Genomic DNA, 282,520 nt, shown 5'->3' on the forward strand with positions numbered 1-282,520 from the left:
CAGGGTGCCGACTGATGGCTGCATTCGAGTCTGAGCATTCTCCTCCTCAAGGCACGGCTCCTTGGTGCTGTGGTGGATTCGAGTCTGTCTGTTCTGCAGAGGTGCAACAGATATTATTAAACAGTAGGAAAAGATTCTATCAGAAGTACTTACCTTCCAAAGTGGAGACGACTCAGTCATTGGTGTGAACTCCAGAATGCTGTCCCTGAATCTGCCTCACTTCCATTAGTTCAGGAGTAGTGGCTGCAACTAAAGAACTAAAGAAAAGTGGCTGCAACTAAAGAAAACTGGTTCTCTCCAGGTTCATTTGGCTGCCTTGTCAGCTTGACACACAGCTGTTTCTCGCTATTTGCTCACCCTGCAACCGTCCAGTTCATGAAGGGTCTGGGTAGTCTGTTCTCACTGCTGAAAGTCCCCACCCCACTTTGGGATTGTAATTTTGGTTCTTAAAAGTCTCTTGAAATCTCCTTCTGAACCGATGGCAACCTGCTCCTTACTGAACTTGTCCATGGAAACACCCTCCTTGGTGGCTATTCCATTGGCCCGCAGAGTCAGAGAGACAGGCCTTGATGGCAGCCCATCCTTACACAGTCTACAAGGACAGTGTTTCATTATGACCACACCCCGGGTTTCTTCCTAAGGTGTCTTCTGAGTTTCATCTAAATCCAATCATTTACCTACCCATTTTCTTTCCCACCCCACACAATTACAACCTCGTGACCACCTTCCATACTCTAGATGTCAGGAGGGTGCAGTCCTTCTATCTAGATCGAACTAAATCATTTCGTAAATCTCCTAGACTGTTCGTTTTGTTTGCAGGCAGATCTAAAGGTTGTGCTATTTCTACCCAAAGACTCTCGCAGTGGATTTGGGGGTGTATTATAGCTTGTTACGGTGCTGCCGGCATTCCACCCCTGCTGGCGTGTCAGCTCACTCGACGAGGTTGCAATCTACAGCTTTACTCTAAAATGTCCCCGTATCTGAGATCTGCAGAGCTGCTACATGGTCTTCGGCACATCTGTTCTCCAGGCAGTACGCCTTAGTCAGTGCCGCTAGTCCTGAGGCACCCGTTGGTAATGCTGGTCTTTCTTCTGCGCTGGACTCCGTTCCAAAGCTCCCTTCTCCTTACCCAGTGGTCCCCAAACTGTGGGGTGCACCCCCCCTTGGGGGGGCATGGAGGAACATTCGGGAGGTGCAGTGGGGCCTGGGTCAACCCCCACAGTGGGCGGGGAGGGAGCGTCCTCCACCCCCAGACCGCGCCTTGGCCCTCGGCTACAGCTATGCCTCCGGCCCCGGCTCCATTCCCAGCCTCGCCCGCAGTTGTGACCCCAGCCTAAGCCCCTTTACCTCTCTCCGTGCCCACCCTGCCCTTCTCTGGAGCTATGGCCCCAGGCCTGGCCCTGGCTCTGGGGGGGGGGTGCAGACAAGGGCAAGGGAGGGTGATACCCTGAAAAGTTTGGGGACCACTGCCTTACAGGGATGTTTCTCGGGACTCACTGAAGAGAAGCACCCAGAGGGACTCTACTTGGAGAAGAGAGAGAGGTTAGTCACCCTGTGCAGTAACTGTAGCTCTTTGAGATGTGCTCCACGGCCCACCCTCCTTCCCCTCTGCTTCGGAGTTTCCTTCTGAGACTCAGCAGTGGAGCAGGAACGGAGGGTGGTTTTCCCGCGCAGCCTGATATGCCCCATGCTGAGGCTATGAGGGTACCAACGGTGCATGTGCAGGCCGAACAGACGCGGCGAATGAAAATCTCCAATCAAAGGCATATGGGGCACTGCACAGCTGAAGCGGGGCATCTATAGGACACACGTCTCAAAGAACTACCATTACTACGCTGGGTGAAGAATCTCTTTCTTCCTCTCGAACCTATGAAGAGAAGGGTTTCAGTGACTAGGCAGCAGTTATGCCAAAAATGCTCTTAGATGACAGCGCTTCAGACTCATTTCTGTGTTTAAATTCCTGTAGCTACAAGTGAAGGCCAGGGGATGGAGATGGTAAATGCTCTACCTTCTAGTAGCTCTTCTTTTAGAAACACAACAAAACCCCGACCACACTCACCTTTCAGGAAACAATGAGAGTGTCAGATCGGGAGAAAAATAGGCAAGAAACTTTTTTTTTTTTTTGCCACTATCGATTTTTAGTGCTTTGTGGCTTTAGTTCTCCATTATGTGTGAGAGCAGAGGGGCAGGTGCCAGGATCCTGTTGCAGTTCCCAGATCCTTGGCCATCCAGTCCTGGCAAAAGTTAGAGGAATAGGGGGTCTGCTGTGAATTCCACCCAGTCATGCGATTGGGTGTAGTGAAGCTCCGTTCCACCACTCCTGCCCATGCCCCACCCATGGAATACCCCTTTGCTTCCCTTCGGCTGGGAGCGAAGGATGTAGCTGGCATGGGAAAAGGCAGAGAGATTCCCTGCCATGCTCTCCATTCTGAAGAGTCCAGCCTTGCAACTATTCATCTAATCGATGGGCTAGATCCTCAGCTGGGGTAAATCACTGGAGCTTTATTAGGGGCCTGCCAATTTATACCAGCTGAGGGTCTGGTTCTGCATTAGAGCTGGTCTAAATCTGTTCAGAAATATACATGAAAAGGGCTTTTCTTAAAACCAAAAAACTTTTTCAAAGGTTTGTTTAGGAGCTTTCTCCCCCCCCCACCCCCATCCCTTTTTCTTGAGCATCTTCTTCCTTTCTGCCACTGAATGCAATGGAGCGTTTTTTTCCTTGTTTCCATTTTCCTTTTGCTGCTCTGTAACTTTTCGGAAGGCAAGACAGCTTTGAAAAGTCATAGAGTAGCCCGAGGGAAAATGAAACAAGCTAACTATGCAGCTTGGATGTGAATTTGGACATGAAACTGTTTTAAAAAATTCTTTGAAAAAATGAGAAACTTCCATTTTAAACCCAGCAAAATGGAAAGAACTTCAAAAATGTTTGCAAAACTCTTTCCCCTCCCATTTTTGCAGCACTCTGTTTGATGTTTACACCTGAATTTGGAGGGGGGGAATCCCTGGGAAGAAGCCTATGATAAAATAGCATTTCCCTTCATTATTTTTAGCTTGTCATGATCCCTTCCCAATTAAAAAAAACCCCACAATGTATTGACACTGCCCAACTGTCAGTGATTCTGTAGCATTGCTCATCCTGGGATCCCAAAGCACTTACTGGCATCATTATCCCCACTTTACAGATGGGCAAAACTGAGACACAGAGGGAATGAATCAGTTGATGGCAGAGTTGGGAATAGAACCCAGGAGTCCTGTTTCCCACTCCACTGGACCATGACCCTTTGTATCGCCAGGCCTGTAGGGCACCTGTTCTGCAAAGTGGATCAGACCTCTTTTTCCCGCATCGTCGCTTATTAAAAGAGTCACCTAAATGTGGATCCAAGTCTATCATCAGAAATGGGTTTGTTAATTTCCTCCCCCTCCTCCTGTCCCTAATTAGATGTAGAGTGAGGAGCTAATGGAGTATCACTACGAGTGACTTCATACGCTTCCCAAAGTGCTTACCTAAGGGGAAAACGCTTGGTGACAAATAGATACGCTTCAAGACAATATGTCCTTTTGATCCTTCAATTGCTAACGCTGTCGCTTGAGCCCAAACCAGAACTCCAAACCTCAGTATCCCTGAACCTTTGGGGTGGATCAGAACTCTGTGGCTTGGGCCCATGCCCGGGTGGTGGCTGAAGCTAAGCACTGCGGGGTAGGCTGACTTTCGGCTCCCGCTGGGACTTGGGAGAGGTGTAGCTTGGTGGGCGAGGCTAGGAGGCTGATTTAGGTTGGCTCTTGCCTGTTCTTGCATCGCAGGGAGGCTTGAAAATGGCATAGTGGGTGGGGAGTGACCAGAACTCTTCCAGAAGAGCTCAGGTGATGAGGCGGCTGATGGCTCATAGTTTATCCAGATCTTTCCTCCCGCCCCGGCTCTGCTCTCTGCATAAGGGGTGGTCTTGGCTTCTGCTGGTACCCTGAGCAAGCTAGAAAAACATTGGGACAAATGGTCTTGTAGTGTCCTGAGTATATCCATCCTAGGACTGATCACAATAAACCGCTCCTGCCAATGGTCAGAGGGAGACATGGAATCACCGGCTACAAGGGTCTCTGTGGGATGAGCTCCTACTTCCAATGTTCCTCTGCCCTGGTGCTTTAGCAGGATGGGTCTTTGTTCCTTACAAGCCCATCAGCTCCTCCTGCTTATCCCCTCGCTGGGAGTCAGAGTCCTCTGGTGGTGACCGACTTATGGCATCGCAGCAGGCAAGACTACTTGGGATGGAGAATAAGCAGCCAAAGCGGATGAGCTCCTAATACTTAGCATACCAGCCCCCTTTGTGAGTTGTCAAGGTTCCTCCCTCACTCTGAACTCTAGGGTACAGATGTGGGGACCTGCATGAAAACCTCCTAAGCTTACTTTTATCAGCTTAGGTTAAAACTTCCCCAAGGTACAAATTAATTTTATCCTTTGTCCTTGGAATAACCACTGCCACCACCAAACTCTAACTGGGTTTACTGGGAAACGTAGTTTGGACACGTCTTTCCCCCCAAAATTCTCCCAACCCTTGCACCCCACTTCCTGGGAAAGGTTTGGTAAAAATCCTCACCAATTTGCATAGGTGACCACAGACCCAAACCCTTGGATCTGAGAACAATGAAAAAGCATTCAGTTTTCTTACAAGAAGACTTTTAATAGAAATAGAAGTAAATATAAGTAAAGGAATCACCCCTGTAAAATCAGGATGGTAGGTACCTTACAGGGTAATTAGATTCAAAACATAGAGAATCCCTCTAGGCAAAACCTTAAGTTACAAAAAAGACACACAGACAGAAATAGTTATTCTATTCAGCACAATTCTTTTCTCAGCCATTTAAAGAAATCATAATCTAACGCATACCTAGCTAGATTACTTACTAAAAGTTCTAAGACTCCATTCCTGTTCTATCCCCGGCAAAAGCAGCATATACTCAGACACAGACCCTTTGTTTCTCTCCCTCCTCCCAGCTTTTGAAAGTATCTTGTCTCCTCATTGGTCATTTTGGTCAGGTGCCAGCGAGGTTACCTTTAGCTTCTTTACCCTTTACAGGTGAGAGGATTTTTCCTCTGGCCAGGAGGGATTTTAAGGGGTTTACCATTCCCTTTGTATTTATGACATGAGTCATTAGTGGGCTTTGTACCTGGGAATCCTGGCACCCAATCTTGGACCTTTACCACTTGTGCTAAGGGAGTAGCTCCATTAGCTTGTTATGGCAGTAGGCTTTTATCCTCTGGTGCAGACTGCCCCTACTGGAGAAGGGTGTAACAATCAGCATTTTATATTCGCTCTTGCATATATTTATTTTATATTCGCTTTTCATCTGTCAGTCCTTCTTTGTCACTAGTGATAAAGGACAAAAGGCGAGGGGAAAGGCAGCGGGTACATGACTGAGACGCTGAGTGCCGTGGAGGATACTAACAAAGTATCTGCACCTACACTTCCCTGGGATGAATCCAACAGTGAGCGAGAGCTTTGCCTCTCTGGCTCTTTGGGAGCATGGATTCTAGTCTCGGTACTTAGCAAAGCCGGACACCATCCTGAACAAGTGACCTGCTGGAGGAAACTGGCTCTTCTCAAGGGCCCCTCTTTGCTGATGAGAGCGTGGCCGGGAGATGAGCCTTGCGGGTGCTGCTCTGTGATGTCCTACCTGAAGCTGAATATCTTCAGGGGGAACCTGGGTAAGCTGTTCTGTGACCAGTAGAGGTATGTACCCCCAGCCAGCCCCCTCAGGCTGCCATCCTGCAAGCAGTGGTGGTTCAGGATAATTTTAACGTGTCACTCTTACACAGCGTTCTTCCCGACAAGGGGATGTCCTCTTAGCCTGGGAGTTTGGCACCTGGATGAGCCTAGACGGGGTGCGAGCAGTCCCACTGCAAAGCCCTGCCCAAGTTACTGCATCCTCATGGGTGCTGTGCTTTCCTACGTGTGTCGCTAGGATGTCTGTGGGCACAAACCATGGGTCACTTCAGTGAGCTGAGCTGCTCGGCTACTTTCCCACTGAACTGTGGGAGAACTTGTGGGCACGTGGGGGGAGTTATGGGAAGGCATTGGAGGACGGTCAGCACTCAAGTGGTTTAGCCTGTGTCCTCACGGCAAAGTGGGTGGGTTACCAGACCCAGTGAAAGTGGTACCTGGGCTCTTTCCCACATCCCCAGCTGGGCCAGCTAGCCTGGGGTGAAAGCACCAAACTCAGGTGAGAAGCTTTTGCATGTGAACGGGAGGGGGTCTGGGATGTCAGCGTAGCGAGAGCCTGAGCTAATTCCGCAGTGAAGACTAAGAGTCATCAAAGGAGAACCGAGGTGTGGTGGGACGTGGGATTGGGGGTTTCCTGCTTTGCAGGGTTACTTCCTTTGGATATCGCTGAGTTCCTGCAGAATTACGCCCTTCCTCTCCGGCAGGGCAGACGGAATTCCAAGACACCAGGGACCAGATCCTCAGCCGGGGAGTCAGCTGGGGCAGTTCCATTGAAGTCAGTGGCAGGCCTGGCCACAAGATTGGAGCAAAGGGGCAAAAGTGTTTCTTACACCCCTCTGGTTTTCACATGCTGGTGTAACCCCTTTGGGGTTTAGAGAGCATGGCCCCTTTAAATCTTTTTCCTAGGGGAGAGGGGGAGCAGTGAGAGAAAGGAGGGAAACTTGGGGGTGGCTCTGGAGCTGCGGGGGAGAGAAGGGCTGCAGCCTGGAGGCCCTGACGAAGTGAGGCAGAGAGAACCTGCCTGAAGCCTGGGAAGGACAGGGCGGCCGATCGGGGACACCCCAGGCCAGGAGCCAGGAGGAGCAGTGTGCCAGGGAGGAATTGCCCGATACTGGACCCAGTATCACTACTGCCCAGAGGTGCATGGGGCTGTGAGTCCTGGGGCTTGTGACTCTGCATTGGGAAGAAGGAGGGAGGCTGCTAGGTAGGTAAGTGGGGAGGTGGTCACTCTGTGTGGCTTTGCAGAGAGCGGCAGAAGAGGGCACCAGAGGGGTTTGTTGGGGAAAGTTGACTGGCTCCGAAGATGACCAGGAGCACCCAAGACTCACTGCCAAATTGGAACTTTGCTCAGGACTCCTGAACTCTGTCTGCAGACACATTGCTCGGTGTCTGCCCTTTCAGACTGTGCTACCACTGGGCCTTGGGGCCTTGGTTTGGATGCAACCCTGTTCTACTGCTCCCCCTGTACTTCCCCTGATTGTTTTTCTCCTCTCGTCCCTCTGTAAATTAATATCTCCCTTTGTTATATCCATTGTACTTTTCCTAGGGGGAGGGAGGGGGTTCACTCTGGGAGGTTTGGAACAGATGGCCCTGGGGTGGAAGGGATTTTTCCTGCTGCGTTCCTGTGCGTGCCGTCTCTTGGCCAGAGCTGCCTGCAGAGCAGACTCCATCTTGGCCACGAGGACGCGAAAGTTACACTGGTAAGTGTCCTGCTATCATAATCTTCTAGCAGTGACTTTTGCCATCACTTCCACAGCAACTGGCTGTGATGTCCCAAACACGATCAGCACATCAGGTGGGAAGTAAGAGGATTTATAAGCGGCTGCATATCTTGTTTTCATGCTACTCTCTCTAAGTGACTTTTTCTTTTTAAATACTCGGGGATGCCAAAGGGGCTACACGATCTGATCCGGGTAGAATTAGTGGGGGAAGCAAAAGTGGATGGGAATCTGGGAGGCAGTGACCATGAGTTGGTTGAGTTCAGGATCCTGACGCAGGGAAGAAAGGTAAGCAGCAGGATACAGACCCTGGACTTCAGGAAAGCAGACTTCAACTCCCTCAGGGAACGGATGGCCAGGATCCCCTGGGGGACTAACTTGAAGGGGAAAAGAGTCCAGGAGAGCTGGCTGTATTTCAAGGAATCCCTGTTGAGGTTACAGGGACAAACCATCCCAATGAGTCGAAAGAATAGTAAATATGGCAGGCGACCAACTTGGCTTAACGGTGAAATCCTAGCGGATCTTAAACATAAAAAAGAAGCTTACAAGAAGTGGAAGGTTGGACATATGACCAGGGAAGAGTATAAAAATATTGCTCGGGCATGTAGGAATATCAGGAGGGCCAAATTGCACCTGGAGCTGCAGCTAGCAAGAGATGTCAAGAGTAACAAGAAGGGTTTCTTCAGGTATGTTGGCAACAAGAAGAAAGCCAAGGAAAGTGTGGGCCCCTTACTGAATGAGGGAGGCAACCTAGTGACAGGATGTGGAAAAAGCTAATGTACTCAATGCTTTTTTTGCCTCTGTCTTCACTAACAAGGTCAGCTCCCAGACTGCTGCGCTGGGCATCACAAAATGGGGAAGAGATGGCCAGCCCTCTGTGGAGATAGAGGTGGTTAGGGACTATTTAGAAAAGCTGGACGTGCACAAGTCCATGGGGCCGGATGAGTTGCATCCGAGAGTGCTGAAGGAATTGGCGGCTGTGATTGCAGAGCCATTGGCCATTATCTTTGAAAACTCGTGGCGAACGGGGGAAGTCCCGGAGACTGGAAAAAGGCTAATGTAGTGCCAATCTTTAAAAAAGGGAAGAAGGAGGATCCAGGGAACTACAGGCCAGTCAGCCTCACCTCAGTCCCTGGAAAAATCATGGAGCAGGTCCTCAAAGAATCAATCCTGATGTACTTGCATGAGAGGAAAGTGATCAGGAACAGCCAGCATGGATTCACCAAGGGAAGGTCATGCCTGACTAATCTAATCGCCTTTTATGATGAGATTATTGGTTCTGTGGATGAAGGGAAAGCAGTGGATGTATTGTTTCTTGACTTTAGCAAAGCTTTTGACACGGTCTCCCACAGTATTCTTGTCAGCAAGTTAAGGAAGTATGGGCTGGATGAATGCACTATAAGGTGAGTAGAAAGCTGGCTAGATTGTCGGGCTCAACGGGTAGTGATCAATGGCTCCATGTCTAGTTGGCAGCCGGTGTCAAGTGGAGTGCCCCAGGGGTCGGTCCTGGGGCCGGTTTTGTTCAATATCTTCATAAATGATCTGGAGGATGGTGTGGATTGCACTCTCAGCAAATTTGCGGATGATACTAAACTGGGAGGAGTGGTAGATACGCTGGAGGGCAGGGATAGGATACAGAAGGACCTAGACAAATTGGAGGATTGGGCCAAAAGAAATCTGATGAGGTTCAATAAGGATAAGTGCAGGGTCCTGCACTTAGGATGGAAGAATCCAATGCACCGCTACAGACTAGGGACCGAATGGCTAGGCAGCAGTTCTGCGGAAAAGGACCTAGGGGTGACAGTGGACGAGAAGCTGGATATGATCCAGCAGTGTGCCCTTGTTGCCAAGAAGGCCAATGGCATTTTGGGATGTATAAGTAGGGGCATAGCGAGCAGATCGAGGGACGTGATCGTTCCCCTCTATTCAACATTGGTGAGGCCTCATCTGGAGTACTGTGTCCAGTTTTGGGCCCCACACTACAAGAAGGATGTGGATAAATTGGAGAGAGTCCAGCGAAGGGCAACAAAAATGATTAGGGGTCTAGAACACATGACTTATGAGGAGAGGCTGAGGGAGCTGGGATTGTTTAGCCTGCAGAAGAGAAGAATGAGGCGGGATTTGATAGCTGCTTTCAACTACCTGAAAGGGGGTTCCAAAGAGGATGGCTCTAGACTGTTCTCAATGGTAGCAGATGACAGAACGAGGAGTAATGGTCTCAAGTTGCAGTGGGGGAGGTTTAGATTGGATATTAGGAAAAACTTTTTCACTAAGAGGGTGGTGAAACACTGGAATGCGTTACCTAGGGAGGTGGTAGAATCTCCTTCCTTAGATGTTTTTAAGGTCAGGCTTGACAAAGCCCTGGCTGGGATGATTTAACTGGGAATTGGTCCTGCTTCGAGCAGGGGGTTGGACTAGATGACCTTCAGGGGTCCCTTCCAACCCTGATATTCTATGATTCTATGTTTCTATGATCTGTGCTGGACTTCGCTTCTCCTCAGATTTCCTGCCGTTGTGGCCACAGTTTCAGTTGCACTGGTGATGAACGTGGGGCAGAGGGGAGCAGTAACACTTCCTAATATCCCAGATCAATGGTGGCATTAAACCAGATTTTGGCCCCAGTTAGAACACTCAGCTTCTGACTAAGACTAGGGGCGAAACTTTGCCTCCAGTACTTGGTAAATGATCACTTTACCAGCTGTCAGTCCTTATTGCGAGCTCTTTTGGGCAGGGATCATCTTTTGTTAGGTGTTTGTACAGCTCCTAGCACAGTGGGGCTCAGATCCCTGATTATGCTGCTAGCCATTACTGCAATACAGATGTAAGCAGTGTCAGGATGAGCTCCACCATGACATCTGGTGGTGAGGTGTGGCAAGTTGTGGAAAAGAACTTCAGGGGCCGATCTCATTTGCATAGGCACACCCACCACGCCTAGAATGAGACCATAGCTGCCCAAATGTTCACTTTGGCTGCTGTGGGATCCCCAGTGTCTCTGTTATTGGGGCAGGAAGAATAAATTGTTATTACCCTGATTATGGGAACTGTGCTTGGAACTGTACTTGGCCTTTTGTTATGATGGAGGGATTCACCATCAACTAAGTAGCACTCGCTAGGCAAGGGTCATGGGTTCCAAAACTGTGTGAAGGGAGAGAGGCTGGGGACAAGTATTAATACTTGGTGGCATGGGCCCCTTGGTGAGGGCCTTACATGCTAATTGCACTTCCTCCTCTCTCCACTGTGGAATATCAGAGCTAATTTTGATTTCATTAGAAGTCTAGTTATAGGCTGCTGAGCTCATTTTGGGCTGACAGTGCACCAGCACTGGGGCTCCCCTACTACAAGCTGAATTCACCTAAGAGCTGAAATCACTGAGTGTTGTGTTAAGTAGTGGGGGAGCCTGAAGATATATTGTGGCGCAGTTTGCGGGACGGCTGGTGAAGCAGTTCGACGCGGAGCAGTTTGTGGATGGCAGGAGCTGCTTGTGGGCCGTGGAGCTGAGTGAAGGAGTTCGTGGGGCGGATGGCAGAGCGGAGAGCAGCTGAGCGAAGGAGTTCGTGGGGCGGCTGGCAGAGCAGAGCACAGCTGAGCGAAGGAGTTTGTGGGGCGGCTGGCGGAGCGGAGCGCCGCTATGGAGCTATGGGGCGGTCAGCTTCAGATCATGTAAGGTGCCTCTTACCCCCGTCCCATTTCCACCCAGGTTGGGAGGTAAAGCTCCGCAGATAAACTTTCGAACTCTGGGGCTGCCCTGACCAGGGACAGAGACTTTTGGGGCATTGGACTTTTGGGACTTTGGGTGATTTGGGGTTGCTGGACTCAAGAACCAAAGGGAAAAGGGCATGCCCCAATTTGCTTGGGGTGGGTTTTTTTTTGCTCATGGGTTGTGTTATGAATCCTGTTGGTGTTTCCCCAACATAATGCCACATTGTTTCTCTCTGTTATTAAAAGGCTTTTGCTACACTCAGACTATGTGCTTGTGAGAGGGGAAGTATTGCCTCTTGGAGGCGCCCAGCGGGGGTGGTATATATTTGTCCCAGGTCACTGGGGGGGGGCTCGAGCCGGTTTGCATTGTGTTATTGGAATGGATCCCCTAGATAGTGAACCCAGCCCTTGTTGCTGCCAACTCTGACGGGCAGAAGGGTTACACAGATAATAAATAGTAATGTAGAGACATCATGGTGTTTTAACCACTGGGTTGTCATAAGAACATAAGAACAGCCATATTGAGTCAGACCAAAGGTCTATCTAGCCCAGTATCCTGTCTCCTGACAGTGGCCAATGCCAGGTGCCCCAGAGGGAATGAACAGAACAGGGAATCATCTAGTGATCCGTCCCGTCACCCATTCCCAACTTCTGGCAAACAGAGGGTAGGGACACCATCCCTGCACATCCTGGCTAATAGCCATTGATGGACCTATCTTCCATGAACTTATCTAGTTCTTCTCTGAACCCTGTTATAATCTTGGCCTTCACAACATCCTCTGGCAAAGAGTTCCACAGGTTGACTGTGTGTTGTGTGAAGAAATACTTCCTTTTGTTTGTTTTAAACCTGCTGCCTGTTAATTTCATTTGGTGACCCCTAGTTCTTGTGGTATGAGAAGACATAAATAACACTTCCTTATTTACTTTCTCTACACCCGTCATGATTTTATAGACCTCTATTATACCCCCCCCTTAGTTGTCTCTTTTCCAAGCTGAAAAGTCCCAGTCTTATTAATCTCTCCTCATATGGCAGCCGTTCCAGACCCCTAATCATTTTTGTTGCCCTTTTCTGAACCTTTTCCAATTCCAATGTTATTTTTTTGAAATGGGTCTACCACATCTGCACGCAGTATTCAAGCTGTGGGCGTACCATGGATTTATATAGAGGCAATGTGATATTTTCTGTCTGGTTATCTATCCCTTTCCTAATGATTCCCAACATTCCATTTGCTTTTTTGACGGCCGCTGCACACTGAGTGGATGTTTTCAGAGAACTACCCACAATGACTCCAAGATCTTTCTTGAGTGGTAACAGCTAATTTAGACCCCATCATTCTATATGTATAGTTGGGATGATGTTTTCCAGCGGGCATTGCTTTGCGTTTATCAACATTGAATTTCATCTGCCATTTTGTTGCCCAGTCACCCAGTTTTGTGAGATCCTTTTGTAGATCTTTGCAGTCTCTTTGGACTTAGTTATCTTGAGTAGTTTTGTGTCATCTGCAAATTTTGCCACCTCACTGTTTACCCCTTTTCCCCAGATCATTTATGAATATGTTGAATAGGACTGAGCCCAATACAAACCCTGGGGGACACCACTATTTACCTCTCTCCAGTTTGAAAACTGACCATTTATTCCTACCCTTTGTTTCCTATCATTTAACCAGTCACTGAGCTATGAGCAGATCTTCCCTCTTATCCCGTGACAGCTTACTTCGCTTAAGAGCCTTTATCCAGACTTGCTTTGGGCATGGTTAGATATCAGAGTGGTTGAAATGCCAGTGCCAGATCTAGGCTAGAGCTCCCATCACGGGCGTGCTTCACCAGTGGTAGCAATGGGGGAGGCCTAGTGTGGGGACAACCTAAATTAGATGCTTTCCATGAAGCTTCAGAGGCTGTTCTGTCCCTGCAGACTCCTTCCTGGGGGTAGGTTTTCCCAGCCCCTTCCGCTTTTCCTTTGAAAGTCTCTTGGGTATATCATATGGAGGCTGCAACTAAAAGTGTGGGGTGGCAACAGGAGCTGGTGCCCCAAACTGCATTCTCCCCTCTCTAATTCAGCTGGCGCGACACAGCCCCGTCTCGTCAGCTTTCAGAATATGCCAGCAAAAGAGGTGGAGATTTTTTTTAAATGATTGCTAAAATGCAGCATCACTATCACAAACATCATCCGTAACCTTCAGCTTCATCTCCTCTGCTTCCCTGTGGGCAGCTCGCTGACATTTTAAACCCTGCCCATGACAGCAGTGCTCGGCGCGCTCTGGGAAGATGTGAATTCACTCTGACCTGAGCATGCGTATTCACAGACGTGGGGATGTGTGTGGGACCCATAAGTGCATGCCGACGTGCAGATGTGAGCACGTAATTTAGCCCTTCTTTCTGCCCCTGAATCATTCCCCAATGGGCCTTCTTTTTACACAGCAGCTTGATATTCGTAACCACTCGACTGTCTTTAAACCAGCAAATTTTGGCTGCTGGGTTGTTCTGGGGCTGTTCCCATGATATTGTTCCTGCTCTGGATTGGAAGATTGGAATGTCAGACAGGAGCACAGCGACTAGCCACTAATGAATAACAAATAATGATCAGTGCATGCCCTTTGTCTTACACGCAGACTGGACAGTTCAGGCAAAGGACAGTCATTCAGCTAAGAGTCATGGGAACAAACCTTTCTGGGTATGAATGTTAGCCCATTTCAAAAGGGCACAAACCCGTTTGAACCAAGCAGGTGCTCAGAACTTGAGTATAGGTGTAACCTACTGGGGCATGTGTGTAACCAGTGGGTTTTCTGGCTAAGATACTGATCTGGCCCCTATCCCCACAGCATCTGAGCACCTCACGCTCTTTATTGTAGGTTGCCTCACAGCCACCCTGTGAGGAACAGAGGCAGTTTGATGAGGGGGAACTGAGGCACAGTAAGACTAAGGTCCCACAGAAAGTCTGTGGCAGAGCAGGCCCCTGGTCTCCCACACACTCACAAACATGGCTTTGGTGGGCTTCTCCATCTCTAGATGCACTGGAAATCTGACACAGAGAACAGGAGTGATGAACCACATGGTTTCTGGAGGCTGGCCTGAACCAAACCCCAGCTCCAGCCATCCTCGAGTGAGGCTTGGATCCCCACTCACGGGCTGACCATGGCTCTGTAAAAGTCCAGATGGAAGGCCTCGCTCCCTGCCCCTGAGCTCTTGGGGAGTTCAGGTCCAGGCTCGTGCTCAGCTCTGTTGTGGTACAAGGCTCTGAGGTGCCAGACAGTTTGGATCAATTGCTTTGGGAAAAGAACAGAAGAGGCCAAAATCTCTCTCTCTCTCTCTCTCTCCCCATTGTTAGGCTTTCCCTAGGAGGCTTTTCACTGCTGCCTCCGCCATTCCATCCCCTGCTGGAGAACAGACATGCCCTGTGCCTCCAGGGAGGCCATGCACATTCTCTCTTCCTGCCCCACCACAAGCAGGTGGGTCGCAGGGGGGACCTGCCTTCGGAGAACGTCAGCCCAGATTTGCAGACACAGGCTGTTTGGATAAGCGAACTTCTGGGAGCTCATCCGCACTGACCCGCCAGCTCCACGCCGTTGGGGATGGCCCAGCGCTAGTGTGCGTGTGGAGTGAGGGTGGTGGGCACACGCTGAGGGGGCCGCAGAAGACATTTTATTATTCTTTTGGAGCGACAACCATGCAAGGGGCATGGCAGGGAATGCCCTGCAGTTGGGTCTCTGCTCCAAAGAGCTTGCAATGTAAATGGCGGGTCTGAGAACGGGATGAGGCTACAGCAGACTCCAGGAAGAGGGTGGAAGGAATGACCTGGGTCACAGGAAGAAGCGAGTGAGTAGCCTGTTCAGAAACCCAGAGGGGTGCCTGGGTGGCTCAAATGTGGCAGGATTTGGTTTAACGCTGCCGTTGCCTGGCAATAGCGAAACAGTGCAAGCAGCAGCGTGACTGCCAGTTTTGCCATTGCTTTGCTGACCATGGGCCTTTTCAGGACATTCGGTCGCCAATTTGACGACATCCGTGGTGCATCCACACGGAGCGGAGGCAGGGTGACCAGATGTCCCGATTTTACAGGGACAGTCCCAATTTTGGGGTCTTTTTCTTATATAAGTTCCTATTACCCCCTACCCCCTTCCCGATTTTTCCCAGTTGCTGTCTGGTCACCCTAAGCGGAGGAGACCGTGAGCAGGTTGTCATCTCCTCCCCCTCTGCAATAACAATCCAGACACTGATGTCCCGGGGCTGCAGGATCTGGGTGATCAGAAGGCGGCGAGGGGCCGATATGGGAGGGTCCGGCAGGGTTAGAGGGCAGTCGGGGTGCAGCAGACACACTTGGTGCAGAGCGATCAGTGGGCGCGCAGCGGATGTGGCTGGTGGGCGCAGGGCACGTGGCAGACGTGGCTGGCGCAGGAGAGCGGGTGGGCATGGCGGCGCCCCATTGCTAGCTGAGGAAGGGCAGACCACTCGAGAGGGCGGTTTTGGGGCAAGGTGTAAACAAGGAAAAGCAAGAGCTACCAGAGCCAGGGCTGCAAACTCGCGGCCAGCGAGAGTAGCACGGCCAAGCGTCCCTGCAAGTGAGGGGAACAATTACAGACGTGCTGCCCTTCCCCTACAGGGAGCAGTTACTGCTGCCCTGACCCTCTCTCTGCCACGGTCCCCTTTCATCTTACTTTATGCTGCAGCTGGGGAGGGGTAGATCAAACCTCCACCTGGCCAGTTGCCACATCCCCCTGCCCCTCGAAAAGGTGCAGAGCAATCAGCGGAGCGGCTGGTGAGCCAGGGTCACTCCATAGCGTTCCCACCAGGGTGGAATCCTTTCAGCTCTCCAGCAAACCCCTAGTGAAAGACAATCAGGCTCGCTGTCACCAAGCTAATTCCGACCGTATAAAAGCAGTAATGAAATTCACGGCAGGATTAGCCTCTCCATCCAATGGGCCGGTGCGGCGGTGACATATCTCGCTTATTGCCCGAATGTAACACACCATCTAATTTACGTCGTGTAGCGAGCGGGAATGAAATGTTCATAAAGAATTGCTGCATCTCGTCACCTTAACTGCGGCCCCGGGCTCTGAGGCATCTGTCAGAGAGAGGCGAGCAGAGAAGGAGACGCCTGCCTCGCAGAGCTGAGACCGGGGCTCTAGGAGTGTGAAGATGAGTGTATTAATCTTCTGGGGCCATGTGCGTCTAGCTGCATGTGTGCTACTAGGAGCGCAGAGGGCCGGGTGGATGGGGCATTAGGAAGCCGCGTGTGGACTGCGGGGTCGGGTGTGCGGGAACGGGGCTGGTGTGAGTGCGTGCGTGTGTCAGGGACTGCATGGATGTGTGTGTAAGAGATGAGAGTGTGAGTGAACATCGGTACGGTCACAGGTGTATACGTGTTTCCGTGCATCTGTCTGGCTGTGGGGCATATGTACGGCTGGGGGTTACCATGCATACGCCTTGGCATGCGTGTGTCTGGTATGCACGCGTGTCTGCGTGTGCAATCCCCTGGATTGCACATACACGTGTGGCTGGAGGATGCTGCGTGTTCAAGGCCCGGTGTGCGTGTGCAGTCCCCTTCTGCCCTCCGCTTTTGGCTCTGCAGTCTCCGGCGTGTTGATTTGCAATTAATTTTCCTGGATTGTAATGGCTCGGATCCTGCCAGGGGTTTCTCTTCCTTGACTCTTCAGCAAGAAAGTTTGCAACAGAAAAATAGCCCTTCCCGTTGTGTTTGGAGTAATAGCATTTTGGTGTCCGGAGGGGAGATGGCAAGACAACAATAAACTTTATTAAGGGGAAGAGATTGAATTTCACTGAGCTTAATTGAAACTGCACGGGTAGGCGGGGAGGGTCCTCGGCTTGGCCAGGCCTGCAAGGGGCTGCTCAGGAGGCATCTGGCATCTCCCAGGCTGGGGCCTGTGGTGTCCTCACAGCAGGATCTCATTGGCTGATTGTGCTCCGAGGGGGTGGCTCACAAATTAACCCTTTCAGGTGTGTCTTGTACGCTGCCATTTCCCATCTGTGCCTGTCTCTGAACTCCTTGGTAGTTGTGATCTCCCACGCCTCAAGCTTTGAACCCAGCACCTGCGGCTTCCCCACGCTCCCTCCGCCTCTCTGAGTGGAAGCGAGGGTCCAGGGCCATCATGCAGTCTGCCTTTCCCTCCAAGAGCTCCACTTGCCTGCTTGTAGATCCCCTGGGCTGCCTCTGAGGTTTTTGCCTATCGGTGCCTAAAACCCAGTGCAGCTAGTCTGGCTTCCTATCCAAAACGGACCAAGCCAGAAATGAGGTGCAGCTGGTGGGCTGACGGCATGCGGGGAAGGCAGAGTCTGGAGTGGATCTAAAGTTGCAAGAGCGTATAGCACAGGACAGCGGCAGATCCGTCTCCTGATCCGGCATTTTGGAAATACAGGGCCGTTTGACACACTCCCCCATTTACGACGAGTGCGCAGCACCCATGCATGGGAGATGCAGAAGGTCAGATTCTGCCCCCGCTAAGCCGCTGCCATGGCAGGAAGAGGTCCACAGGCGTTTCCTCAATGCGCGCCCCGTTGCGGGCTCAATGGGGGAGTAAACGTAGCGCTAGGTGCTGTGCTTATTATGGGCTGTGGTGCAGCTGTTTGGAGGGGGAGGGCTGCCGTAAATTGAAGTAGCCCCTAGAAATGCTGGGGGCCACACTGGAGGCAATATAGATTGAAACCACCTTTGTGTCCCATTTCCCACCCCTTCCTGGGCTGTGTCGCTGAGGCACCGAACACAAGCTAGCCTCGAGAGTGCAAATTGTACCTGGTGAAGCTGTTCACTCGGCCTGGAAGAACGCTCCACAGAGTGAGCAGAAGAGCCTGTCTCCGCAGGTACAGCGTTCAGATAGATGCAAAACAATATGTGAATGCAGCTTTGTGGCTGAGAAATTAACTAGAGCCCGAAAGGTGAACATTCATATAGTGAACCCCTCGCTGCCTCCAGAGATACCCTTACCACTAATGACACTTCGGGATGAAAGCAACAAATTTTAAACAACTCACTCTTTTTGCCGGCTTGCTGTATCACACTCATCTTAGAGAATGGAAACCGATGAGGCTAGCTGGTTTCACTTTTCAAACTCCCTGACACTGGCAAAAGGCTGCAGTGTTTGGGGGGTTGCAAACGCTACTGGGGAATATTTAAATCTAAAGCGCACACAAACCTGCTTTAACCGAAATGCTCCAGGGCTTTTGGGTTTTGTGAAACCCGGCTTTTTCTAAAAACCTCCGTTTCAGGCTTAGACTGACCTGATGGCTGACTAACTGGGGGTCTGTGTGCCCCACTGAACACCCAAAAGTCAGGAAATTCATATTTGCTTCCCAACAGCGACCCTAACTCGTCCCACTCACAAACAAGGTCAGCTCCCAGACTGCTGTGCTGGGCACCACAACATGGGGAGAAGGTGACCAGCCTTCTGTGGAGAAAGAGGTGGTTTGGGACTATTTAGAAAAGCTGGACGTGCACAAGTCCATGGGGCCGGATGAGTTGCATCCGAGAGTGCTAAAGGAACTGGCGGCTGTGATTGCGGAGCCATTGGCCATTATCTTTGAAAACTCGTGGCGAACGGGGGAAGTCCCGGATGACTGGAAAAAGGCTAATGTAGTGCCCATCTTTAAAAAAGGGAAGAAGGAGGATCCTGGGAACTACAGGCCAGTAAGCCTCACTTCAGTCCCCGGAAAAATCATGGAGCAGGTCCTCAAAGAATCAATCCTGAAGCACTTACATGAGAGGAAAGTGATCAGGAACAGTCAGCATGGATTCACCAAGGGAAGGTCATGCCTGACTAATCTAATCGCCCTCTATGATGAGATTACTGGTTCTGTGGATGAAGGGAAAGCAGTGGATGTATTGTATCTTGACTTTAGCAAAGCTTTTGACATGGTCTCCCACAGTATTCTTGTCAGCAAGTTAAGGAAGTATGGGCTGGATGAATGCACTATAAGGTGGGTAGAAAGTTGGCTAGATTGTCGGGCTCAGCGGGTAGTGATCAATGGCTCCATGTCTAGTTGGCAGCCGGTGTCAAGTGGAGTGCCCCAGGGGTCGGTCCTGGGGCCGGTTTCGTTCAATATCTTCATAAATGATCTGGAGGATGGTGTGGATTGCACTCTCAGCAAATTTGCGGATGATACTAAACTGGGAGGAGTGGTAGATACGCTGGAGGGCAGGGATAGAATACAGAGGGACCTAGACAAATTGGAGGATTGGGCCAAAAGAAATCTGATGAGGTTCAATAAGGATAAGTGCAGGGTCCTGCACTTAGGACGGAAGAACCCAATGCACAGCTACAGACTAGGGACCGAATGGCTAGGCAGCAGTTCTGCGGAAAAGGACCTAGGGGTGACAGTGGACGAGAAGCTGGATATGATCCAGCAGTGTGCCCTTGTTGCCAAGAAGGCCAATGGCATTTTGGGATGTATAAGTAGGGGCATAGCGAGCAGATCGAGGGACGTGATCGTCCCCCTCTATTCGACATTGGTGAAGCCTCATCTGGAGTACTGTGTCCAGTTTTGGGCCCCACACTACAAGAAGGATGTGGATAAATTGGAGAGAGTCCAGCGAAGGGCAACAAAAATGATTAGGGGTCTGGAACACATGACTTATGAGGAGAGGCTGAGGGAACTGGGATTGTTTAGTCTGCAGAAGAGAAGAATGAGGGGGGATTTGATAGCTGCTTTCAACTACCTGAGAGGTAGTTCCAGAGAGGATGGTTCTAGACTATTCTCAGTGGTGGAAGAGGACAGGAAAGGAGTAATGGTCTCAAGTTGCAGTGGGGGAGGTTTAGGCTGGATATTAGGAAAAACTTTTTCACTAGGAGGGTGGTGAAACACTGGAATGCGTTGCCTAGGGAGGTGGTGGAATCTCCTTCCTTAGAAGTTTTTAAGGTCAGGCTTGACAAAGCCCTGGCTGGGATGATTTAATTGGGTATGGGTCCTGCTTTGGAGCAGGGGGTTGAACTAGATGACCTCCTGAGGTCCCTTCCAACCCTGATATTCTATGATTCTATGATTCACTTATGTATATGCCGTGTCCTGGATTGCAATCTATGCTGTCACTCCAGTGCTTTAGTGCAATGTGGGAGAGTTAAGAATGCTGTGGGAACCTAATGTTGAATGTTCTGACATTTGGATATTTAAAATCACAACCTTCGTGTTGCATTAACACAGACTTTAAGGCCAGAAGGGACCATCCTGATCCTCTAGCCTGACCTCCTACACATCACAGGCCACAGAACCTCACCCGCCCACTCTTGTAATAGACCCCTAACCTCTGGCTGAGTTACTGAAGTCCTCAAATCACAATTTAAAGACTTCAAGGTACAAAGAATCCACCATTTATGCTGCTCATTTTAAAACCGCAAATATGGCCTGGATGCAAGACTTTTACCACACACTTCAGCGGGAGCAGGATAAACTCTCATAGGGTAGGATTTGGCATGAATAGTTTGAAGGAGTCTGGTATCTAAATAGTTCAAACCACCAAGTGACCCCGTGCCCCATGCTGCACAAGCTCTACCAGGGTCTCTGACAATCTGATTTGCAGGAAAGTTCCTTCCTGATCCAAAATACGGCGATCAGTTAGACCCTGAGCATGTGGGCAAGACCCACCAGCCAGACAGCTGGGAAAGAATTCTATAGTAACTCAGAGCCCTCCCCATTGAGTGTCTCGTGCCCCAGCCATTGGAAATATTTGCTAATAGCAGTCACGGATGGGCCATGTGCCATTGTAGGCAACCTTATCATGCCATCCCCTCCCTAAACTTATCAAACTCAGTCTTGACACCAGGTAGGGTTTTTTGCTCCCTCTGCTCCCCTTGATTTTTGTTTAGAAAGAAGAAAATTTTTGCTCTTGTGGCTAAGGCAGTGGGTTGGGACTCAGGAGATCTGGGTTCAGTTTAGGGGCTACCCTAAACTTCTGACTACCAGAAGCAGGGAGGGGAAGACAGGAGCAGATCACTCCATAATTGCCATGTTCCATGCACTTCCCCTGAACCTCTGGTATGGGCCACTGTTGAAGACAGGCTACTAGGCAAGATGGACCGTGGTCTGACCCAGTACAGCAGCTCTTATGTTCTTAATTCTTGGGTCTGCCACAGATGCCCTGTGTAACCGTGGCCACATCATGTATTCTCTCTCTGCCTCAGTTCTCCATCTGTAAAATGGAACTAATGATCCATCCTTTGTCTGCCTAGTCTATTGACATCCCAACCCTGCAAAGACCTTCACTTCAGCCATGTGAGCAGCCCCCCAGGAGTCAATGGAGCATAAAGTTAACCCTGTACATAAGTCTCTGCAGAATGAAGGCCTTCAATCGTAAGTTCTCTGAGGCAGGGACTGTCTCTCCTATGTATTTGTACTGCACGTGGCAGACTGGGGCCCCATGCTAGGTTGGGGCTCCGAGGCACATGTGCAAATCGACGTTTACTGTGTGCTACTTAAACGTCCAATCACTGCAGCTGCTTTAATTCACCGTGTAGCTATCTAGATAGACGCATGTCGGGGCACAGATACAGCTGAGGCATTGCACCTTGGCAACTTGTAAAAAAACCCCATATTTTTTCAAAATAGCGTAATGTGTAATGCAGCTTTATTTAGACACCCGATTCCTTCATACCGTTCATGCCAAATCCTACCCAATGAGAATGCATCCTGCTCCCGCTGAAGTGTGTGGTAAAAGTCTTGCATCCAGGCCATACTTGCAGTTTAAAAATGAGCAGCATAATTTTTAGTTGTCTGAAAGCCAAGGATGGGTCTGGGACTCTGAGCAAATGCAAGGGCCCACCTGCATGGAGCTGGGGATTGCAAGATTGGGGCCTAAATTGCACTTTTTTTGTTTTTTCACACTTAGCTAACTGGAATTCTGTCCACCTTTGCAAAATGAAAAAGTGAGCTTTGAGAGGAAAGCAAGAGAGATTTCAGCACAAACTATCTTGTGTGCATGAGTTGGGTTGTTATAACAGCCAGAAAATTCCAGCTTATAGTGGAAGTGCTGTCTTGGTCATAACCAGAGAGGTGTGTTGTTCTAACAGATGGGGTCAGTAAGAGGCTGTATGCTGGCATGGGAGGATGGTGGGATTAGCAATGGTGTTTGTCTTGAGGCATTTCCTCTCAGTGCCATTTGCTGAGATTCATCCCAAATCAGTGGTGGATGAAAATTGTTCCTGTTCTGTTCAGTCTAGATTCTTATACCGCCCTCCTCACCGTAGTCTCTGTGCGCCTGGTCTGTGGTCTGGCCTTTGTGTGAAATGAGGAGACGGTCTCAGTCTAGAACCTTCTAGACAACGATCCAGGCCACATTGCTACCAGCTCAGGTGGTAAAACCACCTCCTCACGGGCAGTCGCAGCGTAGAAGTAACGGATTGTCTGGGCCTTGGAGACTGAACTGCTCCCTTCCCTTGTGAATGGTCCTTCCTTGTGGAGGTTTGTTTCATCTCTGGCTCAGAGGTCTTGTCGATACATCCTCCAGTGGTGACCATAACAGCTGTGGGTGACCTTGTAAGGGCAGACCCATGATGGAGGTCATATTTAAAAGGCTGGTTTGAGGACCAGGCAGAGAAGGTTTCATCAGTGTGCTCAGTGTTGCTCAACACACAGAGGGAGACTTGGTGAAACGTGCTCCAAGGAATTCTGGTTCTAAACAGGGCAGATAGAAGAGTTAATACATGGATAAGCAGATGCAGCTCTAGACTGTGGGAAGTTTCCTCGGTTTTTAATTGTTGATAGCTGGTCCTTTTTTCAAAGAGAGATTGGACTTTTTCAACTGGGAACCCAGCTCTAGTTTGCAGGAGGATTTTGAATGAAGAGAGAAGGCAGTTAATGAAATGCACAAGAAAGGAAGACAGCAGAGGGTGGGTAACATAAAATCCCACAGGGCCCAGCCCTGAAGCTTCTTATTCAAGCATAGAAATTAACAGGAGTTTTGCCTGATTAAGGACTTTGGGATTGGGTCCACAACCTTGATCCCCTATAATGTCAAGTAACTAACTAATTCTTACTGTCCCAGTCATGCAGCAATTACTTTTGGACCTGAGAAGTATAACACACCTCCAAAGGATTCAGCAGAGATGTGATCACTGCATAGTGAGTGGGTATTCGCCAAGCAAACCCTCTCGTGTAGTTACGATGTAAGTCAAGAGTATTTACAGGAGATCTCACTGCCTGTAACTTAAAGCTTTAGCGAAACAAATTGGAATTGCCTTCTGGAGGCCATTGTTATAAATTACAGACCCAACATCTGCAATGTCTAGACAACCCGTCTCGGATACAAGAGTGAGTCTGGGGAGGGAGGGGTTGGAGTAACAAAGGGACTACACCAGTGCCACGTCAACCGCCTCCCCAACCTCCCCACTGAAACCTTCAGCTTCTGATCAAATCAGGGTCTGGCCCCCTTTGTGCCGAGTACGAGAACTCAGCACCTGCACCAGCCACGAATGGAAGCAATTTCACAGGGCTCAGAATGGGCGACATGGCCGGAGAACCCCCTCCATTAGCGTAAGATCCTTCCTCGTTGTGAGACCCACTGCAGTCGGTGCACCGAAACCAAGGATGGATTTGTCCTTTGTAGCCTCTGTTCACTTATTTATTACATGTTTGGCAGATGTCAAGGAAGCCAGTCCTTCAGGCCGGCTTGTTCTTTCCTTCCCCTGGCCCCTGGGCAGCGCTTGCGATGGGACCGTCAGCTAAGCGAGGGTTTTTTTTTTGTTTTTTATTTTTTACAGTTCCTAGCACAAACCTTCTCATTTATATGTAAAGCAGCCATTAGTCATAGCTCCGTTCCCTCACACTGCCTGATGTACAATCACATTTTGCAGTGGATGAATCTTTCCACACAGCTGCTCTGCTATGAATAATCCGTCGCTGGGTCCATAAATCAGAAAAAAATCATGCCCCTTCTTCGCCTGATCCTTACACAAAGTCATATATTTTACATGAGGACAAGCTAAATATTTATGAGGCTTTACAAGGCCTTTCTGACTCCTAGGTACTGGCTGTTAGGGTTGTTTTGTTCTGTTGGGTTTTGGGGGGGTTCTTTCTCCTTTGCACTCGTCTAAACTAGGGATGGTAACCCTGTGCCCTGCCCTTGTGACCTTCATTGAAGGATCTTGGATAATGCTTGAGCTAACCAGGGAAGTGGTGAAACTGACTCAGGGCTGAGGTATGTCAGCAGAACCACATGTGAAGGTGGCCTGGGACTGGAAAAGCGAAAGGTGCCGTAGATTGGGATGGAGGGGCGTTTACAGAGCTGCGTTTGGGAGACTCAAGCCTGGAAGACCAGGAAGGTCCTCGAGTCAGGATTGAGGTGCATCAGCAAACCTGTGTGTGTGTTTGTGGCTCCTAGGATCTGACTAGCAGAGGGCTGTGGGTCAGTACTGCAGCCCATTGGCCATGCTATGTGTGGGAAGCTTATAGCGCACCCAGCTCTCGCCAGCACTATGACCCGCGCCCTTTCAGGGGCATTAAATTCATTCTCAAATGTTAAAAATTACAGACAGTGCCAAGGAGAGGGAATTTTACACCCCTGTGGGATGGTCAAATTAATTCAGCCTGAAACAGTCCTGTGAGGTTGGTATTCTCAGCCTCCCTTTGTAAATGGGGAACGAGGAAGAGACATGGTCAAGGGTACGCAGCAAGGCAGTGGCAGAACTGGGACAAGAACGCAGACATCATCCCCAGAGTCCTGCCTGAATCCTCTGCTCCTTCTGTGGCTCTGCAGTCACATTCCCCAGGCTTTTTCCCTATCATTTCACACCCCAAGGAGTTAAATCTCCAAGGGGTGCAAGAGAGAGAGAGATCACAAGTAACTGGGAGACTGTCCGCCTGGCTCTCCCTAAAGATCTCAGCCAGCAAGTCTGCTGGCTGACTGCAAAGTAGGCAAAACCCCAAAGCAACCCTTTGTCACCTTCCTCCCTGCAGCATCCAATACAAATACATGGCTGCTACAGCGCTGTGCTGTGCATGCCAGCTTCCCGCTCGGACCCTGCATCTGCTGGGAGTTAGCAAGCGCAATCAACAGCCCTGACAATAAAATTTGGTGGTGAAGAGGGTTCTTGGGAGCCTCCCACCCGCAATGGAAGCACCACTAACCTTATGAGAAAGCTGATGCCTCTGCCAGCCCAGACAATTGTGCCAGTCCTGCAGTATCAAGGCACCTCTAGGACAGGGGGACCGCAGAGCTCAAAGACTGGTGTGCCACGTGCTGATGATTCTGCAGAGGGCAGGATATGCTGAAAGCTTTCTGCTGCTACCAGCTAAACCCCTGGTGAATCAGGACATCTCCCCTGTTATCACAGCCCTGCCTGAAGCATCTCACAGCTTCCCCCCTCTTTTCTTTAACTGCTACGAGTCTCCTGTAGACACGTGTGTTGTTCCGGACTTTCCCTTAGTGCCTCTCTGAGCCCAGCCCAGTGGGCAGGCAGAGCTCTTTGGAGCAGATGTCAGGCGGAGGAGAAGTCTGCCCATGTAACACCCGCTCCTACTCAAGTCCGTGGGAGCTCTTCTGCTGAATGGACGCACACACTGGCCCTGAGTCTTGAAGCTCAGGGTAGGGGATGTGGCTCGACTGAATGGCTTTGCGGGAAGCCCCCCGACATATTTGAATTGCCCCGGGAGATTTCCAGCTCAGTCTCACCGGGCCCAGATCCTCCAAGCTCTGAGAACTGTGCTAGGCACAGAGCTGGAAGGGGGAGGCCAGAAGGGACCCAGGCCCCCGCACTAAGAGGGCATCCTTCGTCCTTCATCCTGCTCTATCTTCCCCTGGCAGCCAACAGCCCTGTTCTGGCAGCTGGGGATCACTGTGGTGTAGGGATGCTTCGACTAATGCTCTTTTTCTCCTGGCAATGCACCCGGCAGCTGGTGGCAGGGGGCAGAGGGGCTACTATTGCAGGGCAATGACCCTGGAGATTTCTACTATACAGGCAGCATCCAACTGGGATTACCAGTGCTTTGGGCAGCAGGGGCAGTGGAAAGCACCCAGAGGTCCCTGCAGAAGCAGGCTGAAGAGGTTGAGCTGGAAGAGAGGGGACGTTTTGTTCACACTGCCCTTTTCAAGGGAGCGGGGGGCTGGACTTGATGACATCTCGAGGTCCCTTCCAGCCCTACATTTCTATGCTAATCCATTGAGGCTTCCCAGGCCCGGCTGTCCAAGTCTAACCTTGGCCTCTCCTCCACCAAGTGCTAGGGGGCAGAGCTGTATAATATGGAACATTGACAGTCCTCGCCCCAAAGATCTTGCACGCCAAAGGGAATAACAAGGCCTTCTCTTGCCAATTTTCTCCTTCCCCCTCAATTTCCTTTATTTTTATTTTACTATGGGAATAATTAAGGCCAGGGACTGCCAAATAAGTCCAAACACACACAGATGGCAAGCCCACAAATTTAATTTAAAATCATCCTTTATTATTCAAAATATGAAAATTCAGACACTAATGCCCAAAGGAACTGCTCTGATTAAAGCTCCCAATGTCTCATGGCTGGCTCCTGCTGCTTCCTCCGAGGGTCACTGGGACAAGAAATGAAAACCCTCTGGAATGCGGAGAGAGGTAGTGAAATACCTGCGGTAGATCGTTTAACCAAACGTTTATTTACTGACCCAATCATCTTCACTTAAAGCAAAGCACCAGCTGTTCCTTATCCAATTAATGATTGCCGCAGCAAATTAACATGGAGTTACACTGTGGATGTGGTCCACAGAGTCTGCAATGCACAGAGCAATGTGACAGCACAAAAATAATCCCAATGATAACTTTACAGTAAAGCAGCATCTTTCCTCTAGAATGATCCCAAACTCAGCACATGGCCATGTGGCCACCATAAAATGCAGCCACCCCTGCAGCGCTCAGGACAGAATATTTTATCCCCTTGAAAACTGAAGTTGTTAGAGTTTTGGCCAGGACAAACATGCTGTTGTAGAAAAAGCCATGGGCTCATTGATCACAAGTAGCAAGGACCTCACTAACGGTGATCCAAACAGTACGTTATAATGTACTTGTTTAAGATTTGCTGTGCTTTATCTTCTTGTGTAATGAGACAGGGTGAGAAAGGAGGGATGAATCCGTTTTCACTTCCCCTTCATAACTCTGGGTCCCTAAATCAGGTACTGAGATCACTGTCTATCATGTTGCCCAATATTAAGAAAATAAGAATGGCCATATGAGATCAGACCAAAGGTCCATCTAGCCCAGTATCCTGTCTTCTGACAGTGGCCAGTGCCAGGAAATGAACAGAACAGGGCAATTATCAAGTGATCCATCCCCTGTCATCCACTCCCAGCTTCTGGTTGCTAGAGGCTTAGGTCACCCAGAGCATCGGGTTGCATCCCTGATGGTTTTGGCTAATAGCCATTGATGGACCTATCCTCCAGGAACTTATCTAGTTCCTTTTTGAACCCAGGCCTTCACAACATCCTCCGGCAAGGAGTTCCACACGCTGACTGTGCGTTGTGTGAAGAAATACTTCCTTTTGTTTGTGCTGCCTGTTAATGTCATTGGATGACCCTCTGGTGCTTGGGTTATGTGAAGGGGTAAATAACACGTCCCTGTTCACTGTCTCCACCCCAGCCGTGATTTCACAGACCCCTGTCAGACCCGCCCCATAGTCACCTCTTTTTTTTTAAGCTGAACAGTCCCAGTCTTTTTAGTCTCTCCTCAGTGGAAGCTGCTCCATCCCCTAATCATAGGTGCCGACCCCATGGGGCTGGAGCACCCATGGGGAAAAATTAGTGGGTGCTCTGCACCCACCAGCAGCCAAGCTCCGCTCCTCCGCCTCCTCCCCTGAGCATGTCGCGTCCCTGCTTCTCCACCTACCTCACAGCAATTCCCGCCTGGCCGCCGCCAAACAGCTGTTTGGATGTTCTGGGGGCCGGGGGAGGAGCAGGAACGTGGCACACTCGGGGAGGAGGCGGGGAAGAGGTGGGGCCAGGGCAGGGATTTGGGGACGGAGTCAGAATAGGGACAGGGAGGGGGTGGGTTGGGGTGGGGACTTTGGGCAATGGGTTGGAATGGGGGTGGGGCAGGGGCGGGGCCTCATGGAAGGGGTGGGGGCGGGGCGGGGTTGGGGCAGAGGAAGGTCGAGCACGCACCGGTGGGAGCAGAAGTCGGCATCTATGCCCCTAATCATTTTTGTTGCCCTTCTCTGAACCTTTTCCAATTCTAATATACCTTTTTTGAGATATGCAGGCAGGATTCAAGGTGTGGGCGTATCATGGATTTATACAGTGCATTACGATATTGTCTCATTGTTTCCTTATATTCCCGCCTCTATCTGCATCCAGCTGTTGTCTCTTGTCTTATACTTAGATTGTAAACTCTTTAGGGCAGGGACTGTCTTTTTGTTCTGTGTTTGTACAGGGCCATGCACAAAGGCATGTTGGGCCATGCTTGGTGCTTCTAGGTGCTACAGTAATACAAGTAATTAATAGTTTTAATAACTCACTTCTCCTGTCCAGGCTAAATGAAGTATCTGAACTCTGACTGTGTCTGGCATAAGCCCCATGTTAGACTCTCTTTCTCCAGGTCTGTGCTTATGATGATCAAAAGAACTTGAGCTAGTGTAAATGACAGTGGCTACAATCCAGATAGATTAACCAGCCTTAAGGGCCTTGGGACAGTGGCATATGCTCCTGCAGTATTGCACTTTCCAATTTTCCTACAATTAGGCTTGCATCAAACAGCATTGTCACATAAACCACATGATCAAAATCATCGAGCCTTTCATGCTGTTACAGAAAGGTTCTAGTTACACAGTGGCCAACTGCATCCAAGTTTGCATCGCGGCTGGAGCACTGACCCAGAGCTTGGGGCATGAGGGCTCTAGGGCCTGATATGGTCGTGACCCCCTTGTATTACACCCTCATTCGTAATGATGATTGTTTGTATAATGCTGTAAGTGTACACAGTGCTATACAGAGCCAGGAAAATACCCAGCCCCTACTTCAGCTGCTGAGTCTTTGCCACTGACAAAGATTCCCAGGAGTGGGTTTAAGCAGTGCTTAATTTGTGTCGGGGCTTGCTGGGGCTGAGCTCCAGCCCCGCCAGGCTTGGTAGTTCATAGCTCTGGCACCTCTGGGCCCCCAGCCAGCAGCCCCGGCTCTCTGGCCACCCAGTTCTGAAGGCAGCACCAGCACCAACACAGAAGGGTAGCAATACACCAGACCAGGCCACCCTCACTTCTGCGCTGCTGCTGGCAGGGCTCTGCCTTCAGAGCTGGGCTCCCGGCCAGCAGCCGCCGCTCTAGTGCTAAGCTAGTGCTTAATTTGTGCTGGGGCCTGTCGGGGCTAAGCCCCAGCCTCTCTTTCATTACAAATGAAGCACCGGTTTTGAGAAGGGGTTCAAAGAAGAGGGAAGTGACTGGCACACAGGTTGTTTGAGGCTGTTCAGCTCATAAGGGGAGGCATGAAGGAAAGCATGAAACTAAGAGGGGGAGAAGGAGGCAAAGGGCGTAGTTAGAAAAGATGATCTGGAGAAGTTATAGGATGAAGTGGCAGCAGAGAGCGATGAGGAGCAACCAAGCAGAGCAGTGCAGAGTTTTGAGAGCCAGCCAGCGTTGCACTGTGACGTTCGGGCTGCTTGTGTTCTTAGAGCTGTTGCTTTTAGGTCTTGTTCAGCCGACCAGACGTACCTACGATCAGCTGACAAAATGGTAAACGCCATTTGTCCCTGTCTACACCGACTGCAAAGTCATGTTTAACATCCTGTTACTTCTACTGTAAGTTCTTTGGAGCACAGACTGACTTGTTCTGTATTTGTACCGAGTCGAGCACAATGGGGTCCTGGGCCATGACTGAGGTTCTCAGGTGCTACCTCAGTACAACTAGTAAGTCGTAGCTACCACAGCTCCTCAAAGTCATGTTCTAACAGGATGTAGTTTTCCAGTGAAGACAAGTCCTTACACAAGTAGTTAACAACCCCTTCTTCTTCCTTTGTTTTTTTAACTGGGGCCAGGGCAAACTTGATATGCTACTCCAGGAAACTGACCTTCTGCATCCTGAAGTTCTGGAGCTCTACTTCTCCTCCTCCACCGTCTCCATAACAATCTGGTCTCACCATTCAGTGCGTGTTGGCTGCTGCTGCTCTGAGAATTGATCGAACAGGAATACCTGACTGGCATCAAAGCAGGGTTTCTCCTCTGGTGACTTCCTCTGCTTGCGATTGTTCTAGCTGGTGCCTTGGGGCCAGTCCAATATAGCAGAATCTGACCTCATAATGAACAGGAATGGTTATTCCTCTGGGCCTCATCCATACTGGTGGGGAACAGTCTGGAAATGACAGGGGCAACAGTTCAGTCCTAGGATACTGGGAAAGAACAGGGATGATGAGTGTGTGATGTCTGCTCCCCAAATTCCCTTGCAAGTCAGCAGGTATCCCACAATATGCCAAGAAAATTGCCCAAAATCCAGGGAGCGTGGAGGCAGTGCAAGGGACTCTGGGATACCTACCTGCACTGCACCCTGCTTACACTGACGCAGCGTGGCACTGTGTGGACGCAAGTGACGTTGCTTGCATGGATGCAAACACAATGGTGTGAAATACTGAAACGAGGGTTTCATCAGTGTATTACAGGGGTAAGTCACAGCAGGACAAGCACAGTTTTCCACCAGCGCAGTCTGCCTGCATTAGCTACGTTGACAGAACTGCTCAGCTGTGTGTCATAGGCCCTATACTCTTCAGCGACCAATGGAGATTCCCTTTTAGCTCAGATGACAAGGCTCTGGTTCTAGCCATGCTGTTGCAGTGAAGTTCTTGGCAGCTGTGGGGTGCACCATACTGCCATTGAAATCCTCTGCGGCCTGGCACTAGGCTGCAGAACTCACCTGTAGGGCCTTAACCATCCCCCCCCACAGGGGCATCATTTCAGAAAAATTCAGGTCAAGGGGGGTTAGCGGGCTGGTCCCATCTCAGAGAGGGGCAGGGAGGAGGCAGCCTGGTCCTATCCCTGGGAGGTGGGGGGCATTCTGGGGAGTGTCTCACTCATGGCCAGCAAGGGGCAGAGGTCAGGGCTTAACTCACGCTGTGGTCAGCTCTGGCCCATGCTGCTGCTGCAGCTTCCTGCCTGCCCAGGGGGAAATGAGGGTGATGCTGACACTGTGGCACTGCAGCATGGGCTGGTGAGGAGCTATGAAAAAGCAACTGCCTCTCCCCACCCTCTAGCAAACGATGCTCCCAAGCACTCCACCCATTCAGCCATGGAGCAGGGAGGCCCTGGGCACGATGTCGTACCCCAGTGCCATGCTGGGTCACTTGCAGCCACATCCTCCTAGGCAGCGGCAGCTACTTGTTTTAGTTTGCAAGGCCCTTTGTGGTCGATCCCTACCCCACCTGTCAACTCCCACACGCGACTGAGAGATCAACTTCTGCCTCTGCTCTGCCAATGCCTTGAGCCTTCGCCACCCACTCAATGTTTTCAGATGAACACCTTCACGTTGTCTCCTATACCACCTCTTGCAGTCGGGAGGAGCACGTCATAAACCTCTACCAACCTACTCACCGCCCTCCTTTAAAATCCTCTTTTGCTGCAACAACTCGCTACATATCACACCTGCTGCCCTGCGAGACAGCTGCCCAGCGCTCCGACCAGCATCGTCTCATTGTTTCCTTCTGCTCCCCCTCAGTCTGTCTGTGGCCACCCGTTGGCTGTCGATTGCAAGCGGTTTGGGGCAGAGACCAGTTCTTTGTTCTATGTCTGTACAGCGCCTAGCGTAACTGGGGGGCTGGGCCCTGCCGAAGGTCCTAGGCTTTAGCACAGTGACGACAGTGAGGATAATGGGGAATTGCAAACTTGGGAGCATCAAAAATTCTCGAGTCAGACCTGGTAAAACCCAAAGACAAATGTTGGGCTGGCACATGAGCCACCAAGCTACACCTAAACCCGCTTCCAACCTCCCTCTGCAACCACCAGAGCTAGAAACTTCCTTTAAAAAAAAAAAAGAAGAAGAAGCCAAGGGCCGCCCTCATCACATGACTCCAGGAGACGAGCCTGTAAGAGAAAGATCAGCAGACTAATGGGACTCCTCGCAGTGATACTGCACAGGCTTGCCCACCTACAGCCCAAATAGACTACAACTCCCATCAGCCACCGCTGCCCGCCGTCCGGCCTGGCATGCGCAGAGCGGCTGCGGGGCGCGGATGGGCGGTCGCCGCGCGGCATGCCGGGAGCTGTAGTGCCTCTATGCCTCCCAGGCGCTTGCCTGTGCCGCCGCTGGGGACTACGTTTCCCGTGGGTCTGCGGGCGGCGCGTGCGCCCTGCCAGGGGAAGCGGCGGTTCCTGCTTGCGCTGGCTGCGGCCTGCCTGGCACTGAGGGAGGGGGCGGCCCAGGCCCCGGACCGGCGGCGGCGGCGGAGCAGCGGGGCGGGGCTATGGACCCGGCGGAGGCCGTGCTGCAGGAGAAGGCCCTGAAGTTCATGGTGAGGGGCAAAGGGCCGGGGCCCCTGGCGGGCTGGAGGACGGGTGTGGGGCCGACTAGGGGGAGGGGCAAGGGGGGGGCGTGCTGAGGTTGGGGGGCAAAGGGCTGGGGGAGGGGGGCGTGCTGAGGTTGGGGTGTGGGGCCGACTAGGGGGAGGGGCAAGTGGGGGGGCGTGCTGAGGTTGGGGGGCAAAGGGCTGGGAGAGGGGGGAGTTGTGGGGGCGGGCTGAGCTTGGGGCGGGGGGGCAAAGGGCGGGGCAAAGGGCGGGGGGAGTTGGGGGGCGGGCTGAGCTTGGGGCAGGGGGGCCTCCTGGGAGGGAGGGGTCAGTGTTTGGGGGAGCCAGGCGTTGGGGGACAGGTGAGCGCTAAGCTGTGGGATTCCCAGAGGGTGGGGGAGGGTAAAGGGCTGGGGAACAGGGCATGGGGGGGGCTGAGCGGCGGGAGGCAAAGGCCTGGGGAAGGTAGGCTTGGGGGAGGGGAAGGGATGGGTGGGCACCTGAGGGGGTAGGAGCAGGTGGTGATGGTGAAGGCAGTATTGGGAGTCTCAAAGGGTGAACACCAGAGTGTTGAAGCACGGGGGGCACTTGGGGCAGAACTGGGTGGGGAAATATGCCACGGTGCTGAGTCAGGAAGGGGGCAAGTTCTGGAATATGCGAGGCAGGCATCTTGGAGGAAGAGTGAGTGCTGGAATGGGGGGAAGGCACCTGAACATTTGTAAAGTTGGCCAGTGTTGGCAGTACATAGTGAGACAAGTAGTAGAGCTTGGGGTATCTTTTGGCTGGGTTGGGGGATGCTAGTGATGGGAATAGGGCTTACCTATAGGAGGTGGGGTTAAATGTTGGGCTTTGGGTGCAAGAGCATGTGGACAAGAGACATTGCACTGTGGGACAGGGGGGCACCTGCAGATGTGGCAGGAGGGCACCTGCAGTATGGTTGCAGTTCTCTGGTGGTCCTAGAGATTCTAAACAAGATTTCTAGCCTGATTTGGTGGTAAGAGGTGACCCATCAAGCACTGGTGCCTGAAAGAGGTGAAGATTTTGTTCTGCATGTAGTTTGTGGGGTGTATTAGTTTCATCTGCACATCCGCTCTCCATACTGGGGTTTCTCTTTAATTTTTCCCTTATGCCCCTTTTTATCTTGGGTGCGGAATTGTATATAATGATGTTTTAATCGGTTATGTTTTCCTGCTACATATCCTTGTTAATAGAGTGGATGTAAAGAGCCATTATACTGTCTTGGTTTATAAATGGGCCTGTGGCACAGAAAATAGCTTTGGGCATCAGTAGCCAAATCAGTTTTCAAATTTGACTGTTTAGATTTAAGATAATATACCAAATGAAGCAGTTATATTCCTTTTTTTACCATTGTTGATATTTCTAGATTTTTGGTTGGAAAATAGCATCAAGAAACTGAAGCAAACAGTGATGCCAGCTTAATTAAATGCTAATTTTAGATGCTCTAAGCTGTTCTGCTTCTAAGAATACATTTCAAGTGACTGGCAACATTTGCTGAAAGTTTATTTGTTGTGGATTAATGATTCAGTGGCACAGAATTAAATCTTTACTCATAAAGAGTCTAAAATACAGCTAACGTGGAAATATTGAAACACTAGATACAAATCTTGGCTTTCATTTGCACTTCAAAAGGTAGTAGAAAGTCTAAACTCTTAATTAGCTTCTATTTTTTGTCTTGTAGAATTGATATCGGTTTTTAAATCTCTTGTTTCTGTTCAGATCATTGAATTCTTTTGCCAGTTCCTTGTATTTTTGTCAGGTTTATGGAATGTCAGGTTGCAGAGGTGAAAAAGATATTGGATGTCAAAATATCTTTGGCAGCAAAAAATGCCCTCTCCATATGTGATTGACATGAGGAGTGTGCCATATCCCGTTGGATATATATCTGGCCATGGTAATCCACTCATTTGTGACCTACCTCTAGGCTTGATAATTACAACTTATTGTAACTAGGAGTCATGAAGTCTTGCACCTTGAAAAAATTCCAGCTGTCTACTTAGTAGTACAGAGCACCATGTTGATGCTCCTGATTCCACATCGGCTCCCAATTGAATAAAGAGTCCAGTTCAAGGTCTCTGACCTGATATTTGGAGCCCTCCATGGTATTGACCCTAGGTATCTGACGGAATACCTGACCTTCCATGACCACAGCCAGGCTATGTTCTGCTGGAACAATGAATCGTCAATGAATTGGGAGAGGCGAGTCAGTGTGGGAGAAAGAACTTTCACAGGAACAGGCCATAGACTGTTGAACTCACTCTGAGTGTTGAGTGACCAAGGACTTCACTGAATTGAGGAATAAATGACAGAGTGCTTTGCTTTTTAGTTTTCCCTAAAAGAGTTCTTTACACACAGACATGCAAAACACACAAAGAAACAAAAGCAATCAAATAAGAAAAACGATAAACTAAGCATTTTATTTTATAAACTGGAAGGGAAGAGAGAGAGACTTTTATTTGAAGATTTGTGAGTGGTGTGTAGCCTGTCACTTAAATCAGCTTCTGTACCAGTTGACTGGAGGATCACTAATGTGATGCTAGTTTTTAAAAAAGGTTCCAGAGGTGTTCCTGGCAATTGTAGGACAGTAAACCTAACTTCGGAAGCAGGCAAATTGGTTGAAACTATAGTAAAGAACAGAATTATTAGCCACATAGATTAACATGATTTGTTTGGGGAAGTCAACACAGCTTCTGCAAATCATGCCTTGCCAATCTATTAGAATTCTTTGAGGGGGTCAACAAACATGTGGACAAGGGTGATCCAGTGGATATAGTGTACTTGGACATTCAGAAAGCCTTTCACGGGGTCCCTCACCAAAGGCTCTTAGGCAAAATATCCTGTCATGGATAAGATGGAAGGTTCTCTCATGGATCAGTAATTGGTTAAAAGATAGGCAACAAAGGGTAAGAATAAATGGTCCATTTTCAGGGTGGGGAGAGGTAAATAACGGTGTCCCTCGGCGATCTGTACTGGGACCAGTGCTGTTCAACATATTCATAAATGATCTGGAAATAAGGGGTAAACAGGTGGCAAAATTTGCAGATGATACAAAATTACTTAAGATAGTTAAGTCCAAAGCTGACTGCGAAGAGTTGTGAGGGGACCTCACAAAACTGGGTGACGGGGTAACAAAATGGCAGATGAAATTCAATGCTGATAAATGCAAAGTAATGTGCATTGGAATACCTAATTCCAGCTATACATACAAAATGATGGGGTCTAAACTAGCTTTTGCCACTCAAGAAAGTGATCTTGGGGTCATCCTGGATAGTTCTCTGAAAACATCTGCTCAGTGTGCAGCGGTAGTCAAAAAAGCTAACAACGTTATGAACCATTAGGATTGGGATAGATGGTAAGGCAGAAAATAGCATAATGCCACTGTATAAATCCATCGTATGCCCATACCTTGAATACTTCCTGCAGTTCTGGTCACCCCATCTCAAAAAAGATATATTAGAATTGAAAAGGTACAGAGAAGGGCAACAAAAAAGTGTATAGAACAACTTTGATATGATGGGAGATTTAAAAGACTGGGAGTTTTCAGCTTGGAAGAGACAAATAAGAGGGGATACGACAGAAGTCTATAAAATCATGAATGGTGTGGAGAAAGAATAAGTGTTTTATACCCCTTCCCATAACAGAAGAACTGGAGGTCACCCAATTAAATTAATAGGCAGCAGGTTTAAAACAAACAAAAGGAAGTACTACTTCACACAACACAGTCAGTCTGTTGCCAGGGGATGTTGTGAAGGCCAAAAGTATAAGTGGGTTCAAAAAAGAATGAGATAAGTTCATGGACGATAAGTCCGTCAATGGCTATTAGCCAAGATCATCAGGGATGTGATCCTATGCCCTGGGTGTCCTAAACTTCTAACTACCAAAAGCTGGGAGTGGATGATGGGATGGATCACTTGATAATTGTCCTATTCTGTTCAATCCCTCTGAAGCATCTGGCCCTTGCCACTGTCAGAAGATAGGATACTGTGCTAGATGGGCTGTTGGTCTGACCCAGTATGGCCATTCTTAAGTTCTTATCTTATTTATATCTGTTTTTTGGGGGGGAGGGGGAGGATTTATATTGGCACCCTTCACTATAGTTTGAGCACTTCCCACTTTAATTAGATTGGCAAAGCAAGGTCCCTAATTGGACTTCTTGGGGTCTTCTGCTCTTCTCACATCCCTGATTATGGGGGCTCTGCATAGAGCAGATTTTTGGAGTAGGTACAAGGGGTAATTGTACATGCCAACCAGGTCATGTTGGAAAACTGGTTTGTTGATTTCTCTCTCTAAATGCTTGGGAGTTGCTTAGGTATCGTGGTGATAGCAGCCATATAAGTACCTACATAGATCTGGAAAGATGTATTGTAGTTCATCCAGTGGTGGATCATCCACAGTTTACTCTCCCATATGTCCACATGGATGATATGCTTGGTATACCATCACTCTGACTGACTAAGTGGGTCATAGATTGGGCCGAAGTGGGATATGCAATTAATTATTGATTTACGTGGCATCTTTCACAAGAGCCAAAGTGTGCCTTTCCATATCAGATATTGAGAAACTCTTCATATCGACCAGACCCATTATCTATCTGGCTTCTGGTATTTTCGTTTTTACTACAGAGTCACATGTAATGACTGTTTGAAAACAGTTCAGTAGGTGGTGGTATCTCTGCCTCTGTCTGTAAGATTGTTTTTCATTTTTAAAATGTTTTGTGACTAATCATCAGTAATGACATTGGATCAATTGCTAAGCCACTAGATGTCAAGAAGAAATGCATGCTAATTTTATTGTTGGTGTTTTCACACCTAGCCAGTGATGGAAAATGTTATATTGAAACCTCATCCAGTGACTTAATGGATGAAATGAATCCTTGTGTAAAAACAGGAGCTTATTCTTTTTCTGTGTGTAAGAAATCAGTTTATAGATTTGACATTTTGAAAAACGAAGTGGGCTCATATTGGGGTTGTTTTTTGAGCAGATGAGGATAGCAGAGGAAAGGAAGCCCTTGTCCCTGCTAGTTGGTAGTAGCTTGATTACCTGTCAATGATATATTTATGATGCATCCAACCTGTATCTCTCATCGATTTATTAGATAAGTCTGATCATATGTAATACATATTATCTAATTAATTTTAGGTAATGACATTCTACCTACCCAAATTACTCCTACAGTTTCAAGTAGACATAATATTCACTTACAATCCTAAATTATTGTTGTACTGTTAAGCAGCCCATCCCTCAGAGATATTTTAGTGGCGAGTTAAGTGATTCCCTCTGTGTAGTTTATGCATCAACCTAATCTTGTAAGGATTCTCTTGGATCCTTTTGGATGAAAACTACTGTATAAATGTAAGGTATAAGGCAGCATGAATTGTATAGGCCAGTGCTCTGTAGCAAGTGCAGGAGGGATTTTATAGCACTGCAATCTACCTGTGTTCCCATCATCCATTTTGTGGTGTTTCTTAAATACCCTGGATAAAACAGCAGTCATCAAAAGGTTTAAGTTATAAGAGATATGGTGCCCTATTAATGCATAAGCTTAAAGGAGAATTACATATGCTCCTTTAGTATTTGAAAAAACGTCTTGTTTTAAATAAAGCTCTGGTTTTTTTTGTTTTGTTAAAGAATATGGAATTTTATTGTCATAACCATTTTCAAAAGTACTAAGAATGAGGAGTTCAATAAGTAACTTCCCTATTTGAATAAACTGTTTAAAAATGTAGATACAGTGCTTAAAGAATAAATGTAATAGGCTCAGCTGAGACTTTGATTAAATGTCATATAAACTAAACTATGTACGCCTGCATAGAATAGTAGATATTTTTTTCAAAGTAGCTTCAAATGGTTCTTTTAAGTGTATGAATGTTCTGATGATTATCTTTTTAATTAAAATGAGAAATCTTTGTTTAAAGTGGCATTCTTTTTTTTACAGCCTGTTACAGTCTCTGTAACAATCATTTCTTAAGTCTGAACGTTTTTAATTCCAGGAATCCATTTATATGAAACTATGTTTAGACTTAATTAAGGAATGATTCTTACAAAGCTTGTAAATAGCCAGGAAAAAAGGGACAGAAAATAAAACTGACAGTCACACTTAACAAAATGATTGTTACAAGGTATGTAATATGCTATAAAAATACAATAAAGGCCTTTTTATAAGAGTTCATATTTTTGATCCTCATTCTGAAAGGTATTTAAGAAAAATATCAAGGCTCTGTGAAGCAACATCTGTTTTCCTGAATGGACTAGTGACAACTTCAATTGTATTTAATTAGCAGTGCATGGAGCTGTACCTGATCAATTTAGGATCCTGTTTAAAATGCCTCTGCAGGCAGTATTTTAATATAGATTTAAGTTTTACCTTCTGTTTTTCACTATATGTGAATGAGGCAATCTCTGCCCACCGGCATTCCTGCCGTGGTTCATGGATGGGAAGATGTTGATACTGGCATTCTTCACTGATATAGTCTGTCTTCCACATACAAATTTACATTTCCCTTCCCTGGAATGGAGAGATATAAGGCCTGATCCTGGGAGGTGCTGAATACCCTTTAGTGCCATAAGAATGTCAGGCCATTAGCTTTTTCAACAGCTTCTGCCTTTGTGAATCTTCCAGTACTGTTTAATAAATATACACATTTGTTTCATCCCCCATTGACTGTATTGGCATTGATCCTCCAGGACTCTAAAGACTTTGAGATCTATGGATGAACAATGCTATATAAGAGCTAGGTATATTTGTTGTTGTTGTTAAGGTGCTATGTAAATGCAAAGTGTGTTATATTCCCTTACCCATCGCGTATGGTTTACAGCAACTATGGGAACATGCTATCATTGCATTGCCAGAAAAACCCTGTGTTTCCTTAAATTTCATGATTACTAGATTTGTAGTGACTTTTGACCTCCTCCTAGTAAGCCAGCCAATAAGCTAAGCAGGATCCAACATGATTTGGATCTTAAAGGAAAAGTGAATCCTGAGTTAATTAACTGTTTTTCTCTGTCTGCTTTAGTAAAGGCATTTGCAGTGGAAACAGACATTCAAATTCTTAGCCTCTGTGGTGGTCCAGTTTGTATTGACTACTTCTAGCTTGGGTGTTGGTAAGAACGAACCTTTAATATCCCAGAACTTAATTGTTTTAATAGTTATTTTAGATAAATTGCTTTTTACAGGTAATAGTATGCTTGCATTGCTTTCATTTTGATAGAGAATACCAAGTATCCAAGACAAGGGAAACATAAGGAGACATGTATCTAAGGAATAAAGGAGTTCAGGAGAGCTAGCAGTTTCTCAAAGAGACTGTATTAAAGGCACAACTGCAAACTGTGCTGATGAAAAGAAAAGATAGGAAGAATAGTAAGAGGCCAATATGAGCTCTTTAATGACCTGAAAAACAAAAAGGAATCCTACAAAAAGTGGAAACATGGAGAGATTAATAAGGGGGAATACAAAAAGAATAGCACAATTGCTTGGGGACAAAATCAGAAAGGTGTAACTTATTTTGTGCTTTAGCCTAGCAAGGGACATAGAAGACAATAAGAAGAGATTTTTAAAATACATTAGGACCAAGAGAAAGATGAAGGAAAGGCCTCTACTTAGTGCAGAAGGGGAGCTAATAACAAATGACATCAAGGAGACTGGGATGGTTAATGCCTGTTTTGCTTCAGTCTTCACTAAAAAGGCTTATGCATTGAATATTTGGTCACCAGTCAATGTTAACTACAAGGGGGACGCAAACCAAAACTGGAAAATAACACATTAAAGAATATTTAGATAAGTTAGATTTATTCAAGTAGGCCAGGCCTCATGAAATACACCTGTGGTACTTAGGGAATTAACTGAAGCATTAGCAGTTACCTTCGAGAACTCATGGAGGACAAGTGAGGTACCAGAAGAATTGGAGAAGGGCAAACATAATACCTATCTTCCAAATGGGGGAAAAAAGGGCACCTGGGAATTTATAGACCAGTCAGCCTAACTTTGATACCTGGAAAGATACTGGAACAAATTATTAAACAATTTGTTTGTAAGCACTGGGAGGGTAATAGGGTTCTAAGGAATAGCCAACATGGATTTGTCAAGAAGAAATCTTGCCAAACCGACCTAATTGCCTTCTTTGACAGGGTTACTGGCTTGGTGGATGGGGGAAGCAGTAGACGTGATAGATCTTGATTTTAGTAAGGCTTTTGTCACAGTCCCACTGAACATTCTCACCAGCAAACTAGGGAAATGTGGTCTAGATGAAATTACTATAATGTAGGCGCACAACTTGGTACCACATGTCATTTTGATTAAAAAACTAGAACAATATAAAATGAATGTGGAGCACACTAAATGAATTAAAAACTGATCGGTCTTAATATAACTGTAAATGGGGAATGATCACTGAGCAGATCTCTTTCCAAGAGTCTCAATTCTTGGCCCCATGCTATCTAACATCTTTATCAATGACCTGGAAGAAAACATAAAATCATCACTGATAAAGTTTGCAGATGACCCCAAAATTGGGGGAGTGGTAAATAATGAAGAAGATGGGTCACTGATTCGGAGCAATCTAGTTTGCTTGTTAAACTGGGCACGAGCAAACTATGTGGTTTAGTACGACTAAATGTAAATGTGTTCATCTGGGAGCAAGAATATAGGACATACTTACAGGACGGGGGATGCTCCAGGATGGTGTGGATTGCACCCTCAGCAAGTTTGCAGATGACACTAAACTGGGAGCAGAGGTAGATACACTAGAGGGTAGGGATAGGATACAGAGGGACCTAGGCAAATTAGAGGATTGGGCCAAAAGAAATCTGATGAGGTTCAACAAGGACAAGTGCAGAGTCATGCACTTAGGATGGAAGAATCCCATGCATCGCTACAGACTGGGGACCGAATGGCTTGGCAGCAGTTCTGCAGAAAAGGACGTAGGGGTTACAATGGACGAGAAGCTGAATATGAGTCAACAGTGCGCCCTTGTTGCCAAGAAGGCCAATGGCATTTTAGGCTGTATACGTAGGGGCATTGCCAGCAGATCGAGGGACATGATTGTTCCACTCTATTTGACACTGGTGAGGCCTCATCTGGAGTCCTGTGTCCAGTTTTGGGCCCCACACTACAAAAAGGATGTGGAAAAATTGGAGAGAGTCCATCGGAGGGCAACAAAAATGATTAGGGGACTGGAACACATGACTTATGAGGAGAGGCTGAGGAACTGCGGATGTTTAGTCTGCGGAAGAGAAGAATGAGGGGGGATTTGATAGCTGTTTTCAGCTACCTGAAAGGGGGTTCCAAAGAGGATGGCTCTAGACTGTTCTCAGTGGTGGCAGATGACAGAACAAGGAGTAATGGTCTCAAGTTGCAGTGGGGGAAGTTTAGGTTGGATATTAGGAAAAATTTTTCCACTAGGAGGGCAGTGAAACACTGGAATGCATTACCTAGGGAGGTGGTGGAATCTCCTTCCTTCGAAGTTTTTAAGGTCAGGCTTGACAAAGCTCTGGCTGGGATGATTTAGTCGGGGATTGGTCCTGCTTTGAGCAGGGGGTTGGACTAGATGACCTCCTGAGGTCCCTTCCAACCCTGATATTCTATGGTTCTATGACACACGGACTCTGAAAGATTTGGGGTCGTGGTGGAGAATCCCAGTGGGACACTGTAGCCAAAAGAGCTAATGAGATCCTGGGATGCATAAACAGGGGACTCTGGAGTAAGTTATTTTACCTCTGGATTTGGCACTGGTGAGATCACCGATGGAATGCTGTGTCCTGTTCTGGTGTCCACAATTAAATAGAGATGTTGATAAACTGGAGGGGATTCAGAGAATGATTAAAAAATTAGAAAACATGCCTTATAGTGATAGACTCAAGGAGCTCAATTTAGTTAGTGTAATAGAGAGAAGGCTAAGGGGTGGCTTGATTATAATCTATAAATACCTACTTACAGTAAATCTACATTGCAGTGTAAGCCTGGGGTTAGTGGGACTTGAGTCAGCTGACCTGTGTTAGAGAACCCTGGGCTTGATCATCTACACTGATTCTTAACCCTATGTTAAGATTTTTCAAATCTGGGCTTGAACCTGGGGCTCTGGTGTCCACACTGCAGCTTGTTGACCGGAGTCAAACGAAACATATCCCAGAGCTTCTAGCACCTTCCTGAAATGTACCCACTCTAGCCCTTTGACCATGATGCACTGTGGGAAATCTTTACTGCCCACCCTGCATGTTACAGGAAGTGTGACCAGCCTGCCGAGCAGTCATTTTGGTCTGTGTTCTCCCAGATACTGGAGCCAGCCTTTTGAAGAACTTCTCTTGCTTGCACTTTCACTCCTGTGTCAGGAAACAGGCAGAACTTCCATGAGATGCTGGTGGACATTTCCATGGCACTTTCTGACCCACCAAAGGTGCCTGATGGATTTCATCATGGAGGAGGAGGCAGAGGAGGAACAGTACCCTGGCATGGCAGATTTGCACTGGCAGATGCTGCTCAGAACAACCAGTGCATCTGGTGCAGGACTGCAAGACCTAGGATGACCAGCAGTGGGTCTAGAACTTTCGCGTGAAGAAAGCTACATTTCTGGAGCTTTGTGAGCAGCTTTCCCTGACTCTCTAGTGTAAAGACACACACATGAGGCACTCTTGCCTGTCCATAAGCGGGCTGCTATGACCGCCTGGAAGCTGGCTACCCCAGACTGCTACAAGTCTGATGTCTACCAGTTTGATGTTGGAGAGTTGACTGTGGTTGAAGTGGTTGCCTCAGAAACCTCTGCTATCAGGCATGTGGTGTACCCCAAGGTGGCGGGCGTTCAAGATATTCTGGAGGCAATTGCTGACTTTGAGATAATGGGGTTTCCAAACTGCACTAGGGCCACTAATGGGACTCGTGTTCTTAGTTTGCCCTCCTTAAGGCGCATGTGAGGACATAGACCGCAAAGGGCACTACTCCATTGTCATGCAGGCCCTCATGGATCACAGAAGCTGATTTATGAATGTCACTGTGGGCTGCACTGGAAAAGTTCACAGTGTCAGTTATTCGCCATTCGGGAGTCTACATTTATGGACAGGCTGGCACGCTAGTCCCACTAAATGATACTATAAATGGAGTTGCGGTCCCCACTGTTATTCTGGGGGACCGTGCCCACCTCTTTTTGCCTTGTTTTATGAAACTACACCCTGATTTCAGAGGCTCTGGCAAAAGGAGGTTTGTTTACACTCTCTCAGCAGGTGAAGAGTGGTTGTTGCATGTGCTTTTGGCAGATTAAAATCCTGGTAGAGGTGTCCACAGAGCCATTTGGATGCCAGTGTCATCAACGCTGTCTGCATTACTATGGCTTGCTGTGCTCCTCGCAACCTTTGTGAAGCCAGAGGTGAGTCATTTCCTCCTGAATGGACCTATGACCGTGAGGGGCCGCTGAATCGTTATGCTCAGCCAAACAGTGCATCTGTCTCGAGCTGGCACCCAGGAAGCAGAGGTCGGGGATGTTTTGAGTTCTTACAGTATGGACTTGTACAGCCCAGTGGAAGAGGGGAATAGTACCTGTATGAATGTGCTTGTTGGGGGGAAAGGGGCTAATGGATTTTGGGGAATGTTTGCTTGATTGCTGTGCAATATACTTATGCATGACATGTTGAATAACGGATTGGGGGGTGGCAGTGTAGGTTCATAGAAGGAAGGTATTGAAGGGTGAATTGCTGTACCTAACCGCATAGAGGATTAGTGTTGCTTAGTCATGTATAATTGCCCCGATCATGTTTTTAGTTTTATCCCAAATCATGATTGTATGAGGTGATGCACTGATAGCAATAAACTTTCTTGATGATATAAAAGGCTTTATCTGTAGACAAGTTAAACCTGTACGACAGTCGCCTATTGCTACTCAGGCCAGCTGACATTACAACACCCAAAAACAACTACCAGAAGAACCTTTCCAAAACAAAAATATAAAAGAGCAGGAAATAGTGCAAACATGACATAAACCCTCTACTGCTACTTGTCTCTTGGCTCCATGTTCTCCATTCCCTTCTTTCCCCATTTTCTGCGTTCTTGGTGCCAGGCTGGGGGTGGAGGTATCCACAGGAGAGGGGTTCAAGAAGGAAGGCTACCGGGGGTTTCGTTGCTCTGCCCAGCCTTTTATGGGCTTGAACGCGTGGGCTGCCCCAACATGGAGTTGTCCAAGGTATTTTTAGACTGAGGGTACATTGCAGGGAGATCAGGTCATGGTGTGGGAAAGGCAGCAGGAGCCGGTGCTCCACCCGCCATGGTGGAGATGAGTCACTCAAACAGTTCTCTGGGCTCTGTCTTTCTCCCTTAGCCACCATTCCTGTTCTAGGAACTGTGTTGCAAGTGACTGCTCCACAGCTAAAACCCTGTCCTCCCCCCGAGCGGCAAGCCTTAGCTTTTCCACCTGCCTCTCAGCATGCTATTGTTCCAGTCTTTCATCTCTCTGCTGCTGGTATTGGACTGTTTATCAGCCCTCTCAAGAACTTTGACTGTAACTTCATCTCAGAAATGCTTCCGTCTGGAACGGTCCACAAAGGTTTATTGGGCCAAGCGTCAAATTCTGGATGTACAGCAACCAATGGAGATTAAGGGGCCTGAAATAGGACAAGAAATAGAGGGTTATTGTCTAAAGTAGCTCAGTGAAGGAGCATAGAGTTAATTCTTGTGGAATCTCAAGGACATAAAATGTTACATTTCAAAACTGAACCAAAATATATTGTGAAAGGGATGCTTCTGTCCACAGAATCTCTCTGGATACAGCCTGGTTAATCACAGTTCCAGAAGTGCAGAGACAATGGTAAGTTAAAATTTATAAGCTTTTTTGGTTTTGTAAAAATTTCATAAGTAATTGGATTGTTGGGGGGTGGCAACAAGTGCACTGGCAACAAAGGCTTTTTCTATCATTTCCAGCCTTTCATGTTTTGGAGGACATAACTGTTTGTGGTGCCCTCATCGAAAAAGGAGATGTTATTCCAAGCTATTGGTGGGAAATCTACACTATACGCAGCTGAAGTATTCAAACGTATGGTGACTGAACAGCACATCAATGAGTGTAGTGAGCTAGTCAGCTACCGAGGTGGCCCTGGAAAATATGCTTTTCCCGGCAATGTAACTACCTAGCTGGAGTTCCTGCTTCAAGAAGACTTTGCAGCTATCAGCAACCAGGCATGTGTCAGAATCCATGAAGGAATTAACAGGATGCTGCCTTAGCTTACCCGTGGCTTACCCTGTTATGGCTTCATGCAAATACACAGAACTCCACAGCCTTCCTCCTTCCCGCTCATGGCACATTTCTGGACAAAAATTGACACCCCAGTTGTACTTGGAATATTTTGTTACCCACGGACTGCATGGACAACCTCTAATTGAAATGGACTAGATTTGGAAATATAACAGTTTTACACACACACTCTTCACTGTTTCTGGGTTGCTCCATAGATCACTGAGCAGTTACAGTGTGGCAGACTTTAAGACCTGTCAATGTAAGGTTATTAACTGTAAGAACTAGAAATGGCCCTATCAAAAATTTGAGCTTTTCAATTAAAAATGCTCTTTAAATCTGTCCTTTATCGCAGTGATTCTCAACCTGCGGTCTGAGTCCATGGACTATGTCTTAAGGGGTCTGCAAAAGACTTTGGCAATGTTTACACTAGAGAGATTACAGTGGTGCAGCTGTGCTGCTGTAGGATCTCTTGTGTAGCCGCTCTATGCCGATGGGGGAGAGAGCTCTCCCGTTGACATAATCCACCCCCAACAAGCACACTAGTGCTCATGCTGACATAATTTGTCACTCGGGGCGTGTGTGTGTGTGTGTGTGTGTGTGTAATATTCACACCCCTGAGTGACATAAGTTTTGCTGACAGGGGAGGGATAGCTCAGTGGTTTGAGCATTGGCCTGGTTGTGAGTTCAATCCTTGAGGGGGCCATTTAGGGATCTGTCCATCCTCCCCCACACACCCCCCAAAAAAAGGAACGGTATTTGATCTGGTCCTGCTTTGAGCAGGGGGTTGGACTAGATGACCTCCTGAGGTCCCTTCCAACCCTGATCTTCTGTGATTCTATGACATAAGTGGTAGTGTAGACATAGCCTTAGCCTGAAAACTGACTGAACAGAATTCAGTTATATGCAGTACGCGCCCTCTCTATAACGAACCCCTTGGTTCGTTAATCTAATCTCAGAACTAATCTGAGACCTTCCTTTTCCTCTCTGTCTCATTCAGGCATCTCCCAGCAATGGAACCAACAGCCATTAGGTCTCACAACCACCCTAGGAGATACAATCTGTAAGAGAGATTTACTTTCCCCTCAATGGGATCCAAGCCATTTGTTTATTATAGCCAGGGGTTCATCATAGCAAAAGAGACCTGCTGCACCTGTGGCAGGGGCTGACAGTTCCTCCAGTCTCAGGACTGGAGGTGGGATCCAGGGACCAGGTCCATTATATCTAAAGGTTTGTTATTATGAAGGATGTTACAGTGAGGGTGCACTGTACACAGACAACAGGTTTCCAAAGGGGTCCACAAATTAAAAAAAAAAAAGGGCGAGAACCACTGCTTTACTGTTTGGAATTCCTGGTTGCTGGTTTGAGCTCAACATGGGTCAGGGAGGGGAGACACCAAGGTGCTATGTTACAATCTGCCATTTGCAGATACACACTGGTAGCCAGGGCGTTTCATAACTTTTGCATTAGTTCTTAGAGCTGAAATCCCTTCCATTACTGTAGTAATAAACTTTTCAATTGGAGTCAAACTTACTGGGCTCAGGGGCGGCTTCTGTCTCCTCTGGGTTTGCTCGGCCACGGGGTGGTCCTTGGTGGTTGCGGTGGGGAAGAGCCATCAAACAGCTGTTCCTGTTGATCCTGTCCCACAGCCTGATCTGGGACTGGTTTCAGAAACAGTCACTTCATGCTCCTCACTCGGAGCCTCTTGCTGACTCTCATCATTTACCAGCCTGGATTCAGGGAACAGCAGGGCACCAGCCTGGCTGACCAGGTTGTCATGCACTATGGTTGGCTCTGTGCTGGGCACAGTTCCCAGCACCAGGTCAAACCCCTCATAAAACGGGCATGTGGTTGGCAAGCTGTCAGGTACTGTTCTAGTCCCTGGTCTGCCCGTACCCGTCTTAAGCAACTTAATCCACTCCCTGCACTAGTCACCAGTCTGGAGAATTTGCAGAGCTGCCAGCTTTTTAGCTATTTGCTGGTATGCATGGTCATTCCTGGCACTTCACTAAAGTCCACAGTTTTACTGGCCTCGCACCAGAGATTCACCAAAATCTGGCTGTGCTCCCGTGACCATGAAGCAGCACGCTTTGCAGAAGGCTTATTCTGTTCGGTTTCCATTGCAAACACAGAAGGATCTCTGAGGGGTGTTTGCAACTCAGTGATCAGAAGACAAATAGAAGGGTTAATGCTGACTCACTGAGCTGCAGCTGTACATCAGAGGTGGGTAGCTTCTGTTTTGAGTTGAATCAATTGGAGACTGTTGGGATAGATTTCAGAGTAACAGCAGTGTTAGTCTGTATTTGCAAAAAGAAAAGGCGTACTTGTGGCACCTTAGAGACTAACCAATTTATTTGAGCATGAGCTTTCGTGAGCTACAGCTCACTTCATCGGATGCATACTGTGGAAAATACAAAAGATGTTTTTATACACACAGACCAAATTTGTGCTGGAAATGGCCTACCTTGATTATCATACACATTGTAAGGAGAGTGATCACTTTAGATAAGCTATTACCAGCAGGAGAGTGGGGTGTGGGGAGAGAAAACCTTTTGTAGTGATAAACACCCATTTTTTCATGGTCTCTGTGTATAAAAACATCTTCTGTATTTTCCACAGTATGCATCCGATGAAGTGAGCTGTAGCTCACGAAAGCTTATGCTCAAATTGGTTAGTCTCTAAGGTACCACAAGTCCTCCTTTTCTTGTTGGGATAGAGAGGACTAAGGAAGTTCGCTACTTCTGGCGGACTCCCAGGACACAAGTCAAGCGGTGTTGCACCAACACTGCAAAGCAACAGGGCTTGACCTTGGGTCCCAGCTTGACTCTGGCTCAGACCCTCTACTCCCGCAGGGTCGCAGGTCCAAGCTGAGGGTTAGTATGGTTCATCTGTAGATGTAAGGGGGGTTAGGCTTGAGCCTGAGTCTGAGCCCGAGTGCTTATTGCATTGTAGACATACCTTCAGGGAACAAATATTTAACAATGTGCTCTTCAGTCTAGCAGAGAAATGTCTAATATGATCCAATGGCTGGAAGCTAGACAAATATAGACTAGAAATAAGGCATACATTTAAAACAGCGTAATTAACCATTGGAACAATTTACGAAGGGCCATGGTGAATTCTCCATCACTAACCATTTTTAAATCAAGATTGGGGGTTTTTCTAACTGATCTGCTCTAAGAATTATTTTGGGGGAATTCTGTGGCCTGTGTTAGACAGGCAGTCAGAGCAGATAATCAGTGTCCCTTCTGGCCTTAGAATCTATGAAAGTGGTTGAAAGACTGTACTCGGAGTAGCTATCAATTGTCAATTTGCTGTCAAACTGGGAGGGTGTATCTAGTACCAGATTCAGGACTGACCCCTCTGGGACCCCACTAGTCAGTATTTTTAATGACTTGGATCATGACTTGCACATTTGCGGGTGACACCAAGCGGGGAGGTGTTACAAGCGCTTTGGAGAACAGTATTAGAATTCAAAATGACCTTGACAAATTGGAGAATTGATCTGAATTCAACAAGAATCAGGCAGCCCCTGGGCCAGCCGCATTGGCTGCTGCTGTGGGAGGGGGCTCAGAGGTAGGGAAGGGGGTTGGGGTGTGGGCTGCGGTTCCCAGCCAATGGGAGCTGCAGAGCTGGAGCTCATGGTGGGGGCAGCGCATGGAGCCCCCCATGGCCTGCCTTTTCCCGAGGAGCTGCAGGGACACGAGGAGCCGGGTAGGAAGCCTGCCAGCCCTGCCAAGCCTCCCCCCTCCAGCACCAGCAGGATTCCCGGGCCACACACCACTGCCCGCCTTCCCCCACCCCGCTGTCCTTCATCAGGCATCCCGGGCCATGACCCCCAGCACCTGTGGAGCCCCCAGATGGCCCACCCACCCCAGAGCACCCGCAGCCTCCCTGACCCAAGTTTTAGTCAGGGCCATATAGTACAAGTCATGGACAGGTCACGGGCCGTGAATTTTTGTTTACTGCCCGTGACCGGTCCACGACTGTTACTAAAAATAACCATGACTAAAACATAGCCTTAAATATGAGTCAGCAGTGTGATGCGATTGCAAAAAAGTCTAATATCATTCTGGGGTGTATTAACAGGAGTATCGTATGTAAGACATGGAAGGTAATTGTCTTGCTCTCCTCAGAACTGGTGGGGTCTGACCTGGGGTAATGTGTCCAATTCTGGGTGCCCCACTTTTGGAAAGATGTGGACAAATTGGAGACAGTCAAAAAATGATAAAAGGTTAAGAAAACCTGACCTATGACAAAAGGTTAAAGAAAAACTGGGCATGTTTAATTTTGAGAAATAAGACTGAGGGGGGGGACGACTTGATAACTCTCTTCAAATCTGGTAAGGGCTGTTATAAAGAGGTCTGTGATCAGTTGTTCTCTGAGTCCACTAAATGTAGGCCAAGAAGTAATTGGCTTAATCTGCAGTAAGGGAGATTTAGGTTAGATATTAGGAAAATTGTTGTAATTATCAATAGGTTTCGAAGGATTAGATTTTTGGTAAATGTCAATAAACGTCCATCCCCCCCGTACGCACGCAAAAGGTGGAAGGAAATACTTCCATCAGTAATGGAAGTTTACAGGTAGGCAGTAAGAAAAACGGTGCCTGAGAGAGTTTTAGGGTTTGATTTAAGGGTATGTACGTGGTGTATTTCAAAGCGATGCTGACAGTTTGTGTTTGAATGGTTAGCAGGTTTTAAGGTTTTGAATCTCAATGTCTGTCATTTAAATAATTGTCTGACTCCCCCCTCCCCCATAATTTAGTGCAACTGTGAACATTTACTTAAAAATAGAAAATAATCTTAAAACCCATAATTTTGTGCAACTGCAAAAATTACATTGATAAAAATCTTTTAAAAATGCCTAAAATAAACACTGATATCCTGCTGGGCCTAACAAAAAGGGTAGTTACATTCTGGTATAGGCTTGCAGGGGAGAATCCTCATCATTGGATGTTTTTAAGAACAGGCTAAGCAAACACCGATCAGAGATGGTCTGGAGTTACTTGGTACCTGCATCAGTTTAGGAAGCTGGACTAGATGATCTCTCCAGGTCCCTTCCAGCCCTACATTTGTACGATTCTGTGATAGGTATAATAGAAGCTGGTTGTTAAATACAGGGTTGCAGGGTTTTTTTGCATTTTAAATGACTACTTAGTGGTTTAAGTTAACTACACCGTAATCACTTTTTCCCTTCAGTTTGTGGGTTTTCTGGAATCAGTATATATGTGAATATAAACCTTGATTTCCTTTCTTTTACTCACACTGTCTGCTTTTGGCTGCAGTTTTTTCTATGGTATAGGCTTTAGGTACTTCACTAACTCACCCCTACACTTCTTTTAATTTTTCATTTTAGCCACTTTGCTCCATTAAATGTATGCAATTATAAAAGCAAATGGAATATTTGTTATTGCATCGCTGAAGTATTTTGTTTCACAGACTTAAAAGCAGAATTTGGTGCTCCATGCCTTCCCCCTTATTATATATACTATAAACATCAGAGAGAATAGACTGACCTTAATATTTGCCTCCCATATTAAATCACCGCCTTGCAGCAGTTATTTCCCACTGAATAAAAAGTTTAATTTCACGCCCTGATTAGTGCTAGAATGTGCAGGTGGATATTTGTTTTATGCAGATAAACTAATCTGCCTTGGCAAATGATTTGCCAGTCAGCAGAGCTATAATTCCTCATGAGTATTTGGTGCTAAATTATAGTTCTCTTTAGTAAGGTAAATCAAAGCATTCTAACCACAAAGCTTTGGTTAGGCCAGGGTGTTATATATAAGAGTGGGGATAAATTGAGTGACAAGGACACAACATAGGGTCAAACTGGCATGGGATACAGAAGCAGGTAAGGAAGGTTTCTAGGAAGAATAAAAGGAGTGAGTGTTGTGTAGTATCTCTGTGTATACCCCAGTGAGACCATGCAGATAATGTAAACCACTCTTAGGTTGCCTAGTTCAGTAGTTCTCACTGAATAAAACAACTTAACTGTGGTCTGTGGCGGACTTATTAGTGAGCCTCAAAGAGCTGGCTGGTTGCATAGTGCTGACTCCTTGTTTCCAGATGCTATTTCACATTAAAAGAAAATAAAAATACCCTACTCAACTGTCTTATTATTCCTTTTCCATGTAAACAGTTGTCACAGGGATGTTACTTGATTTCAGTAATTGTGAATGGCAAGAGAGGTGTGAGCTGATATTTCTATTAAGATGTGGTCCACATTATCAAAGAGTTTGAAAAGGTGATCAGAAAACACTTCAGGTTGCGAATATCTGTTGGCAGTTGGATGGGTCCCAACAGCAAGCTCTTATTCCAAGATGTTCCCATGTTAGCAGTTTGGTTTATGTCATCATGCTTTTTATTGAAAAAATACCTATTTCTGATCACAGTGGAGCCCATTTATAGTTAACTTGGAAATGATGAAACTTTGGTTACAGTGATGTGAGTGGTGGAGGAATTCCACTTTCTTTTCATTTGACAAGTGGCATTGTTGACTATATTAATTGGTTCATTAAAAATGTGTGTGTGTACAGCACATCTGTATTTGCAGTAAAATATCCATTTGGAAGGCCAGCAAAGTGTTCAGCAGCTTGATTTGGTAGTCTTAAAAATTTAATCCCAAATGAGAAGGGGAAAGGGGAGGAAAAAAAAAAAAGCTGGAACCAAGCTATTGCAATTTCCTTATTCACTTGTAATGGCTGCCATAATCTATGCCTGTGTGTGATGGTGGAATTTTACGTGTAAGGTGTATGTGGATAGCTGTATTCAACCAGTCTGGCTGCAACCCTCCTAGTATTTCCCCAACCCGACCTTTTTCTCTACAATAGTTTTTTCAGAGACTGCTCAGCCAGGTCACTTATTTATACAGAATTTTAGGTGCTCATACAGACTTGCTGAATGTAGTATTTGTGTGTCTAGGGAAACAGAAGAGTTAAAGGAAAACTATAGAGTTTCTAAGTGCTTCGTCTAAATATTAAGTGTTTAAAATATAATTAATAACAGTCAAACATGAAGTCGTTATCTTGACAGCCTCCTGTGGCAGATTAGGACTGAGAAAATTCTGGCCCCCGTAGAAACCACTGAAAATCAGACCTTTTCAGAGTTCGTGTTAAGATATGTTCTGTATCTTAAACAACAGTACTTTATAGTGCGTCTTTGAGGCTCTCAAAGCACTTTACAGGAGTGGGTATATATTATCTATGATTTGCAGAAGGGGAAACTGGGTCTCAGAAAGGTGAAGTAATTTTCTTAAAGTCACAAAGTAAATTGATAATGGAGAAGAGTGGAGAATCCAGATCTCCTAACATCCAGTCGTCTGCTTCTAACCATGTTTGGGTTAATTTTACAATTCGCTAACAACCTGTTAAGGTAACACATTTTATCCTTAAAATTAATTTTTAAAATGGTTTGAAACTGTCTGTTTCGAATGGGATCTGAATATTCTTAGTCCTAATCTGCCTCATGAAACTTGTCATTCTTCTAGGAAGTAGTGTTACATCATTAAAATATCACCCCCTCCCCCTCCACACACACTGAGACACATCAGTCCCATTCACTAAATGGGGATACTGAAACAATGACAGTACTTCTAAAACATGTATTACAAATTACTTTATTCTTTCTTCCACAAGACCCACAGATCTGAGAGCCCACTGGTTAACAATCTCTCAGTCACTGATACAGGGGGATGTGGCCAGCTACACTGAAGAGCTTGCCAGTTTTTTGTTCTGCTGCCATAGCTTCAGGATGGTCTACCAGACTGCCTGCTGCAGAGCAAAGAACCATCATTTAAAAAAAGATTGGCTATAAATTTGCTTTCTGTAACTGTTTCTGGTCTTCCCTCTCATTGCAAATTTAAGGGTCTGGTTTCTCTTTACTCCTGAGACACTAGGTATGCCCCCTATCACCACTCACTTCTGTGAGCGCAGCAGGGAGAAAGGCAAGAAGAAGGGGAAAGCAGGTATGTGTGTTCTTGGAATCACTCTACTTGTGGAGATCCTGGATGCGGATCTCTGCAAATTTGTGGCAGGTGCAGGCAAAGGAATCCATTATCTGCATCTGTTTCACAGCTTTCTGATGCTGATTCTCCAGAGAGGGACAGGTCTAAGAGAATGAAGCACAAATCCAGATCTTGCAGGCCCAGGAGTCCTTAGCGTTCTCCTAGGAGGAGGGATAACTTTTTTAGATTTGGAACAGGAACCGCAGGAGGAGGAAAATCAGGAAAAACGTTTCCAGTTAGACTTCTTCGAGTCCAGGGCAGTTTCCAGTTTAGCTCTACCCCTTGAGAAAAGTCTGTGAAAGATGAAGAGGAGGAACCAGCTCAGAAAAGCAGTGACAAAACTCAAAAGTATTCTGTCAGGATCCAGAACCAAACCTTCTGGCCTTGATAGATGTGATTGAGGAAGAATAGGGATCGCCCGAGAAACCTGCGAGACTAAGCAAGGTGGCTAAGAACTGTCAGTGTTACAATGTTTAAATCAGATTTTGTTTCTATTTCTAAGATTGGTGCCAGCCTGACATACCTACTCAAGGAAACTGCAACGCCTGCTGATTGAGAATTAGGATCTAAGGACCCCAAAAACAGGAGTTTGGGCACCACACTCAGGAGAAACACGAAGGCTGCCTTTGTATCCCAGGGAATATAAATCCTATTTAGAATTCAAGTAATCCTTTTGAGGCTTCCAAACTATCAAGTTTAGCAGATGAGACAATCCCAGCTATTTTGGAGAAAGTGATCTAGAACCGGAGTTGGCCAATCCAAGAATGATACATCCACAAGACCATCTGGTCCTTCCTACCAAAACTCATGATTCTCAGTCAAAGCAAACTGGGATGGAGTAGCGCATAGTGCATAGTCTATTTCAGTTTGTGGATATTAAGCCTCAGATCATCTCTGGCAAGTGGGTTCTGGAATTTGTCCTAAGAGGTTATGCATTAGATATACTTAACTCCCCTCCTCCCATTCCCAGGAACCCTCAAGAGTGGGGAAATGCAGCCAGCAAAACTTCATTTCCTGCAGATTAGAGCAACAGAATGAGTTGCAGCCCAGAAAATGGACCAACCTTGTACTCCATTCTGTGCCTGGTCAAGAAGAAATCAGGAATCAGCAGGGCAGTGCTTGACCTGAAACACCTCAATAGGTTCTTGAAAAAGTCCAGATTCAAAATGGAAATGTTAGTCCATAACAGTGACAGTCTGTTGTCAATAGATTTGAAAGATGCAAACCTCCACATCCCCATTCATCTGTCTCACTGCAAACGTATCCATTTTTCACCGTTGGAGTCCAACACTTCCAATATAGTTCATTACCACCTGGCCACACCACAACACCTGAGGTATTTATGAAGGTATTAGTTGTCTTGGTAGCTGCTCTTATGTTGGAAGAGATTTACCTCTGTCCATTCCTTAATGACCTGTTGATAAGAGCTCCATCCAGAGACAAATGGTACAAAGCGCTGAAGGTAGTCCAAGCAGTAATGGGCTTAATCTGCAGCAAGGAAGATTTAAATTAGATATCAGGAAAAACTTTCCAACTGTAAGGGCAGTTAAGATCTAGATTAGTCTTCCAAGAGAGGTTGTGGAATCCCCATCATTGGAAGTTGGACCAAGAGTGGTCCTGCCTCAGCACAGAGGGCTGGACTAGAGGACCTCTCAAGGTTCTTCCAGCCCTATGTTTCTATGATTCTGTAAAATAATCCTTTCTCTGAGTTACAAGATCCACAGATCCAACTCTCTCGTTTGGAGTATTTCTTTGGCCACTACAATAAGACGACCTGTTTGGGTCATTCAAATGGGGTCGTAATGTTATGCTTTACAGTAGGAGTTCACCTTATTACTGTAGTATATATAAACTCATTAAATCCCAGTCCACAGGGCTTATCGTTCTATGCTATGGAAGTGGTCTCAGCTGGAGGGCTCTTCAGTGCACTTGGGCATGCCCTTTCCGATCAGTGACGGATCGGTCTAATTCTGCCATGCAGACTGAGAGTCTGTTGGTTAAGGGATATGTGGACCTTGAAATTCTGAGGAAATTTTCAGAAAGTCAGTTTTCCTGTTCACCAGATGAGGTGGTACAACAAATTACTGCACAGAAATACTTAAGATACTATTTAAAAGGAATTAAAAGTATAACCAAACCAGCATTTGTTCTGTAGTGTCATGAAGGAGATGTAGGTTCAATTTCCAGCCTTCTTGATTTGAATTGCATGGAGTGAAGATGCTATAGAGGCTGCCATCTCCTCTTTCTATTACATGCTTTTAAAATATTATTTAATCAAACCCAGTAACTCATTCTGCGGTGTTAAATAATTAGCACATATAGATTCCATGCTGATACAAGAACGTTCTTTTTTTTCAATGCACTTCCCCTGCTTCTCATGTGATAAGATATACAGGTGTGGCAACAATCAGATTTTGTCTTTCATGTACCATTCATGTACCATTTCATTTTATAATGATCCCACTGTGGTATAGTTATCCTTTTTTTTTTTTTAATCGAAGTGGAGGTGCAGATATTTAAGAACCCTTCTTGCACAAGGATCACTGTACCTGCTGGGTACTTAATTAGCACTTGTTTATGACACGGTGTCTGATTTGATTTTTAAAACAAATTGCACTGTAAAGTGGTGGATATTTAAACTGTATCGTAACCACAGCTCCAGCTGTGACTCAAATATTGTAAGCCTTCGGGGGTTGTGGTAGGCTTAGAAAATAGGAACTCGGGCCCATAGTTTAATGTCCTCTAAAAACCAGCCTTTTGGAGGGTAAAGAAGCGGCTTCCATAGGACTTTAAAGTCTTGACTCATTCTGAGAAGTCAGCCATTCCAGATCTCACAAGGGACTGTTAAATCTATTAGGTTAAACCTGGAAAAGAGGACGAGGTAACTAAAGAAGAATACAGTCAGCTAATGCTTGTAGGGAAAAGACAAGGGCAGCAAAAAACAAAATGAGTTATTCTGGTCCATTGGGTTATGGCGAATAACAAGAGTTTTAATATAGCTGGGGGTTGGGGCAGGAAGAAGTGCTAGAGAGAACGAGGGCCTACTAATAAATATAAGTGGAGATTAAATTTGACTCAGAAAAAGGCTGAGATAGTGTGAACTCTTTTTAAAAATCAGTCTTTGGTGATAATGATAAGCCGCTTTCAAAGCAAGGAAGGCGTTACAGGTAAGGTACTGATACAGGGCAGATAACAGGTTTGTGACACTGCCATTAATGGAGTTAGCAGTTACTGTACCACCGGCAGCTGTTTTTTAAAGTACTGTAAGATTAGAGGAAAAGAAAAAGTAGCACCAGTCATCAAAGGAAGAGAGAGAAATTATTTTGGCAGGTACCACCCCGGTAAGACTATCTTCTGTCACATGTACAATAATGGAGCAAATATTAAGATAACTCATTTAGTGGAGAATAATGAAACCATGAGAAATAAGTAGTATATATTTGTAAAAAAAAAGAATAGATCTTACCAAGCGAATTGATTGCTTTTCTGATAGAATTGCAACATTATTGAAAAATAATACATCTGAAAGGTTTGAGTAATGATTGGTTTAAAGGGTGATTTTAGTGAGTGGTGCAGCTGTGTCTTGTAGACAAGGCCTCAGCCCATACTTAAGCAACTAAATAAGCTGCCTTTTTCCAGAAGTGCTAACCGCACAGCTCCCACTTGAGTCATTTGGAGCTGTAGTTCTATTATCGCTCATAGGTCTTTCAGAATTGCTGTTTTCCAGGCCTCTCTACTTAAACTGCTCATTTATGCTGAAAATGCTAAGTTTGGGGCCTCATTCTCATCTGTATTGTGACAACTCAAACACAAAATAGATAAACAAATAGCCCATCCTTTATTTTAGCACCCAACACCTCCTCCCAAATATATTAAATTTCCACAAGTCAGAGCTGAAATGCTTTGACCTAACTATACTCTTCCACCAGAGTTTGGACTTGGAAGTTAACAGGACTTGAGTGTAGACAAGCCCTTAGGAACACGAGTTGCACCAGTTTAGTTAAAGTGGTACAGAGCCCCTAGTGTGGATGCAGTTATACCACTATAAAGGTGTCTTTTACTGGCATAGCTTATTCCCATATAAGGTAGAGGAATAAGCCATATTGGTATGAGGCACCTTGATAAAACTATCCACAATAGGAGTTTTACCAGTATAACTGCTCTGGTAGAAGATCACACCCTGCCAAATGAGTTACACTCTTACAAAAGCTGTGTACGCTAGGCCTAAGTCATTTAGATGCTCTTCTGCCAAATATGGGCTAGGAACTGAAGTTTAGGTTCCTATTTTTGTAAATTTAGCCTGTGTCCATAAAAAAGTTTACAGTAACTTTGTTAATCCTCTGGAAGTCTAAATAACTTTCTATTAACACCTGACGTGACTTTGTCACCTCAAAATAAAGATTTTATGCTACTAAGAGATGTTAACAAAAATAAAATTTTAGCTTGGTGCTGCAGACACTTGTGTGCATGCGTAGTTAAGCATGAGTAGTCCCACTGAAATCAGTAAGACTGCTCATGTAAATAAAGTTAAATGCCTGAGTAAGGGCTTGTCTTCATGTAGAGTGGCACAGCTGCAGCACTTTGGAGAAGATTCTCCTGTGTCTCCGGGAGAGCTTCTCCTGTCGGTGTAGTTAATTCGCCTCCGTGAGAGGCAGTACCTGTGTGACTGGGAGAAGCTGTCCCGCCGACATTGTGCTGTCTACAAGGCGCGGGGTTAGGTCAGTGGATTTTTTACACTCCTGAGCAATGTCGTTATACCGCTGTAGGTATGCAGTGTAGACCCAACCAGGCCTCCGTGTTTGCAGGATTAGGCCTTTAATTTTCAGGGGTTTATTTTTTTTTTTTTTGCTTATAAGTTTTATAAAATTCCAATAAGACACTCTACCAGTGGCAGCATTTTGAGAACAGCATTTTTAATTTAGTTCATTTATATATTTTAATCAAAAGTTTCAATAGTGTGAATTTTCAAATTAGTTTTTACAAAGAGAGTCTTAGCCTGAGCTTTTTTTTTTAATCCAAGTAGTTTAAATAATAAATTTATATTGGTTATTTAAATTGTCCCATCCTGATGTGCTTTATAAACATGAAGCAGCATGCCACTCCTAAGTGGTAGATTAGTATTATCCCCCTTCTACAGATGGGGTGACTGAAGTATAGAGAGAAGTGAAGCCATTTGCCCACGTTCTCACTGGTCATGGTAAATCTGGACTGGTATCCAGGCCTGACTCCCAGCACTGTGCCTTAGGGCTTGTCTGCACTTACATTCTATAGCGCTCTAACTTGCTGGCTCAGGGGTTTGAAAAATCATCCCGCTGAGCGCAGCAAGTCTGAGCGCCTTGAAGTGCTAGTGTAGACCGGCTCCGAGCGCTCTGAGCTAATTCCCTCGCAGAGGTGGATTATCTGGAGCGCTGGGAGACCTCTCTCCCAGCGCTCGTGCACGACCACACTTGCACTTCAAATCGCTGCTGCGGGAGCTTTCCCACAACAGCACTTTGAAGTTTCCAGTGTATCATAGAATATCAGGGTTGGAAGGGACCTCAGGAGGTCATCTAGTCCAACCCCCTGCTCAAAACAGGACCAATCCCCAATTTTTGCCCCAGATCCCTAAATGGCCCCCTCAAGGATTGAACTCGTAACCCTGGGTTTAGCAGGTCAATGCTCAAACCATTGAGCTATGCCTCCCTCCCCCCGATGTAGCCATGCCTTTAGTCATAAAATCATTATTTTGGCTTAATTATGAGATTTTTTTGATTCTTTAAAGGAAAAAGTGACTATAGTACTTATATAAAACAAAATGTGGTCCTGTACAGCAGTGGTTCAACCAGGGGTCTGGGTCCCCCGGTGGGCCGCCAGCAGGTTTCAGGGAGTCCGTCAAGCAGGGCCAGCATCAGACTCACTGGGGCACAGGGCAGAAAGCTGAGGTCCCACAGCATGGGGCTGAAGCCCGAGGCCCTGAGCCCCACCACCTGGGGCTGAAGCTGACTCCTGAGTAGCTTAGCTGCATGGGGCTCCCTGTGGCATGGGGCCCCAGGCAGTTGCCTTATTTGCTACCCCCCTAACACCGGCCCTGGCTTTTATATGCAAAAAAATCAGTTGTTGTGACACAGGTGGGCCGTGGAGGTTTTATAGCATGCAGGGGGGGCCTCAGAAAGAAAAAGCTTGAGAACCCCTGCTGTACAGTGCTTTCTTCTTGATACTTAGCACTTACATTGAATAGGTCAATAGCTACGTGTATAGAAACATCAGCTAAATGTAACAGCCCTGTGAGATGGGTTAAATCGGTATTATCTTTGTTTTACAGAGACGAGCGAACCACCTGCCAAGCTGGTGGCAGAGCTAGAGTTAGGACTCAGGAGCACCCTGCTCCAAGCCATGCACTCAGTCCATTAAAGCAGGGGGTTCTCAAGCAGGGGTATGTGTACCCCTGGGAGTATGCAGAGGTCTTCCTGGGGGGACATCAACTCATCTGGATATTTGCCTACTTTTACAACAGGCTACATAAAAAGCACTAGCGAAGTCAATACAACTAAAATTCATACAGACAATGATTTGTTTATACTGCTCTATATACTATACATTGAAATGTAAGTACAATATTTATATTCCAGTTGATTTGGGTAAAAACGAGAAAGTCAGCAATTTGTCAGTAATCGTGTGCTGTGACACTTTTGTATTTTTATGTCTGATTTTGTAAGCAAGTTGTTTTTAAGTAAGGAGAAACTTGGCGTACGTAAGACAAATCACACTCCTGAAAGGGGTACAATTGTCTGGAAAGGATAAGAGACGCTGCACTAAATCATGTTGTGTTTCTGCTATCCAATTAGTGCATTAAATATTGCTAATGCAGAGACTCAGCTGCCACGTTTGCCAGCGATCTATGCTTGGCAATAGCTCACCAGCACAGTTTCGGTTATTAAAACTTGTGCTTGACAGGGATTGTTGGCCAGGACACTGGGGTTAGTCTCTCTACTGCTTTTGAAAGGTGTTTAATTTCCACCAGAGGTGAGCAAAAGGAACTTAGTATTAATAAATCTCTTTTGAACTGCTAATGTTCAGGCTTCTGTTCAGCGGTAGAACTGGAGCTGAGTATGTCCTACTCCCTAGGGTCTGAAACAAAAACAGGGATAACCACCTCCTCCCCATTTCGTTAAAGGTTTATTGGTCCACTGTGACTTCATTTTCTGCTTCACCCATTCTGTGTATATAATATTCTACACTCAAGGCAGAAACAATTTATGTAAGATACAGTTTTGTCAATTTCTTTACATCTCCCACATTGGGGGGCACTGTTGAGTCCATTAGATTGTAACGGTTCCTTTGGGTTGCAAAATAATGTGATGGCAGACTGTTTATAGCTGGCAAAAATACCAAAAAATTGCCATGTCCACCTGTAGTATATTGGGACCAACCTAATGACTTGTGTTTTCCTAGACTCGACAGGGGAGGAAACAATAGTTGTGTATAAAATGTGGTGGAGAGGGATTGTGTTCGTCTTTAACTTATAAATGTAACTTGTTTGGTGCTAATATTTACCATCACCACCGCCAGCCAGGCTGAGGCTGTCTCTACACTGGTGTTTTTGAAATGTCTCACCATTGTGCTATGGCTGGAGCAGCTCCACTAGGGGGGTAGCAATGGTGGAAGCACTAGTGTAGACTAGCTGCTGGCATTTTACCACTGCCCAGTGGGAAACGTGCCACCAGCTGGTCTATGCTAGTGCGCCTGCCATTAGAGCTGTGGTTGTAGTCATTTGGGGGGGATTTTAAGAGAAGTGCCAGTATGCACAAGGCCGTAATGTAAAATAGTGGAAAATGTTGGTTTTCTTTGCTAATGAGGAAAAGTATCAAGCCCTCAGGGAAGCTGAGGCTAGAATAGTGATTTTTAGCAGGAGCTTATCTGGGGACTGAAACTGCATGTGTGGCTAAAAACATTTACATTGCTTAAGATCATCCAGAAATTAGGTTAGGTTAGCCAGGTCCAAATGTAAAAGGAGGTCTCTCTTATGTTTGTTCTCTCCTAGCCCCGAATACATATGCCCAAAGATGGATTCCAACTTACATCTTCTGGATACCAAGCATGGCTAAAGCAGGTTGGATTGTATTCCTGTTTCTCATCTCTTGTGAGGGATTGTGCCAGACACTTGTGCTTGTCTCAGTAGTAAAGTACATGTAAAGGCCCTATTAAGTTACAGTGCTGTGTAAGCTAATATCTTGCATAGTCATATATTTGTGGGTTTTGTATATGTGCATGTTATGCATGCATCACCTTTTCTTCACAAATCTTAGGCATTTATACTTCTTATGAAGGAAAGTTCAAAACAGAATTGCCATAAGGGGGAATGGATTGGAGTCTGAAAAGAAATCTGCAGCAACAGCTCAAATTACAGAATTAAAATGAGTCTTCAAATGTAAGGGTGTATGGTGGTGGTAATAATGTGAAGGCCAGTGGGTTAATACACCTGAGACTCACAACATCTAGAGCCTAATTCAGATTTGATTGGGTGAAACAAGTGTGGACATTTGCTCACATCACATAACAATCCTGTAGTTTGACACAATCTGACACTATTGGGAGTCCCTGCTCAGAAGGCCTAATGCTATATTACTTGAGCTATTATTAAAGGCAAAGCTTTTGATGTCTCGGCAGCTGGGCTCTAGCGGTTGCTGTCAGCCTCTCACTTCGATGAGTGTAAAATTCCCTTCAAAAGAATCTTCTAATTTTAAAATTGTGTGTATAAAGCTAATCCTTGCCCATGTATTTTCATGGGAGAATCCAGTGTCCTTGAGAAGACGGAGTTAAAGTTGCTGTTTTTGTAGGAAGCCAGAATGATTGCGTTGTTATGGCAACGAAAACTGGAAAAATGAAAACAGCACAGATAAGCTGCATCCTGTTGTCGTGGCAACTAGAGTTGTGAAAATGATTAAGGGTGGTGTTGAAAGAATCTGTGGTACTGTGAGCCCAATAGAAACAGACAAAGAGACAAGTCACTTGTGGTGGATGGGAGAAAATAAAAACCAGAATAAACTTAATCTCACATGATCAATTTTATAACAGGTTTGAGTGGGGTTATTAATGGTCTTGGGTCTTTCAAGTCGTGTCTCACTATCTTATGAGTAATAACCGAGCACCTGATCCTTCAAAGTACATTATACTCTTAACTCCTATTGATTTCAGTGGAGTTAAGATTGCTTGAATGCTTAAGAGGCAGTGGAGATTGGGTCCTATATTATTAATCCAAAGCAGTGGTCTTTAATATAACAAATGCACCTTTGTAAATTTCTAATATTCCGAAAGAGTTCTCTGGGGCTTGAACCCTGACTGTCTGAGAAACCATCTCTTTCTCCATAGTCCTTCACACTAGCGAAGGTCAGCTAGGACACTGACGCTAATGTTTTCTTAATTTAAACATAACTGGGGAGGAGGCAGGTTATTTCAGTAGAGGGACCTCAGCTTTGCAGTTAATGTCTGTCTCCCAGCCCAAATTTGTTGTCCTACAGGGCACAACATCCTTTTTGGTCCGAGGTGGTGGCCTGGGAGGGTGTGGTAGGGAAAGGATTATCTAGATTGTGTCTGAGGTAGATTTTCATAAGTTTTTACCAAGTGCTCAGGTACATATGGAAGGGTGCATTTTATACATGCAAAATATAAATAAATGTATAAAAATTTACCATGTTCAGAAGTGAGCCTTTTATATGGAGTCTTTCACAGTGGAGCAAATTAAAAAAAAAAAAAAGAATCTTTCAAAAAATCAATGTCTGTGGCTGGTATCTTTTTGATTTCACTGTGCCGCTGTTGAGTATTAATAAACATCTTCCTCTGTTTTGCTTCTCCTTCTGCTTGATCCTTCAGTGAAATTACAGACCTATTCTTGTGCCCCCCCCCCCCCCCGATGGAAATAGCTGTCACAAATTCAGTGCTATGATTTCACAGTAGGAATTACAGGAGTAAAGTGGCTCGTGCATGTGTGTGTGTGGTGGTGTTGGGCAGGGGAGAAGCCTTTTTTTAAACACATAGTTCGGGTAAGTAGCAGAGATGGTAAGAGATTGAAGTGAAATGGATTTAGTTTTAGGTGACTTGTTATAATGGCCTTTTTAAAAATAGGATTTGAGTCAAAAAGCTACTTTAAAAATATGCACAAACCTAAATATTTATTCAAATAGAATGGCGCTATGGTTATGCATCAAGTTTATTCCTCTAAGTGTGCTTTTAACAGGATTCCGCGGTAATGGTTCGTTTCCTCAGTGTAGCCGGGTATTGATCTGCTGCCTTGCTTATACAGAATGAGAAGTATTCGAGTAACACAATGTATTAATGTGGGATAAAAGCAGTTTATATTACAAATGAGATGGAGGAAGATGGAGTTCTGCAAGACTGGACACATACTATAAATATCCATAAAACTGACAATTTTATCTAAAAACCGTGCTGGCAACACTTGCATATTTTCAGCCTACTTGAAGTGGAGTTAATAGTTGATCACTACCTGAGCATGGGTCGCCCACACTAATGCCATTACCCTCTGCCCTTTAATAGCAAGTTTTTATATTTAATGTTGCTGTGGTGTAGCAGAGAGCTGTGTTATATACATATGTGGTCTAGAGGAAGTACAATACAAATGACCAGAAATACATTTTGATTTAAAGAACAGACTTTTAAGTAATCTGTAAAGCTCCATTTTCTGTCTGGGTTCCTATAAGTTCATCCTTTGGTAAAAGACAAACACCTGCAGTTCTTTTGTTCAGCCCTGTTCTTGATTTAATCTTCTTTCTTCAAATGGCAGCATTGTGTTTTCCAACAGTGTGGAACATCCTATCCCCTTAAAGCTGAGCCTTTTGAAAACTAACTAAAATTGGCTTCCACAGGGAAAGGTTTTTTAGGTTTAATGTGTACATAAATAAGATCAATAGAAATATTTTGTTCCCATTCCTGTTTATATATAGAGAGATCCTATATGTTTTAAATTGAATTGTGAAGTCAGATAAATTAAAGCTGTTAATTAGCTTAAATGTCTTTGATTACATTAACAAGAAAACTAAATATTGTTTAGGTGACTGGTGAGAGCAAGGTAATTCAGAGTTAAAACTGATCCTTGCCCTTCATGTACCATTGTGCCTTAGTATTGTATCACATAAAGAGTTTAATATAATGAGCTCATCTGACCCTCCCTACCACCCACAGTATCCTGGAGTAGAATTTTTAGAGCCAAGTTATAAACCTGTACAAATATTTTATACTGGAAACTCCGGTGCTTACCTTAGCTAGATTGGCGCCAGGAAAGGCCACTATAATCAGAGAAGGCATTTGAGATATGAATCGGCTATACATCAGTCAAGTCAGCTGGAAAAATGGGTATAAAAATCATGACCTCAGTGAAATCTGGATCCGTCCTTTTAAGCTGAGCTTTCCTAGAAGAAATGTCCAGAGAGATTGTTTCTGTCCCTGTTTTGTAATACCGTCACTGACATACCTTCCTTACCTTCTGAAAGATATATTCTGTATTTCCAGTGAGTACCTAGAGACTTCAGATTATTTGAATTTAAAAATGCATACACTGGTTTTTTGGGGAGGAAAGTTTAAAATAAGTAGCTCATTAATATGTGGCACTCATACAGAATTTTGAAAATGTACAGTGCTGTGCACGTATTTAAGTAGTCCTCAAAACACTCCTGTGTGGTAGTTGCATAACATAACAGTCTCTCAGCATATGCTCAGTGTGCCCAACTGATTGTATAAAATTATACAAATTGGAAATAGAACAGACAAATTATCCAGTTCCTCTCCCTATCAGTAGAGGTTTGTTCCCTGTAGTACATATTTTTGGAGCTATAGAACTAGGGTAGATAAAAGTCCCAAGTGTGGGGTTCCCCTTAGAGCCTTGATATGTCTTCATAGTAGTTTAGAATCCAGTGTGGTTAGGCAGTTGATGTGTCAGGGCTTCTGCTGCTTATTCTAAATGTGATCATTTCCCTGTTTTCTTCTTCTCCTTCTTGGCCACTTGCATCTGTCTAGATTAGGTGCTTATCTGGCCCCCAGCACCATGGTATCTGAGCGCCTTACAATCCTGAATATATTTATCCTCAGTACACCCCGTGAAGTAGGGAAGTGCTGTTATCCCCATTTTGCAGAAGGGGGGACCGAGGCACAGAGAGACTTAAGTGACTGCTCAAGACCACAGAGGAAGTCTGACACAGAGCAGGGAATTGCATTTAGTTCTCCTGAGTCCCAGGATGACACCCTAACTGTTAGGCAATCCTTCCTTTCAATTCACTTACTGTCTCTTGTCATGTATTAACATTTTAAGCTTCTTGAGGCAGGGACTGTTTTTTGTTTTTAAATTACATGTGTGTATAGCACCTAATGCAACAGGTCCCGGAGTGGGGCCGATAGGTGCTACTGCGGAACAAATAACAAAATGGAGAGTAGTTGCACAATACTTGATAACGAATGGCTGGTACTTTACACATTCAGTTACCTGTGTAAATATTAATCAACTTCCAGGGTTAGTGTCCTGGGCATCAAGACATGGAAGAAAGTGTAAAAGTGTTGGGGAGAAGTGGACAAATGGAGGCTGGTGGGGAGGAGGAGGCACAAGGAGGGGAGACAGTAAGATTTGAGAGTGCAGAAATAAGCAAGTTGTGAAGGGTCAGCAGTTAAAAACTGGGACTTAGTCATAATCATGTGTTCACTTTTTGAAAAGTTTAATATTTTTAGCCTACTTAATACAGAATGTTGATCTAGGAACTTCAAATACCTCCATGCTTCAGACCTTCGTGAGAAATCGTCCATAGGCCTGCTTTTCATGAGCTGGAGCACAGAAGCTTTTTATTCATGTAAAAGTCATTTTGAACGTCTAGGTCCAGTCTGAAAGTCTCTACTTCTTCCAGTCTCAGGGGGTAGCCGTGTTAGTCTGTATCCACAAAAACAACAAAGAGTCCTGTGGCATCTTAAAGACTAACAGATTTATTTGAGCATAAGCTTTTGTGGGTAAAAAACCCACTTCTTCAGCTGCATCACAATGTTTCTTCAGTACCTCTAAAGAAGGGTATGGCATCTGCAGTCGTAAGAGCCACAGATGCACTTCATGGTATTTATAAGCTCTGTGGAACAAAAAGCAACAATTCATGGAAACATCAGTATCCACTGGCACAGACAGTAAAGCTTGTAAATTCCAGGAGAGTTATTTACTCAGTTTCCAACAATTAAATTGTAATATTCCTTAAGTAAGGTGTAGTCTCTGCTAGGTGTTTGAAGGAATTTGTAACCATCACTGGAAAATCTTGTGCATGTTTCAATTAGGACAAGCTAGCTCCTTTGGTTAAGAAACCTCTGCTCACCTTTAATCTCAGAGACTGAGGGCATGTCTACACTAGAAATGTAAGGTGACCTATGTTAGGTCGATTTAAAACCACTGCAAGTAATTACTGTAGTCGCTCATGTCCACACTATCCTCCTCCTGTCGGTGGTGCACGTCCTCACCAGGAGCACTTCCACTGACTTAAGAGGGGCAGTATAAGAGGCTGAGAGACTGGGCTCTCAGCTGCACATGCAGCTTCCTGCCGGGGGCCCGTTTGCTCTCTGGGCTCTTGGCTCCCCGCTGCCAGGGACCCGGCTGTGAGCTCATCACCTGGCATCTGGGCAGATCCTCGGAGCCTTGGTGCAGGGAGGAGCCGGACGCCTCTGGGCAGCTGCCACGCTGCGTCCGCCTGGCTCTCCACTCTGAGCCGGGCTGCATCCTGGTCTCCCAGTGGGGAGCCTGGAGGCTGTACTGAGGATCTCAGCTCCCTGCCAGGAGCCTGGGATCCGCCAAGACTCCGGGCACATGGAGATGCCCACCAGGAGCCCTGCGCTGGGGAGCTGAGAGCCATGGGGAGGGATGCAGCTAAGCTCCCGGCAATAGGGAGTAGGGAGCATCCGGGCGGCACCTGGGCTCCCCTTGGGGAGCAGGGAGATAGGCAGGCAACAGCCCAGCTGGGAGCGGGAAGCCACCCACTTGCCTTGGTGACAACCCAGCTTTCTTGTCAGTTTCATGGCTGGAGCCGTGAAATTGACAAGAATGACAGCCAACAGCCTATGTAAGTAGTGCAGTGTCTACACAGACACTGCGTCGCCCTAACTACGCTGACATAAACCCAACACCTCTCATGGAGGCGGAGTTATGATGTTGCTGTAGTAAGGCACTTACATCAGCAGGAGGAAGGCCGTAGAGTGTACACTAACATAATTAGGTTGACGTAAACTGCCTTATATCAGCCTAACTGTAGTGTAGACCAAGCCTGAGAAAGTCTCATAATGACTCTGGGTGGGGAGACACTCTCCTCCACCCCATCTAAAACTGACATTCTCCTCCTGGATCCCATGCAGGTAAAGAAATACTTGTATAATCTAAACATATACAAATCAGTCCATTCAGATTGCTATCAGCTTTGGTTATTAAGAGTATTACCTAATAAACTTGCTATAGCGCTGGAAACTCTTGAAAATGTATGGTAAACTGGGAAGGTATCAGGGCATTAGGCCTCGTCTACACTACACAGTTTTGTCGACAAAACAGTGGAAGTGTCTGCAATGCTCCTCCCGCCGGTTTAACTCTCCTGCTACGCAGACATAATAAAACCACCTCGATGACGGCATTGAGCATTTTGTGACAAAGGTAAAGCAACACAGTGTCAGTGTAGACACTGCATTTTCGTATGTCGCCCTAAGTCATCTCCAGGAGGTGTCACACAGTGCCTCTCATGACTGCTCTGGTAAGCAGTTTCTACTCTGCTGCCCTGCACTCAGGTAGACAGGCATGTGCCCCTCCCCTTTAAAGCCCTGGGGATTTTTGAAATTCCACTTCCTGTGGAATGGACATGCAGCAGTGCCATGCTCAGATCAAGGAGCTGAGGTAGGCGTACCAGAAGAGAAGGGAGGCCAACTGTCAGTGTGGTGCCAAAAACATGCTGCTTCTACAAGGAGCTGCATGCCATCCTCCACAGCGACTCCACCTCCACTGTTAAGAGCTCCATGGATATGTCATGGCAGCGGCCAGTGGAGTCAACCCTGAGGATGAAGTGATGGACGAGGAGGTCGAGTTCAAGGAGAATGTGGGACAGGCTCCTCTGGCAGCATGGTGAGTCAGGACCCCTTTTTTGACTCCAGAGGGGTCTAGCCAGTCCAAGCAGTCTGGTTCTGGTGTGCCTGAAGCAGGAGAGCGGAGTTCCGGTAAGTACTAATTTTTCTTTCATAGTGCAGGGTTATATGAGGAAGAGATGTCCTTATTTTGTTACATGGTGCACATGGGAGAAGGGATGGAGATTAACAACACTAGGTTCTGTTTCCATCTGCTTCTCTTTCCTCTGTGCAGCTACACAGTGGGGGCCCTGCAGAAAAGTTTGTTGATGAACACCAAGGTCTCCTGGGAACCGTCCATAGAGATCTCTAGCGAGCTTTTCTGCAGATACTCTGAAGTCCCTCTGCTGAAGGTTCCTTGGTAGAGCTCCTTTGTTTCTTAGAATCATAGAATCACAGAATATCAGGGTTGGAAGGGACCTCAGGAGGTCATCTAGTCCAACCCCCTGCTCAAAGCAGGACCCATACCCAATTAAATCATCCCAGCCAGGGCTTTGTCAAGCCTGACCTTAAAAACTTCTAAGGAAGGAGATTATACCACCTCCCTAGGTAACGCATTCCAGTGTTTCACCACCCTCCTAGTGAAAAAGTTTTTCCTAATATCCAACCTAAACCTCCCCCACTGCAACTTGAGACCATTACTCCTTGTCCTGTCCTCTTCTACCACTGAGAATAGTCTAGAACCATCCTCTCTGGAACCACCTCTCAGGTAGTTGAAAGCAGCTATCAAATCCCCCCTCATTCTTCTCTTCTGCAGACTAAACAATCCCAGTTCCCTCAGCCTCTCCTCATAAGTCATGTGTTCCAGACCCCTAATCATTTTTGTTGCCCTTCGCTGGACTCTCTCCAATTTATCCACATCCTTCTTGTAGTGTGGGGCCCAAAACTGGACACAGTACTCCAGATGAGGCCTCACCAATGTCGAATAGAGGGGGACGATCACGTCCCTCGATCTGCTCGCTATGCCCCTACTTATACATCCCAAAATGCCATTGGCCTTCTTGGCAACAAGGGCACACTGCTGACTCATATCCAGCTTCTCGTCCACTGTCACCCCAGGTCCTTTTCTGCAGAACTGCTGCCTAGCCATTCGGTCCCTCGTCTGTAGCTGTGCATTGGGTTCTTCCGTCCTAAGTACAGGACCCTGCACTTATCCTTTTTGAACCTCATCAGATTTCTTTTGGCCCAATCCTCCAACTTGTCTAGGTCCCTCTGTATCCTATCCCTACCCTCCAGCGTATCTACCACTCCTCCCAGTTTAGTATCATCCGCAAATTTGCTGAGAGTGCAATCCACACCATCCTCCAGATCATTTATGAAGATATTGAACAAGACCGGCCCCAGGACTGACCCCTGGGGCACTCCACTTGACACCGGCTGCCAACTAGACATGGAGCCATTGATCACTACCCGTTGAGCCCTACAATCTAGCCAACTTTCTACCCACCTTATAGTGCATTCATCCAGCCCATACGTCTTTAACTTGCTGACAAGAATACTGTGGGAGACCGTGTCAAAAGCTTTGCTAAAGTCAAGATACAATACATCCACTGCTTTCCCTTCATCCACAGAACCAGTAATCTCAACATAGAAGGCGATTAGATTAGTCAGGCATGACCTTCCCTTGGTGAATCCATGCTGACTGTTCCTGATCACTTTCCTCTCATGTAAGTGCTTCAGGATTGATTCTTTGAGGACCTGCTCCATGATTTTTCCGGGGACTGAGGTGAGGCTGACTGGCCTGTAGTTCCCAGGATCCTCCTCCTTCCCTTTTTTAAAGATTGGCACTACATTAGCCTTTTTCCAGTCATCCGGGACTTCCCCCCATTCGCCACGAGTTTTCAAAGATAATGGCCAATGGCTCTGCAATCACAGCCGCCAATTCCTTTAGCACTCTCGGATGCAACTCATCCGGCCCCATGGACTTGTGCACGTCCAGCTTTTCTAAATAGTCCCTAACCATCTCTTTCTCCACAGAGGGCTGGCCATCTATTCCCCATGTTGTGATGCCCAGCGCAGCAATCTGGGAGCTGACCTTGTTAGTGAAGACAGAGGCAAAAAAAGCATTGAGTATATTAGCTTTTTCCACATCCTCTGTCACTAGGTTGCCTCCCTCATTCATTAAGGGGCCCACACTTTCCTTGGCTTTCTTCTTGTTGCCAGCATACCTGAAGAAACCCTTCTTGTTACTCTTGACATCTCTTGCTAGCTGCAGCTCCAGGTGCGATTTGGCCCTCCTGATTTCATTCCTACATGCCCGAGCAATATTTTTAAACTCTTCCCTGGTCATATGTCCAACCTTCCACTTCTTGTAAGCTTCTTTTTTATGTTTAAGATCCGCTAGGATTTCACCGTTAAGCCAAGCTGGTCGCCTGCCATATTTACTATTCTTTCGACACATCGGGATGGTTTGTCCCTGTAACCTCAACAGGGATTCCTTGAAATACAGCCAGCTCTCCTGGACTCCTTTCCCCTTCATGTTAGTCCCCCAGGGGATCCTACCCATCCATTCCCTGAGGGAGTTGAAGTCTGCTTTCCTGAAGTCCAGGGTCCGTATCCTGCTGCTTACCTTTCTTCCCTGTGTCAGGATCCTGAACTCAACCAACTCATGGTCACTGCCTCCCAGATTCCCATCCACTTTTGCTTCCCCCACTAATTCTTTCCGGTTTGTGAGCAGCAGGTCAAGAAAAGCTCCCCCCCAGTTGGCTCCTCTAGCACTTGCACCATAGCACTTTCTTCTCCCATTGTAGGAAACTTTGCTGTGCCAATTGGCAATTGGTTCTGGAGGAACCAAAGCAGCACAAAGATGAGCAACGTACAGACCCAGTCTGAAGCCACACTCATGTAGGAGATGCAGCTTTGCATGTTTGTTTACCCTCAGTAGTGTGATTTTAGCATTGATTGACCCCGCCTGTGGAAAACAGTGCCAGTATTCCGAATAGTGGCCTTAGGCACTTGTACGGATCCCCTTCTGAAACCACCCAGATCCTTTGTCCCATCTTTCACCACCCCCTCCTTGGGCTGATCTCACCACGTTTAGTGCTCTGGCTGTGCTGCGTTTGCCAAGGGTAAGTGAGAAAGAGGTGTATGTAACTTTTACGGTTTAGGACTGTGACAATACTGACTTTTTTTTGTTTTTTTTCCTTCTGCAGATGTGCTCTTGAGGGGCAGCTCCTACGCATTGGTGGAGCGCCTCCGTCTGAGAAGGAGGCAAACAAGGAGGACATGCTTCACAAAATGCTGCAATCATCAGATCTGGCTGATAGCGAGCACAGAGCATGGAGAGACACAATAAACGAGAAACTGGAAGTGGGTAGCCAGGAGAGGAGACAAGGTCAGGAGTGGATAATAAAGCTCATGGAGGACCAAACAGAGACGCTAAGGTCCCGATTGCCCTGCAGGTGGAACACGTGTGCTCGACTCGCCCTGTAGCCCATACAGAACTTCCTTCCTTGCCCTCCCCAAACTCCCCACACACATTCCTCTCATATTCCCAGTACATTGCAGTACCTGTTGCGCCCCGCCCCAGGGATATTTTCCATAATGACATTTGAACTTACGTGCAACTGAGAGATCCTCACTTCGGAGAGAGTTGCTCACTGTCACTGTCCCTTGTGAGAAATGTTAAGCTGTGTATTGCTGTTTAATAAAAATTCTGTCTTAGAGAGACAGTGAGTCTTTATTTGTGACCTACAGAGGGTGTTTGCCACTGTGTGTGAATTTCTATTGCAATCAGCCCATTTGCAGACTACAATTAACGCTCAGGCAGGAATCATTATGGGGGTCATTCAAGGTGGCAAGTAAACAACGCCTGGCTCAATGCATTACAGAAAGACATGTTACTGGGGCTCATTGTCAAAATGCTGCTTCAAAGCCTCCCTTATTTGAATAGCGCCCCCTGCTGCATTGAACCCCTCAAATAGCCCTGGTGTCTGGCTTGAAATCAGCCACCAGGCGATCCACCTCAGTGCTTCATTCCTGGGGAAACTTTTCTCTCTTGGCTTCACAAATGTTATGCAGAGCACAGCAGACTGCTATGACCATGGGAACATCTTTCTCATTGAAGACTAACCTGTCAAAAAGGCAGTGCCAGTGACCCTTTAATCTGCCAAATGCACATTCTGCAGTCATTCTTCACCTGCCAAGCCTGTTGTTGAAGCATTCCTTGCTGCTGTTAAGGTTTCCGGTGGAAGGCTTCAGGAGCCACGGGACTAAGGGGTAGGCTTGGTCTCCCAGGATCACTTTGGGCATTTCCACATTCCCTGTTGGAATCTTCTGGCCTGGAAAGAGTCCCTGCATGTAGCTTTTCTATACAGGTCAGTGTTCCTGAAGATGCGTGCGTCATGCACCATCCCTGACAATCCTGCGTTGATGTCAGTGAAATGACACTGGTGATCCACCAGCATCTGCAGTACCACAGAGAAGTATCCCTTTCTGTTGATGTACTCTGACGCAAGATGGTCTGGAGCCAACATTGGGAAATGTATGCTACCTGTCGCAATTAGGGAATCCCATTGCTGCATAGCCATCCGCTATTTCCCACTCATTGCACAGAGTCACAGTCGTTCTTAGCAGGAGGCGATTTATGGCCCTGCATACTTGCATCACTGCTACCCCTAGGGTGTAATTACAGTGGTTTCTGATCGTTCACGTAACTGAAGTTGACTTAACTTTGTAGTGTAGACATGGCCTTAGAGAATATTCAGTATAATACAGGAGAAGGGAGAGTTAAGAGCAACTACAGCAATGAATAGGAGACCGGGGGAAATCACTTTGATGGATTGAGGTTCATAGGTATAGCAGGGAATGTAAAATTTACCAAACACCTACTAGTCAGAGGACTAAACCTACTAGCTATAGGTTGATCTGAAAGATGAATGGGGGGAACCCACCACTGACATCAATGATATCAGGCTGCGGTTTGTCACAGAGGTCACAGATTCTGTGACTTCTGTAGTGCCCGGTGTGTCTGGCTCAGGGACAGCTAAGGCAGCCCCTGCGCCAGGCGCACCGGCTGCTGCTGGGGCAGTCTCGGGCCCCTGTACTGTGCCCCCCCCCCACCCCCAGCAGCAGAGTTTGGGTGTGGGAGGGGGCAGGGGGTTTGGGAACAGGACAGGGTGAGACCGGCTCAGGGTGGCGCTTATCTGGGGGGCTCTGCAGAAGCAGCGATATCCCCCTTGCTCAGCTGCTTAGCAGAGGCAAGGCCAGGCAGCTCTGTGCCTCATGCTGCCACCCGCCCACCCTCTCCCAGGACCTGCGGGGTCCTGGGCAGCCCTCCCCCCAATTTTATTCACTGGTATTTTTAGTAAAAGTTATGGACGGGTCACAGGCTGTAAATTTGTGTTTACTGCCCGTGACTTTTACTAAAAATGCCCATGACGAAAATGTAGCCTTAATGATCAGTGCTGAGGTTGAGAAGTCCAGTACTCACTCCCAAGTTCTTGGAAGTGGGAAGGTCCTAATGAATGAGCTGTTACTGAACGTTGCTAGAGGGCTTCACTCTCTGGTTAATGGGAGCCAATCATTCTGAACCCTTCCAGTCTCCTAGGATCTGGCTCAGTGCTTTCATAAGTGAAATATACTGTTATCCTTTTGGCTTGAAGACTGTTTGTTTTGTGTTTTTTGCCTGGTGAATTGTGTTATTGCTTAAATGCCCTTAATTGTGGTGGCCCAAAGGGTTTCACTATAGTTGGTCAGTGAAGTAGAAGCATGGAACCAACTCTTTTCTAATTCCCATAGATGTTTGTGGGATGGAGCTCGGGTATGGAGGGTTAGAGGGGTTCTGGGTGTATGGGGTGAGGGTTGGCGGGGATGTCTTGGTGTGCAAGGTCCAGATGCACAGGAGTTTGGCAAATGGGGTAGCAGCTTCCCCTACAATGATCCCTCCCCCTGCAGCTGAGGAGTGATGGGGACAGGAAGCAGGGGAGGATGCTGAGCTTCCTGCAGCCAGGTGAGGTTTCTGGCCCCAGCCACTTCTTGCAGGGGAAAAGGAAGTTCTGTCCTCTCCTGCCTCCAGCCCAGCTGGGACTAGCAGCTGATTCCGGCTCAGGGCAGGAGCCACCTGCTGGGATGTCCCCAGCCCTGCGGTGATTTATCTCTCTGCCGGCTGCTCTGGGTGCCTGAAATGATGTACCTGCACAGCTACGGAACGTGCATGACTGCTCTTGCAGCTTCCCTTTGCTTCCCTGTCAGAGAATCATTTTTCTACAGGAAAGCAAAGAAATCTGCGGGGCACATGAATTCTGTGGACGTGCAGTAGTACAGAATTCCCCCAGGAGTAAAGGGCAGAGAAGTAGTACTATATTATCAGCCAGTGAGTTTGAGTACCTGTACTCGTGCACCACCACCACCCGCCTCTCCCCGGTTCCTGGTGGTGTCTGCCGCAAACAAGCGGGACAGATGGGGTAGTCGAGCATAACCCCCAAAAATAAAGAGGCTAAGAGATTGGACCTGTTCGGACACCATGTTTATTTAGTGGGTAGCCTCCAGTTACGTATCTCTAACCAGCATGGGTCATGGCTCCAGTGATTGGGCTTCTCTCACAAAGTGCAGCAGTCCGTTCAGGACCTCCCCTTCAAGTGTGTATCCATGTTCTCTGAACAAACAGACTCCAAGCTTCATGGCCTCAAAGACTTGAGGGCCACGCTTCGCTCTCTGGGCCTTTACATGCCCCCAGCCTCCAGGAAGCACTTAGGCCCCAGCAGCCTCCCAGATTCCCGGTGCCTCCTTACAAAAGAAAGGAAAAGGACTGTACATGTCTTCAACCCCTACCTTCTGTCTCATCTTCCCAGTTGGGCTCACACAGATGCCCCGGCGGGTCCAGACAGGCCTTTTGAAGGTGTGCCCAAAGATGACATACCAGTCTCGACTCTGGATCCATCCATCCTTTTGTTTTTGGACCGCCTGTCACACTTCCACCCATCATGGTCTTACATAACATTGGACCGTTGGGTGCTCAGCACTATAACCGTCGGTTACACCCTCTAGTTTTCATCCACCCTGCCATCCCTACCCAGTCCCTTTTCAGGGACCCTTCTCACAAGCAGCTTCTTGTCCAGGAAGTGCAGGCCCTCCTAGGTGTGGTGGCTGTAGAGGAGCTTCCTCAAGACTTGAGAGGGAAGAGGTTTTAATTCCAGTGTTTCCTAATCATGAAGGCCAAAGGCGGGGTGGGGGGTCTATGGCCCATCCTGGACCTGTATCACCTCAACAAATATCTAAAAAACCTGAGGTTCTACATGGTTTCTCTGGCCTCCATCATTCTCTCCCTGGATCTAAGAGACTGGTACGCCACTCTCAATTTCCACATCTCCATCTTCCGCGAACACAGGAGATTCATCAGTTTGTGGTGGGTCAACACCACTTACCAATTCACAGCATTTCCCTTCAGCCTGTCTGCAGACCTATGGGTTTTCACAAAGTGTATGGTGGTGGTTGCAGCCTTCCTCAGATGTTGAGGCATACGAGTCTACCCATACCTGATGACTGGCTGATCAAAGGCTTCTTGCAGGCTCAAGTCCAGCACAGCATTGGCATAGTATGGGCCACCTTTCAGGCTCTGGATCTGTTAATAAATGAGCAAAAGTCAACTTTGGTTCACTTCAGAGAATAAACTTCATTGAGGTGGTGCTCGATTCCACCCAGGCCAAGGCCTATTTACCGGAGACCAGATTCCGAACTATGCCAGACGTGATCTCCCCCAGGTCGCAGCCCACTCTCTTACAACCTCCTGGGTTTGCCTCAAACTGTTGGGTCACATGGGGGCATGTACCTATGTGGTGCAGTACATGTGGCTACACCTCCGAGCCCTACAGTTGTGGCTGGCATCAGTCTACTCCCCAGGCAGACATCACCTGGACTCAGTACTCACGATTCCATCGTCTGACGTAGCTTCACTGACTTGGTGGAGAGACCCAGGTTCCAAATGAGAGAGATACCTTTTGCCGTGCTGTATCAGTTGGTAAGCTTGGTTTAGGACGCCTCAGACCTGGGGTGAGGAGTCCACCCTGACAATCTGCGGACTCGGGGCCTCTGGCCCCAGGAAGAACTCTCCCAGCATATAAATGTCAGGGAACTGAGGGCAGTATACTTGACTTGTCAGGCGTTCCTTCCCCAGATCTCAGGCAAAATGGTGCAGGTCTTGATGGACAACTAGGCCTTAGTGTTTTACATCAACAAGCAGGGAGGAACTCAATCTTCAGCCCTGTGCCAAGAGGCCCTCCAGCTGTGGGACTTCTGTGTGAAACATGCCTTTCACGACGAAGCGTCACATCTCCCAGGAGCCTGGAACACATTGGCGGATCACCTCAGTAGGTCCTTTTCCTCATCATGAGTGGTTTCTCTACCTGGAGGTTGCCAATGTCATCTTCCAGAAGTGGGGGCATCCCCACGTGGACCTATTCGCCACCAAACAGAACAGGAAATGCCATCAGTTCTGTTTGCTGCCTGGGCTCAGCAGGGGTTCTGTCTTTGATGCCTTCCGGCTCTCATCGGCAGACCGCCTGCTGAACGCTTTCCCACCAATCCCCTGGGTTCACAAGATCTTGTAAAGATCAAGCAGGGCAAGGCGAGAGTTATTCTAATAACTCTGGCGTGGCCATGCCAGCATTGGTTCGGTACGCTTCTGGACCTCTCAGTGGCCATTCCACTCATGCTCCAATCCTGTCTGGACTTGATTTCACAAGACCATGGGCATTGGCCTTTGGCTTCACCCGTACCTCGTCTCCTTGCACTTGATGGGATGGTTGCTGCGTGGCTGAACCCTGAAGTCAAACCTGTTCCGAACAGGCCTGCTCAAGTCTTACTAGGTAGCAGAAAGCCTTCCACCAGGGCCACTTACTTGGCTAAGTGGAAACATTTCATGTGTTGGGCCTTTAAGCAGAATCTGTATCTATCCCGGTCTTCTCTGCTGTCTATCTTGGACTATTTGCTCCACCTTAAACATTAAGGTCTGACTCTGTCATCTATTAAGGTTCACTTGGCAGCCGTCTCAGCCTTCCACCCTCCAGTGCAGGGCCAAATCAGTGTTATCCCATGAGATGATGCTCCGGTTTCTCAAGGCCCTGGAAAGACACTCTACCCTCAGGTTTGTGACCTGATCCCCCCATGGGATTTAAACCTGGTCCTGTTGACGCTCACTGGGCCTCCCTTCAAGCCAGATGCTAGCATCTTGTTTCGTGCTACTTCTCTCTCAGAAGGTTGCCTTCCTTGTGGCGATCGCCTCAGCCAGAAGGGTCTCTGAGATCAAAGCCCTGACGATAGAACCCCATTATACAGTGTCTTCAAGGACTAGGTCCAGCTGTGCCCCCATCCGGCCTTCCTTCCAAAGGTGGTGTCGCAAGTCTAAAACAACCAGGATACTTTTCTTCTGGCCTTCTTTCCAAAACCTCAAAGACCACCAACAAGCGTTGGCTCCATACATTAGATGTTACGCAGGCCCTAGCCTTCTACACAGAGAGCACTAAGCCCTTCCTAAATCTATGCAACTCTGTGGCAGCAGCGGAAAGGATAAGAGAACTGCTTGTATCCAGGCCTGTTACATGTAGTTGAAGGTTCCACCTCCAGCCATCGTGACCGTTCATTCCATGAGAGCTTAGGCTTCATAAGCAGCATTCCTCACACAAGTACCAATCCAGAACATCTGTGGAGCCACACCATGGTTGTCAGTCTGTATCTTCACGTCCCACTGTGCCATCACCCAGCAGGTCCGTGATGATGCCAGTTTCGGAAGAGTGGTGTTGCAGTCAGCAGGTCCAAAAACCTTGATCCCACTTCCGAGGGTACTGCTTGTGAGTCACCTAGCATGGAATGGACATGAGCAAGCCATCAAAGAAGAAAAATGGTTACTAAACTTTCGTAACTGTTGTCTTTTGAGATGTGTTGTTGCTCATGTCCATTCCATGACCCTCCATCCTACCCCTCCATCAGAGTTATCAGCAAGAAGGAGCTGAGATGATGTGGAGCCAGCAGCGCCCCTTATACTGGCATATACATGCATGGCTCCAGGGGGCGCTAGAGCCAGTCCTAGGGATACCACTAAGGGAAAAATCTCCGACAACTGTGCACAGAGCGTGCACATCTAGCCTGGAACAGACATGAGCAATACATCTCGAAGAAAACAGGTACGAAAGGGTTGAAACCTTGCTTTCTCCATAGTTCTGAGGCAGTATCCTCAGTTGAGAGTTGTCAGCGTGAAAGCCAATTGATATGCTCCTAATCGTTACCTTTTGAGGAGGCGATTGTTCTCTTTTCATTTTAGAAGTTTGATCTTAAAATAATAAAAAAAGCTCCTCAAAAAAGGCATCAGCTAATCAAGTCTGAATTATTTGATTGTTTGTTTGTTTTAAATAACTTCCAGGCACAGCATCCTGCAATAGCAAGCGAACATCGGCACTAAATGTGAATTTTCTGTGTTTTCCTGTTGGCTTAATTAAGACCTCCAGTTATTTCTTACATTTTTTCTTATTTCCAAACAAAAACAAACAAAAAATAAAATAAACAACTTTCTCTACAAGTTATAAAAGTATTAATTTGCTCTGGGCCCTTTTAGTCTCTCTGGTAAACTCATAATTAGGCAGGTTTTTGGTTTTTTTTTTTTTTTAAGTGTATTCTCATCTCTAGGGTATATATAACTGTTCCACAACTAGTAAATCTATATTTATATATTAAGGTTTTTAAAGGCATATTATTTACACAATTCACCAGAATGGCTCCTGTGGAAGTTGGAGGTGCACTCATGTAATTATGTATTTAGAATGCCTGGTATCCACTGTTTCTGTGTGTATAATATATATTTATATTTATATATTTCAAAATTTAATGGAGAAGAATTTACTGTTCATTAATTGTTTTGCAGATATTTAAAAAGGACTGTGTTGGTTTTCTTTTTCCATAAATGATCAGTTGCTTGCCAAATGCAGTTAATTTTTAACAGGGCTATTTTTGGATTGTAACAGAGCAAAATATGCACTGGAAACTCCTTGTTTTTCTGTCTTCGAATATTCAGATTTTTTTCTTTGATCCAAAGGTGCAGGGATGTGTGTGTTGTTGTATGGGTATGAGAAAGGTTGAGGGGATGAAAACTGTTCTTGGGCTTGGAATTGGTACATCCAGTTTGAGCCGAAGTGAATATCTATGGCTGTTATAAATCCATGGGAATAGCAGTTTATAATGTAAACGCTAGCTGACATGTAACTGATATGTTGCCTAAAATGAGCTAAGTTCCATGGTTACATGAAAGGCGCACATTGGGTGCAGGTGGCAAAGTGATGGAACTTGTACCGTTTTGACATTGTTGTGATGGCAAAAAGGCACAGTTGAGCAGGAGTGAAGGGATATGGATATGTGTGTTCTCATGCTTTTATTGTGTATGATCCATAAAACAATAAAACAATAATTGGCAATGGCAAAAAATGCTTCTCTCTGCTGGTAGATCACAAGCGGGGCCACATGACATGTTTAGTCTATTATGTCGTCACTGGAATCTGTCAACTGATGGCCTTGTGACTGTTAACCTCAATGTGTGTGCTTGATATAACCTTAAGAGACACAAAGTGGGGAAGATAATATCTTTTATTGGATCAACTTCTGTTGGTGAAAGAGACAAGCTTTTCCAGCTTGCACAGAGCTCTTCAAATCCTGATCTTACACGGGTCAAGACTCCTAAGCCATGTTGCCTTCATTTTATTTTTAAAAAGGATACAAGCAGTAATACTCTAAAAAGAATATTATATTGGAAGAGCTTGCTTCCCTGCTGGCCAAAGGCCACACTATTCTGTTTACAAAGTGACATCTTCTCATAGAATCAGAAACTGGAGGTGTTTGGTTATATCTAGTCCAATCCCAGCCATTGCATGCATGATTGTTCTCCTGCAGCCAAGTCTCCAGGGTCTTGTTTCCTTAGTTTTAAATGATGGAGCTTTCACCGCTTCCTTTGGGACACAAGTGCAGCATCTACTTTAGATAGAACTCATTGTTAGATTTTTTTTTTTTTTTCCTGGTATTCTGCCTTAATTTCCCTCTGCTCAGTCTTATCTCATTCCCCTTACTTACTTTGCGCACTGGTCCAGTGGGAACAATTCCTTTCCTTAGTTAGCATTTACACTTTCCAGACCTTAGTAGGCTGTGATCATATTCTCTCTCCACACTTCCAGTATGTGTTTTGGGAGGTAGGAGGTAGGATTACACTTTCCCAAGAGAAGCAGAAGCCCTATTGCTTAATCATTTAAAACTGAACTGCACAAAGCACTGGACGCTACTACGGGAGAACAATCCTGCTGTGGCTGCAGACGGAACTCGATGTGGAGAAGCAGCTCCTGTCCCAACCTAATATAAGATTATACTGACCAAAAATCAGGACTTGGAATAAGGCGATCTGGGTTCTATTTTTGGCTGTGCCACTGACTTGCTAAGTGATGTTGAACATGTCCTGTAAAATGTAAGGCATTGTAGCTATACTAAAGGGTCACACCTACTATAGCAAGAGATGCTGCACTGTGAACTTGAAGTGTAGATTGTTGCACATTAATTGTTGTCTCTTTTAGGTTGCATCAACCTTCTTCTTTACACAAAAGCCATAATATTTCTTCCCTTGCCTCTCTTAATAGCTTTAATTCCCCAAAACTTGCTTTTTCAAAAATTTAATCTTTGAACTAGTATATCCTACTTTTTCTTACTATAGTGGATTCAGATTTCAGTTTTCACACACTTTGTGTGCACTATATTTGTAAAACACATTGTGTTTCTGGAAATTATCTGCTTTTTTCTCCAGGTAATAACCATTCGGTTTTGCAGGCAGGGATGCATTTCTGATCTCGAACAGAATTTAATAAAATAATATTTAGTAACCTCTGACATGACACACATGCTGAAAGGACCCCGAAGAGAACAAATCTGATAAAAACAGGTAGGATAGCTTTGTCAAGGTAAAGCATTGTTGCCATGGTTTAGAACCTGGCTAAGAGACGACAAAGAGCAGGAATAAATCATCAATTTTCAACATGGCAAAAGTTAACAATGAGATTTGTATTAGAACTGGTTTTGTTTTAATATGTTACATGATTTAGGAAGGTGGAGGGTGAACCGATGACAAAAATCTAGGTCAGTCTTCGACTGAGGATCTTCAGAGGGACCTACCAAAGGTAGGTGAATGGACAACCCACTAGAAAATGAAATGCATTACCTAGTATTTATTCAGAGATAGAAGACCAAAAAAAAAAAAAAAAAAGAAAGAAACCTAATGATTCCCTCTCTGAGGAGAAATTGAAAAGATTGTGACTGTTTCATTTAGACAGAAGATGAATAGGAAGGCACATGAGATGGGAGTATGTAAATAATGTATGGCCTAGGGAAACTGGGTGCTCTTGTTTAACCTTTCATAGAATACAAGGTCAAGGGGCTGTCCAATGAAATTGAAAGGCAGCCAATTTAAAACAAAGGAAATAGTTTTCTACACAATTTCTAATTAGTCTGTGGCTACCTTTACCACAAAATATAATTGAATCTAAGGTTTAGCAAGATTAAAATAAGAAAAGAATTAGACATTTATATTTAAAGGACGTTCAGAATTATAGTAGATGTGATATGTCAGATATAAAAAACCATCATGCTTCTGCATTTAAGCCAACCACTAAAGGTATGTCTACTGCATTGTAAACCCAGATTTGTGGGACCTGTGCTTGTGGACTCGGTGTTTCCAAACTCTCCCTTCGGTGTCCACACTGCATTGTAACCCTGGTTTTACAGTTGCTTGACCCAGGTCCCACAACTGTGCTAATTCATCCTTACTGCACTCGCAGACCTTCTGACTCAGGGCTGTGGCATGAGCTGCGTCCTCACTCCAAAATGACAGGGCTTAGACTGAAGTTTCAGCAGGACTTGGGCTCTGACCTTGACCCACCCTCTTAGGAGGAAGGGTCTAAGGACCTGGTCCTGAGTGTTTGCTGATCTGCGTCATACTGTTTTGTATGTGGACGGAAGTGGGGCTTGGGGTCAAACCTTAGTCAGAGCCCGGGCTTAGTGTGCAGTGTAGATATACCCTCAGTGTTGGGAATGAGGAAGAAAATTCCCTTATGGGAAAGTTGGTTTGTAACTGTCCATTTTGGGATGACTTACACCTTCCTCTGAAGCAGTTGGTACTGACTGCTGTGAGAAAGAGGATTGTGCAGTAGATGGACCACTGGTCTGATCTGATACTGCATTTCCTACATTCTGGAGTAGTGGAGCATGTTCCTGTGCTTAAAGCAGAGGACTGGGAATAAGGACTTAATTTCTATTTGTCTGTGTTGCGGATGTGCTTTGTGACCTTCTGCAAGTCTCCTTCCCCCCACCTCAGTTTCCCCTTCTATGAAATTGATATAACTGTCATGTGTTGAGGCTTATTAATTTTTGTAAAGCACTCTTGGGTCCAACAGGTATGCAGAAATCCAAAATATTAGTATAATTAAATGTTAGATGTGCAGAGAAACTACTGTGGGTTAGGACCAGTACCTTGTGGCAATACCAAGGTTCCCATCTGGCTACAGTCAAAATTCAGTGCTTCTTGCGCCTTTTAAAAATAAATAAATATAGATGTAGATTGACATGGGTTCAAGAGAGGGTTTTGTCAGTCAGCTTCAAATAGTAAATGCTGAGGCCAGCCCCTTGTTGGTGGAGCTGTCAATACAGAAGTGAGTATTTGACATCCAGCTTGGTTGGTGGCTGGGGATGGAGGATGTTGAGTTTTTCAGAGATCAGGCTGTAAATGAAGTTGTTCTATTGGGTCACTCATCTGATTTACACACAAGCTGTTTCTATTGAAACACCTGAGGCCTTTTGTTCAAGCTTGTGAATAAGCTTTTTTCAGTCCCCAATTGTAATTTAGAGGCTTCGTTTCTTTCAATGGGCAGAAAGCAAGTACAGGAATGACATTTCCCCCCAATGTGTGAACCTTTGCTCTTTTAAAGACAAATGCTGATTTAAAAAAAAAAAAAAAAGGAACAGAACTCCAGTGGTAATGTAAATCTTGTTACATACATGAGAAAAATCCTAGCTGACTGGCTCAAAAGTCACAAAAGGAGTTGGTTATTTTCTGTTGTGTACTTCCTCACAGATCAATAATAACTGAGGTCTGGATCAATATTAACGAACTAGTTTGCATATGTAAATAAGTACATCCTGATTAGCTGCAAGGAGTTCTGTGACACTGATCTCTTTAACTTTTCTGGACATGATAAGAGCTTTATAGATAATAAGAGTAAGTTTTGTTTTGTGTTTTTGTATTGGGATTTAGAATTCTTCCGTATGTTGGAATACTCAAGTATTGTCTGGTAGGTTAAAACAGCAGACTGAGAAATGTGACTTGGGTTTCTATTGCTTGCTGTGATATCTGGTCCGTAATTCCTGCTCTCTCTCGACTTAAGTTTGCCTGACAATAAAATAGGTGACACTTTACTATCACACAGGGGGGTTGTGTTTTTAAAGTATACAGATTCTTGAATTCTAGATTCTTTATCAAGTGTAGAATTTATTTATAAAATTGAGGTGAGATTATATTAGGGTAACCAAAACTTTTAAAAAGCACTTTTTCCTAGGTTAAATTCTCCAGTGAATTTGAAAAATATGTGTATATTTGGAGCGGAAGCATAAATTGGAGCAAAATATCCCAAGTGACATGATGTAAACTGGTGATAGGGTTAATTCCAGTGTGGTTTACTATATGGTAACAAATTATGAATTTAGGAGGCTGTCCTCTTTCTGCCCATTTCTGGATTGGTCACATGGCTCCCACATATTAAATTTAGTGCAGGACTTTCCACTCCTCCCAGAGCAGTGAGAAATAGCGGCTCAAAAGGCAGCTGCCATTTCACACCGTTACAGCTGTCCCTTCCACTCATATTTTCTCTCATCCCCCTGCTTCTTAAAAAAAAAAGGCTTAATATGGCATGGGGGTGTGGAGATGAAGAATATAATGGTGTGAGATTTCATGTAACTAATCTGTCATATCCTACTGTGTTTGTAACTAGCTGCCCATTTAAAATGCATTGGTGGTATACCACCATGCCAGTGATACAATAAACAGCAAGTTCAGGCTCAAAAGTTCTGTAACTGATCAGAACAAGGTTGCTGTCAAAAAGCCCGTAAAATTTTTAACCTGCCGTGCTAAAGATTTAAAAACTATGGATATCAGAACGAAATAGTTTTAAATATCAGGTTTCAGAGTAGCAGCCGTGTTGGTCTGTATTCGCAAAAAGAAAAGGAGGACTTGTGGACCTTAGAGACTAACAAATTTATTTGAGCATAAGCTTTCATGAGCTACAGCTCACATGCATGCGATGAAGTGAGCTGTAGCTCACGAAAGCTTATGCGCAAATAAATTTGTTAGTCTCTAAGGTGCCACAAGTCCTCCTTTTCTTTTTTTAAATATCAGTGACTACTATTTTCCTTTTTTTGATGGGCTGACCCCCTCTTTTTTATTTTTGTTTTTGATCCATTTGGAAAGGTGAATTATCAGTTTGCTATGGTAACTGTAGTTTAGTTAATGAATAGCAGAGCAAGTAGAAACAGAAAACCTTTGCAAACAGTAACTGAGTTATTATTGTCCTTGGGCATAGGATCTTCCCCACCCTTTTCCCACTCACTCTGGTGCAAGGGTGGGGTGGGAGTGCATGGAACAAAATCCACAAAAGCTTTTCTGTTTCCCTGACACTATCCGATGGAATTTGTCGTTCATTTTTCTGCTTACCTTGTAGAATCTTCCTCTCTGTGGTATATTTGAGAGGTGACTATGCATGGAGGGAGAGAGAACTGATTAATTGGAAAGAAATAACTTTGTTTAGTGCAGTACCACGAAAACTGATGCAAAAAGTCGATTAAATAATTAATTTGTTGGACCATAACCTCTTTTTTTCACCTTTTGCTACTGTGTCGTCTAAGAGTTTCTGAGGAGACAAATCAATCCGTAGTGTTTCTTGAAGCTCTTTCAGTCTTAGAGGCCAGCTGCAACTGTGTTGATGCAATTCAGCTAAGCCGTCAAAGTTCCTGTAATCTGTGCCATCCTGTCTCATACAGTCCCATCTCATAGTTGTCCTTTCTCTGCAGTGCTCTATGCCCAGATCTCTGTGGCTGGGCTGCTCCAGCCTGGCGGACAGCATGCCCTCGCTGCGATGCCTGTATAACCCAGGGACTGGCGCACTCACAGCTTTCCAGGTACTTTCTCTCTCTCTCTCTCTCTCTCTCTCTCTCTGTGTGCATGTCTGTTTCTTGCTTGCTTACATCCATTTATTCTGCTTCAAACTGTGTGCTTCCTTATGCCATTCAAAACTCCTACAGTCATAAACTCATCTCGTGTAGATTCTGAGTGTATCACTCTGGGGCATTTTCATTGCTTTGTTTTTAATATCATTTTGCCTGAAGTGGTCTGGTACCATCAACTTTTTGCCATTGTTTCTCAGGTCTATCAAAAGCATGCAGCTGAAGTTTAACAAGTGTAACTCGCACACAGTCTTCATCACACAGTCTCTGATCTGGGCCTATGTATAGCCAATTGCCTTAATTTTGCTATCAACATTTTTCTTAAAACTATTAGAAGAATTTGCAATGGGCTGGTGCAGTGGCACTGGTAACTGATGCCCTGTATTCGTATTTATTTTGTTAAATTTAATAATGGCAGCCCACGAGCTTCAGTTACAGAAAATTAGAACATAGAAAAGTTAATCAGATGCCACACAAAGCAAGTGGATTTTGCTCTGTACTCTGAAGTTTGGTAGATTTTGACTCTGAACTCTCAAGGGAAATAACTCCAAGGATGGGAAAGGGTCTACTGCTAGACATGGAGTATTCAAATCTTCAGTTCTGATAGCAAGCCTGTCCCATCCAATCTTAATTGTGTCAATTTGGAGTATAGAGTGAGAGGCAATTCTTGAATAACCACGTCCCAGACCATTCAGGGCTTCAAAATCATTGCCAACACCTTGAATTACAGCTAGACATGAACATGGAGGCAGTGCAGATTGAGCTACACAGGTGTTGTCTTTGTTCAGGGCACTACTGGAAGTTGATAACTGTTTCTGCACTAGCTGAGGCTTCTGCGGTACTTCAGGGGTAGAGCCTTGCAAATCAAGCCTTGGAGGCTCAATGGCATGAATAAAGAAAAGGAGTACTTGTGGCACCTTAGAGACTAACCAATTTATTTGAGCATGAATTGGTTAGTCTCTAAGGTGCCACAAGTACTCCTTTTCTTTTTGCGAATACAGACTAACACTGCTGTTACTCAGAAATGGCATGAATGATTGCTTCAAGGTGCATACTAGAGAGGAATAGCTGCAGTCTGTTATCCTAGGCAGATGTTGGCCACTGGGGCTTTTCCCCAGCAGCCTCTGGGAATCGAAGAGCAATCACTGATCCAGTATGCCCCTCAAGTTGTGAATCATTTTGACAAAAGTCAGTTACCTGCCTTCAAGAGATGGCGTGCAAGAAACCTGCATTTTCCTTTGGATCTGGTTTCCTGCTCCCAGGATTGGCAGGACGAGGGAGTGCTGTGGAGAGATGCTCTCAGTCCCAGGGGCGGCTTAAGTGTCTTACATCATTCTGCAGCAACCCTTCTAGCTGACCTAGCACTAGCATTGATGGACTCTGGAAGGTGTCTTGTCAGCCCTCCTTGGCTGAAACAAGCTTGTTGCAGATCTTTCAGTGGGGGAGGGGAAGAGAGCTTTTATATCCTTCTAAGAGGACTCTGGAGACACGGGCAGTATTTAGATTCCTACTTCTAATCCTGATTTGCATAATTTGACTGAATCAGATGGGCCTCTTTTTGGGTTTGTGTTGAGGAATAAATATCTGACATGTGTAAGCTCTGCTTTAAGGGCAAGCCCAGATAGTGTGTGCGGTGCAGTTTGCATACGGAAACCGGTACCCCTCTTTCTTCTTGATCTGTTTCCGATAGCACAATATATACTTCTGTTTTTAGAAAAATCATACATTTATATAGTACCTTTTATCTCAGGATACCTCAAAGCACTTTACAAACTACTGATATTCAAGAATCATTTCACCACTAACAAATTGTATCCCCATCTGAAGCTGAACAAATCAACTGTATAACAGGAACACGGCTGCTACTCTGAAAAGGAACACAACAGTTCAGGACTGGAAGTGATGATGAATACCGTATCCATTTGAAAGTACAGTGAGAATTTGGGATTTAGCTATACTCAACTCCTGTGAGAAATTTCTGAGGCTATTTAATGACCACGAGTGATGGGGAACTCTTCCTCACGTGCCATCCGAAACACCTCTCCACCAGCACAGTATCCATGCTGGGGCATTGATTCTGTACTAACTGAGGGGAGAAACTTTGAACATCCAGCACCAGTTTCTGCAGCATTTGCATTTGTCTTTAACCCAATCAGTTTCTGAATAGACTTTGACCTTTATTAGCTTGCAAGGTCTGATGAGGTTTCTTCCTTAGGTTGCTGTCTATTTTGTTGCAGTAATCTGAGTGGGTATGGGGTTGTGACATGTCAGTGACTAGGATATCGAGAGATATTTCCACCTTTTTTGGTGCTATAAGAATTTTCAATGTAGCATTTTAAGATCTGTTTTTGTAGCCCAGCAAATTTTCTCATATTAAGATACTTTTTTTTTCTTTCTTTCTTTTTTTTTTTTTTTTGTTTTAGCAAGCTTGAAGTAACTGGAGAAGAATATCAATTTTCTTTGCTTGTGGCAAGAAAGAAGATGCCATCTGGAATGCCACTTAGTCACTGCTGAATTTGTCTAGTTATTTACATGCTTTGCCATGAGATGCTCAGACAGAAATGGCAGAACAGGCACTTTCTGAATAGTTCAGCTAACAACCTGCTGACACCTCATGGGAAGCGTTGGCAAATATTCGAGTTAGAGAACTCTCTTGTTACGTCAGATGACATCCAAGTTTCTCTTCCTGTGTTTGTTTTACTATCAGAAACATTTGTTTGAGAACAGGCTCTTACAGGCCCTCGATTCAATTTGACAACGCTTTGTGACATCACAACAGGGAGCAGCAACGTCAAAACTGGAGTTCTGACTTTGCATGGGGGATTAAGCAGCAGGAGCGATATATTTCTCTAGTGCCTCTTGTCTCAGAAGATCCCAATGTGCTCACAAACCATGATTGACCATATAAGTGAAAAGCAACCAGCTCTTGATGGAGAGCAACAGCAAACTGGTACATGACATGCTGCACAGCAGTGTGGGTAGGAGATGAAGACGAAATTTTAGCATAGGATGACAAAATGACTGATCCCCTACTCTTAAGAGCAAAACTACCATCAGGCCTTTAATGTTCATGAAGAACATGCCATTCCAAACTGATGGCAAATTTTAGCCCACTGTGACCCTCCTAAGCAACAGAAATCCTCTTTACATGTAGATGTTCTTCATAATAAAAATAGTCACATGCAGAGTTGTCTCTGAAACTGAATATTTTTAAGTTTCCAGGACACACACCAGAAGGTGTATTTATATTCTAGTGAAATTTTTCACTTTGAATAAAATTGTTTACTTTCCCTATCATAAAATACTTGCCGGAAAAGGAAGGATGCAAATTCAGAAATCAGCATATGTCATATTTAAGAGCCCTACCTGACTGTGAACCATGACTTACAGTTAAAGTTGGTGTTAAAACACAAGAGTGCAGTGAAAATGGAATGTGTCTCAAGACATCCAAGGTTGCAAAGTCTGAATGTGTAAAAAGTTAAAGTAGTCTGGGTTTTCTGCCTTATTATTTGGGTAACAGACGTTTGGTGGTAATAGGATTTAGCACACATCTAGTGATGGTCATCTGTAGATCTCCAAGTGCTTCACAAAGGTGGGCAAGTGTGATTATTCCCACTGTACAGGTGAGGAAACTGAGCAGTGAGTTTAAATGACTTACCCAAGCTCACACAATAAGTCCGTGGCAGAAGATTTCCACACAAGTGCCACATCAGATATAGACTGTAAACTCTTTGGGGCAGGGACCATGTCTTTGTTGTAAGGTGCCTGGCAAAATTTTGGGTGCTCAAAAAGAAGACAAAACAAAATAAAGCCAGGAACAGCACTGTCAGTTGTAGGCTGCCAGTTCTGAGATCCAGTAGTATGGTGATGGGTAGCATAGAAAACAGAGAAGGGTTAGATTCCCCATGGTAGAGTCAGAAGCATCCTATTGGGTGAAGGGGAGGATTGAGACACTGTAGTCTTTCTAGACTGCTTTACAGAGTATTTCATATAAATTCCCACAATCTGCTATAGTTGTGGCAGGTTGAATCGAGTACTTGAGCATGAAGCAGTACACACAGAACGTCACTTCCACAGGCTGTAGCTCCTTATTAAAGATGATGGTGGTTGTGATCTGTGCAGTTTTGTGCAAATTAGTGTGACCACCTTATTGATGACAGAGGGTGCTGTCTTTTGATTGGGCAAAGCCCTTAGAATGAAGTATACGCGAGAGTAATTTTAACATTAGCAGATCGGACAGGGTTAAGTTGCTGATGGCATATGTGCACCTTGTCTTCTGATAGAGGCCATTTTTTGGAGAAGGGTGAGGGACAAAGATACGGGATGATTGAGATGCATGGGCCACAACCCAGTACACACAGGCAGCAAAGAGAAAGGGGCAGCTGGTTTTGTTTTGTTTTGTTTTTTTGCTTGCTTGCCACTTTTCACCATGGCTGATATTGGTATATATGAAGTGATTTTTTCTTAAGAGGGGCATTGTCAGTAATTTATATCCGATGTTCAGCTTTCTTTGTAAATTTCAAAGCAAGTTTCCTTCGGACTATTCACAGGTTTTGTTTAAAAAGTTGAGTTTTTCATTACTGAAAATTACTGTGTATATATAAATATGAGAGGGTATAATGACGATATTATTGATGGCCTTAAGGTAAGTAACCCCTACAAAGCAAGCTGTGCATGCTTTCCAGTCATTGTGTTGGGTGCAGATGTCTCTTACAATTTGTCTAAATGAATTATTCAGCCCTGAAAAGAGCAATTATTAGTATGATAGTTTTTGTGTCTAACTGGAGGTGAAATACACTGCCTGGTCAAGAGATTCCATCGGCACAGAGAAATAGCTGCACTTGACCGACTCCTGCTTTGCATTTCCTGCTCTGGTTCTGTTCCAGTGGCCCTGTGAAATGTGCCTGCCGGCTATTTACAGTGAGATTATAAAAGTGAATCATAATTTTGGTGACTAAGATCCAGAGCATGTGGCTCTGGCACCCCCCAGCTGGTGGCAGGCTCACCCCTGTTTATGAATGTAGTTAGGTGGCCCCCAACTGTTTACAAGACAGCAGAGGTGAGATTTTTGATTGACAAGTCAGAAATGCATTAGATCATTCCCTCTGCCAGTCTCTGGTTCATGCTGTTAAAAATGTCAGCCTCTCCAAGTTTGAATGGCAGCCCGAGGGCCTCAGAAGCTTTTTGTTTTCTGAGATGGAAACACAAATTGGATGTGTGCCTGAGCGCTTCATCCTGGGCTGTAATTTCATCTTTTAGCTAAGAACCACAAGGTACATGAGCAAAGCACCCTGTAAACAATAATACTGGGGAAAAAAATAAACAAGGTCGTGTTTCTGGTACGTTGATCCACCGGTGTCCTGACCTCTATCACGTTGAACATCTCCACTCTGATTGCTGTTCCCTTTGGCATTACAATGAGAGGGAGAGAGACTGACAGAGGAGGCAAAGATTTAAAGTTGCAGTGTTGCAGTTCCTTGTATTGGCTATGAAATATTGAACTGCCACAATGTGACGCTTGGATTTTTAAGCAAAGTTTCTTATATGAGATGTTCAGAGTCCACTCCTCCTGCTTCCTTCACCCCGGCTCATTGATAAGCAGGGCCCTACCAAATTCATGGCCATGAAGAATGCTTCACGAACCGTGAAATCTGGTTTTCCCCTGTGAAATCTGGTCTTTTGTGTGCTTTTACTTTATACTATACAGATTTCACAGGGGGAGACCAGTGTTTCTCAAATTTGGGGTCCTGACCCAAAAAGGAGTTTCGGGGCGGGGATTCAGGTTATTTTAGGGGGGTTGGGGTATTGCCACTCTTACTTCTGCACTGCCTTCAGAACTGGGCATCTGGAGAGCGGCGGCTGCTGACCGAGGGCCCAGCTCTACAGGCCGCAGCGCAGAAGTAAGGGTCGCAATACCAGACCAGGTCATCCTTAGTTCTGTGCTGCTGCGGGTGGTGGCTCTGCCTTTAGAGCTGGGCTCCCGGCCAGCAGCCGTAGCTCTCCAGCTGCCCAGCTCTGAAGGCAGCAGCACATAAGTAAGGGTAGCAGTACCACAAACCCCCCTACAATAACCTTGCGACCCCCGCCCCGACTCTTTTTTGGGACAGGACCCTTACAATTACAACACTGTGAAATTTCAGATTTAAATAGCTGAAATCATGAAATTTACGATTTTTAAATCCTATGACCATGAAATTGACCAAAATGGACCCTGAATTTGGTAGGGCCCTGTTGATAAGATTGAAAGCAATAGCAATTAAATGCATGAAAGGGAATAAGAGAAATGACAGAACTGCAACCAAATTACTTGCTTGATATTTAGTGGTGTGACAGAGTTAGAGGTTCAGGAGTCCAAAGTCCAGTGGAGTGAGATGCATGTGCACCCTAGTCTGTGATTTTTAAATGGAGGGATGCTGCAGCACTAGTCTAGCTGTGTGTGTCTGTGTGTTGTTGAGCTTTGGTAAACAGATACAGTGCTATAGGGCAGTGCACACAACAAAAAATATGAGAGAACCTACTTATCACCCTGTTGCTTTAGTGACCTTGCCATCTAGCCGGTTCTTTAGATCCTCAGAACCAGTGCTCCATGGTCTCTGTCATTCCATGGCTGGGGAATCTACTACAGAATCCGCTCTCTGCTGCAGAATTGTGCTCTAGGATCTAAGCTTCCATTTAAAAAAAATTGTTTCCGGTCTGTGTGATCGCAAAGGAAGCGTTCCAAACATGGCAGTGGATGAGTAAGTGGTGTGGCTTTTCCTGTTAAAAATGCTATTACGAGAGTGAATTACAATTTAATAACTGGAAAGCTGTTTCTTTTCCACCTAAATGTCTAACGTTTGTAACTGTTGAAAATATAAATATCTGTTTCAGCTCTCCAGCTGAAGGCCTGGTCTCCACTAGGGGCTTGTCCACACTGGCCATTTACAGCACTGCAGCTTTCTCGCTCAGGGATGTGAAAGAACCCTACCACCCCCCCCCCCCCCCCCCAGTGTCGACCAGCCCAAGGAAATCCGATCAGTAGAGCTGCATCGCTCGGAGCTGTGAAAAATCCGTACCCATGAGTGATGCAGCTACACTGACCTAACCCCTGGTGTAGACAGTGAGTGGAATCACAGAGTTTACTGGGGCACTTCCCGTGGCTTTAACGGTTTGATTTGGCCACACGCTCCAGCTCGTCCTTGATAACGTAGGAGTTAGAGGAGCCCTTGGCAGCGTTGATGAGTTTGTCGGCTAGGCACTCGGCGACGGTCTTGGTGTTGCAGAAGGCAGCCTCGCAGGCCCCAGCGCACAGCAGCCAGACGGCCTGGTTGAGATGGCACAGCGGGGACACGTCCACGGCCTGTCTCCGGACAGTGCTGGCGCGGCCGATGCGGGTCAAGTCCATCCTGGGCCCACTGTTGATGATGTCGTTGACCAGGACCTGCAGGGGGATGATCTCAAAGGCATGCTTGATGATGCGCACGGTCATGAGCTTCTTGCCATTGTTGCGGCCGTGCATCATCATGGAGTTGGTGAGGCACTCCACGATGGGGCACTGGGCCTTGCAGAAGCGCTTGGCTGCGTAGCTGTGGGGCAGGTACTTGGCCTACTTCTCCTTCACTGCTATGTAATCCTGAAGGGAGATGTCCTTGATCTGAATGTCATCCGTGCTCCATTTCCCAAAGAGCTTGATGTCAGGGGTCTCCGCCATAGCGGGCACAGTCTCCCATTCGGTCATTATGGCGGCAGCTCCAGTGGCATGCTGCCTCTTGGGGAGGTGGATTACCTATACCTGTGGGCGAACCCTCCCGTCAGCGTAGGCAGTGTCTTCACTGAAGCGCTGCAGCTGCAGCCATTTATGTGTAGACAAGCCCTAAGTAGCAAAAAAAGTGGTACATCAGAGCCTACACCATTCAACTGTTCGCCCCAGCATACAACAATCAATGTGATCATTAGCATAAAAATGCATTGTCACCACTAAGCTGCCACTGCTTCAACTCTGCATTAATGATCTCGTGTTACTGTGTCAAACCCGGTGCTGTTCCCGGTAAGCAGAGTGGTGAGGTCTAGTGAAGCAGCATTGGTTTGTTGATCAATTTAAAAAAAACCCAAAAACTGTTCTGCCAGCCAAGCCTGGATTTTCTTCCCTCCCCGTTAGAAGTCAGAAAGGTGTATAAAGCTGTTTTGACAAATGGCATACGTAGTGCCACACTGAAGGGATACAGGTATTTTTAAAGCTAGCTCCAGTTCTTGAGGATTGTGAACATCTGCTGAGAGGTAGTGTAGAGCTCCACAATGCACTAATTGAATTACTCTTTTCTGGAGTTGCAGACTGCACTAATTGAATTACAATCAGCTATTGTGTGTGTGTGTGTGTGTGTGTGTGTGTTGAAATGAGCAGAGCTGAAGCCTTGGGGAGCAGGAAGGTAGTGGGAGACATGACAGATCATATGTACTGTGCTGCTATCTAATGGCTACTTGTGGTACTGCATGGTCTCAAGGGAAGAGACAGTATTTCAGTCCTTTGCATAACCTAAGGCTAAACTCATCCAATTTAATTCTGGTGGTCCCAGGACATTTTTTTAAAGCTTTAAATAATGGCAAGAAGGAAGGAAGTTTCATTCACTAGAATTTCTAGTTAACAATTTGTTTTTTAAAAAGCTTTAAAATAACTTAATTTTAATAGATACATAAGATTGAGGTTCCAAATATTTTTAACATAGGTCTTATTTAATATCAGTCTTTTTGCAGTGCCTCTAATGGCAACTTTAGTGTCCCGTATTGGGGGAAAGAGTGGATTAAGTATGCTGCATCAAAATCCCTCTTTTAAACTTTAATGCCTGCCTGCATCTATATATTCCTGGTGAAGTTAGTACCAGGATAGACTATTGTAAATCACAGGGCTTTACTATAATTTTGTGTTTGAAGAACTCTATGGGAAGTGCTTAAAATGTAGCCAGTTCCACAAGAACAGGTTCTATAAATCTCTGCTGAACTGGCAAAAAGTTAAAGAATATAATTTTACCACAAACCTGGGAAAGTTTTGAAACAGTGAAAAATGCAATAAACCTTTCTCATCCAGTCTTGTAAGTCTCTGTTAGTCACAATTCAGTGATTCATGTAAAACAAATATCATGCATTCATAATCCCAAGGAAGAGGAACTTTAATGCAAACATGTAATGCAAACATGTAGGAGAACAGAACAAGGGCTGTCCTTTTATAAAGCAGGAATTTAACTAGGCACATACCAGTTTGAAAAAAAGCCCTAAAGAGAAATGTGCTTGCAGAATCCTAAAATACAGAGGTAGAAGGGAGACTTAAGTCACATTTTTGTCAATTTCTCTTCTATTGAAAAGTTGTTCTCCGCAGCATATGAAAACTTCCTGGTTTATGTACAAAAACAATTAAACGTTCTATTCTTCATGCTCTTTACTATTATGAGAACCCAGCAGCTAGATACAATACCTCACTAATAGATACCTGACTAATTTCCACTATTCTGTTTCCGCCTGTTCTCACAAAATAATTTCTCACGAGAGATCTAATAGCAGAGATAGCACTGTAGTGAGGTCTCGTTAGTAAGACTTCATTACTTTTCGAAAGATGCTAATGTAACTTGCTAGAATGCTATTTAGTGTAACTAAAACTAAACGACACTTGTCAGAATAAACAAACACCATATACAGCGATATGTGAGATCCTTTTCTATTGCATTTGTTCACTTACTTGCGATCTCTTAATATCTGGTCACCTAATGTGAATCAGCAGGGTTCCACTGTATGTGCAACTACTGTGATGTCCCCGGTTTCGTTGAGATCTGCAAAAAGACAAAAGAATTCTGCAGACTAATATTTTGTATTAAATGCCACTTTTTGAGGAGGTGTTAACCAAATCAGTCTGCAAAATTTATTTTGGTTTATAGTTGCTTCTCTTTAACATGGTATCAGATTGTCTACCTTCTTGGGTTCCTTTTGTGAAATAGTCAAGGAGACTGTTTCCAGGAGACATTGCCAATCAAATGTTCAAATAATTAATTGCAGTCCTAATGTTCTTGTCCAAATGTTACATTGGGTGGGGGTTATTTTTAAATGATTGTCAGTGTAATTTGGCACCATTGTCAAATGTTCTTTGACTCTGACTGTGAACACCGCAGTCATCAAGCCAGCCACATACATGCAGCTTTGTAGAATAGAACTTGAGATCTAGGTCTCCTGAAACACAGCTATATATCCAGTAACCAAAAGGAGGATATCTCTTAGTCCAGCCAATGAAAGGAACCAATAAACGTAGGAACATGTCTGGTATCTCACAAGTGTATGCTTTGCACTCCGATAGCACTTTAGAAGTGATGAATTAAGTCTACAGTGACCCCATGAAGTAGGCGATACATGTTTGTCCGTGCCATACTCTCACAATACCTTTCCTTGTCAAGTTTTAGAAAAATAACGCATTGCTGTTTTGGATTGTTCATAATAAAAATCCTTATGCTCAGCGAACCCTTCTTACAGTGCCTCCTGCTGGGAGAGCCTGGAATTGGAGGCTTTTTTACAGAGTGTGAGTCACCTTCACGTGGCGTAAGAGTGAGCTCAGTGCTGCTTTAGGAAGCTGTAAGTGGGAATGAATCCATTCCATACAGTGTATAAAGTGCTTTTTTAAAACAATCTATTTCTAGAACCTAAATTGTCCTGGGACCAGCTCTTGATATAAAAATTCATAGAAACCTGTTTTTCAGAGTGTGGTAACTTCTTGCCATAGTGCTGTAGTGTTAGAATTCACATTGGCCAGGTTGTTCTGTAAATTAAACACTGACAGCTCCCCTCAGGGGAACAGCCAATGTATTTATGATGATGTGCTGATTACACAAAATACACTGCAAGCAGAAAACAGCTGCAGAGAACAAACCTCTTAAAAGAATACAATTACAAATAGCACCCTCAGTATTTCTAGTGGTGAGAGTAAAATACAGCATGCTAATGGAGGTTTTCTAGTCTGCTTCAAAAGAAGAAAAGGGCTATATGAAGGAAAGAAGCTACATGCAGTGCCTATATAGAATGGTCTATAATCCTGTTCCTGAAAGCGAGGGTCAAGAAAATACCGCAGGGCCTTGTCTACTGTAGACCCCTCTTCTTAAAACGTCTTTCTATTGTAGCTCCACCAGCATTGGCAACAGTGGGAGCACTAGTGTAGGCCAGCTGCCAGCATTTTAACCACCACCACAACCCTGTTCCGAATGGCTCTAAGCAATGTGGTGGTTAAAATGCCAGCAGATGGTCCACTCTAGCACCTGACCATGGCTAACACCAGAAGAGCTGTGACTGTGGGAAACTTCATGGAAAAGAAAGTCTTAGTTCAAAAATAACTGACCCTGATTTTATGGCTAATTGTTTTTTATATGTTTTGGGAGACCAGTGGGAATGAAAGAGGTGTGTTCTCTTCTGTCTCTACGTTGCAGATTTAAATTGTTCTGTTCTAGATGGCTGGGGAGTTTGTGTTTTTATTTTTTCACCACTCAGAGATGTGGTAGGCACCTCCCCTGTAGGCAAGGCCTTTGGGCGGAGAGCTTACCATCCAATTTAGATATGACAGAATCAACGCTGCAACAAAACCATATGGGGAGGATGGTAGAGGAAGAACTTGGCATTATTCTGCTTAGAAAGCTGATGGGAGTTAGAAGAGGTTACTCTGAAGCGACTGTGGTGCATCGGCAGAGTTGTGTAGGGGGAACAAAGGATGAAGATAGCGGGGGTGCTGTGTCAGTACCTATGTGCAATAGAGAAGTTGTGGAACGGCTGATGCAGCCAGATTGTGTTAGGGTTTGTCCAAGTTAACAACATGGCTGTAGAATATATTTAGGACCTGCATCTATGAAACATGTTTCAAACACCAGGCACATGGTCTTCTGTTTACAGCCCTAGAAAATGTGTTGAACTTTCAGTGTATAAATCTGTTTGTACATCTAGCTAAGGAAACAACATTGGGATTCTGTGATGAGGAGCACTTCAGTTCACTTGCCTAAAACAAAGAATCAGTTCTTCCATCTGCAGATCCCTAGCATGTACTAATCAACTCTTATACATCTGTCCATCTCTTTTAACTCAGTTTTGAGCCTCCCTGCATTGTGCTGCTCTGCTGACATCTATCCCATGTGGCAAAAGGGAGTTTTGTATAATCACCCCACTTTAATCAATAGAATAATTGATAAACCAGATAAGATTTAAACTGATTACCTCCCGAGTAGAACTCCCCAGGGGCCTTGGACTCTCTTAATTTTGACGTGTGTTGTGTACCCTGCGGATGAAGTGCAGTTTGAATTATCTGTTTTTATTTGCTTAATGATGGGGAGGGTGTTAAAGTCAAATGTTTAATTAACCCAGCAATGGGCTGCCCTGTCACTTACACACACATCCAGCTGATTGAGATATCTCACCAAGAATACTGAATAGGAATGATAATGTGGCACTGAGACGGAAGATTGCTTTTTCAATCCATTTGCTGGGTCACTGCTTTGAATGTCTTATTGGATGAAAGGCATTCAGCCTGGAAAAAAATCAGCATTTAAGTACATTTTGTTTCCTGGCCCCCTCCCCACCAAGAAGTTAACTAAAACAGATATGTTGTAGGTTTAATAAGCCATTCAGGTCCTAGCAAAAGGCTGGGAAGAGTGGATCTCAATAGCCAGTGGCTTAGAGCTGTATAATTTCCTTTAAAAACTAGCCCCAAGGTATCTAAATATGAGCTATTATATACACACACCCTTACCCTTCATTCTTTGGTTGCTCGATTACTCACCTCATTTTATAGTTACTGCAGCCGTGGCATCTCTTCGTCCCCAGTCAGCGCATCTTTGAACGCCCCCTCCAGAGAGAGCTGTTTCAATGTTGGATTTTTTTATGGCCTAACCCAGTAGTAGGGTTTTAAATTTAAAAGTGTTCTATAGGGGTGTTTCATTATTTTGTGCATATTTTGTTACGTCAAAGCATCAGAATAGCCCATGGGCTTAGCTCCTTGTGTTGCAGCCATTGTTCCAGCACAATGATACGGGCCAGCCAGATTTATACAAACGATCTCTAGTCCCGCACCCTCATTTTCCATTGTTTCATTAGAAGGGGTACTTTAGTTGCTTGCTATTGCTCCGAAGACTGAGGCACATTTAGACACATGCATCCTTACAATGAGTTTGTCCTTGGTAGTGTGTAGAAATGAATACATAATAATGTACTAGAAGTTAGCTGAGTTTGACCCGTAGTCCAAAGTTAGATGGACCTCTTATGTCCATCTTAGCAAATATAACTTTGTTACTCTTGGTTATCACTGGGAAGGAAGTACATTTAGAGTAGAGAACCACTTTTACTTAATCAAATATTTCCAGGAAGGGATGTGGTCTAAGGGAGCAGAGCCAGGGGAGTCAGGTGTTCGGGGCTTTGTACCTTTCCCACCACTAGCTTGCATTTCAGCCTTGAGCAAGTCACTTCTCTCTTTCAAGGGACAACATGAATGAAGGTGTGAAGTTGAGCATAGGGGGAGAAAATCAGAGCAGAGACTAAAAAAGGGGTAAGATTATAGAGGGGTGTAAGGTGAGGGTGAGGAGCTTGAAGCTCCTGCTTTTGGATTTAAGGAACCAGTCAAAGGGTTTGAGGAGAAGAGATGACTAGTAGCATTTTTGGTCTCTATTTTGGGGAGAGCTGGGAGTGGGGAGACTAAAATCAAAATAAAAAAGGCCGGAGACAGTCATGGTGTGACAGGACTTTTAGTATTGGGACAAGTGAGGCTGTATTTTTTCCTTGCTGAGGGCTTTTGCTGTAAGAAGTTAGGGCTGGTCTACATTTGAAAAATAGATCAACCTAGCTACATCGCTCAAGGATGTGAAAAATCCACGACTCTGAGCAACGTCCTTAAGCCGACCTAAGTCCCCATTTAGACAGCACTAGGTGAACGGAAACTCCCGCCCCTCGTGGAGGTGGATTTACTACCGCAATGGGAGAACCCCTCCTATTGCTGTAGTAAGTGTCTACATGAAGCACTGCTGTCGTGTTTTAAGTGTAGACATACCCTTAGAAAGCAGTGCTTCAGCAAAGGACACAGAATCTACCGTGAAACTAGCCAACCTTATAGTCCATTTATCAAAGCACTTGCAGTTCCCATGCAGATGAAGCCATAATAAATATTGAGCGAAGAAAGTTAACCTGTGTCTAGAGAATTTTAATAAATAAAAAGTTCAAAAAAAAAACCTCTCCCCAGACCTGTTGGCTCTTGCTAACTCTTGTTAGTACTAGAAATATGTTTTTGACACCTCTTTGGGATGTTAGCTTATGTGCACAATCTTTAACGTCTGACTGTGATATTTTTCCCCCCATGTGGGGAAAATCAAGAAAGCAGCTGGTTCAAGAATAGATAAGCACTAGTAAAAGCTTTGATTCATATAAAAAAAAAAACAACCCAACAGAATGAAAGTGACTAATCCTAAAATTTGGTGTTTCACATGCTGAAATTCAGTGTTAAAAATGCATTTTTGTGTTCATCAAATGAAGGGATGCAGTAAAGCAAACCAGTGAGGAACAGGGCCAAATCATTTGATTCCCCCTCCCCTTTTGAAGTGCTTCTGTTTCTTGATAAATCTGCCTCCATGAATCGTGCGTGGCAATATTTTCCAATCTTAAAGACAGATTAACTAAAGCTGAAATCGATGGTGGGAGATATTAACAGAAATTTGAAAGATCAGGGAAATCGTTACGGTTGTCTTAGAGAGCGGGGACAAAGCCGATTTGTTGGGGGGTGGGAAGGGGAGGCAAGTGCACATAAGACACTGGAGTGAGACTGACCAAAGCAGAGGGTGACTGCATGGTACAAAAATACTCTCAAGGCCAGTCCTTGATAAGTTCACTTGTGTGGTCTTCAGAAGTTCACCCTATATTATTGCTAGCATGAGTTGAATTGGTGTGCGTGCATGTGTGTACACACACACACACACACACACACACACACACACACACACACTCGCACGCGCACTTTGGAAACATGGGCTTTTGGATCCTAAAAAGTTGTAGATTGTCTTGATATACCATAAAAAACTTGAAATATGAAATGCAAACTGTAAATACCACACTTACACCTGCCAAGGTGCTAATTGATTTTATCATTCAGGAAAGAGATTCTAAAGCAGACCCTGGCTGAGCAGGGGGTGTCAACATGAACCCTTAAGGTTTCTTTTGCTCTAACTTTGTTATGAAGAATGGGGAAGTAGCGCTGCCTAATGCAGATGTCTGGGAGTTACAAAAATAACCAGATGTCCTGATTAGCAGAAGCAAATGTTCTTTCCTTAATCCCTTAAAATTATATTCAAAGGCTGTCCGGATGTAATGCTTGTTTAAATAAGGCACCAACAAAAATTGGAATATAAAGCGCCTTTGGCCAACTGGCTTGAAGGCTTGAATATTAAAAACAAATTTACCACTGTTGACTCTCTTAAATTCATACAACAGAAATGTGAAGCTGCTTCCCAGGGAACATGGAAAGAGTGTTCTCATTAGCCATATTTTCACTCTCTGTTTTGAGAAATTTCTGGTTAAGCAAAGCTAGCTATTTAAATTCCCATGAATGGTGTGTTCCCACCACCTGGATCCCTGTTTATGTTAAAACAAACTTAATATTGTTGAAACTATTTCATTGTTTCATAATATCTTTGAATAATATTTGCACCGGCTTTTAAAGATCTATGTGTTACATCAAATTCTCTATTCTGCTGGTAGTGTTAAGACATCCCACAACTTTACCTTCATCTTTCTAATAAATTAATAACTGATTTAATTAAAATAATAACTTGGTCTGAAAATTCTCCTTCATTTCTCAAAGTTTTGATATGTCATGTTGCTGTGGGAAGACATTCATTCCAATCTGGCATTTATTGGGTTGAATACAAAGCAAGGAAAACCATAGTCCACTTCTGTGTATTTGAAGGGTAGAATTGTATCAAATTTTTCAACAATTTTTTGGGTAATTTTGTATGTGGAATGTATTCTAAGTGCAGGCTGAACTTTGTTTATACTTTCCTACCTTTAATTGCTAAATTGCTCAAACCTTTGATTGAAAAATTGTTTGTATTATGATAGCATCTAAGGGACCCTCCCCAGTCATGGATCAGGGCCCTGTTGTGCGAGGTGCTGTACAAATACACAAACTGTCCCTTGTCCTGAAGAGTTTACAGTCTGAGAAATCAAACACCTGACTCTGAGCCCGCTTGTGTGTGTGTGTGTGGGGGGGGGGGGGGGGGCGTGGAGGGTGAGAAAACCTGGATTTGTGCTGGAAATGGCCCAACTTGATGATCACTTTAGATAAGCTATTACCAGCAGGACAGTGAGGTGGGAGGAGGTATTGTTTTATGATCTCTGTGTGTATATAAAGTCTGCTGAAGTTTCCACAGTATGCATCCGATGAAGTGAGCTGTAGCTCACGAAAGCTCATGCTCAAATAAATTGGTTAGTCTCTAAGGTGCCACAAGTACTCCTTTTCTTTTTTCTTTTCGCTTAACTTGTGTCTTTCTCTCTGACATTAATGGCTGCAAAAGAGGGGAATGAAAGCATCAATTTGCCCCCACATCCTACTTCTCCTCCCTGTATCTCCTTCCTTCTAATAATTAAACCTAAGCCCCTTTCAAAAATACCACTTAACTTTAAACTTTCAAGAGCAAGGAAACTTAGTTCAGTCATTCCATGCTTAAGTCACCCCCTTGTGCCTACATACTGCAATACTGTGTTTTCAAAGAGGATCTCATAGCAATGAATGTTCAGAGCTGCAAGTGCCAAAGACGGCTGAGGTATAATCCGTACCTCTGCATTTTCATTGTTGTAGATCTCCCTGTGTGTTGCAGTTGTCATTTCTGTTTTATTTACTGACCATGTAGAGGGTATGACTTTCAACCTTGCCCTTTTCGTACTTGTTTTCCTCACAGTAACTTAGTTCACTTTAAGGACTTGCTTTACGTTGGTTAGTGACTAGTCAAATAAGTGTGAATCTGAGCATGTGTGCCACTCAGGAACAGCTCAAAATGTGTTAACTGGGTGTTCAGGCTATAATTTTAAAATGAAAATATTGCTTGAAGTCTGAGGATGCCTGTGCCAGGTTTCATCCTAGCACTGTTTGAAATGGCTAAGATGTTTATAAACTGACACACAGCATTTATAAAATCAGGATGCTGACAGTCCCTTAACAATAACCATGCTCTTGGACTCATCTATCACTTACAAAGGTTATTGGAAAGGGAATGTAGGGCCTTTGCTATCACTTATTCCTCTTCCTCCCTCTTTTTAAATCCATATTCTGGCTGGCAGAGGCACAAAATAATTCAGGCCAGTTTTTCCATCTCTTCCATCACTTCACCTATTCCCACAGGCTGATGCAAACTAGGAAAAATCCTATTTTCTGGCATCATGGGACAACCAAAAATCCAGATTGAACAAGTGAAACTTCCTGTCTGCCAGGCGAGCTGCTGGCCTGAATTTGAACAGAAAACAATATGCACTGACTGGCAAATATAACCTGGGGCTGGATGGGAAAATGGGTCGTCATCTTCATTTTCCTTGTAAATTACACCAATCAGCAGACAGAATGCTGATGTATTCACCTTGTTAAAGTGTTCCCTCTTGATTAACCCAAGTGCAGTGTGGGGTGATTGGATAAGAGTACTCATAGCTAAGTATGCACATTCCCCAAAGTGCATTATTGGGCTCAACTACTGTTTGATGACCTTTACAAGGAACCAGAAACAGGTGGTCAGCTTTCACTTTCAGTCTCTGGTCACTCAATTTAACTATGAGTAAGGATATGTTTTAATCATGGGTATTTTCGGTAAAAGTCATGGACAGGTCACGGACAGTAAACAAAAATTCACGGCCCTTGACCTGTCCATGATTTGTACGATATATCCCTGACTAGAACTTGGGCCGGGGGCGGGGGGTGAGGCCCGGGACCCCCGCAGGTGCTGGGGTGGGAGCCTGGGACCCCCACGGCTGCTGGGGGTGGGTCGGGGCAGGCAGGCAGGCTCTCTACCCAGCTCCGCATGTCCCTGGAGCTCCTAAGGAGAGGGAAGGCCAGGGGGGCTGCGTGCGCTGCCCCTGCCAGGAGCTCCACCTCCGCAGCTCCCATTGGCCAGGAACCATAGCCCATGAGAGCCGTGGGGGCGGTGCCTGCAAGCAGGGACAACACACAGAGCCCCCAGCCCCGCCTAGGTCAGGAGCTGCAGGGTCATGCCTGCTGCTTCCAGAGAGCTCCGTCCCAAGTGTTCGGGCAGCCCCTGAGCCAGCCACACCGGCCACTTCAAAAGTCATGGAAAGTCATGGAATCCGTTACTTCCATGACAGACATGCAGCCTTACCTATGACTTCAAAGTGGAGCCTCCTCTGAGGAGCTTGTTCTGGAGGGAGGGAAAATAAAACATCTCACTGCTTAATGTTAAAAATGTATAAAAATGGCTACAAAAATATCTGGACAGCTAAATTTGACATCCAGGTTGTTCTTGAACTGGCAACTAATCTCATCTCAAGTTGGGCACAGTGCTTCGATTCTTTACTAATGGAACTGATGTGCCCAGGAAGACTCAGGCCTTGTCTACACTACCACTTCAGTCGACGTAAGTTATGTTACTCAGGAGTGTAAAAAACCATCCCACTGAGCGACGTAACTTACGTTGACTTAACACGGTGTATAGCTCCCACCTCTCGTTGAGGCGGATTAATTATGTCGATGGGAGAGCGCTCTCCCATCGACTCATCTCGTCTTCACCAGACCCACTAAATTGATGCCGCGGCACCGATCACAATGGCACCAATTTAGCGCAGTGGTGAAGACAAGCCCTCACTCCCTTGCAGTGGATATGCTTATGTCACTAACAACCCACGCAGCTTTAGCTTTCCACTTCAACAAATGTGTACACTCACATTGGCTGGAACAAGGGTTAATTGATTGGAAGGGATCTATTTGTCTGAGAGCTCTATTAAAATATAGACTGGCACATAGCAATGCATTTATAATATTTTTTTGCAAAGCAAGCAAGTGCTTTCTGTATTGGATGCAGATGTTAAAGCAATAGTTTGTTTTAAGGGCCAGTGCTGCACAAATTCTGGCCTTTGGGATAATGACAAGTGTTTTGCCTGCATAAACAATACATTTTTTCCCCCCTGAGGTCCACGCACACCTAGTTTCCCTCAAGCACATCATCTCTGTCAGGTTAATCAATAGGCACCGTATGGCAGAGGGTCAGTAATCAGTGTCATCGTGCCTTTAAATCGTGTTGAAAATTTGCTTAAAGCCTGGGCCAATTAACATCGAGATGATGAATGGATGGGTAGATGGGAAGAGCCTGGCGCTCAGGGGCTTGTGAGAAGTAGATGCTCAGCTGTTGAGCAGCAGACACCAGCGAATAAAATCAGCCATTCATGTTAGCTCAGTCCACCCACTCTTAATGATAATGTCAATCTAGCAAAATATATACACATTGGAGTTGTCATGAGTTCATAAATCAAAGGAGTTTGTCAAAGGCATTCAGATTAACGAGGCAGCAGCAATAACAAGTCAAATTTGCATAGAGAATTGCCCGAATCTCAGTAAATTATGATCCTGTTTTTCATTTGATTATTTGCTAATGTCTCAAGAGGGAGAATGATTACATTAGCATGCAAAATCTACTCTAGAAGTAGAAATCTGAGGTATAGCAGACCAGCACACGATGACAATTAATCAGTTTCTGCATACTAGCATAAACGTGCAAGGCCCAGAAATGAACTCCGTTTTTTATTATTATTTCTCCTTGCTACTGATCCAAATGGTTCAGCTTGACAGAGACTTTATATTGCTTTAACAGTGTTCTGAATTGTGCCTGCAGGCAAGACATAGTTATGCAGCTATAACCAACCTATCCATCTGCCAACCAGATTGGAATTCTCCTATCCAAGGCTTCCATTAACCCCCACTGACGGCTCCAAACAGGATTAAGAATTTGAAAGCATAAAAAATAGTTGTACACAGTTCTCCCCCACCTCCTCACATGTGGAAGAAGACTGCATCTGTACTGTTTTATAATTAGTGTTGGGCAACCCATCATCAAAACAACTGCCCAGTTGGCAGGTTTCTGATTTCCACCATGAGGAGTAAGGCCGTGCTAAAGGTAGCCCTGTGCAGTTGGTAGCCCGAGTACATTCATCCATCTGAATCCCAGTATTGCTTTCATGTGTTATATACAGAAAATACTGCATGTCATCACACTTCAGATGCTTTAGCCTACAGACTCTGTGTGCTGTGTAACACAGGGCGTGTTTGAGATAGTGGGGACTTCATGTGGAGAGTCAAATAATGAAACAAGTTTGTGGTGGTTACTGGGACGATAACACACTGTGGAATTATATCCTGTTAGTTACAGGCTGAAGTTTTAAATCCAAATTGTATTTGGAAAGAGTCTCTTGTAAAAGACAGTTACCATTTTAGGGCAGATAAACTATGAAAGGCAAATGCCCTCCATGTGGGCCTCAGAGGGGAAGGCTAGAGAGGAGGGCTAAAGCAGAGATTTGGGAATCAGGATTCCCAGTTTCCATTCCCAGCATTGCCACTGACATTCTGTGTGACCTTGTGTAAAACCTGTGATCTCTATTTTATCAATCTAGGCAAATAGAGGTGATAATCTCAAGGGTGGGGGGATGGGAAACTTAACCACTTAATGCTTTGTGCGGCTTGAATGAAAGATGCAAAAGGCAGGCTAGTCCTAGTTTGTAGAAGATGCTCCGTGCACTCCAGAACAAGCACTCTCTTGCCCTATCTGGTTTTGGTAAGGATGGTGGCCAAGAAAGGCACTGCCACTTAGAGGAAATGGGATTTCAGAATTTGCCCCAATTCAAGAAGTTGTTTGGGATTTCAGCCTTATGGTTGCTGATTCTGTCCCCGCCCCTTCGTCCTAGCAGATTCCATCTTGTCTTTGCTACACATCAGTTGCAGTTCCTGCAAACCTTTGACATTTCTAATGCACCATCTTAATATATGAGCATTAAATGCCACATTCTAGAGCTATGATTGCAAAACACCTTTTTGATAGCCTTTTGTCATCCTCCCTCGTGGCTGGAAGCCATGCTGAAGCAAACTTAAAATTCTGCCCTCAAATAGGGGAGCAGACCTCCCTTGCATTGGTTCAGCAATGAGACACACGTACAGATGTTGTTTTCTGGTCACTGTTATAATAGACTAACTTTAACACTGGAAAGCTGAGTGGTGACTAATACTGGGCATTGTTCTATTAAGTGGAATTCACTTTAATGCAGGTCTGACTATTTCTGAACTATTTGGAGGCTTGTAGTACACCTGGAATGGTGATTTTTCCTGTTCCTGAGAAATAAGCGGGAGTTGGAAACATCTGGGCTTTGTTTCTTAAGTGTAATGCTTTCCAGTCATTCTGTCTTCACCAAGCGTAACTTACTTGCCAACAAAAGTGCATGAGCAGCGCTCCTGTTTAATAGTCTGCTATTGGAGCTGCTGTGTGGGTACTGTAGAATGGTGAGACACCAAGCTGTGAACCACCATATGCACTTGGCAGTCTTTGTCTGGTCTTTGTTCAGCCAACCTCGTAGCCTTGCCACCTATAAAGATAATGAATGCAAAAAGGTCTTCTGCTCGCTTTTAAAATTAGATCTTTAGTTTAAAGAAAAAGAAACTGGAAAACTTGTGACAGGTTGCGATAACAAGGAATTTCAGAATAAAGGCTGTTTTTTCACCTCAGCATTGAATTTCTTGGCTTTTGACATTGGTGTAACTGCAATGACATTGAAAGGCAGTTTGAGAGGCAAGGGGAAGATGAGATTTCACTTTTAATAACTGTTTTCTAAAACATACAACTTGAGGAAAAATAGGATTTTTGATGCTATTATGGGAGGGGGGATTGAATATTCAAAATGCATCTTTAAAATAGATAAAAGCAGTTCCTGGAATTACTTTGAAATTCTGTATCTCTAGCAATTAATCTGTTTTCAGAAGTATCAAAATTGAAATCCCTGCTTGCATTATTAAAGTGTGCAGATGAGTACAGAGCAGTTTGTGCAAAGATGCATCTTAATTTCCTTTTCACACTCGTACAGTTTAGCTCTCTCTAAACCAGACTTAGCAAATACCTTTCTCCTAGTTGAGGCCCTGTGTGAAAACTTCTCAAAGATTTGGGTTGTTTTACTGAGTTATCAGGCCTGTTTAGGATTGATTCACATTATAAAACCCTCGCTACAGCTGCTCAGACCTCATTGTGCCTCCTGAGTTCTGTGTCTTGTAAAGCTCACTAGCTGGTCTGCCGATCTTGATTTACTTAGAATCCTCAGGACCAGTTTACCTTGAGGGTTTTTTTCCTTCTCTTCCATCTCTCAGCAAACTTTGCTCATGTCCTTGCCATCTTCCCGCTCTCTTCTTTTCCTTCAATGAAACTAGAAGCTGTAACCTACCTAGACCCTTGCTGATCTCACAGCACCTGCTGCAGGCACCCAAACACACTGCTCCACTGATGGCTTATTGCAGTCTGCTTCCTCTCTACAGTCCCCACTCGACCACGCTGCTTGCAGTGTACCAGCTCTTCCTAGACTGACAGATGCTCCAGCCAGTGACTGAAATTTGGGGTTGGGAGCTAGCTCTAAGGGGGATCTGGATATGTTAGGAGCACTGATGGGTGAGGAGGAGTCTGGGAGGTGATGATCATAAAGGGGATGCAACTTCCACCTTAAAATCCTATCCTGATCCCATCTGCTATAGCCAGAAACTCTTCCTGTTACTGGCCTAGCACTCCCTAATGCCTCTCCCTTATGCCTTTATAAACTGAGTAGTCTTCCAGGTATTGAATGCATGGGTTTGTGACTTAAAGGCTATTACTACTATGGTGTTCAACACTGACTTTACATGTGTGTACAGAATTCCTCCAAACCTTTTTAAGCAACGCAGTCTATCCTTAGCCTATCAACATGGTTGTTGAAATTGTGATAGCAACCACCATGTTTTAGTATTGCTTCCCTGGCCAGTGTGGACAGGATTTTTTTTTTTTTCAGATAATTGTTTGCTGAATGTGTCCCAAAGAAAGCCTCTGTCCTTAGATAAACAATCGCACGCTTCCCAGACAAGTAATCCGTAGCTTAGGAGGACAGAAGAGGACAGCGTGAAGAGGACAGAAGTCTCCTGCCTAGTTTTCTGAGCCTGTCATCAGCTGAGGAGCATTTCTGGAGCAGCCTCTAATGGCTCATCCTTCCTCCTCAACACCCTATATTCCCAATATAAGATGTGGTATTAGTAGTGCAGGATACTAGTCAGCTTTTCTGGGGAGAGAGAGCACACACCAAAACCAGCCAGCCACACAAACAGACATTGGAAGACACAGCAGGAATGGTGCTGTCACTGATATCACAGAATCTGATGACGTGGTTCACCACAACTTAAAGGTGGGCCAGACAAAGCTGAGCGTTGGTAGTCCACTAAACTCCTGTGCAATCAGTCAGTAATCCTGTTAATATAAAGATACTGGAATATAGGGGGACAGTTGAATTTTATTAGCTACATTTACTCTTTATAAAATGGAATCTTTTGAAAACAAGTCACTGTAGGGAGTTCAGGGACATAAGCAGTGGTATATTAAATCAGGCCATCAAGTCACCTGCTTGGCATCCTACCTCCAACAGCGGTCAGTACTGGCTGTTTTAGAGGAAAGTCCTAAACAAACACAACTTCTCCACTATACCTATCGAATGGTGCATTATTTATTAAGAATGAGAAAAATTCTGTCTTAGTCCTAACAAGCCAGTTGGCTTACACCTGAGGCTAGCTTTTTCATGTATGTATAAAATCTAGCTTGTGTAGCTTGCAAATATTCAGTTTCCTTTCCTCCCACAGAATAACATTGGGGATAAGAACTGAATTAAAGCTTACTTTCTTTCGCAGAATTCCTCAGAGCGAGAAGACTGTAATAATGACGAGCCCCCTAGGAAGATCATTCCAGAGAAGAATTCACTTAGACAGGTATGCGACTAGTCTCTTAAAAATACAATAAAACTTCCTAACAGCTTGAATCTTAAAACACTTCAGGAAACTAGAGTTAGGTTCCTGACTTTTATCTGGAGCACTTGTCATGCTTGAGCCTGAAAGTTCTTTCTTACTCTCCTTAGTGGGAGAAGACAAGTAGCATTGTACCTGGGAAAATCAGATGAGTTGGGCTTTTGTGAATATGAACAGGGATATCCATTTCTGAGCAAGTATAGCGCCATCAGCTGGGACTTTGTATCTGAGTTTTGTTTACTTGCTAATCATTGGGAACTCTCCAGCCTTGCTCTGTAGTACTCCCTCTGTCTCATTTATGCCTTTCTACAATACCTAGAATCTCAAGGTGCTTTCAAAGAACTACTATACTTAGAAGGCAGGCTTTCTTAGAGCCATTGTCCAGACTGAAAACCTAAAAGTAGAGCTACTTTAATTTCCCTCAAAAAGTTTAAGATGGGTCCTTATAGATCTGCTCTGCCCCTGCACCCCGCAAAAGTTTTAACGTCTCTTTGATCCCTTCTCTGTATTAAAACAAATTCCTTACCATCTTAATTTAAATTAAGCTCTATGCAGCAGGGAGTAGATCTTCCTGTATGTATTGTACATCACTGAGCACCCTGGTATTCAACAAATAAATGTGTCAATATCCTTTAAAGAGAGCAGATTTTTCCTCCCGCCACACCACCCCACCCAAAAAAGTTAACTTGCCTAGCACCATCAAAAGGCCCATTTCAGCAGTTCCCCCATCCTGGCTGAGAAAAGAGGACAGAGATTTGTAAACTGGCTATGTGCGCTGTGGTCAATTTTATAATATGTGTTAGGTGCTTCAATACAACAGTAGTAGGTACAGCATAGATAACTAGGCATCAATCCCTTCAATAATACTGTCGAAGGAAAAATAAGATTTTATTGAAAAAGTACTTCTTTCCTCCCCCCCCTCCCCCCCCCCCCCAGTTCAGGGGAAAGGGATGCTTGTCTTATACCTCAAGATCCAGCCATACAGAGTGTTAATGATGTATTCTGTGGTGTACATGATGCACAGTCCTGCTGTGAGAAGCCTGTGATCTAAAAGATAGAGATAATACAAGGTATAGTGGGATCCCCAGAAGGGATGTTAGATTACACTGGTGCATGCCCCCTCCTCCCGCTTTCCTATCTTTCTCGTTCCCTAACCTGCTGTCCTTACATAATGTTAGACTACATATTTTCTATGAGGGAGAGCCACAGATCCTAGCAATTGATCTTCAGCCAGCTTGCAGCTTTGGGATCAGAGCCAGAACTGTCTGTTGTAGACAGAGTTGTGGGGCTTCACCAGAGAGCCTCCTGGTTTAATTCTGCTTCTTCAGCTGAGGATGGGCTTTTCTAGGCCTTCCTACTGCTTCCGCAAGGTGCACAAGCATGCTGAGCAAGCCCAGAAAGAAGAGAGAGGAAAAGATTCACTCATCTGGCAAATGTCCTATCGTTAAATATGTTAACGGGGTCTTCTGCATATTTTGTATCCTGCTGACTCATCAGAAAAGGGGAAGAAAACTGCAACCAAGCAATAATGATTGCAAAGCTTCCTACAAAGAATGTCACTCTCCTTGTGGTTCCTTGTCTTCTACATACAGCCGACAAGTCACTGGATACAACAGCAGAACATGGAATAACAGCATTGGGGGGGGGGGATGAATGCAATGATGATTTCTCTGCCTGGGCGTAAGCCAAGAAATCGGCATGATTCCAACTCAGACCAATCCAGCATGAAAGCGAGATTAGCTGTAAGCTTCTCCAGTTAGCACAGAACTGTCTTTCCTCCTTAAGACAAATGGGCCCTTGACTTTGTTTAGGAAGAATGGTTGTTAGAACTGATCAAGTGTCTCAAACACACATTGACGGTTCTCCTAACCTCCAGCAACACCAACAGGAGCCAGCATAAGAGCAGCCATCAAATACCTCCTGTAGATAAGGTCAGTAGAATAAGTCCCTCCATCAGAGAGAGGACTGGCTCTGACTCCATTGTTCTAGTTCCCAAAAGGATCAAGAAGGGATAAGGCTATTCGGAATCTAAAATTCCTGAAAAAATGCATCAGCAAACCAAAATTGCAAGTTGAGACATTGATATCTACCTAGAAGTCTGTCTCCAAAGGGGACTTCTTATCGTCTCTGTCTCAAGGCAGTGTGTCCACATATACTAATATGATTATCCAACTGCAGAGCCCTTCACTTCACTTTTGGAAGGCAGTATTTCCAAACTTCTTCCTTACTTCTTGGCCTGGCGGCAGCTTTTGCACCTGTTAGAAAAGTGCTGTAACGCCCTAGATGTGTGTAGGACTCTGTCATCCTGCAAGTTTGGGGAATTGAAATTCTCTGATCTTTCTCCTCTGTTAGAGAAGGGCAAGAAACTGTCAGAGATTTCCAAATCTAGGTGCAGCATGTCAGAGGCATGCACAGCCATATGTTTTATTCTGTCCTCCAGTATTAGGGCACACTGAATAAGGGCAATGATGGTTTGGTTTTGTGGGTGGAAACATCTTATGCCTTGCACAAGGAGAGAAGCAAGGTGGCCAGTTGGTCTTTCATCCCCCTTCATCTTCGCAAAACACTACAGATTGGGTCTGTAAATTAGCTAAAGCAACAATTAGCAAAAAGTGTGGCATACAGTAGTAGTACCCCAGTGAAAAGAAATTAACTCTGTCATTATTGTTTGTATATAGTTTTATTTTTTCTTTCCCTCCTTGGAGACACTGCTGATAAAATTCCGTTGTTGGGAACTGTGGACCTTCCTACATAGAAGACTAGGAAAAATTATCCAAGCTTGAGAATTTCATGTCTTCTGATAGGAATGTCTGCAAAACTAACCCGCTCAGGATTCACTGGTCAGTTTCAGTGGCGGTGTAGTCTTTACATGCCCTGCAGTAGATAAGTTTAAGTGAGTTGCTCCATTGCTTTACACTTGACTGCTCTGATTTTTTTTGTTGTACCGAAGCACAGCCTTTGCTTTGAAAGGTATCTCAGGCTGGTGGGCTCTTTTGGGGCTGGGGGCCTGTGATGGTTAGATTCATAGACTCCAATTCCAAAAGAGACCCTTGTGATCACCTCATCTGACACAGGCCAGAGAACTTCCCCAAAGTAATTCCTAGAGGAGGTCTTTCAGAAAAACATCCAATCTTGATTTGTCAAAATTTGTCAGTGATAGAGAATCGACCATGACCCTTGGTAAATTGTTCCAATGCCTAACTACTCTCACTGTTAAAAATTTACCCCTTATTTCCAGTCTGAATTTATCTGGCTTCATCTTCCAGCCACTGGAACGTCTTAGACCTTTCTCTGCTAGATTGGAGAGCCCATTAGTAAATATTTGTTCCCCATCTAGGTACTTATAGACTGTGATCAAGTCACCCCTTTGTTAAAATAAATAGATTAAGCTCTGTGAGTATCTCAGGATAAGGCAGGTTTTCCAATCCTTTAATCATTCTCGTGGCTCTTCTCTGAACCCACTCCAATTGATCAACTTCCTTCTTGAATTGTGGGCACCAGAACTTAGGACACTAATCCAGCATTGGTCTGACCAGGGCCAAATGTAGAGGCAAAAATAACCTCTCTGCTCCTACTCGAGATTCCCTTGTTTATGCAGCCCAGCATCTCATTAGCCCTTTTGGCCACAGCATGGCACTGGGAGCTCATGTTCTCTAACTATCCACCATGACACCCAAATCTTTTTCAGAGTCCTTGCTTCCCAGAATAGTCCCCTGCCCTATAAGCATGGCCTATATTCCTTGTTCCTAGATGTATATATTTACATTTAGCCATATTAAAACAAATATTGTTTGTGCCCAGTTTACTGAGCGATTCAGATCCCTTGGAATCCGGGACCTATCCTCTTCATTATTTAGCACTTCCTGAAATTTTGTGTCATGTACAAACTTTATCAAGGATGATTTTATGTTTTCTTCCAGACCAGACAGAAAAATGTTAAAGATCTTATTCTGCTTCCAGAGCTGTACGTAGGCTAAAGACCATTTGATTCAGTCCTGTGGACTTTCCTACTAGAAGAAATGACATTTTCCGGTTGACTGAAATGAACTTTGTGAGAAGTTAGGGAGTTGAATGAGTGTAGTTTGGACGCCTAACATACTGGGGCTGGGAGGGCTTTCCACCCATGGTGAGCACCATGGAAGAAGTTGTGGGGTTTGGAACAGAGGAGAAAACAAAGTTGGGGATCGAAGCTATTTTTGTTGGCAAGAACATGACCAAAAAAATGAGAGCTGTGCAGAGCTCTGAAGCAAGGATTTAAAGGTTCTATTCTTGACAGCTGTTTGATATGATCAAATAAAATTTGAGATGTAAAGTGAAAGTCATGGTAGAAAAACAGCCCTCAGAAAAACAATGACAAGTGGCAAAAGTTTTTGGCAACTTTATTTACGCTAACAAACGAATTTGCACACTGCAAAGTTATAAATTAATTTTAATAGGCTGATCCAGATGGTCCATTTGGAAAATGGATAGCTTGAGCTGTTGAAAATTAAACTAAATTTATCTCTCTCATACTTCAAACTGAAGCAAGCGTGAGAGGAGTGCCCAATAAGTCCAGCACATACAGATGGACCGGCAGGTCACACATGGGACTAATCTGATTCATTTTAAAAATAAATGCATGAGTTATTGAATCAGGTTCCTGTTTCAAGCCGTGTGCGTTTGTACGTGTGCGCGCGTGCAGCCTTTTCAAAAAGACTCACAAATGCTTCAGTGCCTTTTTAACCTGTGTGTTTCAATTTTAATTCAACCTCCTTGCCAAAAAACATAATTAGTTTTCGGGGCCTATCATTTAGTGTTAGACCCAAATGCTAGATTGATTAGGTCAGGCATTTGTTATTTTAAGGGCTACATCTCCATTCTTAATTTATGAAGAACATGAGCTCAATAGTCTTGGGGAGAGAACTGGCCTTTAGAAACTGTGAAGCTCTCTGGGGGCCCCTCAAGCCTTTTAGCTTCTGGGTGTTTTAAACAGAGCCATGAATGCAGATTTGTAAATTTATTGCTGTGCCATCTGGTTTTTTTGCAGGAACCGTATTATTGTTGGCTTGTATCTGTCTATTGTGGTGGTCACTCCCCGGGAGCTTGCCCTCATAGTCCTAAGGAAAGTGATGAATAGTGGGGGTCAACATGAGTAGGTCACAGGGCAGCTGTCCAGGGCTGCCCTGAACTTGATTACCCCACTGTTCTTTAAAAAAGACAGGCACAATGCAGGTTGTTTAAAAAACCTCCCCTCCCTCTCTTGAATGGAGTAATAATGAAGTGTCTTTTGCTGCCTTGATTCCTTCTGTGGGCGGGCTGCGTGCAGGGAAAGCTGTGTCAAAGGTGCCTTGTGGGGAAGTGCTGATGGCAGCGGGATTGCTGTCATGTATGTCGTGCTGCAAACCAGACTCCATCATCTTCCAGATGGAAGTCAAAGGAGAAAAAAAAACCCTTGCCTGCCAGCCCACTCCCCAAGTCCCTCCGCAGTTTCAAAAACTGCCCCCTTCGGCTTTGCAGCATAGAATATTACTGCAGTTTGGTCTCATGGATTTGAGATGATTTTTTTTTGTAAATGGGTGAAGCACCCCCTGAAGCATATTGTAGGCACTATTCAGAAGGTAAAACAGGAATGGTCCCTGACCTGAAGAGCTTGAAGTCGAAGGGTAGACAAAGCACAACAAGGGAAGACAAACAAAAGAAGAGCAAGGGAATGGGAAGACAGGGGACAGCAACAATCGGACACTTTTCTTTTTAGTCTGTAGCTTTCCTTTTTGGGACTTCTCGCCAAATGAATCTCTGATGTGCAATTCTTAGTCCCATGTCTCATCTACTTACTGACTGTTATAAAGGGAAGCATACAGGTGCTACTCACGATGCAACTTCCTCTCTCAATCTAGATCAGCTATGCTGTAGTTCAAATTTTCGTTTTTCTAGAGAGTGGATGGGGCAGGGGGAGGAGTGATGTTCATTTTATAGTATCATATTGAACTTCTCTCTCACTATTGCAAATGTTCGCTAGGAAAAGGTCGTGGGGTGAAAAGCTTTGTCAGAGTAATAGAAATACTTCATAGTCTATAAAAACTGCTTTTTTTATCCTGTAACTGTTGCAAAACTAAAATGACTTCTTGCCTTTAATTCGGATTAAGCATTATAAAGTGTTAGTGAAGACCATGTTTGTGCTGAAGTCCAAGTTAAAATGAAAAGGTTGCCTTATGGCATCAAAGCCACTTGGTTCTTCCAACATTAGTGCTAATAGGAGCTGTCAGCCTTGCTGCATTTCTGCATTCCTCTGTAATTGAGTAAATTGCAAGTGTTGTCTACTCCCCCTGCCCTTTGTGTTTGTGTCCACTTACCATCCGAAGAACGTGGGCAGTGATAAATAAAGCACTGAACAGGGCTCTCTCAGCTCTTTGAAAGCAGCATGTTGCCAGCCCCCTAGTTGTATTTCTTTAAGTGTTTACGTTTTTCTGTATTCTCTCTCTTGTGTGGCTGGAACCCTGGGGATCCAAAGCCATGAGAGAGGCCAAGGAGCTAACAAAGTAGCTGTCCCCTTGTTAGCTTGTTCCTTTCTTCTTTAAAAAACAGGATGAAAACCATCTGGCTCAGGGCATTACATTTTCCTCCCCCATGCACCTCTATAGATGAAGAGTTTCACCTGCAGCAAGGGTTTACATTGATTAGGGAGGGAACCGTAATTCAAGCCTCCATCCACTTCAGTGATACTTTGCAGTCTTTAAAGGTGCTGACCCACTGAGTTAAACTGTCACGGGAGGATAAAAAAGGAGCTTCGTCCCAGGAGGTAACAGCTGCCAGGTTTTCAACACCTTGCGCGCTGCTGGAGAAATGTCACAAATTGTCAATGGAAAGAAAAATCACTTGGCTGCCATCTTCTCTTAATGATGAGCCTGATAAAATGAAGGATTTAAACCTTTTAAGATCAGCAAGGAGTTGTCAGAATAATCACTATATAAATCCAGAGGGATTTTGAACAATGGCACGGAAAAACCTTACCCCGAGAGGCAGCAAACGAGCTATCCGAGTTAGAATAACCTGATGTGGTTGGGGGTGGGCATGTGGTTATCTTTGCACAGTTGGACAAGAGGGAATGAAAGCAGCAGCGCAGAAGTCCAACATTAGTTTGTCTATATTAAAAAAAAAAAAAAAAAAAAAAGCCTGATTCATAACCCAGTGAGCTGAGAGAAGATGTGCTGTATCTGTGCTCTTTTGAGGACAGTTTGTTTTCAAACAGCTACCAGATGGCTAAATAGCACGACATTTCTTTCTTTTTTTTTTTTTTCCACAAGACATCCCGTTTTCCTTGCTCTTTTGTTTTTGTTTTTTGTTTAAATGCTTTTACTCCGTTGAATAGCCCTGTGGTGCTTGGACATTGTGATGTACCCTTTTCTCCTACTTTGATAGATGAGGAAACCAGTGTAAGATTTAATGAAGATTCTGAGAACAGGCAGGGTGGGGTTTATTTATTTATGTGCTGTTTGTTATGGGTTAGTCATTTTAATTGTAGTGAGTAATTAGGAGGTACATGCAACCACAGGAGCTTTGTTATGGTAATTGCTCAAGAAAACCCATTCCCTGTCTACCATGTGTTGAGATACTTCTTCCCTCTAGTGGCAATATTAAGGACTCTGGCTTTGCAGTAGGCAAGGTGTAATTGCAATATGACAAACTATGCTTTAGGGACAGTCTTGCAAATGTTCTAGTTTTTTGTTTGGCTATCCTATGTTTTGTCTTATCACTTCCCACAGAGACCCCCTCCCCCAGCACAGTGGGCTTTTGGTAGCAAAAATGTAGTCTTAAATGTGCTTTAAAAAAAACCAAACACCTCCACAATGGATTCTGGGTAATGTTTTGCAGCTTGACTTAATTTTAGTCTTCTGTTTCTTTAATTACCTATTTATAAAAATGCATTTAAATTTGTAGACATTATTTAATACTTTCAGGAGGAGCACCTCATTTGAAATAAATAAATAAATTTGCGTTTATTTTAGATAGTCCATGTGAAAGACCTTAAGGATAATTAATGCAGGTCTCCGAAGACCCTGTAAGTGAGATGAAACTGATCTTTCCAAATCTTCTGGAGTGATTTGTTTACATAACTTCCCACTTCTGCTGAATCCTTCAGAGTCTAATAACCTTTTTTTTAACTGTTTGGCAATTTGTGCTTAGCTACAAAGCCCTTGTTTGAAAAGAAGCAGTTTAATAATCTGCGCTCTGAAAATGATTTGGAGGAAGGCTATGGGTTTTGTCTTTTTGTTGTGTTTTTATTAGTGTTAGCTTTCTCTGATAAATCATGTAATTATTAACTAGTGAAAAAAATCTTATTGAACTTCTGGGTTGTAGTGTCTATTAAAAAGTGGAGTTTCATTCAGAGACTGGGGATTCTCTGGATAAATGGCCAAAGAAATGACTTTTCTACTGGTTGAGATCCTTATGAACACAATTCCACTTTTGCGTTCAGTACTTCAGTCTGGCATTCCTTGCTCATCCAAAGCTCCATTGACATCTGCACTCCTTTACACTGGGGTCATGCTCTCTTTTTAAAAAGGCAGAAGTCTATCAGACCCAGTCATATAAGCATTAGAAAAATCTAATCTAAGATACTCATGGAGTGAGATTAGATATGTTTAGTGAACTATGGTCTAGCATCTGTGTGGCATTTTAAGCCCTTGGCTAAGAATGAATGCAGCTTTGTGGTTCCCGTTTTCTGCACCACATTCCTGCTCCTGACATGATTTGATGCTGCCATATATTTGTAGACTTTTTTTTTTTTTATTAGAGCTGTTTTGCTATAGGGCTGCTTAACGTTCTTCTTGAACGGCTTTTGCAAGGTTAAGGGAATGCAGCTTGGTAACAAGTTTGTGTCATTTTAAATATATACCTCCTAGTAAATAAGGAGGAGTCTGGCAATCAATCCCTTTTAGTGTGTTATATGTTTCACCTGACAACTAAACCCTCTATTGATTAGCCATTACTTTGTTAGATAATCCCATGTCAGTGAAGCCACTGTAAAAATTAAACTCTTTAAAATGTTTTACCCTAGCAGCAGTGTGAAAATTGAAAACTTGTTCAGAATTACAGCCGGCTTTCGCAAAGAGGGTAGCTTTCAGCAAACTGGTTTATGTTTGCATGCTTTATATGCAATATAAAAACATATTAAAGCACTCCAACGCAAAGCTATATGCCTCTGGCATAGAACCAGGCTACCGTTTCCAAGTGCTCACTGTGCAAAGAACCCTCTTCTAATGACTCAAAGTGAGGGGAGACTGGAACAGGGTGGGTTCAAACTAGAAAAGATTCTTACTAGGGTCCAATTTTAAAGGTGAACTGAAAAGGTTTTTATCTTTCAAGACCTGGGTTCAGGGTTTTGTTTCTCCTGGAACAGTAGCTGATCGCCAAGGCACCTCAAACAGTGAAGGGAGCTGTAATACTAGAGTCCCTCAAATTCAGATGTCATGGAATCATAGAAGATTAGGGTTGGAAGAGACCTCAGGAGGTCATCTAGTCCAACCCTCTGCTCAAAGCAGGACCAACCCCAACTAAGTCATCCCAGCCAGGGCTTTGACAAGCCGGGCCTTAAAAATCTCTAACGATGGAGATTCCACCACCTCCCTAGGTAACCCATTCTTAGGTTTACATGTGTTTCAGTTGAAACATAGCGCTCTGAACTTGGGCATGGGTAAATAAGTGAAGGAAGAATGAATGTCATACGGTGTCATAAACTGTCAACATAAATGCATGCATTGCTAGTGATTTAGTGTCTTAAACTCTTTGTATTGATTTAAAAGAATACATAGATCACTCCTAAAGTTTTAGCCTGAGACCTTGTTGAACGTGCTGCTGGCATGTATATACCTTCTCCAGGTTGCAGTATATTTGTTCATTGCACAAGATGAATGCATTTCCACATCCCTAACAAAGAAGTTATATACTCCTTGAAGTTTCATTTTCTTTCTCATCTTTTGTGGAAAGGTGAGGAATTATATGGCTGTTTTATAATTTAGCACTTACATAGTGCTTTATGCTGTCAAAGTGCCATGAAAACGGCCATTTGAGATACGTAGTACTATCCCTATTTTATAGATGAGGAAGCTGAGATTCAGAGAAATTGGATGACTTGTTGTCCAAGGCCACAGGGAGTCATTGGGACTAGAAACTTTTGAGTGTCCCTGTCCCTTGTGTGTGAATAAAAATAACGGGAGTTGTGCAATGCTTTGGAATAAGTGTTCTTCATTTATACACTGCCTTGCTCACTAGTGGTTCTGTGTGGTTATGATAGAGGTCACCCTTCCTACTGAGCCAGTTCTAGTTTTTAGATTCTGCTTCATGGACCCAAAATGGAATGTTGCTGATTTTGTATTCAAACAATCAGTTCTTTCCCATCCCTATAGTTATTAATGTGGTTATTGGGTAGAATATTATTCTAAGGCTGACTTCTGAAAAGTAGGCTCGTTCAGCAGGCTTGTATACTTTGCCTGGAAGAGAGATGATTGGACCAGGACTCAAGAGCAGGGTTCAAATCCTAGTTCTGCTACAGACTTCCTTTGCATCCTCGGCAAATTACTTAATCTCTCTCTTTCTTCTTTCCGATCTGTAAATGGGGAATAATGCTTTTTTTGGCACCTTAGAGACTAACCAATTTATTTGAGCATGAGCTTTCGTGAGCTACAGCTCACTTCATTGGTTAGTCTCTAAGGTGCCACAAGTACTCCTTTTCTTTTTGCGAATACAGACTAACACGGCTGTTACTCTGAATGCTTTTTTTGTTTGTTGTCTATTTAGATTGGGCCAGGGACTGTCTTTTAATATGTACCTAGCACTTAATCTATGCAGTGCCTAGTAATACATTCTATCATGTATTCCTATACATAATCATGGATTTATAAATTTGGGGGGAAGTCAGAATGGAGGAGATGTAAGTATAAAACACTGCAAATGCAAGATGCAACAGAAAATAGTGAAAAATCAGGTGGGTAAAAAAAATGCTCAATTATGAATGATGAGGAAACAAAGCATCTCTCTTTTTTTCCCCTCTCTCAAGTTTTGGACTGAATTTAGTGAATGTTGATGCTTGTAAAATGAGGTTCAGATAACAGTGGCTGGAGCAATACATAGAGCAAGAAAGTGCTGTGCAAATTTCCTCATGACAGTTAGGTCAGTGCATCTAAATCATGATTTATAATGTTTTTATTCATTCTGATCTCTCTCCTGAGTAGGAAGTACTAAACATGCCAAAGTGGTGGTTTTATGATGTGGGCAAATGTCTGCAAGGAATAGTTTGAGGCCATCAAATGCCTGTTTGCTTGTGACTTTGTCCCAGTTTGAATCTAGACATCCCACTCACTGCTGAAAGACCTAGTGCATTAGTCCACATAGCAGAGAGCCATTTGGAAGGATTTGTGTGTTTTGTTTTGTTTTTCAATTTCTCCTTCTTTTGGATCAAGTATCAGAAATTGCTGAATTCTGTCTATACGCTAACCCCAGCCACTCTCAACAGATATTGGTGTTATGACTTGTGAGGAGAGCGGGGTGAACCAGGCCATTCGGTATTCCTTTACTTTAAGCTTCTACTTAAAAATAAAAATATATCCAGGCAGGATTGGGGGGGAGGGATGTTTTGTGTCACCCCCCCCACACACACACACACACATATACTGCATAGATTTATTTTATAGACTAGTTTGAGTGGGTTTCGAAACTTCATTTCACCCTGTTTTCCTCTTTTGTTCAGGAAAGACAAGTGATTCCGAAATGTAGTAAAATGGTTTCACAGAGTTGTTAGAGTATCTTGCACCAAAAATCTGATGCCTTACAGCAAATTGTGTGCCTCCATTCAGAATTTTTTTAATCTTTCCACAGACCTACAACAGCTGTGCCAGACTGTGCTTAAACCAAGAAACAGTATGTCTAGCGAGCACTGCTATGAAGACTGAAAATTGTGTGGCCAAAGTAAGTAATGTTGTAGTTCTGTTATCTTTGTGTCAATTTTGTGAGCAGTACCTGTTTTTTTCAAAAACTAATTTTTAACATACTTTAAACAGAAAACAAGTAGTTTGCTCAGGCCTTCTGTCTTTCACAATTGTACCATACTGTGATAAATGGGAGTATGGGTCCCCAGCCACCCAGATCAACGGGCTGGATGTCCTGTAGAAGCAGTAACTGTTCCCATTGTGCCGTTGTCTCCAGTACCCTCTGCTGGTCAATACCCAGAGTTACATGAACATATGTGGATGGAGGCTCTTCGCAACATGGGGCCTTTTGTTGGTTGGTGAAGAGGAAATACAGAAAGAACATTGAAGGAAAACCTTGTAATTAAAAGAACAAACCTAACACGATATTTGGAGGGAAGGGGAAAAGAGAATTGGAAGAAAAAATGAATATGTTCATTTTCGCATCGCTACATGAGATAAGATACTTTTGTAGGGCAATATAATAACTGGGGTGGGGGAAATGTCAGTAACCACCCAGCTCTCGGTTTGCTTTTCCTGAAACTAAGTGTAACTAGCATAAAATAAGATGTATACATGCGGGATTGTCAGTGAGCAGAAAACATCCTAGCCATGACACTGTATGTATAAAAAGGGCTGCATAAAGGATCTGTTCAGCCTTGCATAAGCTCCATGTTTCCGCTGGAAAGAAGTTCGGTGGGCATGCAAGACAGATCAGAGCATGCAGCCACCTGTTACTGAAACCAGCTGGCATTTTGTTGCTCTTCCGTCACTATCAAGCGACCAGTAGAAATCTTGCTCCCTCTTCTGACTTATTCCTTGGATCTTCTTGAGATTCCCTTTTCTTGGAGTTAATTTTGAATGGCTGTTAAATCTGCCCTGTCTGTTCAGGACTCACGTTTCTGCTGGCCTTTGAAGGTGCTCCTGTCGCTCCATCTGTGAGCTGTTCCATTACACAAATGTTGGCTTCATGTTGCACACAAGTGACCCAAAGGGCAGCTTGCAGTGATCCAAAGGGCAGCTTGCAGTCACCCTCTGTTAGAGAGGGGCAGCCTTGTGCAAGCTACAGATCCTTGCTTGCCCCTTGCTGCCCAATGACCCTCTTTGATCAAGAGGTACAGTATTGCATTCTGCCACCTGCAGTCATGCCCGTTGTTATACAACAGGGGTCAGCAACCTTTCAGAAGTAGTGTACCGAGTCTTCATTTATTCACTCCAATTTAAGATTTCGCGTGCCAGTAATACATTTTAACGTTTTTAGAAGGTCTCTTTCTGTAAGTCTATAGTATATAACTAAACTATTGTTGTATGTAAAGTAAATAAGGTTTTTAAAATGTTTAAGAAGCTTCATTTAAAATTAAATTAAAATGCAGAGCCCCTGGACCGGTGGCCAGGACCTGGGCAATGTGAGTGCCACTGAAAATCAGCTCGTGTGCCATAGGTTGCCTACCCCTGTTCTACAAAATGGGTGAAACGCTCCTGACAAGGTACCAAAGTACACGATTTGTAGCCCTCAGCAAAATGCCCTTGGTATTTAGCATTTTTCATCCTGGGGTCATGATGCCGATCACAAGCATCCTACAAATGAGCCAGTGTCCAACTACTACCAAGATAGTCTAAGGCTTCCATTCAGGGCCCACCTACTTTGCGACAGCTCCTTTTGACCTGATCAGCTGGTTTTGAGGAGGGGGTGTGGTAGAATCACAACCATTAACTTCATTTGAGCCCCTCTGAATTGAAATTGCCCCTTCAAAATGGTAGGGACAAAAATGAAATCACTCCTTACAAAAATATGTTTAGCGGGCTACTGACAAGCCACGAAGCGAGAGTGCCAGAGATTGCAAGACTCATTTTATGTTGTAGAGATGGAGCTGAATTCTGGCCCCAGACATGGAAAAGCACATGTTCTTAATACTGCATCTCCAGGATATATGTACCCTGGAGATGGAGTATTTATATATATTTTGCATTGGTTTTGCATCAGCTTAACAGGGGCTTCTTTGAGCACGTTTCCCTACTACGTAGGGATAATTGCTTTCCCTTAGTAGTGGTTTCTGTCACTGACAGATTACTGATGCTGTTGTTTTGTGGTTACAAAACAAAGTGAACTTGGCTTTCTCAGGACCGCTTATGCTCCAGGTGTAGCAAAGGACTTTATAAATTCCCTGTTATAAATTCCCTGACCAAAAAAAAACAAAAAACTTCATTAATGCAGAATTAAGGTTGTCTGGTGGTATCTTGCAGCTTTCCAGAATGTCAAGTTCAGTAAAACTCAAAACTATGGAAATTGGGTAATAATACAGAGATAAGGTACACACCAATGCAATCTTAACTCTGCCCTCCTGGAGCTGACAGAGGCCACTGGGAATTATCTGCGTGCACTCTAGCTGCATTTTCTGTGTTAGGTGTAGTTGTACTGAATGGAGGAGGCATTAGTTGGAGCAGATTGGCAGAGCTGTGATTGTGATATGAGGGGATCTGGTCTGAGACCCCATGTGTGATGAAAGGAAGGAGGCACTTGTGTACCTTGAAGGATCCAGTATCCATCATTGCATTGCTGTTGTGTAGGTTGTCAGTAGCAGGACATAGAGGCCTTCTAACCATAGGTATTGTCAGCAGTGAGGTGGGATATGAGAGCTGTGTTGTTTAGTGATGGGAAAGTGAAAATCTAGTGTGTGTTGGAATCCTGTGTGTAAGGGCTAAAGGATTGTAAAAGGAGTGAAGAAGTTGTAAAGTTTAACACATGCCGGTTTGTTTCTGGGGAGGAGACTCAGTGTTTGAGTGTAGAACAAGTGTAGGTAGCTCTTGTTCTATGCAGCTCACCTAAAAACAAGTTTTGCTTGGCAAAGAGAAGGTGTTTAACTGTGCTACAGTTCTCATGTGCCCTGTTTCCTGCATGAGATGCACTATCTGCAAAGGCAGAATGGGAGTGTGTGCGCTATGAGTGTACTGTGTCATCACTCGGGGGCAGAGTTAAGGCTGCATTGACCTGTACCTTAACTCTATATTTCTTTGTTTTCAGAGGTTTAAGTTTTGCTGAACTTGACCCTCTGGAAGAGCACAAAATACCATCAGGCTGCCTTAGCTCTGGGTTAACAAAGGTTTTTCTCAATTAATTTGCTAGTTTTTTTTAAGAGAGAGAGAAATGTATGTTAGAGTTAGTGATCATTTAGGCAATTATAGTTCTCATTTAGAGTACCATTTGACACATACTGTAGCTAGGTAATAACAGAAAAAGCTAGCATTTACATAGCACTTTTCATCAGTAGATCCCCATTTTAGAGGTGAGAAACTTAGGCACAGAAAGCTGAAGTGACTTGCCCAAGGCCACTCAGGAGGCCAGTGGCAGAGCCCATAATAATCCTGGTGGTTTCTCCATTAGGCCCTATAGTTGCTATGGGATTCCTGAGTGCTCTTCCACACTCCTGTACATTTTGTTCGACTGGAATGGAGATAATGGTCGTGCTTTGAAATATTTGCACTGTGTGGTAGCTAACAGGGCCAGAGAGAGAAATCTCCCACACGGTCTGTGTCACAGAATCTTGACCGTTTTATTACAGGATTGCTACAGTAACTTTAGGCAGGAGACAGAAGACAAGTGTCTCTCTCTCCTTTTCCGCCCCCTGCCCCACCATCTCCTGCAACATGTAGCGACCCCACCAACATTTGCAGCTCCTGCTCGCTTTCCTGTCCCATTAAGCCATTAGTTAGCACTGTAGAAGCCATGCTGAGCAGTTGTTCCTTGCTGTCTCCTGCCTGGTGCTGCTGCGTACACGCATCACAGGCAGCAGCTTACTTGAGAGCTGTGCATTTCCTTGATTATGTCACCGAGTCCATGTTGCACATCAGGCCGGGCCCCTCACCCACACTACGCAACCCCAACTGGGCTTCCTGCCCCTGCTTCAGCCAGGTTTCGTGGGTCATGCCTTAGATCCACCCAGTTCACCCCCTTCCAAACTGGTCCACTCACACTCTGGCCAGCCACCCCACTGACACACTCCACAAAGAAGTGATATGTACCTTAATGATTCATTTCCTGGTTTTCAGTTGTTTACATTTATATTACCTTCCCCCCCATCCCCCAGCTCCCATGGAGAGGGGCTCAGACACTTCAAGAGGAGCAGGGTCCCCCAAATCCCAGCACATACAGAAGGGAAGATTTAGGACTGACAGGCTCCCACCTCTAAGCCCCCAACTTCCCCTGCCACCCTTCCCATTGTCCAGTCCTTCCTGTTCCCCCAATCCCCACCCCTTCCCCCTTGCCTGAGGCCCCAACCACTTTTCCTTCCCTTACCACTTTATTGCATTTATCTCCCTCCCCATAATACCCCCAACCCTCAATGCAGACCCTACCCCTATTCTCACCTACTCTTCCACCCCTAATCACCCTGCTCCACCCAGTGAACATTCACGTGTATAACATATTTTCTTTTCAGAATAGGTTGAGCACTTTCTGAATTAGTTATTCTACTCAGGTTACGTTTCTCACAAAAACAAACCTTGACAGAGGCTTGTTTTTCCCAAACATTAACAGTTCATTCTCAGCTTTCTGCTCAGGGTGGGTTTCAGAGGTCAAAGTTGCTAGAATCTGCAAACATTATGAAACGCTGTGGTGTTTTTTTTTCTAGAAGTATCTCGGCAACCTCTTGGTCAGCTGGGTCCAAAGTTGGGTCACTCACCCTACCCTCATTCCCATGAGACACACAAAATTTCAAGACAATCCAGGCATGTGGATTTTAGAGCACTTGGAAGAGTCACCCTTTAAACAGAAAAGTCTTCTCAAACTTAGTAGTAGAGCTGGCACTCAATAATATTGTATGAAATTAGTCATCTGCTGTATCCAGATCACCCACACCGGATAATACTGAAAGGATAGGAGGCTCTGCGAGGTGTGATGGTCTCAACCCCATGGAGAAAAATAAAGCCTGAAACAAATCACTCTGAGGTGTGTACTGCTCTGTTCATGTCCATGGGTGTTCCCCATCCTCCCTCCCCAGTGCTTGAGAAATCTGTGATGTGCATCAAGCATGCCCGTTCTTAGCTCCTCACTGCAGTCTCAGCAGTGTGTGGTGCATGCTTCCAGCTTGCCTGTTCTTGGCTTCCCCAGATGCTGACTCACATGCAGGGCTCAGGCCCCTTCAGAGGGAAGCAGCAGCCCCCCAGATCCTGGCTCACAAGGAGAAGGGCTTTGACCCCCTTTAGCATGACAGGGCTCCCCAAATCCCCTGATGCGGGGCAGGCAGGGGGCTCAGACACCCCCAGGGGGACAGGGCCCCATAGATCCCAGCTCATATGAAAAAGGGGGGGGGGAAGGGGGCATACTACCATATAGGGGCAGGGCCTACTCCCTGATCCCAGCACACACACATGGGAGATCAAGGAAAGAGGCAATGCTCCTGTCTTGTAGTTCATATGTAGAGGCAAGGAGGGAGGATCAGACCCTCCTAGAGGGACAGGTGGCCCCCACCAAATGCCAGCACACACCCGAAAGTGGAGAGAGACACTTGAACTCCACAAGAGAGGAAGGCCCCCTCCAGATCCTGGCGCACACAGGAGGGGAGAATGTGGGGCTGACAGGCACCCTGCTCCTGTTCTCCCCCAGTGCCCAGGCCATTCACATCCATGTCCCCCTTCCCAGTCTCCCAACCCCTCTCCCCTCCCCACCCCATTCTCATTTAACCCCCACTCTTCCACCCCCCAAACTCCCTTCCCTTCCAGCTAGCATTCACATGCCTATTTCTTCCAAAAATAGTTTAATTACGTTCCCCCAAATTTAAAAAAGAAAAAAAATAAGGCCGACAGAATGTAGCATTATGCCTTCAGACCTTTTCCAGATTTCTGTCCTAAGTGAGACTTGACGTGCCACTGGCTGAGCTCCTTGAGCTATCCAGCTGCGGCGAGACACTTCTAGATGCAACCTATAGGCTCCTCTGTCTGCATGCTCAGTGTAAGCCATTCACTCGTGAGCATTAGCTATGTGCCTACAAGGAGAGCTGAACTCTGGCTAGCGGGTGGCATGCTCTCTTTGCGGGTAACTTTCGAGCAATTGAGACCCTGGTGTGTTGATCCCTGTCTGCGAACAAAAATATTTTGGTAAAATCCAGGAAAACCATTGAGGTATGGGGTTGGGGGGGGGGGACCATGTCTCAGGAACCCCTGGGTCAAATTACCCAGGTACACCAAATTTCAAGACAATATGAGTAACTGCAGATTTCAGAGCACTTTGAGTCAAGCTTTAAACAGAAAGCTGATCTAAGCCTTTAACTATAGTAGACGTGTTGGTCCACTATAATCCAGTTAGCGCTATACCAATAGCTTAGTAACTGCATGGCAGTGATGCGACTGTTAAGTGCACTCAGGGTGAAGGACTTAAGTGGGACTTAAGGAGTTCATAGGCCATGTGCTAGCTCTCAGCACAGGAGTGGATTTCATCCTCCATGATTGATATGTCTCATAGCCTGGGGTGTTACAATGTGTTTTATGGAAAGGGGAATGTTGGCAAGGTTGAGTGGGGTTCCTGCATGTCAGCACTCTGTGCTTAAAGTCCCACAGGATTTTCAACTTCCGTTTAGCCATCCAGTGGTGAAAGACAGAAGGGATTAACATCTGATTCCGAGGACTGCACCTTTAACTGTCTGATTACCCTTTCCATTACTGCACTGTAATGTCAGCACTGGGTAAGAATCAAGTCCTAGGCTCCACGTCAGCATCATAATTCAGTCTCTCATAAGCTTTGTCATTCATTTTTTCTCTTGCTTCTGCGCTATTCAACAGGAAAGTGGTCTGTGCACCACTGCTGCTGAACTTGACCTTGTTTGCTGGGTTTGCACTTGATGTTTATCTGATCTGTGCGGTGGCTGATGTGCAGTTTCATCTAAGATTGCAGGTAGAGTGACTTCCACCTCCCAGAGAAGCTTTTGTTTGCCATTCTCCAGCAAAATCTGTCTCTAACTGGTATCTTCTGTGCAGCCTTTCCGCTGTAATTGACCTAGTCAGTGCTCTTCTTCCTAATTCAGAGAAAAACACAGGAATTTTTTTAAAAAGCTTTAGATCTTCTTTTTTTTTTTTTGGATGTGAGGCGCTGCGGCATGGGGATACCACCTCCAGGCTCACCCAGTGGGCTGTCTGGATCTATTTTAAGACCTTGGGTACTCAGTGTTCTGTATAGTGCAGAAGGTCTCAAACTTCATTGCACTGTGACCCCCTTCTGACAACAAAAATGACTACACGACCCCAGGAGGTGGAACCGAAGCCCAAGCCCACCCAAGCCCTGCCGCCGTGGATGGGGAGTGGGGCAAAATCGAAGCCCAGGTCAGGGGGCTAAAGCTGAAGCCTAGGGGCTTCAGCCCCATGTGGGCGGTATGTAACCTGAGTCCCGCCATCCAGGGCTGAAGCCAAAGCCTGAGCCCCACCGCCCAGGGTAGTGGGGCTCTGGCTTCGACTTTGGCCCTGGGCCCCAGCCAGTCTAACACCAGCTCAGGCAATCACATTAAAACGGGGTCGCGACTCACTTAGTGGTCCCCACCCACAGTTTGAGAACTGCTGGTATAGTGCTTTTCTCACTGTCTGTACTCAAATAATCCATAGGCTGATAAGGAGCAACGATTGTTTTTGACAATGAAATGCTCTGAATCTTATCTTGCATACGGGAGTTCATTCTACTCTTCAAACAAACAAGCCCTGGTGATTTTACTGCTGCTGAGATTCTGCTCCTGGCCTCTGTCCTGCTTTTTTGCTATGAGTTTGTTTTGAAACTCCACCATGTAGGAATTTGGCCATATTTGGATGCAGTGAATTAAATAAAGAGCAGACGTGGTCTTTTTTTAGACGCATTTGAAATTGAAGCACTACTAGTAATTGAAGCACTACATTTCAAGTTGCAGGGGGGGAGGTTTAGGTGGGATATTAGGAAAAACTTTTTCACTAGGAGGGTGGTGAAACACTGGAATGCGTTACCTAGGGAGGTGGTGGAATCTCCTTCCTTAGAAGTTTTTAAGGTCAGGCTTGACAAAGCCCTGGCTGGGATGATTTAATTGGGGATTGGTCCTGCTTTGAGCAGGGGGTTGGACTAGATGACCTCCTGAGGTCCCTTACAACCCTGATATTCTATGATTCTAGTGGAGTAAATCACAGTTTACTGTAAGGCGTTTTCAGTTTGTAGCTGTTACCTACAGTCCACTATTTGTTACTTTGGTTCTCAGGAGTAACTCCCATTGATCTTTGCCATCTAATCCTCTTCCGTTGGGTACATTACACAAAGGTGGTGTTGATTTAGATACATTTTTTGCAAAGGATATTTGTGTTAAAAATTATATGTGACACTTGCTTAGAGTTTAGTCCCCACACAGGCCATAACATGGTTGGGAAACAATTCCCCACCGCCAAACCTCTCACGCTGCTGCTACTGGTGTGCAGCTACAAGTGGACAACCTCCCCAGGAGTTGCTGATATATGGTTAAATAAGGTAAAGACCTAGCATGAGCTGCAGCTCCAAAGACAAGGTGTTGATTTATAATGAGGTTTATTGAAAGTTGACCAAATGAGCATCTGTTCCTATTGTTCATTCCATATTTTGTAAGCCAGCATCTCTGAGCCAGATAGCGATGCTGATGTGCGCTTCACCCTCTACTAGAGTGATGCATGTTAAAAATTCCCTGGCATCTGGTATGCCACCATGTTTTCTGTAATGCATTTGGATGTGCAAATAAGGTTTCTCATCGCTGTTCAGCATCCTTTCTCACTTGCTTTCTGCTGCTGACCTTCACCTCTTATTCACTACCTTTGTCCATTTTATTCTCCCTCTGCCCCAGAGGTGATCTGGTTTAGTTTGGCTCTTCAGGCTTTTACCAACTGCTGGCTAACTCGGAAGGGTCCACAATCTCCCTGGCTGCACCTTTACTGTAGATGGCGCGTTTCCCTTACTCAACAGGAAGGTCTTGTCTTTCTGCCTTCTCATAAACTGGATTGCACTAGACCCAGCTCTCAACCCCTTCCCTCCCCCGCACTGGTAGCTTCCCTTCTAATTTGAAGGGTTCTTTTAATAAAGGGTTTGCTTGTAAGTTGATACCACAAGGTCCCAATTCCACCATTAACCCATTTTTCTGTATTTAGTTGGCAATTCCTGGGCTTTAAATGATCGGCAGCTAGTTCAGCCTCGTACATGTGCTGTACGAAGTGTTCACTCTATTTCATATTCCATGGTACTTCTTCCTTCCTAGCTTTCTAGAACATTCTTTGCTACCCACATGGTATCACTCGTTCTTTTCAAGGTCGCTTTTCCAGCCCCATTCTGGCACAAAACAAGCTTGTATTTGCACTCTGGGTTTGGCCTGCTTATGATGGGGAAAACTCCAGTTTAGACAGTGCAGTAGAAGGAATGTGCTTTCTTTCCACCTTCCTGATGTCCAGAGTTCTGCTGTACTACATTAATTGTGGGTTCTTGATTTCATATACAGCCTATTAGGTTGTAGTCAGTGGTTTTATCCCAAAGCATGTTATCTGTTCTGGGCATTGTCCTTACAGGCTGACGGTCATTACTTTTTTCAGAACCTGAGTGAGTATAGTGGTTGATCAAGGGACTAGGTGTGAGGATTCCTGCATTCTGTGTCCAGCTCTGCCATTGTTTCTCTGAGACCTGGGGCAAATCACTTCACCACAATGTCTCAGTTTATCTCCCTCTAAAATGGGGCTAACTGCCTCATAGGAGTGATATGAGGTTTATTAATAAGATGCTTTTGAGATCCTTGGATGAAGACACCTACCTATGCACAGAGTAGTATTTGCCAGCTCAGCCAGCCTGTTTTCTGCATACGGAGACCTAGTTATCTGTTCTGGCTCTGGAATAATACAAGGCCGCTGGATGTTTTTATATGACAGTTTTCTTTTGGGAAGGCTTAGTTTTAACTAGTTAGTTTCACCTCCTGTGTTCTGAAATGACCCAAGAGGTGAATAAACAAAAGAAGCGAGGAATGGGGATAGACTCGCAAACCGCCATCTTTTTCAGGCTCTGTGTACCACCACCTATTTAGAAACCTTAAGCAAATAAGTGTTCTCCACTGCAATCTCCTAATGGTCAACTCTTAGGCCTGGTCTGCTCTAGAAAATTAGGACATTTAACTATGTCAGTCAGGGGTGTGAAAAATCCACACCTCGAGAAGTTGGAGTAACCACGCCGAAGTCTCTGGGCATGGCTACACTTCCAGATGTAGAGCGCTTTGAGTTAAACCAGCCTTTGTAGCGCGCAGTAGGGAAAGCGCTGCAGTCTGTCCACACTGACAGCTTCAAGCGCACTGGCGTGGTCACATTTGCGGCACTTGCAGCGGCATTGGGAGGGATGCATTATGGGCAGCTATCCCAGCATGCAGGTGGCTGCAACGTGCTTTTCAAATGGCCGCGGGGGGGCGGGGGGTGGGGTGGAGTGTTACAGGGAGTGTGTTGTGTGTATGTGGGGGGAGAGAGAGTGGGCTTTTTGGGGGGCTGAGACCATGTCAGCATGCTGTCTTGTAAGTTCAGACAGCAGCAGACCCCCCTCGCTCCCCCGCCTCGCTCTCTCTCTCTCACACAGCATTCCACAATAATAGTTGCTTTGTCTCGGAGGAGCTAAGCAGCTGGCTGTCAGAAATGGAGCTTTCAACGCAGCAGCCGTGTTAGTCTGTATCCGCAAAAAGAACAGGAGTACTTGTGGCACATTAGACTGTGTGTCTCTAAGGTGCCCCAAGTACTCCTGTTCTTTTTGGAGCTTTCAACGGGCATTTCCATTCCTACAGCCGATTCCAAACAATGACAAGAGTGGCCACTTGACTTAAGGGGATTATGGGAGGTTTCCAGAGGCTGATCAGAGCGCAGTAAAGCAACGCCTCGTTCACGCTGGTGCCTCAGCAAACGTTATTCCATTCACCGAGGTGGAGTACCAGCAGCGCTGTGGCCACGGAGTCAGAGCGCTCTACGTGCCTTGCCGCTGTGTACGGGTAGTGAGCTAGTGCACCCGGGGCTCCTTTCCTGCACTGTAACTCACAAGCGTCGCCAAGCCCTCTGTGTAGACAGCACTAGGTCAACGGAAGAATTCTCCCATCAGCATAGCTACTGTCTCTTGGGAATGGATTATCTACGCCGATGGGAGAACGCCTCCCATCTGCATAAGTAGTGTCTACACTGAAGCACTACAGCAGTGCAACTGTGCCACGGTAATTTTTTAAGTGTAGATAGGCCCTTAGGCCTGACCTACACTACAAGGTTAGGTCAACGTGAGCTGCCTTGTGTTGATCTAGCCGGGGAAGTGTCCTCACTCAAATTTGGCTCCCGCTGATGTAAGTGCCTCTCTACACCGATAGTAACACCTCCTCAAGTGGTACAGAGTCATGGTCAGTGTAGTTAGGTTAACACAGTGTCCGTGTGGACACCGAGTTGCTTACGTCAACTGTTACTGGCTTTCAGGAGCCATTCCACAATGCCCCACACTAAGAATACAATCAATATAAGTGCTCCTGGTGAGAGCACGCAGTGCCAACCCAAGGAGCCAAGTGTGCACACGCCCGCGATTTAATCACGGCAGCGGCTGCGTGCCGACATAAGTTAGGTCAGCATCATTTTGTAGCGTAGACAGGGCTTGAGGCACAGGCGTTTTTCTTGCATTCCAAGTTGAGCTGCAAGTACTCGTTAAAATGGGACATTTAGGGTTCCATGCTGAATGCCCCAGATAATGGCAGAAGGGCTTGGCCTTGTATATGTGAAATTGCCCTTTTGTATTGTTTCTGGTCCCTTTAAGTCACAGATGGATAACTCCTGTTCTTTGAGACTGTCCGAGCATTCATTATACTTGAGACATCACAACAACCACCACAGAATTCTGCTTCACCGTTCAGGGAGGTCTTCTGTTTTTCTTAAACAATGCAGTTTTGCAGTATTGTTAAATCTTAAAATACGTAAGAATCAGAGTAGAGAAGGTTATTCCTGGATGAATTCAACTTGAATAATTACATTTTTTCCCTAATATTCTCTTAGCAGTTTGAATCAGAAAGTATATTCTTCAGCTTCTTAAATTTCTGTCCTAAACCCCTGTGTAGTGTTGGGTGCTCAGCCCTGACTGTGGCTGTATTTACATGGTGATTAGTATTTCCTGTTTATAGTTTGGATACAAAGTGTTTTGGGATGAAAGATGATAAAATCATCACGTGAAAGAATGAGGATAGGGTTAGGAGTTGGGAACTGAGTTAATTCCACCTCTGCCATTGACTGATGTGATCCTGACCAAGTCACTTTGCCTCTCGGTGCTAGACTCCCCATCTGTAATGTGTATCAGAGTGGTAGCCGTGTTAGTCTGTATCAGCAAAAATAACGAGGCGTTCTTCTGGCAACCATGGGGATGACATGTGCTGCCTACTTTACAAGTATGTTGCTGAAGATTGATTAATGTTCAAACAGTGCTTTGAACACATAAAGAGCAACATAAAAATCTCAGTATTTTAGATCTTTGAATAGCAAAGAAATTCAGAGGTGCTTATAAAAGCTCTGATGTGATAGTGATCTTCCTTTCATGACCATGTGTCTGCCTGGATTTTTACCTTAATTTGGAGTTTCCTACCCTTTGTGAGGTCAAGGCAAGTTTTTTCCTTCAGCTTCCCCCCAGTCTAATAATCTCTTTGCAAACGACTGACAGAAATGTGTGATATTCTCCCTCCCGCCACATACCCATTCTCCAGTTTTTGATAGACTTGTTTTATTTATTTCCAAAATTATATCCGCAGGAAACAAGCTGTTTAAATTCAGATTATGCTGAAGCAAAATGGTCCTAGTATGAGAAGCGACGTGCTGTTTTATGAGCGCAGAGTCCCTTTTCTCATAACTGATTGATAGTAAATATTTTCCTGAAGAATTATTGCCAGCTATGAACAGTGCAACTGTTTCACTTTTTTTGCCCTGCTACTTGCTGTACCAGCCATTGTCTGTAATTAAGATCTACAATTCACAATGCAGACGTTTGCACTTCCTCTGGGTCTGAGCTATTTATAAGGCATTTCAGCTGTTCAGAGTTTCTTTTGAGTGTTAAACTACATGTTAACAGGCTTCTTTAGTCTCCAGTGATGCAAACACTGTCAGGCAGTTTCCTCTTCCCCCTCTCCCCCCCTCCCCCCGCCATTTTAGGTCAGCAAAGTTATATATCAAATAAGAGTTAGAAGTGCCTTTTTGAATAGTCTTTGAGAAACATTGAAGCAATATACTAATATAATACTTAGCACTCAAAAATCGTCTCTCAGCCAAGGATCTCTGAATGCCTTACAATTATGAATCCTCCTAAACTCTTCTGTGAGGGGGAACTAACTGTGTCTTTTGGGGGGAGGTTAATCTTGATATAATGCGTTCAGTCATCTCTTCGGGGATGGCTTACTGGTTTTAGCATCAAGTTTGAAACCTCTAGAACTAGAAGTTCAAAATGCATTACCATCAGCTCAGCCCATCTTTCTATTGCTCAGATGGAGAAAAACTGAGTGTTCTGCTATAAACTATTGAGTCTTCCTCATGAGGTCTTAGAAATTGAGCTTCTGTCTTCTCTGCCTGGGCACCAAAGATGCAATGGCAATTTTGTGAGAATAAGAATTTAACCCTGGTATCCTTGGCCATAATCTCTGTGTGTGCATATGGCTATGCAATATGATGTGCACTGGTGGTTTGAACCACTCCACCCCAGAAGTGACTGCATTAGACATGTAGTCACATTGAACTAGATAGGGCTACTCACCTGAATAAGAGCTGCAATCTTGGGCCTGTAGTTTTAAAGTGCTTTGGGATCCTTCAGGATAGAAATGTAAAATATTATGAGTACATTACCGAGCATTTTAAACCCTAGGTGGCTGTAGAAGCAGACAATACATGTCAGTTCAGGGGACCCGAGAAGCAGTGCCATTTCTGAAGTTCACTACAGGGGCCGTGCCAAGACTGGGATTGCCACCACAGATGGCAGTCAGGGTCTGTGCCAAGATGGCAGCATCGACCAGACTTTTCTTACTATGTTACCCAATTTAAGGCTACAGAGTAAAACGTGTTTGGAAAACATGAGAACTCCTTATGAATGTTTTCAGCATGAACATGTGACTGACCTGCTCTGATTGTAACCCAGTGCGGGAACACCACTAGATACATTTGAATGAGGTGCTTCAGAAGCTAAAATTACTTCTGATTTTAATCTAAACAAAGGAGCTAATCTATTTGAGCCAGTCTTTGTAGACTGGTCTAGATTAGTGTGGAGGAGGCTCTAGTGTCTTCTTTGCTGGGAGGGGACAGGGAGGAGAAATAGTCTAAAGCAAATTCATCATCAAGCATGTACTGCAGCATTGCCCACTGATGCATGCCGGATCACCCGCACACCGAGATCACATGGCTCCTCCAAAAGTCAAACGATCAATTCGCCTCGTTTTGGCTCTGTACTTAATGCACAAACAGTGCGATCTGCAGGGCTGTAATTGCATTGTTAGGGCCAAGGAACAAGCCTGTGCCTTTTCAGCAGACAGCTGGCAGGGAAAGAGGCATGTTGTTAGGAAAGAGAGAGGCAAGGCAAATAAAATTACTGCTAACGCTCAGAGATCGGCAGGAGTCCTACTTGCCTAATCTTACCGGTGGGAGCAAGCGGCTGTTGTAATCCAATTATAGCAGCATAAGCAATTTGTTAGACACTCCGCATAATGTAACAATTTCCCAATAAACTCTGACTTGTAATAACGTCGGCAAGAGCCCACATAAATCTGCCCGAATGGTGGGGGCTGGAGTGTTCGGCTGGGGGCTTGTAATTTGTGCCATCAGCACGTTTTGCAGAGAGTAGTATGGTGCAGGCTTTCAGTGCAGGAATTTTAAGGAGAAAAGCATGGCACGCCCCTCAAAGAGAGATCCATTAGAAGGGGGCCAATAAAAAAAAAAAAAAAAAAGCCAAGCAAAGCAGGGACTTAGCTCATAGAAAGGAGGAAAAATTAACCCAACAAGCTAAACTCTGTACCAATTCTAAAGAGTTTTTAAATATATATTAAAAAAATTAATGAAAATTATCATGTAAATTACAGTAAGAGAAGTGAGGAGAAACCAGATTTCCATCACTTTTGGAGGGGGAAATAATCCTTTTTTATATAAAATCTGCTTAATGATTGACAGGGGTCTTAGCACTGTGCAAGACACACAGGAGTTCAGTTCCTGACCAGAGCAATTCATAATTGTCAGAGGCAAACAATTAAACCTTACCTGGTAGCCAGTTACCTTTTTGTCCCCTTTCTTGCGATTTCTAGCTCGCCTCATGTATACTGGCACAGCATCTTGGCAATAAGCCTGAGGGATAAAATGTAGGTCTAGAACTAGTCACTTTGAATTTACCCCAGTGGATCTAATTTAGATATTTATTTAAATGTAGAAATCAGTTGTGTGAGCTCTGCCCATCACTCCGAGGGCATAGTGAGAGTTGCAGGATAGCAAGCACCAGTTTGGAGTTTATATTTAGCAGGGTTTAAGCTATCATATACTTGTTAATCCCCCATTTAGCATTTCCCTATACTAAGATACAATAAGCAGCAGCCAGAACAATACGAATCCTTTGCAAGCGTGAAGGCACTCTATATATACAATCTAGATGTCAAATGTTCTGAACTTGAGACCCCTCGGTATAAAAATAATGCCTGACTTACCACCACTAAAATACTTCATTTATTCATTTAGCTGCAGAGTCCTTGGAGGCTCAGTGTGAAATAACATTTTCTGCACTGACTGACTCATTCCCAAATTGTAGCAGCACGATACTTTTCTGTAGGAAAAGTAGTTCCTGGCTACTTTTGAGACCATGTCTCTGTATCATATCATCTGGAAATCCCACTAGCAGACCCTATGTTTTGACTCTGTTGACCTTCAGGGAACTGTTTAGGCTCCTCTGTTTACTGAAAGCCAAATCTTTGACCTTGTGTACTGCCCATATAATCATGGACCCACCAGCCTTGCCTCTGTGCACCCCTTTGAACTGGTAAATAGGATTTAAGTTGTAGTTGCGTATGTGTTCATAGTCTTAGTGATGGGCTTGTTTCTGTGTCAATTGTAGAGTAGCAGCTGAGATATTCAGACACCCTTGTGTAACAGATACACTGTATGTTCTGCCCTTCCTAATGTGTAACCTAGACTTCCATTGTTTCTAGTCTGCATTGCACACCAAGGTCCCAAGATAACTGCAACAGGACAGCAAGCATCCTATTGCAAAGAGTAGTATTCCAGTACATATTTCCTTTCTACATAAACGTTAAAAAAGCATGGTTAGAAAAGGACGATATTATCTTAGTTTCCAGAAGCTGCATCAATAAACTGCAGTATTCCTAATAAAGCCACTCAGTGTCTAGGTTTAACTAATGGCTGATTTTCATGGCTTTGACAGTGAGCTGTGTGAGTTATTTTCTCCTGATATTGTAAAAATAATGAGAGCAAATTAGAACAATCAGTTTACACAGATAGCTCCTGATTGGAGGTGATGGGCAATATGGCAGCGGGTAATCCATCTTCGGGCTCCTGTCACATTAACTTCAGCAGTGTGGAAAAGATCAGGCGGAGCAAACCGGAATCCTGCCCAATCAGAACACTGAAATTAATGAGAAGAGCATTGTTCTGTGATCAACCTTTTAATTAGCAAGACTGGCGACGAAGGGAGTGATGAAGCTGGCAGCACAGCTGCACAATGGCAGGCATGTTTTCTGTGAGGGGGGAGGAAAAACATGGGTTTTAAATTATCCCTTCTGTGCTCCCTGTACACCAGCAGTGTGTCTCCATTCAAACCCCTTTACAGATCTTAACAGACAAACAGCCGCATCCAGGGTAATATTGCAAAGCATGGCTGTTACTAATGAGTGGTTCAGTACCAGGTCCTAACTGGGGTCAGTCAGGAAAATGTTGATCACTGTTTTAAAAAAATAATAATTAAATTCAGTAGGTTACATGAGAGATTTCGAATTTCACTCTGTTTCTAATGAGGAGGGGTAGAGTAGATAAAGCACTAGCAAGGGTCTCCCTATTTTATCCCCTTCCTCTTCAGTTTCCCTTTAAAATTCGATTTCCCAGCCAAGAGTATTACTCTGATTCTGTCCCTTTCGGTAATCAAAAAGAGAGTAGGAATCAGATACTGCATTAATTTCCTAATGCTCTCTTGTTCTCTCTTGCACCTGCATGGTTTTGTTCAGCTGTTTTCACTTTTCAGTGTGAAATTATTATTAAAGGGTTTTGACTTCACTTCATATGTAAGCTGAGAAGATCAATTTGATATTTTATGTAGAGGGAAGAGAGAGAAACTCAAAATGGTTCTGAAGTGCACACTAAAAATCAAAACTAAAATTAATGATTGTTCCAACTGCAGGACCCACCTTTAGGATTGACTTTTCTAAAAAGGGGGAGAGTAGAATCTTGGTGAGAGAGTGAATTCAGAGAGGGGTATATTTCTGAGGAGGAAGATAGCAGGAAAATATTGGAAAATCGTATTAGCGTTGGCACCAAGGTGTGAAAACTGTGGCATGAAGCTGTAGATCTCGAGTACTGTGCCTGTCTTTCCCTAATATCTGCAAGATGTTTTCAGACACTATTTTACTCCTTACACCTCACCTCTGAAGAAGGCCGAATGATGGAAAAAGCAATGCTAAAGGTTTGTTTTCAGTGTCTGTGCTAATTCTCTTTTGATTTGCAATCCTTCTGTTATTTTGCCACATTTAAAGTAACTGAAATTATTTTTAAAGCAAGTGGAAGTTTGGATATTCTGTCACGGTATTGTCCATGATGTCATTTCCTGTTACATACTATATTATAACTTCACAACACAGTGCAAAAAGAAAATATTAAAGGCACCTGTGGTGTCAGGTTATTTGGGGCAATGATGCTGTATTTGCAATTTAATTATAGAGGGGCTCGGAATGACACCTGTTGTTAAGGTTTCCTGACACTTCCCTTTGTCTTCAGTTGCTTATAATTTTGCCAAATTTTCATATTTGGGCTGAAATGTTCCTTCTCATGCTGATTTTTTTTTTCCAGACTGAGACAGAGGTAAAATTCAGTGCGCAGGATGAAAGATGCTCACTTAATAAGCAGCTATTCAATATTTTGTTTCATCATCATTGTTTAGTATGTGGCCCCATGCTTTATTTACTGCACATTATTTCAAACCCTGCTCTGAAGACAGGATTATTAATTTCCTCATGGGTATTCTGCAAGGTTTATCACTTTAGTATTTGAATGCTTCACAAACGTCAATTAAAATTATCTTCACAGCACCACTCTGAGATGAGGGAGTGAATTATCCCCATTTTACAGATGGGAATTGAGGCACAGAGAAATTAAAATGAAAAGTTTCTACTGATTTTGGGTCCCCAATTTGAGACACCTAGAACCTGAGTTTTCAAATGACTTAGCATTATATGGCATTACATATACTCAAAGTACATCTCCCATTGACTTCAGTTACAGCTGTGAGTGCTCAGCACTTCTGCAAATCAGACCCAAGGGTTTTCAATCAGGTACTCAAAGTGGAGCACACCCATAGGTGATCATCTGTGAGAAGTTTGATTTAAGTGACTTGCCCAATATCCCTTAGGAACTCTGTTGCAGAGGCAGGGATAGAATTCATTTCTCCAGGGCAGCATTCAAATGCCTTAACTATGAGACTGTCCTTTCTCTTCTTGCAGTTTTCTGCTTTTTCACTACACACCTTCCAACTTCTGCAACAAATGAGGCAAGGGTCTAACAACAAAATCCTCAATCATTACACAAACCTAAGGCCATCCTATATACTGAATGAGATGGGGTCCTGTGGATAAAATAGTATGTTATCATGTAATTAAAGACTGAAACATAATACACACAAAGGGACTGAATTAAGGTTGCACAGGCAACCTTAATGCTGGTATTTCCTAACTTTGGAGTACTTGACTTTGCAACCTTAATAATAATCTTTTAACATAGTTTTGTGTCTATGTAATTTATAGATTCTGTGAAATTGAAGTTTAGAGTAAAAAATCATTGGCCCATAGGTTGAAAACTGACCTGTGGTCAGTTACAATTCTTGAAGTTATACAATAATAGGTTCAAAAGATTACCTGTACTGATCAACAAGTAAGTCAAAAGACGTTCATTTACTATTATGATGGACACTACAGACGTTCGTGTAAGTACAGTAATTGTTCCTCCTTTGCATGTAAAAATTCAACGTCCTTAACATAAAAAGGTGTGTTTGCCCTACACATATGACAGCTTCAGTTGCTCACAGAATCATGTGACCATGTTGGCCAATTGCAAAACTGCAGTGATAGTGGCCAGCATGTTGGATCCATATTTAGTCATTGTTCTCAAATTTTACATTCCTCTGTCCTTTCATATTCACACTGAAATTTCCTTTACACTAGCTTTGCTGGGTGCACACCATTTACTATTCCAGGAATGTTTAAAAGGCTGCATGTTTTATTTTTGTAGCCTGTTTTCACTTTTTCCCATCAGGACTTTTTATCCTACATGGTGTCTGAGAAGCCTAAAAAACAGCATGAGGGAGAAAGTATGCCCAATTGTTGCACTGAGTGCAGAATAAGTGTAAATATCTTTGTTCTCGATTACTGTCTAGAGCATCTACTTTAAAACAATCGTGTGACTCTGTGTCGGCCAATTACTGATTGGTTTGGCTTAGATTTGGATGCCAAAAACAGTTGACAAATTTAGGAAGGCAGCAATACAAAACTATTCTGGTGGACATGTCTCTCTCAATTAAAACCCAAGGATGTAATAGCGTATTTCTAATGAGAGGCAGTATAGTCCATGGGCACTGAACTGCGAATTAGGGGACCAAGGTTCCATCCCCAGCCCTGCCCAGTTTGATGCCTGTTGTGTCCTTGGCTAGTTGTTTCACTTCTCTGCCTCACTCATTTGTAAAATGGGGATAATGATTCTCAACATTTCTTTATAAAGTCTTTGGAGATCTAGGGGAAAAAAAATCTTACATAAGAAATAAGAAGTAATAGTATACTCTAGCATGGTCGTTGGTAGCGCAAACCTAAAGCGGCTTTCCACACACACCCCTTATGAAGAGTTATATGAAAAATGTGTAACTGAGAAACGAGTCCACCTGAAAAGGCTAAAGAATTTTGTTTGTTTCTTAACCTTACATGGCAGGCTAAGTCCAAGAAAAATTAGAATTTTTCAAAGCCTGCCATTTTTTTTAGCTGAAAGCACAAAATGGTGGGGAATTTTTTTTATAAAACACACAGCCTAGTAAATTGGCCCTTTAATTCAATTTAGAGAGTGACAAAGTGATTCAATTGCGGGCTAGAACTAAATGAGAAATTTTCTGCCCAAAAGTAATTTTTATTCAGAGAAGATGCTAACAGGCGGGGAGGAGATATGTCCTAGAATGTACTGGCTCCTGACACCATAAATGTGGAGTCACTACCGTGACTCCAGAATGGAATATGCTGGCATGGGGTATAATAATGTAAATAGCGTGAATATTTCACATGTGAATTAATAGGCAGCCTAAGGAGTGTTAATATTTACATATATGTGAAACTGCACATTTGCAATTCTTGCTCTTCTTTCTCTTATGGATCAAGTTTTCCTTGTCTGACTTCTGTTTAGCTTTAGCATCTGGCTGATCGGTCACTGTTCGATATTTTTGGTGGTTTTTTTGACCGGGTTTTCTATAATTTGTCTGAGATTGTGATATGTTTTGCATGTTTAATCTAGTTGGAACACTGGCTGTACTTCCAAGATAACTTTTTTTGGTGCTGTTTTCCCCCCAGGATTTGAATGTTGCTTTGAGACTTGTATATTTCTGCAGTGTTCCGTCCGGCTGAGGCAGGACGTTTCTCTGTGCTGTTTTGTGTTCTTTTCCTGGATAGTTCTGAAGTTTTTCTCTGCCTTACTTTCCCTTTTCTTAACTTCATTAATTTATTTTAAGGTATGTGGAGTTTTATAAACTAATGTCTTTCATCCCAGGATCATGCTTGCTTAACAACATGCTTAACAACAAAACCCTCATGAGGTAGGTATGTAGAATTCCAAGAGGGGAATGGTGACTTGACCAAGGTCACACATAAAAGTCTGTAGCATAATAATAATAATAACAACCTGTAGGTCTACAGATACCCCAGTCTTTTGCTTTAACACCTTCTTTTCCTTCTGGGTACATGTCAGCTTTCATTAGTACTATGCACCTCAGGTATCTGTAACTATTATCTAACTGATACAAGTCATTTTGCATAATATAAACAGTGTGGATATGGCCAAACTGGCTATTAAGCTACAAAAGGCCTGCCAAGATTTGACAGTGTTCTTGAGATTTTCCTGGTAAGATTGTTTTAGCAGTTGTGCTGGTTCTGGTTGATGCAATTAAGGTTTCAAAGCAGTGTTCATCATAAGCCTTTTCTTCACAAATTTTTAATACCTTTTTGAACAAGTCACTTGGTTAAATTTAATTTTTCCAGCATCTTTTGGAAGATGGAACAAAAAACAGTCTCATTTTTTTCAAGATGAGAAAGGGGAAAAAATATAAACCTAAAGTTAAACTGTCAGTCAGGAAATTCAAGAGTTACTGCTGAACATGCAAATCTTAACTCTGTCCCAGTACATAAACATTACAATAGTCTTTATACTTAAGCACTGTCTTAGATGATATATGTATTTAAGATTGCCAAAAAAATTAATTTGAGAAATAGCAAGGGATTACATAATTAGCCTATCAAAATGTGTATATTCAACCTTAACTTTCAGATTTCCTGACTTTTGAGGCTTAACTTGTGCAACTGTGATATTGAATAACATAGCTTTTTGCACTTCAAATATGTTGCATATTATTTGAACATGTGCTTGTTTTGACATTATTTGAATTTCCCCTTCAGTTGAAAGATTGCAACATTATTTTAAAACATAAAAACAAAAGTAAATTTAGAGTATGTTTCTAAAAAATGCTCCTTTGACTCTAACATAGAAGACTAGAAGATCACCACAAAAGCTGCTTTTCTCACCAGCCTTATAATGACAGGTTTCAGAGAAACAGCCATGTTAGTCTGTATTCGCAAAAAGAAAAGGAGTACTTGTGGCACCTTAGAGACTAACCAGTTTATTTGAGCATGAGCTTTCGTGAGCTACAGCTCACTTCATCGGATGCATACTGTGGAAAGTACGGAAGATCTTTTTATACACACAAACCATGAAAAAATGGGTGTTTACCACTACAAAAGGTTATAATGTCATGCATAGATGTTGCAATTGATAAGCTTTTCAAAGGCTTGACAATCACAGTAGTGGGGGAATCTTGTATCTCTTATTTATTTGAGCGTAAGCTTTCGTGAGCTGCAGCTCACTTCATCGGATGCATGAAGTGAGCTGTAGCTCACGAAAGCTCATGCTCAAATAAATTGGTTAGTCTCTAAGGTGCCACAGGTGGTACTCCTTTTCTTTTTGCGAATACAGACTAACACGGCTGTTACTCTGAAACCAGCAGGAGAGTGAGTTTGTGTGTGTGGTTTTTGGAGGGGGGTGAGGGAGTGAGAGAACCTGGATTTGTGCTGGAAATGACCCACCTTGATTATCATACACATTGTGAAGAGAGTTGTCACTTTGGATGGGCTATTACCAGCAGGAGAGTGAGTTTGTGTGTGGGGTGGGGGGGGGGGGCGGAGGGTGAGAAAACCTGGATTTGTGCTGGAAATGGCCCAACTTGATGATCACTTTAGATAAGCTATAACCAGCAGGACAGTGGGGTGGGAGGAGGTATTGTTTCATGGTCTCTGTGTGTATATAATGTCTACTGCAGTTTCCACGGTATGCATCCGATGAAGTGAGCTGTAGCTCACGAAAGCTCATGCTCAAATAAATTGGTTAGTCTCTAAGGTGCCACAAGTCCTCCTTTTCTTTTTGCAAATACAGACTAACACGGCTGTTACTCTGTCCTCTGAAACTTGTATCTCTTGAGAGCTTCAACACCATAAGATGGGTATAGCAGCTTCATTTCTTAAGTTCTTGCTTGTTGTAGATTTGAATGAGACCCATAATACATTAATGTTAAGAAGGGAAGAAGCTGTCCAATTTATATTGGTCCTTAAGGATCCCATGATGCCTATCGCAAGAGTTAGGGTTATTAACCCTGATGATGTGGCCAGAATCAATTCCGGTGATTTCATTCAGCAACCTAAATTACATATTTCACATGTTTCAGCAGGAGAAATTCACCTTCTCCGAACGCTAGTGTAGCTCCCGCTGCAGGTGCACACGCGTGAAACCGGAGCTGTTCTGTGTGGTAATGGCATCGGGGCTGCACGTGCACCCTATGCCACTTCACGTTTCCATGCGAAGGCGAAAAGAGTAGCCACACCATCTGATTTTCTTGTAAAACTATTTCCCCGTGTTTATTGGCCCCCCCCCAACCCCGTTCCTCAGAAGTTCTTGTCAACTGCTGGAAGTGGCCCACCTTGATTATCACTACAAAAGGTTCCCCCCCCCTTACCTGATCACTCTCTTGTTACAGTGTGTATGGTAATACCCATTGTTTCCTGTTCTCTGTGTATATACATCTCCCCACTGTATTTTCCACTGCATACATCCGATGAAGTGAGCTGTAGCTCACGAAAGCTTCTGCTCAAATAAATTGGTTAGTCTCTAAGGTGCCACAAGTCCTCCTTTTCTTTTTGTGGATACAGACTAACACGGCTGCTACTCTGAAACCTTTGATTACCTTCGTCTTCAACTATTGTGCTCATGTTGATCCATCTTGACCAAGTCTTGATGGCTAGACTCCTCCTATGTAGGCCTCATTAATATGGCAGACTCAAACCTGTAGGCTTCAAGCCCTGTCCATGGATGGATTAGTTCTCTCAAAGAGGGACGCAGTAGGTGCCTCTTTCCGTTTAGGGGAATCTTACACAGCTAGCAGACACTTACAGTGTCAAAGTCTAGCACTGACAGGGACCATTGTAAGCACAGAGGCAGAGACTCCAGGCAAACCTGGGTGTCCTCCCATAAAGACAGGCAGTGCAGAGCCTCCTGAAAGAAATCATAGAATCATAGAATATCAGGGTTGGAAGGGACCCCTGAAGGTCATCTAGTCCAACCCCCTGCTCGAAGCAGGACCAATTCCCAGTTAAATCATCCCAGCCAGGGCTTTGTCAAGCCTGACCTTAAAAACTTCCAAGGAAGGAGATTCCACCACCTCCCTAGGCAACGCATTCCAGTGTTTCACCACCCTCTTAGTGAAAAAGTTTTTCCTAATATCCAATCTAAACCTCCCCCACTGCAACTTGAGGCCATTACTCCTCGTTCTGTCATCTGCTACCATTGAGAACAGTCTAGAGCCATCCTCTTTGGAACCCCCTTTCAGGTAGTTGAAAGCAGCTATCAAATCCCCCCTCATTCTTCTCTTCTGCAGGCTAAACAATCCCAGCTCCCTCAGCCTCTCCTCATAAGTCATGTGTTCTAGACCCCTAATCATTTTTGTTGCCCTTCGCTGGACTCTCTCCAATTTATCCACATCCTTCTTGTAGTGTGGGGCCCAAAACTGGACACAGTACTCCAGATGAGGCCTCACCAATGTCGAATAGAGGGGGACGATCACGTCCCTCGATCTGCTCGCTATGCCCCTACTTATACATCCCAAAATGCCATTGGCCTTCTTGGCAACAAGGGCACACTGCTGACTCATATCCAGCTTCTCGTCCACTGTCACCCCTAGGTCCTTTTCCGCAGAACTGCTGCCTAGCCATTCGGTCCCTAGTCTGTAGCGGTGCATTGGATTCTTCCGTCCTAAGTGCAGGACCCTGCACTTATCCTTATTGAACCTCATCAGATTTCTTTTGGCCCAATCCTCCAATTTGTCTAGGTCCTTCTGTATCCTATCCCTCCCCTCCAGCGTATCTACCACTCCTCCCAGTTTAGTATCGTCCGCAAATTTGCTGAGAGTGCAATCCACACCATCCTCCAGATCATTTATGAAGATATTGAACAAAACCGGCCCCAGGACCGACCCCTGGGGCACTCCACTTGACACCGGCTGCCAACTAGACATGGAGCCATTGATCACTACCCGTTGAGCCCGACAATCTAGCCAGCTTTCTACCCACCCTATAGTGCATTCATCCAGCCCATACTTCCTTAACTTGCTGACAAGAATACTGTGGGAGACCGTGTCAAAAGCTTTGCTAAAGTCAAGAAACAATACATCCACTGCTTTCCCTTCATCCACAGAACCAGTAATCTCATGATAAAAGGCGATTAGATTAGTCAGGCATGACCTTCCCTTGGTGAATCCATGCTGGCTGTTCCTGATCACTCAGGAATCCATCAGGCCCTGTACAGAGTCAAGCGATGGGGAGAACATGCAGCCTACAGCATTCGACACTCCACCTGGCTGGCTCTGGGACTGCCCCTTTCAGCATCAGTGATGACTATGGAAGACTAGGAGAAAATGGGATCATCCACCAGTGCCAAAATATCTGCTGATACAGACCCTGGAACCAAGAGTGCCAGTCACATCAGCAGCACCTTTACAAGACATTTCCTCATCATCACCACCGGAGCATGGGTTCTCCCCATCTTCAAGCTCTGGAGTCCTCTGCTACCCCTGGTTTCGAATTGCAAGGGACCTGAGGGAGGGTTGTGGCTGCTCTGCCCTTTAAGCCCTCATATGGGATCACAAGGAGGCCCAGGGCACATGTGCAGCCCAGATGGATACAGCTAGAGAAGCATGGGATCTAAACAAACTAAATCATCTTGAAGAGCCATGGTTACTGGCATTATGATCTAGTGGGCAGAATACTGGACTGAGGCTCCGGCGGCTTACGTTCTATTCCCAGCCCTGCCACCTGCCTGCTGGGTGACCTTGGGTGAGTCTCTTCACTGCTCTGTGCCTGTTTCCCCCCTGTAAAATGGGAATAGTGATACTGCTCCCCTTTGAAAAGCGCATTGAGATCTAGTGATGAAAACCACTATCTAAGAACTGGTTGGTATTACTATTATTATTTATTAACCAGTCATTCTTCATCATGCTGTGGTCCGCAGATCAGCTACAGTGGGTACTTCAACCTGCTTGCAGGTAGGGCAGAACCAGACCTTGCTGCTGCTCCCCCAGCCCTTGCTGCTGCAAAGCTTTTCTGAGGGAAATTCTGCACTAGATTTCCAATTACTGAGCCAAAAAGAAGTGTCTGATCCCAGCCGTACCCCAGGGCTGCCTTTGCCTTTAGGTGGTTATGTCTCCTCTGCTCCTCTTCCCCTTCTGAGGTGTTTGTAGCAGCTGGTGCGCCTAGAGGCTTCAGAGAGGGAGTTAGGCCAAGAAAAGCCAGAGGTAAAAGGATGAATCTGTGTCCCCTGCTCCCCCACATAGAGTGCCTCACTGGGGAGCTTGGATGACTCTGTGAATTGAGCTCAGTTCTCCCTATCCCCCGTCCATATGGGGCCAGCTCAGCCATGCATAATCTCGTACAGAATTCATGAGTTCAGAAAGATTCCCCAAATTGTCATAGTGGGCACTGGACACTGGCATTGGCAGCATCCCCGCTGAGAGTACAGTAAGTTGCCTTTAGGCCCAGCTCTCTTTCACCGTTGCTACCTTTATAGCAGACTTCCCAGGGGATTCTGCCAAATGATATAGGGAAATGCAAATCCATCTCTGGTCCTTGTGAATCCCATGCAATAGAAAGGGGTAGAGTGGGGAGTTCCTTCCATGGATAACAGACTTGTTCTGGTTGTGATGGTCAACCTGTCTGTTGAGTTTTCATTTAGGAGAAAATAAAAATGAAAAATACCTCAATTAGCAGCAACGCCACAAAAAGTTAAATTGTTAATTGAGTGAGGCTTGTAATTTCTTAGCAGAGCTGTCTGATAAGCTTTCCTTGTAAGGCTTTGGTTGCAGGTAATAAAACTGTTGTTTAATTAATGCCAGTGTATTTTTCTAAACCTCTGCATTTTACAAAATTGAGTGGTGGAATGTGTGAACCGAAAAGTGGAATCAGATTGCTCTTTTATCATGTTAATTTAGGTCTGTCACTCCCATTCTAGATCATGATTTACTGTCCCAACAGTTATTAAGTGGGTTGCAAGAGAAGCACTTTACTACCATCTGAATTCTGACTTAGGAGAAACCAAACATGATTAGTTTCAGAGTAGCAGCCGTGTTAGTCTGTATCCGCAAAAAGAAAAGGAGTACTTGTGGCACCTTAGAGACTAACAAATTTATTTGAGCATAAGCTTTCGTGAGCTACAGCAAAGCTTATGCTCAGATAAATTTGTTAGTCTCTAAGGTGCCACAAGTACTCCTTTTCTTTTTGCAAACATGATTAGGCTCCACAGTAAGTTAATGTATCATTGTTTGAGATCTGGATTTCAAAATTGGCTTAGATCACAGATGGAGATGAGTTTGGAGTTTAATGTTTCATAGAAGACATTAGTCACAATACTGAATCCTCACATATAATTCAACACAATTAACAGATCTGAAGACTTGAATAGGAGGGGATGTTATAAGTCAAGACCCATTCATAGAGCTGCCTGGAGGTCCAGGTATGGGTCAGGAGAGGGTGTTTCTGGACAGGCCTGAAGTTCATTAGCAGAACAGGTTTCAGAGCAGCAGCCGTGTTTGTCTGTATTCACAAAAAGAAAAGGAGTACTTCTGGCACCTTAGAGACTAACCAATTTATAAATTTGTTAGTCTTTAAGGTGCCACAAGTACTCCTTTTCTTTTTATTAGCAGAACAGTTTGGAGTCGAATATAGGAATAGCAGGGCTGCTGCAAGGAAGGGTTGAGATGCATTGGTGGAGCTTTGTTCGGCCCAAATTGGAGTAGCCCAGTATCTTTTTTTCATGTATTATATAACGCACCTTTCAAACACAAACCTCCAAATTCACTTATTATGAATAAAATAAAAACATCATCATACAGCTGATAAGCCAGTTTCAGTCAAACAACCTAAATAACTTTTTGCAGCACTGTTGGTCCCAGGATATGAGAGAGACAAGGTAGGAGAGATAATATCTTTCGTTGGACCAACTTCCCTTGGCAGAAGGTACAAGCTAACAGTTTTTCAGGTCTGAAGAAAGGCTCTGTGTAGCTCGAAATCTTTGTACCTTCCAACAAAGGAAGTTGATCATAAAAGACATTACCTCCCCTACCTTGTCTCTCTCAACCTAAATAACAGTAAGGAGTCCCCCTTCCCTAAAACTTGGGTAAGCAGATGATCTTTGACCTTCAGGGCATGCTGCAACTAACTTGGGCTCTCTAGGGCCAAGAGAATAGTAAATTCCAGAGTTGAGTCCTTCATTGAGAATGATTTGTCCCTCCCAAACCAAGCACATCTTAGGAACTGTCAGCTCTCAGCTGACCTCAACTGCTAGGGGGAAAAAACACAGACAAACAGGTTTCTATATCACCTGCAGCTTTCAATTCATCTCTCCCTGTGTAGCCCCCAGCAAAGCACATTGCAGTAACTCAATCCAGAGGCAACAAAAAGTGGGGATAACTGTGTCAAAAGCCACATCCAGAAAGAAAGGCTATAACTTCCTTGCCAGGTATGGATGGGGAAATGCACTGTTGCTGTCCAGATATATAGAAGCAGTCAAGGATCCAACAAGATTCCACGTGAACATGAGTAATGAGAAAGGAATTCAGCCCTCCCAAGATAAAGACTATGCCACATCCTGCAGTTGTGCCTATCAGTATTATAAGAGCAGTGGCAGGACTGTATGAGGGGAGCCTGGATCTCGAATATCGGAGAACTCTCCGTCAGGCCTGAGGGGCATTGATTGACAGGGTAGTGTGAGAAAGTTTTAATGGTTTCTGTGCAGCACCCCATAGCACAGAGGTTCTCAAACTTTTTCTTTTGGAGGCACCTCCCCCCCCCCCCCCCCCCGATGCTATAAAACAAACTCCACGGCCCACCTGTGCCGCAATAACTGGTTTTCTGCATATAAAAGCCAGGGCCTGCATTAGGGCGTAGCAAGCAGGGCAATTGCCTGGGGCCCCATGCCACAGGGTCCCCTCTCAAAGCAGTATTGCTCAGGCTTCAGTTTCAGCCCCAGGGCTCAGGGACCTGGGCTTCAGTCCCATGCGGTGGGGCTTTGGCTTTCTGCCCTGGGCTCCAGCGTGTCTAGTGCTGGCCCTGCTTGGAGGCTCCCCTGAAACCTGCTTGAGTCCCGCTACGGGGCCCTGGACCCCTGGTTGAGAACTGCTGGCATAGTATACTTGGCTTTAGTTGTTATTTTCAATCAGTCTTTCTCACTCCATCAAATTCTTAGAAAAAAGAAAAGAAAAATGTAATTGTGGTTATCGTAATGCGTCCTGTTATATTTATCACCTTTGCTATCTCTCCAAATGGCAGTAATATTAATCACTAACTTCCAAAATTCAGCAAGTCCCCTTGTGGTTAAATATTGAACTTACTATGATAAGTAAGGTGACTTTACTGAAGTGAACCCTCTCGAGGGCACTTCTTTGGATTCAAGGAGAATTTGTTAGCTGGCTTCGTATTTGTATTGATTTTAAGGCGGTTGTCAGGATACAATGTGTCTTTCAGAAAAAGTCAGGAAACTTCAGCAGCAACAGTGTTGGGTTTTTTTACTTTGCGGTTTTGGTCCAAGCTTTAAAGGCTGCTTAAATGGTTGGCATGATTCAGCAGATTGACTGCAAAGTATAGTGGTAATTTAAATAAAATATTCAGATAGTCTAGGCCATGCCACTGGTTAGAGTTTGGAAGCCTTCATAGATGGTTCTTGGCGACAAAAATATCAATGTACCAGTTGGTTTATAGTGCTTGAGGGGAAGATGCGCACTTAGGGGTATGTGTGAAATGCTGTTTGGTGATGCATGCCCTTCTAGTGGGAGCACCTTTCACCTGAGTACTACTTATCTGCCTGTGAGATAAATGGTTTTATGTCATGGCTGTTTAACAAACGGACAGCTGAAGCAAGGAGAGGTGAAGTGATTGTCCCAGGCCATGCAGCGAGTCAGTGTAGTATAACTCGGGAGACCTGACTCCCAGGTCCCTGCTCCGGATTGCTACACCATATCATGAGCATGGAGCTTATCCGTGATCAATAAATAATAGCCTCTTACTAGAAAGATCTGCCTTTGTTTCTGTCGTTAGCTATCTCCGTGTACAGAATTAAACGTAATATGGTTGTACCTTTCTAGTCTCACTTACCCGAGGCTACTTAAAGCTCACTCACGAAAGCTCATGCTCAAATAAATTGGTTAGTCTCTAAGGTGCCACAAGTACTCCTTTTCTTTTAGTGTTGAAACAGAAGCACCTAATTTGGAAACCATTCCTGGACTGTAGGTGACCTGCCATCCATCTGTGGAGGACGATTGATAACCCGTGAGAGGAGAGTCGGTGATGACAACAAGTATGCTTTCCCAGTCGTGAAAATTAAAGTTTTTAATTGTCTGATATTTTTTAAAGTAACTAGATCTGCATGACGCACATGGCTGACGTGATCAAAACAGATCGTTGAGCAGCCCCTGAATCATGGGATTTGAAAATGCACTCCTGTACCTCTAATAGCAAGCTGAGTATTTTTAAGCTCTTTTACTTTTAGAAAGAATTCTCATCTGTCATTTGGTTTGCCTGAACTTCAGAGAAACTAGTGGGGCAGCTTATTAATTATTCATGTGCCAGCAACACTTAAAGCCAATTAAAATTAAAAACAGCAACATTGCAGCTAGCTGTAGGCATCACCAAATTGTCACAGCTGTGGCTGTGACTTTTCTATAGTGAGAGTGCTAGAGGGAGCTCTAACCTTGTTCAGAGGAACAGTATAGGAACCGTGCCTTCTATTTATCTAGCTGGCTCACTGTCAGCAAAAGCTGGATTCTCTTAATGTTTAATTTTGTTTTGTACCAGAAAGTTGTGTGCATCTTTCCCAAGACTGATCATTTAATGCTAGAGCCCTACCAAATTCACGGACCATGAAATCTGGTCTCCCCCCCGTGAAATTTGGTCTTTTGTGAGCACAGGAGGCTGGACTAGATGATCTCTCCAGGTCCCTTCCAGCCCTACATTTGTGTGATTGTGTGTGCTTTTTCCCTGTACTATAGAGATTTCATGGGGGAGACCAGCATTTCTCAAATTGGAGGTCCTGACCCAAAAGGGGTCGCAAGGTTATTTTAGGGGGGTCACGGTATTGCCACCCTTACTTCTGCACTGCTGCCTTAAGAGCTGGGTGGCCAGAGAGTAGCGGCTGCTGTCTGAGGCCTCAGCTCTGCAGGCAGCAGCGGAGAAGTAAGGGTGGCAATGCCAGCTCTGCCGTCAGAGCTGGGCTCCTGGCCAGCAGCCACCGCTCTCCAGTTGCCCAGCTCTGAAGGCAGCGCCACAACAGAAGTAAGGGTAGCAGTACCGCAACACACACCCCCAACTTCTTTTGGGTCAAGATCCCTCCAGTTACAACACTGTGAAGTTTCAGATTTAAATAGCAGAAATCATGAGATTTACGATTTTTAAAATCCTGTGACCATGAAATTGACCAAAATGGACTGTGAATTTGGCAGGGCCATACATATGCTCTTCCTAGCAAAGGAGAGTCAAACTGTGTGTTCTCCAATATGATGGTGCCAGGCGTAATGCATTAACTGCCACAAGACAGAGAAGAAACAAGGGAGAGATGATAGGATAGAGGAGGTATTTAAATGAATAGTGCAGAGAAGGTAAATTGAATGGTTCTGTTTACTCATTCTCACAATGCAAGAACAAGAGCACACCCAATGAAATTAAAAGGCAACAAATTTCATATTGATAAAAGGAAATGCTACCTTACTCAATACATAATGAATCTTTGGAATACGCTACCTTAAGATGTTTAGCCAAATACCATGATAGATTTTGAAAAAAAAGGATTAACAATTCTTGTGAATAACAACACGTGGAGTTGCACAAGACAGGATAAAAATGCATGAGCGATACCAGCCCTCTTGTTTTAGGGCATAAGGCACCACTTTACTGTCTGGGATGGATGAAACTTCTCATATGGATTTGATGAGCTGCATGACTTAATTTAATCTCATTACTCTTGGTACAAGAGAGTATAGCTAGGAGGAATGGGGTGAAATCAGGAAAAGAAAAGTGTAGGCTGAGTTAGAGACGACAAACTTCCAGACTGGAGACCATTGCACAGTCTAACAGATCTCCTGATCTAGGCTGAACGTAATCCTAGACAATAGAGTATGGTGAATAATCCTGCTCTGACTACCAGGGTAGGGACTGAGTGGAAGCTGAGAGGTCCCTCCCTGTCCAATTTGATTCTGTTACAGGCAGTTGCACTAAAGCTATCTCAGTTTGACTGACTCTCTTGAGGTGGGTATAATTCTGGAAGGGTGACTACCTCCTCTGCTTCGGAGTGTCTTGATTTATTTGCAGTGAAAAGATAGGAGTCAAGGAATATAGGGAAACGTGTGATTCTCTGGGCCGGAGATAGGAGAGATCTGTAAGATTTTCTGGTTGCGAGCAGAGGTTGCTTATTGTTTTAGCTATGTGAGGGGGACCCCAAAGACCCACTGGCTTCATCGCTTAAATTGTAAACTCTCTGAGGTAGGGGCCATCTTTTTGTTCTGTTGTACAGCACTTAGCACAATGGGTTCCTGGTCCGGGACCATGACCCTTAGGCCTACAGCAGTGCAAATAATGAATAAGGATGGTGATGGAGGGAGCCCTCTTTGGTCATGACGTTTGGTTATGTTTTAGGGAAGGAGTAGTCTGGAAAGAGATGCTTGCTGATGACTGGAAGCAATTCATCCCCAGCCTTTCTCAACCTCTACGCTTCTTCCTTGCTTACTGTAGAGCTACAGTCTACATGCTCTTCTTGTCTAGTCTTTAATTCTTTTGTGATCTGGCATATCCTGGACCAATGTATTCCTCTCTAAAGATATAGGGGAAATGGGAGAATTTCCTTTTGCCCACCCATTTGGAGGCCAGAACTCAGGCCATCTTCTATCAAGGAAAGGATGTGTCTAGTCCTAGGTAATCCTGAGAAATGAGTGGTAAAGCCAGCAGAATGACTGAACAAGCAAGATACCGTGTATGCTGGTGGATAGCAGGTAGGTGGCCTCATCTGGTGGATGAGCAAAGGCTGAGAGATGAACCCCTGCAGATTTTTGTCCATGGCCCGTTGACCAGCTTTAACCTGAAACAATACAATGGTTTGGTAGATGAGCAACCCAGCTCCATGCTCCCCGTGCAGTTGCCCCAGCACAGTTCACACCATCCCTCCTTTTCATCCCCGTTTCTCAGTTGTTCCTTTGCTTCTTCCCTCCCTGTTTGTCCAGCTCAAACAAGAGCTACATGCTGCTCACGGCAAGGTGGAGACATCACATGATGCCACCTATGACTAAACAAAGTGGGAATAACATGAACAGAGAAGAGATACTTAAGCTGGCTAAGGTGCAAAGTGAATGTTAGCTGTTCCTGCAGCTAACTGAATTAACTGGCCATTTCAGGAGCAGGGAAGGTGGTGAATTTCACTGAGCAACTTGTAGGAGCGTGTTTGCAGTGGGAGGAAGTGTGGATCAGGAGTCGTGCAGTTTTCTCCTAACCCCACTGCTGTTTTTGTTTGTTCTATGAAAGGAGGAAACCCTGGGATTATCTGGTGTTTAAAAGGCCTTGGAGTGTCGTGGCCTCTAATCCGAGATGGGGCACTAACTCTCATTGTGACCTTGGGCAAGTCACTTACATTCTTTTGGCCCCATCATTGCAAAAAGTGTTCAAAAGCAGGAAAGTCAGTGAAAAGTAATGCCACATCTGAGCTGTGCTCTCCTGAGTAAACTATGGGGAGAAATACCCAAGTATCTCAGAGAAAGCTGCAGTCTCTTAATGCTAAAAGTGTATTAAAGCTTTCCATTGACAAGACCAAGATGTTCCATGTATCTTGATCCTTTTATCCGCTGCACCCAGCCATGGACATTAGACCTATTAGGTCACCCCCTCTTTGAATGTGTTGTCTCGTCTCATTTAAAATTATTTATGTTGGCCTGCCCCCCAGTACACTGTTTCCTGGTGGCTTTCTGTCTGGGTTAAGGGAGTACACGAGGGAAAAAGGAAACTCTTCGGTAACACCCATAAAGGGAACTGCCACTCAGTCAGTAGTGTATGTGTTTACAAGTGGCTGTTTTAGAAAACTAGAAACCTGCTGCCTGGAGCATAGCCTACTCCTTGCCATCCCATTAATGAGCCCTTTGCTGCTACTGGTAAAGGCTGACTTCAGTAGATTGTTCTCCAAGTAATAATGTACATTTTGCTGCTTTCCCTTAACAGCAGTAATGTGTAGTAGTCCCAGCTGTCCAAAGCTGGGTCAGGTAACATATGCGAAAGGGGAAGTGTTTCTGTTTAACTAATTTAAGAGTCACTCTTTACCTGTCTAAGAGTGCCTCTAAAGTATGTGTAGGGTTTGGTTATTTCTAACATACCCCTCACCATGGATTCTCAGTGTTTATAGGGAAGAGAGGAGGGTTATTAATGCTACTGATTTGTTTTGCTCTCAGTAACTTGGTTTCTTTAACCTGGGGAAAGTGTGGCATATGCCAGCATTGTCCAGGTGCTGCCATCACAAGATGATTCCTCACCAGTCCCAGTTATTTTCAAAGGAATCCTACAGAGACTGATCAAACTTACAGTTAAGGTAGGGGGGAAACTCCCCCTTCGCTTCCATTTCTCCCAGCACAGAAATTTTATTTTGGTGGTTTTACCAACATTTAAAATCCAGATGTGAGACCTATATCAAAGGAAAGGTATACAGTCAGAGCCACCAGATTCCAGACAATTAAACTTTATCAGTCTGTCTGACACATTAAGTATTAGCTTAAAAGAACAGTTTTTCATCTGCTCTCCCTGTTGTGGTTTACTTTTTAGCAGTGTGGGAGAGGAGCTTCTTCTCTATCCAGCATTATTATTGCTGTTCTTTGTGTAGCAGGTGTGCAAGCATGCATGGCTCAGTCTTGCCCTCCCCAGTCCCTGGAGAGATTCAGCACATTACATCGGTGGTGCCTGCAGTTTTCTCTGGTCCCAGAAGAACACAACCTTTTCTCTAAATGTCACTCCTCTGATTTGGAGGTGAAGTCCTTAGCCAGGCACCCCTTAGCCCAACAAAGTATCGTATGTAGTTAGATGGTACCTCTGGGAACTTTTTTCAGAGAAACAGCCGTGTTAGTCTGTATTCGCAAAAAGAAAAGGAGTCCTTGTGGCACCTTAGAGACTAACCAATTTATTTGAGCATAAGCTTTCGTGAGCTACAGCTCACTCAAGTACTCCTTTTCTTTTTGCCCTCCGGGAACTGTTGCCCACACCAGCCCTCAAGAAGCACAGCAGCCTGAGCTTCTCATTCCACTGACCTTCCATCTAAATGTATCTTTTTTTCCTACCGAATTTGCCACTGTGAAATTAGAAGCCGGATGTGAGCAAGCAGCTAACAACCAAGTACAGGCAAAATTGTTACTTCTTTGGATATCCAGGGGGCTGTTCATTTCAGTTGGTGTTTTTTTAATTTCCTCCTGGAACTAAAATCCTGACTCCTTTGTGTGGGGCTTTCTTTTGACTCAGATGTGGTTGGTGGCGATCTGCTCCCGGGTTGTGTTGGGTTTTGAAAATGTTCCAGCGAGCTTTGCAGTGGAGAAACTGTAGTCCAGTACATGGCAAGTAAGCCCATGTATGTGCTAAACTAATGGTTAACTTTCCTGGAATCTGTTGTGCGAGATGGAGGCAGACGAAATGGGTAGCTTCTAAACTGAGCTTTTAAAATAAAAGTAAATGGACTGAGGTGTTTAATGACCTAGTGTTGTAGCTTTGAGTTCTATCAAGTCAAATATAGGAAAAACAAGTTCCAGCAAAAGAGGGCATCATGACAAATGGACTGCCCTTCTGGTGTAATTTCAGTTCTGTGGCTCATTGGCCCTTGGTTCTTTGTGCTAATCCCTCTTATGTGGGGATGGTCTTACAGTGTGGACGTTCATCCACTGGGAGCTGGACGGAGCCCTGCCTCTTCCAACCCCGCCCTTCAGAAAACCCCATTTTTTGTTTGAAGAAGTAGATTGTTAATTTCTGTCTGAGCCTTACAGGTCCCCATGGGGGGAGAACAGCTCAGTGGTTTGAGCATTGGCCTGCTAAACCCAAGTTGTGAGTTCAGCCCTTGAGGGGGCCATTTGGAATCTGGGGCAAAAATTGAGGATTGGTCCTGCTTTGAGCAGGGGGTTAGACTAGATGACCTCCTGAGGTCCCTTCCAACCCTGGTATTCTATGATTCTATGTTACACCCATGCTCCCAGGTCGATCTTGGGCATCCTCCTTCCAGCTTCTCAAAACAATGTAGTTAAAGAGATTACTGGTAAGTGACTTCAGAACATGTCCATCCTCTGTCCCAGCCCACTAGGGCTAAGCAATCTACCTCTGCAGCCCTTGGTAATTACAGGCCCAAGGAGGAAGACACAAGCCATGGGACTTGGGCCTCGGTGTCCTGCTGCCTCTGCTGTGTGCTGCTGTTAGGTCACCCAAGCAAACCCTTCCCAACTTGACTTTAAAGTACTAGTTCTTATTAGTTTAGGGGTCACATGAGGGGCATCGGGGCACATTCAGATGCTCCAGTACATCAGCATGCACTGAGTGGTATGTGGTTATGGGCAAATGATTTTGCGGCCACAAGGTGGCTTGAAAACCCAACAGTGCTGGAATTGTTCAGCTGACAGTGACTTCTCCAGATATAGAACCGTGAAGAGAGACACATCTTGCTGCTGTAGCTGCACCATTTAATTCCTCTGCCTTTGCCACCCAGCTTCTAAAGTGCACCAGAATATTTGAGCATGACTTGTACTGCTGTTTAATTCAGTTATTTGTCTGGATTCATTAGATTTTTTGTAATTGCTTAAACATGCACATTGGCCATGACTTTCCTTTCAATGTTGTTTGCTGCCCTCTCTCTGTTCCCCCCATCTGCCCCTCAACCCCCCACGTGGTACCACTGCTTTGACTTTCCCCAGTGTCTTTTATCTTGTGAGCAAAGTTTGAGCAGTACGCAGAAAGTTAACTGCCTGGAGTCTTTTAAATATAAGTAACACGCACCCAGTAATAAGCTGTCGGTTGTTTTTTTGCTGCCTGCAAAGAAACATAAACACAGCGCTCGTTTCTGGCAGGTTTTTACTGTCAGAGTTTCTCCTATTATATTTATCTTACAATTTGCCAGGGGGTGAAGTTATTAAGTTTTAGCAGCAGCCATCGATCAAGTTCACAAGTTAACACGATAAAGGCTTTGAGCCGCTCCGATCCAGGAAAATGATGATCCTCACTCGGTAATTAACTAAATGAGAAAGTTAAATCTTACTTGAGAGCTGGGAGAGATGGAAGAGAGGTGTTTGTCAGTTTCTCAGTGGAAATTAGAAGCAGTTTTCTGCAATTCCCTAAGCTGCTGCTCTGTCATATTTTACATAAGCACTGGGAAAACGTCTTGTAATTAGTGCTGTCAAGGAGGATTTTTTTTGCTGAAGGATGTTGGAATAATTCATTAGATTATCAAGAAAGGCTTGTGTCCTGAAATGATTAGCACAGTGAAATTTAAACCATTAACGATAACAAGTTTAGAGCTTGCTGCAGTGCAGAGGCACCCGGGGTATGTCTGTGCCTATTTCAATCATTTCTTATAATTAAACATTATGTCCTTTTTTTCCCACTCCCCTTCAGTAGGACCCATCCAAAAATGCTGTTAAGGTGGATCAGCGAGTTTACCAGCACTGGTGGTGCACATAGTTAGTAGTGAAAAGATGCAACTGCAAATAAGCAAGACAAAGTATTTGAGTTTGAGAACCAAAGAACACATGACCCCTGATGCTCTTTCGTGCCCACGTAAGTGACTAAGACATATTAGCGCTGGAATATCATGGAATGCCTTTCCCTCCCCTTTGGCTGTAGAGAAACTCAAGTGAGAAACTTGCAGCATTGTTTTATTTTCTCTGAACCATTTTAGAGCTTCACAGACATGTAGGTGCATTTCTTGTGGCACTAGCTGGGGTTTTTGAGCATCCACGCTTTGCAAGAGACAGGACAGTTCCTACCACAAGAAGCTTATGGTCGGAGTCAATATGTACACAAAAAGATCTCTAACATGGTTTTCTACAGTGAGTAGGGGACATCTGTGTTACAACCCTTTTCCCAAAAAATAAATAAATAAATAAAGATTGCTGGTGTGGCTGAAAAAATGGATTCTTGTAATAGTAGCGGAGAGCTGTGCCGGCATTTGGCTTTTCCCATACTGAAGAAGGACCCATAAGCCCCATCTATACAACAAAACAACCTCTGTTACTAAGTTGGTGGGCCAACCATGTTATACCATGGTTATTTTTGTTTTGTTCACACAAATTTAGACTGATCCAACCTTTGTTTATCCATACTAAAATGTTGCCCCTTCTTGTAGACGTAGGCTATCCTTTAGACTCAGGTCCTTCGTTATATTAGTTCTCTCCTACCTCCTCGTGCATACAAATAGGCTCTGTTAATTGTAGCCACTCAGAAAAATGGCCTTGTAATTGTTGTTTGCAGTGTTACTGTCGCTGTGTTTGTCGCAGAATACGAGAGAGACAAGGTGGGTGCGGTAGTATCTTTTATTGGACCAACTTCTGTTGGTAAAAGAGACAAGCTTTCAAGCTCCACCAAGCTCTTCTTTGGGCTTGACTGTCTGAGAGCTTCTTCAGGCCTGAAGAAAAGCTTGTAATTACGGACAGCTTACTAAACCAGTCTGTTCAGTGCCAGGATGTCTGACTAGAATTGATGGAATGCCTTCACTATCTTGAGTATTGTGTTCAGTGCTGGTCACCCCATCTCAAAAATGGTATCACTGAAATAGAATCACAGAATGTCAGGGTTGGAAGGGACCTCAGGAGGAAATAGACCTCTGCAAGTATAAAGGTGCCACTCACAGAAGCTACAGGTCCCAGCATGTCACGCTGCTCAGACCAAAATGAAGCACTGAATGGTGGCCCCTATCGTCTGCAGGGTCATGCCTCCACATTCAAACCTGGGAGGGAAGAAGAAAAAGGTGGCGGACTGTGATCTGCTCCACTTGGGCTACATTTGGGCGCTTTCCCATGCCGTACACAGATGCATCTTCTTTGGGTAACATGCAGTGATTGTTTGCGGTTCCTGTTGTCTGTGGTTATTTTTGATAGTGAGGCAGGTAATACATCTTCATCCCAACAAACAGTAGAAAGCTCTGGGCTGAAAACCTTTTGGGTGGTACATTTGTATGAATATTTAACTTCATTTTATTATCCATATGTCTGATAGCACTGTCTCTTCTGGAGGGGCTTCTTGATTGCAACAGATAAGAGGGCATTTAATGCTCTAGCAAATAGTGACTGTTCTCACTGAAAGGAGGACACAAAAGGCAGAAGGTACAGGTTTAAAAACCATGCTCTATTGAGATAGCCTGCTGTAAGATTGGCTGTGCAGCAAATGAAATGAGAAATGAAATGAGGTCAGGCTTGTAAAATACACCATTTGTCAACTATCTCCAGCATTTCATGGGTTTTTCTGTTTTGCAAACAGCTAAACTGCAGTAAAAACAGCCAGAGTCCCTCAAGGCTGATGTTCAATACAGCCCATCCTTAATCTTTGTATGCCATGCCATTGCCAGGAAAAATCCAACCTTTCACGCCATGGAGTTCATTCCCACAGTTGCCTCAGAGATGTCAGCGTTCTCTCTATATAAAGAGAGTGTCCAGAAGAAGAGTGTGTGTTTCTCCTCCCTCCAAATATCCCATTTATGGGACACTATTATCCACATGATGAGAGAATATAAAACCATTGTACAAGGATTTTATACTTTGCTGTTAGTTTGCAACTCTGCCACCAGCTATTAGCTATCTTTGATGATCCTTACTGAATGCTCCCAGAAACATTCCCCAGTGTTTGAGGACTCTCAGCTCCATTTTGAGGGGAATGAGAAAGGAAACAAAACAAGTGTTGCAGACCAGTTTGCTCGTGATGCAAAGTTGAACAATGATACAATCTGTTATCCTTGTACCGTACTATGGTCTCAGAAAGTCAGAGTTAATTCAAACCATAATACAAAGCCAGAATATACTTTTTGTTAAAATGGCTGCCACTTACCAGGGCAGTTTTGTAAGAAAATCTATCCAGCCATCTCTGTTAGATGAAAAATTAAGTAGATTTTAAAGCATTCTGTCACTTTTGGTAATCCAAGGTGTGGGTAACACAGGTAAGGATTTTAGGTGGACAGGGAGGTGTAATCTGGGGTACAAGCCTGGGAGCTAGAAATTCCTGAGTTCTTGTCCCTGCTTTGGCAGGCACTTTCTATAGCCTTTTAGCAAATCACTTAACATCTTTCCATTGATCCTTCCTCCCAGTAAATAGATTCTATGTATATTCCTCTTAGGTACAAATTACATGTAGAGCGTGTACAGTCTGGTTATTTTCTTTTAGATTGACTAAAATATCATGAATTTTGTTAATACACATTGTGGTATAGCAAGTCAGTGAAACTGAAATACTACATCACAAAATATAACTTGTATTTATCATGATAGGTGCAATTTGGTTTTAATTGATAATTCATAATGCAGTAGCAAATGTAGACTAGAGTGTTTTTGTAAAAGAAATGATCTAATAATGTGAACTGTCATTACAGTGCCGTCTGTTATTAAAGCTTTGCTGTGACGTAGGGCTAGACACCACCTTTTAGTAAGACTTACCAGGTTTGCAGATTACTAAAATGAGAATTATCAAGGTTCCATGGTACATGGATATATCTTGACAATGTCCCTTTAAAACTTGTCTTGGTTAAATGTAAGACCATTGTACTTGGTTTTATTTTTTATTTTTTTTAAGTTGGGGCAGTAGAATCCTAAAAATAAACAGACATTCCCTTAGTTTAGTATTTAATAAAAGCTATTTAGTAACCAGCATGGGAAAACATAATTTCCCAGTTGACAGCTAATTTGGCTTGGGATGTGCTCATGGTGCAATACGTGTGCTTTTCTTTCAGTTAAATCATTAAAAACAAAACTTCCGTGCATCTTGCTTTTAGGCGATAGAGTGAAGAGTCTGTTTTCTCCTGTCCCTGAGATCCCTTCTTCAAAATCAGACTATGTTGAGACCTTCTGGCAAAATATTAACAGTGACTATAAAGTTTAGTATTTGATTCTTTGCATGAAGTACAGATGAGCACCAGATGTTGGGGTGTTGATTTAACAGATTTTACTGTATACTATGTGTGTTATTAAAATGATCGTTGTGCAGTTTCTTATCCATTTCATGTATTTTCTATTAATTTTAGCAGCAGTCCATTGTAGCCCTGAAGCAAATACTTTAGAAGAGAAACAAAATACAAATGCAGTCTTCTGTGGTGCACTGAAGTAGCTGATAATGGCAAATTAGGAATCTGTCAGCATTTTACTGTGTGTAAAATGTAACTAAAATGTGTTTGTATTAAGCTGCCACTCTTGTTCTCCATCTAACCACAGTGCTTTGTGTACAGCTCCAGCATGAACTGTACTGTCCTCCAAGGTTACCAGTTTCTGGGGCCACTTGCGGACTGACAGCAGCAAATGGGATATGCAGACTCAGAATGTTAGCATCCCAAGCTTTATTTCATGTTTTCTTCTTTCCTTTCAAGACAAAACTTGCCAATGGCACTTCCAGCATGATTGTGCCCAAACAAAGGAAGCTGTCTGCAAGCTATGAGAAAGAGAAGGAGCTGTGCGTCAAGTATTTTGAACAGTGGTCCGAGTCCGACCAAGTGGAGTTTGTGGAACATCTCATCTCCCAGATGTGTCATTACCAGCACGGACATATAAACTCGTACCTCAAACCCATGTTACAGAGGGACTTCATCACTGCACTGCCAGGTATTTCCACCCGGTTGGGGGAAGGATCTTCCAGGTTGTCCTTGAAAGAGCTATGGTATTTGGCTTCCTCTGACAGTGGGCGTTCCCTGTGGGAGAGTGTTCTTCAGGGAGAAGTTTTGCGAAGTAGGTAGCAGCAGATTGTGAATGAAAGGCTTTATAGAAGTGCACAGTAGTAGTAACATTTCACTCAATATCACTACCCTTTTGATTGAAATAAATGGATGATTTTACCAAATGTCTAGGGCATGTGACACAGAAAACAGAGCATCTGATTGTCATTAAGACAGTAACAGTGTCTGAATAACAGAATTTTAAAAAATTGTAACTACCTTTTATTGTCTCTGGTTTTCCCTTGGGATTTTTTCATTCAGAATTTTGACCCCTTTTTATTAATAAAATATTTTCCTGTAGCTACGGATTTGAATATTAATTACCTACAGTGAACAACATGTCAGGATAAAGAGTGGACGTGATAACATATTCATATTTTGTACTTCTACAGTGCTTTTCATCTGAGGACATTGGCCCCAGGTAAATGTTTGGCTATTGTGATGAATGGGGGTCACAGAACTACCTAAGTAGAGGAAAGCACTGAGCAAACAATTCTGTCAGTACCCCTGTGAGGGAGGTACCATTATTTTCCCTGTTTTACAGATGGGGAAACTGAGGCACGGGATAGTAAGTGACTTGCCCAAGGTTGTGCAACAAGACAGTATCAGAACCAGCTTTAGAATTCTAGCTCTCAGTCCCATTCTCAAACCATTTGATCATACCTCCATAGATGATATTATAATTCAGATGGCTTGGTTCCTGAATCTCTGATGGAATTAAGTAAAATGTGTTGCCATCTTTGCTGAAGACTCTGAACACTTAGTTGAAGAGAAAATTGCTTGGAAGAATTTCTCACACATATTGTTTATCCTGTGCAGACCTTTGAAGAGCTGCTCAATTCCTACGTGCTCCTTCTTTCCAAACATTTGACTTCTAATGGGATTGTTCCACATGATACTTAAATTCTAGGGCTGAAGAAGGAGAAAACATGTTTGTTTTTTAATTGTGGATCTTATAAAGAATAACGCCATCATGGGAGTGTTGCTAGGAAATTAAATACACAGATTCCTGGGATTTTATAAATTATAACTGCCTCATAATCAAATGGCGCTGGTAGACCTTGAAAAAAATCTTTGTTGTGCTAAGTGTGTTATTGTGGTAGTTTTTAGAGGTCTAATGGCAATAATCTCATGTACCAGAGCAGCATTATAACGTGTGGAACTCTTCTGTTACGCAGACATAGGGAGCAATTTGAAGAGGCATTTGCCTTTCCATAGTTAAGACTGAAGCACGCTCACTTTCTGTTATAAACCCAATTTTTTTCAGTCCTTTTTCTGCCCAGCTTCATCAAAGACAAACGAATCCACCTCATATTTCACCCTTGGGGCCTTTTTCTGGAAAGTTTTGGCAAGTAGCAGAAGTCGTTTCAGAAGGGATTTAAAAAATTTTCTTTGGGTGGTTGCAGACATATTTTCCATTCAGGTGTGCGTGTGCCTGGTGCACCCAAGCCAGAGAACTTTGCCTAGTAGTACCCTGAGGGGCAGCACCCATGCCCTGTGTCTCTTAGCCCCTCCCCAGGCTATTTAAAGGTAGTGTTCCTCCGAACCCCCTCAGTTCCTTCTTGCCACTCCTGAGTAGACTCAGAGCACTTGGTGTGGTATTTTCTTCACACTGTTCCATCTCGGTCTCTCTTGGATTTTGTTGTCCATATAGTAAGTTAGTTTAACAGTATTTATGTTTTTAGTTTATAGGAGTTAGAATAAATATTCACTCACCAAGGTTTAACTGTTGTCCATTGTTTGGGGTGGCTGTTCCCAGCAGTGACCCCCCATATATGGTACTTGTTGCTCCTGGGAGAAGGACACATTAAGGAAAGGAGCTTCATCTGCAAATCATTCAAGAACAGAGGTGGTGAGGGACTTGCACCTCAAGCAGCACCTTGTGGAGCTGGCCATGAGGCCCGCTTGGCACTGGAGACCTGTGTGGATCGTTCATCCTCTCAGACAACTTTCAGAGTATCAGCCGTGTTAGTCTGTATTCGCAAAAAGAAAAGGAGGACTTGTGGCACCTTAGAGACTAACCAGTTAGTCTCTAAGGTGCCACAAGTCCTCCTTTTCTTTTTTCAGACAACTTTGGAACTAGAGCGAGCCAGTGTTCTGTGACCAGACTCTCATGCCTCCCCCAGGAGGTAGAGAGATCATTCTCCTTCCTCAGGTCCTCCGGACTGCAGAACCACTCCAGAGGTTGGGGAGATTCCACCTTCTCTTCCAGGTGGAGCGAAGACAATCACCATGATTCTTCTGATATGTGGGATGGAGCTGGGCCATCCACTCGCTCTCTGGTACCGAGGCGGCATCCGTTGAGCACTTTACCATTCATGCGATGCCCATTGAGTCCATTACCAACAACATTGGCACCAGCTATTTCCATGCCATTGGTATACCAGGCAGCATCAGACTTGCTTTGCCCCTCTGTTCTTGCTCCCCAGTTATTCAGGAGCATTCTGCTGCCAGGAGTACTTCTGTGTGGTCCTCTGTGCCACCTGAATTGACTGCAGACTTGTCTCAGTCAACAGCACTGTCTTCAGTACTGCCAAGACTCAGAGTAGGCACTCGAGGTCAACCTCCTTATGGGTACCGTGAGGCGTGTTACCACAGCTGCTATCTTCGGCACTGATGATGATTGCAGTGCAGACCACATCTATGGCATCGATACCAACGCTGACTGCAGCGCCATCTTGTTTTGCTGCCAAGTGGGAGTACAGTGCCCTTGCCTGTCCTCAAGGCATCAGCTTCTCTCTCTGCTTTGGTAACGATGCAGCCAGCATATTGGGCTTTGGACAATGCTGGATGTTTGCTTGCTGCACCTGGGGTGGATCCCCCATTGTCTTCAGATGATGGGGGGGGGGGCAAAGAGAGCAAGTTCGGAGGCACCATCTCCCTCATTACCAAGACATCATTCTCAAAGATTGTTGAGACCTCCTGTGGATCACAATCAGTACCAAGATCAGCACTGCTACTGCAATAGGGACCGTGGGTCTTGGCCCAGTGCCTACTGCCCACCTATGCCGTATCCCTATATTCAGTGTCTGCCTTGGAATCTCTGGACTGTTTCTCAATCTGTGAAGTCCCAATTGTCAGCCCACTCCAGGGCAAGGTCTCCTGGCCATCCCCGGTATTCTCTCTTCAGTCACCTACATTGCTGACTCAGAGGTGGCTTCCTCAACCCAGGTTCAGCCTGAGACACTCATACAGGGACCTCTGCTGCCACAGAAGGTTCCACAGGCTCCACTTCCTTCATCTTTATCACCAGCTGGTTCTGCAATACTAGACTCTTCCTCTCCAATGGCTGAGGATTTTAAATCAGATCAGGATCTCTTGCAATGAATGGCTTCAGCCTTGGGTATTCAGGCTGAGTTTGTGCAGGAAAATATACACAAGTTGGTGGAAATTCTTCAGTCCTCGGACCCAAGGAGAGTGGCTCTCCCTATAACTTGAAGCGTTGTTAGAACCTGATAAGACTTTGTGGTGTACCCCAGCTTCCTTGCCTCCTATGGCAAAGTGTACTGACAAACGATATTGCATTCCTATGCAGGATTTTGAGTGCTTCTATCCTCATATGGTCCCTAGCTCTCTTGTAACAGCAGCTCATGAGAGATGATGTCAAGGGCGGTACAAGTCCATGCCCAAGGACACAGAGTACTAAGAGATTGGCTCTCTGAATTTATTCGACCTCATCCTTATAAGTGGGCATTGCAAATCGGCAGGCACTGTTATTGAAATATGATTTTGGGAATTGGGAGTCTATAGCCAAACTCACAGACAAGTTGCCCGAACCCTCCACGGAAGAGTTCAGAATGTTTATTGCATAAGGTTGTCTGGCTGCCAAGACATCTTTGCAGTCGGCACCAGACATAACAGATGCAGCTTCCAGAGTTATGGCTTCAGCAATCACGCTGAGAAGGGCCTCATGCGTGCAGCACTCTGGCATAGCTTTGGAGGTCCAGCTGGAGTTGCCAACACTCCAGGATTGTCCTGGAGTCTCCAGGAATTAAAGATTAACCATTAATTAAAGATTATATCATGTGATGAAACTTCCAGGAATATGTCCTGCCAAAATTAGCAACCGTAGGTCCAGCAGAGAACAGAAGACCTAGTTTTCAATGATTGATTTTTTTTCTTCTCTGACAAAATGGATGAGACTTTACATTCATTTAAGAACTCAGGAGCAACTCTGCATTCATTGGGGGCTTTACCCCAGCCATAGAAAGGTGCCAATTTCTGGGTCAGCCATGGCAGCCACAGTACTGTCCGCAGTGGTCCTTCCAGCAGACATCTTACCTATCGAGGCAGCAGGACTACTCCAGGAAGGGGCACAAGTCTCACAGAGGAAGACCTCCTGGGTCTAACTTTAATGAGCCAGCCTGTCCTCCCCCAGCTTTGGGCAAGCAGCCATTTTGACTCGTTGATCGACACCAGTTGTGAACTTCCCACCATTCGGGGACAGGCTTCCTCACTTTCACAGTGCTTGGGAAGTGATAACCTCAGACAAATGGTCCTAAGCATGTGGGATCAAGTTATGCCATCCAATTTCCACTCCCCCACACTCTGTCCGTTTTCAAGGACCCCCCTCACGAGTCACTGCTCCTACAGCAGGTCCAGACTAAGTGAGCTTTGGGGGCATTAGAGGAAGACCCCCTGCAGCATTGGTGGGCTGGGGTGGGAGGAGAAGGATTCCACTCACAGTATTTCCTGATTCCCAAGTCCAAGGGGGACATGAGACCTGTTCTCAAACTCCAGGGTCTCAACAGGCACATCAAGCACATGAGATTCTGCATAGTTACCTTAGCTGCCATCCTCCCAGATTTGAATCACAACCACCAGTTTGCTGCCCTTGTTCTTCAAAACTCCTATTTCCATGTGTCGATTTTTCCCAAGCCATGTCTTTCCTTACCTGGATGATTGGTTAGTGAGGGGCAAGTCCCCAGATCAATTCCTCAACCATGTCCGGTTCAGACTGGGTCTCCTCAATGGGCTGGGTCTGATAGAAAACAAAGCAAAATCAACTTGAGTACCACCGCAAAAAATCGAGAGTATTGGGATTCTACCAGATTCTGTGAATTTGAGGGCATTTCTGCTGAACTGTGATTTCAGACAGTTCATTGTCTGGGACTATCCCTCCAGTCACTCACTTCCATTTGGATTCATGTGTGTCTGAAGTCGCTAAGTCATATGACCGCATGTACTTGCGTAGTTCAGCATGTGAGGTTGCACCTTTGTCTCTTCAGACCTGGCTCAAGTTGGTATATTGCCCAGATGGTCAGTTGTTGGAGTGCCTAGTGCGAGTGCTGCCCCCTGTCCTGTGGTGAATAGATTGAATCAGTTTTTGTAAAGGTATTCCCTTCACCCGTCCTCTGCTTTTCATAACAGTTATGACTGATGCCTCCACAAATGGGTTGGGGAAGCACATCTGGGGACTTTGAAAATTCGGGGACTGCGAACAGATCAGGAAGCCTCTCTTCGTGTGAAGGTCATAGAGCTTTGAGCCATTTACAGTGTGTACTGGAGATTTCTGATGCACATCAAAGGCATAGTGGTTCGTATACTCACCAGCACCACCACAGTGTATTATGTGAACAAACAGGGTGCAGCCCACTCCAACCAGCTTTGTCACAAGGCAGTAAAAAGTTTTGGCAATTTGGCTAAGCTATTTCACATCCCCAGTAGGTGAATGGCCATGTGAATGATGTTCTCCCGATGCAAATCACCTCAGCAGGGGTGTCTTTCAGCATCATGAATGGTCCCTGAAGAATAGGTTGTTGAGGCCCATCTTGAAAAATGGGGCATTTCAGCTGTCGACGTGCTTGCAACGAAAGACAAGAAGTGTAGTCAATTTTGTTCCTGAATGGGCCTCAGTCCAGGCTCCTTCCACCTGAGTGGGGATTGGTGATCTCGTAGGTCTTCCACCTGATCCCACTCATCCCGCAGGTCATTCTCAAACTGAAGTTGGATCTTGCCAGACTGATTTTCATTGCACTAGTGTGGTCAAGACAGTGTTGGTTTTCCAGTCTCCTCAATCTGTCGGTTTGACTGCCCATCTCTCTTCCTCTTTATCGTGACTTACTGAACCAGCCCCACAGTCAGATTTGGCATCCGGCGCTGAACAACCTGCACCTCACAGCATGGATTCTTCATGGCAAAATTAAGAGGAGGACTGGCGTTCAGAAGCTGTTTGACAAGTGTTACTTCATGGGAAACCCTCTGCTACAGCTTCTTATTTGACAAGAGGCAGCGCTTTTCAGTTTGGTGGCTAGCATGGGGAATTCAGCTCGTGCTGGCCTGCATTCAGGACATCTTGTAGTACCTGTTATATCTTCAGTCTTCCGGTCTGTCACTCAGCTCATTGAGGGTTCTCTTATGGCGATCTCAGAGTTTCATCTGCTCATCCAAAGGAGGTCAAGTTTCTCAAACTCCATGGTGGTGAGATTTCTAAGAGGAGTCATTTGTCTCTACCCACCTGTGAAAGAGCCAGTTCCTTTGTGGGACCTCATTATTGTCTTAGCTGCCCTTATGGGGTCTCCAGTCGAACCCCTGGCAACCTGTTCTCTGTCCCTCCTGTGCCAAAAGACAGCCTTCCTTTTAGCTATAACATCTGCAAGGAGAGTAAGCAAGCTGCAATCCTTAATGGCAGAGCCCCCACACACTCAGTTTGTCAGAGACTAAGTGACCCTATGGCCACATCAAAATTTTTTGTCTAAAGTGGTTTCACTGTTTGCCCTTAACCTCATGATTTACTTACTGGTGTTCTCTCCTAACAATGCACACTCCAACGTGGATGAGCAGAGACCTCACACATTGGATGTGAGACAGTGCTTGGCATTTTACCTAGAGAGAACCTAGCTTTTTGGGCCCTTTTGGGTCATCTTTTCATCTCCTATGCGGATCCAATGAAGGGTCAGGCGGTCTCTGTGCAGACGATTTCCAGGTGGATAACTTCCTGCATTACAACTGCATGTGAAGTAGCTCAGATGGGGCCTCTTCTGAGATTACAGGGTCATACAACGACGATAGCATTCCCCAGAGATGTTTCAATATTGGACACCTGCAGGGCCAATGCCTGGTCTTCTGTACGTACTTTTACAAAGCACTGCGCAATTACTACTGTGTCTAGGTCAGATGCCACCTCGGGGAAGGCAGTCGTTTTAGTAGACTCCAAGCTCCATCTCGTGTAAGTACTGCTTGTGAGTCACCTGATTGGAATACACATCTGCAACCACTCGAAGAAAAAGCAGTTACTTACCTGTACTGTAGATGTGAGTGCAGATTTATATTTCATGACCCATCCTCCATCCGCTCTGCATCGGAGTCTGTACTCTTGGTGTGAAGGATCTAAGGGGGTTGGGATGGCACTGATTTTGAGTAGCCAGAGGAGGGGAAGGGCCACAGGGCGTGAGCACCACTCCTATAAGTTGGTGAGCTGGACACACGCACACCTGAGTGGAATGCTTGTCTACGCTCACATCTCAAAGAACAACAGTTACAGTACAGGTAAATAACTGTTTCTACCTTGTCATTCACTGCTTGTATCCATGAAATAGAGCTACCTTCAAACTTTACTTTTTGTGTGGTACTGAACGGATGGGAGGGGCCTTTCTCTAGTTTGCCGCATGTAGACAGCAGTTATTCCGTGATTTAAATAAGCGCTCAGTGGTAAGTGGCATGTGTGTGCATCAATTTGCATGTTTCCAAAGTGTGTATATCGCAACACATGTGGCCTTAATGACAAGGAATCTCAGAGGGGCATGTAGTTGCAGGCTGTACAGTGCACATGCAGAAATGTCACATGCAGGGCAAGGATTCCAGTAAGGAGAATAGGAGGTGAGAAGCCATATGAGTAGGCAGAAGGTTGTCTGGAATGGAATTGTGTTAATCTGTGGGCAGCTTGCAAGGACTGCGGTGACTCTCCTGATCAGACAATTATTAAACATTTTTTAAAGCCTAAGGAAATTTTAGAAAAAAATGTGACTAACCTGGAATTATGAATATGTCACCTCAACTAAAAAGAACCCACAGGAAAGCTTTGTAGCTTTCTCACAAAAACACATGTTAAAAAGCCTGGAAGTTAAGTTCAAGCTCTACTTTATCGCTCTCATCCCCTTGCCCCCACCACACACACACACAAAATACACCCTAAAACCCTGAAAGTTGGCAAATTCTCATTCTGGTTCTCCAGACCACCTACTCTGCCCACATAGTACTGCCTCTTATGCATCAATCAGACACATTTATTAAACTTGGAGTAAAATTGTTTGATTTTTATCCTGGTGCTGTGGAGGTCAGAGTTAAGGTTGTTTGAGTAACTTTAACTGTGTATTTATTTGTGTACTTTGTTCAGATTTTGAAAAGCGAAGCCTCAACTTTGAACTTCCAGACTGTTTAGAATATGTGTGTGTGGTGTTTTGGGGAGGGAAAATGCATTTTTTGCATCAGGTTTTTGTGTGTGAAGTAAGTGAAAGATTCTTTCAACTTCAGGAAGACAAAGCTTTTCTGCCTAGGACTATGTTGTAAAACCAGTACTGTCCTGAAAGATAATTTGATATGGAAGAATAGACAGCTAATCACATTTCAAGTTAATTTACCATAATTTTTGGTGAAGGGAAATGTCCATTTTAAAGTGGCTTCTCTAAATAAGAAATTCCTTAAAATTTATACTATAAATTAATTGTACCGTTTCTTGGGAACAAATGATAACATTGGATTTGTAACCATGCCACTTGTTAAAATAGGTTCTGCCTCTTCTCCTCCTCCCCAGACCCCCCCCCCCCCATTAGTACTAGAGGCAAGGCAGGGGGGTTGTATGATGGTAGTTTTCTCTGACAATGGTCCGTTATCTCTCTATAAAAATGGTCTAAGATCAGTGATCTGAGTCAACTACTGTGATTGAAATACACCTATCACAGCAATGAAAATAAAAACCAACTAAAGATGGCTCCATTTGGAGACTGAGAGTCAGGGGGAGGTGGACAACTAGAGGGATGATCGGTGAGGATTGATTAGGAATCGGCAAGCAGAACTTCTACAGCGTGGGCCCATTTCTTGCCATCCTTTCTCCTTCCCTCCTCTTTTCCTCATACAGAATTCCTATGGAGCTCAGTATATTCACCTGAAACTACTGGTATCAACTCTAGGGGTGGGCGCACAGTGTCTAAGGTGTCAGTGAAAGCTTCAGGCCGTGGGAAAGCAAACTGACATCACCTTTCCCCACTAGATGAAGTTTGTGACACATAAATAAGGGGTGGCTAGAGGAAACACTCCCCATCCTGCACCTGCTCAACTGATAAACAGAGGACTTCAGCCTTCAGAACTATCAATCCAGCTTCTTTCACAGAGTTTGTAAAGCTATATGTGTAATATCTATGCGTATAAACTGAAACTGTACAATTGGGAACCCTGGTGGGTTAATACTGCAATATAGCACCCAACTCTGCATCGGTGTAGACACGTTTGGGTCTCTTTCTCCACCACCTGGTACCTTGTGTCGTCATCTGCATGCTCTTTTTTGCACAGTTGTAAATGATACAAGGCGTTGGGCGGTGGAGGATTGGGCCCAAAGCATCATAAAATTGTTTCTCTGCATGTGGCTACGTTTTAAACTGTTGCATTAGGAATAAGGGAAGGAATCAGGAGCCATGCTGTGTTATATCATTTTCATGCATGAGGAGCCAATTCTGAGATCTCTTTTAATTTATCAGTCTGACACAAAAGCTAGAATAGATAGTGTCCTGTGAACTCTGATAAGAATCAGCTGATACATGCTTCACTTTCCATCTGCTTAAGTATGGACATGTGACTCAACCAGTCACAATTCATTTACTGCTTCCTACTTCTGTGCTGCTGACAAATGGGGCTCAGTCTTTGAGGCTGTTGTAATAAGAGTAAGAAAAGAGGTATTTAATCCCACTCCGGATGTTTAGTGGATTTCGTTAGGGAGAGGAGGGAAGTTGCATGTAATACCGATCTGGCATGCTTGCTCTTTGTTGGGCAGAACTTTGTGCTTGGGGGAGGGCGGACTCCTCTGAACTACAGCTTCTGTGAAGCCTCTGAAATGTGATCTGTGAAGAGCAATAACCCCCTCACTGTTGCTGTCTCACTTGTGAATTAGAACAGCAGCCAAGAGAAGCTTTATTAGTGCAACCGTGTTATTTTATAGGCATCTTATTCCTCTGAGGCCTCTGTGCAGATTAGGTTTGAGGGGGTGGTAGAGAATTGTAATGGATAAACCCATCCACTTTAAACAACACAGGGTGAACCCCCCACTGTAGTCCAACATTTTATCCTATTATATATCCACTGGGGTGTTAACCAGGCTATTGGTCGAGTGCCCTTTTATTTTTTTGAGTCAATTGTCTTCCATTTGACTGCAGCACTATTGAAACACAAAGCAACCCTTCTGGTATTCACACTGGAAAATGTTTGCAAATGACAGTGTCAGCATACGCTTTCTTCCACCTACTGAAATAAACGATACCAGCAAACCTGCTTCACTCTCTCCTTAGACTGTCTCTCCTCCATGCATCTGCATATACTTCCCCCCTCCCATGTCTAAAGGTACCACTACCCTTCAGGGTACACACTGGGAATATATATTTTTTTCTTCATTACGTTCAAAAGCTACTACTTTAGCAAAAACAGCTTTTGAGACGTTGGAACATGAGAACAGCTGTAGCAGCAAGATGAGAAATGGTCCTAATATAGAGATATTTTGGGGGCTGCATCGCTGCGTTGGAAATGCCATCCATAGACTATCCCCCTAGTGCTAAAACCCATAGAAATAGATTGGAATGACTTCCTGGATTCTTTATTATTTTTAATGCCTTGTTGTGTTTGATCCAAAACAAGTTGGGAAAACACTGTTTGTTCCTGAACTTAGCAGCAAATACTCTTATGTGAACTTGGTCCAGCTCTGCATACAGGGGAATGGATGAGCAGTGATAGGAAAGAGACTGCATCTCCATAATAGACAAGGGGAGTTGTTTAAACTGTCTTACGATCTCCCCAATGACTAATGCTCTCTTTTTTTTTTTCCCCAGCTCGGGGTTTGGATCACATTGCCGAGAACATACTGTCGTACCTGGATGCCAAATCATTATGTGCTGCTGAGCTGGTGTGTAAGGAATGGTACCGGGTGACATCTGATGGCATGCTGTGGAAGAAACTTATTGAGAGAATGGTCAGGACAGACTCGTTGTGGAGAGGGTTGGCAGAGAGGAGAGGATGGTGAGGGAATTGCAAATTCAGCTTTCTTACCCATCTAGGACAGTGGATGGTGTGTGTGTAATGCTACATTTGTAGTCAGCCCCTGTTGTTTCTAGTTTGACATTTGTTTACAGCAAAATTCAGGGATTGGGGAGGTTGGTCGTTTTTGGTTCTACCACCAATTTTTCGCGTGTTTTTCCCTGCCCCTCTCACAGGTGCTCCAGTATCTCAGTAATGAGTGAGAGATAAAACCGTAGAATCTGTTCAGCCTCTCATTCAGTTTCATAGTAAGAAGCTGCATATGCCTAAGAAGGGCAATAAACTCACCAGCAGTTCAGAGCAGAAAAACATTTTTAGGATTAGGAGCTGGGGTGTGTGGTATGAATTAGTGTTTCCTCAGCAAACTTTCACTTTACGCTGTATCTGTGCAATCCTCAAACTGGAATCCGAGGGTAGGTACCCTGGAGAGTAGGGGACTCTAGAAATGCAGATAGATTAGTTAATAATCAGCTGGAATAGCCTTCCGAGGGTCTCCCTTGAGTTTGAAGCTGCTCTGTTAACACTTCATTAGAACTTTCCCTCTCTAGGGTAAGCCCTTTAATACATAATTTTCTTTTCCAAGGGTGTCCCCAGGATGTTAGCGGCAAAAAAGCTGGGTATGAATATTTCATAAACAAGATAAAAGTGACAGCTTAGGCATTTTAGTTGCTATTAAAAAGAAAAAAAAGATACAAAGTTGCAAACAAAAATTCTGTTGTGTGTTGAAGTTCATTTTGTTACACTGTTTGTCACAGATTACAAAGACAAGTAAATCATGATTATGAACTGTCCTCAATACTATGCAAATCTGCTTCCAGGAGCATAGTGATTATCAGAAGTGTTCAGTACTCCTTTCCATGACAGTATTAGCTGCAGACACAAGGGGAAATGTTAGAGAAGCCCCATGATTATCTTTCAGAGTAGCAGCCGTGTTAGTCCGATGAAGTGAGCTGTAGCTCACGAAAGCTTATGCTCAAATAAATTTGTTAGTCTCTAAGGTGCCACAAGTACTCCTTTTCTTTTTCCCATGATTATCTGTATTTCATTCTATATTTAGAGAAACCCCAGTCCTGTATTTCATTCTATATTCAGAATTTTACATTGATGCCCATTGCTGATCGTATGGGTATTTGAAGGTCAGCAGTATACCCCTCCACCCCCATCATTATGCTGCTCCCTCAGGATTGCACTGTGTCCTGTTTAAGTTGGTTGCAGGATGGAATTCCCCAAGCATGTATTCCCAGGGAGAATATCCTCTGATAGGGAGGAGGGGGTTAACCCTAGGAACAGTTGGGTGGGGAAAAGAGGCAGGCAATATCTAATTTAACTTGGGGACCTGCCATATAGCACTTTGTAGCTTGGAATCAGTGCTTTGGATGGCACAGGGAAGTGAATAGATGGACAGTTCAGAATGATAGATGACTGGTGTCATTCGCTTAAAGCTCTTCACTTAGCTCGGTGCATGGACCACTTGATTTCATCATTTGCTTCCTGGTACCTTACAACAGGAGAGCCCAAACTCTACAGCACAAAGGACCACACTGACAACTTGCCAGGAATGAGTGGGGTCATATGGATTGGCACAAGTATTTATAGAAAATTTACTATAAAAAAACAAACATACCTGGGCACTGTTTGTGTCTGTCTCGATAGTGACCAAAAGACATTCGGTTTTCTAGTCATCAAAACCTGCAGCTGATTGAGTTCCTTTTACCCTACAGTCATATATATAGAGAGAGAGAAAGTACATGGTTACATGTCCCTCAGGCTCTGTCCTTGGGGCACCCCGGCAGTGTCAGATTGTCCTCAGCTGGGGAGGGGACATGAAATAGTTACTTCTATATCATTCCAAGCACTTCTTTAGCTAAACCGCACTTGATTCTATTTGAAGACCAACCCAGATGTAACCTAAATGTTCCAGGGTCTGGGTCAAGCATTGTCCCCACCTCCAAAGCATGTGCAGTTTCCAAGAGCCTCCAGGACTCCCCAGGAAGTCTTCAAAACATTGCCCGTGATTAACCTTCACTCTTCTAAAAGCACTCCACATGTGCAAATACTGTATCAACTTCTCTCTGCAATGATTAGGACCTGGACCCACAATTGCCTGCTTGCATGCATGTGCCTATCTGGTCATGTGCACACATCCTGGAGAGTGAGACCGGAAACACAAACCTTTATTCCAGTGCTGTTAATGGCTGATACTTCTTGTAGTCTGAAAATCTGCAGGCTTCTAAGTATGGAGCTGAAAACTGCTCTGCCCCAAAACATGTGTTTAAACTAATTTCTTAGGGAATTTAAATATATGCCGTTCCCCTTGTGTGTCTTTCAGATGCTTGTTCAGCACTCTATTTTGTTGTCCTTATAAACTAAAAACTTCAGATCATTTTTGTAGCTTCTCTGATGCAGGTCTCATGCTATGTATAGCTGAGGCCCAAGCTGTCAAGGTGTACTGTAGTTTCAAGGTGTACTGTGAGGAAGGGACAGACAAGAAAGGCACATGGGGATCTGGAACAATTAATCATGCTGTAATGGAGTAGTGGAGGGGAGGAGCAGAGAGCTGGCCCAGTGTAAACGCCATGCCTCTGATGCCAGGATTACACTCCGAGGCATTTGTGCCTATCTCCACTTCGCAAGGCATGTTGCCAGGCAAAACAGCAGTTAGTACGCCCATGGTAGGGTTTACTAGCTTCCACACCGTGTTTGGTGACTTCTTAACTTCAGGATGAGGAATTAAAGTTCTTTACACAGCAGGAAGTGATTGCCGTTTACTGAATTTTTTTTGAAGCAAAAATCTAGCTTGGGATATGAGTATTCCAAATCTGTGTTGAAATGAGGAAGGAGCCACTAATGAAATGTTGCTTACCAGAATCTAGCAGCAGCCGTAAAATGTCCATGTGCCAAAGCAGATGTCACTCCTGCTAATGCAGCTTTCAAGCCTTGGGCACGTAACATATTTTTGGGGGGCCTGCCTTCCTTAGTTTTCTCCCATTGCTGGCCTTCCCTGCAGACCCTCCCCCACTTCACGGGCAGTTACGAAGGTTTGATCCCCTTCTTTTAAAAGTGACACACATAGTAACTACAGAAGCCAGGGGACGTATGAACCCCTGTTACTCACATACTGGGCAATAGTGGCTCATGCCCGATATGCATTACACGTTTGAAATTCCCTAGGTGTCTGCTAATACCTGTTTTGAATTTGTCACATATCCGAATTTGTCACGTATCCAAATACAACCCGGTCACAGAGCAGGTCAAACAGTGCTTACTGAGCCCACCATGCCTGAATGCTAATCAGTCCCCTGCCCCTACGGTCAGCAATGCATCTAGTAAAGTGCCTTAGAAACCTTTGCCCAACACTGCTGAAAAGTGGACTGTGTTGAATGGGAAATGTTTCTTGTGTTCCAGGGGACAGTATCTATTTAAAAATAAGCCACCTGATGGGACTGCCCCACCCAACTCCTTCTATAGAGCACTTTATCCAAAAATTATACAGGACATAGAGGTAAGAAACAAACGTTTCATTTTGTATGGTTTTTAACTTTCTGATTTGTTAAAATGTCAGCAAAACCCTCACACTGGTTTTGATAAATGTTGCACATGGCATACATATGTTTTGCCTCAAATTCACATGTTTTGGAGTTGTCAAATAAAGATCATAGGGCTTAGTGACTCCCTTCCCTGAATGTAATTGCATGAGCTGTCAGATGTATTTAAAGTAGCAGATTCTGGTGAATCTGCACAGCGTACACGGTGTCATAGCAGCAGCTGGACAGCATTCAGGCATCTCATGGCTCTTTCTATGAAAAAATAGTGAGGCCTAGTGAGAGGTTGTGGTGAGGTGCCAGAGCTGAGCCAGGGAGACCTGTGCATTGCCGGAGAGGACAGTCCGTGAAATTCAAAGAGAAGGGCATCAAACATGTGGCACCAGTTCTGTGCAAGGTACCAACTCTTGTCTATGCTTGAACTCTTAATTGCAGGAGAGGTGCTCAGCTGCTCTGATCACCAAGGCCATATAACCACCAGCTAGATCTAGATCTTTTTGCTTTTCTTTAGTCACTGAGCGTCCTCTTGTTGAACGCTCCACAGAGTCACAGAAGTTAGAGATGGAAAAAACCTTTTAGGTCAGCTTGTGGATCCCCAACATGGCCCATGCAACAACATTCACCATGCTATACTCTCCAGCACTTTGTCATTATAAATCACTCTAGCCTTAGTTCCCCCACCACCACTTCCCTGGGGAGCACGCTGTATCATCTAATGGGCTGCCTTGTTGGGAAATGTAACAGGACTTTCTCTAATTTGCTTCTCTTTCTTCTCTGCTCCCCGTCCCCAAGACAATAGAATCAAACTGGCGGTGTGGAAGGCACAGTTTACAGAGAATCCACTGCCGGAGTGAAACTAGCAAAGGGGTTTATTGTTTACAGTATGACGATCAGAAGATAGTAAGTGGCCTGCGAGACAACACTATCAAGGTGAGAACTCCCCAAGGTGGCCAAGCTAGGATGTGTAAAGCAGGCTTCATGAGCAATATTAGATGGGGTGGGATCTGAGTTATCCAGGAAAGAATTTTCTGTAGTATCTGTCTGGTGAATCTTGCCCATATGCTCAGGGTTTAGCTGATCGCCATATTTGGGGTCGGGAAGGAATTTTCCTCCAGGGCAGATTGGAAGAGGTCCTGGAGGTTTTTCGCCTTCCTCTGTAGCATGGGGCACGGGTCACTTGCTGGAGGATTCTCTGCTCCTTGAAGTCTTTAAACCACGATTTGAGGACTTCAATAGCTCAGACATAGGTGAGAGGTTTATTGCAGGAGTGGGTGGGTGACATTCTGTGGCCTGCGTTGTGCAGGAGGTCGGACTGAATGATCATAATGGTCCCTTCTGATCTAAATATCTATGAATCTATGAATATTGTGTCCTAATTTCAGTGTGGGAGGAAGCAGTTGGTAAGAGACTTTTTAGAAGGTGCCCTAGCCCAGCAGTTCTAAACAACGGGTCCGTGGACCAGCGCCAGTCCCTGCAATTTCCCTGACACCGTTCAGGAAGGCAGCAAGCTGGTCCCTGGTGTCACAAAGGTTGAGAAACACTGGACTAGCCCAGGCGAGTTTTTCTTTGGCGCACACAAGGTAGCCTTCCCCCAGAAACGTCTGTAAATCTGTCTCACCTGGCAAGAAATGCTCCGCTTCCTTATAGAACGGACTTTGCTAGCAGTGTTGTTGGTCCTCCCGTCATGACAGGCGACCCTGTTCCCTGATGAGAAGCGTAGAGCCTGTATTTATATTAAAACCAGAGATATTAAGAATGTTTTATATTGCACCAAAGCTCCCGTGGAATAACAAAGTGCATTCTGTGCTACTAAGGAAGCTCGATCCGCAAACAGTATGTAATAAAAACCGAAACAGCCAGCCCAGCAACAGACACCGTTTATACAGTGATGAACGTCTCACTTACCAGGCTGTTTGTGGCTGTTTGCCACCCTAGATCTGGGATAAGAATACATTGGAATGCAAGCGAATTCTGACTGGACACACAGGTTCCGTCTTGTGCCTGCAGTATGACGAGCGGGTGATCATTACTGGATCTTCTGATTCAACCGTCAGGTATGTACTTCTGAAACTGAGCTTTGTGCCCTCAGACGGTACTGAAAAGATTTTTTTTTAATTGTTCTCTGTTCAGCCTTTTTCACGGAGTCGTCCCAGTGAGCTCCTTTCTAGCAAGAAGCCCTACTTGTTTAAAAATCAATTTGCCACTCAAGTGTTGCTGCCTATTACAGGGAAATGGAAAATAAGCAAAGACTGGAGATTTCCAAGCTGGGTTAAGGAGACTTTTGTGAATTTTTACTAAGAATTTACTAAGAAACTGCCCTGGGGTAGAGATTTTTAAAGACCTTGGTTAGGTTTTCAAAGCCATGCAGGGGTTTTAGCCACACCTCTTCCATTAGATTTAATACAAGATGCCTGGCTAGATTCCCTGTGTGTCTTTATTAAATTTCAACTAAATGGTTTTTTACCACTCTATGACCTTGTTCTCTTCGCTCATCGCCAAACCCATGCTGCAAGGCTGGACAGTTCAAGTTAGAATCTACTCTCCAGATGGGAAGGTCACGGGACCTGGTTCAGGAGACTAGAGTGGGCAAAATTGTAATGAGATCACTTCACGAAATGAAAATATCTGGAAATACATGTTCAGCTGTTGAACTAGAGACTCACCAGCTCACTATTGTGTATAGCAGGAAGTGGGGAGGGACATTTCTCCCTTGGCTGGGGAAGAAGGATAGAGCTTGGCCAGAAGAATAGGTCTCCCTGTGCCAGTGTGAGTAGGAGGTCCCCTCTTTCTGCTTGAGTATGAACTATGCAGCTCCAAGCAGCACTGTTGAAAGCAGGCCAAAAGTTATGTCAGTTGCCTTTTCTGCAGCATTTGCTCTCATGCTCCTGTTCCCGTGGCTGCAGGCTCCTCCTCTCTGTTGTTGCCGAAACTCATTTTGAAGCCACCAGTCATAAGCAGGTGACCCTAAAATTCAACCCCTGCGTATTGCACACACAAGCTTGTGGCGCTGGGAGTTCTGTTGGTTCCTACTATTTGCATAAATCCAGAATTCATGCCAAATCTCTTACTGGGACATTTAACCAGCGCTGAGATCGGATGGGGCAGCATTATGTTTAACTCTGAGTACAAAAGAAAAGGCTGACCGATGTGAAAGACTCTGTTGTTTCCCAGTCCATGGTGGGAAGGTCAAACTGCAGACTGGGTACTGCCTAGAATACTTCATTTCCCGCTGTATCTATAAATATGTGCACTGACCCCAGAGGCTCAACGATGGAACACTTTTAGCCCTTGAGAAGGAGGGCTTCATCCAGTTGGCTGTACAGATGGACTTTAACATTTCTCCAATACAAAATCTCAGGGACCCACCTGACCAGGTAAGTCATTAGATCACTAGCTCCTGCTCAGTTTGACAGCCCTTTCTGTATACTGCTGATTTTCTAATGGCACATTTCTGTAGTCCACAGCCTTCGTTCCTTCACATACTGGAGTCAGCCGTCTTTGTGCTTTCCACCATAAACGGGTGTCTGTCTACACAGCCTGGGGCTCCATGATTTTCACTGAATTGGTTACTCAGAACTACTTACCAATCTCTCTATCTGTGCAGGGCTTTGGGATAGTGATTCTTGACCACCAGATGATGTGCTAGTAGGTGAACTTCAGGCTGAGTTCTTTAGATTCACTTGAGCCCTAGTGCATAGCTGCGATCCCCTACCATTTAGCTGTGTGCTTTCTACCGTGCAATAAAGTGTGGGCTGTTTATGGATGGACATAAAGGTGTACATATGCACACACATACACAGTGCAGTATGCCTGGCTCCCCACGAGTGCAAGAGAGAGGCCTCCCCTGAAGAATATACTTACTGCCTAGCTCTTCCTGGCATTTTTTGGATGTCTGCTGGATGGAGTGAGATTCTTATGTTGTTCTGCAATGTGAGGGTGTGATTTTCCCAGGAGGGTTTTGTAATGCCAATGCCTGGTGCTCAGATAACTCAGCGATGAGCACTGTAGACATGCCTTTAAATAAATGCAGTGGGAAGGCGTGTGGTTTCCATAACTTTGTGCGGAGATGGGAATGTTGTAAGTTGTGCTTTCAGATTGAAAAGAGTGGGCACAATGAATGTGAGACTCCAGCTGTGATGTGCGTTTTCACCAAATCGCATTTCCTTTGAGGTGCAGTGACTCAAAAGAATCATAGAATCATAGAATATCAGGGTTGGAAGGGACCCCTGAAGGTCATCTAGTCCAACCCCCTGCTCGAAGCAGGACCAATTCCCAGTTAAATCATCCCAGCCAGGGCTTTGTCAAGCCTGACCTTAAAAACTTCCAAGGAAGGAGATTCCACCACCTCCCTAGGCAACGCATTCCAGTGTTTCACCACCCTCTTAGTGAAAAAGTTTTTCCTAATATCCAATCTAAACCTCCCCCACTGCAACTTGAGGCCATTACTCCTCGTTCTGTCATCTGCTACCATTGAGAACAGTCTAGAGCCATCCTCTTTGGAACCCCCTTTCAGGTAGTTGAAAGCACCTATCAAATCCCCCCTCATTCTTCTCTTCTGCAGGCTAAACAATCCCAGCTCCCTCAGCCTCTCCTCATAAGTCATGTGTTCTAGACCCCTAATCATTTTTGTTGCCCTTCGCTGGACTCTCTCCAATTTATCCACATCCTTCTTGTAGTGTGGGGCCCAAAACTGGACACAGTACTCCAGATGAGGCCTCACCAATGTCGAATAGAGGGGGACGATCACGTCCCTCGATCTGCTCGCTATGCCCCTACTTATACATCCCAAAATGCCATTGGCCTTCTTGGCAACAAGGGCACACTGCTGACTCATATCCAGCTTCTCGTCCACTGTCACCCCTAGGTCCTTTTCTGCAGAACTGCTGCCTAGCCATTCGGTCCCTAGTCTGTAGCGGTGCATTGGATTCTTCCGTCCTAAGTGCAGGACCCTGCACTTATCCTTATTGAACCTCATCAGATTTGTTTTGGCCCAATCCTCCAATTTGTCTAGGTCCTTCTGTATCCTATCCCTCCCCTCTTTCTTTCTTACTGTTAAATTTTCCAAGCCAGCAATAACTCTTGCTAGCAAGAAGGTGGGAGTGAGTTCATCCCCTCTTTCTTTCTTACTGTTAAATTTTCCAAGCCAGCAATAACTCTTATCCTGGGCTCATGCAGAGCAAATTTTGCCTTTGGTAGGCACCAAAGGTATTCTGCCACAGCAGCTAGTATACTTCATGGCATGGCCACAGTGGTACAGTCAGCGCTTCAAACTACAAATATGTACCCTGGGAGTTGGGGGAGTTTGTACTCAGGTGGCTAGCCCAAGCTGCTGCCGAGGCCATTGTGGCCTCCCTCCTATTTTCAGTGTGCGAGCTCAAGGAGAGCTCGCGTGTCTGCCTGCCTGCACTAGGAAGCACCCTCCCAGAGCTGTGTGGACATATCCCAAATGACAGGTGTAACGCTGCCTGAAGTGGCTCAAGAGCATGGGTACCAACCTCTGGGTACCCTGTCAGGAAGCAGGGCACAAGCCCCAAATTGGCTGTGCGTCCTATACTTAGAATTCACCAACTAAATATCAGAGAGAAACTCTTCAGGTGCTATAACAGCCTAAACATGGAGTCACAGACAGTCCTCTTGGGTGCTCTGATCCAGCTCCCCACCCAATTGAGCCTGCCTTTGTTTTACACAACGGATCACAGCAATATTCAGATTACTCCATCCCAAAGGACCAGTCACTTACCCGAGGTCAGTCGCACCTTAGATCTCACTGACTATGCTAGTAGCCAATCCTACAATAAACTACCTACACATTTATTAAGTAGGAAAAGGAAACGAGTTATTTACATGGTTAAAGCAGGTAAATATAGATGCATAAATGTGTTACAAGCTTAAGTGTCAAAAAGTAATAGAAGCTTCTATAGTCAACAAGCTCTGTATGACCATTAGGGCTAACCCAGGCTGGGCACTGGGGACCTCTTGCTTATGTCTAAAAACCTTGCCACCAGAATCCAAGTAGCACAGAGATCCAGTTCCTTCTTGTTAGGGGTTTATTATTCCCTCCCCCACCATGTGTTCTGAGCTGCAAGCTCAGCTGATGGGAGGAATCCACTTGCATGGCTCATCTTCATGTAGGGTGGGGGGGATGCGATGGACAACAAACATCTTTTGTACTCTTTATAATCCCACAGAAGTCTGTCAGGTGTTGATGGACCTCCTAACACCTTCCTTGGAGATCAGCACTTCACACTAGTTAATGTCTCTCTCCTGTCTGGGATTTACAGAGTCACAGAGCCTCACAATACAACCACTCAAATATTACCTTACAATAAGGGATACAGATGCTATAAGTAAGATTAATTTCACTCACAAGCATTCAGTAAAGTCTAAATACATTCTTACAATTCTAATGCCTATTTGAAAAATACTAACACACAGGTGAGCCAGACTGATTCCAGGTATATGTTTCAGAGTAGCAGCTGTGTTAGTCTGTATCCGCAAAAAGAACAGGAGGACTTGTGGCACCTTAGAGACTAACAAATTTATTTAAGCATAAGCTTTCGTGCACTAAAGCCCACTTCATTGGATGCACGCAGTGGAAAATACAGTAGGAAGATTTTATATACACAGAGAATATGAAACAATGGGTATTACCATACACACTACAACGAGAGTGATCAGTTAAGGTGAGCTATTACCAGCAGAGGAGGGGGGGGGGAAAAAAAAAAAAACCTTTTGTAGTGATAATCAAGATGGGCCATTTCCAGCAGTTGACAAGAACGTGTGAGGAACAGTAGGGAGGGGGAATAAACATGGGGAAATAATTTACTTTAAGTAATGACAGATCCACTCCCAGTCTATTCAAGCCTAATGTAATGGTGTCCAGTTTGCAAATTAATTCCAATTCAGCAGTCTCTCGTTGGAGTCTGTTTTTGAAGTTTTTTTGTTGTAATATTGCGACTTTTAGGTCTGTAATGGTGTTTATTCGTTCACCTGCACATCTACCAAACACCATCATAGGGCCTAATCACATCAGCCACACTATCAGAGGCTTGTTCACCTGCACATCCACCAATGTGATCTATGCCATCATGTGCCAGCAATGCCCCTCTGCCATGTACATTGACCAAACCGGACAGTCTCTACGTAAAAGAATAAATGGACACAAATCAGACGTCAGGAATTATAGCATTCAAAAACCAGTCAGAGAACACATCAATCTCTCTGGTCACTCGATTACAGACCTAAAAGTTGCAATTCTTCAACAAAAAAACTTCAAAAACAGACTCCAACGAGAGACTGCTGAATTGGAATTAATTTGCAAACTGGACACCATTACGTTAGGCTTGAATAAAGACTGGGAGTGGATGTGTCATTACACAAAGTAAAACTATTTCCCCATGCTTGTTTTCCGCCCTTACTGTTCCTCACACGTTCTTGTCAACTGCTGGAAATGGTCCATCTTGATTATCATTACAAAAGGTTTTTTGTTTTGTTTTTCTCTCCTCTGCTGGTAATAGCTCACCTTAACTGATCACTCTTGCCGTAGTGTGTATGGTAACACCCATTGTTTCATGTTCTCTGTGTATATAAAATCTTCCTACTGCATTTTCCACTGCATGCATCTGATGAAGTGGGCTGTAGCTCACGAAAGCTTATGCTCTAATAAATTTGTTAGTCTCTAAGGTGCCACAAGTCCTCCTGTTTTTTTAGGTATATGTTTGTCAGTGTTCAGTTCACACATGGGGACCTTCACGTGAGCTGGCACCTTCTCTCCCAGCATCACAGTAGGTATCACTTTGCATTTTCAAATAAGCTTGCCCTGTGACAGGAGGGAGGCATCCAGAGCCTACTCGAAAAGCTGTCCCTTTGAGAGGGGTTAATGGGAGGTGACATGCACTCTTCAGAAACCCCTGGTTTTTAGGACTGAGAGTTGCTGCAGCCCAAGTTTCATGATGGGTTAGAGCACACAAAACAGAATTCAGAGTAGCAGCCATGTTAGTCTGTATCCACAAAAAGAACAGGAGGACTTGTGGCGCCTTAGAGACTCACAAATTTATTTGAGCATAAGCTTTCGTGAGCTACAGCTCACTTCATCGGATTCATAGAATGGAACGTGGGCATTGTTACTATAGCATATGAAACAACCATTTGTATTTCATAAACATGAGTGACGTTTTTCCTCTCCTTCACATCCCTGCCGTGTTTAATTGCAAGCTTCGTTAAGGGAGGAGGGATTCAATTTCCACAGCCTTTTGCTATTTGATAATACAGCCATTATGCTGCTGGAGTTTAGTGTAGCTGGGGTTCAGGGGATGATAGTGCTGCAGGAAGCTGCTGAACGGAATTTTGCCTTGAGGTAAAGACCTTCACAAACAATGCACCAAAAGGAACTGTGTCGCTTTTTAAACTTTAATATCCCTGACGCCTGTCCTAGAAGCTCTTTAAATTGAGCACGTTCCTGATTCTTTTAACCACAAGTTATCCTTTGTGTGTAATAGACTATACCTATTAATGGTCAATTGACATAAAAACTCTGTATTAATTTCTGCCTTGTCAACAAATTCCTGAAACGTAGTAGTGTTCCTTTGTGTGTTTTCAGGATAAATAATTTGCTGCTGTTAGAACCCCATCTAACCCAATAGTGTAATTTTTTTAATGATTCTTTTAGATTTGCTAACAAAGAAAAAGCACACTCTGGTCTTCTGCTACTACAGAAAATTGTCCCCTTTGTTGGCAGTCCCAGCAGCAAGGGTGAAGTTTGAATGGACCATTGGGGGTGAACTTGCCTCTAGCACTGGGTCTCCCCAGGTCAGGGTAGATAGGCATAACTTTGGGGGTGGAGAGAGCTGCCAGCACAGCTAACAGGGGACTTCAATCTCCAGGGCTGCCAGTCTGGTACCTTTCATCAGCACTACACAGTCACTTCATTACAAAACGCTTTGCTGTGTTGTTGTTATGGGGCTAATTGCATTGCAGGTTTTTTGGTTGCTGGACTTCTTTAATATTTTCGTAATCAGCTCGTTTATGTGATATATCTTGTCATGAACTATTCAGCAGATTCTAGGTTTAGTATGTGATGTTTGCTTGTAATAAAACCAAAGACTTGATTTTTCTTTTCCTGCAGAAAAATCAAACGTAATTTCTTTTTCACCCTCTTTCCCTTCCATTGGTTTGAAATATTGTGTGGATTTCAGGGTGTGGGATGTAAATACCGGCGAGATGCTAAACACGCTGATTCACCACTGCGAAGCAGTGCTTCACCTGCGCTTTAACAATGGCATGATGGTGACTTGTTCCAAAGACCGTTCCATTGCCGTCTGGGACATGGCTTCCCCGACAGACATTACCCTGCGGAGGGTCCTGGTAGGACACAGAGCTGCTGTCAACGTAGTGGACTTTGATGACAAGTACATTGTGTCAGCATCAGGTGACAGGACTATAAAGGTAAGAAATTTCAGAGGTTGCTTACTTACAGCACTTGTCATTGTTAACCAGAAAGAATGACCAGATTCCTGAGAACGTAAGAGTTGGCGATGTTAAAACTCAGAAAAAAGCCAATTCATACATAAACTATTAATCGGTTTCGAAAGTGCTATGGTTTAGTTTGGGAACAAGTCCTAATATAATACAATAAAAGCTCTGTGTATGAAGAGTCAGTCTGTTAACTGTAGAAGTCTGTAGCCATGTGTCACTGGTAAGGTAGTGTTCCCTACGTCAGAAACAATGTCTTGAATTTGACTTGTGACCTCGAGGTTGTGATGACTTTTTGAACATTCTGGACACACCTGTTTCTCCCACAGGTCCCTCCCCTCTGTTAGTTACCTCTTAATAATTAGGCCCTGTGTGTTTTCTCTCCCCATCTCAGGTCTGGAACACTAGTACCTGCGAGTTTGTGCGCACCTTAAATGGCCACAAACGAGGCATTGCGTGTCTGCAGTACAGAGATCGGCTAGTAGTGAGTGGCTCTTCAGATAACACTATCAGGTGAGAGGCAAGTTCCCATCAGGGAGTTTTGCGCACGGTGTTCTCGTTTCCTGCAAGGCCGTTGTCTCCAGTTCACTTGGGACATGCCGAAGTTAGATAACCGAAATGATCTGTGCCCATTTTCCCTGGAACTGGGCAGCCTTTGCTGTAGAGTGCTGTGAACTACTGAAGGGGGGTATAGAAAGCCATTTTTCTGCATTGCCTTGTAGCCTCCCTATCTCACGAGTGCCATACTAATCAGCAAGTCAGGCTGGTTAGACAGTTTTGGTGAGTGAAATAGCTGGCAAGCTGGGTCAGACATGCAATACAAAGCATTTAATCCTCTGCAGAAATCTCCTGGGCTCACACCAAACTCCTCTTGTGGTGCTTGGCATCTGGTATAGTTTGGAATAGCTGGTTGAGAGCATGAAGTTCAGTTTTCTCCCTCTTGCACTTTCCTGGCTGCCCTAATGGCAGCCTGAGATGTAACCCAGTTCATGCCGGGAGTCAGGATTTCTTGGTACATCATGCAGCTGCAACTAGAGGGATGTACCATTATCTCCTTAACTAGCGTTGTTCAGTAAACTTGAATCGACGTGAAACTGACTGTGGTAAGTGGCTGGATCATACAAATGAGTGGTTGGGTTGCCTCCCTTTTACCCGTCACCTGCTGGTTTAGAGGAGAACTTTTCCCTGCAGCTGAAACTTGGGAATGGACTGTCTGCTTTCTTGTTTTACCAGTCCTCTGTTGTCAGTGGTGAATACAGAGGCTCTTGTTTGCTGGGCGCCCTTCCCCACAAGCAGCCACCTTTTCCTCCTCTGAATTCCACAGGAAGCTGACACTCCTGTCTGTGACACCACAAGGTGATTGAACCAATTGTGCTGTGCCAAATTTTGCATGCTGTCTGCTTGATGACATGACCTAGTAAAAGGACCAGCCAGATTGAGAGAGCACTGACTCCTGCTTCCTTTTACACAGTGAAATGGGGGGAGATTACATTGTGCTATTTTTCTAAAACACCCTTAAGTGTGGCAAGAAGATTGTGCACTTGAATTTGAATAAATCCTTTTTTGTACGGTACTTTGAAACTCAGAGCCAAAAGAAATGGGAGTAGAAAATAGTTAAGTATCACAGCATTTAGAAAATCAGCTAAAATACCACTTGTAATAACCAACAAAAATTTCAGTACAGTAATCAACCTAAAGAGGAATACAGTTACTCTTATTCTTACACTGAATAAAATTCCTAGTTGATAGATAAATTGTGCTATAATTTCATGAAAGTTGTCAGTGAATCTTAGCTGAACCCAAGTCCAGTGGCCCTCAAGTCATGGTGAAAGGTTTACCTGCTCACTTACTCTGCCAGCCTTCCACAAGCATTGGTTGAGGGTGGGTATCTGTGGGAAGGTGATAAGAGTGCAGCTTACTAAGTAATCTATGTGGATGTCTTGATGTATGTTTGATTTTAATTTACATGAGATACAAGATGTTGGCCTTCAATTGGGTGAAGTATGATGTGAAATTTGAAGTTTGTAACTTCTGAAATTTGATGTCCTAGAGGCTGAAAACCTTTAGACTCCCTAAGAATTTTTTTTCAGAAGGGAGTGTTTTAAAAGATTTTCCAATTCTGTAAATAGAGTGTACAAAAGAGTAGGAAATTAAAGTTTGTCTTCCTTAGAGATATAGTCTATCTGAAAATTATTTGGGTGGGATTTCAGGTCAGTTCTGCTACTGATGCAAGTCAAATTTTCCAGCTGAGGAACGGGCCCATCATGTTTCAAGGCATTTAAACCCAAAAACTCAATACAGGGAGCCATTGAGGCCAGGGTGTTTCATTGTTCCAAATATAAACTATCAGTAGAGAAAAGAGAAGAAAGATCAAGTGGTGACTTGATCATGGTGTAGGAGTCCCTTCACAGGGAGAAAATAATGGATATTAAAGGACTCTTTCTTTAGTACTGAAAGGCATAACCAGAACCAATTGCTGGAAGTTCAAGCCTGAAAAATTCCAATTAAAAATAAGACACCAGTGTTTAACCGTGATTAACCATTGGGACAAGCTTCCAAAGGAAGCTGTGGATTCTCCATCTCTTGATGGCTTCAAATCCAGACTTGGATGCCTTTTTGGAACTTGCTTTAGTCAAAAACAAGTTATTATCCTCAATACAGGGTAACTGGGTGAAAGTCTCTGGCCTGTGTTATACAGGAGTTCAGGCTTGATGATCTGTTGGCCTCTCTGGCCTTAAAACGTGAATCATTCCCGCAGCGCCCCTATGCACTAAGGCTACACCTCTGCCTCTGTGTAAAACATCCCACCAAGCTGAGCCCTTCTCAGGCGGCAGCTGCTTCCGGGGCAGGGAGGCGCTTTGCAGCAGTGCTGCTGCGCGTCCTCCACCAGAACTGCAATGAGATTGCACAGGTTAGGAGCCAGGGCCGACTATTCAGAGTCACTGGTTTGCCATGTGTCAAGTCACTTGACCTCGTACCCACTAGAACCTGAACGTAACGTAGCAGGGTTTTCTTTGAAAAATATGCTCCAGCTGAGCTGCAGGAAAAAAGTGGTGGGGTTGTGGGGTGATGAATTCAATACCTTCCACATTTGCGCCATCTGGATCTTTATTTCCAGAGAACCCGTTGACCAATTATAATCTGAAACCAAATATTTCATTGCAGTAATGGATTGTCAGACTTTCTCTCCTCTTCTTCCTAATCTCTTCCAGGTTGTGGGATATCGAGTGTGGAGCGTGTTTACGAGTACTGGAAGGCCATGAGGAGTTGGTGAGATGCATACGCTTCGATAACAAGAGGATAGTCAGTGGGGCGTATGATGGGTGAGATGGTTAACGAGGTTCAGACACCTAGTATCCCTCTTCCTCCCCCTCAAAAAAATTAGACCTGTTGTCAGTTGTGCTATTCTCACATTTATGGCCAATATATGAGAAGTGTGTTACGTTCACCTGGCCTTTCCCTTTTCTGGATCGGGTCTTCTGTGGTGTGCGTTCTCCAGCAGTTTCACGTGGCAGATCCATGCAGAACTCCTCATGCTTAAATCACTGACAGCCAGATCAGCTAGTTCTCTGCCCAGGAATGTAGCAGATCAGAGCACCGAGGCCATAAGGTCAGTGTCTCTTGTCTAGCAGTGGCCAGACCTGAAGCTGCTTTTTCTACAGCTCCCACAATTCCTGCTGCTTGTTTTGTTCCACATAAGTGCGCGCACATCTACCTACTCCCTTCCCCCACGTAACTGAGTAGTATAGAGAAGTGAACGAGCAGAGACGCAGCCAGTCAGAGAAGGCAACAAAGTGCAACAGGCGGACTGAAAAGCACACAGTGAGTGTCGTGGCCTGGAAACTCCTGTCGATAATCTAGGGCAGGGTGCTTAACCAAGCGTTGCTGCTTGCACTGTGAAAGGGACTCCAAAGAGCAGGGTCCTTTTCCAGCACTCTCCACTGCAGCTAGCCAGATGTCCGTGGCACGAGGAAGAGGCTTACTTCACTCCGGAGGTTGTATTTGCTATGGTGGGCTAGCTTCCTGGTACATTGCTGGTGTCCAGGCTCCCTTGGGGAAGAGCTGACTTTCCTTTTCCAGGCTTGAATAACTCTGAGCTACACTGGGGTCTTGTGTAGCTAATTTGGATAGCATGTCCCCTGTGCTACCAAGTCAGCTTCCTGCTCCTGGGCAGGGAGTCCCTCTACTAGTGTATAGAATCCCACTCTCTTCCAGCCCTACACCTGCAGACTGATTTAAATGAGGGTGCGTGGGTTCCCACACTTCATTCTCCCCCATCCTGTTGTTAGCACCCTTCATACTACAAGATAGTCACTACATTGTACGAGGGAGGAGGGCATGTGACTGAACTCTAGGGGTGACCGTATGGCTTAAGGGTGAGGGAAATCTCCAGCCCAGCCCTGTTTGATTTTCTGTAATAAATCTGACATTGCGATCTGGTGCAGTCTAATGCTAAGACATGGGTGTCATCACCCCAGCTTTATAGCTAAACCCCAAACCTCTAGCAAGCTGGATACCAGTGCAGTGGCATGCCTGGGCTGTGGAGCAATGGAGATGCACCTTTTCCTCCCCACTGAATGTGTCCTGTTTTCTGAAATGCTTGAGCTCTCGTGGTTCTTGTGGAACCTGCCTGTGGCTGCCCATAGCAGTAGTTTGCCCTGGTAGAGCAATCCTAGCCTGCCTGCCTGCCTACATTCTAGGAGGAAGGGACGCGCTTGTACCAGTTGAAGGAGGGGATGAATCCACACTGTGGAGACTTAGACACGCTTTTCTTCTTGTCCAGCAAGAGGCTTTATATAATGTGTCACATTATCTGTGTATAAACCCAAATGCATTCTCACAGCTGTGATCACTCCGTTTCATTGCCTTTGGCCTGTTTGCCATTAAGGAGGAAGTGTCTACATTAACCTTCACCCAGGTTTCTACATTAGTTACTGTCACCTGCTTTTTTATGTAATTCATTTGTATGGTAACCATATACTTTCACCTGTAAGATCAGCAGGCTTTACCCAAGAGAGCATGTGAGAGCCAGGTGTCAAGAGCAAAAAGGTTTCTGTATGTTTCCATGAGCCGGATGTATTATCTAAGCTGTTAACTTTAATTGCTGATGAACCATTTAAACTTTTCTCTGTAACAAAGCTTTGGTGCTTGTCCCTCTTTCCTCTCCAGGAAAATTAAAGTGTGGGATCTTGTGGCTGCTCTGGACCCACGTGCTCCAGCTGGGACCCTCTGTCTGCGAACCCTCGTGGTAAGAGCTTTTGGTTGGGGGGGGGTTTCAAGGTGGGGGCGGACAGCCTTTGTCAAAGCTGTATTACGCCATGAAAGCTTGAGCTGTTGTAGACAAAGTTCAGATGAAGTAGATGATGATAGGCCCCAAAGGGCAGGCTTGTAGATGTGTCTGAATGTAAGGTATTATGGGATCTTTCACCCAGAAAGACTTTCAAACCAGAGCCTTGCAAAAAGTGCCATGGGACCTTTAACACAGTCAAGGAATCTGTTTTACAGCCTCTTCGGCAGCCCCTAACGATACACCAGGGCATCAGCTTAGTGCCAGTCCCAAGGGAGAATGTTCTGCTCCTGAACACCCCTGTCACCACTTCAAACATTGGAAGTCAGTGGAGCTGTGATACTTTGCACCAGCTGAGGGTCTGACCTCAAGGGCATGATACCCTCCGCTGAGCATACCTATGGAGTCTGCATAATCTATTAGAGACTAACAGATTTATTTGAGCATAAGCTTTGCTGTAGCTCACGAAAGCTTATGCTCAAATAAATTTGTTAGTCTCTAAGGTGCCACAAATCCTCCTTTTCTTTTTGCGGATACAGACTAACACGGCTGCTAGTCTGAAACCTGCATAATCTATGTGCTGCTGAGTGACCAGGACTTTTCCTGGACCTCTTTCTTCTCTCTGGCAGTTTTTTAATGTTGCCAGACTATTGTTGTTAAAAGGGGTAGTTAAAAGAAGTGCTTTCATCCCTTTTTAAAATTGATGTTAAGTTCATAACTAAAATCTATTTGTGACATTTTCTCTTCAGCACCCACATGCTGGGTTGTGTTTATTGTAGGGTTGCTTGTGAGGCCGAGTTGCTGGCATTGATTATTAGACACAGGACCAAAAACATCACAACTGGCACTAATTGGCTCCCTTCTTGGAAATCTAAGCAGAGGTGCCTCGGATGGAGTGGGCCACAGACGCTGAACCCGTCAGCCTTCAACCTTGTCTACACTAGCATTTTTCTTCTCTCCCACTGGTGCTCAGTATGGGTCTAAATGATGATGGTAAAAGTGCCATTGGCTATTGCTTTCAGCAGAGTCACACTAGTTGTAGAGTAATAGGGGAAGGTTTTCAAGAAAAATGCCAGTGCAGACAAGGTCTTAGGGGTGATCCCTCTAGGTCAGAGTTGAGATATATTAGCAAGAGGCCAGACGAAGCTTGGCCTACTGCTGTGCTTTTTCTGTGGCATTCAGCATCCAGTTCACTTTGAAAAGTCAGAGAAGAGGACATTAAAGCACTGGCTTTGGGGAGAGAAACACTCAGGCTTCAGTGGCGTTAGTGTATGTCAAACCTGGTCATATTTCTGGGGTTCTATGGCCATTTCCTTGGCTGTAAACCTTCCACGTATTGAAGCTCGCCAGTTCTCGAAGTTAGTGTTCAGAGGAATCTCCCGTGTGTTGCTGAATGGCATGTCTTCAAGCAATACATTGGAAGCCCCACTTGTTAGCACAGCAGAACTGCAAATAGTGCAATGGCTCGTACCCAAAAAACCCCTTTGTCATGTATCAGCTGCAAACCATGGAGCGGCCCTGTGCCTGTGAATATACAGACCCAGAGAGTCTGAGACTTCCATACATTAACAGTAAAAAGAAAAGGAGTACTTGTGGCACCTTAGAGACTAACAAATTTATTTGAGCATAAGCTTTCGTGAGCTACAGCTCACTTCATCGGATGCATTCAGTGGAAAATACAGTATGCATCCGATGAAGTGAGCTGTAGCTCACAAAAGCTTATGCTCAAATAAAATTATTAGTCTCGAAGGTGCCACAAGTACTCCTTTTCTTTTTGCGAATACAGACTAACACGGCTGCTACTCTGAAACCATACATTAACAGTGTTGATCCTGTTCCAATCTTAGACCCTGCTTGGGCACTGTGGTTTTTCTGCTAACCTGGGAGGCTTAATTTAACTAGTGCAATTCCATTTGCATTTTCCGGCAGTGAAAAATACAGGTATCCTGAATAATTGCATTATAAATCAGAAATTGTGGGATGAAAACATTGTAGGAATCTGTGAATGGATGCCTAGAAATCCCCGTTTGTAGGAGTGAGCGAGCTAAGGGGAGAAGATAGGGCATGGAGCATTACTTTTAGGGTCTTTCATGCCTGTAACTGCAGAGCATCCTAGTATCCGATTATTCATGCTCTTTTTTCTTCCCTCGTCCTCCAAAATGAAACCTCTCAATAAACGTTGCAAGCCTCCTGCTGTTTGTGTTCAATTTTCAAGCAGTAGGAGAAAAGTCTGCAGATAACAAATGCTCGCTGCGTGCCAGTTCCTTTCATTTTTCCCTCCTTTGGATGGAGCAGCTTCCCAAGCTGAGAAATAAGTATGGCGCAGCTTTACATTTCAAGCTAAGGAGGCCAGGTTCTTTTGGCTTTAACTTACAATGGGAAGCGTGCATCACACCAGCTGCCCCTGTGATTTTAAAGGGCAAGCAGAGTGATTAGTGCATAGGATCTTTAGGTAGAGGGATTTCATTTAGTAAACACTGATTGAAAAGTTCATTTTCAAAGCAGTCTTTCAAAGTACCTGTCTCTTTCAGTCTCCTTGTGGCACCTGCTATTGTCGTGACTTTCCCCAGCAGGAGCTCTAGTCTGTTGGGCACACGAAACACCATTCTTATTTGAATACATGCCAAGCCAGACTCCTGGAGTATCTGTCTGTTTAATTAACTAGAATTTTAAAACTAAGGATGCTACTTGTAAGACAAACCTTATTTAAAACAAAATAGAACTTGCCTTACAACTATGGAACGGTCCTTTTTCCTTGCATTCAAAAAGGAGCTGCATTTCAGAGTCCTGCTCTGTCAAAACAGTAGCTTCTTGTTCGGTGGGCAACTGTTCTGTTGATGAGTATATTTGAGAGACCTTTCATTTTTTGTGATTTACCCATCTTAAAACTAGCTGTCGTGGTTAGAATATCTTATCACATTTGGTTTTCTTTATACCACGTCTGGCAGCGTGGAAGGCATAACAAGGAGCCACATACTGATACTAAAGTCAGGAGGCATTGTGCTGGTTTTGATTGCAATGATTCCCTTTTGACCAGGGAAGCTGCTGCCCACGCCTGCAGCAGGGAGCACCAATAACAGCTAGCCAGCACATGTAGGAAAGTGTAGTGAGTTGTGCTTTACAATGTGCAGGATCTGGCGTAGATTGCCGTACTCTTTCCACTCAGCCTCCTAGAAGAATACAAACTGCCTCTAAAGAAGGGCCTTTCCTGCGGCTACGTTTACAACTGCTTAGGAGGAATCATTACAATGTCATTTTGACTTTATAATGGTCCCCTTTGTCTCTTCCATTTTAAGCTGTTTCCTCCTTCAGCAGTAGCAACAGTGCCAAGCAGGAGACTCAGGATCAATTCATAGATAGAATCATAGAAGATTAGGGTTGGAAGAGACCTCAGGAGGTCATCTAGTCCAACCCCATGCTCAGAGCAGAACCAGCACCCACTAAATCATCCCCGCCAGGGCTTTGTCAAGCCAGGCCTTAAAAACCTCTAAGGATGGAAATTCCACCACCTCCCTAGGTGTAACCCATTCCAGTGCTTCACTACCCTCCTAGTGAAATAGTTTTTCCTAATATCCAACCTAGACCTCCCCCTCTGCAACTTGAGACCATTGCTTCTTGTTCTGTCATCTGCCACCACTGAGAACAGCCTAGATCTATCCTCTTTGGGACCCCCCCTTCAGGTAGTTGAAGGCTGTTATCAAATCCCCCCTCACTCTTCTCTTCTGCGGACTAAATAAGCCCAGTTCCTTCAGCCTCTCCTCATAAGTCATGTGCCCCAGCACCCTAATCATTTTCGTTGCCCTCTGCTGGACTCTTTCCAATTTGTCCACATCCCTTCTGTAGTGGGGGGCCCAAAACTGGACAGAATACTCCCGATGTGGCCTCACCAGTGCTGAATAGAGGGGAATAATCACTTCCCTCAATCGGCTGGCAATGCTCCTACTAATGCAGCCCAATATGCTGTTAGCCTTTTTGGCAACAAGGGCACACTGCTGACTCATATCCAGCTTCTCATCCACTGTAATCCCCAGGTCCTTTTCTGCAGAACTGCTGCCTAGCCACTCAGTCCCTAATCTGTAGCAGTGCATGGGATTCTTCTGTCCTAAGTGCAGGACTCTGCACTTGTCCCTGTTGGACCTCATCAAGTTTCTTTTGGCCCAATCCTCCAATTTGTCTAGGTCACCCCGGAACCTATCCCTACCCTCCAGCATACCTACCTCTCCCCCAGCTTAGTGTCATCCACGAACTTGCTGAGGGTGCAATCCATCCCATCATCCAGATCATTAATGAAGAAGTTGAACAAAACCATCCCCAGGACCGATCGCTGGGGCACTCTGCTTGATCCTGGCTACCAACTAGATATCGAGCCGTTGATCACTACCCATTGAACCCTGATCTAGCCAGCTTTCTATCCACGTTGTAGTCCATTCATCCAATCCATACTTCAACTTGCTGGCAAGAATACTGTGGGAGACTGTATCAAAAGCTTTGCTAAAGTCAAGATATATCACATCTACCGCTTTCCCCATATCCACAGAGCTAGCTATCTCATCATAGAAGGCAATCAGGTTGGTCAATTGCCAAACTGTCCCTGTTCCCCTATAACCCACTGCTGGTGGAAATGCTATGGAGGCAGTGCTGAGCTGCATAGTAGGAGGTATGAGGCTATCGCTCTGTCAGCCACACGTAGCCGCTCTGGAGAAGAGCTGTCCTATGAGGAGTGCTCGGTTTAAGGGCATGGGGCTCAGGGAGCAATGTCTCCATGCACGTGTCTGCTCTGGTGTGTGTTCCCTGCTGAAGGGCCAGGTTCCAAATATGGCAGATGTACTTTTACGCAACTAGCTTGTACCACAGAGATAATGGCACACAGTAGCCATATAGGGTTTACTGACCAAAAACTGTATCAATTATTAATGTTCACCATGCATTCCCAGCAGCCAGGCAGTCTGTAAAGTAATCCCTGCTGTCTCTCTGACCCTCCTGGTTAGGAGCATTCTGGGAGAGTCTTTCGACTCCAGTTCGACGAATTCCAGATCATCAGCAGCTCGCACGATGACACAATCCTCATGTGGGACTTCCTGAATGACCCAGCTGCCCAAGCAGAATCGACCCGCTCCCCATCCAGAACATACACCTACATCTCCAGATAAATAACACTACACTGTACCTCACGCGCACAGGTAAAAACGGGGCACAAGGACATGTGGGCACTGGGGAGAAGAGGCAAACGTTGAGCTGGAATGATTTGTTTGGGTGGTCAGTATCTCCCATCTTGGCTGGTGGTAGTTATCCCTCCAGGAGGCAGAGAACCTTTTGGTACCTTCGAGCAGGACTTGTTGAAGGGTTCCTGGCATGTGGCACCTGCAGTCCTTATACCCAGTTCCCCTTTTGGCCCAGCTTCCCCTCAACAATTAAATCAGCAGTTGTTGCCACCCAGCCAGGAAGAGTGGGGCATGGGCGAGGGGAGGTTCTTCAGAGTGAATGGAGGAGCTGCTGCTTAACATGGGGGTGCAGGTGGTTTGATACTGGGCAGTTGTCACCAAGCTAGAAGGTTCTGCCAAATCATGGCAATTGCACTTCCTCCTAGGTAGTGACGGCTCCGTTCTCCCAAAGTTGGGGAATGCAGGATAATGGATTTGGCCAGTGGAGGAGGTACAGACGAGCGAGTCCAGCCTGATTAAATGGAAATTTGCTGATGTATAGTATTATCTATTCATAAGGCCCAACGCCCTAGCCGCATGAGTTGTAGGCTGCTAAGATCAAGCTTTGCCTGTGTGTGTGTAGTGTTAACCCTCTAGCTTTTATCCCAGCAAGGAGAGTTACCACTTCTGGGCTGTTACGGGGGATCTTAATGGATGACCAGATTAATCATCGAGCTGGATTTGACTTGGAGGTGTGTGGGGTATTATGGAGGGTGCTGCTTAGGATGGGCTTGGGTTGTACCCTGTGGTTAGCGTATCTGCCACCCTTGCCTTTGCGGCCCTGGGTGGCAGTTTAGTTTCACTGGTGGGGGTGAGGCAGGTTCTCTGTGACAGGGCGTGGGAGCACCACCTGCACTGTGCGCCCCCTGTTCAGTGTGTAAATACACCTGGACTCTCCAGAGCTCTCAACCCAGCACCAGCCACCTCCTCAGAATACACGGGAAATGAGAGAGGTGTTCCTTAAAAGGATGAGTTTGGTGCAAAAAAGGGCTCTTCTTGTTCCTTTTTTTTTCAGAACTCGTTTAAGCTGCAGTATTTAAATTATCTGCCAATGCCGGGACAAAAGAACTATCCACGTAACCAATCCTTGCGGAAGAGAGAGGCTCTCAGATTCATTTCTAGAACAAAGTTGGCCTGCGGTTGATCTCCGACAGGGTCTGCTCAGCGCAGCTGACTGCTGAAGTGCTGCTATATCAGAAGATGTCTTTGGTCTTTCATGAACGATTAACGTTTTTAAACCAGCCCTCTTCCTTTTCCCCTCTGCCTAGCCACTCCCCTCCTCACTCCCCTGTTTTTCCCTCTTGCCCCAGTCACAGATGTCCTATAAATATATTTAACGTGTTGCCAGAATTTGTTGCTTTGGTGTTAAACAGAAGACTCATTGCCACTGTGCATCCTGCTGAGAGTCACTTCCGAGGGGGGGGAAGGGGCTGCTGCTTAGAATATTAAACAACATCATTGCTGGGCTTTTGTAAGACCATGTAACTGCTGACTCTGAAAAGCAACAAACGCCGTGTTGGAGAGGAGGTGAGAGCCCCTGCTGCCTTTGGGCATTCTGTCCGGAAAGTGGGGCTTGTGGAGCTATTCAGCATCTGAAGCTGACAGTTTGGAGCCAAATCCGCCTCTTGCTTTCATCTCTTGCTTGTCCCTCTAACTCTTTAGAGGCTGGATGTGTATTGCAATTTCCCTCCACAGTCATTGGGCTGCCAGTCTGGGCAGTGCCAGTCCACAAAAGGCTAAACTGGCTTCTGCCCAAGTCCCATATTGCCTAGGGGTGGGAATCAGTTCCAGGAGGGCAGGGGGCAGTATTTCACTGTCAAAGACATTCTCTGTACCCAGGGCAGGGGTCTGTTTCTCCTGCTACTGGCCCCGAAGGCCGTGCGGATTTTGTTAATGGTTTACGATTTCTACTTCTGATCAGATAGAAACGTGAGGCTGGGGTGAGGAGAAGACTCTGGCTCCCTCTTTCCTCCTCCCCCAGGAGATGCCACCGCCAGAGGGTGGAAGAGGGAGCCGCAGAGGACCTTGTTAGCCCAGCTTTGGGGGGCTTTTGTGGCTGACCACATCCCTAAATAAGAATATAAGAGCTGCTGTGGTGAGTCAGATGAGTGGCCCAAGTAGCCCAACATCCTGTCTCTGGCAGTGGCCAGCATGGTGCACTGTGACCCAGGAGGGCATGGCTGGGTGGGGTCCTGTGGCTGATAGGGCAGATACAGCCAGTTGGCTGGGACAGGCATGCGTGTTTTCTCATTGGTTTAACCAGTGGGATTGTCTATCTTGGCCAGCTGGCTGTACCTCTAGGCCAGCTCTGCAGTAATTCTGGGGGCTGGCGCTGCCAGTCCCCACTGTGGGCGAGGGAGATGAGCCTTGTGACCTTCCTGAGCCCCAGCCTTCTCTGCACTACAGTTTAGGAACAGGACGATAATTAACCCATGTCTGATAATCACCCTGATCCTTCACATGCTAGCTGAGACCTTTGAGAACTACTGTGGCTCAGAATGGAGAGCATCCCGCTGGCAGGCAGAACACGAGGAGCAATTCTCCACGTCTCAGCCAGTCAGCTAGACCAGAAGGGCCAGTGGGGGACCCCGCAGGCGCTGGCTTCCCCACTGCAGCAGGAACAGCAATCCGAAAGGCCTTGCTTTTGGAAGAGGAAGGGTTAAATGAAATAATCTCCAGTCATTCCAACCTCAGTTGAGGGTCTGTCAAAATTTCTGGTACAAACCTTAGGCCCAGTTCTCCCACTGCAGGTCTTGAACGACACCCATTGCCTTCACTGGGAGTTTGTCCTGTCCTGCACTGGGAAACTAGAACCCTTTATCTCCTCAGCTAAGGTTGGAACTTGGCAGATGGGAGATTTGACTGGTACATTCTCGCCAGCCTTGTTCTGCCGGGGGTCACGATTGCATCACTCTAACTAGCTTTGCTGTCCTTTTTCCACCAGCGACGTTTTTGCAAGTGACTAGCCCAATATACGAGACTCGCTCTCGGTGACTTGAGGAGCTAGCAGATGGGAAGGCAGTGGAGACGTTGGAAGAGCTGGTAGAGCTCAGAGTACTCAGAACAGCTCCAAAGGAGCGTGAGAATCAGTGCAAAAAGAAACACCCAGCTCTCGTATGTCTTCAGGAGGGCCTAGGACCCAGAGCGACTCTAAAGAGCCTCTTAGTCAGAGCTGGTCATTGACATGCCTCTGACTTTCTATTTGTTTAAATTACTATTGTAAAAAGAGCAAAATAAACGAACTCCGTTCAGATAACATTCATGGTCTGACTCAGACGGGCAGAGGCAAAGAAATGCTGAGTCAAGACCAAAAGCTTATCCTTAATACTAGGCTGAACTATTGCCGAGGTCACTGGGTGATCAGACATGCTGGATCCCCAAAGCATGGGCAGAGACGGGTGGATCATTTTTTTCGCTCTGAATTGCTCCGGCTGAAGTGGAGTTCCAAGTCTCATCCTTAATGTTGTTTGAACACAGCTCCTTTTTGTGTAGTTGTTACAAAACTGCAGTGTGGCTGTGTGAGAGTGGACATATATATGGAGCTGGCTGCAGACTCAACAGCTTTTCTTTCCTCCATTTGTCTTGTCGCTTTTCGGCTACAGGCTGTGCTAGACGATCATGACTCTTCGCCTTGGATACTAGAGAGGTTCTCACTGTTTTATCACTGTCCTTGGGGGCGGTGCCTGCTAGTGTGGAGTTTGTTTTGCTAGTTATGAGGACTTGGGGAGATGCAGAATGCTTACTGGCCAAACATGGAGACAACACTGTTGCAAATCATCATTGGTTGTCCTAGCCCTGCTGTTCCATGCTGCTATTTTGAAACTTCTAAGCACTGTTGGGTTTTTTTTTATTTTTTTATTTTTTATTTTTTTTTATTTTTTTTGTATGGTGTATAGTAGAGTGGTGGTTGACTCTTCAGGGGGGACTATGTCTGGGTACTTAAATACAGAATAGCTCAATGGAGAATCCTACCCCAATCCCAAGTTCCTTCTGATGTCTAAGAAGGAAACTGATCTAAGAAACTCAAATCTGCCACAGCTCCCAGCCTTGGGGTCATCTGCTGTTCAGCATAGGAGGAATAATGTGGTTATTAGACCTTCATGTCAAGACCAAGGTGGCTTTCTACCTTCTCCACTAAGGATCTGTGTGTGAAGATTTCAATGTGAATTGGCTGCGTAATCCCCAACAGGGCTGGAGTAAATGCAGCATTTAAAAAGAAAAGAAAAATGAAATTAGCCTGCTGAAAGGAGCTAGAAGCAAGGGCTAGAGGTGTCCATGGACTTCATGTGTTGCACATCCATTTGAAATGAGATACATCTGCTGCATCGAGACTGTCACTTCTCCCACGAGAGTCTTGCCTTTTGGACCTGGGGACTGGAAACGAGGTGGGACGTAAGAGCAAGACAATCCATTACAGTGTCCCCAACGCCAGTTTGCAACTCCAGGGCAGCTAGAGGCCAGGAGGGAGTCTTGCTGCAAACCCGCGTGTTTCTGATCCCAGGAGGAAAGCTGCTCATGTCAACCTATGCAAACCCCGAGAACCTTTGCAGCTGTTCCTCTGCTCCCTGTTAACTTCCAGGGATGGACACATGCTGTTGGAACCGAGGGTTTCAGGTGGTGAGAGTTGAGGTCTGATCATTGTGAACATCAAAATACTTTAAACTTGTTTCTGAACTGGAAGACGATGTGGCCCGCCGTGCTTCCCCTTCCCATCCACCTGTCCCTGCATTGAAAGGATCCTTCAGTCTGTATTTTAATCCCTGTACACTCAAAAGCTGGAGAGTATGGTGCATATTTTTCCTCTTTCTCCTCCCCGCACTGTCTGAACAGAACATTGGGCCTGATGCTGAGACTCTCATCACCCCGAAGTCCGGTTGGGAGTTGTGGGTGTTCAGCACCTGTCAGGATTGGGCCTGTCACTCAAGTGTCCATCGATTTCCTTCAGCTCCCTTTTAGGTCTGCTTTTGTGACCCGGGATTCCTGAACTGGTCCATGGAGCATTTGGGGGGATGATGCTTAGCTGCCCCTCCTCCTCAGCAGCTGATAATGGAGCAGAGGAGCCAGCTTGGCTGCTGCAGGGATATGGCTATTTTGCAAATGAGCTCTCCCCTGCAGGAGGGAAGGGGAGGGGAGGGGAAGGGAAGCAGCCCAGGGGATTGGAAAGGGGAGGGGAGAGAGGCCCCTCTGCGAAGGTGGGGACTACACTGAACAGATGTCATGGCCCTGGTCTAGATTGTGCACTGTCCTACAGTGTGCAGCTGGTTTAGAAGGAAGGAGATTCTTCTGTGTAGGAGAGGGTAAAAAAGCCTTGTCAGAAACAACTGCTTCCTAGAATTGCCGGATTGGTTGACTCCCCATTTTTTGTACCCTTTCGGGGTCGGGAGGACAATCTGAAATACAGTCATTGGGAATACCAACTGCCAAAGAGAACTTTACCAGGGGCCTCTTGCAGCATGCAGGATGCGTTTATCTTGCTGAGCTTTGCCTTGTTGTTACTCCCACCTCACCACAAGCAACAAGATTTGCAGAGAGAGGGTAACTTCAGGTGACCCCAGCTGCACCTTCAGAGGCAGGGCCTGCATGTGAAATCTCTCCTGTGACTGCCTGCTGGTTTTCGTCCATGTGGTCCACGGTCACCCTACCCTCACTATGGAGGAGTGCTGCTCAGGGAGACTACAGGTCCCAGCATGCAATGCTCCGTCTTGAGCCAAGCCTCCAGCACTTGGGTTGAGATGGAAGATGGCCTGCTGGGACTTGTAAGCTCTGACAGCTGCACCTCTTTGCTGAAGATACTGCCAGCTGCATTCTGAGGCTTTTTTCACGTAAGGTTTGGTCTTTCGGCTGCTGCTGGCAGGTTCCCAACTCAGCCCTCAGTTGGTCCGAGGTTGGGCACCCTGCACCCTGTCATAACGTGTGATACCTAATCTGGTTCAGGAATCTACCCACTTGCTACCTTTTAAATCATCCTCTAGGTGCCCTGCCAAACAGCCTGGTGGCTAGCTCCTGTGTAGACAAGGTCCTGTGTGCCTAGGACCAGGAGCACACTTCCACGCAACTAGATTTCAGTCCCCATTTGCTCGTGCTGTTACAGTTCTGTTCAACACACGTCCATAACATTAGTGACACTTGGTCTGCCCTACCAGCTTACACTGGTGTAACAACGTCACTCAGGAGTGTGGGAAACCCACCCCCCAAGCGACGACATTATACCCACCTCACTGTGTCGGTGGGAGGGCTTCTCCCATTGCCCTAGCTGCTGTCTCTTGGGGAGTCCCTACGCTGGTGGGGGCTGCCTAGTAGCTGCACCGCTCCAAGTGTAGACAAGCCCCGTGTGTGTGCACACCCGCTGACAGGTTTAATTCTCAGCTTGAGGGGGACACACACACTCCAGCCATGCCTGAGCAGACCCCCCTGGGTACGGTCCCGCACAGCTAGCCCGAGCCACCTCCCATGCTGCTGCAGCCAGGCTGCCACTTTTAGGTACAAACTCGAGCAGAGCTAGTGTATCCATCTACCCAAGCTGGGAATTAGAACTCCCAGCGGCTCCGTGGATGTAAGCTTAGGGATGCATTGCTCACCGCAGGCCCCTTACAATACTGCCCCTGGCTACTGGTTACATTTTAGCAATGGGCCACCCTGAGAAGTTTTCAAGTGACTCCTAAATGATTTTGGCCAGAAGAGTGACTTGGTAAAATTTGGTCCTCCTTACTCAACATGACTGCTGCCTGCATGTCTTTGAATCCTAGTTGCTGACTTCACTGGTAAAATGTGTTGATCCTGTTAGCAGTGCAGAGCTAATTATTAGTAAAGTTCTACTTGCTGAATTGTTACTCCTGGAAGAGGGTGACCCACCTCTGTTCGTCAGGTCCCAAGTTGATGTCCGTGCTAGTGAGCTGGCTGGTAAAAAGGATTTGTCCTGCTGTGAAACTAATTGAGACAACCAATGTGGAACTCTATGTTGTCACCTCTGCGTGTAACCCCACTTTCAGCTCCTTTCCTTGGTGTTCCGACATGAGACGCTGGGCTGCTAATTCCATCCGTAGTCATGATGCAAAAGTCACTGGTAACCGACAAAAGGTAATTGATCCAGTAACTTGTAATTACTTTTACAGTGTAGCTGTTTAATACCCCTGAGCACCCAATCGTCCAGCCTGTGCTGCATCACTTTTAAACGGCTCAGATGGAGGTGGGCGTGGAAGGGGTAGAAAGAACATGGTCTCTTCAGAGTTTTCTGTTTGTTACTCTGCTATATTTGTTCTCTAGATCCTTAAGTAATGAGTGCTTTGAATTTTGTGATTATGTTACCGTGACGTGTAGGTAATGTACTAATGTTCACTTGAACTAGGATCATGGTAACCGTGTGGGTTTTTTATTATTTTAACTGTTCAGAAAATAAGTTAAATACAAGCGTAATATTAAGCTGTGAATCTGTTGTTTTATTTCTGGTATGGAGGATGTAACCCTAAATACAAAAAGTCTCAATTCTTCTTTGAATCTTTGTCCATGTGAGTCCCTCTTATGTTCTGCTGATGAACAAAACATCTCAAACCACAGTTACTGTAAGGTAAGTAACTGTCCTTTCCCGTGTTGCCCTGCAGTCAGGATAAATGTGACCTCTTGTGTAGCACACAAAACCTGTGGTTAGCTAGTTACTCAGCAGCCAGTTGTCATTCATTGATGAATGAAGCTTAAAAGTCTGCTCTGCCAGTCAGAAAACTGCATATTTGTAAAACCACAGCATACTTTTTAATTAACAAACTGCCCATTCATGGGTGATGGCCCCTGGCTGGGCACACCAGTCCATCCTGCAAGTCAGAGAATGAATGCATGAGAGCTGACACCCATCCTATCCATTTAAAAGAGGGAACCAGAGTGGGGGCGAACTATAAAAAATATTGTGCTTTTCTAGATAATCTTGCAAGATCCTGGTTGGAAAAGCACAAATTTCTTTTATAAGCTAATCAGAATCCAGCTGTTCAATAACGAGTGAGTAATTGACACATTGCAGCACCAAGGTAGGACACAGTGGTTAGGATGCTGTTGTCATTATAACTGGCCTAAAATTTGACTTTCACACCCTCCCCCTGAAAATACCTTTCTTTTTTACATGTCCCTTTGATAGTGGCCTTGTATCTCTGTTTTACGTAGCAGCCCCTTTTAAAACAAAGGCTACATGGGTTTTAAGACCCTAGCTCCTAGGGTGGTGAGAAAAGAAACACACACTGCACTCCTTGCTATCCATCTCCCGCCCGCCTCCATTCTTGGGAGCCAGCAGGGGATTTGAAATTGCTAAGACTCCTGCTTTCTGAAGTGCTGGGAGCAGGAATCCTGTCAATTTCAATCCCCTTCTGTCTTTGTGACAGAATTCCCAGTGGTTCTTTATTTTATTTTATTTATTTAGGGGGGTGGGGAGGGTAGACTTACACCATTTTAACCCTTCATATTTTTTCTGATCTTTCACTTACAATATCAGGTTTGGAAGAGGAAACTATTGTCGTCTGTTTAAACGACTTCCAATCACTCTGCCACTCTGAATGCGGGTTGGCAGTGTACCTGCCACCCTGGCATGCAAAGAATCAATGCTCTTCTAGTTACTACACTACCCCTTCTTTCTTTCAAAGGTTCTGTAGGGGTCCAGCACATTTTCCCACTGATTGCCAGCCCTGCATGTTTCACATCTGTGTCAGGTTTCAGAGTAGCAGCCGTGTTAGTCTGTATCCGCAAAAGGAAAAGGAGGACTTGTGGCACCTTAGAGACTAACCAATTTATTTGAGCATAAGCTTTCATGAGCTACAGCTCACTTCATGAGATGCATTCAGAAGTGAGCTGTAGCTCACAAAAGCTTATGCTCAAATAAATTTGTTAGTCTCTAAGGTGCCACAAGTCCTCCTTTTCTTTTCACATCTGTGTGCATACTATGACCCAGCACCAACCACCAAATATCAAGCCAGGCCAAATTGCAACAAGTTCTCACTCTGGAGCAAACTCCTAGCAATTCCAGAGTTAAGATCCTATATTACAAGCTGTGTTTTCATCCCTTCTTCTCATCTGTATAATTTTAATAAATCTTTTTGGCTTGAAAATGGGTAGACCGGAGTAGTTTTGTTCTGTTTTGGAGGAAAATGATCAAACTGGGGGGTTTTGATTTTTTCTTTTTTTTTTTTTTTTTTTTTATTAAGGCCAGCAGGCACCATTGTTACCATGTGGTCTGACCACCTACATAACACAGGACAGAAAATTTCACCAGAAATTCCTGCATCAAGCTCGGAAACTTGTGCTAGATCATGTCTTCTAGAAAGAAAATCTCAATTTTAAAGATTTCTAGTGATGTAGAGTCCACCACAACCTGTTGTACGTTCCAGTGGTTAATGACCCTCACTGCTAAAAATGTGTCTTATTTCCAGTTCAAAAGAATAAGAATAAAGTAAAATTTACCCTGGCTTCAAATTAACATAATTTGGTGTCCTTATCACTAAAAATTATTTCAAATTTGCATGTTAATTGTCTCTGAAAACCAGCATGTGGGGTAGTTCTTGGGGAAGGGGAAATTGGCCAGATTCAGACCTGCTATATAAATAAGTGTGACTCCCACAAGAAAGTTTGTTAGAAATAAATTGATCAGTGATGTGAATGGTGCTGTAATTCATGTCAGTTTGAAGTGGGTTGGGGAGACAGCTGTTTGTTGAAAAAGCAGTGTGATGTCTAGGAATCCTAGGTTCTGTTTTCTGCTCTGCTTTGTAACCATGGACTAGTCCCACCCCCCCATGCCTCAGTTTCCCCTCTCACCTTTTGGCTGTTTTGTGTATTTAGACTGTAAAGTTCATGCTATGGTTATGTGCAATGCCCAGAGCAATGGGCCCCCAGTCTTGGTTGGGGCTTCTAACTGCTACCGTGACACAAATAATACATGCAACAATAAACACTTCAGTGGCAAAATGGTGAGACTTGTGTTGACTTGGCTGTCAGGGTTGTGAAATTACAACCCTGGGAAAGGACTTAAGTAGCACAAGGCCTGGAGGTGTGTCCACGGGAGATGTCAGTGGAGTTGGTGCGACCGTGGTGGGGTAATGCCTTCAACTTGCTCTTTGGCTGGAGGAAAGAATCGGCCCAGCAGATAACTACAAGGTCAGGTGAACACAAGTGGCTTCCAGGGATCTTGAGACTAATTCATTTTCTGCCACATAGGGCCAGCTGGATGTGGATCTCTGCAAAGCATCCACAATTCTGCTCCGGCGTCCCAGTGTGGTGCCAAACAAGTTGGTTACACTGGGGAAGAGAATGCATGTCTCTCGTCCCCACTGAGGAGGATTCAGCGAGAAAGGCCGAGTGATTCTGGCTGTCCCTGCATGGGCTCTGAGATGTGACTCTCAGTTCTGTTAGTCCTATCCAAGGGCAAGCCCTGGGTTTTTTCCTCCTGAGCCTGGATTTCTCACCGCAGCCGTAAGGTCAGGGCCTTCAGCCAGCCCCGAATACTCGTCGTCTGACAGCCTGGTCTCTGGGTTGCTCAAAGGTCCTATCTGCTCAGTCAGTAAGGTTTTCATAGCCCTTTTTGCAAAAGATTGCCAGCTTAGGTACCTGCAGCAGAATCCCATTGCCATCTCAGTTGAGTACAATGTTCCTGGTTTCTTCCCGAACTGGTTGTGCAATGTTTGGGTCCACTGTTGAACCAGGTTCCTTATTCCACCCTAGAGGTGGCTACACTTCAGTTTTGGATGAAACTATCCCTATGTAGAGAGAACTTAAGTGCTTCAGGGTCCTTCTGGATGGAAGATGCAGACGAGTTTTGTGGGAATGCTGCCTTTATGGGTTAATAACTGCAAAAGCATCGCCAGGAGCCGATTCCTGGGGAAGTGTCTTTCTAATAGAAAGATTCAAACAGCATCTCTTGCTTCCAGGACCCGCAAATCTAAGTGTTCCTGGCCCCCTGTCACACCAGCAACACCGAATGCCCTAGGAGAGTCCCTGAGTTGGTGGAGGGGTGAGATGGTTTGAAGAAAATAGCCCTCTGCTTGTGTAACTTCTCTCTGCCCATCAAAGTAACCAGCGAGCAGGCTGCTCTTCTCCCCTCTCTGCTTGGCAAGAGCAGCTGCGGGGCTTTGGAGCAGAGATCCTACACTGAGAGCACCAGCCGCATGTCTGCAATCACAAGCCTCCCTGACAAATGAGTGAAGGACAGGCTCCAGGATAGTGTAATCTAATATGCAAGTGGCGTTCCAAGCATGCGAGCGGGGATTGTGTTGAAGCAGATACCGGTGGCAGATGAGTGTTTTTCTGCCCTTACAACACCTGACTCCCTTTAAGGAGAACGGAAACGCTTTGACTTCTTAGCAATCCAGAGAATTTAAGGTGGTTATAGGAGAACAGCCAATAAATCTGTGGTGCTTTAAAAGGGCCAGTTTCATAAGGTTGGGAACAATTACCAGCCTTGCTGGGAGGGAGAATGTAATCAGAGAAATGGGAATGATAATTGGGAATTGCTTAAGAACACTTTGCTAGATGCCCAAAAATCCATAATCAAGGAGGAAGATTATACTGATTAAAAAACTTACCTGGTTTTAGAGGGAAGTGAAAGCAGCTGTAAAAAGAAATTATGTATAACAAATGGAAGAAAGGGGAAGTTGATTGTAATGAACATAAAACAGAAGCTAGGAACTGTAGAAAATTGATAAGGGAAGCAAAAGGACACAAGGAGAAGTATATGGCCAGCAGAGTTAAGGACAATGAGAAGTTTTTAAAGTATATTAAGAACAAAAAGTATCAATCATGGTACTGGTCCATTACTAGATGAAAATGGTAGAATTATCAATAATGCAGAAAAGGCAGAAGTGTTCAGTAAATATTTCTGTTCAGTGTTTGGGCGGGAGGAAACAGAAAATGTAGTCGTATGATAACACTTTACATTCTACGGATATCTCAGGAGGATGTTAAACAGCAGTATTAAAAATAGACATTTTTAAATCAGTGTGTCCACATAACTTGCATCCAAGGGTTTTAGAAGAGCTGGCTGAGGAGATCTCTGGACCATTAATGTTGATTTTCAATAAGTCTTGGAACACCAGGGAAATTCCAGAAGACTGGAAGAAAGCTAGTGTTATGTGACTATTTAAAAAGAGTAAACAGGATGATCTGGGTAATTACAGGTCTGTCAGTCTGACATTGATCCTGGACAAGATAGTGAAGCAGTTGATTCAGGACTCTATTAATAAAGGAAAAGTAATAAAATGTTGCCAATCAACATGGGCTTATAGACACTAGATCCTGTCAAATTAACTTGATTTTTTTTTATGAGATTAGAAATTTGTTTGATAAAGGTGGTCATGTTGATGTAAGACACTTACACTTCTGTAAGGCATTTGACTTGGTACCACATGACATTGATTAAAAAAATAAAAAGATATAAAATAAACATAGCACACGTTAAATAGATTAAATGCCAATGTAATTGTAAATGGGTATATTTCTAGTAGGGTCCCGCAGGGATCGGTTCTTGGCCCTACGCTTTTTAACATTTTTATTAATGACCTAGAAGAAAACAAATCAATGACAAAATGTGCATATGACACAAAAATTGGGGGAGTGGTAAATAGTGGAGAGGACAGGTCACCGATACATCAATCTGGATCGCTTAGTAAACTAAGCGCAACCAAGCAAAGTGTGCTTTAATATGGCCAAATGTAAATGTATGTATCTAAGGCCAAAGAATGTAGGCTATACATACAGGATGAGGGACTCTACCATGTGACTCTGAAAAAGATTTGGGCGTCATGGTGGATAATCAGCGGAACATGAGCTCCCCATGCAACACTGTGGCCAAAGAGTACTTGGATACAGAAATGCGGATCTTAAGTAGGAGTAGAGAGGTTATTTTATCTCTACATTTGATGTTGGTGCGACTGCTGCTGGAACCCTGGGTTCAGGTCTTATAGTCACAATTCCAGAAGAATGTTGATAAATCGGAGAGGGTTCAGAGAAGAGCCACGAAAACGATTCATGCCTCACAGTGAGACTCGAGCTCAATCTATTTAGCTTGACACAGGAAAGGTTGAGGGGTGACTATCACAGTCTATAAGTACCTACATGGGAACAGACATTTAATAATGTGCTCTTCAGTCCAGCAGAGAAAGGTCTAACATAGTCCAAGGCTGGAAGTTGAAGCCAGACAAATTCAGACTGGAAATAAGGCATGGAATTGGAATACTGAGAGTGGTTCTCCACTGGAACAACTTACCAAGGGTCATGGTGGATTCTCCATCACTGGCTGTTTTTAAATCCAGATGGGATGTTTTTTCTGAAAGCTCTGCTGTTGGGATTATGTGGGGCTGGTCTCTGGCCTGTGTTCTACAGGAGGTCAGACGAGATGATCACAATGGGCCCTTCTGGCCTCGGCATCTCTGACTAGAAGATGAAAATGACATCCCCTTCCCAAGCAGCATGCTCACGGGGTATGTAACACCCCTCAATAGGGTTTGAACCTGAGACCTTTGGAGCCATACCACAGACCCAGCTACCTCTTGAGCTAAAGCAGTAGCTCCGTTAGCTGGTGGCAGTAGTAGGCTGTGATTCTCTAGTGGACCAGCTAGACACATGCTAGGCTTTGTCAGGCTCTTACAGACGCACAATCAGTATATAACCCACCATTATCTGTTCTGCGGGACCTCAAGTAGACAATGTCCACCTCAGTCATGCAAATATGCTCCATGCTGGTGAGGCAGGAAATGTCAGCTCTCCCAGCTGTCAAAGAAGTTGGCTGGTTGTGGAGCTGGCCTCTGGGGGGCTGGGTAAGGGACACAGAGCAGAGAGGTGCTGAGCAAATAGGTCTGGGGTGAAAAGGACTCCCCTGTGCAGGTAAGTGGCACTCCTCCTCAGGGCCAGTAAGTGGAGCTGGGGGGAGGGCGCTGTGGGACAGCCAGTTACTGCTGTTCCAAACCATTGCGTGGCATTGCTGGATACTGTTAACAGCCACCACGTCCCACCCTAGAGGTGGCTGCATTCAGCTGAAGGACAAGTTTCCTGGATAGTTTGCACAGGGGGCTTGGGAGCCTTCCAGCTGCACGGTGCTGTGAGAATGGGGAACAACATCCACCGTGCGTGCAATATTTCGCAGGGAGCACAGCTGAGTTCTCACCGGAGCCCAGCATTTCTGAGGCAAGCCATGGGCCCTAGGTAGTTCATGCAGCCGATGTGGTCCAAGACCCCGTGTCATTCTCAGGGCATCCTGCCATGCCTTGCAAAGAAAAATCAAAGGCCTCCTAATTGCATTTAGCACAGTGTGGATGATGCTTGACGATTCGTCACTTTCTGGGCCTCTATTAAAAAGGGCAGCTTTGGCAAACTCCAGGCTGACCTTTTCACGCTGCTCGGACGTGTCCGTCGTTAGCTCTGCTTGAAGATCAGAGGCATCTGACGCTCAGCACGTCCTCCGCTGCTTCACAGCAGAAAGCAGAAGCCCCTTTCTCTTCCAAAGGGACCTAGGTTTCCTAGGGGAGTGTAGCAAAGTGACGACTCACTGGTGCGGCACCTCCTGCTGATCAACTGGGAATTAGCTCTTGTCCAGGTCCGGAGCGCCTCCTTCTTGCCAGTGTCTTGCCTGCCTTAGGCCCCCGTGTCCCTCCCGGACCCCGGTGCCCTTTACCTCGGGGTTCTGCCCCGCAGTACCCCCACACTCTGGGTCTCCCCTCCCAGGGGAACCCCCAACCCTCTATCCCCACCTCGCCTCAGTGGCTACTGCCAGTCGTCATCTAGCCCCCTCTCACTGGGGCAGACTGCAGTCTGTATTGGCCACTCATCATTGGCAAGGGGGTCAGACCAGCTGCCTCTGCCTATCCCCGGGCTGCCCCTCTGCAGCCCCAGCACCTGCATAGGCCTTTACCACGGCCTCAGCCTGGGGAGTAGCCTGGCTGGAGCTCCCCAGCTCCTCCTGCCCTTTTCCCCAGCACTGCTCCACTTCAGGTACCCTGCTCCCAGGCAGCCAGGCCCTTCTCACTCCTCGGCTGGAGTGAGACTCCTCCGTCTCTTGGCCCTACAGCCCTTTTATCCAGGCCAGCTGTGGCCTGATTCAGCCAGCCACACCTGGGGCCAACTACCTCCCCAGCCTCTTAATCCCTTTTACCTTGGAGTGGGGCAGCCGCCCACTACATGGCGAAAGTGACTGAGTGGGGTCTCCAAGTCACAGCCGACACTGCTCAGTGTATTTGAACCTGCCAGGTTTGCTCTGACCAAACACCACCTTTCAGCTAAGGGCCAGGGTAGTAACGGTCTAGCGTGTCCTCCATCGGTGGTTGTGCCCCATCCTAGCAGGGCGATGGACTCTGTCTCTACTGGGTCTCTTCCCCCTAATGCCACTGACCCTTGCAGGAAGCCCTCCTGGTCGCCAGAGCACCTTCGCTGGCCATTTACATTTCTTGGCAGCTGTTTTAGCTCTTCGCCAAGGGGAGCCCGAGCCTCAGGTTCATAGTCTGGCCATGCCGAGTCTTGGAGGGGCAGCCTGGGCTGGGAGCCAGGACCTGGGTTCTATTCCCAGCTGTGCTACTGATCTGGTCATCGTCCGTGGGCTGCTCGCTCTGCTTCTGCACCTCCCGTTTACTCGTGCCCTGTGTCGGTCTTGCCTATGCAGGCTGAGCTCTTCAGGGCAGGGCTGTCTCTCCTGCTGGCTGGGCAGTGCTCACGCTGCGGGCCCTGAGCTCTGCGGGGGCCCCGACTTGCTCCTATAATACAAACCTATTATGCTGTTGACATAGGTCGGGGAAGCGGGACCGTGGCAGGGTCTAGAACCGGCAGGGTCCCGTGTCCATGCAGCGACCCACTTATTCATGGGGCCCTGTGGCCTGGAAAATGGCACAGCTCAGGCCGTGAAATTGGCAAACTGGGAGGGGAGCGGGATTCTAGCGGAGCAGGCAGGCTGAGGACACTGCCGCCTCCGAGGCAAGGCTGAGAACCTGGAGCCTACCGAGCAGCCCCGCTCTGAGGTCTCTGTGGGTTTGCCCTGCTTTCTTCAGCAGCGCCCCCTACCCGGGCCGCGGCGGGGACTGGCTCAGGTGTGATGTGCTTTTGCCCAGAGCCAGGCTCCGGAGGAGCCGTGACACCTGTAAATTATCCAGATGAGCCCCCGTTCAGCAGGAAATGGCAGGCGTTTGCCACGGGCGCTTGTCAGCCTCCTGCCGGGCGCTGGTGTCGGAGGGTCAGGTCGCAGGAGTGTCTCCAATTATCCACGTTCCCTTATGGCCCCGAATTGTCACCCCGGGCCTTTCCGTGCTCCATGTCCCTCACCTGAACATCTGCTCATTACGGCTCCTGCTGGGCACAGACACTGATAACCCAGATTCAGCCTCTCCGCCACCCCTTCTGCGTGCTGGCAGGCGGCTGCCTTGCAAGGCCTGGTGGCCCCCTCCTCTCTGGTGCTGTCTGTGGGGGGGCTGCCTCGCGGGGCTGGGCTGGTTCTGCTTTCTGGCACTCGCCCTCAGCCCCTGCCCCATCAGGGACCCCCCGAGCAGGCTGGCAGGAGTTCAGAGACAAGCGAGGAGCATGGAGGAGCGGGTCTTCAGTGAGGAAGCCACAGGCCCCGCTCTTGGGTCAGGTTCTCCTTCGTGTCCACCTGGCCCGAGGGGAAATACTCCACCCCCCTGCGGGCGCCGAGCAGGGGGACACCTCACGCCGCACACATGCCGCTGTCTTTACACCGGCCCTTCTCCAAGCGTGAGCCAACAGCGAAGGTCGGAGGACGCTCTTCGGGTGGCAAAGACGAGCCCTCCGGAGTGAGGACGCCCCAGAGAAGGTCGCCTTTGCCACCTAGATCCGGCCCCCTCGTGCGCGTGCCTTCTCATATGGTCTGCGATGCCCTGAGCGCAGGCGATTTCTCCACAGGCCCCGTGCCCAGGATGGCCGGTGCTCACTCAATGAGCCAGTCCGTGTTTCGGTTTCTCCTCGTTCTTACCAGCGCGGGGCCCCAGGCCTGATTCACGGTGCGCTATTCGCACCCGGCTCTGCAGGCAGTATTCCCTGCCCCAGGCTTTCCTGTGGGGCTCATCCCTACAGTACCTGAGGGGCTATGAACAATGAATTTTCATACCCCTTTCCCTGCCCGCGTGAGGGGCGAGAGTCTCCATTGGGCCGATGGGCAACTGAGGCACAGAGGGCACAAGGTCAAAAATTTCCACTAATTTGGGGGGCCCAATTTGAGGCTCCTACATACGCGACATGTGAGTCTTCCGTTTGGGGAGGCCGGATGTTCCCTAGAAATGGAGGGGCCACTGGTGCTTGGTCCATGGCCCCGCCCCCACTCTGCCTTTTCCCCCAAGACCCTGCCCCCGTTCTGCCTCTTCCTGCCCCTGCCTGCCCCATCCCCTGAGCCCCCCACAGCCCCTCCCACCTTCCCCTCTCCGCCTCCTCCCCCAAGGACCCCCCCCCACACTCACCCCTCTCCACCTCTTTCCCCGAGGCAGGCCTGCCTACCGCTCGCTCCTCTCTGTGGTGGGAGGGGGCGGGGCCTCTGGGGTAGAGGCGGAGTCGGGGCGGGGTCAGGGTCCCGGCACCAGTGGCCACTTCCGGCGCTCCAAAGGTGGCAGGCCGGCACACCTCCAAAGGGAGGTAGCCCATGCCACATCCATGGCATTTGCCCCCCCTGCATGGCCAATCCTTGGCATCCTATAGCTCTGTGTATGTTCAAAGCACAGCTCCCGTTGACTTCAGCTGCAGCTGTGAGCGCTCAGCACTTCAGCAAATCCGACCCCAGGGTCTCCAGTCGGGCACTCAGTGTGGAGCACGCTGGGGGCGATCACCTGGGAGAAGCTGGGTTTAAGTGACTTGCCCGGGATCCCATGGGAACTCTGTGGCAGAGGCCAGGACAGAATTCAGTTCCCCAGCACAGCATTCGCCTGCCTTGGCTGTCCTTTCTCTTCCTGCTTCGCTCATTACAAGCCAGCGGCAAACTAAAGCTGGAGATCTACAGAGAACAGCCTCCTTCACTGCACCACCTGAATTCATCCCCAGAGCAGGTCCCGCCCGTGTGCTGAAGGAGGCAGGAGAAACTCGCATGCGGTCCTGTCATTCCAGACTGCGTCATAATCCACACACACGATGCACCAGAAGTCTTAATTCTGGCATTTCCTGACTTGAGTGCTTGACTTTGCCTCCTTAATAATGTTCTTTTAACCGATTTTTTGTATGAGATTTCCCTAGGTTTTTAACAAAGCCAACGGAGAAAACAGCAATTCCGCCCCGAGACACTGTATTCCCTGCCCCGGGGTCGGCCGCAGCATTGGCACCCACCGATTGACCTGGGCCACTTGAGCGAACGGAGGGCCTGTCAGCGGTGGGGAGTTGTCACCCTCGGTGCAGAGCAGCGCTCGATGGGGATGGGACGCTTTGCCAGTGGGGTTCGTGGATATTTGCTGCCAGGCGAGGAAGTGTGCGACTCAGGAACTCCGTTCCAGGACTCCTGTCCATTCCCCACCATGCCCGACTCTTCTGCCCTATCCCCTCCAGCTCTGCCCCATACCTGGCTCTTTGTCCCATTCTCCTACTCAGTCCCAATCTCCCCTCCTCAGGCTTCTCTCTCCTTGCAGCCAGGCCTAGTCTCCCCCCACACCCCACAGGGTCTCAGGTCCAGATCTCCCCCTGCTTGCCTCATGCTCTCTCCCTGCCCCACTCCCAGTTTGTTTCCTCGCCCAGCCACACCCAATTCTCCCCCATAGCCCTCCCCCCACTGCTTCCTAGTCCCAGTCTCCTCCCCTTCCCCCAAGCTACTCATCTGATCTCAGTGTTTCCTTCCCCCCAATCTCTTTGTCCTCCCAGCCCCACCCGGGTGGCAGATACATTCCGATCGTTCTGCCTCTCTAACTTCCTCCAGCACTTTTAGATGGCACCAATATTTGTCTTAACTTCCTGCGTCGCGCTGTCTAGGGGGGTGCGTGGCACCAGGGGGTGAGCGCTGGGGCACCGCTGCTTCCCTCGGGGAGGCTGTTCCACGGCCGGGCGCATCGCACCGTCGGGCTCCTCCTCCCAGGAGTCAGCCTGTCTAATTTCACCCCATTCCCCCCAACTCGGTCCCCTTCTCTTTGCTAAGAACCCCCCCCCACACACACACACACACACTTGGTAGTCACACCCGTCAGCTATTTGCATCGCCCCTCGCTCGAAGCGTATTGTATTCGATTCATGCCCTCAGTCTTTGCCCCCATCCCCTCCCTCTGGGCCCGGGTCGTGCTCATGGCTCGTCTCTGAACTCCGGTCGGTTTGTCTGTACCTGGGCGTTGCATTCTGGGCCCCTCGCTCCCCTCTTCACAGCGGAGCTGGGCAGAGAGGGGCGGTTTCTGACGCCAGTGCAGAGCCGCTAGCCCGAAGCAGAGGGATCCATGACCTGACCATCCGTGTCCTCCTGCCCAGCGCTCTCTAAGCTGCATGGTGCCCAGGAAGACGGTTGATAATCGGGTCTTTGCCCTGCTATGCTCGGTAATGAAGCATTACCTAGGGTCCAGCTTCCTGCCTGCATCTCAGCTCTGTGTATTCCTCAACCCTCCCTAAGGCCACAGCCTGAATCCTGGTCTCTCTGGGCCCTGCACCTCCCCGTATAATGTGGCCTGTCCAGTAGAGAAAGGGTTAATTAGATTTCGCACCTAGGTTGTCCCCTTCAGCTGAGGATCTCAAAACACTTGACCAGGATTACTGATAGCTGTCAACATGCCTGTCGCAGGAGGAGGGGGTACTGTCCCCATTTAACAGATGAGGAAACTGAGGCATAACATGGTTAACTGGTATTCGTGCACATCAGAGGTGCCCACCTGTCCTCAGAAGGGGCTGCCAGGGTGTATGAGCAGAGTGTAGTGCAGGGCTCGGGATCGGACGGGATTTGGAGCAGCAGGAGGTGCTGCAGGGCTGGAGCGAGAAGACAAGAAAAGCAGGGGCTGGGGGCTGCACGGCTGGGAGTGGGACCCAGGAGTCCGTCCGCCCCGTCCCCTGGCTTTAGGCAATAATCCCGCGGCTGGGCTCAGGAAAGGCCCTACCCTGCCCAGCAGCAGGCGGAGACAGGAGGGTCCCAGCCCTGGCTTCGCGTGCAGCACCTTGTTTACACGGGGAATCGGCCACTTTGGAATTGAAAAGGCTCCGAGTTGCAGGGTGGGTGTATCCGTCACAGGAGGTCAGAGGCTGGAACTTATTTGGATGGCTCTGGGGCCTGAACCCTTTTACACCCTTCAGTCCCGACCCCCTTCCCCCCACTGGTGCCCCTCAATCCCAACGCCTAGCCCCCTGCCTCCCACCCTCTCTCTGCTGGTGCCCCTCAATCCTGACCCGCAGCCCCCTTCTAGCCCTGCCCTACCCCCCACCCCCCCAGCTCTGATGATGCCCCTCCAGGCTAGACAGAGCCCTGGAGATGGTGTGTGGGGTATTGGGGGGGTCCGTCCCAGGTGGCTGGAAACCCCCATTGGCAGGCATGGAACTGGGACACTGTCTGCCCTGCCTGTCCCCCCGTCCCAGCACTCCCCAAACACCCCTCCCAGCATGCACTGGGCTGGCTTCTCTAGGGCCGTGTCCTCCCGCCGGTGACTGCACCGGCCTGGGCTAGAAGGCAGAGGCAGAGAAGAGGGTTGGACCCCGGCTGCCTGGGGCAGGGGACAGGCCTGGGCCCGGCAGGGCTTTCGCCCTCTGACTCCCAGGGAGCGAAGGCGGTGGGCCAGCCCGGCTGGGGCCTGTCCCTTTTAAGCCTGCGGAGCTGCGGCTGACGCTGGCTTGGTGGGGTCCCCGTCCTTTGGAGGGGCTGGTTGGAAATGAAGCGCTTTTGATGAGGCTGCTAATTAAAGACACTTCATTAGCAGCAGGGGAGGCGGTTCCTGGCTGCGGCTGCTGCTGCCACCAGGAAATTGGATTCCTCTGAGCCCCACGTGCCTCCTCTCCCCTCCCTGGGCGGCGGGGAGCGTCTGTGCAGTACCCCAGCAGGAGCGGGCCCGGGTCTGGCTCTGCCTGGGGCCCTTCTGAGCTCGATTCCTGGTGGTCCCAGCCCCAGGCCACGTCCTGGGGGCATCTCCTCGGCCTGCCGTCCCCGCTGACCAGGACAAAACGCCCCCAAGGAAGACCCGAGACACAAGGACACAAAATCCTGCTCCCCCCTCCAGGCCTGGCTACCGCCGGTCCCAGCCCCTCTGCCTGCCAGCAGCCCCCTGCATGCTCCCCTGCCAGGCCCAAGCAGGGGACCCAGCTTCTCCTCTGTATTTCCTGTTGTTCGTTGGTTGGCGATGGAGGTGCTGGGGGGCAGGAGATGCCGGAACCGCATTTCCCCCACGTTTCCATCGCATTTCTGAAATGCTTGTAAATTGTTGTCTGCATTAATCCCACTGCTTCTATCTTCATCACCTGCTACGCGGGAAGAGTCCAGGTTTTGCTTTGTGACTGTAAAAAACAGTTTGCTCTGAAACTGTGAACCCCACCCGGAGGGATCGTCTCCCACCCATCAAGCAGGCCGATCAAAACTCAACAGGCCATGGTGGGACATCACAATATGATGACTTTGTTAATTGCCCCGTTACACCCATGAAGAGGCTACGTGCAAAAGGCCTCGTCCCATCAGCTTGAATTCTGGAAGGAAGGAAGAAAGTGGACAAGAAAATTGTCCATCTACTGCTGTTAGGACTCTCCCGGGGCTGGAGCTATGAAATAGAAGCAGAGATCCCCAGGTCAGCCTGGGTTAGCCCTGAAAGACGTTTGGTGCTGATCGATTGCTACAACTGTCACCTTTTGAAACCATAAACCATAACTCATTTGTGTGTATACGTTGCCTGCTTTAACCTGTAAATAACTCACATTTCTTTTTCCTAGTTAATAAACCCTTAGTTCGTTACTATCGGACTGGCTACAAGCAGTGTCTTTGGTGTGAGATCTGAGGCACAAACTGACCTGGGGTAAGTGACTGTTCTCTTGGGACTGGAAGCAACCTGAATCTTTTGTGATCATAGAATCATAGAATATCAGGGTTGGAAGGGACCTTAGGAGATCATCTAGTCCAACCCCCTGCTCGAAGCAGGACCAATCCCCAATTAAATCATCCCAGCCAGGGCTTTGTCAAGCCTGACCTTAAAAACTTCTAAGGAAGGAGATTCTACCACCTCCCTAAGTAACGCATTCCAGTGTTTCACTTTGATCTTTGGTGTAAGTGACCATGTATCACTTAGTCCAGCTTGCCTGGGTGGCAAGATAGACTGGAGTGCCCAAGGGGACTCCCTGGGACTCCAGGGTGAGTCTCCGAGTGCTTCTGGAGTTCATCTTCGTTACTGGGTTGGTGAAATCTAACTACAGACCATATCACCAATTTGGGGTCTCAGCCCTGCATCCTGACAGTCTCCCCTGAGGTTGGCACCCCCAGTGGTGAGCTCCTCATGACGGGGTGAAGCTGTGCTTTAACCCACCCTCCTTGTGTGGTTTCCGTGGAAAACCTGCCACACTCCCCACCCGAGCTCTGCAGCGAAAGGCGCGAGCTGTCGGGGGAGAGCACTGAGCAGTGTGTTGCTTGCAGCTCCAAGATGTGAAGCCGAGTTGGGGGGATTCAGGCACTGTGGAACGGGCATTGCTTGGGGCAGAACAGAGAACCGGGATGTGATGTTATGAGTGTAATATATCTCATTGAAAGGTGACAGGGCCAGAAAGAGTTAACGAACTCCCAGACTGACCTGACCCCCGGCCGAACTTTAAAGCCTGGTTAGGAAGAGATGGAAATGGAGAGAGCTGTGAAATGCAGCCGGCATGGTGAGAGAGAGAAGGGGAGCTGTGTGCTCAAGGCTTGTGATGTCAGCAAACGAGGCTTGGCTATAGATATGACTTTGATTCAAAGATCGAAAAAGGAGGATTAACATTTAGGAAGACACTTGAGTGACATAGTATTGTTGTCTATGTGCCTCTTTGAAGGTTGTGGTAACCTGTGTCTGAACTGTTAATGGATAAATGACCCTATGCTAATTGCCAGGGTGTTTGGGAGAAGGAAAGTGAAGCCAATTGTCTTCTCAGGCCAAGAGGCTGCTGGAAATGTATAAAAACCTTGGAACACGATCCTTCTTCATCTCAGATCTGCTTTGGGTTTCAAGAGGGGGAAACCTTAAGCCATGAGGATTGAGATCCCCAGTCACTGACTGGAGTCACCCTGAATATGGACATTGGACTGTAACCTGTAGACTATTTCTAAAAGGACTTTTGGCAAATACAAGCTCATCTTTGCTCTGTATCTGAACCTCAAGAATTGAATTCAAGTCTGTCTGTATACTGATCTTTCAACCAACTCTTTTCCTTTTTAATAAATTTTAGCTTAGATAACAAGAATTGACTATAAGCGTGTATTTTGGGTAAGATCTAAGTTATCATTTGACCTGGGTGTGTGGCTGACCCTTTGGGATTGGAAGAACCTTTTCTTTTATAGGATGAAATAAGATTTTCAGAATTTATTATCGTATGGTTGACAGGTGTGTCTGGACGGAGGCCTGAGGCTGGGCACTTTAAGGGAAGTGCGTTATTTGGACGTCTGAGTAACCAGTGCGGTACTATAGAAGCTGGTTTGGGCTGGCTGGGTAAATCTAACTATTGGAATATCTACCAGCGTGTGGGGTTTGTCTGCCCCGTTCTATTTGCAGTTCACCCTGGTTGAGTGAGCTCAGCCGGCTCCCACGGGCAGCACCGTCACACGGGGCTAGGGCGAGGAGCAGCCCGGACCTGCGAAGAGACGGGCTGAGCAAATGACAAACTTTGCTTCCCCAATGGGAGCGTTAAAGGGCAGGGACAGAGGAAACTGCAGCGGATTACAAATGAGCCACAGCTGGGTAAACACTGGAGCCCAGCTTGGGAAAGGAAGGATGGCTCAGGCCTGAGCCTGGGGTCTGAGAGACCCATGTCAATTCCTTGCTCTGTCACCAACTCCCCGTGTGACCCAATCCAATTTGGGCTTGTCTCCATGGGAAAACTTAGCAGCAGAATTATACTGCCTTAAATGACAGCGCTGTCGGTACCGCCCCGGGTCCGGCCTCTGGGGCGAGCCTGGCTTTTCCCGGTGTGGCTCAAACAGACCTGAGTGAATCTGGAAATCTCCACTCGTACCTAGATCTGCCCAGGGAGTGACAGCCGCATAACGACTACCCCAGTCTAATTCTGCTGGTAAATTTCCCCATGTAGACCAGCCCTCTGAATCTCTGTGCCTCAGTCCCCCAGCTGTACCGCAGGGATAAGAGCCCTGCTTGGTGGTGGGAGATGAGAAGACGGGAGGTGGGGGCTGCTCGGATCCTGCGGGGATGAGGCCAGAGTAGCACCTGAGAGACATCCGTTAGTAACAAGCAGGGGGGCAATTGCCACACAATACCCAGGTGCCCCGCACAGCAGATGGCTCCGCGCCTGCCATTGACCATGTCGCAGTCGTGCGGGGCTCTTAGTGGAAATGGCAAAGCCACCTGGTAACAAACCACATCCGGGAGCGTACGGCAGATGCCCCCAGCTGCAGTGATGAAGCTGGAGGGGGGGCGTTTGCGCGAGTGCCCCGGTTTGCAAGGGGCCGCAGTGGGTTGGTTTGGGAGGCAGGAAGTCAACGGAGCAGCTAGTTCGAGCAGAACCGGTGGGGGGACGTCTACACGAGCTGGGAGGTGTGACTCCCAATGTGACTCTAGTGTAGACGTGCCCTATAAGGACAGCTCCCATTCCATGGATGTCCCGCGTGAGCTTGGCTTGACAAGCAATGTACACGTGCAGATGACCCAACAGGTAACTTCTCTCTTGATCCGGATGCTGACGATACTTGTCAACGGTTTGATGCCGCCTTTTGTGGCCTGGTGATACGGATGCCAGCAGCCACGCGCCACCATCCGCCCACCCCCTTGCTGAGCAGTGAAGGAAAAGCTGGCCGTGACCCGATGGCAGGATGGGGTGTTGCTGAGTGCACAGAGCTACCCGCTGAGGGGGTGCCAGGTTTGGATAGCCCCCGCCCAGCGAGTGAGCCGTCAGCCCGAGCCCCCGCCCAGCGTGGCAGGGGAGGCCATCGGGTTTGGGCTGAGAAAGGCCGCCATGATTTCCTGGTCTGGGTGCAGGCCAGCGGGGCAGGTGGGTCTCGCTCGACACGTGGCACCGCTGAGCCCGAACCCAAGCGCCTCCCGCTGTGGAGACACGTGGCTCTGCGGGCTCCTCCGTAATTGAACCGGGCCCCTGGTAGCCTGTGACCCTGCTCCTCCCGCTGCTTGCAGTCCAGGGCACAATCCACAGGCAGCTCCTTCAGCCCGGTGCCTTTGACGGGACCTCAGCCGGGGGCACCAAACGAGCTGCTGAAGAAGCCGGTGGCGGCCGGCCACGTTCTCCAGGGCAGATCTCCCCGGGGCTGCCCTGGTGCCCGGAGGGTTAAACGTGGAAAGGTCCAGCCCCTCCGACTAATGGGCTGCAACATCTCCCTCCTCCCGAAAGGCAAAGCAAATCACGTTAGCCGCCATGTGATTCCCTTCTGCCCTGCAGGGCTGAACTGAGGGCACCATGCCACACCTCGCCCCGTTGGGTCGGCTGCCGCCGTGCAAGGCCTCTCGCCTCTTCTGCCCATCAATCAAGCGGAGAGGCCCCAGGGCCCACCTCTCCCTGGCCAGGAATCCTCCAATGGCCTCGCGGGCATCGAGCGATTCCCCCCCTCTCCCTCTGATTTTTCCTCCCTGCTTTAAAAAAAAGTCAAATAAAGTAAGTGCTGAAATGAGCGAGAGGGCTGCAGTCAGGCGGCCCCATCCTCTGCCTCTCTAGGGCCCGCATCGCCCCGATGGAGGGGAGACCTGCCCTGCACGCCCACCGACGGATCACCGGGGTGAGTGACCTGGCTGGGGGAAGGGGAGCTCCTGGGCTTACCTCCCTGGCCCCAGCCCGCCCACTGCCTCCCTGCCAGGCTCTCTGTGCCGGCCGGCTGCCCCGGCTGGCATTCCGGGTGGGATTAGGGGGATTAGACCTGCACGCGACTTGGGCAACCTGGAGCCGGCTGCAGCTCCCAGCTACCGTTCCTGGGGCCGGGGCAGCGCAGGGATGTCGGCCACTGGGCTGGCATAACCCCCCTGCTTTGAGGGTTTGGGGGGGATATCTCAATTTGTCAGGACTGTGGGTTCTGTCCCACCTCTGGGAGGGGAGTGGGGTGTAGTGGTTAGGGGGAGGGGCTGAGAGCCAGGACTCCTGGGTTCTATCCCGGCTCTGGGAGGGGAGTGGGGTCTAGTGGTTAGGGGGAGGGGCTGGGAGCCAGGACTCCTGGGTTCTATCCCGGCTCTGGGTGGGGTGTAGTGGTTAGAGTGGGGGCACTGGGAGCCAGGACTCCTGGGTTCTCTCCCAGCTCTGGGAGGGGAGTGGGGTCTAGTGGTTAGGGGGAGGGGCTGGGAGCCAGGACTCCTGGGTTCTATCCCGGCTCTGGGAGGGGTGTAGTGGTTACAGTGGGGGTACTGGGAGCCAGGAGTCCTGAGTTCTATCCCAGCTCTGGGAGGGGAGTGGGGTCTAGTGGTTAGAGCAAGGGGGGGCTCCTGGTTTCTAGTCCCGTCTTTGCTGTGGACTCACTGCACAATGCTGAGGCAGACCCAGCACTCCTCGGTCCTGTGACATCCCTGGCTACGAGCCAGGACCAACACTGGGCTGTGTCCCGGGGGGGTGCGAGGGTTCGCTCGCTCTCAGGAAGCAGTTGCACTAAGGAGAAGCTGCTGCCCCGGGGAGCAATAGGCAGCTTCGTGGGGGAGCCTCCAAGGCAGGCGAGGCCCGAGTCAGGCCCGGCATGGGCTGGGCTGGGGACGCTGCAGGCCCATGGCAGGAGGGTCCCCAGAAAAACGAGGTGCAGCCGGTGGGGTCTTTCAGGGACCCCCAGTCTCACCCAACTTGGGAACAAACCCTGTTGTACTGCCCCCCGCTCCCTCGTTCTGCATGGCCTCACTGAGGAGCAGTGAGCAAACCCCCCATTCCTGCGCAGTGACCAGCTGGTTCCAAAGGGACTCTCCCCCCCCTTCCTAGAGCCGCCGACTGAAGCGGGGCACTGCCCAGGGTCGGCCCGGTCCCCGTTCACACCCGCTAGCTGCTGGGACTTGGGGATGGGCCTGGCTAGAACTGGGGCGAGGGGATTAAAAGTGATGGCTGAAGGAACTTGCTCCCCCTTCCTCCTCCCCCAGCATCATTGGCATCTCCCACCCCTTTCGCCAGGCCGAGTTAAACAAGGGACCCCCCCCACTCCCCAACTTTTGGGCTTCTCCAGAAAGGGCCAGAGGGAGGCGCTGCTGAGCCAGGCCCAGTTCTCCCCGCAGGATGGCTGCAGAGTTAGGGAGTTTTATAACCGAGGCAGAGAGACAAAAACGGGGCGGGAGAAAGCGATGGAGAAACACTAGGGGGGTGGCGGGGGACGAGGGGGCTGGAAAATGGCCAGCGAGAGAGAGACTGGGCGTTTTCAGGCAGAAAGGCCAGTGGGTGCCACCCACTCCCCAACTGTCTAGGTCAGTGGTTCTCAACCTGCGGCCTGTGGGCCGTTTGCGGCCCATATGACATCCTCAGGGCCATACAGCCGGTCCTGGATGCGGCCCACAATGGTAAATAGGTTGAGAGCCGCTGGTCTAGGTGAAAGGTGGAGAAGCTGAGAGATGGGCAGAGGCCGTAGGGCGCACGCTGCGATTATCCAGCCGCGCGTCCCAAACAAAGCCCATCGGTGCCAGTTTTCCAGGGCGAGTCCGGCCGTGTGCTCACTGGCCAAGCCCCTCAGAGGGCAAACGGGCGCCTGCAGAAACAGCCCAACTTCGAGGCGCCGGAGGCTCTGAAGCGCCAGGGTTTGGAAGCTGGATTCCGAGGGCTGCCCGGCTCCCACCGCAGAAGAGAACCGACGTGGGGGGGGGGGGGCTGCAGCTGCGCTCCCCTGGCAGGGGGGCATGGAAGGGCCAGCGTGGGGGGAGCGGCGGGATGGCACTGAGCGGGTGAGGGTCAGGGGAGCGCCGGTGGAGTGAACACGATCCAGTGGCTGGAAGTTGAAGCTGGGGCTGGAAACAAGAAGTCCATTTTGAACAGTGAGCGTGGCTGCGGGGGCAGCCTGGGGTGATGGTGGTGCTGGGCCATTGCAGGGCAATGCAGTGACAGGACGCCTTCCCGGGGGTGGGGACCATGCCATCCTGCCCTCTGTTGCTTTTTGATCCTGGGCAGGAGAGATACTCAGCTGGCCACCCCCTTTCTCCATTCTGCCCGCTGGGGCGGGTTCCTTTCCTGCCTCACTGCCCGAGCTGCACCAGGCGGGCACAACTGGGCAGGTATGGTTGATGCTGCTGCTCTGAAGCCTCTGCTGGGCCGTGGCCTGTTGCTACGTGACATCTCCTCGTGGGTGTCTGGCATCATCTTCAATCTGGACCAGTCCCTAGGTCCTCAGACCCAGGCTTTGGCTAGGCCTCGCTGATTCTTTCTGCAGAATATCCCCGAGCTATGGCCCTGCCCAGCCGCCCACACAGCGAAACGCTTGGCCAGGTTCTCCTCCTCTCACAGCTCGACTATTGCCACTGTGCTAGGTGCTGTACATACAACAGTCCCCGCCCCCCAGGAGATTATAATCACCGTTGACCAGACAGACAAAAGGTAGGTGAACCCCATTTTACAGAAAGCGGAACGAGGCCCAGAGACATTGACTTGCCCCTGGTCACCCCAGGATGTCTTTGCACCTTGCGGGGAGGGACCCCAGTTCTTGTCTGACCTGTAACAGGTTACACAGAGCTGGGCTTAGCGCTCAGATCTGCTGAGTTCCAGCCCGGTACCTGAACCCCCAGCTCAGCCTGTCCGCTCCCTCCTGCCCTTTCTCCAGTGCCTGATGTTCCTTGGCCAGCGGTGTTGAGCCCTGCGGCTTTCAACAAAGCTATCGGCAGGCCCAGCGCCCCCCCACCTCCCCCAAAACTCAGCCCCTGGTGTCTAGGCCCCAGACTCAGCTCTGTCCCCAGGTGTCCGGTGATGCCCCCCCTCCCTGCGAGGGACAGAGGGTCACTGTCTAATGCACATCCCTCACTGGGGAAAGGTTTTGCCGCACACGCTGGTCTTGCCCGCTTGGGCTGGGCTCAGCCCGTCTTCTGCAGCGAGCTCTGTAATCGGTGTCGTCCTCAGCACCTTCCTTCAAGGCCCATAAAGCTCCGCTAACAGCTGCCCTGGTTGTTGAATTCTCCAGCCAAAACGCCCTTTCGTGCACCACGGTTCTCTGAGGTACAAAGTGTGCGCCAAACCCCGCCGGAGCCCTACCACTGTCTTCGGAAAAGGGGAAAGGTTAAAAGACAGGCTCTGCCTGCTCCCCGCAGCGTAGGCTAACGAGCAAACAGGGATGGCTTCGGTTTCCTGCTGGAGTTCAGCTGCAGGGTGATATCTTGCAGGGTGCAGGTCCAGTCTGCCCACTCGACCGTGCGGCTCTCTGGGTCCTGGAAGGAGTGGCTCTTTAGGGGGATCCATCTGCCTTCAGGACTCCCCCCCTTCCATTTGCAGCCTTTGCTGCTACTTTCCTTCTCTTTCTGTTCTCCGCCTGCGAGGCGGCCTTTACTTCTGACGCCATGTCATGAGTCCGATATGGGCTGATGACTGGGCTTCCAGCCCAGAGAGAGACCCCAGGTTCTTTCATGCAGTGCCAGGGCAAGCTGTTGCATGCTCAGAGAAGCTATGAGAGAGGCAGGGTGCGGGGAAGGAGTATCTTTTATCGTACCAGCGTCTGTGGGTGAGAGAGACGCGCTTGTCTCTAATAGCCTGGGCCCGACACAGCTCTGCCACCACGTACGTCGCACACGGCGCCAGCCCGTGGCTGACCAGTGTAGCACCGCTGAGCACTCGGTTACTAGAGTCCCTGTCCCTGAGAGAGCCCAGCCCACGACAGACCAAGCCCAGAGCCTTGCATGGGACCCGGGAGTGAGCCTATGGGGCAGGGGAGCTTGCTGGGCCTCGGGGGCGCTCCAGCTGGGCTGCCAGGCATCGCTTTGGCTGCAGCCAGGTCAGGCGGCCACAGTGAAAGCTGGGAGAAGCTGGAGCCGCGTTGGGTGCATGGGAGCATCCGGTTTTCACCGCTGGGGCCAGCTGCGTGTCCCACCTGGGTGATCTGTGGCCAGAGGCGCTGGACTGGCGGTGGGATTGGAGCTGCAACCGCTCCTCCTCACTGCCCTTTCCCCTGGGCCCAGCGGGAGCCAGGTGCCCCCCATCCTGCAGGCAGGAGCCCCTGTGCTGGGCGCACAAGGATGGAGAGATGAGACACACTCCCCCCCGCAGCAGCTCATCTCACTTGTGACCTCGCAGAGAGGGGCTGGGTGCGGGGCGGGGAGAGCAGCTCGCGGCTCTGCCGTCTTCCCCCTCCTGCCGGGGCCGCGTCAGACCCCTGGCCATAGCTGCACTGACGCCTGCTCGTGTCTCTCCTCTCTCCTAGCACCTCACCTTTCCACTGCTCGCCACCACCCTGCTGGCTTCCTTCGGCTCCTCCCTGCTTTACGGCTACAACCTGGCAGTGGTGAACTCGCCGGCTGTGGTAAGAACTGTGTCCGTCTGTCTGTCTTTGCGGGGGAAAGTCGCTCCCTCCCCGGACTGGGAAATCCTAAGCCAGGCAGATACCTTGACCCAGCGGGTCTCCAGCAGGCAGATGAATTATACTGACCGCGGTGCGGCCACCTCTGGGGTGTTGAGCAGCAGGCCTAGGAGCAGGAAAAGAGAGGCAGCATCCAGGTGACGCTGCAGGGAGAAATGAGGGGATCAGGATGGGATCACCTGAGCCGGGAGGATGCCCTGCTCATACCCCGACTCTGACGAAACGCCCCATGGGAACTTTACTGACCATGACCGGGCAGGACCAACATTTACCCACCCCCACAGCGCCCCTTAGCACCATGGCTTAGTGCTGACGTGGAAGGAAGAGCCTCCCCTTACTAATTACCTTTGGGAAGTTCTTGCACTGATGCTAACAGGTCGGATCACAAAGCATCGTGGGGTCAGATCAGGGGCTTGGTAACCCAGCCCCCCCGGCACAGGGAGAAGCAGAGCGGGTTGAAGATTTCCCAGTAGAACGGTTTTGCCATTTTGTCGAAATCTAAACTTCCCAGGGAAACATGTCCTTTTTGACGACGTTTCACCGGGAAAACACTGTGAAGCCACGCATCGGCCCCAGTCGGACTGTTCGCTTTGACCTTGCCAGAATGGCCTGTTTCCGTTGGTCATCTGGAAACCGTTTTGGTTTGAAATCCGAGGTGGTTGTGGACAATATCAGATAACTTGGAAGGGAAGCTCGCGGCGTTGCTAAAACGGGAGGTTTCGACGGACCCGAAACGATGTATTTCCCGGAATTCCCTGGCGCAGGACATTTTGAAATTGGCTGTTTTCGTTCCTGGTTTGGAATGGAAGTGAAGTTTGAAATGTTGGGATTTCCGGCCCCCCAAATCCTGCATTTCAAGCCGCTCTGGTGCGAGGGGAAGCGGGACCAGCTCTCTGAGGTGCTGAGAGAGGAAGCCCTGAAATGATCAGAAGCTGGGAGTGTTACAGACACATTCAAAGACCCCGTAGGGCCGGCAATCCAAGCGCCGTGGGCACCCCGCTCTGCTAGCCCCCGTCTCTCTGCCTTGCAGCACATAAAGGCCTTCTACAATGCCACCTGGTCCCGGCGCTATGGGCAGAGCCTGAGCCAGGAGCTGCTCACCGTCATGTACTCGCTGACCGTCTCGGTCTTCGCCCTGGGGGGGCTGGTGGGCTCGTTTCCAGTCGGGATGCTCGTCGCTCGATACGGGAGGTAAGATGGGTGCAGGAGGGGGGCAGGACAGGGGGCCCATAGGGGGTGCACCCGTAGCCTGGCTAGAGGAAATAGAGGGGAGGATGGTGGCTTGTCTGCCCCGGTGCCAGTCATGGGGTGCCCGCCTCTAGACCAGATGGAGCAGGGGGATGCCCAGCAAATGGAGTCAGCAGCATTAAGCTCTGCCAGGGGTAGCGGAGAGGAGAAGCCAGCCTGACACATGCCCCACTCTTATGGGTGCAGGGAGAGCTGCCAGGAATGCCCCCCCCAAGCTCCCCATGGGACTGGGATGGAGAAGAGCGGGGAACGGCTGTTGGATGGAGGAAGAGAGAGCACGGAGCATCCTGCGGGGGCGTCATGCCCTGCAGAAGGGGGGCCCATGCCAGGTGGAGGGCTAATGTCCTGCCTGCCCCCCTGCTAGGAAGGGCACCCTTGTGCGGAGCACGCTGCTCGTCTTCCTGGCCGGCTTTCTGATGGGCTTCAGCCGCTACCTGGAGTCGCCCGAGATGGTCATGGCTGGCCGCTTCGTCATGGGGCTGCATTCAGGTAACGCCCTGCGTGGGCTGCCCCACCGCCTCCCAGGGGCTCTGCCTGGCTCTGGCACCCAGCCAGGCCTGCCTCGGCGCTGGCCCTGCTCCGCCCCTTGCTAACCCAGCGCCGGGCGGGTTTGCATCTCCCTCTGCGGCAGGAACGGGACCCGCCAGTGCCAGCCCAGATGCACACGTGGCCGCGGCTCCGTCCGGCATGGGGTTGGGCTGCTGCATGGGCGGGAGGAGGGGGGCAGGACGGACCCGCTGGGGCTGTGCCCTCCTGGGGGTCAAAGTGGCTCATGACCAAGAGGGGTGTCCCGAGATTGAACAGCCAGGCCCAGGGCATTCTGGGAGGAGAGGAGCTTGGCTGGAGCCTGCCCGGGGAGCTGCCCCTCCGTCCCAGTTGGGGTATTGGGTCTAGGGGGGATCCAGAGGGTGCCCTGCCTGGTGCCCAGTGTGACTCCAATTCCCTCCCCCGCCGCCTCCACATCTCACGTGGCTGCTCCTTGCCCTGCCCGTCTCCTTCTCCGCCCCAGGTATCTGTCTCAGCGTGGTGCCCATGTACCTGGGAGAAATTGCCCCCAAGACCCTGCGTGGCTTCCTGGGCCTGGTGCCCAGCATCTTCATCTGCCTGGGGGTCTTCTCCGCTCAAGTCCTGGGCCTGCCGGAGCTGTTGGGGGAGGTCAGTGCTGCTGAAATGCCCCTGAACCGCTGCTGCTTCCTACCAGCCCCCAGCCCCCGTAAGCTCCGGCCCCGCGGGAGGGTGGCCAGGGATGGGGGCATCTCCTGGGGGTCTCCAGGGTCCTGTGTCTGCTGTGCAAAGCGCTACGCTTGGGGAGGAAAAATCACATGCACAGCTGTGCACGGGGCCTGCCTGGATCTGCAGCTGGGCTGCTCTGACAAGGATCTCAGGGTTCCAGGGGCTCTGCCAAAGAGGCTGAGATCAGGCCGGGGAGTATTAACTGGGTGGCCGCACGTCCCACCCGGGAGGTGATCATCTCGCTCGGCTGGAGTCCTGTGTCCAGTTCCGGGTGCCGCACTTTAGGAAAGCGGGGGAATCCAGCAGAGAGCAGCAGAAAGGATCAAAGGTTTGGAAAGGCTGATCTCTGAGGAAAGGTTAAAACCCTGGGCATGTGTAGTCTGGAGACAGGAGGTCTGAGGGGGATCTGGGTACAGACTGCGCATCTGTGAAGGGCTGGTATCAAGGCGACAGGGATCAATTGTTCTCCATGTCCACTGAAGGCAGGACAAGAAGCAATGGGCTTAATCTGCAGGGAGGGAGATTTAAATTAGACATTAGAATCATAGAATATCAGGGTTGGAAGGGACCTCAGGAGGTCATCTAGTCCAATCCCCTGCTCAAAGCAGGACCAATCCCCAACTAAATCATCCCAGCCAGGGCTTTGTCAAGCTGGGCCTTAAAAACCTCTAAGGATGGAGATTCCACCACCTCCCTAGGTAACACATTCCAGTGCTTCACCACCCTCCTAGTGAAAAAGTTTTTCCTAATATTCAACCTAAACCTCCCCCACTGCAACTTGAGACCATTACTCCTTGTTCTGTCATCTGCTACCACTGAGAACAGTCCAGATCCATCCTCTTTGGAGCCCCCTTTCAGGTAGTTGAAAGCAGCCATCAAATCCCCCCTCATTCTTCTCTTCTGCAGACTAAATAAGCCCAGTTCCCTCAGCCTCTCCTCGTAATCATTTTTGTTGCCCTCTGCTGGACTCTCTCCAATTTGTCCACATCCCTTCTGTAGTGGGGGGCCCAAAACTGGACACAACACTCCAGATGTGGCCTCCCCAGAGCTGAATAGAGGGGAATAATCACTTCCCTCGATCGGCTGGCAATGCTCCTACTAATGCAGCCCAATATGCCGTTGGCCTTCTTGGCAACAAGGGCACACTGCTGACTCATATCCAGCTTCTCGTCCACTGTCATCCCCAGGTCCTTTTCCGCAGAACTGCTGCTTAGCCAGTCGGTCCCCAGCCTGTAGCGGTATATGGGATTCTTCCTTCCTAGGTGCAGGACTCTGCACTTGTCCTTGTTGGACCTCATCAGATTTCTTTTTGCCCCATCCTCCAATTTGTCTAGGTCCCTCTGGACCCTATCGCTACCCTCCAGCATATCTACCTCTCCCCACAGCTTGGTGTCATCCATGAACTTGCTGAGGGTGCAGTCCACCCCATCCTCCAGATCATTAATGAGGAAAGGTTAAAACCCTGGGCACATGTAGTCTGGAGACAGGAGGGAAACGTTTCTAACTCTACGGTGCTTAAGATCTGGAATAGGCGCCCGAGGGAGGTTGTGAAATCCCATCACTGGAGGCCTCTAGGAAGGAGGTTGGACAAACACCCCTCAGGGGTGGTCTAGGTTGATTTGGTCCTGCCTGAGCGCATCTCCCTGCCTGGCTCGTTGCAGGATGGATACTGGCCGCTCTTCCTGTCCCTGGTGGTCATTCCCGCCCTCCTGCAGCTCCTGCTGCTGCACTGGTTCCCCGAGAGCCCCCGCTACCTTCTGATTGAGAAGAACAACATCTGGGGGGCCACGGATGGTGAGTGGAGCCCTCCTGGCGGGGGGGTGGCTGATGTATCTCCTAGGGCCAGGCTGCTCCCAGAACCGGGTGAGGGGGGATTAGGTCTTACTGTGTCCTACCCCGTCCCAAATCCCAAAGAGACACATGATCCTGGAACTGCAGGCCCAAGAGCCCCCGGACCAGATTCTGTGCTGGTGCAAATCAGCTGCGGCTCTGCTGACCATCCAGAGCACTGCCTCCCCCTCCCGGCCCAGCCAGCTGCGGGAAGGCTCCTGCCTGCTCACCTCTCCAGGGCCCGGGTTCAAGCCGCAGTCCGTTGTGCTGCAGAGGTGGCTGCATCCTCCCCCAGCCCTGACCCAGCAGAGGGGCGTCCTCTGTGCTGGGGCTGCTGACAGGGGAAGCCGGGGAGGGCCAGGTGCGGAGGGGCATTTCCCTCTTTGTTGCACCATAAAGTGTCTGGGTGCCTCCAACCCTCCTGACTTCAGCCGCACACCCCGATGGGGCAGGGCAGGGCCTGTACAGATGGGAACTGAGGCACAGGGGCGCACAGCTGGGAATTGAGCCCAGATGGCCTGAGTCCCAGCCCAGTGCCTTAGCTTCGCACCGCTCTCCCCAGCGCTGCGCTGGTTCCTGGGGAAGGACGACGTGCGGGACGTGCTGGAGGAGATGCAGGAGGAGCAGCACTCGCTGTCCTCCGTGGAGACCATCTCCGCCTGGCAGCTCCTGCGGGACGGCTCCGTGCGCTGGCAGACCCTCTCTGTGGTGGTGATCCACATGGGCATGCAGCTCTCTGGGATCGATGCGGTAAGTGCTGCCAGGCCCACGCCCCATGCCCTGGAGGGGAGCTGCCCTCGGCCCCCCACGTCCCCTGCCCCAGAGAGGGGCTCCCCCAGGTCCCCCTGCACCTTCGGCCCTGGTGGGGAGCTCACCCCGTGCCCTGGAGGGGCTTCTGTCTCCCAGGAGCCTCCTGGCCCATTGACTCCTTGGCTTAGCAAGGAAATAGTCGTGCTGATCATGCAGCAGGTCCCTGCAATGGGGACCCTGGCCCAGGAGGAGCTAGGCTGAGCCCCCCCAGCTCGTCTCACCCAGAGCCAGCGAGCATCCCTGGGTCGGAACAGCCTCCAGTCCCATCCCAAGGCAGGCTTTGAACCGGCGACCGGGGGGCTCCTGCAGTGCCATGGCCAGAGCCCCCAGGGGTGCCCCCACCCCTGCTTGTGGTTCCTGAGTCCCGGGGGGGCCTCTCTCCCCCCAGCCCCACCACTGACCCCCTGCTGTCTCCCCTCCCCTCGGCAGATCTGGTTCTACACCAACACCATCTTCCAGCACGCCGGCATCCCGGGACCCGAGATCCCCTACACCACCGTGGGCACGGGCGCCATCGAGGTGCTGGCCGGCCTGCTCGGCGTAAGTGTCGCCGTGGCATCGGAAACACAGAGGGGGGGTGCGTGACCCCCACTGAGCAGTGTTAACCGGGGTCGGGGAGGGGTCACAGTGGGGGGCTGGGAGAGGATGCCGGTGGGGGAGAGGGCACCGGGGAGGGGTCACAGTAGGTGAGTTGGGGACAGGAGGCAGTGCAGGTGGGGGGAGGGGTCACACTGGGAGAGATGGAGGTGGCAGGGGTGCAGGTCGGGGGGTGCTGGGGAAAGGGGTCCCAAGGGCTCATTCTGGCTATACTAACTTCAGTGGAACAGCCCATAATAACCCCTGTGAGCTGAGGCCGTCGCTGGGCGGGGGGGCTGGTTTACGGCTTTCCCCCTCAGTGCCCAGCCGGCTGAGCTAGGAGCCCCCTTGCCCCCGGCTCCACCGCTGCCTGGCTTAGCCGGAGAGTTGGTGCCGCGCTGGGCGGATTTACAGCCCTCGGCCCGTGGGCGCCCACCCAGCCGCTGGAGCTCAATTCGCAGGGCGGGCGGCCCCCAAGTGGCCTGGCCTGGGTGAGCAGCAACCCCGGGCAGGGACCCCAGCCCCTCAGCCCCCGGCCTCCCAGCAGCAAGCGGCCCCAGCCGGCGGGCAGGAGCTCAGCAGGCTGGCGGCGCCGGTGGGCTGATTGATCCGTGGCATGGACACCAACGGCCCCCGATGGACGTGCCGAGATTGGGTCTAAAATTACAAGCATTTGTTCTGCTGCCAATATCCCCCCTGCTGCTGCGGCTGCTCTGGCTCCCCACGCCCGCCCCACGCCCCAAAGCAGCTGCCTGCCTCCACTGGGCACTCGGGGCAGCTCAGGCCTGGCTGGGGCCAGCTTGGCCCCGCTGCTCCGGGTCACTTCTGCCCTGGGCCCTGGGATTCCAGCCCATGAGTGAAGGGGACAGGCGGCTGCTTCTCTGTCCCCTTTCAACATGCAAGGTCCTAGAATGCTGGTGGCCCCTGCTCTAACCACTAGCCTGCCCTCCCTCCAGGGCTGGGAAAAGAACCCAGGAGTCCTGACTCCGACAGTGCCCCCCCGCTCTAACCACTAGCCGGCCCCCTCTCCCAGGGCTGGGGAAAGAACCCAGGAGTCTGAGAGGTTACCGGGTAAGTGTCCCACCCTCACCCTCAAGCTCCTGAGTCAGCCAATGAGAACTGGGTCTGGTGACGTCATATATTGGTGCTGTGCGTTATTGACTGAGCGTGTTGTCGCTCTGTGCCCTGTGGGGCGGGTGGGTGTTGGGGGCTGGTGGGTCTCATGCCCTCTCCTGCTAACACACCCCGTGCCGCTGGCCTTTCCCTGCAGTGCTTCACCATCGAGAAGCTGGGCCGGCGGCCGCTCATCATCATCGGCTTCTCCTTCATGGGCTTCTGCTGCGCCAGCATCACCTTGGCCCTGGTGCTGCAGGTAGGAGCGTCCCACCGGGAGGCCCCTCGCCCTGGCACCTCCCTCCCAGACCTGCAGGGGCCAGCGCGCTAATCCCGGGTACCGCCCCCCGCCCCCGCGAGCGCTGCTGGGCTCTCGCGCAGCCCCCGTCGGCTGGGCTCCTGTAGCCGGCTGTTTCGGGACACGCCGATGAGTTACATTGGAGTGAGGCTGGAGCAACCCACTGGCACCATTGCAGGGCAGCCAGGGGCCGGATCCTGCTCTGGGGCTCGAACCGTGAGAGAAGCTTCTTTAGCCAAAGCCACTTTGTGTCTGGTGCAGGCCGGGAGAGAGCTGGGTGCGAAGGGGGGCTGCGGGTCAGGAGTGAGGGGCACCGGCACAGCTGGGCGGGCAGGACTGGGAAAGCATGGGGCTGTGGGTCGGGACTGAGGGGCACTGGCCGAGCTGTGTGAGGACTTTGCCTGGCATGTTGCAGCTGGTTTTCTCTCCCTCAGCCCTTCGGTTTCCCACAGAGCAGCTCCCCAGATTTGCTTTGCAAGGAGGCAGTAACTGGGCTGTTAGTCTAGCAGTGTACAGCCACCCCCAGCTTCTGCACCTTCCCTCCCCAGGCTACGGTGCCCTGGATGCGCTACCTCAGCATAGCCTGCGTCATCGGGATCATCACTGGCTTCTGTATGGGACCAGGTGGGTGCCAGGGCCTCCCTTCTCTAAAACAAACAACGGAATGGCTGGGGCTGCGTGTCGGGGCACCTGTGTGGAAGGAGGGAGCCTTAGACTGGACTAGCAAGCTGGGGGGCTGCAGGAATCCAGTGAATTGGCAGAACTGGGTGGAAGGAACTTCCCAGATTCAGCAATGGCCCAAGTACATGAAGGTTCAGGATTTTCCTTCCTCTGAAACATCAGGTGACAGCACTGATGGGGACCGGGCCATTGAACTGACCCACCAGCGCTGGATACAGTGTGGTCGGATGCACCATGCCGGACTTGGTAGCCCAGTGGTTTGATCTGGTAGGGTAGGACTTGGCAGACTTGTCTGGACCAATGGTGGGACCAAGGATGCAAGGTCCTGGGATGAAACCCTCACACACCCAGATCCAGGGAGGGCTGCGATGAGATTGCTCCCCTCCATATCCCCCCCTACATTTAGCAAACTCCTCAAGACCCTTCTGCACATGCTAATAAACTTCTCTTACTTACTTAGTAGGCGAATGGTTTTCCACCTTTAAATAAGCGTGGAAGTGAGAGCTCCCTAAAAATGATGAACGAGGCCTGGAATGGTTTACCCAACTGATGTATGAGTGGGGCTGCCAACAGATCTATAATTCATTCTCAGCCCAGAATTTATTTGCTGTAATTACATCTTTAATTAGGGTTTTAATGGCTCATTGTTCACAAACAATGATGAATCGGACTTAAAAATACATATATATATATATTTATTCCTGGCGAGCTGTGAGTAACGGTCCATCAGGGGCTGCTTTTCCCCATGTGAAATTTTTTTTGCATTAAGTATCTTCATTAAAGCAAAAAGAAAAGAAGTACTTGTGGCACCTTAGAGACTAACCAATTTATTTGAGCATCCGCTTTCGTGAGCTACAGCTCACTTCATCAGATCCGATTTGGAAATTTTCTTTTCTTTTTGGAAATACAAACTAACACGGCTGCTACTCTGAAACCTTTATTAAAGCAGTGCATATGATTGCTTTCCTACTCTGGGAGGTTCTGGTCAAACCATCATGGTTAATATCATAACTGTACATATTGCAACAAACTCAAAGTCCCCTAGCTACTCAGGGCTTCAGGGCAACCCTGGGGATAGAACTGGCCTCTCGTGCTCCAAAAGCACAGGCCCCAACGCTTGAGTGAAAGGAGAATCTCCCTCAATTATTATCAGTATAGGGCAGATGAGACACAGTGGAACAGTTATGAGTTCACACACTAGATGGCAGTGGTGCATAAAGCCCCATCTTTTCTCTATGGTATTTTTAAATTCTTTTGAAATACTGTTTGAATTAATATCTTGTGGTATCTGGAGGTCTCAAATTGCTTTCCCCATGGGGTTGGATACAGGGTCAGTAATAGGATGCAGTCTTTCACCTTTAAGTAGCCAGTTCAAATCCAGCCACAGGTAAGCAGTGTCCAGCCGCCCTCACCTGGAATGAACAAGTGGTCTCAGCCCAGTTCTTGGTGGACAAATTGGGCCAATGAAAAATTTCCCATCAAAGCTATTTTTCAACAGCAATTCGTAGAGCTGATCAGAAAATGGTATTTCCATCCCACAGGAAATTCCAACCTCTGATAAAATTTGTTTTTGTTCTGAATTGGGCTAAAAAGTTGGACTGTTTCACCAAATGAACCATTCCAAAATGTTGTATTTGAAAACACCGAAAACACCTTATCAAAATGTTTCACTTGAATAATGTTAGGTTTCAGAGTAGCAGCCATGTTAGTGAGCTGTAGCTCACGAAAGCTTATGCTCAAATAAATTGGTTAGTCTCTAAAGTGCCACAAGTCCTCCTTTTCTTTTTTTGAATAATGTTGTTAATAATTTTATATATATGTAAGTCTAAACAAAAGTTGGAATGAAACAGAGTCGAAAGAACACACTCCTTTGGATTTTGAATAGTTTCTAAACTTTTTCTGCAGTAAATTGGTCCATCAAAAAAAAAATTTCAACCAGATCTAAAAATTGCATTTTCTACAACAAAACTTCATGAGAAGCGTCTGCTTTCTGCAGAAAACTTAGATTTTTCATCAGCAAATGGAATAGCTGAAACCCAAACTATTTCAGCTGTGAAATCCTGCCCCGGTGTCTCATGGGAGTTACAGTTCAGTTGCCCCATGGCCACTTTCTCCTCTGTGGGCTCAACTCCTCAGCTGGACTACATCTCCCATGGTGCACTATGGCCAGGGACTCCCAAGATGCACCACCTGCCCTCCAAAAGGTGAGTCCATGGTGCATTATGGGAAATGGAGTCTGACAAGGGAACCTGGCTTATAGAGGAGAATGGGCGCATGAGAGACCTGTACTTCAACTCCCATAAGGCAACGCAGTGGAATTTCCAAATTGAATTATTTCAGTTTTCGAACTTTGGCCAAAAATCAAAATTTTAAGTGGAAAAGTTTGATTAAAAGGATTTTTCATTTTCGTCAAATTTTTCTGCGGAAGAACAAACCTGTTGTGACCGGCTCTCTGGACCAGCCCCCCCACAGCCCAATCCCCCGCCACATTAGCAGCCTCAGCAGAGAGGCCCAGCCCCGGGGCTGAGCTGGGTGCATTGGTGGGGGATGGGGAAGCTTGCCCTGCAGTAGCCCAGGCTGTACCTGCTGAATCGCTGGAGCCCGTTAGTCTCCAGGGCACCTTCGCCAGGGACCAGCCTGGCGCTTGGGGGCAGCGGCTGTGTGATGCGTGAGCCGTGTCTGGTTCTGGGAGGGGCAGGGCGCTGTGCTGGGGATTGCAGAGTCGCTGGAGAAACCCGTGCTTTCTCTCCAAGGGCCGCTCCCCTATGGGCCCCGGAAAGGCACTTGCCCAGCAGCTGGAGACTTGACCAGCCAGTTCGGCAGGCTGCTGGACCCCCGGTGGGGCAGGCCCTGGGGGCGGGGAGGGAGAGAGAGGGTCCCAATTCTGAGATCACTCACACACCTTTCAGTCCGGAGTCACTCCTGGTTCACGCCCCAGACCCCGGGTTTCACCTTGGCCTTTTCCTGGGAGGCTCCAGGCTGGCACCTGGCTACTGACGCTCTTTACCCTCTTCCCCCACCGGATGCAGCCCAGAGGCGTCTGTGGGACTCGAGCCCCCTGGCACGTGGTCTCCTCATGGGCACCCGCCGCAGAGACCGCTAACCCTCTCGTTGCTGGATTGTGATCCCATGCCAGCATACAAGACATTTAACCCACCTCTCACCTGCCCAGCTGGTGTGCCCTTCCTGATGACCGCGGAGCTCTTCAAGCAGTCGCACCGCCCCGCTGCCTACATTGTTGGGGGGTCCCTGAACTGGCTCTCCAACTTCACCGTGGGCTTCGTCTTCCCCTTCCTACAGGTAATGACCAGCCATGGGTGTGGCCTGGGGTAGCACCCAGCAGCCCCAGTCAGGGATCAGGGTGCTAGGTGCTGTCCACGCACACTGGAAGATGGTCCCTGCCTCAGATAGCTAACAGCCCACCCCTAGACGAGAGGTGGATACAGACAGATGGAGGAGCATGAGGGAATAATAGGACGAAATTAGAGGGCAGCAAGTTTTTAACAAGCCCAGTGAAACACGGACTCATGCCACATGTTGTTAACCTGAGGAACTCACTGCAGCAGGAGATGAAGTCCAGATAGATCACTTCTGCTGCACCCCACTGCCCCATACACTAGGCCTGTTACCCTTCACAGAAGGAAACTAGGTTGGTTGGGCATGATTTTTCCTTGACTGTAAAGTGCGACATTCCCCAGAGTACAATCGGGACCAAAGAATAGCTGTGTCCCCTCAGTCCTCCAACCTGGGGGGTCCTTTACGCTGCTTTGCTCTGAGAGCTACCACTCCTGGTCTGCTCACATACAGCCTCCAGCATGCAAATCACTCCCAAGTCCCAGGTATACTGTCTGAGTGTTGTAGCCAGCCACTCATGAATTACACTGGAGAGCAGCACCAGCAAATTCCCAGTCCCAAACGCTCCCCAGAAATGTCTGGCTGGTACTGCTCGGCATCCTCCTGGACAATACAAGCTCACATAAAGTCTGTCATTTATTAATAGAATTTCATACACACCCTTCTTGCTACCTCAAATAGAGTTTCCCAAACACTTCAATTCAAACATGTTGCTTTAGATCAAACAAAACAACAAGTTTATTAACTACAGAAAGCTAGATTCTAAGTGATCACAAGTAATGAGGCATAAAAGTCAGAATTAGTTACAAGAAAATTAAAAGTAAAATGCAACTAATGCCAAACTTAACAAAACTAAATGAATCCAAAGCAAAAGTCACTCTCACTTGTCTCTTCAGTCCTACTGGCTGAACTCTTTTCAGGCAGGATCTCTCCCCCAGTCCAATGCTTCCTTGTTCTTCAGCTGTTGCTGATGCCAGGGGTAGAGAGAAAGGTAGAGGCGATGTAGTACACTTTTACTCCTTTGCTATAGTTCTTTCCCTTCGTTGGGAGTCATCTCCAGCCAAGGTTCAGAAGACAGAAAGTCTGTGTGGGTGGGAACGGCAAGCTGTTCCTTTGTCAAGATGTAGATTTTTTTTTCACCCACACCCTCTTTCCTGCCAAAGAATGGCCATTTAACCAGGTGATGGCCCATTTAATCTTGTGGACATCTGGCCAAGGCATCAGCCAGCCTTTTGTCTGTGAGGAACTGGTTTGTGGCTGTTCCCCAGACTTAGAGCATGTCTTAGCAATACCATATGGTAGAATCTTATAACTATACATACAATGTTGCCACACACATTTTACCAGAACAATAATGATCAGCAAATTATGAGTTTTCAAATGATACCTTGCAAGCCATACTTTGTACAAGATTTATCATAGGGGTTCAGACTGTCACAAAGTCCATGCTGGCAATTCCTCATAATCCTACTATCCTCCAGGGGCTTAAAATTGATTGTTTAATAATCTGTTCAGTATCTTTCTAGGTCTTGAAGTTAGGCTGACTGGTCTGTAATTGCCTGGGTCCTCTTTATTCCTCTTTTTGAAGATAGGTTCTGGGTTTGCCCTTCTTCAGTCCTCTGGGACTTCCCCCATCCTCCCTCAGTTCTCTCAAAAATAGCAGCTAATGGGGCAGAGATTGCTTCAGCTAGCTCCTTAAGTACCCTGAAGTGAACATCATCAGGCTCTGCTGACTTGAATACCTCTAACTTTTACCTCTTTAACCTGTTCCTTCCCAGTTCTGGCTCAAGATCCTTCCCATGTTGTTAATAATAAGTGTGTTAAGCAGCTGGTCACCATTAACCTTCTGCGTGAAGAAAAATATCCTCTGGGGGGGCGTTCTCATGCTACAGAGGTCTCTCCAAGGGGCAGAATTAAACCACTGGCCAGGGACATCATGGGGGAGGCTCCACCTTCCTCTCTATCGGGTTTGCCCTACCTGGCCTCCTCACCTTGGGGCAAGGGCCCCACCCGTGGGAATGGATTTCTCCTGGCAGCCAGTCCCGTCCAGCAGGTCAGTGCCAGCACCCCATTGCGCACATGAGGAATGGAGGCACAGAGCGGCTAAGTGACTAGCCCATGGTCACGCATGGAAACTGTGGCGCAGCAGGGCCTTGAACCCAGGTCTCCTGAATCCTGGCCCAGCATCTTACCCACAAGCCCAGCCTTCCCCTGGAATTGTAAGGCACCAGCCCCTGCTGAAGGGGAGGTGCCCGAGGCTCAGTGGGGCGGTGGAACAGCCCCGTGGGGTGGGAGGCAGGGAACAGGACTAGGGGCATGAGTGGGCTGGGCCCCTCCAAAGTGGGATGCAGTGCTAGGTGGGCCCAGGGCCAGCTGGGAATCCCTTCTGAGGCCGCGTTCTCTCATTGCTCCAGATGTCAGCCGGCGCTTTCTGCTACCTGGTGTTCTGCGGGGTCTGTGTGCTGGTGGCCCTTTACGTCTACATCGTCATCCCTGAGACCAAGAACAAAACTTTCATGGAGATCAACCAGATCTTCGCCACCCGCCACCCCTTCCTCGCTGCCCCGGCCGGCGCCGTCAAGATGGTCCCGCTCGGCGGTTACGGGGCCCTGGAGAACAGCTCCCTGGAGCTCTCCGGATCCAGCCAGGAGTGACCCACTCTTCTTCCCCCTGTTGTAGCACCCCAGCCCTGGCGGGTCAGGCCGGGAGGGGGGCTGGGCTCAGATGCGGGTGGGGGTGGTTGCTGAGGCTGCAGATTAATTCCCTTCCTTTAACCTCTTCCCGCCTGGCTCGGTCCCAAAGGCCATGAGCGGTCGGTGGGGTTGGAGGCGTCGGGATTGAGGGGAACCGGCAGTGCTGGGGGGGCGGGGAAGGAGGCCAGGGCTGCGACAGGAGATGGGCTGCGGGTCGGGTGTGAGGGTCGCTGGGCCCAGGCTCTGTCCCTCCCCATCCCACCAGTTGCCTTCTCCTCCAGGAGTCCCAGGGCAGCTGCTCCAGGTTGCTGCTCTCCGGCCCTGCAGGGCATCGGGCCTGGATCACCCTGCACCTGCCCTGCATGGCGGAGTCGGTGCCAGCCTGAGGCAAAGAGCCAGCAGGCTCAGCGGCTGCCCACTGTCCCCGTGGTCAGGGGAGAACCCCTGCTCCCCCCAGGGCCTCGGCTGCCCCTGGCTGGGAGCTGAGTGGGGGCTCATCCCTGGGCTCCAGCCTGGGCGTTGGAGTCTTTCCTCTCCCCACCATGAGCTCTCTGGGTTTTCCCCTTGGCACGGTGAGCCAGGGCCGTGGGTGAAGCAGCCGCAGCCGGCCCCACCTCTGGAAGCAGTGACATCACCGCGGTGGGCAGGTGTTGATTGGCTGGTGCTGCCGGGGTGTCATTCCTGGAAGGACCACCCTTGAAGAAGCGGGACTTCTTGGAAGGCCCTGGGGCGGGGGGCAGGCGGATCCTGCCCGGGTCCTGGGTGTGACGCCCAGGGGGAGGGAGGTCCCGGGGAATTGAATAAAGGAAATTGCCTGTTCTCAGGCTGCAGTCGTGTGCAGTGCTGGGGGCGGGTCATTCCCTGGACCTGATTTGGGCTCCACAGTCCCCAGAGCGGTTGTCTCATTAAACACGGAGATACGTCAGCAGACCTATGGAACGGGGCTGCGGGTCGGGAGTGAGGGGCACCGGCAGTGCTGGGGGGGCGGAGAAGGAGGCCAGGGCTGCGACAGGAGATGGGCTGCAGGTCGGGAGTGAGGGGCACCGGCAGTGCTGGGGGGGCGGGGAAGGAGGCCAGGGCTGCGACAGGAGATGGGCTGCGGGTCGGGAGAGAGGGGCACCGGCAGTGCTGGGGGGGTGGGGAAGGAGGCCAGGGCTGCGACAGGAGATGGGCTGCGGGTCGGGAGAGAGGGGCACCGGCAGTGCTGGGGGGGCGGGGAAGGAGGCCAGGGCTGCGACAGGAGATGGGCTGCGGGTCGGGATTGAGGGGAACCGGCAGTGCTGGGGGGGCGGAGAAGGAGGCCAGGGCTGCGACAGGAGATGGGCTGCGGGTCAGGAGTGAGGGGCACCGGCAGTGCTGGGGGGGCGGGGAGGAGGCCAGGGCTGCGACAGGAGATGGGCTGCAGGTCGGGAGTGAGGGGCACCGGCAGTGCTGGGGGGGCGGGGAGGAGGCCAGGGCTGCGATAGCAGATGGGCTGCGGGTCGGGATTGAGGGGCACCGGCAGTGCTGGGGGGGTGGGGAAGGAGGCCAGGGCTGTGACAGGAGATGGGCTGTGGGTCGGGATTGAGGGGAACCGGCAGTGCTGGGCGGGTGGGGAAGGAGGCCAGGGCTGCGACAGGAGATGGGCTGCGGGTCGGGAGTGAGGGGAACCGGCAGTGCTGGGGGGGCGGGGAGGAGGCCAGGGCTGCGACAGGAGATGGGCTGTGGGTCGGGATTGAGGGGAACCGGCAGTGCTGGGGGGGCGGGGAAGGAGGCCAGGGCTGCGATAGCAGGGGGAGTTTGGCAGGACTAAGGGATCGGGGTGGGGGAGGGGGGTTGTGAGGCTGCAAATCAGTTTTGTGGATTCGCCCCTTGCTCAGACCTGATGTGGCGGCCTCTGTCCTGGGCAAGGGGAGGCCGAGGCTTGGTCAGCGGGAGCCGCCTGGCGGTGCCACCCGGGCGAATGACAGATCCCCACTCCCCCCATGTGCCCCTCGCTGAGCCGACTCCTGCAGGGGTTGGATGGGGATGGGAGAGGAGCCCGGCTCAGCCTCCTGGCCGCTCTCTGGGGACAGCCTGCCCGGGCAGTGGGGGGCCGCATGTTGCATTGGCCGGGCCCTCGGTCGGGGGTCCCTGTGCTCCAGGCTAGACACTCTCCCAGAGGGGATGTGCCATGTGGCACTTTGTCTGGTTGCTGGGATGGCACAAGCTCTGCGTCCCGGCGCCTCTTACCTGCCCGGGAGGAGGGAGGAGAATAGCAGCTCGATCTAGCGCAGGAGGAATCTCCAAGAGCCCCTGGGCGTCACTGCAGAGAAGCAGCCACACATTCAGCTCCAGGTCCCGGCCTCGCTGGGGATCTCAGCGGACGGAGCGGGATTCCCAGTCCCCATCTCTCCAGGCTCCACTCCCAGCCCAAAGCCAGATCTGCAGCCAGGTCCCGCGCAGGCTGGGGCGGGGCAAAGGGAGAGACTCCCAACTCTCTCCCCACTCCGGCGTGCTGATTTGAGCCTGGCCCCCTGTAACGAGGCTGGTTCTGGCGGGACCCCACTGAGAGTGCCAATTCAGGACAAATTGTTTCAAGTAGGGCAGTTACAGCCCAAGGCTGGGGTTTCTGTGCACACAGAGGCAAACCAAACCAGCCAAGCAGAGAAGACTTTGGTTTTACCCCACTGGCTAACCACCAGTCACACAAGCAATTCCCTTAGACACCCCAGTTTCCCAGTATCCCCACCAGTGCCACTCGTTATGGGGATGAATGGTTATGAAAACCAATACCCCTGTAAAAGAAAATAGGTTCTCTCCATCCCAAAGGACCAAGCCCCAGACCCAGGTCAATATACAAATCAGATCTTACCCACAAATCACACTGTTACCAATCCTTTAGAATCTAAAATCTAAATGTTCATTCATAAAAGGAAAAGCTATAGATGAGAGCTAGGATTGGTTAAATGGAATCAATGACACACAGTGATGGCAAAGTTCTTGGTTCAGGCTTGCAGCAGTGATGGAATAAAGTGCAGGTTCAAATCAAGTCTCTGGAGAACATCCCCAGCTGGGATGGATCTTTAAGTCCTTGGTTCAAAGCTTCAGTGCAGCAAAGTCCCTCCAGAGGTAGAAACAGGGTTGAAGACCCGATGGAGGAGCTGCAGCAGGTTTTTATAGTCTCTTGCCGTGTGGTCTGTCTTTCTTTGTCCCAAGGACAAGCTGTCCCTCACACGGCCTGGGAAAACCTCAGAGTTCTGTCCATAGGCAGGTCCCTGCACACCTGGCTGAGTCCCAAGGCGTGTCTGCCTTCTCTCAGTGGGTCAGTTGTGTCGCTGATGGTCCTTAATGGGCCATCAAGCAGGCTAGGCAGAGCTGACACCAACTTGTCTGGAGTGTTCCCCAGAAGCAGAGCACAGGTTTGAAATACAGACAGTACAGAGCCAATAATCATAACTTCAACTATAAAAATGACACCCACATATAGGCAGCATAATCATAACCAGCAAATCATAACCTTGTCTTAGACACCTCATTTGACCCCCTTTATAGAAGATTTGGTGCCACTACAGGACCTTGGTTGCAACGATGATCTATACGGTCCCAGCTTATGCCAATAATGTCACACCCCCCTAGAAACCAAAAGGTCAAAGGTTTTTTTCAAACCTCACACCAAGTTCTGATTGGCGTTCTGGGGCTGGGTCAGGCCCGTTCTTACCCTGCCAGCCCTGTTCTCCCACCTAGTTACACCCTCAGCTTGAGCTGGGCCCTGGAGTTTACAACCTCGGCTGCCTTGTAGTCATTGGTTTTGCAGGCCACAGATACCGGCGATGACCACGAGGTGTCCCCATCCATCAGCGCTAGGGGTAAGTGGACTGCAGGAGGGTAGGGGCTCAGGGCACGTGGTACCCGAGGGGCAGATCATAACGGGGAGGGGGCCCCAGCCTGCTTGCTCAGGGTCAGGGTTGGTGCATGGCAGCAGATAGAGCCGAGGGCACCAGATCTCCTGCTGTTTCTCCCCCACATCCTGCTCCTTGGAGGCGCTGTGGGGAGCCTGGAGAGAAGCTGGGCGCCCTGGCAACCCTGGTGCACGGTCTTGTCAGTGCCAGGGATTTGCAAACAGCCCCTCTGCCTGTCCTATGTTCACTGGTACAAGCGTTCATCAGGGGACAGTGCATCAGGACTCCTGGGTTCTATTTCCAGGCCCATCCCTCACTTTCCTGGGAGAAGTGAGAGGTGGTGCATCCCCAGTGCGTGCTGCTATTCCCTGCCTAGGAAATGGGGATGGTGAGTGACCCACCTCCCCGGGGCTTTGTTAGTGCCCGCAAGGCACTTGGAGATCCGCAGCTGGCGGGCGCTTGAGTTGGCTTGCAATATCCTGGCCAGCCTGAGGTGGAAGCGTGCAGCTGGCTGGCTGGCGTGACCCAGCTAATACGGTGACGCATCAGCTAAGGCATCAAGACCCTGCAGGCTGCAGCAGGCGGCTGTCCTTATTGACACACAGACTCACCGCTCCTATCCTGGCTCCACGTCGCCCTCGCCCCGCTGCGTCTAGCGCTGTTACGCTGGTGCTAGGAAAATGAGATTCAACGGTGAGTCTTTTCTCCCACGATACGGCCTCGATCAAAGTCTGGAGCTGGTGAGTGTAATACGCGTGAGTCACCATCTGGTCCCTCTCTTCCTGGCTCGGGGCAGCCCAGCCAGACACAGCGGCCTGCCCTTGGCCCATGCCCTCTAGCTCCATTAGACTGTCTTTGCATCAGAAGCATGGGATCTTTGCTAAGGTAGGGGGTTTGCTGCTGGGCACCTGTGATGGGTTGCCCCCCCTTCAAGGTGCTACCTGATGTGCTGAGATACCACTGACCTTGCCTGTTCTGGCAGCCTGGACCCCCTTTAACCTGTCTTGCTGAACCAGGCTCTTAAGCTTTCTCTAGCACACACACAGGCAGGGCTACACACAGCTGCAGAAAGACACAGACACTCAGATCAGCTCTGGTAAGACTCAGCTTAAGGGACTTGCCCCAGCACTCAGGTGCCTACCTCCCTTGGAGTACAGACCCAAAGGTATAGTGTCTTGCACTGTATAGAAAAATCTGCACAGCGCAAGCTCATAAAAATTCGCCCTCTCCCTCAATGTGAAGAGAAATGTGCACACCTTCTTGCCCCCCTTCTCCCACCGCATTAGAAATTGCACAAACTGGGTTTAATAATAAACAAAACAAATGTATTAGTTATAAAAGGCAGATTTTAAGTGATTATAAGGGATAGCAAACAGAACAAAGCAGATTACTAAGCAAACAAAACAAAACACACAAACTAAGCTTGATTCACTAAAGAAATTGGCTACAAATAGTAATTTCTCACTCTAAAAGTTGTTTCATGCAGATTACAGAGATTCTTGAAAGCCAGCTGCACTGGCCTTCATCTTGAAACTTCAGGTATTGTTATTCACAGACTAGACACCCTTCTAGCCTGGGCTCAGCTCTTCTTCCCCCAGTTCAGTTCTTGTTTCCAGGTGTGTCCCAGTGTCTTTTTGGGCGGGGAGGCAGAGGAGAACCGCGATGATGTCACTCCCCTGCCTATAGATTTTGTGTATGGTGGGAACTCTTTGTCTTCCAGGGGAAAAACACTGGCATTCCAAGGTGGGTCCAGTACCAGGTGACTCAGACCAATGTCTCTGCAGGGTTGTGGCAGCCATTACTCGCAGGCTGTCTGGAGCATCCACAGGCAGACTAAGCTCTTTCACAGTCCACTGTCTCTGTAATGGGCTATCAGCCCCCTCTGGCTTTTCATTGTTATACCTGAAGGGCTAGTTGTGGGTGTCACCCTAAGTAGCACATTTGAAATACAGATACATGGTCAGTATTCCTAACTTCAGATACAGAAATGACACATGCATAAAAATGGGATAATCATGTTCAGTAAATCATAACTGTTCCAATTATATCTCACATGAGCCATCTTGCATAAAGTATATCTCAGTTATGTCATATTCATCTCATAAGCATATTTCCATAAAGAATATGGAGTGTAACATCACAGCACCATATAGAACCTTTTGCACTGAGGACATCGGTGCAAATCCTGAACAGGGAGGGCCTGGCTGCATTGGGCCACAGGTGGGTTGGTTGTCCAGACCAGACCAGGGTCTATGCCACAAAACCTGAAGGGGGGTTCCAAAGAGGATGGAGCTCGGCTGTTCTCAGTGGTAGCAGATGACAGAACGAGGAGTAATGGTCTCAAGTTGCAGTGGGGGAGGTCTAGGTTGGATATTAGGAAAAACTTTTTCACCAGGAGCGTGGTGAAGCACTGGAATGGGTTACCTAGGGAGGTGGTGGAATCTCCTTCCTTAGAGGTTTTTAAGGCCCAGCTTGACAAAGCCCTGGCTGGGATGATTTCGTTGGGGTTGGTCCTGCTTTGAGCAGGTGATTGGACTAGGTGACTTCCTGAGATCTCTTCCAACCCTGATATTCTATGATTCTATGAAATCCCTCCGGCACTAACTGGAGAGTCAGATGAGTGAGTGGTTCCGGATCTTTCAGCCATCTCCCGTCTCCCTGGGGCAGGGAGGAGGCGGGGTCAGGGTGCTGCAGCCTCTCTTCCGGCCCCCACACCTCCATGCTCGGCCTCCCGGCCCAGCCACAGCCCACAGCAGCCGGGACACCCGTCAGGTTCACCAGCAGCAGCACAGGTTGTGGCCCCAGCTGGATGAATTAGCTTGGCCTCAGCAGAGAGGCCAAGGACCGAACGGGCTGTAGAGTCTGCTCTCTGCCCCCAGTGGGGTCTTGGACAAGCCGTGGCAGGATAGGGCTAGCACTGCTGCTGCCCTTGTTTTGGGGCACGGAGCGGCCCCTGGGGCCTTGTCTACTAGCACCGAGATCACTTGTATTTAGGGCTGCTGCTTTTTTCCTTTCAAAAGGTATTTCTGGCAACCTCAGGCACCGATGCCCTGGCTGGCTGAGTCACGGGGGGACACGGGGAGCCAGGCTGGCACTCAATGGCTAGAGGTCACCCCAGCACCTGCCTTGCCCCTGTCGTGCCTTCGCTGCCCTAGAGAGCGTCACGGCAAAACCCCTCCTGGGTGCTCCAAAGGCATTGCAGTGCACAGCAGTGTGACTCCGGCACTCGAGAGCAGATGCTGGCGAAGCTGATTACTGGTGCTGGGTGACGCCCAGAGCAGGGCACATACACCCAGCCCTGGCGAGCTGCGGGCAGGGGACCAGGACATGGATTCAATCCCCCTGTTTCAACAGCGAGGCTGCTGGCAATCAAAGTGGCTACGGAAAAGACCATGCAGTGTCAGGCTGCCCTGTGAGCGGTAGTAGCAGGGAGGGCAGAAGACAACAGCCTGGCACCGGTGGGAGCAGAACCGGATTTTCCAAGGATGGAGGAGCTGCGCGTGCAGGAGGGAATGACGCTTCGAGGCCGGACAGCCGCACGGCGTTCCGGAGCGATGTCAGTACACAAAATACCTGCCTCACTCCTGGATATTGACAGCTATCTCAGACGGGTGCAAGAGCATTTCCTGGCCAGGAACCAATGCGCAGCTCTGCTCCTTGATAGACAGGCTTGACACAGGAGCGGCAAAAGCTCCCGAAAGGTGGGGGGGCCACCGGCATCTGAACCGTGGCCCCGCCCCTTCCCCGAAGGCCCTGCCCTTGCACGGCCTCTTGCCCTGAGGCCCCGTCCCCCGCCCCGCCTCTTCATCCCGAAACCCCATCCCCTGCTCACTCCTCTCTGCCCCCACCCCCATTGCTGGCCCTTACAGCTCCTAAAAGGGACATAGCCCTCCCACTTTTAAAAGTGATGGCGCCATGGCCCCCTGGTTCCCCCTATTCTGGTGCCCCTGGTTTGATACCCGCCTGCCATGTGATTACCGCCAGAAGAAGGAGACTCTGGTACCACATAAGCTGCCCACATGATCGTGGGAAAAGGTGGGAGTGGACTCCCTGAGAGCCTTCAAGGAAAACAGGACTTGATTGCTCATGACCATGCCTCAAACTCTGAGGAGGTCGCTGTGCTGCCTGAGACAAGCAGGCCGATGGCTGGCAGACCCAAGGCCCACGCTGCGAGATACAGCATTACAGACAGTGGATTTGCCCCCGACGGATCCCAGTTTGCCTTGGAAGATTTCAAGGAATTTGTGCGCAAACGGGGGGTTGACCATCACACCTCCACCCAGCAAACCCCCAGAACAATGGGAAGGTGGAACCAGCTGTGACAGCGGCTAAGAGACTGGGACGCGAGGCTGTGCCTTGTGGCTCATTCCTGGCACACAGGGTTCCTCCATGGCAGGTCTGCCAAATGATGCAGAACAGGCCCTGAGGGACGAAGGACCAAAAGCCTGCTACATGTGAGGGGAGACCTGTTGCTGCCAGAAGGATGGAGATCCTGCTGAGAGACAGAGAAAGCAGGCACTGGAGACAACCGGGCAGACCAGGATGCCCCGGCTCTGGAGACAGGCCCCGCTGTGAGACTCCAGCTATTAGAGAGTCCCCAGAAGGAGTGGATTAAAGAGGTCGAGCAGGGTGCAGCATCCTGCGAGGCGGCCAGGGCCCATGGTCCCTGGAGGGGCTGGTGTTGACGGGACACCAGGAAATCTGGGAACGTGGGGACTTGGGCTGGAAGCAACTCAAACACAGGGGCAGAGCGGTGCACAGGGTGGAATAAAGTTCCACTTGTTCAATTTAACCCGCAGCCAGAGCCGCTCTGTGCTAACGAAACAGGGAGGGTTACGACGTTTGTAGTGAAATTGCAGCGTTTTGCCTGTGATAGTTGGGTGGGTTTTTTTCCCTGATTGTGAAAAGTGTGAAGGGCAGCACAGCAAATGGTTCACTGATCTCCTGTGTGTCATAGGCCCTGTACTGCTGAGAGAGAAACCAGCTGAATTGTTTTTTGCAACTAATTTAGCCCTATTTTTAGAGCATGTTTGTTTAATGATCTGAGAATGGGTTGTAATTTTCAGGCATCAGTTGGGTATTCACAATTTAGCCTCTAGATTATTCATTCATTAGTCACTAGGAATTATTCACTGCTCTCACCATGTGATTGACTGCCTAAGTCTTCTCTATGCTTAAAACAGTGGTCCCCAAACTGTGGGGTGTGTCCCCCTAGGGGGGTGCGGAGGAATGTTCGTGGGGTGCAATGTGGCCCAGGCCAGCCCTCACGGGGGGCAGGGAGGGAGCCCTACCCCACCCTGCTCTGCCTCGGCCCCTGCCACAGTTCCCAGCTCCGGCTCCTGACCATGGCTCTGGCCCCACACCCAGCTCCCGCTTCCGACTGCAGTTCCCTGGGGGGCGCGGACCAGGTAAGCAGGGGGCACAAGTGAAAAAGTTTGGGGACCGCTGGCTTAAAGCATATACTGGGATAGCTATGTGGGTCAGAGGTATGAAAAACGCAGGGACTGCAAGTGACATCGCCCGGTGTAGAAGCAGCTATGCCAACAGAAGAGCCCTTCCATCAGCCGAGCTGATCTCGTTCGGGGAGGTGCTGTTCCTACACCACGAGAAAACCCCCTTCTTCTAGCATTCACTGCGTCGCACAAGGACTCACGCCGTCAGAGGCTCTGTAGTGTAGACATAGCCTAAAGTTTTAGAAACAGGACGTTGCTCACGAGCTGGGAGCTTTGTAATTGTCCAGTGAATCTGTGGTGCAAACAATTGCAAATCTTTTCCAAAGGGCCGGGACAGCTCTTCCCATGCAAATACCCTTGTGCATGTTTCTTTGCACAAGTGCTCACTCTCTAGGAATGTCCATGTGCGTTAAAACACAATCACCCACTGCACGAGAGTAGGCCACAGAGCGCACTGAGAAGTGCATCGGTGGGTTTGATGAGCTAGAATATTTGCACGTCCTTTGCCCTGCGTCCGCTCAGCCCTAGGAGTGAATCCTCGTGCGCGCCAGCTGGCAGGAGCGCCAGACCATCGGAGCAGCTGTGAGCCGCATCTGCCCAGCATCAGAATGTGTGGCATAGCGACACCTACTGGCCGTTGCTTTATCACGCTGTTCTTATTGCGCTGGATGTGAAAGCTGGGGTCCCAAGGGCCCGGCATCAGCCCTCTTTCACACTGGTGTGAATCTAGAATAACTCCATTAACGTCAGTGGTGACTTGGGATTGATGCTGGTGTCATGGGGATCGGGATCAGGCTGATGGGCAGCAGAAGAGGTGTGCTGGGATCTCTTGGTCCATGCTGACGGTTGCATCCTGCTCCCGCATCCCGTGTGGCGACTCTCCCATCGCGTCCCAGGTCAGACGTCAGGTCAGGAGCCCTTGCCCCTGATTTCCCTGCAGCTCAAAGCATGCCAGCTTCCATCTGTAAACGCCCTCAGTCAAAGAGGGGGCGTGCAGGGGGACGGGGGGCAAACCAGAGCCGTCCCAGCCGCATGTCCCTCCGACTCAGCTCTGCTTCACCGCAGATCAGAGCGGTAAATATGTGCAGCATTACATATGTATAATGGAGTGTAAATAACCCAAAAAAGTGCATTGTAAATAGACTCCAAGTTTATCCTTTATTAATGAGCCACCGAGTGCCCTGCTGTTTTAGAGCAGCGAGACTTTCATAATATCAAAACCTAAATTACACTTGTGTCTCTCATTCCCGGCAAACGACAGTATCATTTCAGGCCTCTTTGCCGCTTGTATTTATTTATTCTTTTATTTATTTTTGCCGGCGCGTGTCTGACGCGGTGCGCTGCAGTTTAGGGCAACGGCAGGGCCTCTGCAGGCTGGAATTAGCCCCCTGGGAAGGCCTGCGTCACAAGGTCCCGGGCAATGGGTGGCAGATGCAAGCTAGCTGCCGTTCGTGGGCCTGATCTACGTTTTCCAAGCGAAGTAGCGTAAGACCAGCTCCTGCTGTGGATGGGAGATCCTTGGGGCGGAGACGCAGTGGAGACCGTGCCCTGGGGAGCTACTGGAGTGTTGGCTCTCGGATGAGATTGAAAGTCACTTCGGGTCATGAAAAATCCCAGGGCGCTTCTTGTATGACCCAACACAAAATAGCTGCAAAAAAGGCTCATGATTTTGGGGGCCAAGCTTGTGATTTTGAGGGTTTTGGCTCAGAATTTTTGAGCTTTGGGGGTTGGTGATGCCAGGGCGATGAGCAATGGATCTACAATCTGTCTCTCTCTCCTCCCCTTACCAAGCCTTGAGCTGTCCCTGCCCTGCCAGGGGTTAGGACCTGTTCTTCTGGGGACTTCTTTCCCCAGTGGTGCTCAGGATCTGCGTCCACTCCAAACCCTGCCCCTTGAGAGGAAAACTGGTTAGAGGGGCGACCCACAGGGTTTCCTGGTTTCCCTCTCCCTTGGGGGCAATGGGGGATTGAGCTGGACAGACACAATTGGTCCCTCTTTGCCAGGAGAGCCCCTGGCAAGCTCAGAAGTAGGTCTGGCAGGGATGGGCCTGATGATGAGGCTTGGAGTCATGCAGAACGCGGGCAGGGCTTTGCAGCCAAGATTGTCAAGTGACTCCTGATGCTGGGCCCTGATTTCCAGAAGGTGCTCAGCCTTCGCCCTGTGAAAATCAGGCCCCTTGAGGGGTCTTAAGTTGAGCCCCCCACCAAATCACTAATCATGTTGGAAAACCTTGACTTGTTCACACACGAGCAGGGTACTGCACTCCGTTAAAATGGCATTGAGGGGCGACTCATTTAGCTGCCATGCTAGAGCAGAAGACCAGGGTAAAGGGCCCTAGGAATGGCATCTGGGACCTGCTCTCACCTGTAAAGGCCTGGGAATCCACCGGGCATGCTGTTTACACAGACAGTGTGAGCCACTTCTCCAGCGTTCAGGGGCAATGAAACGCATCACGTTGAGTCTGCTTTCTGGCTGAGGAGGAGGAACTGGAGTGCTCTGAGAAGTGAGTAAATGGCAGACAAATTATTTCCAACTAGTCACTGGATTGAAAAGTGGATCAGATTCAGTTGCCCTTTGCTTCTCATGAGCATTCAGCCTCTGGGGTATCACAAACAAACCGCTGATTTCAAGCTCCAATGATCAAGTATTCGTCAGGTTCTAATTTCCCATTGCACAATCAGCTGGATCATTTTGACGGGGAATATATCTGAGAAGCATGTCGACAATTGGAAGGAAAGGCCACATTTTCTTTAGAGCCAGAAACTGGACTCCTGTGTCCAGTTCTGGTGTCCACAACATTAGAAGGATGTGGAAAAATTGGAGACAGTGCAGGGAAGAGCCACAAAAATTATTCGAAGGCTAGAAGAATTCCTTACAGGGAGAGACTTAAAGAGTTCAATCTTTCTATCAAAAAGAAGATCAAGAGGTGACTTGGTGACAGTGTATAGTATCTTGATGAGGTGAAAATACCAGGTACTAAAGGATTCTTTAACTTAGTGGTGAAAGATAGAACATGAACCAACAGCTGGAGGTTAAAGCAAAATTAATTCAATTTAGAAATAAGGCAGAAATGTTAAATGGTGAGGGTAATTCCCAAGGGAAGGGGTGGCTTGGATGCCTCTCTGGAAGGTTTGCTTTGGTCATAATGAAATTCTCCGGCTAGTGCTACTCAGGCAGTCAGACGAGGTCATCTTGTGGTCCCTTCTGGCCTTTACATCAATTAATCATACATCAGATAACTTATTGTGAACTATTAGCCCCATTCAAGTTCTGCAGCATTCAGTGCGACGTGTCGCCAATCCAGAGATGAGATACGCAACTCGGTATCCGCATGCAGGCTATGGAAACGACTTCTGATACTCAGTGCATGGCAGGTGGGACAGTCAATGTACGTATGTCTTCTTATTACGGGAACATCTCTGTTCTAAGTGGGCATCTCAAGCCAAGTGCTCCAAGGGGGCTCAGTTATTTAATGCAGAGTGGCTAAGTTGTCTAGGTTAGACCCTCCGCTCGTTGACTTCAATGGAATTAAGCCCGTTGACGCCCGCTGAGTTATCCGGTCCTGTGTGAGAATGGCCCAGACTGACCAGTGTGTAAATTCCTCTTCTTTATATGTTTTTCCATCTATCCTATTACCTGTCCTAGAACTATGACACCAGCTTTGGGGTCACTTCCGTATGCAATACTAAGGAGCACAGTCTCTGCTGTGTGTGTCTAGCAGGCCAGGATACTACATAATATGCCAGAGCAGTCGAGAACTTGGGGGGTGACTGTCTGATGTACGCGTTGAATTCAAGAGGAGCGGGGGGGGTGCGGAGCACCCTTGAAAATCAGGAGAGTGCATAGAAACAGGCACTGGGAAAAATTTATGCCGCCCACCTTGGTAGCCAGTGCAAGATTGTTCCCCGCTGCCTGTCTTGCTTTAAAATTCCCATTTCCTGAGGTTTCCACTAAAGGGTTTTAAGGCCCGGCTTGCCAAAGCCCTGGGGGGGATGATTTAGTTGGGGATTGGTCCTGCTTTGAGCAAGGGGTGGGACTAGACACCTCCTGAGTTCCCTTCCAACCATGAGATTCTAGGATTCTCTGATATATTTTACACGTGAGAATTGTTTTTTGCAAGGACAGAGAGAAACCTGGTAAACTGCTCACACTCCCCCGGTTTTATTTTTCGCTCTCTGACAATATTTCCGCTTAGGGTTTCTGCAGGGTCTTATTAAACAGGTGAGTCCCTGAGCTAAGTAGTACTGTAATTAGACACACCACAAGATGGCGAACAAACCACTAGAATCATAGAATCATAGAATATCAGGGTTGGAAGGGACCCCTGAAGGTCATCTAGTCCAACCACCTGCTCGAAGCAGGACCAATTCCCAGTTAAATCATCCCAGCCAGGGCTTTGTCAAGCCTGACCTTAAAAACTTCCAAGGAAGGAGATTCCACCACCTCCCTAGGCAACGCATTCCAGTGTTTCACCACCCTGTTAGTGAAAAAGTTTTTCCTAATATCCAACCTAAACCTCCCCCACTGCAACTTGAGACCATTACTCCTCGTTCTGTCATCTGCTACCATTGAGAACAGTCTAGAGCCATCCTCTTTGGAACCCCCTTTCAGGTAGTTGAAAGCAGCTATCAAATCCCCCCTCATTCTTCTCTTCTGCAGGCTAAACAATCCCAGCTCCCTCAGCCTCTCCTCATAAGTCATGTGTTCTAGACCCCTAATCATTTTTGTTGCCCTTCGCTGGACTCTCTCCAATTTATCCACATCCTTCTTGTAGTGTGGGGCCCAAAACTGGACACACTACTCCAGATGAGGCCTCACCAATGTCGAATAGAGGGGGACGATCACGTCCCTCCATCTGCTCGCTATGCCCCTACTTATACATCCCAAAATGCCATTGGCCTTCTTGGCAACAAGGGCACACTGCTGACTCATATCCAGCTTCTCGTCCACTGTCACCCCTAGGTCCTTTTCCGCAGAACTGCTGCCTAGCCATTCGGTCCCTAGTCTGTAGCGGTGCATTGGATTCTTCTGTCCTAAGTGCAGGACCCTGCACTTATCCTTATTGAACCTCATCAGATTTCTTTTGGCCCAATCCTCCAATTTGTCTAGGTCCTTCTGTATCCTATCCCTCCCCTCCAGCGTATCTACCACTCCTCCCAGTTTAGTATCGTCCGCAAATTTGCTGAGAGTGCAATCCACACCATCCTCCAGATCATTTATGAAGATATTGAACAAAACCGGCCCCAGGACTGACCCCTGGGACACTCCACTTGACACCGGCTGCCAACTAGACATGGAGCCATTGATCACTACCCGTTGAGCCCGACAATCTAGCCAGCTTTCTACCCACCCTGTAGTGCATTCATCCAGCCCATACTTCCTTAACTTGCTGACAAGAATACTGTGGGAGACCGTGTCAAAAGCTTTGCTAAAGTCAAGAAACAATACATCCACTGCTTTCCCTTCATCCACAGAACCAGTAATCTCATGATAAAAGGCGATTAGATTAGTCAGGCATGACCTTCCCTTGGTGAATCCATGCTGGCTGTTCCTGATCACTTTCCTCTCATGCAAGTACTTCAAGATTGATTCTTTGAGGACCTGCTCCATGATTTTTCCAGGGACTGAGGTGAGGCTGACTGGCCTGTAGTTCCCAGGATCCTCCTTCTTCCCTTTTTTAAAGATTGGCACTACATTAGCCTTTTTCCAGTCATCCGGGACTTCCCCGGTTCGCCACGAGTTTTCAAAGATAATGGCCAATGGCTCTGCAATCACAGCCGCCAATTCCTTCAGCACTCTCGGATGCAACTCGTCCGGCCCCATGGACTTGTGCACGTCCAGCTTTTCTAAATAGTCCCTAACCACCTCTATCTCCACAGAGGGCTGGCCATCTCTTCCCCATTTTGTGATGCCCAGCGTAGCAGTCTGGGAGCTGACCTTGTTAGTGAAAACAGAGGCAAAAAAAGCATTGAGTACATTAGCTTTTTCCACATCCTCTGTCACTAGATTGCCTCCCTCATTCAGTAAGGGGCCCACACTTTCCTTGGCTTTCTTCTTGTTGCCAACATACCTGAAGAAACCCTTCTTGTTACTCTTAACATCTCTCGCTAGCTGCAGCTCCAGGTGCGATTTGGCCCTCCTGATTTCATTCCTACATGCCCGAGCAATATTTTTATACTCTTCCCTGGTCATATGTCCAACCTTCCACTTCTTGTAAGCTTCTTTTTTATGTTTAAGATCCGCTAGGATTTCACCGTTAAGCCAAGCTGGTCGCCTGCCATATTTACTATTCTTTCGACTCATTGGGATGGTTTGTCCCTGTAACCTCAACAGGGATTCCTTGAAATACAGCCAGCTCTCCTGGACTCCTTTCCCCTTCAAGTTAGTCCCCCAGGGGATCCTGGCCATCCGTTCCCTGAGGGAGTCGAAGTCTGCTTTCCTGAAGTCCAGGGTCCGTATCCTGCTGCTTACCTTTCTTCCCTACGTAAGCACATGCCTACTTGCCATGCACCACTTCTCTTGTAGGATGCTGGATTTACACCATGGAGTGAAGGGCTTGGCCGGCTAAACCAGGAGATGCCAGCAAGTGTGTGTCTACACTGGAGATTTACGTGGCATGGGTGGTAATATACAACCTTTCCCTGTTGCTGGAGAGAGCTGGTTTGACAGCTTTTAGATGTGGTGTTGTAGCCGTGTTGGTCCCAGGTTATGAGACAGGGTGGGTGAGGTAACATCGTTTACTGGGCCAGCTGCTGCTGGCAAAAGGGACCGCCGAAAGCTCTCCTTCGAAACCCTTGTCTCTTTCCCCAACAGATGTCGGTCCAATCAAAGATATCAGCTCACTCACCTCTCCTCGGTCCGTCAGGCAACACTAAAGCTAGCATTACCTGTCCTTCGTGGAGCAGAAGAAGAGAAATGAGTTGTGCTATACCGGAGCTGCTGCTGGATCCTGGTTTCTTTCAAACAAAACCAAGACACAGGGGGAGCGAAACGAACAGCACAGGGAGAAAACGCCGCTTCCGGCTCTCGTGCTGTCTCTCGCCCGGAGCCTCAGTGCTGGAGCAACGCAGGCCTAGCACCTTGTCTGATCCCATGGCAAATGTGTGGCCTCCTGGGGCTGTTTAGGGCTTAGCTTTTGGCTGCCTCTCTGGTCCCGGGCTCACGGCAGTGTTGCAAAAGATGGAGCAGGCTTGGCTGGCTCAACCAGACTCTCAACCGGCAGGAGGCAAAAGGGGAGAGAGAGGAAAGAGGAGAAATGAGCTGGGGAAGGAAAATGCCGTGCCAGGGAGGGGGTGACAGCAGAGCCCAAAGCTCACATCCCGGGTGGAGTTCAGGGTTTAGCCAAAGCCAGTGGAGGTGGTGATGGCTCCTGGGTCACCATCTCTGGCCCTGTCTGGTTGGGATCAGGATGATGAAGACCCAGTGGTGTCATGATGGATCCCAGCATCCCAGAAGATGGTGAGGGGTGACAGCAGTCCCCTTATTGACTCCTGGTAAGCAACGGCCAGGAAGGGACGGCAACCTCATCCCGGTACCATTAATCAGTCGAATCACATTTAGGTGATTTCAGCTATAAAAATTTCCTCCTGTTGCTAGACTCTTTCCGCTCATTGTCATGCCAATCTGTGCTTGTTGCAGGCTTTTCAGACCCCTTCGCCCAGTTCTTTTAACTTAGACTGGTGCAAACTGGATTGTTGATTTGTCTCCAACTTTTGCTGACTCTTATAAACGGCTTGATGTGACAGACAGAGCTGGACTCTTGTTACTTTGCACAGCGCAGCGTACAGGCTGCTGCACAGTAACTGTCACTAGACATCTCTGCGTGCTGGATGCAGTTCCAGGCAGGAGGTGGTCATTCCTGGCAAACAAGTGGGACAAAGCTGGGACAGAAGCAGGGTGGAAGCCTGTGTATTCAAGAAAAGAATTACAGATCCAAACACACACCTGATTTTTTAAGAAGGTCTGTGATTCCATATGTACCAGGGTCTGTCTGTGTCCAGCAGTATCAATCCCAATCTCTTTAATATACACGACAGCTAAACTGTCTCCTCTGTGATGACACTATGGGAGGGGGCGTTTTCTCCCAGTTCCCTAGCTGCGATGACTCGGATAGGTTGACATATTTTGCAAGACATTTTTTTAACAAAACAAAACAAAAGGCTTTTTGACCAAAATGAAAACTTTTGTGCAAAATGTTCATTTTTGTTAAAATTTTTGGTTCATGGGCAAAAAGCCTGAAATCTCCAATTTTTTGATCTTTGAAAACCAACTATTCCCCCCCCACAATGGATTTTGAAAACTGACTTTTATTTACTTATTTTGGCTTTTCGATAAAAATCTGAACATTTTTCAAGGAAACCATTTTAAATTCCCTATGAGAAATAATTGCCTTTTGCCATCCGGCTCTAGTGTCTATGCTCCCCCGACACAAGCCACGGGGTCAGCTCAGAGAAGGGGCTTAGCTGCCCTGAAATAGACATGAAATACATCTGCTCTGGGAATTATTTTGGGCAAGTTCTCTGGTCTGTGTCCTACAGGAGGTCAGACGAGACGATCACAACGGTCCCTTCTGGCCTTGGTATCTCTGAATTCCTTGCTTGGCGGAGGGTGTTTACACGGTGGAGTCTAGCTGCCCGCCCAAGGTTGTGTACCAGCAGAAGGCACTAAAAGAATTTATTGCTACAGCAAGCTGCCTCTTGGAGCTCAGTCATGTAGGAGATGTCCTATTATATGGGCAGTTGACTTTAATAGTCATTGTGTGCTTAAAGCACAGCAAAACAACAGTGGGGGAAAAAAATCCCTTCTCTGCTTAGATGGCCCTTTTCCCCCCAGCCCAGATAGTCTATTTGTACAGTAAATTAAAAATATGAATCACTTCTCCCTATTGCCTCCCCAAACACTCATCCTGTCAGGCGCTGTGTTGTCTTCATTTGTATTACCTTAATTTAATGTTAATTATGTTCTTCATTTACAAAGAACAAGCATTTACACTCCCCGTCTGGGGATTTTCTGCACTCACTGTCTCCACAGACTCGGCAGAGAGGGGAGAGGCAGAAACCGGCGTGTGTGTTTGGTGGGGCTCGTTAGCACGCCACTCAGAAAGCAGGGCAGGGGAGCTGCAAATGGCAATCTCTCCCCGCCCCCACCCCATAACGAACTGACTTTCCTGATCATGCCAAGCGCGATTGCCTTTCGATTTATGAATATCGGTATTGCTCTGGCTTCTAGAGCCCCTTATCAATCATTTCAAAAGTGCTCAGCCGCTGGGAAGAAATGACTTCTTGTTAGGGGGCGTGTTACAGCAGAATTCCTGTGTTTTAATGGCAGCGCCCAGTTTGGACATGGGGCGAGCTCCCCGAACGGGACTGCCAGACACCACTGATGATGGAAACTTGTGCCATGGCTTTCCACAGACGAACTGCACAAGGGTCTTTATCCAGGCTCTTCCACCAGAAACACCACGGATCAAGGCTAGGCCATTGGGTTGTGGGGCAGCCAGAGGGCACAGCTTGGCTCTGTATATTTTAAACTTAAAAACACCTTGGCTGCTGTTGAGAGCCGAAGTGCTTCGATGGCTTGTTTCCTTTCTGCGCTTTCACTGCCCTTGACCTGGGATGCTAATCTGGTCTGTTTCAGTTTGTTGCTGCTGTTTCACAGCTCTGCTCCCCTGTTACTCCTGGGGGAATTCTGCGCCAAAACATTAAAAATCCTGCGCACAATATTTTAACATTCTGCGTATTTTATTTTTCAAAATAATACAATATAATCACGCCAGTTTCAATTATTTTGGTAATTTATTTCAAAATATCTGTCAGCAAGTCTGTCTGTGACAATACCGACCCCCAAAAAATAAAAAGATTCAGGAAATGTGTTTTGACAAATAGATTCCTTACTAGGCATATTAATACAGAACTTTGAATAATAATTCATTTAAACTACAATACAGAAACGTATTTCCCGCACCCCTCAGAAACAGTGCAAAGGCTTGGAGGAGCCAGGGGTAACAGAGGAGCTGTGGGAGAGGGAAGGAGCCTGAGAGTGAACCTGGAGGGTTGTTGGATGTGGGTGGGAAAAGTATGGAAGAGGTTTTTTTGCAGGGGGTGGAGAGGGGAGGGATTGTTAGGGAGTTGGGGAGCCTCCCCCATGCAGACCCTGGCTGACCCCGAGCCTCTCCCATTCAGTCAGCTGCATCTTCCCCTGTCCCCATGTGTCCCTGCACTGCCCCATGCCCATGTGTCCCTGCACACTCCTACCCCCTGTGGTCCTACAGCCCCCCCCTCCAGCTTAATGCTATCACCCCACTATCTCCTGAGCCCATGCCCCTGTCTGTCCCCCCGCCACTAGCCCTTCTGAACCCCAGTCTGGGACCCCACCCAGCAGCCCTGTGTACCCCACTCTTGCCTAATCTGGCTCTGCAGGCAGGGTGCAGTGATGCACAGAGCTGGCTGTTCTGGCCCCACAGCGGCCTCTGGTGGGTGAAAGCAGATCTGCAGCACTTCTCAGGCAAAATGTATTTTCTGCAGAAAAAAAAAATTCTGTGCCAGACATGAATTCTGCACCTGCACAGTGGCGCAGAATTCCCGCCAGGAGTACCCTGTTTTGGAACCACGCTATTCCGGTTTAAAATCCAGACACATCCCAGACACTTTTCCCAAAGGTGGGAGTTTGTCTGTTTTGTTTCAACCTTCCACTTCAGGGTTTTAAAGAGGCGTATTTCATAACAGGCCAAACCCATCCCCTGGGGTGGGGGGGGGCGCCCTGCAAACTGTTTTGTTGCCTCATTGTTTCATTGTTAACCCCTTCCTCCCCAACTGTCTGTAGCCAACTGTTGTCTCTTGGCTTATATTTAGATTGTGAGTGGTTTGGGGCAGGGACCATTGGTTTGTTCTGTGTTTGTACAGTGCCTTGCGCGTGAGGTTCTGGGTCATGTCTGCGGCTCCCAGGTAATGATTAATAATAATAATAATTTACTATGTGTGATGTTTTCAAAAGTGACTTAGGAGTCCAAATCTCACTAACATTCAATGGGGCATGGCTTGGGGCCGGATTTCTAAAGGTATTTCCATTGGGAACTAGGTGCCCTCATGGCCCTTAGGCGCTTTTGCAAGGGCTGCTCTGTATGTTTGTACTGCATAACCCGGTGCCCTGTGGCTCTGACCTTATTTGACCTCCAGGTTCTGCATGCCATGCATGTTAAATGACCCTTGCAACCTGGATTCACTGGAGTTTCCTGGGGGGAATTTTGGTGTACAATCATATTATTTTTTAAAATCACTAACTCTGGGGCTGGAGCCCTGCAGATTGAGTTCCTTTGGTCCGGGCCATGTGACAAAGCATGGGCCCTTTTGGCCATGTGTGGGTGTGTGGTGGAGAGGTGGGCAGCAGGGAACAGGCCTGATCCTGAGCTCCCTGGCAGAGCTTTCACACCAGCAGCTTTGCTCCCGATGTACTCGGGTGGGAAGAGAGCTGATCAGACCACTTTGATCTCTTCAGCGCTTACGGGTCCCCACACAGCCCCAAGGCTTACAGCAGAGGATGGTCTCATCCCCCACTTGCTGGGGCAGGAGAGAGCCGCTTACCCCTGCCAGGGAGGAGATGGGGGCGGGGTGGGGGGGCTCTTTTTGCGATAGCAGGGGTGGGTCTGTGCTCTGCTGCTTTCAGTAGAGCATGAGAAAGCCAGGGCCCAAGCCCAGCGCCAGCAGCGCCAGCTGGGAATGGGGAAGCCCTCTGAGAATATAGCAGAGACTCGGGGTTCATCCACCGCTGGGGACCCCAACAGCCAAAGCAACACATGGTCTCGGAGTCTGACTGGAGTCGCTGCTGCTTCTGGGGGCTCATACAGCAGCCGTGGCCAGAGCAGCCTCCTTACACGGCTGGAGCCTTTTCCTCCCTAGGCCCCCATCCTCGCTGGTCTCTTGCAATGCACTCGGCCTAGCGGGGCAGCATGGACATTCTGACTCCCTGCCCGCTTTCCCTTCCACCCTTCGCCCAGGGCCATGGCCTGGTTCCCCGGGAGACCTTCCCCGCTAGCCTCCCCCTGCACCAGCTGAGATCGGGGGGAGGTCGAAGCTGGAGAACCTCTGAGCAAGCCTGGTTCGGCCTCGGCAGTGGGCCCTGGGCTGTGGACGTCAGCCCTGGGAATCCAGCCAGGCCCACACCTCGCCACCGAGTGGGTCTGCACCAAGGTTTGCTTGTTTCCCTGTAGAGGCTGGTGGAAAAGGTCCTGACTGGCCCAGCCTGGGCTTGCTGAGCCTGTGACATGGATCTCAATGGAGCCAAATCATCCTCTGGGACTTTCTCCAGAAACATGCCCAACAGGCAGGTTATTCCCTTATTCTCTTGCGCCCTCCTCCGATGCCAGCCCTGGCTGCAGAGAGGACACTGGGGCAGGGGGACGCTGGTCAGTGGATTCTTCTGGGAGTGGGTTCCGGGCTGAGTCTGCGCCCTCTGGACTGACCCGCCCGGCTCCCCCAGCCCAGGGGTGCTGTGTGGCTGCCAAGGCCAGGCTGTGGTGGCGAACAACTGGTGGATTGCTGTCTTACCATTAAGTGGCAGAAAGGGTTACCCAGGCAGCATGCAGGGGCTGTAATCAAATGCGGGGTGGGGGGCTGTGGCAAGCCCTGCCCTACGGAGGCAGTAACTAAGGAAAGGGATTTGGGGCAGGGGAAGGGACGCCGGGAGCTCTCGCTTGTTCTCTGGCCCTTTGGCTTTACCACAGGCCCTGAGGACTGTGTGATCAGCCACACCAGGGCACCCAGGGCTGCAGCCTTCAGCCCCGCAAGCGGGATCCATGCCCCGCTAGCCAGTTCCCAAATACCCCCTCCCGCATCCACATGGGGGGAGCTGCTGCCTCTGTCCCTAAGCGGGCGCCACGCAGCTCATGCCGGCAGCGCCCACAGGAGCCTCAGCCCTGGGCACGGGCTTAGGCAGGAGGCAGCTGCTAGCGAGTTTTGTCCTTAACATGTGTTTATAACCTGGCTCCCAGGTGGGGGGCCTGAGCCAAGGGGGGGAGCCGATCTGCTGCCAGCAATGGGTCCGCTCCCAGAGCAAAGCTGACTGCATTTCTCAGCACGGCCCGACTCGGGTGTCAGGCCCGGCTAAGGTGGCCAACTTTTGAATGTCTGAAAACTGGACCCCCCCTCGTCCCCCTGAGGTCCCGCCCCCTCCACCAAGGCCCTGCCCCTGCTCTGCCTCTTTTCCCAAGGCCCCCCCCTTGACCCACCTCTTCTCCTGAGGCCCTGCCCTGCTCCACCTCTCCCCCTGAGGCCCTGCCCTTGACCCCCCCCCTTCTCCCAAGGCCCTGCTCCCCACTCACTCCCCCCCCCCCATCGCTCTCTGCTCTTCCACCTCAACTGTAGCTTGAGGAGCCCGCGGGACTTGCAAACCCCAGCCCCAGCAGGCCGCCGGGCAGTGCAGGTCAGAAGAGCGCTGCAGCCCACGGGAGCAGCCAGGCAGCCCCGCACCTGAGCGAGGACGCAGCCCTCCTGCCCGGCAGCCCCCTTCCCTGCCTACTCGTCTTCCTTCCCTTCTGGGCATGTCCCGTGCCCACTGTTAGCCCCTTACCCCGCTCGCCATGGGCCCCCGCACTCTGCCCTGCGCTGCACCCCGCCAACCCTGCTGCTCAAAGGGGTGTCCCAAGGCCCGAGCTGGTGCACAGGCTGCTGCTTCCCACCCCCTGCGCCAGCCCGCAGTAACCGGCCTTTGAGCGTCCGGGCGGTAGATCTGAGCGGACATTACCAGATTCCCTTTTCGAGCAGCAAGTCCAGGCGAAAACCAGACACTGGGCAACCCGAGGCCGGACCCTTTGCGATCTGAGCTTTGAAAGGGTCCCTGGCAGAGAGCTGGGCCGCCAGGCATTTGAAAAACAGACTCCATCAGCGTGGCTCAGGGGCCGATCCCAAAACCCCGCCACCCTCTGCCCCTGCAGACAGCTTGTTCACGGAGGAGCCCTTCGACCAGGGGGGGGTTTCGTTCTCTGCCTCCTGGTGAGGAGGGGCCTAGCAGCGGGGAGGGCCCTGTGGAAGTGGGCGGGGGGGTGTGTGTGGGCAGGGGGCATTACAGTTTTGCTCCCCCACAAGACTGTACCCCCAGCACTGGCCTCTCAGTGAGCAAAGGGCGACAAGGGATCACTAGCTCCCCAAAACGGGGTAGGTCTGCCTGTCCTGCAACCCCCTGCTCATCCAACCCTGGGCTTGCTTCCCCCCGCCCCGCCAATGCCCCTCAATCACATCCTGCAGCCCCCCCACCCGCCCCCACTATCACAGCCTTGGCTTCCCCTCCCATGCCTCTCACTCCCGACGCCCAGCCCCTCCTATCCCAGCCCTGTGCGCCCCACCACCCCTGCTCACTTGTACACACAGCCTCAGTCACAACCTCCAGGCATGCCCTCCTCGCCCCCCAGCAATGCTGGTGCCCCTCACTCCTGACCCGCAGCTCCCTGCTATCCCAGCCCTGCATTCCCCGTGCCCCCAGCTCTGCCCCTCAAGTCCGACCCACCGCCCCCTGCTCTTCCGGTTTTAGCATGAGACGCTGCTGAGCCGAGCCTGCCGACAGCTGTGAGCTGCTGACACCATGACGTCCCGTGCGGTTTAGCCAGAGCCTGACCCTAACCCTGCGGGGGGGCAGACACGCCACGCGCCTCACCCACTGTGCCAGGGCTGGGGGGGTTGCATTAGGAACGGCGCCTGGAGCTGAGGTTGGCAAAGGTGGGCCCCCTCAGGGTTCCTGAGCCCTGGCACAGACCATGATTTCCAGCTCCGTGTGGGTCTGAAGAGGAGCAAACGGCCCCCTCGGCGCCATGGGGCCAGGACAGATCTTCGTCCCCGGCCTTGGGGCTGCCACACGCCCGCTCTCCCCTTATTACCAGTGACCCGTCTACTGCATTTGCTGCGGCGTCCCCAGCCCCACTTCGCTTTTAAATGTGTTTCAGGAACGGCTCCGTTCCCTGTTAAAAGGCCAGACGCGCCCAGGCCAGGGGGAGACAAGCCGGGGGGCCAGACAGACCTGCCCACAACGACTCCGCCCGCGCGAACGGTTTAATTAATGACACCGGCGGGGGTTTTTTTTCCCCGCCTCTCCCCCTCCGAAGCTCGGGACTGCGTGTGCGCGGCCCACCCGGGCCCCACAGCCATGGAAATATTAGGTTGACGGATGTGCTCTGTCGCAGGGGCTCCCTCGCCGGGCCCAGCTGTCAGCGCGCCGCTGATGACATTAACGCGGGCAGAAAGTGATGACAAATGCCCGTTATCAGGGAACGAGGCCTGTGACAAATCGAACGGAGCCTCCCAAGCAGCCCCATTACGCTGTAATAAAAAAAGATGGATGACTCCCCGCGCCGGGGCCCGGCGCTAATGCGATTTCGCCTGGTCTCGCCGGGTTCCAATTAAGGCAGAGAACAGAGAGCGACCGGGAGATCCGAAGGCCCAGCCCTGTGCCCCCCCCGCGTCTCCCCCCCACCCAAGGGCCCTTCCCTGGCCACCAGCTGCCCGAATGGAGGCTGAAGGGAAAGGGAGCAGCGAGTGCCCAAAAGCCTGATTACCTGGCTCGGCCGAGCCGCAGGCCCAGTGCCCCAAGGGCCCCGGGGGCTCCAGTGCTGGGTGGGAGCCGAGCCATGGTCAGAGAGGGACCCAGAACCCTGCAGCCCTGTGGGGGAGCAGTGTGACCATCTTTGAAATGCAATAAAAAAACCAACCCGGTACCCACCCCCCACCACAACAGCCAGTGTTGGATCTAGCGTGAGAATGCCGCTCGATACGACTGAGACCATCATCGTCTTACCGCACACTGCAGCAGCTGACGCTGGGCACAGACGCTTTCCCCATGTGCTACCCCGGTGTGCTGGGAGAACAAGGCAACGTTTTAGACCCCCCCTTGAAAAAAAAAAGGCAAATTAAATTATTTTGCTGGGAAACCCATTAAAAACAAAAAAAAAACCCCGACCAGGCTGGTCAAATACGAGCCAGATGCTAGCCCTACCGGGAAGGGGCCCAAAACAACCTGCCCTTCAGCATTGCTCTTGACCCACAACTTGGGGGGAGGGGGCGGGGGGGGGGGTGTGGCAAGCGGCCCTTGTGGGGAGGTGGGGCGGTGCATCCAGGTGACGAGCCCCTTGGAGCATCGGGGGAGGGAGGGTGGCTGCAAAACCCTGGGAGGTTGGCAGAGGCATGGCTTTTTCTTTTTCCCTGGTGGGTGCTCTGCCCTGAGGCCCTGCCCTCACCCCCCCCCCAAGACCCCCCCCACCTACCTGCCCACTCCTTGGTCTTCTCCATCCCTCCACCCCTGAGCACCGCCCGCCCTATGCTTCCTGAGCTGTGGCCAGCTCCAAGGGTCACCACAGCTGATGGACAGCCAGCCCCGGGGCGCCTGGAACAGCTGATGGACGGCCAGCCCCGAGGCCCCTGGAATAGCTGATAGGAAGCCCACCCTGGGCCCCTGGAATAGCTGCTGGGCAGCCAGCCCCAGGGCCCTCGGAACAGCTGATGGGTGGCCAGACTCTGAGGCGGAACCACTGTGGCTGGTAGGTGTTGAGCCGCCCGTATTTTTTTTCTGTGGGTGCTTGAATCTTGGAGCACCCATGGCATTGGTACTTGGGGGGGGCAGAGGGGAGTGCTGTGTTGTGGTAGCCCTGGACCCTACCCTGTGTGGGTGAGACCAATGCAAGAGGGGCTGGGCTGCAGCCCCCCGTGACCCTTGGGGAGGTGCCCAGTAGGGCACACCAGATGCAGGGGGAGGGGGGGTCTATCTGTCTGTCTGGAGCCCTGTCCTGCTGGGGAGGTGGGGGGGTTCAGTCAGAAAGGGGGCGTTGGGGCAGGCACTGGAACTGTACAGCCTGAGGGTATCACAGGAGCCCCGGAACCAGCGCAGCCCCCCCGGGATTTTTTCCCTCACTCCATGCAGGTACCTCCCCAAACACACCCACCCAAGTGTCCAAGAAGCAGCCAAGAGTCAGCTGTCATCAGCGAAATCGCCCCCTTTTATGAAACACATGCAGGCGTCTCACAATACAGCGTAACTTGTCTCCTTCGCCCCAGCTCCCCAAGGCCCTTTCCTAGCAGTTGCAACAAATTGAGAATTTTTAATTGGAAACGAAAGAAACAATTTTTACAAGACGGAACCATTTTTCTTCGGTTCATTTTGTAGAAAAATGCCATAAAATTTTCCAACCTTCTTCAAATTCCCCACAAATTGTTTCATTTGATATTTTTCATGGAGAATACCTACCATTCAAACCAGCCCTGTTCTGAATGGTTCGTTTGGCATAGTTAGATTGGAATGAAGTTTGCCAAATTGTTTATCGTCCTCCGGAATCTCTGTAATTCTGCTTTGCAGAGTTATTGCAGTTGTTTTCTCTGGATCAGTGACTGAACCATCTTTCTGCAATTTATGTGCAATGCTGATACTATCTGCTCGACCAGTTTTTTACTTTTTAAAGCTGAGCATTACTACTTGAGGATTCCCTGTTCTGTTCATTCCCTCTGGGGCACCTGGCATTGGCCACTTGTGGTAGACAGGATACTGGGCTAGATGGACCTTTGGTCTGATCCAGTATGGCATTCTTATGTTATGTTCGTTATGTTTCCTTCTTTCTCATGCTACAAAGCTTGTCTAAGTCTTTTTTAAAGTTCAGCTTTTTATTCAGTCTATCTTCTGCACCTTGTAACCCTGCAGAGATGTATTTGACAACCCTTTGAAATACCGCAGGAGCAGAATTAATCCCAAATGGCAGTCATTTACATTCAAAATACTTAAATTGTGTATTAAAAGTTACTAGTTTGGAGTCTTACTGACCTAACTTTATTTGTCAAGTTGCATATCCTACATCTAATACAGCGATTACTTATGCTTCTGAGAGCTTATCTGAACCTCCTTCAGTTGTTTCCATTGGCTAATGGTTGCATCATATGACTATATTTAAGTGGCACTGATTTCCCACATAATTGGCCCAGTCTGTTGGGCGTTTTACCTCTTCAGTAAGTCTCAGCTTCTCAAGTCCAGTTTTTATTTCATCTGTGAGACCAAATGCCATTTTTCTTGCTGGATGGAGCACAGACGTTATTACTCCATCTGTAGGATTCACCTTCCAGGCGTACGACAAGAATTCTCTCAGTGTGTCATCCATGCTCCATGCCTGACCTTCCATGGCATTTACACCAATCACCTTTGCAACCTACCTGCCCATAGCTAGGCAGGTTTTCATCCCTAATGAAGGAAATGCAATATATGCATTTCGTTATTAATTGATTGTGTTTCTTTCAAGCAAACTGAAACAGTTATTTGCCCTTGTAGCAAAAATAAATAATGAGTGAATCAATAAAAAAAATGCCTAATTCTTATGTAGCACTTTTCCCCAGTAGATCTCAAAGTGATCAGCAATCTTTAATGTATTTAGCCTAACAACACCACTGGGAGGCAGCGAAGCATTATCATCCCCATTTTACAGATGGGGAACTGAGTCACAGAGAGGCTGAGTGATTCACCCAAGGTCACACAGGAAGTCCATGATGGAGCTGGGTGTGACATTCCCCTCTGGTGTTATCGGGACTGGTGATCAGCTAGGTCACTCCAATCCAGCCTTACCCTGCTCTGCTGTGAGAACCTCCACTCCTGGGCTGTTCACGCACAGCCTCTGGCATGGAAGCTGCTCCCGGCTACTTGCAACTGATTAACACTAGCCAATATCTCCGGTCCCAGACACAACCCTAGGGACCTCCGTCTTGCAGCGTCCAGTTATGCCCGCTGGATGCTGCAAGCTTATATAAGTTCGTCAATTTAACAGAGAAATTGATATGTACCAGGCTTGTTATCCCAAGGGGAGCCTCTGACACACTTGAAACCAAACGCACTGCTTCAGGTAGAATAAACAGACAGATTTATTAACTGTAAAGATAGATTTTAAGTGATTATAAGTCAAAGCATAACAAGTCAGAGTGGTTACCAAAATAAAATAAAATAAAATAGAAGCACGGAGTCTAAACTCTCAACCCTATTAGACTGGGCAGCAACTAGATTAAGCAGTTTTTCTAACCCCACTGGATATTGCAGTCCTTTATATACAGGTTTGTTCCTTAAACCTGGGCCAATGTCCTGTGTTGGAGTCTTGTCTTCTTCTCAGTGTCCTGGTTGTTCACGGGGAAGGTGGGGGCAGGAGAAGGCCCCGTATGTGTCCACTCTGTCTGTTTTATACCCTCAGCCCATGTGCTTGGGGAGCACAGTCCAGGCATGGCTGGGGGGCACTGCTGAGTCTCTCCAGGCAAGGTTGAGCAATTCCCGTTGTGGGGCTTCATGCAGGCGAGTCATCGTGGTGGTAGCTCCCTTTCTGGACAATGGCTGTGGATGGTTGTTTGATACCCTGCCCGGGGGTTGGTGACTTTCCTTGCTGTTGCCTCTGGGGAGCTAACATCTGGCGGATTCCCCAACTTCCAGCATGATTTAGTGACCACCATACTACACAATCTCATAACTCCATCTGCATCAATGATACACATCTATGGACAGAGAAATGACTCTCAGCAGATCACAACCTTTCCCCGGATACCTTACAAGGCCTGCTTTATATGTGAGATCACCATTATATGAAAATGAGAACTATGGGGGTTACAGCACGCTCCCCCGAGGTATAGAATGTCACTATGGGAATTGAGCCCAGGTCTCCCACATCCTACACAAGGGCCCCAACCACTGAACCACCCTTCCTCTTAGCCAGCTGACTGCTAGTTTACATCCTGAACATGAAGCAAGCTTTGCATTCGATTCTCCACGGGCTGCATACTGACTGTGGTATAGATTTGCCTGGGAAAAACACCGAGCTGTGTTCCCATATCTGGTTTAAAGGCTACAACTCTGCCACTAGCGGTTAGCTCGATTTGTCCAAATGGAGTACTTTGATTTGCACTCTCTGTAGCTATCTAAGAGGTCGGCATGATTGCTTTCCCCATGCCGAAGAACACAGATGCTCTTGGCTTTAATTGTGCAGCGGACCTATGACAAAAACATTTTTCTCTTACTTACATAAGTGGCATTTTTGACCAAATCTCGGCAATTTCCTGACTCGGGTGGTCTCACCCAAGTGCAGAGGAAATATTTGCCTATTAGCAACCCTATTATTCTGGTTTTGATTCCCTTCTTTTCTATCTTTATGTCTCTGACCTGATACAACATCGATTAAGTGCAGAATGAGCATCTAGAGCCCACATCACCTCTAACAACTCTCTATGGCTTGGGATAAGGGCATTTAGCATAGTGGAAATGGATTATAGCCCGTTAAATAGTTTCGGAGACCGCTCATGTTTCAGAGGTCACCAGAACCCTGCCAGAGGAGCAGTACGTCACTGGGCCTGGCACGTTGTGTGTCATTAATAACTGTGGGCCTTTGGATCCCGCTGTGCAATAGGTATTATTCCGTAAAGATCTGCAGATGTGGCAATCAGTGACATGGGTGGGATCCTAATCCAGGGAGAGTGACCACGGAGACCTCAAAATGACCCTGCAGCTGCTGAGACCGAGTGACCGGTTCATTTTGGGGGGCGTCCCTGGGTTCACTTGCTGCTCGAGGCACCTCCGGCTAGCCATCTTGGGAATCAGCTCTGCCAGCTGGCGCTCTCCCTCCGGTGGTGTCTTCTCCTGTCTCGTCTCGCTCCGTGGCCCTGCTTGCTCCCAGATCTGCAGCCTCCTCTTCGTGGCTTGGCCCTCCGGCCAGGTCACTAAAGTCCTCCCTTTCCGGTGAATCCACAGCCTTTCCAGACCCGCTGGCATCCCCAGCACCCCTATGCCATTACCCAGTGGCTGGCAGGGGAACACAGGCCTGCCCTCTACGGGGGGTTCCAGCCCAGGGACCCTATAACAAGCAGCCAAGGTCTCTGCAGGGTCCTACCCCAGCTGCTGTTTCCCTGGGTTTCTTCCTGCCTATCTGACTTCCCCTCTCTCTGGGTTTGCCAGCCTCCCAACTCCCCCCACTCAGGGAGTGACTGCAGCCTGCTTCCCAGGAGCAGCCCCCTTGTCTGTAGCCAGCTAGCTGGCTTTATACAGCCCCTCCTGTTCCGGTGCAGGTGAGCCTGTTCCTCTAATCAGGGCTTTCTTCTCCATGTTCAAGCTGCTAGGTTAATTGGTCCATCTGGCCTCCATTAACCGGTTCCACTCCTGTGTGAGGTGGACACCCCATCACGGGGGTTGGGGAAGGGTTTTAAATGTCTGGCAGTTTGGGAGAAATGGACTTGTTTTATAGTTCAGTAGGGGACTGGCCCACCTCTATTGCAAGACTGGAAGCTACACAATAGCTACTGGCATCACTGATGAGGAAAAGGTGGCGGTTTTGCTCATAGTAAGAGGGGCTAAAACTTCCAACCTGCTGCATGCCCTGATGCTGCTTACTAAGCTGATAAGCTAAATATTTGCAGAGATTGTGGAATTTCTACAAAAATCCCCTGCCCCTAAAGAGACTGGGGCATGCAGATGGCGTCCACTGTTATAAATGGAATCCAAAGGAAACAGGTTCCGAATACGTGGCTGGATTGTGGTAATGAACAGCGAGTTGCCAATTCAGAAAGATCACATTCAGTGGATGCATTAAGGGACCAGTTAGCACGTGGTATGGGCGACAAAGCAATCCAAAAACCAGCTATCGCCCCGGTTGGATTTTGCCCTCGAACGTGGCGTGTAAATTGCTGTATCAATGTAGACAGCTAGAAGAGATGCCAGGGACCTGCAACAGCATCCTGGTACCTGTGCAACAAATAACCTGGGGGTCATGCAGAAAGGCCAGCCCTCCAAGACTGTGAGCTTCCCTTGTGGAAAACCGCCTCACAATGTAAATGAGTGTTGGTTCAAAGACAAACCCTATTGAAACGGCAAGAAAATGCACAGGTCAGTGGAAAAAGCACAACCTCTCCCTGCCCACAAGGGAAATACCAGAGAATTTCAGATTCATCCCTTCCCAGGTGACAACCCTGAGAATGTTACAGCATCCCTACAATTGGTTAATTAAGATGATGCTAAAGACACAAGCTGAAGTGTCAAAATGACTGTTTTCAAGGCCAGGAGTTCCTGAGCAGATTGCAAGGGACAACGGAACTCAGTTCCCACCAGAAGTTTCAACGGCTTGTCAAAAGAAACGGGACCAGGGACGCCACATCAGCTCCTTGCCTCCCTGCCACACATGGGTTTGTGTCTCGCACCACAGAAAGTTCATAAGAGCTCAGGGGGCTGGAGCATTAGCGAGATGGCAAAGCGCTTTCCAGTATTCGGGCGCGCGGCCCCCCCAAGTGCACTCGGGCACCTGGAGGCATCCAAGGTACACAGAGCGCTCTCAGAGGCGTTACACAGGCATTAGCAGAGTCCATAGTCATCCCCATTGACTCATTTTCTGACCTGGTTGTGTGTAACCACGTCTCCTGAACAGAGCTTTGGGAAGAGAGCTGCTCTGTACCACCCCAGAGCTGGGCGCATTTCAGCAAAGCAATTCCTGGCTAGAGTTTGCCCAGGGCTTTGGGCTTCTGAAGAACACATGGGCTGGACTTTAATTCCCACTTGGCCAGATCCCCCCAGACACGGGGCAGAGGGAAGCTTGGAAGTTAGGGGAGGGAAAAGCCTAGTGGGGCTCACCCGGGCCATATCCCGGCCATGCAGGCCTGGTCCCCATTGTAATCAGCAGCCTCAAGTGTTCTGTCCAGTCTGGTTTTCATTGTCGCAGACAGTGAGTTTTCCACCACTGCCACCGGAAATCTCAGAGGATGATTGAGGGACAAGTCTGGGGGCCAGGCCAGGACTAGACTAGCCGGGGTGGGGGGAGGGTGGCAGAGCTGCAGGGTTGGGTCTCACATCCACATTGCCAGAGCACGAGTCATTTAGGTGGCCGCCCCTTGATCTCCCGAGCCTGTCGGAAAAGACTGGCAGAGTCATGGCACAGGGTGGCCAGGCTGACAGCCTCCTGGAGGTAGCGGGCGTGGAACCTGGAGGAACGGCGTGGAGTTAAGGGAGGGGAGATGCAGCCTGAATACCAGGGGGGACACCCAAATGGTGAGAGTGAGGGCAGCAACCAGGGACTCCGGGGAAGCAGCCCCCTCCCGGGGCATTGGAAGCAAGGCTGCCCAGCACGCAGGGTGAGGTGGTGTTGGGCCCAGCACGAACAGAAGCAGCTGCCTGGCCTGGCCAGACCGAACGGCCTCCCAGCTGTTCCTGTCCCAGTGCCCACCAGGTGCCCGCTGGTAGAGCAGGGCAGGGCAGCTCCAGTTCCTGGGCTCATTCCCCTGCTCTGCCACTCCCCCTGCAGGACCTTGGGCCAGTCACTTCAATGCTCTGGGCCTCAAACTCCCCCCGCCACCCCTGACCACACATCTGTAAACTGGGGTGGCTGATCCTGCTTTGCTCCCTTCGTCTCCCGTGTCTAGACAGACCATGAGCTCTTCCAGGTGTGTCCGTGACACACCTGGTCCACTGGGGCACTCACCTCAGCTGGGGCCACACGGCCCGTCCAGCTATGAATAATGCAGAACAATAAATAAAATCACACACGCGGAGCTATTGGTCAGAGCGCCCAAGGGGGAGGGCGCAGGATTCCTGGGTCCCATTCCAGGCTTCTTGTGTGACCTGCACAAATCTCTAACTCGCTCTGTGCCTCAGTTTCCCCACCTAAGGGGGCTGATGATACTTACCCAGCTCCCCAACAGGGCGTGTGACACTGACAGCACCTTGGGGGGAACAGAAGGGGGGGGGACCCCTGGAACCCAGCACTGGAGCCCCAGGAACAACTGCCCAGAGACACTTTTGTCTCCTAGCATGAGGGCTCCTGATCCAGAGTGTCCAAGACCTGCCGGGCCCCAGAGCCAGGCACGTGAGCAGGGCGGGAAGCCCCCCCCACCAGCCAGGTCACTTTCCCGGTACCACTAGTGACCTGCCATTAGTTACAATGCCCGAGTTCAAGGGCACTGCCGGCCAGCCAGGCCAGGAGCCAGCTCCAGCCTGGCGTGGGAGGATGGCGGAGGGGGCTGGCAGGAGCCTGTGTGATGCCGATGCTGGGAATTCTCTGCTGCAGACCCCAGCGGCTCAGCGTGTGCCCTGGGATCAGGGCACTGGGATGCTCCCCAGGGCAGGGGCCTGTTCTCACCCCCACACTGCCCCCAGCGGTGACCCCGTTGGCTTCACATTGGCATGGGGCAGCTGCAGTCCCATGGGACGTGCTGCTCGCTGACCCCAACCACCCCTGGAGTGCGAGGGTGGGAAAGGGATCCCCTGCTTTGTTCTCCTCACCTGCTCCATCTGACCCCTTGCCCCGTACTGCTTGGGCCCCTGAATCCCAACCCGCAGCCCCCTGCTAGCCCAGCCCTGGGCTCCCTCCAGCTCTGCCGGTGCCACTCAATCCCGACCCACAGCCCCCTGCTAGCCCAGCCCTGGGCTCCCTCCAGCTTTGCCGGTGCCACTCAATCCCGACCCGCAGCCCCCCGCTAGCCCAGCCCTGGGCTCCCCACACAACTCTGTGTCCTTCCTTACTTCATCATTCAATTGATCCATCTAGTTTGGGCACCGGCAGCCAGAAGCGGCCGCTACCTGGTGAGTCGCAGGTAGGTGTGATCCGTCCCCTGCCACAGAGCACCCGGGCCACCCCAGCGCTGCTTAGCTGAGCCCCTCCTCCCCTCCGCCGGCATGACCACAACGAACAGAAAGCTACCAGGCCAGTTCCAAACACAGCCCCAGCACTTGGCTTTCTGCCCTCCGGAGGCAGCCCGGGCCCCGGCTTGGCCGTATGCTGCGGGAATGGGGTGGGCCATTCATTTAACCACGTTACCCGCGTGCACTCCTACGGCGGGCCAGTTCCAGCCGCACGACGCCGGCAGAGCCGGGAGCAGCACTGGTCGGGGAGGCGGGTCTCTGAGGATATCATCCGCTCTCCCGCACCGGGCTCAGCGCCTCCCGGGGGCTCCAGGCTCGGAGGGTCTGCTGCAGACCGCCAAGGAGAAGCCACCTGCGCCCACAGTGCAGGCCCGAGTCTCGAGGATCCGACCCGCGGGGGGGCCCAGCCCCGGGAGCGGTGTGTACCGCTGTTGGGTGGGTGGGTGCTGGTGTGTGTACACATGCGTGGGGGGGGCTGTGGGGGGAGAGAAGGAACCACAGCAGGCCAGGCTGCCACACGCAGGGCGCCCGGCTGCCGACACTGTGCCCCAGGGTTTCGCGGGGGCCCAGACCCAGAGGCTGCTGTGGGCACCAGCACCCTGTAGGCTCCTGGGCTTCTCCATTGTCTTGTCCTCCAGCTCCCTCTGCTGCCAGCAACCAGCTGCTGCTGCCGAAATCCTGGAACCGGCTGTGCCAGCTGTCCCTGCAGTGGGGTCCCTCGTGCCCCAGGGCAGGTGGGTAACGACGGGCCCTGGCGGGGTGTGTCGAGTGACCTCTGGTGTCACCTGCTGAGCTGCCCAGGACAGTGGGGTGCTGTGCAGCTGTGCGGTGGGGACCCTCATTCTCTGCTGCCCTGCACCCTGGGCGCTCACTGATGCCAGGACAAAGCGGGTAGGCCATGCCAGCTAACCAGAACGGCTGCAGCTCACGGTCCCTTCACACGAGTGACTCCGCAAAGTGCAGGACGATGGAGAATCGGGCCCTGGGCTTTTAAAGACCGGCTGGAAATTTGCACACGTGTTTCTCACCGAATCCTTGGGCCAGGCTCCCAGGGAGGTGTGGGGGTGTTAACCGGCCCATGCCAGACCATTAAGCTACAGGGAGGGGGTGGGAGAAGGGTCCAGCGCTCAATCGCCAGCGACTCCCCCTGCACAACGTGGTCCCAGCTACCTCCCAGGTGAGCCGACGTTCACAGCAGCTGGCAAGCGTGCCGCAGCTGACAATGACCCCAGAGCATGAGGTGGGGCACGGGCTTTTAAAAACATCTTTTATCCATCAAACTCAATGAGGACAATAGAAGGAAAACTGAGCCGTCCCCTTTTTCCCCTACCCCAGAAGAGCAGATCAAAGGGGTATTTGAAATTAAAAGGCAGGAAACTGAGCATCAGAACCATGGACATGTTCCGGTATCTGGCTCGCCCTGGCCCTGTGGACCTGCAGAAAGCCGATGGGCTGAATTCTGCAGTGGAATAACACGTTTTGTTTTAGGAACATAGGACTCACCGGAAGGCATCAGACCTGCCACCCCCCATGCCAGGTATCCTGTCTCCAACGGCGGCTGGCACCGGATGCTTCAGATGACGGTGCAAGAACCTCCATAATGGACAGACCTGAAATAACCATCCCATATAAACGTGACAGCCTGACCCCAAGCACTGTGCACTTGGCCGAGTGGGGAGGGTTTATCACCACTCAGCTAAGTTCTGATCCTCTTTCACGTCATCTCTTATTATCCAGCCAAGTGCCCAGTTCGGGTCTGAATCCCACTCGGTTCTTGCTGAGAGCTAGTGGCAATGAGTTCCACAGGTTAATGACCCATTGTAGAGCTAAAAAAGCATTTCCTTTCCCATGTTGTCTTTCCATTTCCTGGGCTGCTCCCCCTTGGATGCATATGATGAGGTTGGTGACGGGGAGTTGCCTCTTTCCCTCCTGTGAGTATTTTATAAGCCTCCTCTCTCGTGCCCCCTCTTGGCTAAGCTGAGCTGGTAAATGCCTCGGGGCGGGGCCTGCGTGTGGGGGCTGGAAAGCACCGTGCCCAGCGGTGGTGTTAAAGCCACTTGTTAATAAGGCAGTAAAAGAAAAAAGTCAGTAATTCTGGGCAGCATATGAAAAGGCAGCACTGCTGTGCTCACGCTGGGAGCAGGTCGTACAGCTCCAAGCACCTCCGGGCAGGAGCCAGAAAAAAGCAACTGAGCACAAGGAAGGGGCAAAGAGGGGACCGAGTGAAATTTACAGCCCCGGCCCTGCAAAGACCCACATACAGGCAGCTGCCTGGCGCCCACCCAGGGCTCCACCAAGGACCAGCCTTGAACCAAATCTCAGCCAAAGCGGGGGACTGGCTGTAAGCTTGTTTTCTAGCCTGGCTGGTGCCTACACCGAGGCAGGAGGTGGAGCCTTTAAGGTGCTCCAGAGGGGTCACGGGGGTGGGATGAAGAACAGGGCGATCTGCTCTTGGGAAACACCTGGTGAGGCCTGATAGGCTGTGGCCTCAGCTCCCAAAGGAACCACCATTGCCTGCATCATGACGAGTGGGTGGATGAAGCCCCAGGCTGCGTCCTTTGTAGGGAGCAACCCCGGAGCTTGCAAGGATGGTGCTAGAAGCATAGGGTCCAACACCAGATGGGCCCATTGCCATCAGGGAGCCCGGCACAGCACCGGCCATGGGACTGCCCCCAAAATCCCTGGAGCAGATCTTAGAAAACAGCCAATCGGGATTGAAAACTTGCCCGTGATGGCGAATCCACCATGCCCCTGGGTAGATTGTGCCGTGGTTGATCACCCTCACACTCACTGCTCAGAAACGATGCCTTGTTTCCAGCCCAGATCTCATGACAAAGGCGCTACACCAGCACCTCACCCGCCGGGCGTGGCTGCCTGGCCTCCCCAGCTCTCCCTGCTTTGCACACTAGACAGTCCCACTGCAGCTTGGGCAGCGGGGCTCAGCGAGGCAGGCGGGTGTCAGGCCTCAGAGGGCCAGGTGCGGGAGCGGGTTGGGGGCACATGCACTGGAGACCCAATGCACAGCGTGAACTCGGCCACCCCATGGCCACGGCTGACCGCCAGCCCAGTGCCGAAAACAACAGCTCCGGCCAGCCTGACCTCTTCGTGGCTCAGCGACCGCCCCCATGGGACCCATTAACCTTTTATGAACATGGCCATCGGGGCAGACGGGGGCCCGGACTCTCCTCTCCTTTGGTTTTAATACACACACTGCGTGGGATCGTATGGCCGTCACTGGTAGGAAGCCAGACAGGGCTGTGGGATTTGCAGCAGTTGCTCTAAATATGTTGCAATAACCAGCCAGTCCCAGCCACAGAAATACAGGCGATGGAAAGAAACAGGTTAACCTCCTGCTTCCGGGGTTACGATTAGAGACCAGGACGAGACCCAGAGGGGGCAGAATCGTGCACAGCCATTGCTACACCTTCCTCTAGCAGCTGGGATTAGCCATCTGGGCCTGGATTTTAGGGGGGTGGCGACATGCGGGTACAGACACAGACTCCAGACATTCAGCCATGCACACATGAGCAATTTATAGACGCCGGTCTATTTCTTTTCAAAACTTGGCGTGGGCAGGGAAATTATCCCCAAGTAACACATTTACCAGGAGCCGGAAATACTGCTGCTGCAGCGGCCGGTCTCCATTTCCCGGGCTGGCTGAGGCCTGAGTTATGGCCCTGTTGGAAAGACAGCGGGTTTGTAAATGCTTCTGTTTGTGCCGCTTGCCAGTGAAATGAGAAACCATTGATCACCGGGGCCGAGTTCGAGCCGGGAAAGAAAAGCAAAATTGGGAAATGCCGCGAGAGACAGACAGCTGATGAATGGGTCTGGGAACCTCCCCCGGCGGCTAACTGGACCTGGAGAATTAGGTGCCAAAACCCATGGGAAGACGGGCAGCTTTGAAAGCCCCAGCCAGTGCCCTATGCCCTGCCTGCCGTACCACTTCACTGGGCTTTGGATCAGGTATGTAGAAACAGGCATCCCGAGACCAGCAGTTCCCCTCTACCCAGGGCCTGTGCTCTGTGTGTCCCTGAGGGGTGAGTGTACGCGGACCAGATGTCCCGATTTTATAGGGACAGTCCTGATTTTTGGGTCTTTTTCTTATATAGGCTCCTATTACCCCCCACCCCGTCCCGATTTTTCACATTTGCTGTCTGGTCACCCTAGGTGAGCGACCGAGCACGGAGGGAAGCGAAGGGCACATGCAGGCCGCCGGGGGAGCTGGCTGAGCCCACGAGCTCTCATCTGGTCAGTGTGCCGCTGTGGAAGGGGTCAGCGGGTAGAGGGGTGGGGCTAACGGCCAGGTACTAAAACCCCAAGGGCTGCCGGACTGGGTCAGACCATCTCGTCCAGTAACCTGCCTCTGACAGGGGATGCAGCTTCACAGTGAGCAGAACAGGGAAATTAGGATGAGATCCCCCCCCCCCCCATCGTCCCCTTCCAGTGGCCAGAGGCCAGGGACAGCCGGAGCACGGGGCTGCGTCCCTGCCCATCCTGGCTAATAGCAGTCGATGGACCCGTCCTCCAGGACCTTGGCTAATTCTTCTTTGAGCCCTTTACACTTCTGGCAGGCTCTGAACCCGGCACTTCCCATGGCGGTTTGTTCAGCGGCGGAGCAGCCCCTGTTAGAAACGTGGGCCTTCTTTCCCATTTGAAGGGTCTGACTTCGGCTCCCAGCCCCTGGTTCTTGCTCTGCCTTTGTCTGTGAGATCAGAGAGCCCTTCGGGGGCTGGGATTTCCTCCCATGAAGGGGGTCTACACCGGCGTCAGCTCGCTGGGGCGACGTGAGCGACAGCTAATCCCAGCCCCAAAACCAACCCCACATGCTGCCCGGAAACAGCCCAGCGGGCTGGTCAGGCCCCCGCTCGCTCTAGATCAGGTCCCAAGCCCGGGCCCCTTCCCCAGTTCCCCACTGCTCGCCCTTAGCTAGGGAGAGCTCGTTTTTGTATTTGTGAGAGGCTCCCAGAGGGCTCAGGGTCCAATTGTGACAGGCGCTGCCCAGCCCCCTAGAGAGATACAGGCCCTGGCCTTCCCCGTCTAAACAGACAAGACAAGGGGCGGGAAGGGAAACTGAGGCACAGAGCAGCATCATGACTTCCCCAAAGCAGCAGCAGTGCCAGGAACGGAACTGACGTTTCCTGCAGCTGGTTCAGGCCCCACATCACCGGATCAGATTCTGCTGCCCTCCCACCCCCCACGTAGCACCGCTGAAAGCGAGAGGCTGACGTGGGTCTTCGCTGGCATACCAGGCTTGTGCTAGACCCTGGCACTGGGGTGAATTTCACCCACAAGCTCTGGGCGGAGAAAATCTCGCCCATGCCCCGCCCGCTAACCCCGCTAGGAACCCGCAGCCCGTGTCTTGTCCTGGTCGATTCTACCAAGCCTGCTCTCCCCTCCCCGAGGGCTGGTCCAGACACTGAGTCAGGCTGGCCCAACACCATCGCTCAGGGCTGTGAAAATCATCCCTCTCCGAGCGCTGCAGGTAACCGAGCTAAGCCCCGGCAGAGACACCCCGGGGTGGACAGAAGAATTC

General features: G+C 47.7%; 2 protein-coding genes and 1 pseudogene across 18 annotated transcripts; 2 read left to right on the forward strand and 1 right to left on the reverse strand.

The window, feature by feature from the left end:
* Positions 1–32,331: 32,331 nt before the first annotated feature.
* On the forward strand, positions 32,332–200,066 carry BTRC (beta-transducin repeat containing E3 ubiquitin protein ligase). 17 transcript variants are annotated; one of them, XM_077823294.1, is made up of 18 exons: positions 32,333–32,505; positions 43,723–43,868; positions 45,246–45,299; positions 61,747–61,815; positions 85,911–86,018; positions 109,978–110,055; positions 121,945–122,034; positions 163,647–163,878; positions 175,019–175,205; positions 178,629–178,725; positions 179,558–179,695; positions 180,701–180,819; positions 187,960–188,209; positions 188,631–188,749; positions 191,449–191,559; positions 193,406–193,484; positions 198,512–198,703; positions 199,740–200,066. In XM_077823294.1, exons 2-17 carry the CDS (start codon positions 43,797–43,799, stop codon positions 198,671–198,673), a joined length of 1,965 nt encoding a protein of 654 aa, XP_077679420.1. In that variant the 5' UTR covers positions 32,333–32,505; positions 43,723–43,796; the 3' UTR covers positions 198,674–198,703; positions 199,740–200,066. The 17 variants fall into 17 exon arrangements, with proteins under 17 accessions (XP_077679423.1, XP_077679428.1, XP_077679426.1 ...); XM_077823296.1 differs by having other exon boundaries at positions 193,406–193,481; XM_077823295.1 differs by having other exon boundaries at positions 32,459–32,505; positions 43,726–43,868.
* On the reverse strand, positions 93,118–93,791 carry LOC144267862 (small ribosomal subunit protein uS7 pseudogene; annotated as a pseudogene).
* Positions 200,067–223,090: 23,024 nt separating the features above from the next.
* Positions 223,091–243,035, forward strand: LOC144268232 (solute carrier family 2, facilitated glucose transporter member 5-like). The gene is made up of 13 exons (XM_077822883.1): positions 223,091–223,137; positions 224,453–224,513; positions 229,083–229,181; positions 230,269–230,429; positions 230,851–230,975; positions 231,496–231,641; positions 233,381–233,513; positions 234,112–234,299; positions 234,789–234,899; positions 236,206–236,307; positions 236,895–236,970; positions 240,200–240,327; positions 242,796–243,035. Exons 1-13 carry the CDS (start codon positions 223,091–223,093, stop codon positions 243,033–243,035), a joined length of 1,617 nt encoding a protein of 538 aa, XP_077679009.1.
* Positions 243,036–282,520: the final 39,485 nt, after the last annotated feature.

Source organism: Eretmochelys imbricata, chromosome 7, assembly GCF_965152235.1.
Source record: "Eretmochelys imbricata isolate rEreImb1 chromosome 7, rEreImb1.hap1, whole genome shotgun sequence".
NCBI classification, from domain to species: Eukaryota; Metazoa; Chordata; order Testudines; family Cheloniidae; genus Eretmochelys; species Eretmochelys imbricata.

Bases quoted from the DNA above. Each gene is read 5' to 3' on its own strand.
- LOC144268232 (XM_077822883.1), top strand. From the start codon at position 223,091: ATGTCGCAGTCGTGCGGGGCTCTTAGTGGAAATGGCAAAGCCACCTG. The intron at 224,514-229,082 runs GTGAGTGACCTG...CCTCTCTCCTAG, and splicing joins CCCACCGACGGATCACCGGG to CACCTCACCTTTCCACTGCT. The intron at 229,182-230,268 runs GTAAGAACTGTG...TCTGCCTTGCAG, and splicing joins TGGTGAACTCGCCGGCTGTG to CACATAAAGGCCTTCTACAA.
- BTRC (XM_077823294.1), top strand. From the start codon at position 43,797: ATGCCAGTGTCATCAACGCTGTCTGCATTACTATGGCTTGCTGTGCTC. The intron at 43,869-45,245 runs GTGAGTCATTTC...TTCTGTCCACAG, and splicing joins CAACCTTTGTGAAGCCAGAG to AATCTCTCTGGATACAGCCT. The intron at 110,056-121,944 runs GTATGCGACTAG...ATCTTTCCACAG, and splicing joins AGAAGAATTCACTTAGACAG to ACCTACAACAGCTGTGCCAG.